The following is a 282,153-nucleotide window of genomic DNA, read 5'->3' on the forward strand; positions in this document are numbered from 1 at the left end:
TTTGACGTGTGCTTTCTCTTAATTTGCCAAACCTGCTGCGTTAAGCATGAAGCAATCATGTGTTTTTACTTTTTACCTTTTTCTTTTTTTTTCTTCTTGGCAATGGGAGTACGTCCTAACTTAATTGATTGATGATTAGTCAAATAGAACCTAATCTAGATAGTAAGAAATAGAGGTTTGATTCAATTCAAAAAAGTTAGCTTGAAACATAACACCTTTAATTGATCTTATGATCTTATAATTTGTTTAATTACAATTTTCAACTTATCCACAAGTTCATAAATTTTAATTTCAATTTGTGTGATTAATTAAGTTTGTTCTGATTAAAAAAATATCGAGTTGTACTATTTTTTTTTTCTAATGATTCAAAATTCTTATATAGGCAAGTATTTCGAATCCATCCATGACACTAAACTGGGAGGACAAAACATTTTGATCTATCCACTGAGGCATTTCTGGTAATTCACTTGGTAAATTATAAGGATTATTCACTTAAAATATGTTATATTCAGTGATATCGACAGGATGAAGAGGACGTACTCGAGCCTTTCCCATTCACGATATAATATGATATTTTAATTTAAGGCACAATTTTATGCTACCTAAGGATGTGTAAATGGTCGGTTCGGTCAAATTCGGTTAATTAACTAAATTAACCAAAATTTTCTATTAACAATAATCTCTAACCGAACTAACCGAATCAGGTGTCATAACCGAAACGTACCCGATCGAATCAACTTTCGAGTAATTCGGTTAACCGAATTAGACCGATATAATTTTAAAAATAAAATATGATTGTAAGTTTTAAAATTAATTATAAAATTAATGTTTACCCCTTCTTTTGATTGTAAGAGTTGAATTAGAAAAATGACATTGATTTAATAAATAAATTAAGAAAATTGAACAATTATATAATATATAAGTTATATATAATATTACTAATTTATATTAATTTTTAATTAATTTGTAATTCAGGTAATACAATTAACCGAATTAAAATTTCCCATACCCAAACTAGAAACCAAATACCCGAAATTATCCAAATATGTAACTTAACCGAACCGAGCAAACTCGATTGGTTAATTTGGTTAAACTTGAATAATGCTCACCCCTAATGCTACCTATGCTAGCCACTACCATACTTATTATGTGTTATTTTAGAGGATGTTTAATTTGAAAAATCAAAAATATTTTTATAAAATGACACTTTTAGAGAAATATGTGAGATGAGTAACTTATGAAATATTTTTATTTGATTCAGATGGCATCAAAAATATATACAAGATACACAAGCTAAACAAAGAATTAATAAGAATATGCATCGAATTAAATTCATGTTCTAAATATTCAACCATATTAAAAAAATCTAACATTTAATAACCCAATTAAATGAGAGTCATTTGTTATGAATGTAAAAAATTAGAGAAGCGAAAATCAGGAACAAAAACAAAAAATTAGAAACATAAACTAAAAACTACAAAACCGATAACATATTTGGTTAACATTTATAAAATTAATACAAATTAAAAACCAAACTAAAAAATATTCATTTTTATATTTAAATCAAATAACATTATAAAAATATGATTAAAATAATCAAATTACAAATAATATAAATAAAATTTATTATAATTATTTTGTTTAATTGCACTATTTCTAAAATTCACTGTACAATAAAAAATTTTATTAGACATGACAATTGAAAAATAGTAAAAGTATTTTGTAATTAGTTTTATTATTATTTTTTGAAATATATATATGTTTAATTATATTAAATTCATATAATTATTTAATTTTAATTTTAATTTGAAAGCGTATAAAATGAATAATGTAATAAAAAATTATTTTTAGATATTAAAAATTTTGTTAATAAGTTTTCAAAATAACTTAAAATCATAAAATTTGATTTTCAATTTTTTAATAAATAATTAAAAATCGACAATATAAATAAAAAATTAACAATATAAATAAATGTCAAAGAGACCCTGCGGCGGGCTCCTGAAATTTACCCTCTCCGTGGGCTGTGGGACAGGCTGGCACGGGGCACGAGATTAGTCGCGGACCATTAAACGGACGTGGACACCCGAAGCGATATCTAAAAAAGTACACAATCTTCTATTATAACATATTATTATATTTTATAATCCAAATGTAACATTTGGAGAATGTTAAAAGATGCCGAATCCAAAAGGCTACTTAAGAAAAAAATAAATAATAAAAAAAGAAAAAACATTTGCCATATCTTCCTTGTCACCCGCTGGATTTTGCATTTGGACCGTTGCGGAGTCTCGTGATGCACTTTTTCACAAGCGAACAGAGATCCCATCGACTGTACATGGTACATTATGCAGCTTGCGTGCATTTGGAAAATTCTACAAGATACAATAGGACGCTGACACGTGGCGTTGTTCTTATTTTATTTCCCGCAATTACCATTCTATTATTCCCGTGGGTTCCATGAGTAACAAGCAGACACGTGGAATCGGAGAGTGGGCTCGGCGCTCTTAAGCTGCTGTCCTTTCCGCTCGGGGCTCTTTTCTGCGTGGGAAAATCTGTGGGCTGCGGCAGTGTTCTAATTTCCTAGGTGCTGCTTGTCCTTGCGGAATGGCTGCCGCAGCTTCGTACCAGCAGAGCTGTTTGTCTGTGTGTTGTAATGAATGTCAGGTGGTGTTTGGTTGTCGGAAATTGAAATTGGAATCAGAGAGAGGAGATTGGAATGATTCATATGGCAAAATTATAAGAGACTGTCGCTTGGATCATTGAAGGAAATGAAATTTAATAATCGAAGGTTTTCGGCCACCCAATTAATTTCCGAGGATAATGGACCGCACTTTCATTATTAGATAAAAGACATTTCCCTCTTGTAAGATTTGATTAATAAATAATAATTTTTTTTAAGGTTTCACAAATTCAAAAAATCTTCTCGAGATTTTAAAAATTTTAAAAATATTTTCTAAAATTTATTAAAAAGACACAAACATCAAATAGTATTTTACAAAAAGATAATTTTTTTTAATAGAGATTTGTTTCTTTTTAATAAATCTCAAGAGAGATTTGTGGGATTTGGAAATCTCGGAGTTGTTTGTGACATTTTTAAAATTTCGGGAAAAGTTGCTATTTTTTTTTTTTTTTACAAAATCTTAGGTAAGATGAGTGTCTTTTATCTTTATTATTTTTTACTTAAATATAAAAGTTTAATTTTAGGTGAAAATGTAATGATCACAAAAATAGTTATACTTTATTATGGTTATCATCTTAAATAATAAATAAATATATATATAAATAATAATTAATATAATAATAATATTTTATATATATATATATATATATATATAGGAATCTGAAGCTTTTATTCAATTGAAATTGAATCTAGAGAGTTCTCTCCCCCCAATCTCTCCCCCCAAGTGTGAGATCACTCACTCTCTCTCCTTCTCTCTCTCCTGAATATCTCTCTCTTTCTTCTCAATTTTTTCGACGAAACGTGCGCTGATTGAAGAACAGAAAATATCATTGGGAAAATTCAGCCACCAACATTTTAACTGGGACAAATTTTTGATTTGAGAATCATAGACACCATTCCAATATTAAGGTGAGGAGTATAAATTATATATGTTATTTTAAAAATTTAACCGATTAAATTTTAATATTTAATTATTAAATTGTAGTACTTGATTATATTAGATTTTTTGAAAATATTCCCGAGATTAAATTAAACTGCATAATTTGATTATATTAGATTTTTAAAAATATTCCTGAGATTAAATTAAACTGTAGGATCTGATTATATTATATTTTTAAAAATATTCCTGAAATTAAATTAAATTGCAAGATTTGATTATATTAGATTTTTGGGAATACTTTAGAGTTAAGTTAAACTGCAGGGATTTGGTTAAGTTAGGTTTTTTGGGAATATTTTGGAATTATGTTAAATTGCAGGGATTTTATTAAATTAGATTTTTGAGAATATTTTGAAATTATATTAAACTATAGGGATTTGATCATATTAGTGTTTTTAAATATGTTATAAATTAAATTTAAATATGGGAAGTGGATCATACCTGCATTTTTTAAAGAATTTAATGGATTAACAGGAGCACATGAGCTTAGGAATGTTAGATAATTATAATTTCAAGATTGAGCTGATTAAACTTAGGTATGTGAATACAGGGATTTTTGCGAACACCACGAACGTCGATTTAGGATACTTGTAGGCACGTTCCCAGTAAAAAGGTAAGATGAATAAATTATGTCAGGTGTTTTTAAGGATTAACCAATTAAAATGGAGCATGTGTATAATCATGACGATTTTGGGTTATTTTATATATATATGGGTATTTGGGAAAGACCAAAGTGAGTAAGTTAATCGTCTCTGTTACCCGAAAAATACATATGTTGAGTTAGATACAATAATGAAAATGAATAGACATAATTTTTAATAAAAATATATTTTTCCCAAGCAACTTACCATATTATGGATTAATGCTCAAATCGTGTGGCATGAGAATGAATGTTTTTACTACACAAATAAACATGTTGGATTTTTATGTTATTATACAATGAAATTGTTGTTTGTACTAATCTCAGGGAATGTAAAGAGTATTGGCGAGTTAGGATATGATGACTATATGCCGAGTTGGGGTATGACGACTATATGTCGAGTTAGGATATGATGGATTCATCCCAAGATATGATATGATAGGTTGTATACGGAAATGTGAACATGGACATGGTGCTCTATTGAGTCGCGATCTTGATTATGTTTATGGTGCTCTGTCGAATGGCGATACTGATTATGTTTATGATGCAATGTTGAGCCGCGATCTTGATTATGTTTATGGTGCTCTGTTGAGCTGTGATACTAATTATGTTTATGGTGCTCTATTGAGCCACGATCTTCATATTGCAAAATTTTACATTGCAATATTTCTCATTTCTCATATTCACATTTCAATATCTATATTGCAGTATTCACATTGTAATATTTCATTTTCATTTTCATATTCACATATTAGTATTCACAACTCATTTCATCTCATACTAACATATACGCATCTCATTTTACATTATTCACATTTCTCAATAAAGCATTTCCATACCTCATATTTATCATTTTCCAGTACAAATCAATTTTCATCATTTCCCACATTTCAAATTCCATATCCCAATTCACAATTCATAATCTCATATTCCCAATATAAATCATTCAACCCAATTTCAAATACATTTTAGTATAAGCACACAATTTTCTTCTGATAATCATATCATAATAAATTTTAGGAAAAATATCATATTTCATTTTTCTCATATTTCTCAACTAATAATTTTCATAAAAAACTACTATAATTTATTCTCTTTACTTGACTCATTGAGAGGCCTCTTAACACCCTAAAACATACGCTCATCGGCGTTCGTAGCTCAAAACCCTAAAATCACATTTTCCCAAGTTAAACAACTCATTTCCCAAAACAACTTTCATTCAATACATTTTAAGTTTCAAATACTTCAAACAACCCATTAAACCCTAAAATATCTTACTTACCCTGATTTTGAGATGGAGCCCCGAAACTCCAAATTGAAAATCTACTCCGCTTAAGTTGCAAAGAATCTTCCCAGGAACCTCTTGGCGATTCCCGGTCGTCAAATTGGGCTGTAACGAAGCTGAAAACAAAGAAAGAAGGAGAGAGAACCGCGGGTCTAGAGAGTGAGAGAGTGAGAGGAGAGAGAAAATGCTGCTAAAATGAGGGTTTCCACTATTTATAGGCTGACGTTCTTCGACGAGTTCAAGTATTTCGTCGTTGAACCCATGAAGGCATTTCATCGATGAGGAGGCTAGTTCGTCAACGAACCATAAATTTCCTAAAATTCCCCAAACTCTTGGCATCTTCTCATCGACGAGACATGTGTACTTCGTCGACAGAGACTCTGAGTTCGTCGATGAATCCCTGCTGTTCTCCTTCCTTTCTTCCTTCTCTCTTTCTTTTCTTACTTTTATTAATTTTAATTTTTCGAGTCTTTACATTCTCCCCTCCTTATAAAATTTTGTCCTCGAAATTTGCCATTTATCATATTCTCATTCTTAAGAAAAAATACCACCATTTTATTAATTACCCTCACTTATGGTGGAGGAATACCGTGGTTACAAAGGGGTTTTGGATGATTACAACCATTGAAATAAAATTCACCCAAAAACCATTTTTAATTGAAAACCAAAACTCTACCTATCATATACTATACAAATCAAAATACATACCTTAACTCTAGTTCCCACTGAAGAGATGTGGATATTTCTGGTGCATCTGCTCCTCTAATTCCAAAGAAGTTTCCTCTACTGCATGGTTACGCCATAGAACTTTTACCAGTGGTATGCTTTTTGTACGCAACTCTTGCTATTTCTGATCAAAAGTCTGCACTGGCACTTCTTCATAAGACAAAGCATCAGTAAGCTCCAGTACCTCATATCTGATCACATAGGAGGAACCTGGGACATATTTCCTCAACATGGAAACGTGAAATACATCGTGAATCCTAGTCAAAACCAGCGGTAATGCCAACCCGTAGGCAACTAGACCCACTATTTTAAGAATTTAGAATGGTCCAATATACCTGGGGCTTAGTTTACCCTTCCTCCCAAACCTCATAACTCTTTTCAGCTGTGCCACATTTAGAAACACGTGATTCCCAACATCAAACTCTAACTCTCGTTGGTGAGTATCTGCATAACTTTTCTACCGACTTTGTGTTATTCTGATCCTGTCTCTGATAAGTCTGACTTTATCCTTAGTCTGTTGTATCAGCTCTGGCCCAAACATCTGACGTTCCCCAACATCATCCCAATATAACGGGGATCGACACCTCCTGCCATATAATGTCTCAAATGGTGTCATTACAATGTTGGTCTGATAACTGTTATTATACGCAAACTCAACTAGCGATATATATCGTATCCAACTGCCTCCAAAGTCAAACACACATGCACGAAGCATATCCTCTAATATATGTATCATCCTCTCCGTTTGCCCATTCGTTTGAGGATGAAATGTTGTGTTGAATGACAACTAAGAACCCATGACTCCTTGCAAACTCCTCCAGAAAAGGGATGTGAACCGTGGGTCTCAATCTGAAACTATGGACACTAGCACGCCATGCATTCTAACTATCTCTTGTATATATAACTCTGTCAGTCTATTTGAGGAGTAATTAACTCTAATAGGCAAGAAATGGGCAGTATTCGTCAGTCGATCTACGACTACCAAAATGGCGTCCTATCCGGATAGTTTTGACGGTAATCCTGTGACAAAATTCATCGCTATATGCTCACATTTCCGCTTAGGAATGTACAACGACTGCAATGACCCCGCCGGTCTCTAATGCTCAGCTTTCACCTGCTAGCATATCAAACACTGCACTACGAATTTGGCAATCTCTCTTTTCATTTCATTCTACCAAAAAGACTCTTGAAGATCTTTATACATTTTAGTGCTACCAGTATGTACCGTATACAGGGATCGATGAACTTCCTTCAGAATCACTTTCTTAATCTCATGGTCAGTAGGTACAAACAGCTTGGAACGGAACCTCAAGGTTCTATTATCTGAGATACTGAAATCTACCTCCTAACCATCCTATAGTTTCCCCATAAGCTCTACCAACTCTGCATCACTCCTCTGAGCCGTATTAATTCTTTCCTGTAGAGTCGGCTGCAGCACCATGTTGGCAATAAATGCCTGATGGTCGCCTTCCACGAGTTCTATCCCAAGTCTCTCCAAATCCATTTGAACTAGATGTTGTATTGCCACTACAGATACTAATGCACCCACTGATTTTCGGCTCAAGACATCGGCCACCACATTAGCCTTTCTCGAGTGGTAACTGATGGTGCAGTCATAGTCTTTTATTATCTCCAACCATCTCCTTTATCTCATGTTCAATTCTTTCTGTGTGAAAAAGTATGTTAAACTCTTATGATCAGTAAAAATTTCACACCTACCCCCATAGAGATAATGTCTCCAAATTTTCAGCGCATAAACCACCGCCGCTAACTCCAGATCATAGGTAAGGTAATTCTTCTCATATTCTTTCATCTATCGAGAGGCATATGCTATCACTCTTCCCTGCTGCATCAGAACACATTTGAGTCCTTTATGTGACGCATCACTATACATCACGAAACCCTTTTCACCTGAAGGAATCGTCAACACCGGTGTAATGATGAGCCGCTGCATCAACTCTTGGAAACTCTGCTCATATTCATCGGTCCACTCAAATTTCACACCTTTCCTAGTCAATTTTGTCAAAGGACCCAACAATTTAGAAAAAACCATCAACAAACCTGCGGTAATACCTAGCCAATCCTAGGAAACTTCTGATTTCCTGCAAATTCTTTGGTCGTACTCAGTCTACTACCACCTCAATTTTGCCCGGATCCACTAAAATACCACCCCTAGATATTACGTGTCCAAGGAAGGTAACCTGCTCTAACCAAAACTCGCACTTCTTAAACTTTGCATACAATCTTCTTTCTCTAAGCACCTGTAGTATCCTCAGATGTTTCTCGTGCTCCTCTAGGATTTTTGAACATACTAGTATATCATCAATGAATACCACCACAAACTGGTCCTAATACTGGTGAAAGACTCTGTTCATCAAATCCATAAACACTGCAGGAGCATTTGTCAGTTCAAATGGCATAACCAAAAATTCGTAATGACCATACCAAGTCCTGAATGTCATAGTTGAAACATCTTCTACTCTGACCTTTACCTGATAATACCCAGACCGTAGATCTATCTTTGAGAAAACCTGTGTCCCCTGTAACTGATCAAATAAATCATCGATGCGGGGAAGCGGGTATTTATTCTTGATAGTTAATTTGTTAATTTCTCGGTAGTCGATGCATATTCCCATCAACCCATCTTTGTTTTTCACAAACAATATTGGCGCTCCCCAGGGCGACACACTGGGCCGAATAAATCCTTTCTCTAATAGTTCCTACAACTATTTCTTCAATTCTTTTAATTTCGCCGGTACCATTTTGTATGGTGTTTTTGAAATCGGTGCTATTCCCGGAACTAGATCAATAGTAAACTCTACCTCACGTTCCGGAGATAGTCCTGGAAAATCCTCGGGAAATACATTAGGAAAATCCTTCACTATCGGGATGTCATCTAGCCTTAATTCCCTTTCTGATATCTCTTTCACACATGCCACAAATCCTTGATAACCCTTTAGCAACAATCACCTCGCCTGAATTGTGAATAACAACTGTGGTGGGGTGCACACACTAGACCCCACGAACCTGTACTCCTATCCACCTGGACGTCTGAACACTACCTCTCTCTGATTACAGTTTATACTGACATAGCGAGCAGCTAGCCAGTCCATCCCCAATATCACCTCAAACCCATGAATATCCAAGACCACCAGATTAGCTAATAGAGACCTCCCCTGAACACATACTGGATAGTTCTCGAGTACCCTCTCATATATCCCCACAGCCCCTGTTAGTGTAGCCACTGACAAACTGACACCCAATTGCTGTGTTTTTAATCCATAAAATTTAACAAACTCTCGAGCGATAAAAGAATGGTCGCCCCTGAATCAAACAAAGCAGTAGCTTTAAATGACATAATTGAAACTATACCTATCACAACATCTCCTGCCGCCTCAACATCCCCCGGTGTCAGCACATAAACCCGTGTTAGGGCAATATTCCTCTGTTGGCCGCCTCGAGGTGCCTTAGCCAAACTCCCCAAAAATAATATAAAAAATCAATCAAGCAAATGAGAGTTTTAGCACTATCTAGCAATTACAAGCACACTCACTAAACTCTTACAATACCAAGATGTATTAAAGGAATGAGTATTTGAGGGTATTTGAGCAAAATAAGATTTTTGGAGTAGAAAGGATTCTTGGCTAATGATTTTTCTAATTAATTGCAAATCCTCACAAATGAGCCTATATTTATAGGCAAGGTAAAAAATATAACCGTTTGGGACCTATTGGGTATTCTTAGAAAAGTTCCAAAATGTTTAAATGTAATTGACCCAAAATAACCTATATTTATCACAATTAAAATATTTTAAACCCGACGAGGTTCGGGTGGCTGAACCATGGTTCGGCCGCCCGAACAGACACAGTTATAAATGACCTTTAAATAGGTTTAGCAGCCTGAATCAAAGTCAGAAACATTTTTTCGAACTTTCGGATGCCCGGTCATAGGTTCGATAGCTCAAACTCATGTGTTCAGTTGCCCGGGGCTTATTTTGAACTAAATATCTTGGTAGCTCGAGTTGGTGAAATGTCCTTTTTTGGTGGTTCAGGCGTTTGTGGAAGGTGTGCACAAAAATGTTCGGTCGCTCAAGAGCCTAAGTCAACTGTTGACTTCTCAATAGTTTGGGTGCCCGAGGAGTTTTGAACTCTTGGGGTTTGGTCGCCCGAGCTCTCTCAAATTTCCTAAAAATATTAAATTAAGTGCATTTTGTAACACTCCTGTATTTTGTATGATATATGTGCATGAGTGTTGGGACCGAGTCATACAATGGTCTTATTGAGGCCGTTTTGAGATAGTCCTAAAAATTCGGCGTTGGTCGAAGGGTACCCTAAGGTCATTCGGTCCCTATGGTCAATCTACGGTCTTGTTGAGCTTAGAATTACCTACATGCATGACATGCAGAGATTATTACAGATCGATATAAATTATTACAGACCCAAATATAAAATAAAATATAAAGATACAACTCGAAATAGACATTGATCTTCATGCGCCGCTCCTTTGCAAATCCATGGAATATGCCGAAAGATGTGCGCGTTTAAGTGCGTCTTAGCGTCCATCTCTCATATGTCATCTTTTCTTAGACAAGTAGTCATGTTCATACACTCAAAGCACACAAATGAGATACTGTGATTTATCATAATCAAAACAGGGAGCTAATCAAAAAGTCAACATGGACCCTGCCTGAAAATCCAAAGGCATGGGCCTCTTTCCTTAACTCTACGTTGTGGTGCCTCTATAAAAGCCACTCTCAATCACTGTAGCTCTATCCACCACTTCTGCAAATGTTTGGGCTTGGTAGCCTATAACCTGCTTAAACATACTCTATCTTAGGCCCTCCTCAAACTTCCTCGCTTGCCTTTCCTCATCCAGTACCAAATACGGAGCAAACCAAGACAGTTCAATGAATCTAGTTGCATACTTTTCTACTGTCATCGATCCCAACATCAAGTGCAGAAACTCCACTTCCTTTGTACTCCTAATGGTAGTGGGGAAATATCTTTCGAAAAAGATCTCCTTGAAGTGGCTCCACGTCACCACTACAAGTAGGACCGTACACGGTTCGGTGCGGTTTGGTTTTGGCCAGAACCGAAATTTTTGATTTTGGGATTTTTGAATCGAAATCAAAATCGAACCAAAATTATGCTTTAATTGAAAACAAAAAATGTGCCGGTTTGGTTGCAGTTTTTTAGTTTTAATCCGATTTTTTTACAAAAAAAATAACCTTTATTTTTCATAAAGTTGTTGAAAATTTATTAAGCATTTTAATTTTTTATAGGGACTCATAATTTTAACAAAATAAAATCTATTGGGCACTTTTAACAAAATAACCTTTATTTTTCATAAAGTTCTTAAAAATTTATTGAGGATTTTTATTTTCTATAGTGGCTATATGGCTATGTTGCATGCTATATTTTTACTAGCCATATTATATATATATACATCTTATATAAATCAGTTTTTTGATTTTTTCGGTTTGGTTTCAACATAAAACCGAAATCGAAACCGAAACTGAATATTTTTATTTTTGAAAACTGCAACCAAAATCGAAAATCGAAAAATCAAACCGTTTATGGTTTCGATTCAAGTTCGGTCCTATTTTCGGTAATTTTTGTACATCCCTAGCTATAGTGTCAGGTCTCTGCTCCTCCAACAGTCTTACTGATCTCCACCAGCGTTTTGCCTCCCCTATCAATTTAAATGTCGCAAATAGTACTTTCTGCCCATTTGTACGTGGGAGAATTGCCAACATATCCTCTATGTCCTAGACCCAGTTCTTTGCCACAAGTGGGTCAGCTCCTCTAGTGAATGATGGGGGTCTCATATGCGTGAACTGCTCAATCTTGTAGCTCTGCACCCGTGAACTTCTAGCCATCTTTGCCATCACCTTCTGGGTGACACTACGTAGTACAACATTAGGATCTCCGCCACCCATACTAGAAGGTCCTGTGTCATCGCCCCAAGCATGTGCACTACTACTCCCTGGATCCATCATACAAATGGAATAAAATGGTTTTAGAACTCTTTCATCATAACTCACTAACTCACCCAGCATACTAAAACCCACAAAATATTCTGCTACAAACATTCCTCTTAACATTCTCAACCCCCATTTAAGATTCAATCCTACCACTTAGAAATAAGAACCAGTGATAGTATCCATGGTTTTCCAGAAGTCGTCACCCCTAGAAAAAAACAGAAACAACCATGGAACTCCTGCCTCCAAGTCGCAAGATAGAACCCTAAATTCATTTATTTTCCTATAACAATCACTAACTCATATCTCAATCCATCCATCTACTATTTTCATCAAAATCCATTCCTATACTCTGGTATTGTATTCTGCTGTTTACTAAAGTCTATAGAACCTAGCAACCTTGTCTCTGATACCAAACAGTGACGCCTCAATTTTTCATTCCATTTTTTTTCCATATAAATAAAACACATAATCACAAATCAGCCACGTTAACCACTAATGCCACAATACATAACCCGACCCGAATAGGGTACCAGGCATACAATCATCATCATATTTGTTGACTCTATGAGTCTGATCCTGTTTTGATTATAACAAAACCAATGTTTCTCACTTGTGCACTGAGCTTCTTGAACAAGTGTATCTTTAGCATGCACTCTTGGTAGGAACTCAAGCAAGTCATACGGACTATGAAAATCAAGCTTCATTGATGGCGCCTAGAGAAGCAAAAGGAATGAAAACCTATTTTCAATTGTATTTGCATTCATTTTTTTATTGGTCTGTAATAATGCATATGCATGCATGATAGGATTTAATGCTCAACAAGACCATAGGGACTGAATGACCTTAGGGCACCCTTGGTCGACCAATGCCAGGTTTTTGGGCGTACTTGAAAAGACCTTTGGTCCCAACACATATGCACTAATAAGTCCCCATATCAGTTACATAATCAGAGGAATTAATTGAAGTAAAATTTGGCAAAATGGCATAATATGAGAGAGGTCGGGCAACCGAACCCCAGGAGTTCAAAACTCCTCGAGCACCCGAACTGTTGGAAAGTCAGTAGTTTGACCAAGCTTTGGGCGACCGAACCTGTATTGACCTTATCGCCCTCCGGTGATCGAACACATGTCAGGACACCTTTTGACCAAATCGGGCACCCGAATCCCACATTCAAATATGCCTCGAGCGATCGAATTTGCAAGTTCGGGCTACTAAACTTTTCACTGGGCACCCGAACCACGCGACAAATGCTATTGACTTTTGTTCAGCCGACGGACCATTTCTTCAGGCACCCGAACCTTTAAAAAGTGATTTTTAAGTGTGTTTATTCAAGCACCCAAACCTCAGATCGGGCACCCAAATCTCGCGGAGTAAATTAATTTTTACTGAAAAATTAAAGGGGTTAAACAGGGTTGAAATGTTAAACTCATTTAAAATCTTCATAATAATGCCCATTGAGTCCCCAACAGTCATAATTTTTCCTTTACCTATATATATCTTCTCATTTTCCAAATTAAGGGTTGATTAGTAAGATCATTAGGCAAAAACACTCTCAATGCACTCTATTTTGCTATTCCCTTGATAGATCGAGTTCCTAAGAGTGTTATTGAGTGTTCTACATTGCTAAAACTCTCCTTACTTGTTGATTGATTAATTTTCATTGAGAGTTCTTAGCTAGGTTTTTTCCCTCGATTTAAACAATAAATCTTTGAGTGGGAATACCCTTATAGCTAGTGAGTCATTGCATCTTGATTGCAAGACTCATCAAGCTTGTGGATTTTGATTTGAAAAAATATTATTTTACACAAGCTTGCATATTATCCTTGATATTGTTTTTGCTAGTTTCAATCCAAAATATCTATTGTGCTTTACATTTAGAATACCCTTGAGATATTTGATTTGGATTGTGTTAAACTTCCTTTGATCATTTGTGTGTTGAATATCTTATCTTGAATCAAAGGTTGAACTCTCACATATACATACACTCAGACATCTTAGAGAGTTTACATATTGGATGTCACCTGAGCATTAAATTTATATCATCTGTGAGTGCATATTTGTTTGTGTTGTATTTTGGTACATATCTGCTTTACATGAAAGCATAATCACTGTACTATTTTATTGTAAACTTATTATTGCATTTCCAGGCGTGGCTTGAGGAGGCGGTAATCCAGCCTGGAAGGATTGTGTAGGTTGCGATCAGCCTTGTGTTAATTGACCTGGTTGTAAAGGTTGAGGTTAGCCCTGTGCTAATTGACCTGGTTGTTTAGGTGCCGCTCCACCTGTTAAGTGAGCCTATAGTGGTAATCCTTGTGCTTGTTAGCCAAAGTGGGGACGTAGGCAATTTGGCCAAACCTCGATAACATATTGCGTGTACTGTTTACTTTTCGATACTTTACTTTCATTACACGTGTATGTTTATTTGTTTATCACATAGACTAACCCTAGGTTGTGTAATACTGTTGTTAAACCAATTGACCTAGGAATAATTTTAAATAATTTCAAACTAAGTGGGTGGGGAAGAAAGTTAGAGAAATCGATAAATCGGGATTTAAACTTTGGTACACTGGAAAAGAAAAACGTAAGAATGCAGTAGGCATTATTATAGATAAAAACTTAAAAGATAGCATTGTGGATATAACTAGAATAAGGGATAGAATTATAAAAATTAAGATGGTATTAGGAGAAGAGATAATAAATATCATTAGTACTTATGCTCCTCAAGTTGGCTTAGTAGAGAATCTTAAGAGACAATTTTGGGAAGATATGGATAGTATTATACAAGGCATACCGGGGATTAAGAAAATATTTACAGGAGGAGATCTGAATGGACACATTGGAAGAGATAATAAAAATTATGAGAGGATACATAAAGGATATGGATATGGAGACAATAATGAGTCTAGGGAGATGATCTTAGACTTTGCTATATCATATGATTTTAGTATAAGGAATACTAGCTTTAAGAAGAGAGAAGAACACTTAATAACCTTTAAAAATGGACAAAATAGAAGTCAAATAGATTTTTTTTTAACTAGGAGGGTAGATCGTTTATCATGTAAGGATTGTAAAGTTATTCCAGGTGAAAGTCTAACCACACAACATAGAGTTTTAGTGTTAGATATACGCATTAAAAAATGGAAGAAAAAGGATAAAATAAACCAGTGTAGGAGAACTAGATGGTGGAACCTAAAAGGAGAAAATATAATAAAATTTAAAGATAAAATGATCAAAGATGGGGATTGGACCTCAGAGGATGGAATAGATACTAATACTCTTTAGAATAGATTAGCTAGCTCTATTAAAAAATAACAAAAGAGATTTTAGGTGAATCAAGGGGACGATTCTCGAATAGCAAAGAAAGTTGGTGGTGGGATAAAGATGTACAAAAAATCATAAAGACAAAAAGAATTTGGTATAAAAAATGGCAAAAATGTAGAAATAGAGATAACTTTGATAAAATATAAGGAGGCAAGAAAAGATGCAAAAAAGGCCGTTAGTGAAGCTAAATATAGCTCATTTAATAGTTTGTATGATAGATTAGGTACAAAAGAAGGGGAAAAAGATATATTTAAACTTGCTAAAATTAGAGAAAGGAAGAGTAAAGACTTAAGAAATGTAAAATGTATAAAAAGTGATGATGATATCGTCTTGGTTAAGGACAAAGATATAAAAAAAGATGGCGAAGTTACTTTAGTAAGTTGTTTAATGAAAACCAAATAGAAGGTTTAAACTTAGAATTGTCAAATGAGGAAAAGACTAAAAATATAAGATTTATTCACAAAATTAGAGTTAACGAAGTTAAGTTTGCACTAAAAAAAATGAAAAATGGAAAAGTTATAGGATTAGTTAACATCCCAATTGAAGTTTGGAAAATGCTTGGGTGAAAACGGAATTATATGATTAACTAATTTATTCAATATAATTGTAAAAACTAAGAAAATGTCAAATGAATGGAGGAAAAGAACTTTAATACCTATATACAAAAATAAAGGAGATATTCAAAATTGTATTAATTATCGTGGAATTAAACTTATGAGTCATACGATGAAACTATGGGAAATAGTAGTTGAACAAAGATTAAGGTTAGAAACGAAGATCTCAGAAAATCAATTTGGTTTTATGCCTGGGAGATCTACCACGGAAGCTATTTATCTTTTAAGAGGATTAATGGAAAAGTTTAGGGAAAAGAAGAGGGACTTGCATATGATATTTATTGACCTTCAGAAAACATATGATAGGATACCTAGGGAAGTTCTATGGTGGGTTTTAGAAAAAAAAGGATGTATGTTCTAGGTATACCGATGTCATTAAGGATATGTACGATAGTATAATGACTAGTGTAAGGACTATAGATGGAGAAATTAGAGAATTTCCAATTACCATAGGTGTACATCAAGGATCTTCTTTGAGTCCTTATCTTTTTGCTTTAGTGATGGACCAATTGACTAAGAGTATTCAAAATGAGGTTCCATGGTGTATGTTATTTGCAGATGATATTGTATTAATTGACAAAACTAGGGATGGAGTTAAGGCTGAGTTAGAATTATGGAGAGAATATTTGGAATCTAGAGGTTTTAAGATAAGTAGAAATAAAACAGAATATATGAAATGTAATTTTAGTAATGATAGGAGGAATATTGGAGACAAAGTTTAACTTGATGATGAAGAAATAAATTGCACTTGTAGATTTCGATACCTTGGATCTATTATACAAGGTGAAGGAGAAATTAAAAATGATGTAGTGCACAGAGTTAAAGTAGGTTGGGTAAAATGGAGAAGTGCTTCAAGTGTGCTATGTGATCGTAGAATACCCTTAAAACTGAAAGGGAAGTTTTATAGGACAACGATAAGACCAACTATGATACAAGGATCAGAATGTTGGGTGACGAAGAAACATAATATCCAAAAATAAAGAGTTGCCAAGTTAAGGATGCTTAGATGGATGAGTGGTATAACATTTAAAGATAAATTAAGGAATGAACATATTCGTGGTAAGTTAGGTGTAGCTCCGATAGAAGATAAGATAAGGGAGGGAGGACTCAGATGGTATGGACACTTGCAACGTAGGCCTTATAGTGCACCTGTAAGGAAGAGTGAGTTAGTTACTGTGGGGGGCAGTAGAAGGGTTAGGGGCAGACCTAAAGTAACTTGGGCGGAGATAGTGAGTAAGGATTTAATATTCTTGAATCTATCAAAAGAAATGGTCCATGATCGCATAAATTGGCAGAAAAGGATTCATATAGCCGACCCCACTTAGTGGGAATAAGACTTGGTTTTGTTGTTGTTGTTGTTGTTGTAATTCACCCCCCTTTTGGGAATACACCAAAGCTATCAATATTCACAACCTAACAGTGGTAGTCATTTATATATATATATATATATATATATATATATATATACATACCACAGCGAATACACATTGTCACAACTCGAACCCGGAAATGGGACCCAAGGGTGAAAATATAATCTAACCTGTCGTTGTATCATACAAATCATCACAGATACAGTACAAAGGATGAGGGTCCGACCCCATGGGGTTCCCAGGCACCCTAAACACATCCAATCATAATCATATACGCAGCGGAAAAAGTTATTCTATATCAATATATGCAGTACCATACCAGAGTTTATACAATAGCAGAACATGGCTCTAACAAAACGTACAAACTGGGTGCCCAAATACAACTCAAAATGGCAACCCAACAAAACTACAGTCCTAGCACTTACCTAAGCACTAACGCAGTACATCGGCCACTACGCTCCCTACACCGGGACGCTAGTTCCGGTTACCCGAAAGGCTTGTAAAAATGTACGTACAGTAGGGGTGAGACACCTCTCAGTAAGGAAGAATACAGGTTATATCAGTGTGTGGCATTTGAGTGTTATCATGATACAACATACACGCAGTTAAATGCATTCCAGTACTAATTTACACAGTGCATACACGCACACATACGACGGCCATTTATACGCAGCCCCGTCACAATACATACACATGATCAGTAATCCTCAGTGTCATCACACTCTTCGGCCCGAAGCCAGCCCGCGACATTAGACGTTGGCACATAGCCAATCCGTGAACACGGCACTACCGGCACATGGCTAGTCCCCGACTCCCATGGCATCATTCCAGCGCTAAACTGGTGGATCCACACCCTTCTGCCTGATTTGCCGGAATAAGCTCATGCCCTCGGATATAGAGCCAGACACTCTTGCCTACATGGCAGGCGGTAAAATACACACCCTCGGATATAGAGCCGGACACTCTCAGTACCTGGAATCATTTCGGAACCGCGTTCCTACTAGCATTTCAACATATCACACAAACATGCATGCTCATATAACCAAACAAACCGTACTCATTTGGTAATCTAAATCATGGTTTTCCAAACAAATACAATTTAAACATAGTCAAGGCACTATCATCCCTATATCACAGTATAAATCACACATATACTCTATTTTCAACAAAACCCGGGATTCAGCCCGTCGCCCCCTTTTTCCCAAAACTGTAATAATGAAAAACTCATAGTTTTCCCCGTTAGATCCCCCCAAATGAGTAGCCAAAACACACACAGGACTGTGGACCACAGTTCCACTAAGTCCGATTTCAAAAATAACCAATATAAACATAGTTCCCCTTACCTTAACCCCGTAAGCAAATCCCGAACTCCAAGGTCCCTAAATAGCGAACCAAGTTCCAAAACCTACAAATCACAGTACTGAATATGTTCATAAGACAGTTACCTACAAATCTACTAGATCAGAATTGAAAATTGAGCCTTAGCTCGATTTTACGCTGAAACCCGAAAATCTCCGAAATGAGATTCCAATCCATAGAAGTTGTAGAGAATCCTTCCACGATCATCGTGGTAGCTTCCATTTTCTGATTTCGTCAACGATCGGTAAAGAATTCTAGAGAGAAGGAGTAGGGAGAGGTTTAGAGAGAGAGAGAGAGAGATAAAAATATAAGTTTGCTTAGCTTGGAAGAAATGAGAATTTCCTTTTATAGCCCTTTGACTCGGAAATTTCCAATTTTGCCCCTCTTAATATTTAAACCCATTTTTCATATTTCGGGTTCTTACAATCTCCCCTCCTTACAAAAATATCATCCTTAAAATTTGCCATCTCTCATTCCTAGATTCATACATACAATCAAATACATAGACACAACTCAAGAGCGAACTGGCAATCATTACAGCACAGTCCCATCATACACATACACATAGACACAACTCAAGCGCGAACTGGCGATCACCACCGCGCAGTCTCATCTTACACATACACATACATACCCTTACTTATGGTGGAGGAATACCGTGGTTACATATACAACAGTCTCAGGAGTTCACAATACTCACACTCCCGACGACTAACCACCTATCCCAACCCACAGTAGGATCATGTACAAGTGCTCAAAATAACTGTGGATACTTCCGACATATTTTTGTCTCCAGTTCCCAAGAAGCTTCCTCAACCTCGTCGTTTCGCCACAATATCTTCACTAACGGTATCTCTCTGGTACGAAGCTTCTGAACTTTACAATCCAGAACCTAAACTGGTATCTCCTCATGCGCTAAAGTATCCCCAATTTCCAACTCATTATAACTAATCACATGTGAAGGATCCAACACATACCTCCTCAACATGGAGACGTGAAACACATCAAGGACCCTCGAAAGTGTTGGAGGTAATGCAACTTTGTAGGCTACCGGACCCACTCGCTCAAGTACCTCGAATGGTCCGATATATCTCGGGCTCAGCTTGCCCTTCCTGCCGAATCTCATTAATCCTTTCATCAGAGCAATACACAGAAATACCTTACCTCCTACTTCAAACTTTAACCCACGACGGCGAACATCTGTATAACTCTTCTGTCGACTCTGAGCTGATTTAATCCTCTCCCGGATCAAACCCACCTTCTCAGATGCCTGCTGCACAAGTTCAGGTCCTAACACCTAACGTTCACCAACCTCATCCCAACACAAAGGAGATCGACACGTCCGACCATACAAAGCCTTGAACGGTGCCATCCCGATACTAGATTGGAAGCTGTTGTTATAAGTAAACTCCACAAGTGGCATAAATTGTATCCAGCTACCACCGAAGTCTAACACACAAGCTCATAACATATCTTCCAATATCTGTATCGTCCTCTCCGACTGTCCATTAGTCTGGGGGTGGAACGCTGTACTGAAAGTAAGCTTCGTCCCTAATGCCTGCTACAAGCTTATCCATAATCGGGAAGTAAACCTCGAGTCCTGATCTGATACAATGGACACCGGTATCGTGTGCATTCTCACAATCTCATGCACATACAAATCTGCTAGCCCACTCAAAGGATAGCTAACTTTCATTGGTATGAAATGAGCAGATTTTGTCAATTTATCCACGATCACCCAAATAGCATTTTGCCCGTGAAGCGCTGGTGGCAAACCGGTCAAAAAATCCATGGAAATATGCTCCCATTTCCACACCGGAATAGGCAAAGGCTTCAACGACCCTGCCGGCCTCTGATGTTCAGCTTTCACCTGCTGACACATCAGACACTGCTCCATGAACTAACCAATCTGCCTCTTCATACCAGACCACCAGAAGGTCTCGCGTAAGTCTTGATACATCTTTGTACTACCAGGATGTACCGTATACATAGAACGATGCGCCTCCTCTAGAACCATCTTTCTGATCTCATCATCGTTCGAAACACACAGTCTAGTCCCAAACCTCAACACACCTCTTTTAGAGATGTTAAACTCTGTAGCCAATCCCTGATGTACCTTTTCCATAGCCTCTACCAGCTCTGCATCACTAGCCTACGCAGTTTTTATACGCTCAAATAGGGTCGGTTTGACCACCAAACCAGCAAAATAAGCCTGATGATCACTGTTGACCTTATAGGTCACGCCCGATTTTGATAATGACTAATATTCCTGTATTTAATAAATATTTAGCTCATGTGCAGGTTCATATTAGCATATCATCAATGGCACGAGAAAACTCAAAGCTTGAAAACCAGTTCGTATTTTCAATTGTAACATATTTAGTGGTCTATTTGGTCTGTAATAGTAACTAGGACATTTGGTTTGTAATAAGCACACACAACACATGCATGGTTTATCTTGTAAGCTCAAATCAAATCATAATACAAAATGACCTTAGCATGACCTTAAGGAGTTCGGTCGACCGACACCGGACTTTTTCGGTGTCTTCAAATTGGACCCCAAGTGACCCTAGGACACACACTTTTACACATTTGCTTGTTAGGCGCTTGAATAGGGTTTATATACTTCAAGATTGGACCGAAATGCACACATGGTGCACTTTCAGTCGACCAACACATTCAGTTCACTTTGGTCTAGTCGACCGAAACCAAGCCTAGGTCAACAGTTGACCAAGGCCCTAGTCAACCGAACCAGAATAGTTCAAAAAGCCGCGGTCGACCGAAACCCTTTTTGTTCAACATTTTGACCACCTGGTCGACCAAGCCAGGTAGTTCAAAAGGCCCTGGTCAACCGAACCTCCCTGGGTAAAAAATTTGACCATCTGGCCGACCGACCCTTTTTGTACTCCAACTACCTAGTCGACCAGAGGGACCTCGGGACAATTCCCAGCGGTCTGGTCGATTGAACCAGGCAGTTCAAAATGGCCTGCCTAGTAATTCATCTGGAAACACATCTGTAAATTCTTTTACCACTGGTTAATTAGTGAGCTTCAATTCATTCCCTATTGATTCCTTCACAAAGGCCACGAATCCTTGACAACCACTCAAGAGCAGTCTCCTCGCCTGAATAGCTGAAACCAACTGAGGTAGAGATTGTACTTGCGACCCTATAAATCTGAATTTTGGTCTTCCTAGAGATCTGAATATCACTTCTCTCGAACAACAATCTATACTGGCAAAGTTAGCTACTACCCAATCCATGTCGAATATGATATCAAACCCATGCATGTTCAGCGCTATCAAATTAGTAGATAAAACTTTCCCCTGAATATCAACTGGACAGCCACGGAGCACCCTACGACACCTCACTGCAGACCCAGTCGATGTAGTCACTAATAGTTCAACATCTATTAATTGTGTTTCTACCACACACAATTTAATACATCTTATAGACATGAACGAGTGTGTGGCACCTGAATCAAATAAGACAATAACTTTAAACAAAAACATGCTAACCATACCTGTCACCACATCGCCGGTTGTCTCAGCATCACTCGATGTCAAAGCAAAAACCCTAGCTAGAGCCATATTTGTATATTGGCCTCCACGTGGCACGTGATAGCCTCCCTAAGCTGGTCTAGGAGTGGGAGCAGCACCAATCTGAGCCTGACAATCTCTCATCACATGCCCTGGCTCCCCACATCGGTAACAAATACCTCCCCCGGTACGACACTCACCCGAGTGTCTCTTCCCACAAGTCGGGCAAGCTGGAAGTGGGTGCATACCTTGAAAACCACAATTCCTTGTCTCCCACCTCTGATCGCTATAGTAGCCACCTCTTTTCCATGAACCACGACCGACCCCCTGCTGGGAACTAGAAGGCGTGGATCTCTTCTTCTGTTTCTACTCCTTAACCTGCAATCGCTCTCCAGTTTCTGCTACAGTTACCTTATCTACCAGCTCAGCGAAATCTTGAATTTCTGTATCATCCCCTGTTTATATATTTCTCTCCTCATACCTCTTTCAAAATGTCTTACCTTCTTCACCTCATCTGGAATAATGTACGGGGTGAAGTGAGATAGTTCAATGAACGTCGCTGCGTACTGTTGCACTGTCTGCTGTTCTTGCTTCTAAGTTAGGAACTCCTTTATATTAGCTTCCTTAGACGAGGCTGGAAAATACCTAATGAAGAATATCTCTTTAAATTGCTCCCATAACATCTCTATAGGCACTATCCTCTGTTGCTTCTGGAGTTTCACTGCCATCCACCATCTCTCAGCCTCTCCAATCAGTTTATACGTAGCGAACGACACTCTCTGCTCCTCAGTACACTGCAGCACTGCAAACACTTTTTCAATCTCCTGCACCCAGTTTTGAGCGACAACAAAATCAGTTCCTCCGAAGAAAGTTAGAGGATTCATCCTAATAAACTTCTCAATCGAGCTATCGTGGCCTCCAAACGAACTACCCAGTTCTCTAGAGTTCTTGGCAATTTCAGCCATGACTTGCTGTGCCACGCTATGTAGTACTGCATCTGACTCACCACCCGCAGCGCCTAAGGGCCCAGCGCCCTCTCTACCACTAGCATATGTGCTACTACCTCCAGGGTCTATCCAGAAAAAAAAAACATTAAATTTAACTTAGGACCCTATAATCGTAACATATCATCTAACTAGTATACTATATCTTAAACTAATTCATCACCTCTGATTTTAGTTCAAGGTTTAATCCTGCAACCTAGATACCCAACCAGTCAATAGTTTACCATGGCTTTCCTGAAATCGTCACCCTAGGAAAGTCACATAAACCATCACGGAAGTTCTGCATCTAGACTACAAAACCAGACCTCAAATTCCCTTATCCTATACTCTGGTGTTATTACTGTTGCATTCTAGAGTCTATAGAACCTAACATCCTAGGCTCTAATACCAAACTGTAATGACCTGCTTAATTTGCTATATAATAAATCACATTAATACCCTGATACCACTAGTTAGCCATACAATAAAATTAACCCTAACCTGTGGCAAGTGGGGATACACCTGTCATACACAGCGGAAACCTAAGCAGCAGTAAAAATAAAATTACATTACAATCTCCAAACCATAAAGTGCATAATACTAGAGTGATCTATAATCCTCCATAATACCGTATGTATACAAAAACACAATCCCCAGAATCATTAAAAGATATATCTAGGATCTGATATCCAAAACCCACTGACCCTAGTTCAAAAGACTCACCCTCCAAGCGGGGTGACAAACACTGCCTCAGTAGCGACCTCGGTCCGCTGGTCTTTCTGGGTTCCCTGAAATGATTTAAGCTGAGGTGAGACACCTCTCAGTAAAGGAAATAAACTAAATACAGTTATGTGGCAACATGAATATTTAGTGCTATATTAGATATACAATACATGTCACGTACTGAAAAACACCGTTAATAACATAACTGAGTAAACATATAATTTAATAATTCTACTAGATCATATTGTTCATAAACCGTTTGATATAACTAATAATTCTGAAATTTACCCAGGATGATTAGCTAGCTGATGTCATGTACTACCCCCCATGATAGGCTGTGCAACCCGAAGGCAGGACCCGACAAAGGCTAACCGATCACTACCGAGTCAAAAATGTCTGTAAGTACGATGGGCCCGCCACAGCTTGGTCCGGACTACCAGATGGGCGTCTACAACTCTACTTTGAAAACCACATCTACAATCCATATCCCACCCCCTCTACAAGTAGGGGAAGTTAGCACAAGTCCGAACTGAACTGAACTGTATAGCTACGGTACCGTGCTCTTGAAACTGATTTAAACTATCATCCGGGTTCTGATAACATATAATACATGATAATATATTGTTTAAACATAAATAGATTGATAGAATTTTCTAATTTCTGTAATAAAATAAATAAACACGGCCTTACGTTGATTACATTTATAACTGCGGCCTTGAGACGAAAACATTCATAACTGCGGTCTTGCGACGAAAACATGCATAGTCCACGATCCTGTACTGGCTATCAATCATGGCCTTGCGCCGAACATATCATACATTCTGATTTGAATAAATGTGTTATTTATCACTTATTCTGAAATCATAATGTACTGTATTACACTGTTAATCATGAAATAACTACAAATATGCTTTTTCCTGTAAACTCGATTTAACATAATGCAATTTGAGTAAAATAATATTCATGCCACACTATGCTGAATAAAACCATAAATTCCACTCTAAAATCATATTTCCTGTATAACAGCAGTATTTTCCCAAATATACATTTTTACCAATATACTCATATATAATACATGTTTCTTGAAAATTAATTCGCTAATATGCAATAATAATAATTTTCATGAAAAATAACTGCTTTACTTTACTCCTTTACCTAACAAATGAAAAACCCCTATAAAGTTTAGTCCTACACCCATAGGGTTCCCCGTTTAACACCTTGAAAACAACATCTCGCAGAACAAAACTTCAGTATTTCTCCCTATACTACATTTCCTATAACTATGGAAAAGCCAAATATTAAATAAGAAGCCTTACCTTAAATTTGGGATGAAATCCAAGGCAGCCCCACTAACGATCCACTCCAGCATACTTGATGAGAACTTTCCCAAGAGTGTCGTGGTGGCCTCGGATCATCGAACCGACAAGAATCTAGCCTGAAAACTTAGAGAGAAGGGGGAAGGGACATATAGGAGAGAGAGAGAGAGAGAGGAGGGTTTGTGCACGAGAATTCGGGTGAAAAATCAAGTTTAGTCTATTTATACACTAGCTTTCGTCGACGAGACACGTCACTTCGTTGACGAGGTCAAGAAGGAAGTTTGTCAACGAATGCTTACTCCTCATCGAAAAAATTTAGAACTGAAATATAGCCTTTCGATATCTTCTCGTCGACGAGACATGTGTCCCCATCGACAAATCCCTCTAGTGCGTTCGTTGACGAACTCCCTGTGTTCGTCGACGAGACCCTATTTAAAGTCCTTCTTTTCTCTCCTCCTCCAATTAATTAAATTACAATAATTATTTGGGTCTCCACAATGCCAACTTATTCATGGAATAACTGACTTTCATTGAGATGAAATGGGTTGTCTTTGTCAATCTGTCAACCACAACCCAAATCGCATTCTGTTCGTGGAGTGCTGATGGCAACCCCGTGACAAAATTTATGGAGATGTGCTTCCACTTCCATTTATGAATAATAAGTGGTTGCAACGGTCCCGCTCGCCTCTGGTGTTCTACCTTAACCTGCTGACATGTCAGACACTGCTCTATGAAATTCACAATCTCTCTTTTCATGTTAGACCACCCAAAAGATTCCCAGAGATCCATGTACATCTTCGTACTCCTCGGATGTACTGTGTAGAGCAAACGATGTGCCTCCTCTAGAATGACCCTCCTAATCTCGGCATCATTGGGCACGTAAATCCTTGTGTGGAATCTTAATACCCCATCATCTAAGATATTGAAATCTGACTTCAAACCATCTTGAACCCCTTCCATAACCTCTACTAGTTCTACGTTTTTCTTCTAAGCAACTTTGATTCTCTCATGAAAAGTTGGCTGAATAACTAAACTGGCAATGAACGCCCATGGAACCTTGTCCACCAACTCCACTCCCAGCTTCTCCAGATCCATCATGATCCGATATTGTACCACAACTGCAGAAACAGACATACTCACCGACCTCTGACTCAATGCATAGGCTACCACATTAGCTTTTCTTAGGTGGTAACTAATGGTGCAGTTATAGAGATCTAAACCCGTAAATAAATAAAATAAATAAGAAAAAAGTAAATAGGGAATTTAAGTAGGATTCATCGACGAAGCCAGTATATTCATCGACGAAGTCCTTTAGTTCTTCATCGCCAAAATTCAGAGCATTGTCAATAAAGAAATATTGAGCGAACCAAGAAAATATCCAGATGGGGTTCGTCAACAAAGGAGGAGCTTTGTCCAGGAACAGTTAGGTGGTTCGTCAACTAAAATGCCGCTTCGTCGATGAATTTGACAAAGTCAAAGGCTCTATAAATATCATTTTTGGTTACTTAAGGGGTAAGAAAACCCAAAAGCCCTCTCTCTCTCTCTCTCTCTCTCTCAATCTAGAACCAGAGAGTTCTCTTTCTCTCTCTACAATCCTTCTCCATTCGTCGTCCACTTCAACAATCGAAGGTTTATACGTGGATTAGGGGAGGAAACTCTATAGTTATAGCGGATCAGATTGTCGTTTTGAGGATTTTCGAGATTTTCCCTAAAATCAAGGTAAGGATTTGAATTCTTTTTTGATTCAGTAGATCTATAGTAAATAGGATTATAATGAAGTATTGTTCTTAAATTTTTAGGTTTTGAGGTTTCCGTGTCATTGTTTAGTATCGATTCGTTCGTGTTTCGATTTTTACGTTCAAAGGTAAGGGTATTTGTTTACATCAGTATTTTTAGAAAACGAAACCATAGGATATGTAGCTTATGTTTATATGTACTTGTTGATTGCTTATTTGCAAAGTTTACCAGATATAAATCTCAATTCTTACGTTTTTCACGATTCTACAATTTTGGCAAAAATTAGGTTTTTGGCATATGATATTGTCTTAAAATTACTTTATTTGCACTAAAACTAAAGTAGGAGATGCTTGAAACTCTTAAATTGAAGCATAAATGATATTTTACAAACCCGTTTATATGAAATGTATATTTGATAAAAAAAAGTGTGACATATGATCAGAAAAGGGTAAAATCGAGAGGTTACGAGCCAATTTTTACCACAGTGTGAATGAAAGTACGCATGAATGAGATTGTGAAAATAATGGAATTGCACAGGTTGTTATGTTTTCATTGTAAATTATATATATGATAAATTGAGACCACATCTTGTTACTAAAGGAGTTGAAAGACACTCTTAATGGGTTAAAAGATACTTTAGATTATATGAAGCTTTAAATAGCTTGAGACGTAGTTCTATTGCTAACTGAGGTAAAGTGCAACCACACATGTGAATCAGTATGGGTATCGAGATAGTCGGCTTGAATGAGTGTGGGGCCACTAGTGAAATAATGGACCAGGTGGGGCAGTCAGACTATATATGTGATGCTTTATAGTGCCCGCACGAACAGGGCCCTGTCAAAGTTTATCCGTGCACAACCCGTGCCATGGGGTAATTAGGCATATTTATGAAGTTCCAAAGCTGGTCATTGTCCTAAATTTTCATATACATGATTTAAAAGTTTTAATGGGTAGAGTCACAAGTTTGAGTACCGAGCCGAGGGATTGTACAGTGTATGGGCATGTACCCTGCCCTAACCTTAGGAACTCTCACTTGCAATGATGCTGAGTTATCTATTATCGGAAATTTATATATACGTACTATATCTATATGTATTACAATATTGAGAATATGCAATCTATGTAATTGTTTTCAATCACAAGTATAACTATACAGTCACACACTGACGTAATATCTTCCACCTTACTGAGAAGTGTCTCACCCCAGTCTTACAACCTTTGTTTGAGGTCCTACAGGACGTCGGCTCTAGTCTTCTAGAGGGACTTTGGAGCGTAGAATCTTGTTAGTAGACGTAAGTTTTTGTATTAGTACAGGGTTGTTAGCGTGGTTAAAATGTAAGGCGATGCAATACAATTTATGTTTTAAACATGGATCTTATTTACTGAAGAATACCAATAGAACTCTAGTATATGTCTAATAAAATCCCTTAAGAATGTTTATTTTTTTTGTTGTGCATGAATACAGATATGTATGAGATATACCCATTTGTCCCTGTTTAGGGCGGGTTGTTTATTATGTGTTTATCAGATACAGGTATAACGTATGTGTAGTAGTACTCTGGGTTCGTATAAAGGGTTGGGGCGTTACAGTTGGTATCAGAGCCCTTAACCAGTCGGAAGTGTGATGCGATTCATACTGCCTGGTTAGGGGTATACTCAGAGCTTAGGTTACTAGGTTTTGTAGATTAGAATATACCAGAGTATAGGAAGAGGATAAGACCTGAGTTTTGCTTATTATACCTGGAGACATAAATACATTGACAGACTTCTGTGTTTTTCTAGATCAATCAAAAGGTTCAAAAAAACCACGACAATCTATTGACGGTTTTGTTTCCAAGTAGAGGAGGCGGAATTTGAGTTAGAATGAGAATGTAGAATTGGGAACTTGAGTTTTATAGTATTGTGATAGTAAACGACATGTTGAGTATTAAAAATTCTAAGATGGGTTTCTTATTTGCTTTTCAGGATGGAGTCCAGGAATAATACTGCCTAAGGCTAGCAGTGACTCCATGAATGTTCTGCTGGACTTCGCTCAGCAGCTGATGGCTGAGGTGGTTCGAACGAATAGGGGGCATTATTATCCTGGTACTGAGTTGGGTTGTTCTATCGATCAGTTCACCCAACTAAAGCCTCTTATTTTCATGGGAAGTGTAGACCCGATTCGAACTAAGAATTGGATTGAGGAGATTGAGAAGATTCTGCACGTCCTAAACTACATTGAGAAGTAGAAAGGGGCCTTCGCAACGTTCAAGCTGTCAGGCGAAGCGTAGAGATGGTGGAAGTTTGTGAAGATGCTTGAGGAGCATCGACCCATTCCAGTGGCTTTGTTGTGGGCCCATTTCAGAGAATTATTCTTTGAACAATACTTCCCGACCGTGGTTAGGAATGCAAAGATGGAAGAGTTTATGAGTATAAAGCAACGACAACTAACAGTTCAGCAGCACACTTCTATTTTTCAAGAGCTATCCCATTTTGCTCCATTCATGATTCTAAACGAGGCATTGAAGGCCTAGAAATTTCAAAGAGGCTTGAGGAAGGAGATTCGCAGACAGACGACTATCTGGCAGATGCAAGACTTTGCTACCTCAGTAGATAAAGCCTATGTGGCAGAGGAGAGTCTGCAAAAGGATGTTGAGATCCAGATCTCGAAGAAGTGGCCAGCACCTCCCAGTTCTTTCTTTAGTTTGAGGCAGGGCAACTAGAAGAAAAAGAACAGTAGTGGTGCTTCTGAGAGTACCATATCCACTTCTGTTTGTTCTACGTGTGAGAAACCTCACGCAGGGTAGTGTTGGAGGGCTATGGGGGTTTGTTTACGATGTGGTAAGATGAGACATCAGGGGAGGGATTTTGACCTGCCGAGGTACGACGGAGCTCCACAACAGCCTTTCATAGGTGGTGGGCGGCAAGGGGGTACTGCCCAGGCTAGGGTGTACTCCTTAACTCCAGGTGATGCAGAAAATTCTAGAGATGTGGTGACAGGTGATATTTACATGCTTTCCAATAAAGCTGTTATATTATTTGACTCGAGAGTAACGCATTCCTTTATCTCTTGGGGATTTGTTAACTGTGTGGATTAGGGATGCTGTGACGTCCCTCAATTTCTTAACATAAAATATCACATAATAAATAAATTGGTCAACCTGAACCCATGGGTAGCGGGGACACTTGTTAAACACAGCGGAAAACCTAGCAGCAGTAAACATAAAATCTCAAACATCCAATCATAAAACGTAATGCCAGAGCATTCTATACATCCTTACATATATCAAAATATCTCTAGGGTCAAACACAAAATAACTCTAACCCTATTACAAAATCTTACCCTTCTCACAGGGTAATCTCATTAGCTCAACGGCGGCCCTGACCCGTCGGTCTCTCAGGGGCTCCTGAAAAATTAATTAAGTTTGGGGGTGAGACACTTCTTAGTAAGGGAAAATAAACTAAATACAGTTGTGTGGCAACATGAATATTTAATGCATTTATACATATACAGTACATTTCGTAATTCTATAAACATCATCATATCGTACTGGGTAAACATATATTTTCACAGCTGTTAATAATCATAACATACATAAAATCATCTGTTATAACTATAGTACTGAAAACAAACCCAGGATGAATAGCTAGTTGGTGTCATGTATTACCCCCCATGACGGGTTGTGCAGCCCAAAGGCGGGACCCGACAATGGCTGGCCGACCACTGCCGAATCAAATATGTCTGTAAGTACGATGAGCCCACCACACCCTGGTCCGGACTACCAGGTGGACGTCCACACTCTACTGAAAGCCACATCGACTATCCATCTCTCATCCCCTCGTGGGATGGTTAGCACTAATCTGACGTAGATATCTGATCTACATATATAGCTACGGTACCGAGCCCCTGAATTGAACTAAACTAACATCCTGGTGGTGATAACGTATAATACATGATCATATATATAACATCATTACGACCTCGTGTCGAAAATATAGTAATTACGGCCTCGTGCCGAAAACATAAATACATGGCCTCACGCCCATAACATAAATACGGTCTCTTGCCGATAACATAAATACGGCCTCGTGCCGATAACATAAATACATGGCCTCGCACCAATAACATAAATACAGCCTCGTGCCGATAACATAAATATATGGCCTCGCGCCAAAATTGTTTCAGGTATATATATTCTGAAAATACATCATTTATCACATAATCATCAGAACCATCACAACATAACTCATACTTTCATAATACCTGAAATCATGCTTCGTTCGTAAAATCTTTCACATCATAATTCATTTCACATAAAATAATATTCATGCCACACATATGCTGTTAAAAATCATACTTAATATTCTAAAATCGTGATTTTCCGGCACCTCATACATACATAAATATTGTAATCATCATAGCAGTATTTTCCCAATCGTAAATTTCATTCATAATACACAATATAACATAAGTTTTTTTGAAAATAAATCTACTCATAATCAATAATAATTTTCATGGAAAATTACTGCTTTAATTTATTCCCTTACCTGGCTATTGAGAAATTCCTTAAAACCCAAATCCTACGCCCATAGCGCCCGAAATTCAACTCCTGAAATTTACATTTTTGCCAAATTAATTGATCTTTTTCTCCAAAATAATACTCATCTAGCTTTCCCTAGGCTCCATATACCTCAAATTAATATTTAAACTATTATTTAGCATCCCTACTTAATTTTCCAAATTTTGCTTGCGGGTCCCAAAATTACACCCACGGCGCTCATCCGAGCCCTAAATTCTAGAAATCCTACTTCAGTTCTAGATGCTTAATATTTTAGCATTTCTAAATTAAAGCTAATTAATTAAAAATAAGCCCCTTAATAACCACTGCACCCAAAATTTAGGGTTTTGGCCCGACACCCCCACGAGAATTCCGTCCTACTAGACTTGTAGAGAATTATCCCTAGATTCTCGTGGTGGTGTTCGTTCGTCAATTGAGCTTATATTTTGCAAGAAATTAAACAAAAAAGGGAAAAATGGCTTACCCCAAGGAATATGCCTACGCCGCTCCAACCACCAATCCGCTCCGGTAGAAATGACAGCAGCGGCGAATGGAGTCCAGTGGTATTTTCAGATTTTCGATCGGGCGAAAATCCGTCACAAAATCGATGAGAGAGGGAGAGAGAACGTGAGGAGAGAGAGAGTGAGTTCAGTGCTGCACAGGGAAAGTGAAAGAAAAGAAAAGAAAAGAAGATAAGAAGAAGAAGAAAATAGGGGGAGGGGGGCGTGAATCAATTTCAAAGAATCCACCTGAAGCTTCTTTGAAGCTTCAGGTGGTTTAACATATATATATATATATATGTATATATTTTTTAATATAATAATAATAATATATATTAATATAATAAAAATAATATATTTTATTAATAAAAATAAAAATAAATTTTAATTATTATTATTTTTCTTTTTCTTTTAAATCCGATTAATTAATTAGTTAATTAATTAACTAATTTTTATTTTTATTTTTTTATTTTATTTTAAATTTTTGGAAATCATTCCACTAATCTTTTATATCTCTTTTTGGGGTTTTTACATGCAACAGTTGGGTTATGAACTCATAGTGGATACGCCATCACGGTTGGCAATTGTATGTAGAAAAGTAGTTTGTGATTTTCCAATAGTGATCCAAGGAAAGGTACTACAAGTTAGCCTTATAGTATTTGACTTGTATGCCTTTGATATCATATGGATGGACTGGTTGCCTTCCAGTTATGCCAGTATCGACTGCCACAGGAAAGAAGTAATGTTTAGACCTCCAGAGGAGCCGGAATTCAAGTTTATAGGGTTATGTGTGTGTTTTGCACCACGAATCCTTTCAGCTTTGCAGGCTAGTATATTGCTCTGGGAGGGATGCCAAAGGTATTTGGTGTTTGTGAAAGAAACTTCGGCAAAAGAACGTAAACTGGAGGCAATTCCTATAGTGCGCGAGTTCTCAAACATGTTTCAAAAGGACTTGCCAGGATTACTTCCGAACTGTGAAGTGGAATTCGTTGTAAAGTTAGCTCTAGGTACGACGCCGATATCAAAAGCCCTGTATCGTATGGCTCCAGCTGAATTGAGAGAGTTGAAGGAACAACTTCAGAAGCTGCTAGATAAGGGATATATTCGACTGAGTGTTTCTCCTTGGGGAGCACCTATGCTATTTGTGAAGAAGAAGGACGGGTGGATAAGGATGTGCATCGACTATAGAGAACTTAACAAGGTAACGATAAAGAACAAATACCCATTACCCAGGATCGATGATCTATTTTGACGAGCTACAGGGCACGCAGATTTTCTCTAAAATATCTACGATCTGGGTGTCACCAGTTTAAGGTGAAAATAGAGGATGTTTCGAAAATAGCTTTCCGAACTCGGTACGACCATTAAGAATTTATGGTTATGGCATTCGATCTGACAAATGTGCCTGCGACATTTATGAATTTGATGAACTGAGTTTTCCACAAATACTTAGATCAGTTCATCGTGGTATTTATTGATGGGATCCTAGTATATTCTAGGAGTGCTATAGAACATGAAGTTCATCTGAGACTAGTATTGCAAATGCTTAGGGAGAAGAAGTTATTTTCTAAACTGAAGAATAGCGAGTTATGGTTGGAACAGGCTGCATTTCTAGGGCACAGAGTGTCCAAAGAAGGAGTATCAATGGATTTGAGTAAGATAGAGGTAGTAGTGGACAGGGCGAGACCAAAGAATGTTTAGGAGGTTAGAAGTTTTTTGGGTCTTCCTGGTTACTACCGACGATTCGTAGAAGGGTTCTCCAGTTTAGCAAGTCCTTTGACACAACTCACGAGGAAGAATGTGAGGTATGATTGGACTGATGAGTGCGAGCTGAGTTTCTAGGAACTAAAATGGCGACTAGTTACTGCTCTGATTCTGACCTTTCTATTTAATAATGGTGGATTTGTTATTTATAGTGACACCTCTAAGAAGGGTCTTGGCTGTGTTCTAATGTAGCAAGGCAGGGTGGTTGCTTACGTTTCTCATCAGCTCAAAGAGAACAAGAAGAACTACCCAACACATGATATGGAATTGGAAGCTGTAGTGTTTGCATCGAAAATCTGGAGGCACCACCTGTATGGTGAAAGGTATGAGATTTTTACCAACCACAAAAGTCTTAAGTACATTTTCACCCAAAAAGAGCTGAACATGAGGCAGCGTAGATTGCTTAAGTTGATAAAGGACTACTACTATATCATTAGTTATCACCTAGGAAAAGTAAATGTGGTAGCCGATGCTCTAAGTTGGAAGTCTGTAGATGTGTCAGTCTCTATAGTGGGAGTTCACATCAGATCTTTATAGACCTAGAAAGGTTGTGCTTAGAAGTGGTGGAAGGAAATCACCAGGTTGTTCTTTCTAGCTTGGTGGTACAACCGACCTTACAGGAGAAGATTCGAATAACTTAGAAGGAAGATCCAGAGCTGGTTGAGGTTATAGAAGGAGTCCAGAGTGGGTTAAAGCCGGATTTCAGTATCTATGGTGATGTGATTTTGAGATTCATTAACAGGGTATGTGTACCAGATCGGGATTAAATGAGTCATTATGGAGGAGGCACACTGTTCGCTCTACACCGTACATCCTGGTAGTACGAAGATGTACTAGAATCTGAGGGAATCTTTCTAGTGGTCGAACATGAAAAGAGAGATTGCCTATTTCATAAAGCAGTGCTTGACTTGTCAGCTGGTCAAGGCAGAGCAGCTGTGGCCAGCAGGACCCCTTCAGCCACTTGACACTCCCCACTGGAAATGGGAGCATATCGTGATGGATTTCGTATCGGGGTTACCTACGGCGGTGCATGGGTATAATGCTATATGGGTTGTAGTTGATCGATTGACGAAGACCGCACATTTCATTCTAATTAGATTCAGCTATCCTCTGAATAGGCTAACAAAGCTACATATGTAGGAGATTGTATGTAATGCCCCAGACCCGCCACGTGGGGCCCGGAGTGTTATGAGAATGACACGCGTCTCTAATACCACGAACGTAGCAAAAAATAATAATAAAATACCTTGAACATAAAATACCAAAGTTCCATATTTGTACATCGACAAACTTATACCATGTATCCATATTTACCATATTACAAACCTGGAAGAAATATAAAGAACATAAAAACTAAAACATAATTGTTCCTGTTTCACTCACAAAACTACCCCGCCCTGGAGCTATCTAAGCTCGATCGCCTGGATAACCTAAAAAGATTTAACATTTGATGGGGTGAGACACCTCTCAATAAGGAAGAAATAATTTTCAATAGTGTGTGGCAGAAGTGTTTAATATACAATTAAAATATCTATCCAAAGTGCATCCATGATCCGCAAGTAACCCAAAATATCGTGCCCATAATTAGACAAAGTCAACGACTTTGCCAACCAATCACATTCCATAATACTCAATATTTTATTGGTAATTCCCAAGAATAAAGAAATCTACTCGCCCATACAAGAATAAAGAAATCTACTTTCCCTCTAGGGCACTCACCTTTCTCAATAAGCCCTTAGGTTATGTGTTCAGGTAAAGTCACTGAGAATAGGAAAGATCACCCGCCAATACAAGTGACTACCCTCTACTCTGGTACCCACAATTAATTACTAGAGTACTTGCCTTTCTCAGCAAGCCCTTGAGTGGAAAAATCTACTTTCCCCAAACTACTTAATTAATTAAAGTCACACTTATACCCTTATCACACTCATTCCACACAGAATATTCATACAGTTTCCAGTTTTACCCACACAGGGTTCACATCCACATGTCATGTAATCGTCCAAATAGGACTCTAATAAATCCCAACATAAATGTCCACATAGGACTGGTCCACACAGGACTAATCAAATCACAACAGAAATGTCCACACAGGACTGGTCCACTTAGGACAAATCAAACCATAGCAAAAATGTCCACACAGGACTCTAACAAATCCCAACATAAATGTCCACACAGGACTAATCAAATCACAACATAAATATCCACACAGGACTGGTCCACTCAGGACTAATCAAACCATAGCAGAAATGTCCACATAGGACTGGTCCACACTGGACTAATCAAATCATAGCATAAATGTCCACACAGGACTCAAAACAACACTATGTTCATAGTAAATAGGTAAACAACCTCCTCATACCACTGCCAATGTTTATCTCCCAATATAATCGTCCATATAACGGCCTTCTCATACCACTGTCAACGTCATATGACGGTTATACCAGGTACGATACAATGACCTCCTCATACCACTTCCAACGCTATATCGTAATTTAAATGAACCACACAACCGAATCAACAGAAATCAACTAAACAACATACCCAAGATTTCACCACAACATACCTAACTTCATCATATTCAATCAATCAATATTCACATTCTCAATAATTCCTCATTCCACTTTATTCACAATCATTTATTTATCAAAGATGATTTCAACCACACATTTTTTCCCAATATAATTTATCTATCTAAAAACAACGTTTTCAATATCATCAGGGTTTAGAAAATTATACCTGTATATATATATATATATATATATATATAAATTTATACTTGAAACTAGTCGTTAAAATTATTAAAAAGCTATTATAAAATATTTTCCCTCACTTGGTCCTTGAAATTCGACCCAAAAATCAACAAAACGAGACCCTATAATTCAGAAATTCCAAATTCCTCAAATCTTAGAAAAGCACCCTTATAACACTTCCTAGACTCCAAATAACAATATTTGCCAAAGAAATTCCAAATTCCTCAAATCTTAGAAAAGCACCCTTATAACATTTCCTAGACTCCAAATAACAATATTTGCTCAGGATATTCCAAAATAATTTTCGTACCTTAGTTTTGGGATGTTTCCCAAACTACTCAAATCAAAGATCCACTCTGCCTATATTGTAGAGAATCTTCCCAGGAGTTTCGGGGTAGCTTATGATCGTTGAACCGAGCTAAATGCAGCTCAGAATCGAAAAGAGAAGGTGGAAGGGCCGAAATTGCTAGAGAGAGAGAGAAGACATGCAAGAAACTCGCGCTAAAATGAAAGAAGTCCACTACTTATACATAGGGATTCGTAGACGAGACACGTCGATTCGTTGACGAGTCCTAGTACACGGTTCATCGACGAGATAGCCAACTCGTCGATGAATTTCAGCCATGTGAAGAACCCCTCTCGGTAATTCCTAGTCAACGAGATATGTACCCTCGTCGACGAGCTAAGAAGAACATTCATCGACAAGACCAATCTATTCGTCGACGAATGTTTGCTGCCACCTTTCGAATTTATTCTTCCTTCCCTTCTATCTTCCTTATTATTTCAAATTATTTAAAATTTTTTGGGTTGTTACATTGTATGACTCCATGGTATTCCAATTTCTATCATTTTAGATAGAGACCCACACTTTTTTTCTCGATTCTGGAAGAGTCTACAAGATGCCTTGGGATCACAACTTACATTTAGTACATCATTTCACCTGCAAACGGATGAACAGTCTGAGAGGACTACTCAGACGTTAAAGGATATGCTGCGGGCATGCGTACTAGATTTTGGGAACAGTTGGATCAAGTATCTACCGCTTGTGGAATTAGTGAATAACAATAGCTACCAGGTCAGTATATAGATGACACCATATGAGGCATTGTATGGTCGTCAGTGTCGATCTCCATTGTATTGGGATCAAGTGGGGAAGTGCCAGATACTAGGACCGGAACTGATTCAGTAGGCCTCTATAAAGGTCGAGCTGATTAGGGAGAGAATCAAGACGACATAGAGTTGGCAGAACAGTTATGTTGATACTCACCAATGAGAACTAGAGTTCGTGGCAGGAGATTTGATATTTCTGAATATCACTCCGATGAAAAAGGTGATGAGGTTTGGGAAGAAATGGAAGTTAAGTCCTCGATATATTGAGCCTTTCAAGAGCCTGAAAAGGATAAATTCAGTTGCTTATCGAGTGACTTTACCCCCAGCACTATCTAGAGTCTATAATGTGTTCCACGTGTCAGTGCTGAGGAAGTACATGTCGAATCCATCGCACGTGCTGAGTTATGAACCTCTAGAGATCAGTGATGCTTTGTCATACGAGGAGGTACCAATGCAAATTTTAGATCAAAAGGTACAAGAGCTACAAACCAAAGAGATACCACTAGTGAAGGTATTATGGCGTAACCATGTAGTGGAGGAAGCTTCATGGGAGTTAGGGTCTGAGATACACCAAAAGTACCCTCACTTATTCAGAGATAGTTAGAGTTATATAGGTAAGCATAAGGATATGTAAGTAAATGTATGTGTGTTTAATAAAGTACGTATGATTTTGGAGGAGTTTGTATGTATATTGTAATCTCCCGAAGTATTATGTTGCAACCATGATATTCGTCCGCCATAAGTGAGGGTAGGTAATAAATTTGAGCCGGAGCTACTTTGTGGGTAGCTACCGACTTTTTTGTAGGTCTTTGACGAAAGGTAGAGTATCCATGGTATTGGTTAGTGATTTTCGTGGATGAAATTCTTATAAGGAGGGGAGATTGTAGAGACCCGAACCTATAAATAAGGAAAAAAAATAAGAAAAGGGTAAAAAGGGAATTTCAGTAGGGTTTGTCGACAAAGCTAGTATATTCGTTGACGAAGGAAAAGCTTCATCCATGAACAGTCTAGGAGGTTCATCGACGAAGGCACCACTTTGTCAATGAATTTGACTTGGTCAAAGGCTCTTTAAATATCATTTTTGGTTGCTTAAGGGGTACGAAAATCCAAAATCTCTCTCTCTCTCTCTCTAGAACTAGCGAGTTCTCTTTCTCTCTCTATGATCCTTCATCGTTCGTTGTCCATGTCTACAATCAAAGGTTTCCACGTGGATTAGGCGAGGAAACTCTACAGTTATAGGGGATCAGATCGTCATTTTGAGGATTTTTTAGATTTTCCCTAAAATCAAGGTAAGGCTTCAAATTTGTTTGATTCGGTAGATCTATAGTAAATAGGATTATAATGAAGTATTGTTCTTCAATTTTTAGGTTTTGAGGTTTTCATGTCGTTGTTTTGAATCGATTCGTTCGTTTTTCAATTTTTACGTTAAAAGGTAAGGGGATTTGTTTACATCAATATTTTAAGAAAAAAAAAACCACAGGATATGTAGCTTATGTTTATATATACTTGTTGACTGCTTATTTGCAAAGTTTACTAGATATAAATGCCGATTCTTATGGTTTTCATGATTTTACATGTGACAACCTGCTTAATTTTCACACATTTTTTTTCCTTTTATAATAAAACCAATATAGTAAATCCAACAGATCATAATCAACTTGAACCTGTGGGTATTAGGGATACACCAGAAAATAGCACTGAAACCTAAGCAACAGGAAACATAACATCGTAAATAACTCATAATACCATATATAATACCATCCATCTTAATACCAGAGTTACTACATTCACTTAATGTACATATATATATATATATATATACACAACCCGAAAAGGCACCTTGGGTCAATTCCCACAAAACCCAATTGACCCTATCAAAATACTTACCCTTTAGAAGGGCAGATCAACTGTCTCTATCTCAGCGGAACTTTACCTGCTCTCCTATCAAGGGCTCTTGAAATGATTATATAATTTGGGGTGAGACACCTCTCGGTAAGGGAAATAAACTAATACTAGTGTGTGGCAACATGAGTTTAACCGTGTTATACACAAGAGCATATGTGATGACCCAAAAATATAGATACGATTAAAGCATAATAATAATAATAATAATTAAATATATAAAATAATAATAAAAATGGTCATTAAGTTAATATCAATACAAAAGTGCTTTCTATAGGATCCTTGATTCCATGTTTGATGCATAAGAAAGACCTTGTCTTAGCGAGTGCTCAGAGACCATTGTGGCTTAGTCGCACCTTGGAGGTCGGAGTGAAAGTGAAAGTAGAAGACGTCTCGAAGACGGCCTTCAGGACCAGGTACAGGCATTACGAGTTTCTTGTTATGCCGTTTGGTCTGACGAATGCTTCTGCGGTGTTTATGGACTTGATGAATATAGTCTTCCACCAATACCTAGACCAGTTCGTGGTTGTTTTTATTGATGATGTACCAGTCTATTCGAGGAGCTATGAGGAGCATGAGATACATTTGAGGCGGGTTTTACAGATTCTCAAGGAGAAGAAGCTGTATGCAAAATTCAGTAAATGTGAGTTTTGGCACGAGAAAGTTGTATTTTTGGGGCATGTCATCTCAGGAGACGGAATTTCTATAGATTCCAATAAGATTGAGGCGATGGTGAACTGGGCTAGACCAAGGAATGTCCAGGAGATTAGGAGTTTCTTGGGTTTAGCTGGATATTACCGTCATTTTTTTGAGGGGTTCTCAGCCTTATCAGGGCCTCTGACACGACTGACGAAGAAGAATTCTAGATTTGAATGGAACGACAGCTGTGAGCAGAGTTTTCAGGAGCTAAAGTAGAGGTTAGTCACAGTGCCGGTATTGATCATCCCATATGGGAGTGAGGGGTACACTATTTACAGTGATACGTCCTTGAAGGGACTTGGTTATGTGTTAATGCAGCATGGCAGGGTGGTGGCGTATGCGTCTAGACAGTTGAAAGAGTACGAAAAGAACTACCCTACCCACGATCTTGAATTGGCTGCAGTGGTACACACATTAAAAATTTAGAGCCATTACCGGTACGGGGAACAGTGTGCGATTTTCTGTGACCATAAGAGATTAAAGTATTTCTTCTCCGAGAAGGAATTAAATATGAGATAGAGAAGATGGTTAGAGTTGATTAAAGATTTTGATTGTATAATCAGTTACCACCCAGGGAAAGCAAACATGGTAGTTGATGCACTGAGTAAGAAGTCTGGAGTATCAACGTTAGCAGCTATGGAGATCCAGCGTCTGATCATGATGGTTCTGGAGAGACTTGACATTGAATTGATAGAGAGTAATACTCTAGTATGTATCACCAGCCTGATGGTACAGCCTACTATGTAGGAAAGAATAAAAGCTGCCTAGAAAGAAGATCCAGAATTAGTAAAGGTGATGGATAGAGTGCAGAGTGGTCAGGGAGAGGAATTCTGCATTTCAGATAACGGAGCTTTGCGGTTCCGTTCCAGACTGTGTGTTCCTGGTGATGTTGACATTAGGAGGACTATTTTAGATGAGGTTCATAGATCTTTGTATACAGTTCATCCCAGCAGTACAAAAATGTGCGGGGATCTGCGAGAGTTTTATTGGTGGAGTGGTATAAAAAGAGAGATTGCCATGTATGTAGCCCAGTGTTTGACCTGCCAACAAGTAAAAGCTGAGCACCAGAGGCCAGCGAGTCAGTTGCAGACGCTATTTATCCCAGAGTAGAAGTGGGACCATATATCCATGGACTTTGTTTCAGGGGTGCCATCGACATCGAATGACCAGAATGCGATTTGGGTGATAGTAGATCGATTGACCAAGTCCCCCCATTTTCTCCCTATTAAGATCAGTTATTCCCTCAACCGATTGGCACAGATTTACATCCAAGAGATAGTTCGCTCTCATGGGGTGCCTATATCTATTGTGTCAAATCGAGAGCCACGATTCACGTCACGATTTTGGAGGAGCTTGCAGGAGGCTCTGGGGTCTCAGTTATCGTTTAGTATGGTATTTCATCCTTAGTCAGACCGTCAGACTGAGAGGACGATACAGACAATAGAAGATATGCTCCGTGCATGTGTTCTAGATTTTGGGGGTAGCTAGACTTAGTTTATGCGACTGGTAGAGTTCGCGTACAATAACAGTTATCAGTCCAGTATTGGCATGGCACCGTTTGAGGCACTATACGGTAGGAGATGTCGATCTCCTTTATTTTGGGATGCGATGGGTGAGCGGCAAGTTATGGGACCAGAGCTCGTACAGCAGGTATATGATAAGGTTCAGCTTATCAGGGAAAGAATCAGTGTAGCTCAGAGCCGACAGAAGAGTTATGCAGACAATCACCGCAGGAATTTAGAGTTTGACGTGGGTGATCACGTATTTTTGAAGATAGCTCCATTGAAAGGAGTTATGAGATTTGGTAGGAAGGATCGCCGCAGGAATTTAGAGTTTGACGTGGGTGATCACGTATTTTTGAAGATAGCTCCATTGAAAGGAGTTATAAGATTTGGTAGGAAGGGTAAACTTAGCCCTAGGTTCATCGGTCCGTTTGAGATTTTAGAGAAAGTGGGACCGGTGGCCTAAAGGTTAGCTTTACCACCTTCATTATCCAGAATTCAGGATGTATTCCACGTATCGATGTTGAGGAAATATGTCCCAAATCCTGCTTATATCATCAATTATAATGAGTTGGAGCCTAGTGATTCATTGGGGTATGAGGAGGTACTAGTATAGATTCTAGATAGGAAAGTGCAGGAGCTGTGTAACAAGAAGATTCCTCAGGTAAAAGTTTTGTGGAGAAATCATGCTATTAAAGAGGCTTCATGGGAATCTGAGGAACAGATGAAACAAAAATATCCGCAATTATTCTAAGAAGTTTAAATGTAATTAGAAAATATGAGTAAATATGCAGTTTTCTTTTGCAGGTACATGTAATGTTTTAGTAGTAAGAGGTATTGTAGTTTTGCAGGGTCCAGCACCCTCACTCCCACTGGCGTGGGCACTATTGCCACCAAGGTCCATCCTGAAAAACAGGTAACTTAACTCAAAACTCCTTCACTATACATGTCACTCAACTCATATAGTATATTTTTCCTAATGAACTCATCACTTCTGATCTCAATTCAAGGTTCGATCCTGCAACCTAGATACCCAACCCGACGATAGTTTACAATGACTTTCCTGAAATCGTCACCCTAAAAAAATCACACAAACCACCATGGAAGTCATGCATCTTGACTACACAATTAGACCTTAAATCCCCTTATCCTATACTCTGGTATTATTACTGCTGTACTCTAGAGTCTACAGAACCTAGTATCCTAGGCTCTAATACCAAATTGTAGTGACCTCAATTTTCTAAATAAGAAATATAACATAATTACTGGAAACGTCAACCCGAACCCGTGGGTAACAGGGACACCTGTCAATCACAACGGAAACTTAAGCAGCAGTAAAATAAAATCTCAATCATTCAACCATGAAACATAATAGAGTTATTTACATTCCCAAAATATTGTATTTATTTACAATTTTGCAAAAGGTTAAAATATCACTAGGATCATACAACAAAAATCTCCTGATCCTAGTGCAACGCTTACCCTTCTAGTAGGGAAGCTAAACCCACTTAACGGCGGCCCTAACCCGCTAGTCCCTCTGGGTTTCCTTAAAATCATTTAATATTCGGGGGTGAGACACTTCTCAGTAAGGGAAAATAAACTAAATACATCTGTGTGGCAAGATGAATATTTAATGTAATTATACATATACAGTACATTTCATATATCCGTAGACATTTAACATAACATACTGAATAATCATATGATTTCATAATAGTTGGTAAATTGTGTCGCATGTAAACGCCCGATATACTAATAATACTGAAAATATACCCACGATAAATAGCTAGCTGGTATCATGTATTACCCCCCATGACGGGTTGCGTAGCCCAAAGGCGGGACCCGACAATGGCTGGCCAACCACTGCCCAGTAAAAAATGTCTGTAAGTACGATGAGCCTGCCACACCCCGGTCCGGACTGCCAGGTGGACGTCCACACTCTACTGAAAGCCACATCGACTATCCATCTCTCATCCTCTCATGGGATGATTAGCACTAAATTAACATGCGGGTTCTAATAACATATAATACATGATATAATAGTGGCCTCGTGCCAATCAATTGCATAAATATGGCCTCGCGCAAAAATCATAAATATGGCCTTGCGCCAAAACATAAATATGGCCTTGCACAAAACATAAATACGGCCTCGTGCAGAAAACATAAATACGGCCTCGTGCCGATAACATAAATACATAGCCTCTCGCCAGAATCATTTCAGGTATATACATTCTGAAAATACATCATTTATCATATATTCGTCAAAATCATCACAACATAACTCATCTTTTCATAATTACCTGAAAAACATCCTTTGCTCATAAAATCGTTCTTATCATATTACATTTCACATAAAATAATATTTATGCCACACATGTGCTGTTTAAAGTCATACTTTATATTCTAAAATCGTGGTTTTCTGGAATCTCGTACATAGATATACATTTTAATCATCATAACAGTATTTTCCTAATCGTACATTTCATTCATAATAAAAAAATATAACATATGCTTTTCTGAAAATATATTTGCTCATAATTAATAATAATTTGCATGGAAAATAACTGCTTTAGTTTATTCCTTTACCTAATTACTGAGAAAGCCCCTAAAATATCCTAGCCTGACCCCCGTAAGATTTCCTGATCAATGCCCTGAAACTTAAAACTCCCAGTATTAAACCTCAGTATTTTCATGCGTACATCATTTCTTATAACTATCACAAGACTAAATTTGGCTTAAAAAATCTTACCTCAACTCAAGGATGATTTCTAACTTCGTTTTCCCAACGATCCGCTTCGACAAACTCGTAGAGAACTTCGCCAGAAGCGTCGTGGTAACTTCGGATTGTCGATTTGACGTATATCTGGCCCAAAAATGATGAGAGAGAGAGAGAGAGAGGGCTGAAGGAGAGAGAGAGAGAGGGCGAAGATTGCTTAAGAATGAAAATAAAAATCAAATTTTTACATATATATAGAACTGGATTCATCGACAACCCACATCATTCGTCGACGAATCCTTCATTAATTTCGTCGAAGAAATTCGGTCCTCGTCGACAAAATTCAGTCGACTCAAAAACGCCTCTCGGTATTTCTTTGTCGACGAAATTCAATCCTCTTCGACGAATTTTAATAAGCCCTCGTCGACGAATCCCCTGTATTCGTCGACGAAGCCCTGATGATTCCTTTTTGGTTTTTCCTTCCAAAATGCAATGTCGTCGACGAAGCCGACTTCCTCCTTCTCTTATCATTTCCAGTTCCCCTCCTCTTATTACTTAAATTCCATTATTATTCGGGTTGTCACATACCTAGCCCATCCCTTGCCCATTCTTTAATTTTAAAAAAAATTTAATTTCATCCCTCTCTCCACACTTTTACAAATTTCATTTCTTCCCCAAAATTTTCCTATAAATAGGTAACTCTCAACCTTTATTTTTCACAAAAAAATTTCAAATGAAGAGAAGGATTAGTGAGTGAAAGAATTAGTGGCGGAGAGAGAATTTTTGAGTAAGTTCTCACTCACCCACTCTTTTCGATCTTATTTCTTAGAGATATTCAATGTGTTCGTAGCACAAGGTAAAAGAAAAGGTAAGTAAATTTGATTATGCCAGATTTTTATTTAAAATTCATACCTGAGTTTATTTGTAAGTAAATTTTGACTATATTAGTTAGTTTCATAAAATTCTCTTGAGTTTATTTTTACGTATATTTAATTATATTAGTTTTTTCTTTAATATATTTGCATTTATTTTTGAGTTAAGAAATGTTCTAAACCCCTCGAATATTTTACATCATTAATTTATACTCAAGAAAATATTTTTAACACGAAAATTTGTGTAGCATGAGTTTATTTATATGTTGCATATTTCACGAAAATATGAGTAAAAATGAGATTTTCTTGATATTATTTTAATTGTGCAAATTATATAATAAAAATATTTTTAAAACCCCTTATGGCAAAGAAAGTTCAAAGTTACAGATGCTCGGTACCATAGCTTAAAGTTTAAACGGATCAGAGTGCACCCACACTGTTTACAGAGTGGTTTTATGTGGTAGTGAATTTCTCCTGAGTGCACACTTTGGTCGGATTAGGGTTTAATAGGGAAAATCTCACTTAATGATGATGTACGTTGATTTAGCTTGGCCGGCCAGCCAGTTAAGTTCAGTTTTTGGACTGCACAACCCAATCATGGGGGTAAACATGACTTACGATTAACAAGCCCAAGGGTGATTTTTTAGAGTACGTGTATATACATTTATAATTACGTATAGAGAACTACTAATGAATTGAAGAAAAAGTGTATGTTTATGTAAACGGGGGCAAGTTTGTACCTAAATCATGATTTAGTAAGGAAAAGCATATTTATATATATACATGATTTAGTATTATAGTTTTAGTTTTAAAAGTTAAAAAGTTCAGTTTAACAGCTATAGTATTTGATTATATAATTTTACTGATAGTAAAAGTTTTGTACATAAATTTTTAAATTTACATTTATTTTTAAAGTAGTTTTAAAGTTATAGTATTAAATATTATTTACGAAATTAAAATATTTTGAAAGCTCATTTTGGCCACACACTAATAATAATCTTATTTACTTACTGAGCGTCATCTCACCCCAATCATTATTTTACATTTCAGATCATTTTGAAGAGTGTACCAGAAATCTGGCGTAGCAAGTGCATTGGCGGGAATAGAAAGAGTATAGTAGAATAAAAATTTAATATAATATAATTTAGAATATATTTGTGTATTTTAGAATTTTAAAAGTTTGCATTTTAATAGTTGAGACATATATTTGTAATAAAGCAAATTAGTGCTTTGGTAATAAAAAATGATTTAGATTGATTTGCATTCGCTAAAAAATTTATATGCAGGAACCCATTCGGGTTCGGGTCCTTACAGCATATATAAGCGTATCTAGTAAATATGTCTGTATCATTTCTGGGAAAAACATGTATAATGATAACATGACAGAATATAATGGATTTTCATAGCATAATTCATCTCATATAATAATAATACCAAAGCAACATTGGTAGGTTAGTTGGCTGTTGTCATGTATTACCCCCACATGACTGGGTTGTGTGGCCCAAAGGTGAACTTGACAATGGTTGGCCGACTACTGTAAAGTCAAAAGTACAATGTGTAAGTTCGAGGGGTCTGCATACCTGGTTCGTACACCAGGGGCGTCCACACTTCTTAAAACCACATCGACTATCTGTCCTTATACTACTCCGTATAGCAGCATTAACACAATATCATGATGATCATGAACACATGGCAGCGATACCATGCAAGTGCTAGCCTAGACCAAGTCAACCAGGTCCTGATAATATATAATATATAATCAAATCGTGAGACAAGGATATTTCATACTATTAATTGCAAAATCAATATCATCACATCATTTTGCATATATATATATACACATCATAAAAATCATCGGCCCGTACGCTGCCATTTCATATTTTACCATAGCTCGGCTCGTACGCCTTCAAATCATATCCATAACTCGGCCCGTATGCCGGCAAAACATATCCATAGCTTGGCTCGTACGCCAGCAAAACATATTATTTTCGGCCCGTACGCTAGTTTTTCATTATAAAATCCATATCATTATCATATTCTTAGAAAATAGTAATTTATCATAAAATCTACTCATGCCACTCAAAATGGGTACTATATGTATATCCAAAACATATCATCATTTTCAGCAGTAATTTCCCAACATAATACTACATATATATGTATATATATTTATATTTATATACATATATTTTCCTGAAATCAAATGTTATACAATTTTACTTATAATTAAAAAAAAAAAACTAACTTAGTTTATCCTTTTACTTGATTATTGAAGAACCCCTAAGAAAAACAGTCCTACACCCACAGGGTTCCCCGTTCAACACCCTGAAAATGATATTCCCCAGAACTAAACTTCAGTATTTCTACGCGTACTACGCTTCCTACAACCGTCAAGAAATCAAATATTGGTAGAAAGTCTTACCCTGGATCTGGGATGGATTCCGAACTAGCCCCACCAACGATCCATTGCAGCAGATATGTAGAAAACTTCCCCATAAGCGTCGTGGTGGCCTCGGATCGTCGAACCGACAAAAGATCGACCTAAAATCCTAGAGAGAAGTAAGGAGAACCGAAGGGAGGAAGAAAGAGAAGTTTTGTGGCAAAAATCAGCCAAGAAATGGTGTTTAGGGATATTTATACTATGGCCTTCGTCGACAAGCCACGTCATCTCGTTGACGAGGTCACGACAATTCGTCAATGAACTCACTCCTCATCGACGAAATTCAGAATCGTCCAAACCCACTCTCGGTATCTTCTCGCCGACGAAGCACACCCTCGTCGACGAGTTCACGTTCGTTGACAAAATCCACTGCCGCCTCTTTCACTATTTATATTATCCTCTCTCTTTATTATTATTATTATTATTATTATTATTTAAGTACCATTATTCTTCGGGTCATTACATTACGGTTTTGGAGAAAATGAGGGTTTTGGCATATGATCTCCAAATTTCTTAAAATTACTTTATTTGCACTAAAACTAAAGTAGGAGATGCTTGAAACTCTTAAATTGCAGTAGAAATGATATTTTACGAACCCGTTTATATGAAATGTATATTTGATCAAATAAATGTGACGTATGATATGAATTGAACCTATGCTGATTTGATATGTATGTATATGAACTATGGGGACTAAGGTTCCAAATGATTATCAGAAAATGCAGAAAATAGGTGCCGATTAGACACTGTGCCAAGTATGAGAAAAGGGTAAAACCGAGAGATTACGAGTCAATTTTTACCATAGTATGAATGAAAGTAGGCATGAATGATATTGTGAAAATACTGGAATTGCACAGGTTGTTATGCTTTCATTGTAAATTATATATATGATAAATTGGGACCACAACTTGTTACTAAAGGAGTTGAACGACACTCTAAAGGAGTTTAAAGACACTCTAGATTATGAAACCTTAAATAGCTTGAGGTGCGGATCTGTTGCTAATTGAGGTAAAGTGCAACCACATATGTGAATTAGTGTGGGTATCGAGATAGTCGGCTTGCAGGAGTGTGGGGCCACTGGTGAAATAATAGACCAGGTGGGGCAGTCGGACTATATATGTGATGCTTGATAGTGCCTGCGCGAACAAGGCCCTATCAAAGTTTATCTATGCACAACTCATGCCATGTGGTAATTAAGCATATTTATGAAGTTCCAAAGCTAGTTATTCTCCTAAATTTTCATATACATGATTTAAAAGCTTTAATGGGCAGAGTCACAAGTTTCAGTACCGGGCGGAGGGATTGTACAGCGTATGGGCCTGTACCCTACCCTAACCTCGAGAAATTTCACTTGTAATGATGCTGAGTTATCTATTATTGGAAATTTATATATATATGTGTGTGTGTGTGTGTGTGTGTGTGTGTACTATATCTATATGTATTACAGTATTGAGAATGTGCAATCTATGTAATTGTTTTCAATCACGAGTATAATTGTACAATCACACACTAATGTAATATCTTCCACCTTATTGAGAAGTGTCTCACCCTAATATTACAACCTTTGTTTTAAGTCATATAGGACGTCGGCCCCAGTCTTCTAGAGGGACTTTGGCGCATAGAGTCTTGTTAGTAGACCTAAGCTGTTGCATTAGTACGGGGTTGTTAGCCTGGTTAAAATGTAAGGGGATGTAATACAGTTTATGTTTTAAGCATGGATCTTATGTACAGAAGAATACATATAGAACTCTAGTATATTTCTAATAGAATCCCGTAAGAATGTTTATGTTTTTCGCTGTGCATGAATACAAATATGTATGAGATACACCCGTTTGTCCCTGTTTAGGGCGAGTAGTTTATTGTATGTTTATCAAATATAGGTATAACATATGTGTTGTAGCACTCCGGGTTCACATAAAGGGTCAGAGCATTACAACATTTATAGTCTTTAATCATCTGCGTTGCCTTATATTCAACTCCTTCTGGGAGAAGAGGTATTTGAGGCTTTTATAATCGGTAAAGATCTCATACCTTTCACCGTATAAGTAGTGCCACCAGATCTTTAGTGCAAAAACAATAGCTGCTAGCTCCAAATTAGGCGTAGGGTAATTCTTCTCATACTCCTTGAGTTGACGAGAAGTATAAGTGATAACCTTTCCCCATTGCATCAAGACACACCCAAGTTCCTTATGGGATGTGTCATTGTAAATCACATAACCATTATCACCCGATGAAATGGTTAATATTAGAGCAGTAACCAGTCGCTACTTTGGCTCTTGGAAACTCTGCTCAAACTCATTAGTTCAATCATACTTTACTTTCTTCCCCATAAGCTGCATAAGAGGACCTGACAGTTTAGAAAAACCCTCGATGAACCGACGATAATACCTGGCTAGACTTAAGAAACTCTGAACCTCATGCACGTTCCTTGGTCTCACCCAATCAACTACCACCTCTACCTTGCTCTGGTCCACTGCTATTCCTTCCTTGGACACAACATGCCCTAGAAATGTTACCTGTTCTAGCCAGAACTCGCATTTTTTCAATTTAGCGAATAGATTCTTCTCTAACGTAAGGTAGAGTATGCTTAGTATCGGTTGGTGAATTTCGGGGATGAAATTCTTATAAGGAGGGGAGATTGTAGTAACTTGACCAAAAAAAAATAAAAATAAATAAATAATTAAAATAATAAATAAATAAATAATGAATAATAAAAATTAAAAAATAAATAAATAAAGAGATATTTTGGAAGAGATATTTTGGAGAAGATATTTTGAAAGGAGATATTTTGAGATATTTATATATAAATATCTTGGAGGAGATATTTATTTAGATTACTTAAAGGTTAAGTTAGGTTTTATTCTATAAACTCTCTCATTCTCTCTCTCTCTCGCTCTCTCATTCTCTCTCCCTCTCTCTAGGATTTCGGGTCATCCATTCTCAGAATCCACGATCTGTCGTTACCATGTGGGTCAGGAGAAGAATCGCTATGTTTATTATGGTACGTATCTTCATTTGTGGAATTTCGGGATTTTCCCAAAAATCGAGGTAAGGGTCTGAATTTGGTTTTGGTTCGGTAAATCGGTAGTATAGGAAATTATATTAAAGTATTGTTCTTCGATTTTTAGGTTTTGGAGACCCCGAGTCATTGTTTTCAATCGGTTTGTTCATGTTTCAGTTTCAAGTTTAAGGTAAGGGGAAATTGATTACATTAGTTATTTCGTAGAACTAAACCGCTAAAAAGATAGTTTACATTCATATGATTGATTTGACTATTATTTTACTAAATTTCATCAGGTTGAAATGCCAAGTTTCGTGATTTTACGATTTTGGTAAAAATACAAGTTTTGGCGTATGGTCTCCAAATGTTTCAAAACTTATTTATTTGTATTATTATGTATGTAGGAGATGCCTGAATCCCTTATTTTTATTTAAATGGTGTTTATTGTATTATATACTATATAGCGGATTTTTGTTTAAATTAGTGTGACATGTGGATGAAAATGAACTTGTGAACATTTGATATTATTGATATGGATTATGGGAATGGAGTTCCAATTTGTTATACTGGGAAATATTGAAAAACAGGTGTCGGTTATATACCGTGCTAATAATGCAAAAAGGGTAAACCAGAGGGTGTGTGTCGGTTTATACCAGATATGGATATATGAGTTTGTGAAAATACTGGAATTGCACATGTTATCATGTTTTGTTATAAATTGTATATATGATAAGTGGAACCACATCTTGCGACTATTGGAGTTGAAAGATACTACCACCTAAGGGGTTTTAAAGATACTACCGACTAAGGAGTTGAAAGATACTACCAAACTGGAGTTGAAATACCTAAGGGTAAAGGGGTTTATAGTCCTGATACCAAATACCAAAAGGCTCAGATTCTGTTTCCAGTGAGTATAGTGCAACCACACACGCTAAGCGGCGTGGGTACAGAGATGGTCATCTTGCAGGAGTTTGTAATCACTAGTGAATAATGGACCATGAGAGGCAGTCGGACTATATATGAGATATATGACAGTGTCTGCACTAACAGAGAATTGTTAGAGATATCAGTGCACAACCCGTGCCATGGGGTAAAATAAACATTATTTTTTATACCAAGTTGTTGGTCATTTTATATTCATATACATGATTTAAAAGCTGATATGGAAAAACGGTATTGTTTATGTTGATATATGTGTTGTGCTTCAGTATTAAAAACCTTTGTTTTATATATATGGATATATGTTTGAAATTGAAATACTCACATGTGGTCACACACTAATTGTAATACTTTCTTCCTTACTGAGAAGTGTCTCACCCCGTTATACAACCTCTATTTTTAGGTCCTTCAAAACATCGATCCTAGTTGCTAGAGCGACTGGGAGGGTGGTTTTTGGTTTAGTTGTGTAAGTATTCGGTTATGTAATAAACTTAGTTAGAAGCATCTTTTTGGAGGTTGTAAACACCGATTTATGTATTAAGTTGGATGTTTGTGAATTTAAGAATATAGGTTGTAGAGTCTGGTATATACCTAGTATAAATCCCGATGGATATTTATGTTTTTCCACGACATTTATATCCCAATTTTCTATGATTTACATTCGTATGTCACTGTTTAGGGCAGGGTGTTCATGTATGTCTATCAGGTACAAGTCATTATGTATGTAGGTTAGCAACCTGGGTCCGTTTAAAGGGTGAGGTCGTTACAGTTGGTATCAGAGCCCGTAACCAGTCGGAAGTGTGATTTAAATCATGCTGCCTAGTTAGGGATATGTTCAGAATTAAGAACTTTCTAGTTATGTAGTTTAGAATATACTAGAGTATAGGACATGGATAAGACCTCGAATTTTGTTTTGTATGCCTAGAGACGGAATTCCCTTGGTAGACTTCTATGTTTTTCTAGATCATTCGAAGGGTTCAGAAAATCACGGCAATCTATTGATGGTGTTGTTTCCAAGGAGAAAGGCAGGATTTGAGTTAGAATGATGATGTTAAATTAATGGAGTACGTCAATATTGAAAATATGATTTTAGGGGACTGAGTTTATAGTAAAATAGTATTAGCCGATATTTAGGCTTTTACCTTTCTAATAGATTTTCATTTTTGCCTTTGAGGTTGGAATCTAGGGACATTATTGCCAACATAGGAGACAGTAGTAGTGAGGGTGTTGGCCATGAGGCTGGCAGTGACTCTACGAGTGTATTACGGGATTTCGCACGACAGCTTATGGCTGAGGTGGTGCGAACGAATAGGGGGCAGGACTGTCTCACATCTGAGATAGGATGCTCCATTGATCAATTCACCAGGTTGAAGCCTTCGGTGTTCGTAGGAAGTGTAGATCCAGTTCATGCTGAGAATTGGATTGAGGAGATCGAGAAAATCCTAGATGTTTTGAACTGCACGGGGAAGCAGAAAGTAACCTTTGCAGCGTTCAAGTTGTCAAAGGAGGCAGAGAGATGGTGGGTGTTGATTAAGAAGATGGAGGAACACCGACCGATACCAATAGAGATGATGTGGTCCCATTTCAGAGATCTATTATTTGAACGGTACTTTCCGGCCACGGTCAAAAATGCGAAGATGGAGAAATTTATGAATCTGTCTCAGGAGTCGCTGTCGGTGCAGCAGTACGCTGCCAAATTCTAGGAGCTATCCCGATTTGCTCCATTCATGATACCAGATGAAAAGAGGAAGGCTTGGAAGTTCAGAGGGGTCTGAGGAAGGAGATACGTAGATAGACAGTGATCTTGCAGTTGCAAGACTTTGCTACACTGGTCGACAAAGCCACTGTGGCAGAGGAGAGCCTGCTGGAGGACATGGAGGTTTAGGTCCTGAAGAAGAGGCCAGCGCCTCCTAGTTCTTCGTCTGGGGTGAGGTAGGGTAACTGGAAGAGGAATAGTGGTGGTACATTTCATAACATCGCAACTTCCCATGGTTGCTCTCTTTGTGGTAGGAAGCACGTTGGTCAGCGTTGGCTGACTATGGGGGCTTGTATGTGGTGTGGTAGGCAGGGACATAAGGCGAGAGATTGTTGCCTGCCAAGAAATAGTGGAACCTTGCAATAGTCATACAGAGGAAAAACTTAGGCGCAACATGGTGGTTAGCAAAGGGGTACAACTTAGGTTAGGGTGTATTCTCTAACACCTGGCGACGTTGAGAATGCTGGTGATGTAGTCACATGTATCATTTACATGTTTTCTCATAAAGCTGTCATATTATTTGATTATGGGGCAACGCATTCTTTTATTTCGTGAGAATTTGTTAAATAGTGTGGATTAGAGGTTCTACTGTTAGATAATGAACTGGTAGTGGCTACTCCGTCAGGATCAGTAGTCGGGTGTAGCAAGGTAGTCTGTGACTTCCCGATTGAAATTTAGGGAAGGGTACTACCAGTTGACCTTGTGGCATTTGATATGTATGACTTTGATATCATCCTAGGGATGGATTGGCTATTCGCCAGTTATGCCAATATCGATTGCCGCATGAGTGAGGTGATATTTAGACCGCCAGGGCAACAGGAATTTAAGTTCCTCGGATCGTGTGTGTGTTCTGCACCATGGATTCTTTTAGCTTTGCATGCTAGGAGGTTACTCCTGGAGGATTACCAAGGGTATCTGGCAGTTGTGAAAGACACACCGACTAAATAACGTAAACTGGAGACGATTGCAGTAGTGCATGAGTTCCCTGACGTATTTCTAAAGGACTTGCCAAGATTACCTCCGGACCATGAAGTGGAATTCGCTATAGAGTTAGCTATTGTTACGACGCCAATTTTGAAAGCTTCGTATCTTATGGCTCCAGCTGAATTAAGAGAGTTAAAAGAACAACTGCAGGAGCTACTATACAAAGGGTACATTCGACCTAGTGTTTCTCCCTGGGGAGCACTGGTGTTATTTGTGAAGAAGAAGGACGGGTCGATAAGAATGTGCATCGATTACGAAGAACTTAATAAGGTAATGATAAAGAATAAATATCCACTACCCAGGATTGACGATCTGTTTGACCAGCTTCAGGGCACACAAATCTTCTCTAAAATTGATCTACGATCTGAGTATCACCAGCTGAAGGTGAAAGCGGAGGACATTCCGAAGATAGCATTTTGAACCCGGTATGGCCATTACGAATTTATGGTTATGCCTTTTGGTTTGACTAATGCACCTGCAACATTTATGGATTTGATGAACAAGGTCTTTCACGAATATTTAGACCAGTTCGTCGTGGTATTTATTGATGACATCCTAGTGTATTCTAGGAGCGCTGCAGAGCATGAAGTTCATTTGAGGTTGGTATTACAAATGCTTAGGGATAAGAGGTTGTATGCTAAACTAAAGAAATGCGAGTTCTGGCTGGAACAGATTGCATTTCTAGGGCACGTCGTGTCCAAAGAAGGTGTATAAGTGGACCTAAGTAAGATTGAGGTTGTAGTGGACTGGGCAAGACCAAAGAATGTTTAGGAAGTCAGAAATTTTCTGGGTCTTGCAGGTTACTACCGAAGTTTTGTAGAAGGGTTCTCCAGTTTAACAGGTCCTTTGATGTGACTCATGAGGAAGAACGTGAGGTACGATTGGATTGACGAGTGTGAGCTGAGTTTCTAGGAGCTGAAACAATGACTGGTTACTGCTCTAGTCCTGACCATTCCATCTAGGGATGGCGGATTTGTTATCTACAGTGACGCCTTTAAAAAAGGTCTTGGTTGTGCTCTAATGTAGCAGTGCAGAGTAATTGCTTACGCTTCTCATCAACTTAAAGAGTACGAGAAGAACTACCCGACACATGATATGGAATTAGCAATGGTGGTGTTTGCATTAAAAATCTATAGGCATTACTTGTATGGTGAAAGGTGCAATATTTTTACTGATTATAAAAGTCTGAAGTACTTCTTCACCCCGAAACTAAACATGAGACAACCCAGGTGGCTTGAGTTGATAAAAGACTACGACTGCACTATTAGCTATCACCCAAGAAAGGCTAATGTGGTAGCTGATGCTCTGAGTCGGAAGTCTGTTGATGCGTCGGTCTCAGCAATGGGGGTTCAACATCAGATCTGTATGGAACTGGAAAGGTTGTGCTTGGAGGTGGTGGAAGGGAATCATCAGGCTTTCTTACCAGCTTGGTGGTGTAGCCGACCTTACAGGAGAGGATCCGTGTGGCGCAGAAGGAGGATCTACAATTAGTTGTGCTTATGGAAGGAGTTCAGAGTGGGTTAAAGCCGAATTTCAGTATCTATGGTTATAGGATATTGAGATTTCACCACAGGGTTTGTGTACCAAATAATTCCGTAATTGAACGGGTCATTCTAGAAGAGGCACATTGTTCGCTTTACACCATACATCCTAGTTGTAGAGAACCAAACTCGAAATAAACTGGGTTCGTCGATGAAGGAATCACGTTCGTCGACGAAGCCCTTCAGAGCCTCGTCAACGAAATTTAGAGCTTCGTTGACAAGTAAATACCGAATGGGTCAGAGAAATATCCAGAACTTGGGCTCGGCGATGAAGGGATGGCTTCGTCGACGAGCTGTGTGGCGGATTCGTCGACGAAGACGCCACCTCGTCGATGAGTTGGACTTGGTCAAAGGCCCTATAAATATCCATTTTGGTTGCTTAGAAGCTAAGTTTCTTCCAAAGCTCTCTCTCTCTCTCTCTAAACCAGCGGAAACTCTCTCTCTCTCTCTCTAAGATTCTTCATCGTTCGACGCCCGTTTCTAAAAATGGAAGTTCCTGCAGGGATCAGAAGAGGAAGTTCTACAATTTTAGTGGATCAGATTGTTATTTTGAGGATTTTTGGGTTTTCCCAAAAATTGAGGTAAGGATCTGATTTCAATTTTGATTGGATATTTGGATAGTAGTTGAAATTATAGTAAGGTAATGTTTTGTGGTTTTTTGGTTTTGAGGATCCCGGGTTGTCGGTTTGGATCAGTTTTGTGCGTAGTTGCGTTTCGAGTTTAAGGTAAGAGGAATTCGATTACAACAGTTATTTTTGGAAAACTAAACCGCTAAAAAGCTAGTTTATGTTTATATGTATTATTTAACTACTTATTTGCTAAATTCTACAGAGTAGAAATGCCGATTTTGCGATTTTCCGGTTTTTGGTAAAAATTTGGATTTCAGCGTATGGACTCCAAATGTTTTAAAACTTCTTTATTTGGATTATTATGTATGTATGATATGCTTGAATCCTTTATTTTTATATAAAATGGTGTTTAATTTTATAATATATCATATAGCGGATTTTTGTTGAAGTTAGTGTGACATGTGGATGAAATTGAACTTGTGAACATTTAATATTATCGATTTGGATTATGGGAACGGAGTTCCAACTTGTTATATTGAAAATGTGGAAAACAGAGGCTGGTTATACATCGAGCTGTATATATGTAAAAAGGGTGAACCGAGTGGATAGGCGCCAGTTTGAACCCGATGTGATTATCTGAATTTGTGAAAATACTGGAATTGCACAGGTTATCATCTTTTGTTATAAATTGTATATATGATAAATGGAACCACAACTTGTTACCAAAGGAGTTGAAAGATACTCCAGTAAATGGGGTTGAAAGATACTTCGATGTGAGAAGTTGAAAAAGCTTCATTAATGGAGGTGAAAGATACTCCCAATGGCAAAGAATTCCTTAGCTGGAAGGGTATAGTGCAACCACACATGTAAATCAGTGTGGGTACATAGATAGTTAGCTAGTAGGAGTAATAAAACCACTGGTGAAATAATAGACCAGATGGGAGTAGTTGGACTATATATTAGATACTTGATAAATGTCTGCACGAACAGGGCATTGTTGGAGATATCAGTGCACAACCCATGCCACGGGGTAAAATAGGCATTATATGTGATACAAAGTTGTTGGTTGTTCTATATTCATATACATGATTTAAAAGCTGGTATGGAAAAACGATATTGTTTATATTAATATATGTGTAGTGATTCGGTATTGAAAACCTTTGTTTTATACATATGGATACATGTTTTAAATTGAAATACTTACATGTGGTCACACACCGATTGTAATACTTTCTTCCTTACTGAGAGGTGTCTCACCCTATTATACAACCTTTGTTTTCAGGTCCATTAGGACGTCGGTCCTAGTTGCTTAAGGGACTTGGAGAATTGTTTTTGTTTGTAGCATCTGTAAGTGGTCTGTGTGTATATTAAACTTAGATGAAGGTCCTTTCTGGAGGATTGTAATAACATGATCTATTCTATGTCTGGATTTGTGTACTTGTGGATGTGTTAGTAAGCTCTGGTAAATGTCTATTAGAAATCCTGATGAATGTTTATGTTTTTCCGCAACATTTACATTCCTGTTCTGTATGAGTTACACCTGTATGTCCTTGTTTAGGGTGGGTTATCCATGTATATTGAACAGGTACAGGTATTTTGTATGAGTGAGTGACACTTGGGTCCGTGTAAAGGGTCGGGTCATTTCAGTTGGTATCAAAGCCCTTAACTAGTCGGAAGTATGATTTGATTCATGCTGCCTGGTTAGGGATATGAGCAGAACTTAGGATTGGCTAGTTCTGACAGTCTAGGATATACCAAAGTATAGGACATGGATAAGACCTTGAGTTTTGCTTCATATACCTAGAGACGTAAATCCATTGATATTTTTTTGTGTTTTTCTAGATTAATCGAAAGGTTCAAGAAAATCATGGCAATCCATTGATGGTTTTGTTTCCAAGTGGAAGAGTGGAACTTGAGCTAGAATGAAGGTGTCAAATTTATGGAGTACGTCAATGTTAAGGATATGAACTTAGAGCATTGACCTTATAATGCGATAGTAGTAGTTGATGGGTAGGCTAATGGATTCTCGTAATTGTTTTCAGGATGGAATCCAAGGATATTACTGCCAACGTGGGAGGCAGTAGTAGTGAGGGTGTCGGCCATAATGTTGGCAATGACTCCACTAGTGTATTGTGTGAATTTGCATAACAGCTAATGGCTGAGGTAGTGCTAACGATAGAGGTCAGGACCGTTTTACAACTGAGATGGGTTGCTCCATTGATCAGTTCACCAAATTGAAACCCTTGGCTTTTATGGGCAATGCAGATCCAGTTCGTGTTGAGAATTGGATCCAAGAGATCGAGAAGATCTTGGATGTTTTGAACTGCACTGATAGGAATAAGGTCACCTTTGCCATATTCAAGTTGGCAGGGGAGACTGAGAGATGGTAGGTGTCTTTGAAGCAGATTGAAGAGCACTGACCGATACCAATAGTGTTGACGTGGGCCCAATTCAAAGAGCTCTTGTTTGAACGTTATTTTTCGGCCACAATTAGAAACGCGAAGATGGAGGAATTCATGAATCTGACGCAGCAATTGCTAACAATGCAGTAGTACACTGCCAAATTCCAGGAGTTGTCCCGATTTGCTCCATTCGTGATATCGGATGAAGCGAAGAAGGCCTGGAAGTTTCAGAGGGGTTTAAGGAGCGAATCCGTAAGCAGACAACGATCTTGTAGTTACATAACTTTGCTACATTGGTTGATAAAGCCACGGTAGCAGAAGAGTGTTTGCTATAGGAAACAAAGGTTCAGGTCATGAAGAAGAGGCCAGTGCCTCCTAGTTTTTAATCTGGGGCAAAGCAGGGTAATTGGAAGAAGAATAGTGGTAGTATGTTTCAAAACACCGCACGTTTTCAATGTTGCCCTTTGTGTAGAAAGAGACACTCAGGGTAGCGTTGGTTGTCTACGGGGGCATGTATGCGTGTGGTAGGCAAGGGCGCCAGATGAGAGACTGTCCGATGTAGGGAAATAATGAAGCCTCGCAGTAGCCATACAAAGGGAATGCTCTGACACAGCATGGCGGTCAGCAAGGGGGCACGGCCTAGGCTAGGGTGTATTCTCTGACTCCTGGTGATGCTGAGAACGCTGGTCACGTAGTCACAGGTATCATTTACATGCTTTCTTATGAAGCTGTTGTATTATTTGATTCTAGGGCAACGCATTCTTTTATTTCCTGAGGTTTTGTTAAATTGTGTGGATTAGAGGTGCAATTTTTAAATTATGAACTGGTAGTAGCTACATTGTCTAGGTCTGCGATCGGGTGTAGCAATATAATCCGTGATTTTTCGGTTGAAATTCAGGGAAGGATGCTACCAGTTGACCTTGTGGTGTATGACATGTTTGGCTTTGATATCATCTTTGGGATGGACTGGTTCTCAGCCAGTTATGCCAGTATCGATTGCCACAGAAGGGAGGTGTTGTTCAGACCGCCAGGAAAGCAGGAATTCCAGTACCTCGGATCGTGTGTGCATTCTGCACCACGAATCCTTTCTTCTATGCAAGTTAGAAGGCTACTCCTTAAAGGGTGCCAAGGGTATTTGACGTTTGTGAAAGACATGCCAGTAGAAGAACGTGAATTGGAGATGATTGCTGTAGTGCGCAAATTCCCTGACGTGTTTCTAGAGGACTTACCAGGGTTAACTCCGGACCGTGAAGTGGAATTTGCTATTGAGTTAGCTTCAGGTTTGGGGCCTATATCGAAAGCTCTGTATCGTATGGCTCCAACTGAGCTAAGAGAGTTGAAAGAATAGCTTCAAGAGCTGCTTGACAAGGGGTACATTTGACCTAGTGTTTCTCCTTGGGGAGCACCAGTGTTATTTGTGAAGAATAAGGATGGGTCGATGAGAATGTGCATTGACTATAGAGAGCATAACAAAGTGACGGTAAAGAATAAATATCCGCTACCCTGGATCGATGATTTGTTTGATCAACTTCAGGGCACGCAGGTCTTCTCTAAGATTGACCTACGGTCTAGGTATCACCAGTTGAAGGTGAAAACGGATGATGTCTCGAAAACTGCTTTTCAAACCCGGTATGGCCATTTCGAATTCGTGGTTATGCCTTTTAGTTTGACTAATGCACCTGCAGCATTTATGGATTTGATGAACAGAGTCTTCCACAAATATCTAGACCGGTTCGTCAGCGTATTTATTGATGATATCCTAGTGTATTCTAGGAGTGCTACGGAGCATGAAGTTCATTTGAGACTAGTATTGCAAATGCTTAAAGATAAGAGGTTGTATGTTAAACTAAAGAAGTGCGAGTTTTGGCTGGAACAAATTGCATTTCTGGGACACGTGGTGTCTAAAGAAGGTATATTCGTGAACCCGTGTAAGATTGAAGCAGTAGTGGACTGGGCGAGACTAAAGAATATTCAGGAGGTCAAAAATTTTTTAGGTCTTGCAGGTTACCACCGACGGTTCGTGGATGTGTTCTCTAGTTTACCAAGTCTTTTAACGAAACTCACGCAGAAGAACGTGAGGTATGATTAGATAGATGAGTGTGAGCTGAGTTTCTAGGAGTTGAAATGGCGACTGGTCACGGCTCCAGTTCTAACTCTTCCATCTAGTGATGGTGGTTTTGTTATCTATAGTGATGCTTCGAAAAAGGGTCTTGGCTATGTTCTAATGCAGTAGGGCAAAGTAGTTGTTTATGCTTCTCGTCAACTCAAAGAATATGAGAAGAACTACCCGACGCATGATTTAGAATTAGTAGCGGTAGTGTTTGCACTGAAAATTTGGAGGCACTACTTGTATGGTGAAAGGTATGAGATTTTTACCGACCATAAAAGTCTTAAATACTTTTTCACCCACATTGAGCTCAACATAAGACAGCGTAGATGACTTGAGTTGATTAAGGACTATGACTGTATTATTACCTATCATCCAGGAAAGGCTAATGTGGTAGCTGATGCTCTGAGTCAGAAGTTTGTTGATGCGTCATTCTCAGCAGTGGAGGTTCAACATCATATTTGTATAGATCTTGAAAGGTTGAGTTTGGAGGTGGTTGAAGGAAACCATCAGGTTGTCCTTGCTAGTTTGGTGGTACAGCCGACTTTACAGGAGATGATCCGTGTGGCGCAGAGGGAGGATCCTGAGTTGGTTGAGATTACAAAAGGAATTCAAAAAATAAATAAATAAATAATGAATAATAAATAAATAATAAAAAATAAATAAGTAAAGAGATATTTTGGAGGATATATTTTGGAGAAGATATTTTGAGATATTTATATATAAATATCTTGGAGGAGATATTTATTTAGATTACTTTCTAGCAACGGTATCGTGCTCTCTTAGTAACAAGCTTTCTAAGGCGGTTCATATATCATACATACAAATTATAACATAAGTACCGTAACCTGTTTTCATTCCATAAAGAATTTAAGCAATTCCAGTATCTTTCACAATTTCATTCATTCATTCTTTCATTCATTTTTTCATTCTTTCATTCATTATTTCATTCATTATTTGGTATAAACTGGCACACACAGCTCTCGGTTTAACCATGTACATACATCTCTCAGTAATTAACCGACATCTCTTTTATACATTTCCTGATAACAATTTGGAACTCCAATTCCCATATCTCATACTCATATTTCTCAGTTCAATATACTTACATTTAATATCTCATGCTACACTCATTTGGTTTAATATGCAAAAGTATAACAAATGGTTCGTAAAATATCATTTAAATTGAAAACAAGGGTTTCAAGCATCTCCTACTTTTAGTTTAATACAAATAAAGGAGTTTTAAGAAGATTGTAGACCATACCTCAAAACCCTAATTTTTACCAAAACCGTAAAATCGACAATTCTACTCGGTGAAATTTTCCAAATAAATAGTCATATCGCACATATAAACCAAAACTACAGTTCTACTAGTTTAGATTTCGAAAATAACTGATGTAAACAAATCTCTTTACCTATTTCCTGAAAAATAACCTAAGACGCTCGAAAACCGAACCCTAACTTTTTTCTGAGTTCGAAAATTTGCTCCACTAGACTTATAGATATTCACTCCTTGATCCTCGTGGTAATTTCTTATCGTTGAAACGGGCAACGATCGGTGAAAGATCAAAGTGAGAGAGAGAGAGTGGGCATGGGTTCTACAGAGAGAGAGAGAGAGAGAGAGAGAGAGAGAGATGAGAGTTATATAAAAAAATACATAACTTACCTCTTAAGTAACTTTAAAATATCTCCTCCGAGATATTTATATATAAATATCTAAAAATATCTCCTCAAAGATATAGATATATATATATATATATCTATAAATATCTCATCCGAGATATTTACTATTTTATTTATTTATGTATTTATATATTTTTTTTTGAGTTACTACAAGTCGTTTCCCGTTTCTCCTCGGCAAACTCTTGATGCTTCTTGGTATGCCATCATGAGTTTGAGGGGGGATGTTAGATAATATATATTTTACTAGGGGCATTTTAGTCTTTGTACATATATTAGGTTTAAGTTTATATTATTATGTATTTTGTCTTTGTATGACTGCTCTGAAAATACAGAATCTAGGCTGGCGTGTGCGCAACCTCTCTCTCTCTCTCTCTCTCTCTCTCTCTCTCTCTTTGTAGCTGTATCTTGAATGGAAGTATGAATACTTTTACATTTATATCCATATAAATGACCTCCATGTATCCTCTCATATCCTATAATATCCATTCCAATGTAACTATTTAATTCAGCTCGTATGAATTAGATAGGAAAATATCATTGATCGTATGAATTTGATTAAAAGGATTCAGATAGCCAAGCCTATTTAATTAAATTTAAGTTCTCTTATTATCTTTGTTGTATATATATACATAAAATTCCCTTTTCTTTTTGAGTCTACATCCCTTGACTCAACTTGACTTGAGCTCAACACACTAAATAAAACTAAACCGTTGCCTTGGACAACTAACCAATTTGATCAAACATGTTTAGTTAGATCTTTAGGTTATGTTTGGTTTGCAAAATATTTATTTTCAAAAATAAATTAGTTTTATTAAGTTAGTTGCAATTAATTATATAAGAAATTTTGTTATTATTATAAAATAAATAATAATGTGAATATGAATCATTATAAGGAATAGATAAAGAATAATTATTTTTAAATTTAATATGTAAAGAACTATTTCTTGATTCATAAAATTTAAATTATATTCCATATTAAGTGATAAGGCCTCAAACCAATCCTCACGCGTATGAATTGGGGAACCATACCCGTCTTCCCCATAAGCCAAAAGCTACCCGGCCCGGGAACGTTCCCGGGGCCCCGGCCCAATTTCAAAGGATCCAGCATTTGGGAATTTTGTTCCGGAAGCATTTTCAAAACCCGGGACCATGCTCAAAGCAACGATGCTGTGTTGCTGTCCAATTCGCTTACCGTATAAATCTTCCCCTCTGATATTCACTTCATTTCTTCAAACCGCCCGATTGCACACGTTCCTCTGTGGACAGTGACAACAAACAACGAACAAACCCTAAGGATACAGTCGTTTGATTGATTAGTGACATGTTCTTGCACTCTCTTCAATGACGATTCCTCTGTGTCGTTCATCGACTTGTGGAATTGTCAGACGGTGAGCCGGTTCGAATCGCAGGACAGCAGTACCGGTTCGATTTGTCGCCATGTTCGAAGCTCACGTATGGATTTTGATTTTCGTTTCGGATGTTGTCGATTTGTTTTACGTGCTTATCGAATTCAGTGATGGATTCAATATATATGATTTGTTTAGTCGTCAATTAAAGCGTTTTTAATATTCATGTGACTCAAATACCTCATTGGGAGTAATTACTAGTTGTTTGATTGTTTTGCTATTGCTAACTTATAAATATTCGGAATATTATAGAGTTACTGTTAATTGAACTTATAAATGTTGGTTGATGCTGTGGCTCTTGCTCGGAATGCTTTATTTGGGGAAAGTTCGTCAGAAACCTGTTTGTTGATGTTTGACAAGTACATTGTGAAATAAAATGATCACTGTCCAAATTTTTTAATTGCATTTTTTGAGCATCTCCACTATGATATTAGACTAAGAAAAGGGAGGTTTGCTGTGTAATGCGGAGGTTTTGAGGCTTGTAGTTGCACTTGCGAGTTGGTGTACGCCATTATAGTTCAGTTTTTTTGCACGACGCAGCTAGATCTCAAATGGATCATCAATTGCTACCATTTTGATTCAAAATGAAAATAACTAAACATGGCTGTATCTGCACCATTCTAATGACAAGGAAAGGTAAAAGACGAGAGTTTTTTTGACGTTGCTTATTGCATAGGATGTTCTAATAGATGACCTTTCATGCCTATACTTTATAGTGATACATTGTGTATTGTCTAAATAAATAACAATTTTGATCCAGTTGATCAAATAAAAAAACTTGACTTATAATTGAGCTTGGGAGAGTCAAGAAGTTCGATAATTTTTTTTACTTAAAACTTACAATGAAGAATCAACTAATTCTTCAAGTCAGGTGTTGAAATGCTTTTATTTATAAACTCAAGAAAATTTGTGTAAGTTAGTTTTAAATATCATGCTGATTTACTTAAAAGGAACATGGTATTACATTGATGAAATGCCAACTAAATATATTGTGCAATTGTGTATGTTTGGATGATTTTTTGGCAATGAATTGTTGTTATTATGAAGTCAGAGACTATGCTTCCTACTCTCTTCCATAGGGTGGCTAATGGCATGAGAAGAAGGAATTTTATTATAGAGCTTGAGGATGATAGAGGAGAGGCTATTAGGAATTCAGATTGTACTTCGATGCTGATTACTGATTTCTATAAGGATCTCTTTTGGGAGGAAGATAAGGGGAGCGTTATGATTGAGGGGTTGGATTCGTGTCCTATACCAGTTGATAAAGCAACATGGCTAGAGAGACCCTTTAAGGGAGAAGAGATTAAAATTTAGTCTTTGAAATGGATAGAGAGAAGGGCCAGATGGTTTTACTATGGCTTTCTTTCAAGGTAGTTAGGATCTTTTGAAGGGAGACTTTGTCAAGGTTTTCATGAATTTTTTGATAATGGGATGGTAGGAAGGAGCATAAATATTTATATTGTTACCTTAGTGCCTATAAAGGATTGTCCGGTAAAGTCAAAGACTTTAGACCAATTAGCTTAGCCAAAAGTGTCTATAAGATTTTAACTAAGGTGTTACCTAAGAGATTGGCTATTGTTATGGTAGATACTATCTCTATTAGCTAGTGCGCTTCGGTCTTTGATGTTGCATTGGTAGCTAATGAAGTGGTTGAAGATGCTGTTCTTTGGAAAAAGAGTGGTCTAGTATTGAAACTAGATTTTGAAAATGCCTATGATAGGGTGAGTTGGAGTTTCTTGGACAAGGTTATGGATATAAAAGGTTTTGGACTGACGTGGAGGAAATGGATTAGAGGGTGCTTATCTTTTCTGATCTTCTCTATTTTAGTTAATGTTGAGGCTAGGTCTAGGTTTCATGCGTCTAGGGGTCTTAAATAAGGGGATCCCCTCCCCCCTTTTCTCTTTACTATTGTAGTTGATGGTTTGAGCAGGATATGATATAGAGAGGAGTTGATAGAGGGCTGGTGGAGGGGATTAAGGTAGGAAATGAGGTGTGTCATTTTGCATCTCCAATTCGTAAATGATACTATTCTCTGTCTCATAGATAACGAGGGTTGCTTCTTTAATTTGCTAACTATCCTTCCAGTTATTGAGAAATCTTCTAGGTTGAAAGTTTACTTTTCCGAGAGGGGTTTGGTGGGCCTTGGCATTAATGTTGACCCTTTTGTTAGGTTTGAGGATTGTGCGGTTTTGAATTGCCTGGTTATTTTAGGTGTTCCCTCAGGTGGTAATCCTAATGTTGATTCTTTCTAGTATCCTGTTTTTGAGAGAGTGGCTACGGGACTAGATGGGTGGAAAGGAGTGTTCTTCACCTTAGGGGGTCAGATTATTCTTATCCATGGGTGTCAATCTTCCATTCTATTGCATTATCTCTCTCTCTTTAGAACTGTTATCCATGTGTGGTAATGCTAATGCCGATTATTTTTGGAATCCTATTTTTGAGAGAGTGGCTAGGGGACTGGATTTTGGGGGAGGGGGGGGGGGAGGAGTGTTCTTCACCTTAGGGGTTGGATTACTCTTATCCATGCGTGTCTATCTTCCATTCTGTTGCATTATTTCTCTCTTTTTAGAACTCATGTGAGAGTGGCGGTAGGTTTGAGAAATTAGTGAGGGATCTCTTGTGGTCGAGTGGGGGAGAGAGTCAAAGAGATCACCTTGTAGGTTGGGAGATTGTGTGCAGGTCTAAAAGGGAGGGAGGTCTGGATCTTGGTACTTTGTTGTCCAAAAACATTTTTTCGGTGGGGAAATGGTTATGGCGCTTTCTTTTAGAATCCAATTGTCTTTGGCATAAGGCGATTCACAATAAGTTTGGTCTACTAAAGAATTGACGGGATGCTAAAGTTGGGGTTGATATTACTCATGCGAGTCCTTTGAAGTTCATATCTCAGATTTATCATTATTTCTTTCCTAAATCCAGTACATGGTGGGTAATAGGGAGCGAATTCGTTCTGGGAGGACCTTTGGGTTTGGGGAGGTGCTGTTGGCTATTGCTTTTCCTGTCTTTATTGAGTCTTTATTCTTCATGATACCCCTACTTCTGATTTTTTTTTTCTTTCGTAAGGGGATAATCTCTTTTGGAATTTCCATTTTGGGAGAAATCTCAATGATAGAGAGATTGATTAGTTGACTCTTTTAATTAGTTAGATTGATTCTTTTCACATTCATTCGGGAAATGATAAAAGCGTTTGGAGTTTAGATCCTTATGGGATTTGTCTTTTAAATCTTTTTTCTCTTATTTGACTTGCAACACTAATGAGGAACCTCTTGGTTTGTACTCTTTGATTTAGAAAGCTAAACTCTATCAAATATAAAAGCTTTTATTTGGACTGCGGTACTTGATAGAATTAATAATAATGATATGCTTCAGAAGAGAAGGCCTAGTAAGGCCCTATCACCGGATGTTTGTGTCCTTTGTCTGAGCAGTAGGGAGACTTGCTCACACTCGTTTCTTCTGCCCTTTACTTTGGGTTATCTGGATTAAATTATTTGGTATATGTGGTGAAGACTGGATTTGTCCTTCCACTTTGAAGGCTTTCTGCTCTATCACATGTAGAAGTTTTGGAAAAGGGAAGGATAGGAAAGCTTTGTGGCCCTGCACTATTATGGCTGTGATTTTGTGTGTTTGATTGGAGAGAAATGCCATAATTTTCAAAGGGGTGGCCACAGGTAATAATTTGGTTTGGATCAGAGTGGTCTATCTTGCATCACTGTGGGTGTCGACTAATGGCTGTTTTCGTCATGTTTCTCTGGAATATCTGCAGCGGGACTGGTTGGATCTACTTCATTGATTTGGTTTTCGGATTTTGATGATCTCCTGGTTTAATTTTTTGTTACTGTTGTAAAGGGAGGATTTCTTATGCTCCCAATTTTGCTTTTCTTTTCCACTTTATTCTTTTTCTGTACATTCTTATCTCTTCTAATAAATTTCTTTGTTTATCGAAGGAAAAAATGAAGTTGGCGGCTGTGCCAATTAAAGATAAAATGAAAAGAAATTGGTCAAGATGGTTTGTTCATATGTAGTGAAGGCTGATACAATACTTGCATCAAAGAGGATTGACAGGAGCTCAATTGATGGTGCCACCAGGAATCAAAGATAGGGCGAAGGCCAAAACAAAATGCCTTAGATTTAGGGAGGGATAGGGGTAAACTGCAAGCTTTTTGTCTACCTGGAATGGTTGAGAGAAGATATCCTTCATGTTGAGTTGAATTGATTGTTGTGATTTCCCTAATTTAGTTGGGATTTGCATTATTGGATGTGAAATTATTAGATTTTAGAACATGTTGCAAAGTGAGCTGTTCCTACATGGAAATGATGAAAAGAAATTCATGCAGTCAACTCCAAGTCCAGGTGTTTGGGATTAAGGCTTAATAGAGTCTAGTTGAAAACTGTTAATATTATATGGGTATGACTGGTTCTGTGGAGGTCATTGATGCTTCTTTTTTTCCCTTCATACATTCTAAGGGAGGGAATGGGATGATAACTTGATGGAAAAGAAAAAAAATAGGATGTGAATGGCACCCTTCCATTCCATAATGAAGAAAAGTAATGAATATAAGCTTTTATACATACATTTATTTCCTAGTACTGCAGAAATATTTCTGCATCTATATCATATCCCTACTAAATCATGGTTTGTTTTGTTTTGTTTACAAAATAAAAGCTTTGATGATCTAAAAAAGTATCTTATTTATTCCATTATCTTTTCTTTTATGAGTCAGAAATCAATGATGTTTAATTATACCAAATAGAACCGCAAGCTTTCTAGAATGAAAAATATGAATGAAGAATTTTACAGAAGTGATGAAAACACTTCAAAATATGCTCTGGGATGTTTAATTGCATTCGTCTTAAAATTTCTTGAAGTAACTAGGAATTGTGCTGTTTAAAGGTTGCATTAATGCTCAACTTATTTGTAAACATGATACCCTTGCTGCACCAGTAAAACTAGGTTATTAGATTGCAATTGAGGGCATTGAATTTTTTTGTTAAACAAATAATTGTATTAGAATGGGAAATAATATACAGCGAAAGAAGAAAAAAGGAAAAATAAAAAAAAAGAGAATGAAAAATCCTCCTTTTACAAAAATAAAACCTGCTACAAGATCACAGAAAAACAGAAAACAACTAAAAGAAGCTGTGCGCACCAATCCAGCTGTAAGTCTCCCTAGGAAACATGTTGAATGGAACCACTTGCTGATACCTTTACTGACGCTGAACAAACCTCTCTACTCCAAATGAATTGTTATTAGCAGCCACACCTTTGAAGATTCTAGCATGTCTATCCAACCAAACACACTAAATAATAGCTATATGCCTATAATAGTGCACCGCCACAAAGCTTTCCTTTTCCTTCCCTTGCCAAATCCCCTAAACATAATAATACTAAAAGCATTCAATGTTGTGGGGGCAAACCCAGTCTTCACCAAAGATAACAATAATTTATTCCAAAAGGACAAACTACAAAGTGAAAGGGCAATGAAGAAACAAAAATGAGCAAGTCTCCCTACTCCTCAAACAGAGGACAAAAACATGAAGCAATGGGCCCTTATTAGGTCTTCTCTTCTAAAAGAAGTCATTGGTGTTGATTTTCTCAAGTATTGCAGTCCACATAAAAAAGCTTTTATTTTTGAGGGAACTTTAGCTTTCGAGATCAAAGAATACAAGGCAAAAGGAGGTGCATTAAGATCACAAATCAGATAGGAGAAAAAAGGACTTACAAGATAATTCCTTGAAAGGATCTATGCTGCAAACGTCTTTATCACTTCCCAAATGAACATGAAAAAGTTGAGCAAGTTGGTCAAAAGTGCCATCTTATCAATCTCTCTCTCATTAAGATTTCTCCCGAAATGAAAGTCCCAAGAATGCTCATCCTCTTCCAAGGTAAGAAAACAAAAATTGGTGTATCATGAAGATTTGATAATAGAAAGAAATGAGGATATACGAGAGCCAACGGCATCTAACCCACCCAAAGGTCCCCTTGAAAATGAATTCTCCCTCCATTACCCGCTATAAACTAGACATTAGGAAGAAAATGATGATAAATTTGAGGCATAAACTTGCAAAGATTCAAACAGGTAATACTAACTCCCCCTTTAGCATCCCGTGCATTTTGTAGTGGATGAAATTTGCTATGGATTACCTTATGCCAAAGAGAATTAGGTTCTAAAGGAAATGCCATAACCATTTCCCCACCAAAAATATTTTTTAGATACAAAATTACCTAGACCTAAGCCTCTTTCCCTTTTAGATCAACTTACAAACTCCCAACATACAAGGTGGTCTTTATTACCCTCACCACCACTTGAGCACAGGAAATCCCTTATCAACTTCTTAGGCCTCCATGCCACTCTCACTAGAATTTTAAAAAGAGAGACAATGTGAAGGTATGTAGGACATACAAGCGTGGATAAGTATGACTCCCTAAAATGAAGAACGCTCCTTTCCACTCATCAAAACTCCTAGCCACTCTTTGAAAAATTTATCCTAGATAGGCCATTTAAAACGACTCAACCTATTAGCCTATCAAAAGGATCCATATTAATACCTAGACCCACCATATCACCCTTATAAAAGTTTATTTTCGACCTAGATGATTTCTCAAACACCTATACTATGGTCATCAAATTAGAGAAGCAACCTAAATTCTTTGAAAGGAAAAGAATAGTATCATTTGCATTAATTCAAATTGAAGATGCGATATGGTATAATCCTCATTCCCTACCATAAGCCTATCCACCAAACCTCTATCAGCTCCTCTATCAATCGTCCTACTCATGGCATCTATCACTATAGTAAAAAGAAAAAGGAAAAAGGGGATCTCGTTGTCTTAGACTCAAACGCGCGAAACTGAAAATCTAAAGTTACAATCTCTTTACCCACCCTAGGCTAGCTCTTTAATTAAATTCTTTCTTCTCCTACAACTATAGAAGAGTCTAGAGATACAATCTTTGTCCTTGACCCAATTCATTCTCGATCTTTGATTCCAACTCATCTCTTCCCTTACACTCCAAAAAATAGCTCTAAAGGTGGGGAGAAAGGAACTGACTTGATGTTCTCCTCTCAACGCTCCCATCTTTGGCCTTCAAGTTCTCGAGGATGGCTCCTCCTTCCTTTAATCATCTTCTAGCCCTCCTTTACACATCAAAATCAATTCTCATTCACTGCGGTTGATCTTCCATCCTCTTCGTTCCTATTGCCTTGAATCCTAGCCCCTTGGCACCCAAACCCAACCCTCTGCGATCGTCCTCCTCTGTTGCCATTAGCCCTTTGCGATGGTCCTCTTCTATTGCTAGGAGCAGATTGATATACCTAGAAGCAATCGAAGAAGACATTGTGGTTGTCGTAAGCCCATCCTTGAATTTCCTTAAGGTAGCGACTCATGTGTCATGATTGCTCGAAAGGCAGCGACCTTAAGCTCCATTCTTGTCAATCGAAGAAGATGCTCTCTGCAACCCTACTTTGTCTTTTTTCCTCGACTCTCTCCAAAGATATTTCTTTTCTAAACCATAGCATATCATTGCGGAAAGTCTTCCTTGGCTGTTAGAATCGAACAGAAGTAGTGAATTCTCAACAACTTCAGTGATTCCATCTCAGTGATTCTTGCTTGACTGAGACTATTGTGAACTAGAATTGCTTGTGCCGATTCTCAATTGGTGTCCCCTTCAGCGATTGATTTTGGTTGTTTCCCAACAAGGTCATTCTTTTCGACATTCAACGTCTGAGATGGTCATGCCTTTGATAGTGTTTGCTTGGATTTCTTTAGCGATAGAGTTGGTATTGCAACCCCACCAGATTTCTTGCTAATTATCAGCAGGGCTTCATAAGCTTCCTATAGAGGATTTCGAACTTCTTGCTTAGGGATCGTTGGGTGTTTTTGGTTATTTTCCGTATGCGCTGCTTTGGTAATTTGCTGGTTGTTCGTGTTCTCTCGGCTAGTGGAACAGTGTCTGTATTTCTAGCGGCCTAATCGCACGTGGATATAGGGGATGGGAAGGAGATAGTTGGGCATGCTACTATGAAGATTGGGAGAAAAAATTTCAATGCTATCCATTTAGACAATTCAACTTTCAGGCTGTCTAAATTTGCAAGGAGATTCTTCTCTTATCTCTTATTGGGAAAAGAGGAGTTCTTACGGATCTTGAGATCCTTGTATATGATGTTTTTGGGTCCATTAGAAGTAGCAAATGGGCGAGTAGGGGATGCTCTTTTCTGGAAAGAGGGAGACAATATTTGTATAGAAATGAGAAACAATGAGAGGGCTGGTTTATTTGTATTGAGAAGTGGACTCTGGAGGTTGAAGGCAGGCACTCCGTGTCCCAGAAGGAAATCAGAGCGAAGGATGGCACAAATTTTTAGAAGCCTTGATAAAGATGTCTATTGACTTGGGGATATCGCATTGTGAGATGTGTAGATTGTGGTTCCAAGAACACAGTTCTTTGGGAGTAGATCTCAGAGAAACAAAATGTGTTTTAGAGGCTCTTGGATGACAGATCATTCTTCGAAGTTGTCAGAGAGCATTATATAAAGGGGTGAAGAATTGGGCAACTCGGGAGTCATTTCTCCCCTAATGATGGTAGAGGGGTGCAAACGTGGGCTTTCCAATAATGGGCTGAGAAGGGTTGTCAAATTAAAGTAGTTACAGAACCTAGTGGCCAGATGAGTAAGCTAGGTGGATTGGAGTTGGGGGGAAAGTTAGAAGGGAGGGTGGGCAAAGCTTTTAAGGAGAATTGAATGGAGTAATAAAAACACAGTGCGTGGAAGATTCAAAGGGGATGAAGGAGAATATGAGGATTGCCTACTTGATATTGAGCCACGACTATCTTTGGATTTAGCCGGTGGGACATCAAAAAAGGAGCTGGATATTCCTGAGAGTGGGGGGGGGGGGGGTAGAGGAGTTATTCAATACGAAAGATGACTTAAGCAGCTTTGGTGAATATGAGGAGGAATTGTTGGTGGATCAATTGAAAGTTGATTTAGCCTTGTCTAAAGAGGAAGCCTTGGCTTAATTAACAGAGGAAAGTTCTGAAGGAGAGGGAGTGGAAGCTTTAGGACAGAGTGATGAACTTACACAAAGCACACAACTGTATGGGGGAAGAATGTATTCGATTGTTCTCCGAAACTACCCAAGGGGGACTAATGATATTAAGCACAATTTACTAGATGAAAGAATTGATAGATATGGGGTCTTTGTCCCTTGTCCCTGAGCCTAAGCCTGATATGGTGGACTTTGTTGATATTCCTTAAATTTAAAAAAAATGGGGGGGGGGGGGTAATGATGAAGAGGCAGCTTTTTCTATGACTAGTTTGAACTCATCCGAATCTAGAAAAGGTATTCTTCCCTGTGTTCAATTTGTTCTTGCTTTTGACACATGGAGGGTTTTTTGGGGTTAACGCTTCTGGTATTGGCTTGGGGAGGTAGTGAGAGAGACATTCCAGTTCCAAATAAACTCCTTGAGGACCTAAGTTTGAAATTAGTTAGTCTAGTAGGGATTGAGGTGAAATTGCTAGTAGTCATAGAACTTATGGGTGGAAAAAAAGGTGCAGAAAGAACTTAAGAATTTGGTTTCTTCTATTAACTATGGGGGAGGGAAGGGAGTCAGGAAGGTAGGTAAACGAGTGAAATTATGAAAATCATCAGTTGGAATGTTAAAGGGCTAGGAGGTTATAGAAAGTGGGGGTTAATAAAAGAGGTCCTAATTAGATACTTTCCTAATATGGTTTTGATTTAGGAGACCAAACTTGAGAATGTTGATGGGGGGGGGGGGGGTTGTTAGAGGGATTTGGGAAGGTCGTAATAAGGACTCGGTCATCGTTCCTTATTGAGAGTCAATGGGTGGTATTTTGGTAATGTGGGATACTCACTTTAAAGTGCATGGTTAGTTGGTTTTTTCTCTTTTTCCATTTTAGTAGATATGAGGCTAGGGTCATTGGCGGGTTTTGCTGGTGTATGGTCCTTCTAGACCAACCCTTAGGAGCTCTTTTTAGGATGAGCTTGGTTATGTGTACGAATTTTGTGCTCCTAGTCGGATTTATGGGAGGTGATTTTAATGCGGTGAGGTTTCTCCGAGAGAAGAAAGGAGGTGATAGAATTACTGCTACTATGCTAAATTTTGACTCCTTTATTAGGGAGTGTGGTTTGAGAGACCTTCCTCTTGATAATGCTAATTTTATGTGGTCCGTGGGTGGGGCTATAGTGGTGGCGAGTAGGCGTGATAGATTCCTTTTCTGTACGGTGTGAGAGGACGAGTTCACTAATCTCTCCCAATCTATTTTACCTATACCCACTTTTGGCCACTTTGCCATCTTGTTGGAATCGATAAAGGTTGCTTGGGGACCTTCTCCGTTTAAGTTTGAAAATATGTGGTTGGTTCACGATTCCTTTCAGCCCTTTGTAAGGAATTCTTGGAATGAGGATGTGGAGAGGGGTTGGGAAGGCTTTAGGTTCATGAAAAAACTTAAAAGGTTAAAGGAGAAGTTAAAAGATTGGAATAGGGAGGTTTTTGGAGACTTGAGGTTTAGATAGGCGAGTATCTTAGGACAATTGGTTGAGTTAGATAGGGAGGAAGAAGATAATAATCTATTGGGGGAGGAAGAGATGAGAAGAGTATCTTCGAAGAATGAGTTGGAAGAGGTGATTTTCAAAGAAATGAGAAGTTGAGTCAAAAGGTGAAGTTTAAATGGATTAGAGATGGTGATTGTAATTCTAGATTTTTTCATAGGATAGTGACGGGGAAAATAAGGAAGAATTTGATTAGGGAGTTGGAAGTGGATTTGGGGGGGGGGGGGTGTCATTATAACTGATCAGAGTCAAATTGCTGCTGAAATCATTGAGTTTTATTCAAATCTGTATTTTGTGGAGGAAGTTAGCAGACCTGTGATTGAAGGATTAGAGTGGGACCCTTTATTTGGCAAGGAGGTGGGTTGGTTGGAGAGACCTTTCGAGGAAGTGGAAGTGAGGGCAACTGTTTTTGGGGATGAAGAGGGATAAAGCTCCAAGACCTGACGGTTTTAATACGGCCTTCTTCCAAGATTGTTGGAAGGTGATTAAGGATGATTTGCTTAAGGTTTTTAATGAAGTTTACAGGAATGAGGTTTTAAGCAAGAGTATCATTTCCACTTTCATAACTCTTGTGCCGAAGAAGAATAAATCTATTAATATTTTGGACTGTAGGCTTATTAGATTAGTTTCTAGTGTTTATAAAATCATAATAGGCTGAGTACAGTGCTTGATAGGACTATTTCTAAGGCTCAGAGTGCTTTTGTGGGGGATAACCAAATTGTGGATGCTATTTTGGTTGCTAATGAGGTTGTAGGAGGTATTCAATGATGGAAGAAGAAGGGTATCATCTTTAAATTGGATTTTGAGAAAGCTTATGATAGAGTGAATTAGGACTTCCTGGATAAGATCTTTGTGAGGAAGGGGTTTGGAGAGAGATGACAGCATTGGATTAGGGGCTGTTTGCTTAATGTGTGCTATTTGGTATTAGTAAATGGTTAGTCTAAATCTTGGTTTAAGGCTATGAGAGGGATTAGGCAGGAAGACCCACTTTCCCTGTTTTTATTTGTTTTAGTGGCTGATTCTTTGAGCAAGATGATGGATAGGGCAGTGGATGGAGGTTTAGTGGAAGGCTTGGAAGTGGGGAGAGAGAGGGTCAAGGTTTTGCACCTTCAGTTTGCTGTTGATACTTTCTTTTCTAGAGGATCATAAACAATCTTTTAAGAATATTTTGGGTCTCCTTCACATTTTTGAGAAGGTTTCTGGGCTTAAGATTAATATGGGTAAGAGCGATATTGCGGCTACCAATATGGCTGTTGAGAATGTTAGGGAGTTATCTGTGGAGGTGGAGTGTAGTGTTTTTGGATTGGCTGCTGTCCTATCTTGGGGTTCCTTTGGGGAGTAACCCTAGATCTGCTAGCTTTTGGGATCTTCTTGTGGAAAGGGTTTCTAAGAGCTTGGATGGGTAAAAGGTGTTCTTTTTTTCTCTTGGTGGTAGAATTACTCTATCCTAGCCTATCTTTCTAGTATCCCTTTAAATTTTCTTTTGATTTTTAAATTACGACGGGGCTTGCTAATAAGATTGAGAAGATTATGAGGGATTTTTTGTGGTTGGGGGTAGGGGGTAGTAGGGCTCATCTAGTTAGTTGGGGAGTGGTGGTAGGTTTAAACAAGAGGGTGGTTTGGGTATTGGAAATCTGGTGTCTAAAAAAGCAGCCCTTTTGGTTAAATGGCTTTGGTGGTTTCTGTTAAAGAATTCCTCTCTGTGGCCTTTGGTAGTTAAAAGTAAGTTTGGATTAGATGAGAATGGGTGGGGTGGTAGAGGTAGTAACATCCGGTTTTGGAAAGGTCCTTGGTTGGGGAATGTAGTTCTGTCCACCTCTTTTTCACTTCTGCAGGTTGTTAAATGATAGGGAGATGGGAGAGCTATCCTCTTTGCTAGTCTTGTTGAATAATGCCATTTTTCTTTAGAGGAGGATAGGTGATCTTGGTCTTTGGATCCTTTGGGGGTTTATTCATGCAACTCTTTTTGTGTTTTTTTTGAATTGGTTGAATTTTTATTTTCTGCTTTAGAGTTCCATTTGGAAGGCCAAAGTCCCCTAAAAAATTAAGGCTTTTATTTGGTTGGTTGCGCTTGATAGAATAAGTACCAACAACTTGTTGCAGGTTAGGGGACCTTTTGAAGGCAATATCTCCAGACAGATGTGTTCTTTGCTTTAATTGTTGAGAATCATCATTGCATTTGTTCGTTCATTGTGACTAAGCTTGGAGTGTTTGGAATAAGCTATTTGGTATTTTAGGCGAATGTTGGGTGAGTTCTAAGATAGTGGAGGATTTTTTGGCAATAGGAAAAGGGAAAGGGCAGTGCTTTGGAAATGTGCTTTTTTGCAGTTTTTTGGGGGTTGTGGATGGAGTGTAATGCACGCATTTTTCTAGGGAAGAAGTCGGCTCAGGTGCTGGTTTGGGAAAAGATACATTATTTGGCTTCTCTTTGGTGTGTGTGGGACAAGGGAATTTTAAGGGGGTGAGCTTTTCTGATATTCAGCTCAATTGGCATTATTTGTTGGAGTGTTAGTTTGCGATGATTTTTTTTCTCTCCTGTTCTTTAGTCTATAGGTTATTCCTTTGTGTTTTTTATCTGGATTTTCCAGACTTTGTTAAGGGGATGTCTTATTCTCCTAGGTGTATGTTCTTATTCTATTAATGAATTCTTCTTTTATTATAAAAATGCCTCATCTCTTCCCTTAAACATCTTGTTCCAACTCATTGGACAACTGAACTTGTCTACCAGCTATGTCCTGAATTGAGTGCATTGAATTCACTCACCCTTCTTGAGCCATGTTGGAATGAGTGTAAACTATTGCATTTGAATATAAAATTTAAGTGTGTATGCTTGAACATCTTCTAAGGTCATGTGACATGCATAAGAAAACATGTTTGTAAGCCACATGCAAGGCAACGACATTGTTATTGGCGCATGACACAACAACAACAGCAACCATTTCAATCACCCTTCCCCATCCTACAGCCTCAAATAACAACTAAATCACCCCTTCTCACTGAAATGCTATTTGGTCTATGTTGCAACTACTCTTAGTCATTTTAACCACCCTTTCATTATCTTCTATAGGTACTATGCCTAGCTTACGACAAACATGCTTATTTTTTTTCAGAAGTATACCACTTATCCATCTTTGTATTCTCACATATGCAGTCTTTACTTTTTGTATATGTTGTTTCTTACGATTCATATAGTATAGGCTGTAATGCTGTATAGCTGGTTTTTTTGGAACTCTCTTTGTTAATATGAACATGCCCAAAGCACATCTCTTTTCTACCCATTTTTCTTTAGTTGTATGGATTGCATCTTCTTCAATTATTATCTCATCTTGCATAATTGATCCATAGTATTAAATCTACTGATACTAGGAATTTTTGGATCATGTGACAGAGATCTATGAAGTGTTTTACATTGGCTGTCAGCTACCTAATGATCATTGCAACAAGAAAAGTGTTTTGGATGTTTTATAGGTTGGGCTCAGATGGAAAAAAAGCTGATTTTCTAGGATTATATCTTAATTCAAGAACATAATATCTTGAGATTTCTTTCTCCCCCTCACTCTCTAGTGTGTTCATCCCCCTCTTTTTTCCCTCTTTTCTAGGGACTTGATCAGAAGAGGTATGGGGGAGACTCTTCTCAAATCAGTTCGGATCTAAAGCAAGACTTTTGATATGCATATGGAAAAGTCTGGGGAAGGAGGCTTTCCTCATTTGGAGTGGAGATCCCAATGTAGGTGTTGGTGTATGTGGATTATTCTTTCAGCCACAAGATGGATATGTGATTTGTCTTTTATCTTCTACAGTTTGTAGAGTTTCACTCATCACAAAACATTTGGCAGAATGCATTCTTGGGCGGTGAGTAGGTTGAATTGCAGAGGCAAGTTTTCGGAATTAGGATTTTAATCAAACAATAACAGCTACTCTGTCTTCATTCTGGGGGCTTGAAAGGAGAAAGTTGGTGTAGTTTTGTTGTAGCTTTGGTGTTAGTGGGGGGTATGCAGAAGGTTCCTAACCTCAAGAGTGAGCTTGGAATGAATCTGTACAACCAAATGATCATGTGAATTGGAAGGATGCTCGGTGGGAGATTCGTTGCCAAAGATCCAGGAGGGTGCTGCAGCACCTGTGGAGGTATGGTGCGATTTCCAGTTGATGTGGCAGCAGCTGCTAGACTAGAGGACTTTGTTGCAGCTAGGGCTTGTGACAAGTTTAATGGAGTGGGCTAGGAGTTGGTGGGCCAGGTGGTATCCACATTACTTGCACTTGGGTCAGATATTGGATGCTATTAGGCTAGATCCAACTAGATTTAATGGGCAGCCCATGGTTTCAACTAAATTATTTTATCCAAAGCAGGCCCGATACCATCTCAGGCTTTGCAAGTTGCTCTTACTGGTATACAGGCCCTGAATAATTTTGATGGGCAACTGCTGCATTCAGGTAATTTCCTTGCAAATGGGCGTAAAGCCCCTTTGCTAATTTCAATGGGCGGCCCATGGATTAGTTTCCTAACAATCAGGTCACCTAATGGGCAGCCCAGGGATTCACTCAATTCTCTTTCTTTGAGCAGGCACAACCTTTTTACCCAACTTGGAATGGGCAAAATCAGTTCTGTTTTGCACCTGGAGAAAGAGCTATTGATTAATTCCTCTTCACAGGAAAGAGATATCAATCAGCCCATTCTGAGTTGGGCCAATCTAAGGATCAAGACCTTTATTCAAGTGCTACAGTCAAAGCCCTATGGCAAGGTGATTAAAACACAAGGGTCTGAATTACTTTTTAACAGAGGGTCTGATTTACTTTCTAATAAAGGCTAGGATTCCTTTTAGTGTGGGCTTAGGCAGTGGAAAAGCCCAAGAAGGTTCTTATAGCAAGAACCAAGAAGTAAGCGAAAAGAGTGAGCTGAATCTTTTGGAAGGGGATAATGGTTTGAGAAGGGAGTTTTTCGCCAAAGACACAAGGAAGGGGGGGGGGGGGTGGTCTCAGGTGGACCAACAAATTCAATCACATGGAGGAGATAATGCTCAGAGTATTAACAATGATTTTTGTCAATTGGAAAGTATTTCGGGAATTTACAGAATGGAAATAAATTTTAGGTGAATAACTCCGCTTGTGATGTACTTAATGTCCTAATTTTTTCACACAGAGCCGGTCCCAAGTTCGGGTAAAGGAGGAGGGTTGCGTTAGGTAGCTGACAGCCGGCGTAAAATTTGTCAGATCATTATGATATGAATCCTTACTGAATATTTGATGGGGCATCCCTTACGAGCGACGCGTTGCATTTGTACCACCCGGGTGTAGCGAAAAGTGGGCGAGGGTGGGCTAGGTCGTCACCCTGAAGCGACGCACCGTGTTGGCGCTCGGGTATGGTGTCAAATATGCGAGGGATCCTCCATCATTCTGACGTGGGCAGGTAGTGACGTTAGTTTGGGAAACTAGGATTAGATTAGCAACTTGGAATATAGGGACACTCATAGGTAAAAATATGAAAATTGTGGATACAATGATTAGAAGAAGAATTAATATAATTTGCCTTTAAGAAACTAAGTGGGTGGGGAAGAAAGCTATAGAAATCGATAAATCGGGATACAAACTTTGGTATACTAGAAAAGAAGAACATAAGAATGGAGTAGGCATTACTATAGACAAAAACTTAAAAGATAGCGTTGTGGATGTAACTAGAGTAAGGGATAGAATTATAAAAATCAAGATGATATTAGGACAAGAGATAATAAATATCATTAGTGCTTATACTCCTCAAGTTGGCTTAGCAGAAAATCTTTAGAGACAATTTTGGGAAGATATGGATAGTATTATACAAGGTTTACTAGGGACTGAGAAAATATTTATAGAAGGAGATCTGAATGGCCACGTTGGAAGGGATAATTAAAATTATGAGAGGATACATAGAGGATTTGGATATGGAGACAAAAATGAGCCTGGTGAGATGATCTTAGACTTCGCTATGTCATATGATTTTAGTATAATGAATACTTGCTTTAAGAAGAGAGAAGAACACCTAATAACCTTTAAAAGTGGACAAAATAGAAGTCAAATAGATTTTTTTTTTAACTAGGAGGGTAGATCGTTTATCATGTAAGTATTGTAAAGTTATTCTAGGTGAAAGCCTAACCGCACAACATAGAGTCTTAGTGTTAGATATATGTATTAAAAAATGGAAGAAAAATGATAAAATAAACCAATGTAAGAGAACTAGATGGTGGAACGTAAAAGGAGAAAATATAATAAAATTTAAAGATAATATGATCAAAGATGATGATTGGACTATAGAGGATGAGATACATACAAATACTCTTTGGAGTAGATTAGCTAGCTCTATTAAAAAAATAGCAAAAAAGATTTTGGGTGAATCAAGGGGAAGATTCTCGAACAGCAAAGAAAGTTGTTGGTGGGATAAAGATGTACAAAATGCCATAAAGACAAAAAGAATTTGGTATAAAACATGGCAAAACTGTAGAAACAGGGATAACTTTGAAAAGTATAAGGAGGCAAGAAAAGATGCAAAAAAGGCTGTTGGTGAAGCTAAATATAGATCATTTAATAGTTTGTATGATAGATTAGATACAAAAGAAGGGGAAAAAGATATATTTAAACTTTCTAAAGCTAGAGAAAGGAAGAGTAAGGATTTAGGAAATGTAAAATGCATAAAAAGTGAGGATGATATTGTCTTGGTTAAGGACGAAGATATTAAAGAAAGATGGCGAAGTTACTTTAATAAGTTGTTTAATGAAAACCAAATAGAATGCTTAAACTTAGAATTGTCAAATGAGGAAAAGACTAAAAATATGAGATTTATTCGCAAAATTAGAGTTAACGAAGTTAAGTTTGCACTAAAAAAGATGGAAAATGGGAAAGTTATGGGACCAGATAACATCCCAATTGAAGTTTGGAAGTGCTTAGGTGATAACGGAATTATATCGTTAACTAATTTATTTAATACAATTATAAAATCTAAGAAAATGCTAGATAAATGGAGGAAAAACACTTTAATACCTATATACAAAAATAAAGGAGATATTCAAAATTGTAATAACTATCGTGGAATTAAACTTATGAGTCATACAATGAAACTATGAGAAAGGGTAGTTGAACAAAGATTAAGGTTAGAAATGAAGGTCTCAAAAAATCAATTTGGTTTTATGCTTGGTAGATCTACCACAGAAGCTATTTACCTTTTAAGAAGATTAATGGAAAAGTTTAGGGAAAAGAAGAGGGACTTGCATATGATATTTATTGACCTTGAGAAAACATATGATAGGATACCTAGGGAAGTTCTATGGTGGGTTTTAGAAAGTGTGTATGTAGTAGGTATACCGATGTCATTAAGGATATGTACGATGGAGTAATGACTAGAGTAAGGACTATTGATGGAGAAACTAAAGAATTTCCAATCACCATAGGTGTACAACAAGGATCTGCTTTGAGTCCTTATCTTTTTGCTTTAGTAATGGACCAATTGACTAAGATTATTCAAAAGGAGGTTCCATGGTGTATGTTATTTGCAGATGATATTGTATTAATTGATGAAACTAGGGACAGAGTAGAGGCTGAGTTAGAATTATGGAGAGAAGCTTTGAAATCTAGAGGCTTTAGGATAAGTAGAAATAAGATAGAATATATCAAATGTAATTTTAGTAATGATAGGAGGAATATTGGAGACAAAGTTAAACTTAATGATGAAGAAAATAGTACTTGTAGATTTCGATACCTTGGATCTATTATGCAAACTGAAGGAGAAATTGAAGATGAAGTAATGCATAGAGTTAAAGCAAGTTGTGTAAAATGGAGAAGTGCTTCAAGTGTGCTATGTGATCGTAGAATACCCTTAAAATTGAAAGGGAAGTTTTATAGGACAGCTATAAGACCAGCTATGCTATATGAATCGGAATGTTTGGCGACGAAGAAACATAATATCCAAAAAGTAAAAGTTGCCGAGATGAGAATGCTTAGATGGATGAGTGGTATAACATTGAAAGAAAAATTAAGGAATGAACATATTCTTGATAAGTTAGGTGTAGCTCTTATAGAAGATAAGATAAGGGAGGGACGACTCAGATGGTATGGACACTTGCAACGTAGGCCACATAGTGTACCAGTGAGGAAGAGTGAGTTAGTTACTGTGGGGGGCAGTAGAAGGGGTAGGGGTAGACCTAAAATAACTTAGGAGGAGATAGTAACTAAGGATTTAACATCTCTAAATCTATCAAAAGAAATGGTCCATGATCGCATAAATTGGCGGAAAATGATTCTTATAGTCGACCCCACCTAGTGGGATTAAGGCTTGATTTTGTTGTTGTAAATAAATTTTAGATGAATATGGTTACGCAGGTATATGAGCAGTGATCAGCAAAGAAGGGGAAAGATAAGGAAAGTATGCTTGTTAACAATTGTATAACTTCAAACATAACAATTGTGGTGGGAAAATTGTAAAAGTAGATGTTGCTGGGAATTTTTATTTTGAGGAGTCTCAAAATTGCTCAACATTTGTAGTAAATAAAGGCGGTAATAAGGAGGAGATCTTTTCCTCAGAAAGGGGTAGTGAATTTGAGGATTTGGCTTGGGGATTCTTCTGGTTGTTTGTCTGCAAAATCTTTTCTTGTCCAGTTGTTGAGAAGGCAAAATTCTTCCCCCCTCCCCCTCGGAATCGTTTTATTTGGAAGGCCAAGGTTCCTTGTAAGATCAGGGCTTTTTTGTGGACTTTGACCCTACTAGGCTTAATAGTAGTGATTTGCTGCAACTGAGGAGACCTTATAAATCCATAAGTCCGAATATTTGTGTCATGTGTTTGAAAGTTGGAGAGACAAGTGATCACTTATTTCTATGTTGTGGGGTGGCTACGCAGCTTTGAATTTTTTTTTTTTTCCCGGTCTTTGAGGAGGCGTTGGTGATTCTTGAGACTGTTGATATTTTCACAATGGGACAGTACAAAGGATTTGGGACTAGTAAGATGGCGAAAATTTTATGGACATGAGCAGTTGCATCATCTAGAAAATAACCTCTAAATAATGCAAAACCACATCATTTGGAAGGCTAAGGTTCCTTGGAAGATTTGAACATTTGTAAAAGAAGAAGCCACAATTATGAAAAGAAGGCCCTACTACAAGTTTCTTGGCCCTGACGTGTGTTATGTGCCACGAGTTCAATGAAATGAATGCTCACCTATTTGTGCTTGTAAGGCATCAAAAAAGTTATGGCACACCCTTTTCTCTTATTTTCGCTAAGGCTAGGTGGCGTCACAGAATGTGGGTGGTCTATTGCTTGTGAGGTTTAGGTGCTTTGGCTTTAGCAGAGACGACAATGCTTTATGGTGTGGTGTTGTATTCACTATCTCATGGACTCCATGGATAGGGAGGAATGCTGCACAAAGTGTCTTCGTTCCTTATGAGACAGAGTGGTGTTCATGGTTTCATTTAGTCTACTTTTTGATTTTTCTTTTTGTTTTTTTTTTTTGGTGGCTTATTGCTGCCTGATCTTTGGATGGCAGCTCTATTGTAATATGTCACTTTGTAGATTTTTTGTTTTTGAGGACATGTTGTCCTTTTCATTCCGTCTTTGATAAAATTTTTCTCTTATCCAAAACAATAATGTGAAGCCATTGTCGCATCATAATAATATTTCTTCACATTTTAATAAATAACAATTTCCATTAAATGATAGTTCAATAAAAAACCATAAGTTGTCAATCAATCCTTAAAGAAAATTTGTAGACTTTAATACGAGTCCCAAAATAATACAATAAATTGGTATCATCTCAAATCAATCTAACATGAATCCCAAGATAACTAAAATTAAACAACAACTTCCAATCTAGTTGCAATTATCTCTAGACATATCTCCACAATCTTGCAAGTTGCACCCATTCCTTTCATTACCTTAAACATTTGTTGGGAGGAGAGGGGGGGGGGGGGGTAAGCTACAATTGCATAGCAAGTACAACATCACACATGCTATCAGACCAAACACAATTTCATATACCTTATGTTTTAATCATATTCGTAAACATGAATTCTAACACTTGGCAGACAATGCAAACAAATTCATAAATGAAAGAATATATTTAAATCTCATAAATCATACCCTTAAGCATCCTTACTTTTTATTTTCGTAATCATTTTCAATTCTTCCTGATAAAAACCATGCTGCGGTCATCTTACACACGTTATATAGGCTGTATTGACAATTTCATGATTCATGCACCAACTTTATACCTACTGGTGGGGCCGTTAGAACTAGTTCTGGGCATCAATCATCCCACTCATTAAGGGCCATTAATTTGCCCATTGCTATTTGAGAATTGTAAAAAACTAAACACTTAGCAGCTGATATGCAAATTCCAAAACCAACTAAAATTCATAAACATGTATTTTCATAAACTTGCATTTGCCAATATTCCCAAAAAACAATTCATATAGATTGAGCTTAGATAAATTCATTTATAAATATTTTTTTCAGATAATGAAAGGAGCTATATTAGATAAAAAGAAGAGAAGGTACGACATACATGGACAAGGAGTCCACCAAATAACAAAAAAGACCAACAAAGAAAAATGAAAAAGAAAAAAGAAAGAAAAAACTCAAGATCACAAAATAAAACTACACAGACTTAAAGGAAACCCTTTTCAAATGTTATCCATCATAATTTACTAAGCTCTTCAAATTCGCCAATTCTGTTTGACGCGTCTTCGAATTTTGCCTGCATCGAATCGCACTTCATTTCCTCTAAAATCAGTCTAACTGTAAATCCATTTTATCCAAAAGATCTGGAGCTTCTACCTTTTCCTTAGGAATCTGCTCCACCGGTGTAGGCAAAATTCCATCCCTCTGCTGTAAATTGTAACCAGCCCATCATCTTAAAAAATAGATACTCCCTCCAAACCTTATAGCTGGGAAGGATGAACATAAGATAAATCCCCTAGTGCATCACAAGAATCAGAAACATAACCCTATTGTTCTCGAACCTCATCCAATGACAAGCCCCCACCGCAATCGAACTCACTAAAATCGTCACTCTCTGAATCTGAAGGATCCCCCTGTTTCTTTATCTCATTTCCTTTACTTGCCCCACCCCACTCTTATTCTTTGCATGAGAGTCTCCACTATGCTAAATTCTCCTTCAGAATCTCTGCTTAATATCTATGGCACTGACTCACCAGATTATTCTCTCTCATTGTCAAATACCTTCCTCATCTCCACACCCATACGAGCTGCCTTCCAACAAGCATAAACCTTGTTGCCCTCAAATACGTTAGAATTTGGACAAAAAACATCAGAATTCCTTCCAAAGCAGCTTCAAAATTTTCACTCATTTCCACCCCACTTTTAATCCCTCTTAGACATTAGCCTCATCTTTAACATTACAATCTTGTTTCAAGCCAATTTACATTCTGGTTTTGTTCCGAAGCTTGATCAATTCGATTTGTAACTTGGAGAGCTGGGGCCTGTGAAAGAAATCCAGTATCAAAAGGCATAGAGTCCTCCTTCTTACTAATCGACTCCTGAATGCTAGGAACGGTATATTAGGCCTGCCCATTATTGGGGCCCAGCAAGGAAGTACCTGAATCACCTTGTTCCTGTGCTTGACCCTGTTTTTAATAGGAAAAAATAATCATCATTCATGGTAAGATGTTCATTATCCAAAACGTTTATGCAAAAGAAGTTGTCATTGTCGAAACATGTTGAATAACAATAAAATATTTTTGTTTTCAAGTGAAACAGTGTGTGTGATATTCCTTTTACCTCCCAAACACTCCAAACAGCAAGAAATGTCCAATAAACCAGCTTAGAAGCCTACACAGTGTTACATAAGATTTGACTTGGTTCCAAGGTTTACGCACAAATCTGCCAAATTGTGCATCCTTAGGTAAAAACAGTCATAACTTGGCCTAAAACCCAAAATCACAATTCATTTGTCACATTAGAAGCTATAATCATCTTTCTAATCATATATGGCTCATCCTGTGATAATAGTACTTTATTTTTAACAAATCTTGAAACTGCCGCTAGGTGCGGCTGTCAGGCAGAGTGTACACCACGCAAAGATTTGGGCAGAACTCAATCTAGAAAAATCAGATCAAGACGTCGTTTGCAGCATTCCAGCAAAATATAATAAGCATAACAAATTTCAGCTATCAGGTTCAGATTTGGAATTCAGAATCAGACCTGCGAAGACAACATTCAATAACAACAAATTCATCTTGATTATCTAACCCTAATTGACCCAGCTCTTATTCTCCGTGAATAATAGTTCTTAAACCTTGTTTTGATCATGATTAACAATCTTACACCAAATTGGAAGAAAGAATCATTTTTTAGAAATTCATAAAATCCCAAAAATCCTAACAAACCTCTAAAATTCCAATCCTTCCTATGCAAAATTGAAAACCAAGAATAAATCTGCAACAAAACACGGATTTTCAACTAACCTCGATGTCAAAAACATGCAGAGAATTGTAGAATATTTAAGCTTGGCCCAATCCACTTTCTTGCCTTAAGAATGAGAAACAGCTCCTTAGGATTTTATAGTGGAATTCTTCTTCTTCTTTTTTATTTTTATTTTTATTTTTGCTCATGAAGAATAATAATAAACCCTATATATAGTTAAAGGTTTTGGGCTCCTATCTCCTACTTAGCCCATAATTAAAAAAAAATACAATAATAAGGCTAACTAATATGTTGTTCAAATTACTTTTGGGCTGGGATATTACAACACATCTTAAGAAGTTACAATATCTAAAGAAAATACATAATTTCCTTGGTTTGCGTCCTGAGGTGGATATTCGAGTTAATGGTAAAAATTGAACATGCTGTTTGGGTGTTTCAGATTGCAGGGCATGAAAATGTTCTAAATTAGGGTCCCCTTCCTTTTTTTTTTGAAATTTATTTACTACAAACATTCATAGACCATTTGAGGTGCATTTGTTTTGTGGCCTACCAAAAAGTAAAGTTTGTTGACATGCGAATGTTAAGGTGGATGAGTGGTATAAAATTAAAAGATAAAGTGAAAAATAATTTAGGCATAGCACTGATTGAAGACAAGATAAGGGAGGAGCGACTTAGATGATTTGGGCATTTGAAACGTAGGCCTAGTAGTGCACCTGTGAGGAGGAGAGAGTTAGTTATTATTTCTGGCGTGAAAAGGGGTTAGGGTAGGCCTAAAATAACTTGGAATGAGGTAGTGAGGAAGGATTTAGTTGCCCTTAGTCTAATAGCAAAAAACGCTCTCAATTAGGTGAATTGGTGGAAAGGGATTCATGTAGCCGACCCCATCTAGTGGGACTGAAGGCTTGTTGTTGTTTTGCGGCCTACGGTTTTATGGGACAGGACTGGATTGGCTGTGATGATTATCGGTCGCATGTTAGGTGGGTCATCTATATGGATTTTTTTAAAAATTATTTATTTAAATTATATTTTAGGTTTTTATGTCTTTGATTTGCCTTCGCTTGAGGGCTGGTGGATGAGTGTTTGGGGTGGGGAAATCCACCAATTTTTAGTTTTAGCCCAAATGCATGGTTTAAGAAGTCCCCTTTTGCCTGCCCTGCCCTTTACTTTTCTTGCACCAAACATGTCTAACAGTGCTTTGCCAAGCCTTGCTACTCTTAGCCCATGGAATGAAAACACCTGGTGGGTAAACCCTTAAAACTTTTGAAACTGTTGAGATATATTCCTGTGTCTTGGTTCTTGTTTCTGATGTGTTCGAAGGTGATTGCTTGGTCTGAACATGCCTTGTCTATCTTCTTCTCCCAGGACTTGCGTTACAATAACTCTCCATGTTAATTGATGTTCATGACTTATGCTTCTATTTGTAAAGCTTATTACACGTGTGGTGGGTTTTATTGTTGAATAATATTTCTTAGGTACTTATTAAGAAGGGAAGGAAAAAATAAACAAACTTTTAAGTCTGTTTTGAAATCACAGATTCTGATGTGTAATTGACATCACTTGCAGGTTTTGCATTTGCTTCGAAGATATTTGGGTGAATATGTCCATGGACTTTCGGCTGAGGCTTTGAGAGTCAGTGTCTGGAAGGGTTTGTACTTTGTACCTCGCTTATTCAATGTGTTTGTCTTTGTGGTCTACTAATTCTTTGTACTCCAGCTGCTTGCAATGAGAATGTACGATGATTACAGGGTGAACAACTTTTTATGTTTTTTCTATTTAAATTTAAATTTTTCCTTTTAGATTCAATTTGCACTGGTGAAATGTTAGACCTAGCTACTGGAAGGTATAAAAAGTCAGAAGGACGACCTACGCATGCCTTTTGTAGTATTTGGGTACGTGTCTGACTCCTGCAATGAGTTAGGGGTTTTTATCTTATGTTCACCTGCGCTTGTTGGAAGGTCTGGAGGGTGTTTCTATTTTTGATAATGATGATTTGGCGAATTAGTTTCAGCGTAGGGATGGAATTTTGCCCACACCAGTGGAGGAAGTTTTGAAGGAGGATATAGAAGCTCAAATTATTTTGGATAAAATGGATTTAAAGCAGTGGAGGATTTTTTGGCAGTTTACTTTGCTGGATTTGGCAGGAAAAAGGGAAGGGCAGCGCTTCAGAACTGTGTTTTTTTTTTTTTTTTTGCAGTATTTTGGGGGCTGTGAATGGAGTGTACTAGGGAAGAAGTCGGCTCAGTTGCTGGTTTGGGAAAAGAAACATTATTTGGCTTCTCTTTGGTGTGTGGGATAAGGGAATTTTAAGGGAGTAAGCTTTTCTGATATTAAATGCGATTGGTGTTATGTGTTTGGAGTGTTAGCTCGTTATGGTTTTTTCTCTTTTGTTCTTTAGTTTGTAGGTTGTTCCTTTGTGTTTTTTATTTGGATTTTCTAGACTTTTGTTAAGGAGATGTCTTATTCTCCTAGCTGTATATTCTTATTCTATTAATGAATTTTTCTTTTCTGACTTAAAATTCTTCTTTTCTTATTAAACCTAGCTGTATATTCTTATTCTATTAATGAATTCTTCTTTTCTGACTTAAAATTCTTCTTTTCTTATTAAAAAAAAAACTGATGTAAAGGCCAGTGATATGTGGTTGCCAAGGAGATGAATAGACGTACTAATGCAAGTTTGGCAACTGGAAAAGACGAGCCACAGAACCATTAGTTTTGACTTTCATAGTGTATACCTAGCAACAACCAATTGCATACTTGTCAGGAGGAAGATATGCAAAGTCCCAATTACCATTCTCTTCTTGTAAAGCATTCATCCCTTCAACCTTGACATTCCTCGACCCAGAGTGGGCTAAGGCTTCTGAAACTCTTAGGAAGGGGAGTAGATAACAAAGCAGTAACAAAACAATAATTGGAGGGTGATAAGAAGTCATAACAATCGTAGTTGGAAATGGGATGTTATCTACCTGTGCATTTACCGTTCTAGAAAGCAATGGGAGGATCAACATTGTGGGAAATATGATGCATCAGATGAGGAACCCAAAGGCATGGTAGTATAGGCTAGAGAGGACTCTCTTCCTTCAAGATGCTGTTGTGAATACACTTGCAAATTAGGACGATCGAGACAATGAGAAGCACTTAAATTACATGGAGACACAAGTAGTTGATTGGGCAAGGGCAACAAGTTAGAACCTAGAATATTAGGCAGATGAATGGACTCATTGAGATGAGAAGAATTTGGGGATTGAGTGTAGTAAGGTGTAGATTCAAAGAAGGTAACATTTGCAGAAACAAAGAAGCGATGATATATAGGACTATAACAACGATATCCCTTTTGAGTATATAACTAGCCTAAAAAGAAACATTTTATAGGATGAGGATCCAACTTATCTACCGTGAGAATTAGTTGATGTACAAAGGACACACACACGAATATATGAGGAGGTAGAGAGAATAGAGGTGAACTTGGAAAAAGGATGGACTAGGGAATTTTACCACTAAGAACGGAGGATGGCATTCTATTGATAAGATAACAAGTAGTAAGTACAATATCACTCCACTTTAGGTACATGCATTTGATAAATTGATGCGTGGGTGATTTCAAGGATACGTTTATTTTTTCTCTCCGCAATCCCATTTTGTTGAGGAGTATGGGCATAGGATTATTGATGAACAATACCAAGCCAAGTCATATAAGTGGTGAATTGAGTACTGAAATACTCTTTGGCATTATCACTTTGAAGTATTCGATCTAGCTAACGAAATTGAGTCTTTATTACATAACAATAGGCACAAAATGTATGAAATAACTTAGAAAGATCTTTTATTAAATATAGCCAAGTCATCCTTGAATAATTATCCCCAAAGGTTACATAGTACTAGAAACCTGACTTAATATTCTACTAGGACCTTAAACATTAGAATGTACTAACATGAAAGGGCTTGTGGCCTATTTATGGACTTGAGAAGCAAAAGGGACAGGATGATGCTTTCCCAACTAACAAGACACACAATCAAGATTATACAGAGAACTCAAATCAGGAACTAGGCATCTCAATTTTCCAATGAAAGATGACCAAGGTGACAATGAATTGGAGAGGTGTGGCAGTAGTAGTGCAGGCGGTAGAAGGAGATAGTGACTCAAAGTGATGAAGTCCACCAGCTTCACGCCTTCCGTGAATCGTCTTCCTCGTCTCCAAATTCTGAATAACCATAGAATCAGGGAAGAATGTTACTGATCAATTCATGGATTTTTTAATCTTGCTAAGAGACATAAGATTGAAAAGAAACTTGGGAATATATCAAACCGAAGGAAGAGAAATTAAAGAAGTGGGATTTACAGTCCCAATTCCCTTAGTGACAGTGATGGATCCATCAGCAAGGGTAACACAAGGTAAATTTTTAGGATACCGAAGAGTAGAGAAGAAACTAGGTATACCTATGATGTGATCAGTGGCAAAGGAGTCTATAACCCAAGGCTAGGACGAGAAGTACTAGATGATAGACATTCTGTGGGATTACCTCTTTGGGCAAGAGATGCAATGGGGAGAGGAGCTTGTGTTGATGCTTGATACTGTTGGAACTTGGAATACTCTTCCTCTGACGTAGATGCAGTACCTTGCCCCCCACTTGTCCCCAAAAGTGTTGGTCAGTGGTGGCTACATTGACAACACGTGAAGGTCTACCGTGAACATATGAACACTGCTCAATAGTATGATTACCTTGTCTACAATGAGCGCACTAGCGAGGAGTGCCTCTACCTCATCCATCTCTTTCACCATGACCACTTGAGCCTCCTCGATAATTTTTGCAGTTGTTTGGTAGAGAGCTAGAACTACCATGTGCCAAAGGCTGTTATCTTAGAGTCAGATGCGAGAGTAGGAGAATGTGTACTAATGGAAGCAGAAAGGCAAGAATAAACTAACAAGTAATGGCAACTCTGTACTACTTAAGTATCTGGGCTAGGACTGACTCATACTTGGGTTTCAAGCTTGCTAGAACTTGAAAAAGTGTCATTTGCTCCCTCATCTTTTGCATCTCACGAACGTTGGCGGTTATAGGTTGCACGATGTTAAGCTCCTTATGAATATGTTTCATCTCTCCAAAATAATCTGCAGCTCATGTATCCTTGTTGTAACTGAAAGTACTCCTGGGATATAACTTACATACGTGTAACGTCACTAGAGTATAGATGCTTGGCATAATTTCTAATCTCCTTGTATGTATTTAGATGCATGCACATCCGTGCAATCTGGGGCTCCATCGAATTCCACAAAAAGGAAACAATCAAGGCATCTTCCTGAGTGCCCCACTTCTTTTCTCTTCTCATCAGAAGGATCAAATTGGAGCAAGTGGTCAGATTTCCCTAATTCTATCCATCCGACTTTTCAGTTGTTATCTGTGGCAGCGCGGAAGGAAACATGTTTTTGGGATTCATAGACTCCCATCCCAACACTCACAAACTAGCAGCCACACCAATGTCAAACAAGAAGAATAATCAAAACTAATCGGGGCAACCAGAAATGATGTGGAGCACTGAAGCAACCTCGGACAAAGTGGACTGCCTACAAACTGATATGGCACTGCTACATCCTCACAAATCAACTTATAGACACTGCCACTGCTCCAAGAAACTCACAAAAAAACCTTTACGAACACCGAACAACTACAATTGAATTACCACGAATGCATGGTCGAAAAAGGTTGGATCTTTGAGTGAAAAAACATGCCCCATAGCCCCATAGCTTGATAATATGGTGTAGGGAAGGAATCAGAATGTGGTGGAGGAAAGACTCTGAAAAAGGTAGCTGGAATCCTCTCACGCTGCGCATGGCGGCGCATGGGGAGCTTTTCGGTGGTAGGATTTTGTATGGTTAGGTTTTAGAGGGTTTTGTTTTTGGCAATGTGATTGGTTATGTGAAATAATGAAGGGTTGAGGTGGTTCTGAGAAGGGCAGCGACTGGAGGGTGTTTTCTAGTGACGACTGAGTGTGATAGGATAATTGGATCACGCTCTGATACGATGTTGAGATTTTGATTAAATGAATGATTTCCCTTGGAGATAGGTTTCTCCATCTATTTATCAAATACATTCTAATTACCATGATACCCTTACTAAGTCTCACTCATTAACATAATAACACACTTTCTAATATTACTAAAATACTCTTGAACAGTAGCCGTGGATTCGACATAAAATTATATTTTTATGTCATGTATAGCCTACCTGGTTTATGAAAGGGCTAATTATGATGATATTGGAGGCTTTGGGTATATCGTTAATAATTCCTTTTGTAGTTCAAATCTTCGATAATGATTTGGCTATGCTAATGATATTGTTTTCAATGTGTTGATTATTTTTAAGTTGTTAATTTATGGGTGCTTATAGTTTAATAATGTGATTTGACAATGTGCCTTTTGATACTACATTGACAGTATTTTTCCCTCTCATATGCATTATATATTGTATAATTTGCTAAATGTTTATATTCTCATAGGTGATGTTGTTCTCAAGGATTTGAAATTGAAGGCAGAGGCATTAAATTCACTTAAGCTTCCTGTCACGGTCAAGGCTGGCTTTGTTGGCACAATAACATTAAAGGTGATTATATTGTCATCATCATTGTCTGCCTAGATTTTGGTTTTAATCATTTATTCCATTGACTACCACCTTCCCCATATCTTGTTATAACTGGGAGTGTTGTCCACTGGGCAACCTATTTCTGTTTCCTTTTTAATGTTCTAAATTTCAACTGTGTGAAAGTCATGTAAACACGAGTGCCTTTTTTGTTGAAATTGAGGGTCAGCACCTTGTCACCGTCGCTGCTGTTTTTGTTGTATTTTGCTAAAAACCATTCAAGAATAGAACAGTTCAGTATCAGCATATGTAGCAAGAAGCCTTAGTTTTTGCAATGTGCAAACATTTTTACTGTTTCTCGTGTATCTTAAGTTGCTACATGGTACATTGAGCTGGCATTTGTCATGCTTGATGGGTGTTGGACTGATGGTATATCCCATTATTCTAATTTTAATTATTTGGTCTGCTCCTTTAGTTTCTATGCTTAAATTTGGGTTTATTTTGGTTGCTTTGGCAATATATTTATTTTGTTTGTTCATGAATGCTGATGTGTAAAATCTGAAACAGTTATCTAGGTTATTCAAAATTTAAACATTGACTCTGTTTTAAATCCTGGACTTTGTAGTAATTGTTCATATCATTAGATATAAATTTTGGTTTGCTAATGTTGTTAAACCTCAGATTGCTTCAAATATTTATTTAAGTTTTAAACACAGGTCCCCTGGAAAAGTCTGGGCAAAGAGCCTGTGATTGTTCTAATTGATCGTGTCTTTATTCTTGCTCATCCTGCTCCTGATGGAAGGACTCTCAAGGTAGGAAGCATACTTCTAGGTTTCTTGAAAAAGGATTACTTATTAAAAATAATATCTGATTTAGTTTGCTCTGAGATTTGTTTGTTTAATTATTTTCTATAGGAGGAAGACAGGGAAAAAATTTTTGAGGCCAAACTTCAACAGATCGAGGTTTGCAAATGCATTATGCCTGTGTCATAGAGTCTATTCTAAAGTTATGAGTTTCTTTGTCCTGTAATTCCTTTAATTTTTCCTTAAGCACAGAAATGTTGATGATATATATATATATGGTCAATATAGTTAATGCACAGAAGTATGCACTGCGGGTCTTGCAGAATTGTCATGTATGGCACTTCTTTTGTTGCAACATTGCATTTGTGTCCACATCCAGAGCTCACAAACAAAAAATTACTTATTTCTTGTATATTTTAATCTGAATCTTGTGGTTTTGAGCTTTGGTGAAATATTTTCCCCCTTGACCCCCTCCCTACCCCTCACCCTAACATGCTGGTAAACTTTATGTTTTAAAATTTTGTTGCATGCAGGAAGCAGAATCAGCAACCCTTGAAGCAATGTCAAAATCAAAGCTAGGAAGTGTATGATTTTTAATTATTAGAAACCTTTCTGGTTGTGCTGTAATTGTATGTACGGTGCTCTTTACTTTTTGTTGGTTAGATATCATTGTTTCTTGGTATTTTCTTCATTTATGGAATTTGCAAATGAGACGCTAAATTTTTGAGTTCTGGACATGCATGCTCAGTTTTTTTTTCAGTGAATTTATTTTGTGCATTAATATTTTTGGGTTTCATCAAAGTGTTTTAAATAAAGCATATAATGATAATTGTTAAATGATCAGTTGACCTAAAAGCTTCAGTTGTTAGGTTGTGGGCCAACAATGTATGTCAAGCCTTAACACTCCCCTGGACATGCAGCTCAATTACAAACAGATAATGCACAGTACTTTTTTTCTTTTTGGATGGAAGAGAAAAGATTTATTGAAGAGAAGACAAATTACAAAAATATAATATTTTCCTTGCGAATGCTTCTATCTTTCTCCCTTGCGAACTCCTTTCTACCCTTTGTGCGCTTGATGCCATGGAAGCTTCTGCGGTAGCTGATGCTGAAATGATCTGTTGAGATCGAAGATAAATCCTTCGATCTTTGATTAGACAAGGTTGGACGGTTTGCGTCCTTGCTTGTGGTTGAGAACACTTTCTCTTGTAATAAGTGGGTTAGGTTCTCCAGAGAGGCTGTTTTTGGTTCGCTGATGGCATATCTACTTTCAGTCGCATGCAAAGGGGGTTTTGATATATTCAATTGGGTATCATGAAGCTGTGGATGTTGATTAAATGGACGAAGTTAGGAAAGTTTTTGGAGTCAGGGTTGGGATGGGAAGGGAAGATGTTTATTCCTGAGGGTGAAAAAGCGAAGGTTGGTGAAGCTTCACAAGTGCTTTCTGCGAGATAGCAAAGAAATTTAGTGAGAAAACTACAAGTATTGGTGCAGATAACTCTTCATGATACAGATCGTGGAGTTTCGTGGTGTTGGAAGGCAAAAAACGTGATGGCAATGGCTGCGGTGGTCAAGCCTATTCAATAAAGCAGGGTTTGAAGGTTAGGAAACAAAGCTGTGTTGTTTGCGTGGAGACAAGTTGTATCAAAATGAACCTAAGGCAATCACAAATTAGTTGGCTTCAATTGACAGGAGTGATAAGGAAGCCAGGGTTTGCAATGGAGTAGAATCAATTAAAGAGGCAGCTATGGTTGGGTTCAGCAGTGAAGAGAATTTGGCTGGGATGCATGCTTCTCATTTGGGACCTAGCCCAGGCAATTGAAGGTGGTGGTATTTCTTTTTTAACTAAATTTAAAAAATTATTTGAAAAGTCCCAGTGTTTAGGAAATGTTGATACGGGCTTCAATATGGATCCAAAGAGAGGTTCTCCTCATATAGGCTTCTCATAAAAGGGCCTTCATGATTAGCATACATATGGTTCAGAAATTAAGGCTTCTAGTACTGCTATGTTGGCTCTGAATAATAGACAGGCCCAATGTATTGGTCCTCCTTCTCAGAAGATGAGTACTGGGAAGGAGGAAGATGTACCCTTTGGTAATGGAATTCTCATTCAACATTGAGTTAATAGAAATATTATTCAGCCTACAGCTACTTAGAATATGAATCCAAATGATCAAGAGTAGAATGTTAGAAGACCAAATTTGGTTCAAGACTGGTGTGATAAATTTGCATGTAGTCCTGTAGAGTTTTGAGAAGGTGGTGTGAAAAAGAGTGAAAAAGAAGCAGGTTTGCGGGAGAAATTGGATGATTGTCATATTTATACTTATAATTTGAAGGTAATAAGGTTTATGTTTTTGAATGGTGGCTTGTTTAGGTGCTGAAATGGAAAAGATATTCAGAAATAAGAGAGAAAATATTAGTGAGTCTGTGATAAAAGGTATTAAGGAGAGATTCTAAAGGAGAGTTTAGTATTGTGGAAGTTCCTCAAGTTGAGAAGAATGCCGGAGGTTCTAATGAGACTAGAAAAGGATAAGAGGCATAGAAAAGGGGGAATTTTTGAGATTCAGAATGTGATGATAATAGCAATTTTGATTGTGGTGGGGGGTTGTTGTTGGATGAGATACGAGAACAACATGGGTATGTTTCGGACTCCTGCGATGAAATAGGAAGTTTATATTATGTTCATCCACCCCTATTCGAAGGTTTGGAGGGAGTTTCTATTTTTAATAATGATGGGTTGGTGAATACTGTACAACATGAGGATGGAATTTTGCCTACACTAGTGAAGGAGATTCTGAAGGAGTAGTTAGAAGCTCTAATTCTTTTGGATAAAATGGATTTAAAGCTGAGTGATACTGGAGGAACTGAAGTACTTTTGGATGGTGGCTGTTTATGGTTAATTTAGTATTTTAGTATTATTATTGTGTTAGTATGTTAATTAATGAGAGTTAGTAAGGGTATTAAGGTCATTATAATGTATTTATTTTGTATTATAAATAAAGGGAGAGACTTACTTTGAGTTAGGTCATTCATTTATCAAAATCTCAACATGGATGGTATTAGAGCTGGTTACTAGAAGGTCCTTGGTTTGAAGGGGGTTTGACCTTGGGAATGTGTGTCTAGAAACATTTCTTTGGTGGGGAAATGGTTATGGAGGTTGATTCCTTATGGCGCAAGGTTACTAGAAGCAAGTATGGTTTGCAGTGTAATGGTTGGGATACTAGAGGTAGTGGTAGTTCTTCTCATATGTACCCTTGGAAGGTTATCTCATAGGTTAGTCATTTCTTGTGCCCCCTTACTTGGTTCTTAGTTGGAAAGGGGAATTTCATTTGGTTTTGGGAAGATAATTGGGTGGGTGAGGTCTCGTTGGAGTCTTTGGTCCCCCTTTTATTGAACTTCCTTCCGTTCATAATGCCTCAATTTATGCCTTTTATTCTTTGGAGGATTTTTTTGGGATTTTTACTTTTTCAGGAATCTTAATGAGAGAGAGGCTGATGACATTACCAGTTTGTTGAAAGTGTTGGACTTCTTTTGTTCCTTAAGTGAGTAATGATTCGAGGATTTGTATTTTGGGGTGTTACCAGTTCTTTACTTTTACTATGAAATCTTTTTTCTCTCAGTTATTGAAAACCTTGAACTCTCTTTCCCCTTAAATAATTTTATTTGGTAGATTAAGGTTCCTTTAAAATCAGGGCTCTTAATAGGCTTAATTCTAATGATTTATTACAACTTGGTGGGTTTGACTGTGACGGAGGGTTGCTTTGGGATGAAATTCTGGAACAATATGTATATGGTTTCTACTCTTTTGATTTACTTGGGGTTACCTTTTGTGCCTCCATCTCCGATGGAAGGTTTAGAAGGGGTTCCTATTTTGGAGGATGGTGATATGGATAAATAAGCAGCGGAGTAAGGATGGAATTCTGCTTACCCCTATGGGAGAAGGATTTTGAAGCACAACAATTGATTGATAAGATGGGTTTACAACTGTATATTGTAGAGGAGACTGAATTTGTCTTGATGGTGGTAAAAGTAAGAAGATTAATGGAAAAGTTTAGGGAAAAGAAGAGGGATTTGCATATGATATTTATTGACCTTGAGAAAGCATATGATAGGATACCTAGAGAAGTTCTATGGTGGGTTTTAGAAGAAAATGGTGTATGTTGTAGGTATACCGATGTCATTACAGATATGTACGATGGAGTAATGACTAGTGTAAGGACTATAGATGGAGAAACTAGAGAATTTCCAATTACCATAGGTATACATCAAGGATCTGCTTTGAGTCCTTATCTTTTTGTTGTAGTGATGGACCAATTGATTAAGAGTATTCAAAAGGAGGTTCCGTGGTGTATGTTGTTTGGAGATGATATTGTATTAATTGACGAAACTAGGGACGGAGTAGAGGCTGAGTTAGAATTATGGAGAGAAGCTTTGGAATCTAGAGGCTTTAGGATAAGTAGAAATAAAATAGAATATATGAAATATAATTTTAGTAATGATAGGAGGAATATTAGAGACAAAGTTAAACTTGATGATGAAGAAATAAATAACACTTGTAGATTTTGATACCTTGGATCTATTATGCAAGCTGAAGGAGAAATTGAAGATGATGTAATGCATAGAGTTAAAGTAGGTTGGGTAAAATGGAGAAGTGCTTCAAGTGTGCTATGTGATCGTAGAATACCCTTACAATTGAAAGGGAAGTTTTATAGGACAGCTATAAGACTAGCTATGCTATATGAATCGGAATGTTGGGCGACAAAGAAACATAATATCCAAAAAGTAAAAGTTGCCAAGATGAGAATGCTTAGATGGATGAGTGGTATAACATTGAAAGAAAAATTAAGGAATGAACATATTCTTGATAAGTTAGGTGTAGCTCTTATAGAAGATAAGATAAGGGAGGGACGGCTCAGATGGTATGGACACTTGCAACGTAGGCCACATAGTGCACCGGTGAGGAAGAGTGAGTTAGTTACTGTGGGGGGTAGTAGAAGGGGTAGGGGTAGACCTAAAATAACTTAGGAGGAGATAGTAACTAAGGATTTAACATCGCTAAATCTATCAAAAGAAATGATCCATGATCACATAAATTGGCGGAAAAGGATTCATATAACCGACCCCACTTAGTGGGACTAAGTCGTGGTTTTGTTGTTGCTGTTGTTGTTGGTGGTAAAAGTAAGGCAAAGAAGGGCTTCTTGTCCTTGTCTAGCTTGTATTCTCTCTTTACTCTATCTAACACATCTTATATATACATACATACATACATATATATATACATACATACATACATACATACATACACACATATATATATATATATATGTACTAATGATTTATTGCAAGTGAGGAGGCTGTTAGATTACCACTTTACCTAAAAGCTTAAGCTATTGGGTTGTGGGCTAACAATGTATATCAAGCTTTAACACTCCCCTGCACGTGCAGCCCGACAGCACGTGAAGAGATAAAGACATGATAATATCACCCATTTTAGGGATTGCAATAATTTTTTAAATACCACACAATAAATGCGGGCAACAAGGCTAGAACCCAAGACCTCCTAGTAACCAACTCTAATACCATGTTAGATTACCACTTTATTTAAAAGCTTAAGCTATTAGGTTGTGGGCCAACAATGTATATCAAACTTTAAGAGAGGGCTATATAACTAAGGCTATCAGCTTGAATATATGTTCTATATGTTTTGAGTCAAATGAAACTAGTTGATATATTTTTCTCCATTGTTGGGTGGCTAAGTAGCTTTGAATCAATCTATCCTCAGTCTTTGATGAGGCAATGTTGTTGTCATGGGCTGTCGATGCGTTTGTTTGATATAGGGGTTTTGGGAGGAGTAAGAGAGGGATTATCTTGTGGAGATGCACTACTTTTGAAATTTTTTGGACGGATCGAAAGGATTGCAGGGAGTTTTAAAGGAAAACAACTTCACATTTATTATGGTAAAAGCCCACTTTGGCCCTCTCATTTTTGCCCTTGGGTGGTGCCTTATTTACTGATTCCATTATTGAGGGATATTTAACCTTTGTATATTTGTTTGGATTTGTGTACGGCACCAATCTATTGTTAGCTTTGAACTATAGTTATTTAGGGGTTGATATATACTTACTTGAGGATTGTGTTGTGGGGGTGAGCTTGTGGAATGTGAGCAAAATACCCTAACCATTCGAGTCATGGCTCCTCAGTGACCGTCCCAGTTAGGACAAGGGCTATCATGCCATTAATACTTGACCTCTTATTATGGGATAGGGTTGATTTTTTTGCTTCCTTTTGGCACTTTCTCTGGGGTTCTTTTGGGGAGTTCTGTTTGATCATCAGAGGGGGGCTTTATTTTACCTGTATTCTGATTGTTTTTAGGAGGGTTATAATCTTATCTATTTTCTGATTGTTTTAGGACATCTTATACTCTATTATTTGTATTTCCCTCTCATATCTATCTTTTTCTATAAAAATAAAGAAAAATTGAAAAAGAGCAAAAGCCCCCGATGATGCAAAACACTGGATCCTATATTCTTACCCAAAGCATAGATGAAGACATCTTCTTTCCCATGAATATATGTGCGTTCTGTTCCAATCAAATCCCACACAGATAGCAGAAGCCTGCTCCTTCACAATCCTGAACCACCTGTGCTCCTCTAAGAACCTGGAAAAGAGATAATGAAAAGATCCTCCACTGGATCTGGACCCAATTCTCTCCAAAAAGGCCAAATAAATTATTCCACGGCCTTAATGAAACGGAAAAATGAAGGAACGGGTGAGAGAGACAAATTGTCCAAACATAAACAACATGCATCTGGAGATAAAGCCTTAAAATGCCTTCTACATTGCTACAGAACTGTTAGTGTTAACTCTATTACGAACCACTAAATAAAAGTCTTATGAATCGTTTGGAACCACCTATTGAGAAGTGTTTTTTAGAAAAAAAGTGCTAAATTTATCAAGTGCTGATATAGAAGTGTTGATCTAGAAAAGTACTGAAAGTCACTAGTGGTATTTGGATACTCACTTTTATTATATGTGTTTTATGAATTTTTATAGTTAATATTTCATCGATAATTATTAGTTAATATGTAATACATAATGAAATAATATATGATTATATCAAAATATATTTTAAATTAAAAATATTAATAAATTATGATTAACAATTTAATGAATAATTATGTTAATTAATTTTAATTAAAATTTAAATATTTTCTATTAAGTAAAATAGTATAATATTACTTTTAATTTACAATAATCTTGTAGTTAACGTATATTTATAATATATGATCATTGTATTAATTTATGTTAAAAATAATATTATTAATTAAATTAATAATTTTTATTTATTTAATGTTAATCTAAACTAATAGATGGTTTTTCTTTGTTCCATAATTGAATTATATTTGATCAATAATTAATATGTCATAATACATAGCAAAATAATATATGGTTATTTTCTGATATGAATAAAATAATATATGATAATTATGTAAATAAATTTTAATTAAAATTTACATATTTTATATTGATTAAAATAATATAAGATTATTTATAATTTAGATTATGTATAGTTATAACATATGATTTTCATATTAATTTATGTTAAAAATAATATTTATAATTAAATTAAAAAATTGAAATTATTTAATTTTAATTTGGATTAACAGATGTTTTTTCTTCATTCCAGAATTGAATATTGTATGTTTAATTAAATGAGGGTGATACATCATACACCCACCTAGAGAGAATAAAACACCGGTCTAGCCATCCAAATGCTTGGATACCTTCTCCATAATAGGATTCCAAAACCCAACTATCCTAGGTTTTCCATCCAAAGACACTAAAAAAAAAGTCAGAGGCAATCCAGAATACTCCACCTGAAGAGGATAGGTTCAAAAATCTATCCGTAATCACATTAATACAAGCTAAGCTGCTATTTCCCAAATTTATTTTTAAACCAATAGTGAAAAACTCTCTCAAAATATTTGCAAAATAGCAATATCATTTACTAAAGACTCTCTATGATCCTCTGAGAAGAAGATGATATCTTCTGCAAACTGAAGACGAGACAGCACAACCCCCTCATTTCTCACCCCAATCCCTTTCATAAAACCATTGTCAACAGCCCTATGAACCAATCTACTGAAGACATCCACCACTAGAACAAACAGAAAAGGTGAACGAGGATCTCCTTGCTCAGTCCCCCTCAAAGCCCTAAACCACATTTTAGTCATAATCAACAAAACCCATTATTTTGGGTAACATATTTTTGAACAAGTAAATGGTAAATTGGGATAGTGCAATTTTAATCTGTGATCTCCCAGCAACCAATGCTTTGATATCATGTCAAAGATCCATTCCACCTTAAATCTTATGCTGTTAGCTTGTACGCTGGCAATGTATATGAAGCCTTAAAACTCCCCGGCATGTGCAGTTTGATTGCACATGAGAGGTAAACAAATAATGAGTTACACCTATTATGGGAAATATGATAATTTTTAACAAACACACGATAGCCCAGGAAACAGGAATTGAACCTAGGACCTCCTGGAAACCATGATTACCATGACTATGAGGCCATGCTAGGTCACCTTTGACCTAAAAGCCTATGATATTGGGTTGTGGCGAACAGTGTATATCGTGCCTTAGCAATAATCAGCATTTAGTCAGCTGGAAAAATGTTTTTGTCTACAGGGAGGATAAGGAATGAAGACTGCCTTACTGGTGATATGCATATGTGAAGAGTTTCACATACTTATCACACTGTGCCAGCTTGAGGAAAGTGAGCAACAATAGGCTGTCCAATATAATGGGAATCGCAACATGAGATTCAGTTAAAGCTCAGTAGTCATTATTTTGATTCCATCAATCAAGCTGCAACTTATGCTAAGGGTGTAGAAAAGTAAGTTATTTATCTTAAGACCAGGTGGGAGGATGCGCAGATTGTGTTGAGCCCACACTTGTGATTGCTCCTATTCTCTGCTTGCGCCAACTGAAGCAAAGAAGCTTGATAAACACTGGTTAGAGTGTCATGAGTGTGGCTGGAAGGGTCATTCTTAGAGTCGGTGCCCCAAAAAAGGGGGCATCTAAATGTGACTTTAGAGATGCCTTAATTGAAAGAGATGGACAATTATACTAGCCACTGGAGCCTGCTAGTTTTAATGAGGAGCTGTCAGATATTGAGCCATCTTCTATGATACTCTCCATCAAGGTTTGAGGAAGCCTGCCTCCAGGCCATCGCGTAAGCTGAACAAGCTTTTCAATCATGCCGAGACAATTACCTGCCTGGGAATTTACTAGCCTGTGCATGTTTTTGTGGAAACTGAAGCTGAAATTAATATGATCTCTTATCATGTTGCTCGTGAGCTGGGTTTGCGACCCCTCAGAAGCGTATTAGGACAGGGTTTCTTCCTTCTTGAACGGGGATTTGGTTCTTGGTGAGATTACTTTCTAGGTGTGTTGTTTTTTGATTGAAAAACAAGAATGTAATTAATAGGGAAAAGGTGTACATGATTCGAGAATAAGAAATCATCCTTCAAAGAATGAAAGAGCAAAATTAGAAAAACAAAAAAATTGATAGAAAATAGCAAACAAATCGCATTAAACATCCTCGAAAGTCAATCCTTGAAACAGCCAGCAGAAACAGCTCATAATGAAGCCAAATATGGAATCATATTCCCAAACCAAATACCTGGAAGTCTTCTTCCCCTTGGATATATGGGTGTTCCATTCCATGCAAACACGCCACAGCACAGCATACAAGCCAGATCTCCAAAAGGCTGATTTGTATTTGCTCCTTCCGAGCCCTGAAAAAGAAATAGCCGACATATCCTCCATTGATCCTGAACCCAACTTTCCCCAATAAAACCAAAGAGTATTCAAATCCTCCAGGAGAAAGAACAATGCAAAAATAAATGAGAGGCAGATTCAAAATTATCAATACAGAGAAAACACACGAAAGGAAGGATTTCATTGATAAGAGGAACTTTAGAAAAAAGGAGGAAAAAGGCTTCTCCCATTTTTCTGGAAAAAATACAGAAAAAAACTATTAAAATAAAAATGGAAAAAGACATAAAATTCAGAACAAAAGATTCCTCCAATCCTGTTGAAATATGAAAATCTAACTCCCTTAGAGCAACCTACCAAATAAATGCTTTAATTTAAGAAGGCCTCTGCAACAAATTCTCTGTGTTAACTCTATTAAGAACAAACCTGCCAAATAAAACCCTTAATGTTAGAGGTAACTTAACCATCCAAATACTATGATAGAAAGCAAAAGAAAAGTTCTCCTGGATAAAAAACTCAAAAGAGAGATTTGCAAGAGAAGTCCCCTGAAGACTGCATCAACCATTTCCTCACAAGTCACATCCACCCTATTGGAAGGATAACAACCCTCCTACAACTTCAACAAAGACACAAAGTTCCACCAGGAACCAGCTCTCTGTCATTGAAAGCTTTATGGGAATGGAAATCCCAAGAAAAATTTTTCCCGTTAGAACTCAAAAAAGAAGAAATATTCCCATATGTGACGAAGAAAGTTGATACAAGTAAGGAAACTACACAAAAAGAGCGGAATTTCCCACCCGTAGGTCTTCCAGAAACAAATGCAAGGCCTACTACCCATCCCATTGGTGTTAAAATGTGCCCATATGAGTATCCCACCCATTTTCTTGTAAGTTAAATTTGCTTTTAATTGCTTCGTGCCAAGAGGGGTTCTCTTCTAAAGGAAGCCTCCACAACCATTTATTCATCAAGGTGATGCTTTTAGACACCAATTTCCCAAGATCCAGTGTTGTTTCCTTTTTTGACCTACACACCACATTGCACCTAACCAATTGATCCTTCTTCTCCCCCACCACAGACCAAAGAAAGCTTCTCATGATCCTCTCTATAGGCCTAGCTACCCCTTTAGGAACTTTAAAAATGGACAAAAAAATAAAGTAGAATGCTAGAAAGAATTGAATAAGAGTAACACGAACAGCTAAAGAAAAAGAGCACCTTCTCTACCTTAGGAGCCCAAAAACCCACCGACATAGGATGACCATCCAAAAGAACCCCGAAATACTACAGAAGCCAATCAGAAGTAGCACACACTGTTAAAGAAAGGAGCTCCAAAGATCTATAAACATCCAAAACTATACCATATCACTCTTCCCTAAATTAATTGACCCTGAAGCACATTTAGAAAGATGTAAAATGATAAGGATATTTTTTTTAAATCTATGATCTTCTAAGAAAAAAGATAGTGTCATCACTGAAGATGCGAAACCATGACCTTCTCATTACCCACCCTAATACCTTTCACAGGCCCTCAATTAACTGTCCTGTCTATCATTATACTCATACGATCAACTACTGGACAAACAAGAACAGGGACAAAGGATCTCCTTCCTTAACTACCCTCCAAGCCTTAAACCATGATTTGGACTCCCAGTTAATAATAATAGAATAGGAAGCATTAAACAAATAATCCCTCATCCAAGTCTGCCTAAACCCAAAGCCTTTCCTCCCTAAAACCTGATCTAAACACTTCAACTAACAGTTCATAAGAATTTTCAAAGTCTACTGTGGAAGCGATACCCATCTCTTTACCTCCCTGTCATGTCCTCCACAACCTCATTAGCCACTAAATGGCATTCAAATTCTGCTTACCCTCACAAAAGTTCTTTGTGCCTAATTGTATCCCCTATTACCAAACTCAGCCTATTCGCAAGCACCTTCACAATGATCTTATACACATCAGTAACCAAATTAATAAGCCGAAGATCAGCAACATTAGAAGATCTACTTTTCTCAGGCAGTAAAGTAGTGAAAAGTAAAGTTAATACACTTGCCAAAAATTCCATTAAAGGAAACCTCCTTAAAAATCTTCAAAATTCCTCTGAAACCACATCTCAACAATCCTGAAAAAGAAAATAGTAAAACCATTAGGACCCAGAGCCTTATCCCTATCCATCGTAAATGCCATCTGCCTGACCTCACCTTCCCCAATATATTTCTCCAACTAAGACTGCTGATTTACAGAAATGTGAGCTCACTCCAACCCTTGTATCATAGGTCTATCCTCAACCTCCTTTGAAAAAAATTGCATAAAATCATAAGCTCCCTTGCTATCAAAATAGGATCAGAAGTAATGTCTACCTCCTTCACCTCCAATTCCATTCTAACACTCTTTCTCCTCTTACCATTGGCCAAAGTATAAAGAATTTTCTGTAACAATCACCCACCCAAACCCACTTGAATTTCATCTCCCGTCTCCAACTCCTCATTTCCCTAAAAATTACCTCCTCTTAATTCATTTTTTAAACCTTCCCTCTTAACCTCCTCCTCTACTATAGACCTCTTCTCTTCTTTCCTATCCAACAACTTCAGATATCTTGAAATGCTGCTGCTTTTTTATTTATTTTTTATTTATTTTTTATTTATAAATAAATTCAGTTGTCTTCATAAACTTCAATATTCCACTTTACCACTTCCTTCAATATTTGTGCTTTCTCATAAACATAGAACCCTCCCAACCACTCTCAGCCTCCTCATTCTTGGTATCCCTAACCAAGTGGTGAAAAGACTTCGGGTCCCACCACATATTTTCAAACTCCTCATCCTAGGTCCATTGTTAAATATATGTGACTTGCATATGTTTGAGATAATTAGGGACTATCGCATTTTTAGTAACACATGGTCCACAATGGGTCGGAAAATGCCATAAGTGTCAATGATGGTTCAATTATGAGATGTGTTCCTAGTCTTTAACATTGATGCTGCGGTCTACAGCAGGGTGGGAAGGGTATGGGATGGGAGATGGGCTACCTCCTGTTGTATAGCCCAGGCCTAGAATGGGCCTCCACTTGAATTACATCAGCTGAGATTGACCGACTAATGAGCAGTCAATTGGGACTATTATTCTTTTGTGAGATCAATTAATTTTGTGTTTTCTTTCATCTGATGTTCCCCTTCTAACCTTTTCATAAGAATGTTTTCATTATGTCCTTATTTATTTCTGGCCTGCTCTCTGTATAGTCAAATCTGTTTGATCTCAATGAATTGATAAAATATTCATCTTTTGTTCTAATTCCTGTCAAAAGCATCCTGAGAGTTACATATGGTCATTTAAACAGTGCTTTCTATTTTTCTTTTTATTTTTGTTTTCTGCAGCCACCTTCTGGAAATTCCTGGCTGGGTTCTTTAATTGATACTATTATTGGAAATCTTAAGATCTCCATTAGCAATGTTCATATCAGATATGAAGATGCTGTCAGGTAAGCAGACATGTGCCTTCAAATTCTCTAGATGCTAGGGATCTTTTATTTATTTATTTTTATACAGCTAGTCAATTGATGGAGTTATTTTTCACATCTCTGGTTTCTTCCTGATTTTTTTAATACTATTAAATCTTTTGCAGTAACCCTGGACACCCCTTTTCTGTGGGTGTTACTTTAGCGAAGCTTGCTGCTGTTACAATGGATGAGCAGGGGAATGAAACCTTTGATACCAGTGGTGCACTGGATAAATTGCGGAAGGTTTTCTGCATTCCTTTCCTTTTCCATTATCTTTCTTAATATGATTTTACTTATAAAAAGTAAGTTGCATTGCAGAGCCTGTTAAACTTCCTGGATAAGATAATTTCCTTTTTGATCAGTAGAAAGTGGTAGTAATTCTTCTTTTATGAGAAAAAAGGTATAAAATGATATCTTCTAAGACATTTATTTGTAATCAATACTTGGAATAAGTACTTAACATGTTTGACTCTTCCTTCAGCAGATAGTGCTGTCATCACTTTCCCCATTCTTCTCTCTCTTTATTATCCCCTCCTTCTGTAATTCTATCTCTTTGTTCTTCTTGTTATTGTGCCATATTGAGCAGTGCGGCCATAATCATTGTCATTACTTCCCACTCAATCTCTCAAGAGTCTCAAAGGCAGGTAGTGCATTCTACAGATTAGTGATGGCTACTGGTCCTTGGTATCAGTGGTTCTTGAATAACTGTTGTATTTCTTTAGGAATGGATAGTTGTTCTTGTTCTTTGGATCCTTTGGTGGTGTATTCATGCAAATCCTTTTGTGAATTCTTGCCTCATGCATATTCTTCTTTTCCACTCTATAAAACTATTTGGAAGGCCAAAGTCCCCTAAAAAAATCAACGATTAATAGAGTAGGAGAGGCCCTTGAAGGGCACTTTCTCCAAATGTTTGCATTCTTTGCCATAACAGTTCAGAAACGGTTTCCCATTTGTTTATGCACTGTGACTTTGCTTGGAAAGTGACGAATAAGTTCTTTGGTTTAATGGGAGAGAGTTGGGTTTGCCCAGAGATGTTGGAGGATTTTTAATTCTTTTGCAGTTTCCTGTGTTGGTTTTGGAAAGAGAAAGGACTGGGCAGCACTATGGAAATGTGCTTATTTTGCAGTGCTGTGGGGTTCATGGTTGGAACGTAATGCATGTATTTTTTCGGGGAAGAAATTGAATTTTTAGCTGGTTTGGGAGATGAAGATGATTCACTTCCCGGTATCACTTTGGTGTGTTGGCTATGGGTACTTTAAAGGAGAGAGCTTCTCAAATGTTCAATAGGATTGGCTCTACTTGTTGGATTGATTTTGTGTGTTCTGTGTTTCCTCTCTCATTCTGTTTTCTTTGTATTTCCTTTCTGGTTTGTGCCAGATTATTTCTAGGAGGATGTCTTGTTCTCCATTTTGTATATTCCTAATCTTTTAAGGAAATTTATTCTTTTTCTATGATTAAAAAAAAAAAAAAAAAAAAAATGACTCCGCAGATTAGTGGAAAAGGATTCATGTAGCCAATCCTACCTAGTGGGATTTAAGGCTTGGTTGTTGTTGATTTGTAGGGAATGGTTTGAAGTGGGGGTTTGCTGATAGCTGGATAAGTGGATTATTTTGACAAGGATTTTGATTGTGGGAGAATCTTTTCATATATGAGTTGCAAAAGCATTAGGAAGCATGTCATGACTCATGTTGCAAAGACTTCTATAGTTGATTTGGAATGCGTTCCAATTGCGCGAAGTTGGGAGTTGGTGAATAAAGGTATGGAGGTAATTGTTCAACATATTCAAGAGTAAAGAAAATACTAAGGTCCACAGAAAAGAGGATGAGTGAGAAATTAACAGGTTATTGCAAGTTCGTATATCTGCTGAAGCTGGGTCTGGTTGTGTTCATGAACAAATATCTTTTGGGAGTCATTTACAGAAGATCAGTTGAGTTTGGTTACTTGTGAGGGGCAGCCAATTTGTCTTGATAATGGGGTCGAGGCTTATGTATGGAAGAACTGGCATAGTGAATTAGATTATTTGAAGGGTTTGAAAAATTATGAACTTTATGTATTAAAAAGGGGTTACTTAATAAGCATTCTTAGGTTTTGGTTTCTTTTAATTAGAAGACGACCTCTTTCCTTCATTAGGTTGTATTCATGGTTTTAAATAAAGGCCGCGACCGTTACGTAACGCCGTTACGTAAAGGTTTTTTGGGTTACCGATACCGTTACACACCGCGAAATCGGTGGGAAGAAAAATCACGGCCGTAGCGGCCGTTACGGACCGCGACTGTTACGTAAAGGCCGCTACGGCCGTTACGTAACCGCTACAGGACTATTACACCAAAAATATATTTTATTTTTTACTTTTTCTTCTCACTTTTTCTCTCTCTTTCATATATCATTCTCAATATACCAAGTGGCAAGAGGGGGAAAAGATTATAATGAGGATGACAATGATACAAAATTTAATTTTTCTTTAAATACTCACAATAGATGCATAAATTAACAATTTCAAAGTACTAACTTGTTATGAATTTTTTTTTAATAATATTAGTAATGTGATATTTATGTTCTTTATTTTTCAACTTCAACCTTCTTTCTTTTCTAGCTATTTTATATTTATATTATTCGTATGTCTTATGTGTCTAATAGACTAATGGAGTGTATAATGTATTTTATTTTATTAATTCATTTAGCACACATAAGAATTTATCACAGATAAGAACAATTAGAAGTATAAATATGCGCACACACGTAATTTTCTATCAATGATGGTTTAAAACAAATGTAAATTTGTTGCTCTTACCAAATAACTTAGTTACTCGAACTAAAGGGTCCAAAATACACTAAAACCCTTTCTAAGAATGGCCAAAAGCTTAAAACATGCAAGTATGCTAATATGCACAAGGTTGTGCATGCTTCAAAAAAATTCACGGCCGTTACACCCGCTTCCCGTTATGTAACATCCGCTACTCCTGCTTCCCGTTACACCTGTTACCGTTACGTTACGCTACCCGCTACCGCGATTTAAAACCATGGTTGTATTTCTTCTTTCTTGGGAAAATTTTATTTTTCTTTCTAAAGAAAAGGAAGGGGTGAAAGAGGAGACACTAATACTTGGCCATTTCATAGTGTGGCAAATGGGTAGCAGGAGGAAGAGTCTAATTAAAGAATGTGGGGCTGATATGGGGTTGTGAGGACGTTGGTCGGTTGCAGATGAGATTACTAGGTTTTATGAGCATTTTCGATCATGGACGGTCAGGGTGGTGATTTGCAGGGAAGGCAATGTTTGGGCAGACAAAGTGCCGGGGTTGATGGTTTTACTGCTTTTCCTATGGATGTTCTAGAATATTTTCTTGCTAGAGTGTTTTGTTGACCGGTTTTCTTTTTGTTTATTTTATTTTTTTTGTATTGGGGGGTGGGAGAGTTGAAGTTATAAATAAATTAAACTTTTTCTATACATCTGCCTGAAAGAGATCAATCAATTGAGATTGTGGAATTTAGGCTCTTTCTTTTCTGGTTGTTCATTGGAGGTTGTCATATTTTGGATGATGCTTTGTTAGCTATTGAAGAAGTAGATGATGCTAGTAGTCTTTTTTCTCTTTTGTTCTATTGCTACACTTGTAGAGGGCTTATGATAGGTTTAGCTGAATGATTCTTCGTGGAGGAGATGGATTAGTAGGTGTTTATCATTTTGCTGATTTCTTTTACCCTTGTGATGGGTATTGCTATCTCTGTTTCTTACCTCTAGTTTTAGCTTTTTTACCCACCTTTGATATAGTCAGAGACTCCTACACTTATCACTTATCACCTTGGCAGATGTTTGAGAAGGTTTCAGGCTTAAATATTAACATGCCCAAAACTGATTTGTTAATTTAGGTTCAGACATCCTTTCTCAATTGGCTACTGTGGTCTTTTAATTCATTTTGGGACTCCTTTTAGATGCTAATCTTATTAATTCTCTGTGTTGATACTGAGTTCTTGGATTATAATATTAAATAATATTTTGAGAATTTTCATTTACTTTTTTATTATTATCTTCTATTACTTATATTTGCTTGAAAATGCAACTCAGTTGGACTGAAATGCATTTTATTTTTATTTTAGTCATTGCAACTTGAGAGGCTTGCTATGTACCATGATTCTAATAGTCTACCATGGAAAATAGACAAGAAATGGGAAGATCTCAGCCCCAAGGGATGGATTGAGGTATGTTCTCAAATTGTGAGATCCAGCTCTGTTGTTTTGCAGTTGCATTCTTTCAATAATATGGATGAATTAGTAGATGTGCCCTGATGATTTGAACTTCTCTTTCTCTCTCTCTCTCTCTCTCTCTCTCTCTCTCTCTCACACAGTTATTTGAAGATGGTATAAATGAACCTTCAACAGACAATGGTGTGGTGTCTGTATGGGCTCTGAATCGGAACTACTTTGTGTCCCCTATTAATGGAGTCCTCAAATATCATCGTCTCGGAAATCAAGAAAGAGATAATCCTGAGATTCCTTTTGAGAAGGTTTCTCTGGCCCTTAGTGATGTTTCTGTAACAGTTACAGAGGTGCTGAATTTTAAGTTCTTTAAATTATCTCAAAATTGCTTTAGTTTCTTTTTATTTGTTCCTTTGTGTAGTTTTTGGACTTCTTTTCAGTGGTGGAGAGGAAAAATAAAGAGAGAGAAAGGGGTAAAGAAACTTTTTAAGTTTCTTGGATCATGGTTAAAACTATTTGCCTAAGCAGATAAATCTCATCAGCTCTTGCACAAGTGTGCAGCAGCTGCTCCCCCCCCCCCCTCTCTCCTCCTGCCACATTTGCAATTGTCACTGTATCACAATAAAGAAGAAAATAAATTAGAGGGTTTGATTTTTTATTTTTTTTCCTCTTATTTATTTATTTGTTTTGGGATATGTCCTTGCTTAGATGGTAATATCTCTTCTTTATTTTTTGATATAACTTATTAAAAAAAAAAATTATTGTTCTTCTACCTTTTGGCATTCAAAGAGAGTGTGGAATCAATTCTTCATTGTGTTCTTACAGGCTCAATATTGTGACTGGATTAAACTTTTGGAGGTTATCTCAAGATACAAGACACATGTTGATGTCTCTCATTTAAGGCCAGTAGTGCCAGTTTCTGAGGGTCGTCGTTTATGGTGGCGTTATGCTGTTCTAGCTGCCCTTAAGCAGAGGAAAATGTGGTAATGTGGAAAAGCTATTATTTGGAATTAGGAAACATATCCTGCGCACTTCAAACTAATTTCTTGTTTGAGTTTACATTGTAAATTTACTCAAGTCTTTTAAAAAAATTATGGCTGAATGCTACATATGATTTTCTGAGGTTGATAACTTTTGACATGCATACTCTTACAGCTATCGTTTTTCCTGGGACCGAATTCGGCATCTTTCCGAGCTCCGTCGACGTTATGTCCAACTGTATGCTAGTTCATTGCAACAGTTGCCAGATGTTGATAATTCAGAAATTAGGGAAATTGAGAAAGATCTTGATTCCAAAGTAATTCTTTTATGGAGGTAAGAAGACCTGTGTCAATGGCCCCTAACTATTTGTGGATTTTGGATATGTGCATGTCTTCACTGTTCACTTGCACAAGTTGCATTAAATTAATGATTGATGGTGTGTGCGTGCATGTCTTGTGTATTAGCGTCTACCAAGGGCATCTGGTTAGCTCATTGGTAAGTTGGAAATGTCAGAGTTTGCACACACTGATTTATTTGATATCAGTTTATTTCATTGGTAAGCTGAAAATATCAGAGGAGGTTATTACCCGCCCATTGCTATTGGCGATGACTTTGGCAGCTAGTTTCCCTTACCTCTATTTTTCTTCGCAATCTAGCCTACAACATCAATCACCTGTAACTGAAGCATCCATCATTCCTTACACTCTCGTTCTTTCTATCCTCTAGCTCTCAATCTTTCTCTTTTTTCCTATTTGAGGTTGCACCTTTGTCATTTTCTTCCAAACCCAGGGCATTCTCTCTGCAACGCACCCTTTCGCTTGCACAGTGACCAATCTGCTCGATCTCAAACCCTTGATCATCTTTCATCCCCCTTACTTAAACCCTAACTTATCCCAACATAGTCCTCAACTTTTTCACAGGATCAAGTATGTGTGTTACATTGGATCACGCCCTTCCGATCTATAAGAAACGATTCACGTTTGAGGAGGAAGGCTCTTAACACAGCATAGAGAGATCCAGACAATGTCACTTCATCTCTCTCTCAGAGGAGTGGCAATGGATGGCGACACTGCTATGCCAATTCCTATTCTCTAAAACATCAAACCTGTTGATGAAGACTTATCTGGTACGGTGGTACCCAACCACTTCGTGATGCTTCAATTCATCTCATTAGAGAAGATCATGTATCAGGAAGCAATCTAATTAATCTGTATATGAGACAGGGAGGAGGTGCTTGCCTGGAAGAAATTCTGGGAGGCATCAAAGGGCATGGTAAAGGAAAGAACTTAGGAGAGAACAAGCAGATGCTGCAATGTCTGGGTTGCAGCTCTTGAATGTGGGAGGATCCTTTGAAGCATAATTGTTGGCTGGTTTTCTAGAGACCTCTGTTCTGCCGGCAATGGATAAATTCCAACGAACCAGATCAAGATAAGAGTAGTTCTGGTTACGGCAAGGACAGAACACACTTTTGCAGGGGGAATTTTAATGTGAGACAGATTTCCAGATTCAAAAAAAATTTGAATTTAAATTTGATTTATCCCCTACTAGCTTGGGGCCTTGGGCCCTAAAAAACCCCAAGCTCATTGGTGGAAAAGCTCAACAACATGTTGGGCTGAAATCAAAGCCCAACATGGACTTACATAATCATGGGAAAGCGCTGCTTGGTGGGCAGACTGGGGAGACCCAAAATAAAGCCGAGAGCTACAGAGTTCTCTTTGGAAAACAAAAGAATGGAAGATGGAAAATGTTTTTCACAACTAAACAGGCCCTAAAATTTATGTTTTTAAGGGATGGTACCAAATTAAAAGAAGCCTAAACTTTTAGTGTTTATCATTGAGTAAAAAAAAATCACATTTCTTATATATGCCTTCTCTCATTCAAAAGAAAAAGAAAGTAACTTAAGCAAAATTGATAAATAATTGAACAAGCTACTTAGTGTAACAAACCTTTGAATCTTGCCAAAATGGTGAAACATGAGTACTACCTTAGTCGATCAATGTTCTGGCTCTTCTTCTCATTGGCAGAATACTGTACTCCTCCAAGAGTGAAGAATGGTTTTGTTAGGTAACAGAAGACCTAGACCTAATGTTCTGTTTTCTCCTCATTTTCAGTGCAGAAGCAATGTGGAGAAGGAATGGAAGGCAATTGTAATGCCCCGAACCCCTCGTGGGCCCGAGGTGCTGCTTTAGTGACGCCTGTGTACCTGATACCATCTCATAATATAAAACATGCAGCGGAATAAATAAAGCATTCTCCATAATATATTACTAGCGTCTAACCATCAACATACGTCAAGGTCTTTCCATTCTCATAGTACAACTCAAAATAATAAGCCAACTAACTTGGTCCATACGACCACAATAAAAGCCCAGCGGCTTACAACATAAGCTACTCACATTTGAGTTCTTTCAGTCACTCTCAAAAAGAAACTATACTAGTCTCAACCCACTGGTTCTGCTAAACTCGATCTCTGGGATTCCCTGAAAAGATATGTTGTATAACAGGGTGAGACACCTCTCAGTAAGGAAGATTAAGTTAATAACAGTGTGTGGTCAACATGCGTTTCAGTGTATATAAAATCATACATCTCTCTTTTAACTGAAAATAGAATGTATACTCATTGCTCATTTCTCACAGTATAAATCAGTACTGAAAACAATTACATTTTACATAAATATACAGATATGCACAAAAGACCCTCCTTGGAACTAAATGCCATGTATAAATCCTCATGGTCAGGGTTGTGCTGCCCGAAGGCTGGACTAAAACCTGGGGGATCAACCCAGACCAAGTCACTCCCTGCTAACTATGTCTACAGGTTTCCGCAAGCTTGCTTGCGGGTCCGATTGCCTTACCACTTCTTGGTACGTACTTCTAGGGAAGGTAGCACCTCTACCTGGGTCAATTGGCTGGACCACCCAACACCACTCTCGAGTCTAGTGTGGGCGCACATGTTCAACTAGTGAAACTCTCTCTAGAAATGGTACCATGCTCATAACAACTGGGTCCTCAGGGTTCCTAGAGCATAATATGTAATTTAAGCAATTAAAACTGTAATTTAAACTCATTTCACATAAAGTCTGTCATTTTATAAACCCTGACCTTGCGCTGTTTAATACAAACTCGGGCCTCGGCCCTCAGTTACAACTCGGCTCTTAGCCACCGAATAAAACTCTGGCCCTTGGCCGTCTGGTAAAACTCGGCCCTTGGCCCTCTCATAAAAATCCCTGCATTTCTCAAACTATTCCAATACATTTCTCAAACAGTTCAGTTTTCACAAACATTCTCATTTCTGGTATTTTCATCACTCTCAAAATAGTATTCACCTATCACACAATTTTTCATAATTATAACATAGCTCGTAGGCAGTCATGAAAAACACTGTATAAATGGTTTGCAGGATCAAACCGAGCTTTACACCGTTCATGCCTACTCAAAATATCATATCATATATCTTAGGTTTGAAAAAGGTCATTTTGAACAGTTGGTTTTCAAAAGAATAATTGAAAACATAAATATACTTACTCCAAAAACATTTCGTACGGTTCAAAGTCACTGAAATGCTGCATTAACTTTATCCCCTTACTGGTTTTCGAAACAGAAACTAAAACGGACCGAAAACTCAAAAACCTAGCTTTTCGAACCGGTGAAACTATGAGATCTGGCGAGCCGGAAGAGAAGAGAATGATCTGGGAGCACAAGGGAGCCCGTAGGAACCTTTTGATGTAAGAAACCCGAAACCCTAGCAGAGCTCAAAAGAGGAGGATTTTGAATTTCTTAAAAAAATGAGCTCACTCCTATTTATAGGTGTGCAGGCCCAGGAGAAAACCGTCACCGGTTTTGTGGTTGACTCGCCCAGTTGACCCAAAACCGGCGCCGGTTTTCTTCTAGCTTGCAAAACTGTTGCCGGTTTGGGCTCTAACTTACCAAATTCCTTATTTTTCTTTTATTTTCCTTTATTCCTCTCTTTTATATTTATTTTCTTCTATTTTCTGGGTTTGGGTTCTTGCAGCAATTGTGGAAAAAAAAGGAATAAACAAAAAGCAAGGCTGTTTTTGAGGTTTCAAACCAGTTGGTATGACTGAATCTGATAGGTTCAAATGGCTAGATCTGATAGATTCTGGTCCAGACTAATTTGTTATATTCATAGGAGAATCGATAGTTTTGGGGATGATTCAGTTGCTTTTTGATTTGAATTGATTTGGTGTGGAATTGATATGCGCATAAGAGTTTAACAACTGGGGTTTTCCTAGCTGGAAAAAGCAAAAATAAACAAACATTCTATAGTATGTATAACTAAATGATGCAATAATATTTATTAAAACTATTTCATTGAAGTTGTGATTGAGGATGTTGACATCTTTAGGGCTTCAGTTTCTCAAATAAGGCCACCAAATAACCATGCGGCTGAGATACACTGTGGTGCTCAGATATCACTTACAGATTGTGCTTACACAGTAATATTTGTTTGCTGATTCAGGATCAATCCCCATCCTCAATGGCTTTTCTTGTGTCCTAAGGATGATTCAGTGGGTCAACCCCCTTGTGGGTTGTAGCCAGTATAATGTGGATGGATGCTCATATGGTAATGTGGGCCTAACTGGAACTGATGGACTGATAAGAAGTGCTGAAGTTGGATGGATGAAAGCGCTTGTGTAGAACTTGGCAACTTGCTTTTTAACAATCGTGCAAAGATCTGTGCTCTCCTGTAAGGCTGTTGCATGGCATGGAATCTTGATAGTCAATGCTAATAGTTGAATCAGTTTTGGGAGCTTGAATAATACTTTTTAAAAGTGTATATTGCCAGACTTGCATTGTGTTGGAATTGGTGTGATCCGAAGAGGAGGGGGGGTGAATTGGGTTTTAAAACGTTTTTTGCTAATTTAAACAATTACGCCGATTCACCACATATCATATCCCATTCAATATTAAACGCATGTATGTAAAATGTTTAAGCTATTGGTTCATGCATACACGTGTATCTCATTTAATGTAAATGTGTGCATGCAACTAAATATAACAGTAAATAAATAGGCATACACACTGAATTTAAAGTGCAGTAATTTAAATAAGATAGGAAGAGAGCGACACCGAATATGTTATCGAGGTTTGGCCAAACCAGTCTACATCCCCGCCTTGGGCATACCTCCCAAGGATTCCACTAAACCTGCTCACTTAACCGAGCGGAGCAGAAGCCTTTTACATCTTCTCTTTACGGGGCGAGGAAAACCCGAGTTCAATTATTAGGTTGAGCCGAACTAGTCTCACTTACGGGGCCGAGACTCCCCAGTTCAATTCCGGGCTGAACCGAATCGGTCTCACTTACGCAGCTGAGACTCCTTAGTTCAATTAACGGGCTGAACCCAACTGTTACATCAAAACCATTTTGTACGTGAAAATGCTTCTAAAACATAGAAGCAGAAATGTACACATTAAGCTCAAATAAATGCACTCTCTAATGATATGAATTGTGCTCAGTAGAGTAAGGGTGTTTTCTAAATAAATATTCTAATCGTTGAAGAAAGATGTATATTATAAAGTGTTTCAAAGATTTGAACCCTGATAAAATATTCTCCTAAAAATATGTTTCAAATGCAATGGAGAATCAAGGGTTTGTTCTAAAAGTGTTTTTGCAAAAACTAATATGTAAGATCTTTGATATTATATAAAACATGCAATAAAAGCTTCAAAGATCATATGTAAAACAAATATATTCTCCAATGAAGATTTGCAATAATATTGTTTGGAGAAGATAGGATTTATGCTCAAAATGTTTTTGCAATAACCACACTTTAAAAAATAACAGCCTAATAAAAATACTCTCTTAAAAAATGTTTTCAACAAAAGAATCAAAGAGAGTTTGGAGAGTATAACAAAGATTGACCCCAAAAAGGATTTTGCAATAAAAAGGTTGTTTGGGGGAACTTTGATTAAAAAATAGTTTGAAAGAATTTTAATGCTAATCAAAGTTACTAATCTTGGCTTATGAAGGGGTATATATAAGCTTAGGAAATTTTTGACCGTTGGGGACACACTGGGAATTATAAAAAAGATTTTAAATGAGTTTAGTGAATTAACCCAATTTTAATTAAATTTAATGCCGATAAAAAATAATTTAGCCCGCGAGATTCGGGTGGCTGAATCGAGGTTCGGTCACCCGAATAGACTCAGTCAAAAAGGCATTTTTAAATAGTTCGGTCGCCCGAGTCTAGGGTCGGTTGGCTGAACCAAACTCAGAAACTTTCTGTCCACGGTTCGGGTGCCTGGTGCTAGGTTTGGTTAACCAAACCAATAGGTTCGGTCGCCCGAGGCATATTTGAACGTGGGGTTCGGGCGCCTGGGTTGGTGAAAGGGTAATTTGACATGGGTTTGGTCGCCCAGGGAAGCTTAGTTCAATTTGGTTCAGTCGCCCGAACCAAGTCAAACTTTTGACCAGATAGTAGTTTGGTCGCCCGAGGCAGTTTGAACTGCCTTGGTTCGGTCGCCTGAAACCTCACAAAAATGTCCTATTTGGTCTTTTGAACCTATTCAACCATGTGTGAATAAGTTATGGCTTTTTGTGCAAAGGGCTAAGAGTTCTAGGGTCAAACTATGATTTAGGCATTTTAATTTACCCTAAAATCCTTGCGTCGGTCGACTTGTCTTTCCTACGGTCATTTGATTAACCTACGGTTTGACTACGACATTCCTGAGCATCCAAACATATAATGCAAATGCATGCAATATTACAAACTAGAATAAAAAATAAATGCATTGCAAATGAAATAAATAAATGTCTTCTTCTTCCTTTTGCTCTTCAAGCCTCCATGGAATACGCCTGATAATATGATTTTTATGTTCCTCCAAGCTTCCATGTCCTTTACCTCATGTGTGTGCTGAATCATGAACCTGTTCAAAAACACTAAGTACACACATGAGATACTTGTGCTTTGTCAGCATCAAAACAGGGATCGGACTAAAAAAGTCAACACACTGCAATTTTGGGCAGATTCTTTGATGCTAGGCAATGTGAAGTTGAAACAGGAACTCTAATCTAGAACATGTCTGTGAGGGGGCAAGCGATTTTTCTAATTGGCTAACCAATGCAAGCCCGATCTTGTTTAGAGTTTACACTGCTTGAGGATGCTGGTTCAGGCTTGAACTCAGTTTGTACCGTGATTGCATAGACATCCCTTCCCCTACATTTTGCCATCTATAGGGTTGTGCTAGTCATCCATCTCAACAATCTCATTTAAGCTATTTTCATTTTTCCAAAAATGTTCCTTGCTGCCCTGTCTATATTATATCTTGATTTTTGTCTAAAAATTGTGGGATAATATTGTTACTCTTTTTTTGATTGCATCAATGATAATTCCTACTTCTGTTGCATTGTGTATGCATGCTCGCTGAGTATATATTTCCACAATATGGTATTGCACATTAGTGAAATTCTAGGATTTGAAATAATGAGATCCAATGACTCTCTTGATATTTGTTGTAATGTTCATACCTATAGGTTCAGGTATCAGGTATAATATACAGTAAAGCCAAGTATAAAGTTGTCATATTTTGGATTTTAGTTTTCTGTTGCATGTGCTGTTTAATTTCCTGTGTAAACAGTTGTGTTACATCATTAGAAAAATCCAACATTTATAAATGTTGTCGAAATCTTGAAATGTTGGAGTTTATGTGGCATATGATACAGTTTTCTTGATGGTTTACATGGGTTCATTGACCTTTTCCATTTGCCATTTGGTGTGTGTTTATGTTCAGGTTACTTGCACATGCCAAGGTTGAATCTGTAAAATCCAAGGAAGCATCTGAACGGAAGAGACATAGAGAGAGAAGCTGGTTTTCATTTAGATGGTTTGTTATTTATTATTTAGTTGTGCACTCCCCTTTTATGATTGGTCAACACTTCATGTCAAAGTTTCAGGCGTCATATTTTTCGATTTATTATAGTTTGCTTTCATATTAGGAGTGCTACCACTGAAGATGCCTCCATTGAGGATGCTTCTGAAGGATCACAATTGGTGGAAGAACGACTGACTAAAGAAGAATGGCAGGCGATTAATAAGTTACTTAGTTATCAGCCTGATGAGGAGTTGACTCTACATTCTGGAAAGGATATGCAGAATATGATCCAATACTTGGTTAATATCTCTATTGGTCAGGCTGCTGCTAGGATCGTCAGTGAGAATCAGACTGAGATTGTTTGTGGCAGATTTGAGCAACTTCATGTGTCCACCAAGTTCAAACACCGAAGCATCCACTGCGAAGTATTATTGAGATTCTATGGCTTATCTGCTCCTGAAGGTTCACTGGCCCAGGTTAAGTTTTGTTTTTGTTTGTTTGTTTCTTTTTTGAGCATAACCTTAAGGTTATGATGTTCTCAATGACAAGCCTTTAGTAGTTGTGAGCTGAAAAATTATTATTTTTGATAATAAAAGAAAATTTATAAAGGAAGAAGAATAAGGATATTAAAACCTTGGACAGGACAGAGAACCCTCAAAAAAGAAAAAAACACTGAAAGAAAGAAAGAGAAGAGCAAAGTAAGAAGAAAAACTGATCAGAAACTAATTTATAAACCCCCTCTTTAAACCTCTTCCAAGTTCCATCATAATCTTCAGAACACTGCAGGTTTGGCTATTCTCGCTAGCCTTTCTGCACCTTTCTTATACCACCATTCCGATGAGCTTCGCCTCCTCCAGGATCAGACACCCATAAATCCCTTCTTGTTCCAGTATTTTTGAGTTTATAAATCTTTCCCATTAATCTGCTTTACAGGAATAAGACAAAGTCTCATCTGTACAGTGTACACTGCTACTTTTTACCCAGTACGTCTTCCTAAATGACAGGAACTCCCTCCAAACCTTCAATCAGAGATGGTGGCACATACGATATATCCCCAAGTCAGATGATTTGGACAGGTACCCATATTGATCCTGAACCTCATTCATAAACGGTGGTCACAGACACTCGTTGGCAACATCACTGTCATCTTCCGACAGATCTGTTCATTGCCTTTTCTCGTTGCCCTTACTAACCTTTTCATCTGTATCTGCCTTTTGAACATTTATCTGTACCACTATCTGACGAGAAATGAACCTTACTGCCCCTAGCTTTATCAAAACCATTTCCCTTATCACTCCACTGTCCCCCCTGCAACAACAGGGTTACCCTGAATATCATTCACTCAAACTTCCTGATCCTTTATAACCCTTGCCCCAATAATTGATAAAGAATGGATGCTGGTCAGCCAATCTCCCGACATGACAATGGTTCAAACCCACTGTGAAAGCAGAAACATCAACTGAACTCCCAGGTTTTCCTGGAGCACTTATGGCTTTTGCAAGAACCTGCCATTTCAAAACCAGCGGTTCATTAGGCCTTGCTTGCAATGACGATGCAGCTGAATGGACCTCTAATCATGGAACAACCATATTAGGGTGGTTTGAACATCCAGGAGTCTGCGAGCTCTGAGGAGTCTGACCTTAATGGATAATGCTATCTTTTTCACGTAGCTAAACCCTCCTTTAACTTAGAGGAACCAAGTATGGGCCAAAACCTTGAGTGACTTGACTTTGAATATGGGTTTGATACTTTGATTTACTGGTGGAAACACTGGGCAGCTTGTACCTTGGGCTTGTATGTGATGGACACCTGGCCCATTATTCTTTCCTGGATCTAACTTTTGAATACCCAAAATCTGGCCCAAATGTAATGTAATATTGAGAATACCTGGCCCAACTCACTGCAAGACCACACCATTCCCCCGGGACTTGCATGACCCATTCTTTGCATGACCCACCCAGCCCATTCCCCTCCACCACCTTCACAGTACCAAAACCAACATAGGGGGTTAATTACTGATGGTGTAAGACCAGGCTTCACTACCTGTATTGCCGCCCAACAACAATCACAAATCTTGTTGCTTCCCACTGCACAACAATGCTTCCTGATCGAGTATTGTTCTGTAATCCCTCGTCAACACTACCAATATCAGGATAAAAGCCCCTAGCAATCTCATGAAATTCCTGCACAGATCTTCACCCCACATCTCCTTTAGAGCTGATGGGAACAAAAACGAAAAGCACTTAGCTTTCACTCCTAACCCCAACTCCAAAAATTCCCCATCTTAAATGATTGATTCGCCAACGAATACGTGATGCTACCAATTTGCGTGCTACTATAATACTGCCCCAACCTTCCAAACACTGATGATATACTCTCCAAGAACCACTTCCCTGATGACAAAGGTAACCTCACCAATTGGTTACGATTTGGGTTACACTCAAGCATGAATTGAAGCTGATTCTTTCCCACTATAGAGGTTTTGATCTTCTGCAATGTCCTTCCTTCATGGCCTAAAGCTTCCAGAATGACAAGCTGAAGCAACAATGAGCCTAGGGAGCAGAGGGGGAGAGGTCTCGTGAAGCCATGTTACCCTTATGAGATGAGCTGAAAATTATTTTGATCTCTCTCTCTCTCTCTCTCTCATTTATTTTTTATTTTATAAGTTTTAGAGCGCATATGAAGGATGAGATCTCAGCTTTAGAGTCATTTATATTCCTATTTCACATATTACAGTTGAGGAACTATGAATTTTTAGGAAATCTCATTTTCAACAAGGGCCATATCTTATATTGTTTTTTGAATTTAAAATTTTGCTATTTGTTACTCTTTTGCTTTGTACTGTGGTCTCATTTGTGCAGAGAAATTTGTTTTGCAGAGTGTCTGTAGCGAGCAGAAGGTGAATGCATTAGCTGCTAGTTTTGTGCATTCACCAGTTGGGGAGAATGTAGATTGGAGGCTTTCAGCTACAATTGCTCCTTGTCTTGTTACGGTGATTTCTTAATTCTTGTTCACCCCTGTTTTGTGGAAAGTGCATGACCTTAGATATTATATTTATTGTTTAACCATCATATATTCAGATACTTATTTCATCCTGCCCGTCATTCCACTAATCATTTATTTGTTTTTTTCTTCTTTTTGTGTATATTGTGCTAAGTAATTTTTGTTGATTTCAGCTTATGATACATTTCTTTTGCTAACATTATTTTAACAATGCACATATTTCATGGTTTAAGCCTGTGTCTTTCAGTCACCTTTTTGACTTGATGATTGGGAGGTTTCTGATACATTTTACTGGAAAATGTATTTTTCTGCTTGTTACCTGAGTGCTGGAGATATGCTGTACTCGAGAATAGTATTGTTTCGTTATTGTAGTGGATAGCATTTGCAATATGATCATGAGTCCTGGCAATTGATGAGGATTGTAGCCAAGAATTTGTTGATAAATTGACACGTATTGTGTATATTTTGGTCTACATTTCAAAAATTTTCTAGTGCTCTCTTCATTCTTGTTAGTATTGAGGTTATTAATTTAGCCCAAATTAGGATATTTCTTTTCAGAAGGGTTGGAGAAAGGGGAATGGTGGTTGGTTTCTGATATGCACTCGATTATGGGCTTCCACTTCTCATCCTTCAGTATATTTGATGCAAACTCACATATGCTTTCATGCAGTTTTGCTATAGAGATCATTACTATAATGGGCAAGGTGAGAGCTTTGTGGCAGGTGGGGCCGTGTATGTAGTTGTGTCTTAAGGTTTGTGAGATCAAAGTAGAAAGAAGGGAGTGAAAAAAATGGAGAAGAGCTCTACGATTGTTCTGTTATATCATGCATATAAATTCTGGTGTAAAATGTGGCTAGCCAGAATGCTCTTTGATTGCTTTATGGTCTACATTGAGGAGGGAAGGATGATTGTAATACACACACACACACACACTTTTTTTCTGCAGGCGTGTATCCATGGAGTAATATAGAACATGCTTCCTCTGTCTCAGTTGCTGCAAAGTTGTTTTTTGATGAGTTGCCGGTTTTGGAAGGTTGGTAGGGTTTTCTAAATGTTCATGTAGGAAGTGTGAGGTATTGGATGGCGATCTGAACAATGAAAGTGGGAAAGTTTTTGGAGTTTGGGATTGGTTGGAAAGAAAAGATGTTTCAGTGTTTGCTCCTGATGGGTGAAAAGGAGGTGGTTGGTGGTGTTTTGTGGAACAATTTTGTGCATTGGCTACAGATATCCTTCCTCGTGCTGTTGGCGCAAGTGGAGGAAGTTAGTGAGGTAATTGCTCGTGGTGCGAGGTTGTGTTGGCAGAAAAGAATGGCGCTGGTGAAGGAATTCAGTAAGTTAATCGTTTGTGGAGCCTGGTTGTGTTGGTAGAAAAGATTCAGTTTTGTGCATGTGGTGGTGGTGGGATGCGAGTGAAGTAACTTGGGCATTTGTTGCTGGGAGCCCATGATTCTTGTTCAGAGAGTAGGATTCCCACAGCTGAGGCTGATAGGGTTTCTGTTGGGGAGGATAGTTTGGTGAAGATTGGGTGGAGTGGGCATGGTTGCTTAATGATTGCCATGGACCTGGTCCGGTTAGTGCAAAGGAAAGGAAACTCACTTATGTAACAGTCGGGCCAGTTAAATAAACAGGCTCAAAACAGGTCCTGGGCCTGCATTTGGGTGCGAAAGGAAGGTTATTTGTTTGCCAATTGGGCCACTTGAGTGAAGAGGTATAAAAAATCCAAATTTTGGGGTCAGAGTTCAGGAGGCAGCTGTGATTGCCCATGGCTCTGATGAGCTTTTTGAGGCCAAGGGGGTTTTATATGGGGGTGCAAGTACTGATGTGGCTTCTATGGGATTATGGCTGGCTGATCCTGGAGGGATTGAAGTTCACTTGAATGGCATTAAAAGAAAATCCAAGAAAGGACAGTGTGAATTAGCAAATTTACAGAGCTCTATCAATTATAATGGGAATGGATTAAAGAGGGGTTTTCTAATTTAGGGATTGTTAGGTTTTGTATGGAAAAAATGTTTGCAATTCCATGAAATTGTTATCCCATCTCACTTTCACCTCTTGCATTCTACAATAGGTAAGTTCCAACCGTTCAGAATTTTGATTGAGGCCAAATATTTATTGATCATGTGGTTGTGTCAAGGTCAATGTGATGCTTTGTTGCAGATGACAGATATTATTAAGGAATACCTGATATGATTTGATATCAATGCAAACCCAACTTCACCAGAATTTGGGAGTTGTAGTGCCCCACCCACAAAAAATAAAATAAAAACACTCAAAACAGCGCCCAGAGTATTGAATTTAACTCTTAACAGTTGACTCAGTTAATTTTATGTTTTACTTATTCTAGTTTCAATATGCGTCAATCTGCATCCAACCCTCCCCCCACCCCCCTTTTTCCACCTCTTTTAAATGCAACAAAATTCCAATTAAAGGAGCGAAAGGAGGTGAACACTTGCAATGAGGAATATGCACAAATATGAATTGTATGATGCCTCTGCAAAGCTGTACATTTTTTTGGGTACTTTGTTAATGTGCTAATATGTTTACAGGTTTTGATGGAAAGTTATAATCGGTTTATAGAGTTCATGAAGAGGAGCAATGCTGTTAGCCCAACTTTTGCATTGGAAACTGCAACTTCTTTGCAGGTAATGGTCATAATGCATTATACTTTAGTGCTTATTCTTGTGGGAAACTGATCTTTGTTTGTTATTCAATAAAATGGCAGATGAAGATTGAGAAAGTGACTCGTAGAGCTCAAGAGCAATTTCAAATGGTACTAGAGGAGCAAAGCAGGTTTGCTTTCTTCAAATGTTAGTTTCTATTTCATCATTTTGTCCTTATATTCTGTTTTTTTTTGGTCGTTGGATTCCTAGCATAAAGATTTCATAGACTCAGATTTTCACTTTTGATCTGATATAGATAGGCAAAGCGATGCAATCTTTTCTGTAAGGGTAATAAAATGACCATAAGTAGGCTATAAGATAACTTATGTTTTGTGATGCAAAATGTTGGGTAGTCAAAAAACATGACTATAGAATGTGTTCAGTAAAAGGCTGGAGGATGTTTATAAAAGAAAAAACTGAAGTTAGTGGCAGGACCATTCAGAGCAAGATGTGAGAAATAGCACTGAGGTGGTCTGAAATTGTGCCATCCAAACCAAATACATGTACTTTTGGCTCATGTTGGATGTCCCGCGTGACTTGTCAAGTCACCAGTGGACTTAAAACTTTAATATTTATATTGTGAATTATGAAGCCTTAACTTCCCCCCTACATGTGATTATGTGCATACTGGTTGCACATGTTGAGGTAAACAAACAATGGGGTAACGCCCAATGATTTCAAGGAGAGATTCTGTAGGTGAATTGACTATCGTGGAAGATGCAGTTCCTAATATGAAGGATATAGGAAGTAATGGAGTTAGCAAAGGAAAGGAGGAAAGGAACTGGGGAGATTTTTCAGATAATGACAGTGATGACACAAGTGAGTTGGAGTGTGATGGGGATTGCTGTTGGATGGGATTTGGGAACAATATGGATATGTTTCTGAACCCTGTGATGATCATGGGGACCTTTCATATGTTCATCCAGCACTGATGGAAGGATTGGAGGGGGTTTCTATTTGTGATAATTAGGGGTTGGATAACATTATGCAGTGCAATGATGGTATTTTACCTACACCAGAGAAGTGATTACTAGAAAGGATAAGCCCAAGAGATATTGGATAAATTGGATTTGGAACTGTGCGATGTTGGAGGAACGGAAGTGTGTTTTGTTGTGGGCAAGTTTAAAGCAAAGAATGATCAAAGGGAGCTAGCAAATCTGAAGTGCTCGGTGAATTACGATGGGAAGGCATTGAAAAGGGGTTTCCTTGGTTAATTGTTCTTTTTATTTATTGTTTATTTTTTTACTTTTTTTTTTCTTTTTCAATTTTGCTAATTTTATTTTATTTTTTTAAAAGTGGACTTTTTGCCTCCTTAGTTTGTAACTTGTCTCTCGATTTAAAATTTATGAGGAGTTGGATAATTTTTAATCAAATAGACCCTGAGTGCAAGGAATTAGAACCTATTGAAGTACTGGGTAAATTGGAGGACCTACTCACAACAATAGGTCTCTCTGTCTATTTATAATATGTGCCAAGTAGATTACAATGGCCATAATACCCTTACTCTAACTAACATAACAATAACACATAGCGATAATGCTAAATGACCAAAACAACCAGTAACACGTCCCCTCAAGCTTGAGCATAGGAGCATAGATGTTATATGCTCCCAGCTTGTTCCAAATTAATTTAACATAGGCATCCCCCAAATATTTAGTGAATAAATGCGGCAGTAGGAATTCTATTCAAATTTCTCTCGAACAAAGTAATGATCAACTTGAATATGGTTTGTCTGCTCACGGAAGATTGGGTTGGATGCAATATGGAAAAAGCCTAAGCAAACTTGAGGAAATCTCTAGCTTGATCGTTAAGGGCACTTAGGCTCCTTTACCTTTGGGACAACAATGGGAAGATCAACATCTTGGGCAATGGGATCATCAAACGAGGAAACCAAAGGCATTGTAATAGAACCTTGAGGAGACTCTCCTCCCTTGAGCGGCTGCCTTGTATACACTTGCAAATTAGGACAATTGAGGTGGCGAAAAGGTCTCAACTTAGATGAAGATGATTACTAGGCGGAGATAGTAAGCCAAATTCAGGAAGGTTAGCAAAGGTACTTATTGAGCTCAAAAGTGTTCAACAACTCTGAATAGTATGCTGTAGACTCAAAGAAGGTAACAAAAAAATGAATCAAGGTAGTACTATGAAATTGATATCCCTTTTGAGTACATGAACAGCCTAGAAAAGCGCATTTTATAAAATGTGGATCGAACTTATCCATCTTGGGGGCTAAATGATGAACAAAGGATGCACACACACTTGACTATAAGAGGAGGTAAAAACAAAGGAGCATTTGGGAAGAGAAAAGAGGATGACATTCTGTTTATAAGAGAATATGCAAGGAGTGCGACATCAAAACACTTTAGGAACATTCGTTTGATAAAGTAGGGTACGTGTGACGTAAAGGATATGCCTATTTTTCCTTTTTGCTACTCCAGTCTTTGTCATATAGGTAGTGAATTGGGTATTAAGGCCTTTCTTAGCATTATCACCATGTAGTATCAAAATAGGCATATCAAATCGAGTCTTTATTTCAGAGCAAAGGCAAAAAAGATTTGATGATCCTTTATTAAATGAAGCCACTTCATTCTTGAATTATCATCAACAACAGTTACAAAATATTGGGAACCTAACTTTGCCACAACATGACTAGGATCCCAGTCATTAGAATGGACTCCCATGAAAGGCTTATTGCCCATTTATTGACTCGGGAAGCATATAGAACTTGATGACACTTTCCTAACTGACAAGTGTCAGGCTTAAGACTAGTCACCTAACTCAAAGTAGGAACTAAATTTTTAAATTTTCTAATGAAGGATCACCAAGTTAACAATGGATTTTGAGTGGTGTAACAGTAATAGTACATGCAATAGAAGGACATAGTGACTTAATGTGTTAAAGTTGACCAGCTGCATGCCCTTCTCCAATTGTCTTCCTTGACAAAAAATGAGAGAATGTTACTGAATAATTCATGGATTTTGCAGTCTTGGTGACTAACAGAAATTGAAGGAAAACTTGAGAATATACAAAAAAGAAAAAAAAGAAAAAAAAGAAATAAAAGAGAGAGATAAAGAAATTGGGATATACTGTCTCTATTCTCTTAACAATAGTAGTGGATGCATGATGCATCAACATGGGTGACATAAGGTAAGATTAGACCATTGCACATGATTCTTTCCTTCCAACTTCTCAGTCTTTATCTGTGCAAATGATGAAGGAAATATACTTACAAGATTCATGGTTTCCAACCTAACACTCTTAAATGAGACCAACAATGAACAAGGTTTTGCAACTGAACGACTAGAACAACCATGAACAAGGTGAACAACTAAAATGACAATGAAAAAGTCACAAACTAACTAGCATAACCACTGCACCAAGAAACTAACACGCAACCCTAATGGTACCAAAGAACCATTAACAAAGTGCCATGAGTGGACAACCAAAAAAGATTGGTTCTTTGAACAAAAGACATGACCACCCGCTTGATATTGTGGAGTATGGAAGTATTTAAGGCATTTTGGAAAGAAATTGGAGCAAAAATAGTACTAAAAAGCATTCATGCACCTGCGCATGTGGTCAGAGCTGCTAGCTTCAGTTGGTGTGTCTGGGCACATGGGGACTCTTTTGATGATGAAATTTCACATAACTATAGATTGGAAGTTTCTGTGGGTATATATGGAGTTAGTTTTGCTAAATATGAAGTGGTTCTTTAGATTTTGGTACAATAGTGATATTTAGGAAATTTTCGGGTGATGCTTTGTTTTCCGGCAACTCCTGGAGTTTTTTCTGGTGCAACTTCTATAGTTGTAGGTGTGTGTAGGATTATTAGGTTTAGTGTTTGGTTTTCTGGTGGCTATGCACTTAGGGTTAGGCATGCTCTAATACTTTGTTTTAAGTATTGGTAAATTGGAAGATCTAATCACTAATAGGTCTTTGCCTCTATTTATAATGTAGGGCAAAAGACACTGACCTCCCTTGAGGTTTGACTAAAAGACACTCACCTCTCCTATAGTTTCAAAAATCCTAGGGATCTCTACTGAGGTTTCAAGAATTCCGTAGACCTCCCCTAAGGTTTTCTAAAAGAACACAAACCTCCCCTTATATTTTGCGAAAGAACAAACCTTTTGAGGGGCGTAACTATGTAAGTATCCCAAAAATTAAATGTCATGGAGGTTTGTGAGATTTTTGAAATTTAAGGGGAGGTCTCTAGGATTTTTGAAATATCAAGGGAGGTGAGTGTCTTTTTTCCAAACCTCAAGGGAGGTCAATCTCTTTTGCCTTACGATATATGTCAAGTGCGTAATAGTGAATACAATATGCTTACTAACTCATGTCACACTCACTAACGTAGCAACGATACATAGTAATAATGCTAAATGATCAAAACAACTAGTAATAGAATCCAACTCAAGGTGGCTTTGATACTATATTTAATAAGGAAAGTTCTGGTATTGTTTATGCCTAGAAGTGGTCAGTATCTTTGGGGGAATTGGGGATGGAAAATATTGTAAAAGGTGATTGGATATCAAGGTGTGTTAGTGTTAGTCTTGATCAGCGAGGAAGGTGGGGAAAGGTAAGAAACATCTTAACAATTGTATAAACTCAAACATGCAGGGAGGAAAATCTTTAAAAGTAGATGGTGATGGAAAGTTTTATATCAAAGAACCTTAGAATTGCTCCAAGTCTAAGTTAGATAATGAAGTAAACCATTTTTAGAAGAAGAAAAAAGAAAGAAACAAAGGGATATTGCTAAAGATTGTGGTGAGTATGATAGTGATTTTGCATGTGATGATGGTCAATTTTTTGGATGAGATTTGCAAAAACTTGGATTGGACTTCCAACTTTTTTGACACTTTTTTGATAATAAAAAATGTATTACAGAAGAGAATGTGCAAAACATAGCAAGGCTACTAAATCCTTGAGAAAGAAAAATACAAAAAAAAAAAAAAAAAAAAAAAAAAAAAAACCAAAGAAAAACTCAAAACTCAAAAATAAAAAATAAAAGCAAAATCTAAGAAAATTAAGAATCTGGTAGGATTAGCCAAGGAATCCGCTCTTTAACCCCTTTTCATCATAGTTGACCAAACAATTCAAATTAGCTAATTCCCTTTGACCCATCTTCACTTTGAATTTGCCACCATCAAGACTGACTTCATTACCTCCTTGATCAAACAACATAGGCCCAAGTCATTCAACAAACTCTATCGATGCCTTCCCTAGGAATTTCATCTTGAACTAGAGTAGGTAGAATTCTGTCCTTAAACCTTTTTTCCTTCTCTGGCAACCACCCTCATATTTGAACGTATTAATATTCTCTAAACCTTCTAAAGGTGGAGATGGCATGTAAGATAAATCCTTGAGAAGATCAATAGAAGAGTCGGAAGAATATCCATGCTTCCCTAGTATGGTTCAAAAGTAGATTTTTTTCGCATTCAAAATCACTACATGTTGTCCTCATCCGAAACATCTCCCCATCTCTTGCTTTCCTTAATTTGGCCTTCACAACAATTGGCTCTTATACTTAAAACCCCTTTGGGGACCCTCTTTATAATTTTATGTGTTTTTTCACTAGATAATTCACTTTTTTCTTCCTTAAGTTTTCTTCTTTTAAAACCTATTTACATTTCCTTATGATGAACATACACCTAAGCACTCCTCGAGTTATCTGAATAGACTCCCTTTCTTGATTTCCCACCGAACCAAAAAATGAGATACTAGTTCAAAATCACAAGAATTAAAATTTTTAGAAACATATTCCTCCTTTACATTCTTTGAACTACTATCATTTTCCTCCAGTTAATGAAAAGCATCATTCCTATTAGGCCTTCCTACGCATCTCTTGTCATGACCACCAAGGGTGTTATTCAAAAAGGAGCACAAAATTAGATCAGCTTGTAATTGATTCAAAGATGGAAACTGTTCGACTTGCTTTTGCTGTGAAGGACACTGAATTCCTGTATCTTCCCAAGTCAAGGGTGGGAAGGCTCTCTTGTGGTCAAGGGGCTGTAGAGACTTATGGGCCTGCCTAGATAAATGGCCTGTCTACGCTTCTATAGAAGGATTCTAACTTCCCAAACCCATATTTAAATCAAGAGATTGCTTTTGGGCCTCTGCAACCAATAAGCCCATCAAAGATTTTACTATATATACTATTTCGAACAGTCGGACCAAATCAATTTTTATTGACAATAAGCTTGGCCCAACCCACTCTAGCTTCGTCATCTCATTTTCCACATAAGAAACCCTAGCTGGCTCTGACTCCATCTGTCTTCTAGTCTTCCACGTGAGAAACCCTAGCCACCTTTGATCTCAATTGCTCAGCTAGCAATGTTGCTTTCAATATTGTAGATTGTTCTTGCGTAGCTACCTGAGTGAGATCCTGCTGCAAACTTCCCCCTCAACAAGCACAGACCACCTCCTACACATTCTTTGAATTCGAATGACCTCCACCATTGCCTACGGTTCCAGAGACAACCTTACTCCATAAGTGGTTTTTGTTTATCTACTTACTATGTACTCCTTTCGAACCTGACTGACAATAGTTCTTCAAAGCAATGGAGGCATCCCCAAATTGCGACCACCCTTTCCCTTTTGTCCCTTTAAGAACAAAAAAGGAGTACTTTTTACCCCTTCATCCATGTCCTATTTCCATGAGTTTCCTTGCCCTAGTCACATGAATCCCCATCCAGCAATCAACATAACCCACCTTGGAACCTATGAAACCCCTTGCCTAACCTAACAGCAAGAGGTGAGAACACTTGAGAAAACCATGAAGTTGCTCCTGAAAAGAGACGTACCCACTGGTTGCACTTGCTTCTCAAGAACAAACAATGCTCCATACTTTCCACCTTACCCAATCTCAGGTTGAAGGACTTCCCCTCAATCTAGATAGAGCGAACCCCTACCATAAAATCTAACCTTACACTCTTATGTGCCCCTTTCTTTGCTTGAGTGTTTGGAGGATGTTCCAATCTTTTGGTTGTTTTGGGGGGGGGGGGGGAGGGGGGGGAGATGGATTGGTTGTAGACTTGGCTGGAACGAATTAATGTTGGAATAGGTTATTATTTGCTTTAAAATGGGGGGGGGGGGGGGGGAGATTGGTGCATAGGATGTTGGTGCTAAAAAAATTCTGGACAAAAGTAGGATTGTGGCTGGCGAATCCCAAATGGAATGATGTTCGATTAGACGGGTAAAATTCTACTTGTCTTAAGGTCAGACATGCCATTAAGCAAAAATTTTGGATACTAATACAATCCTTATGACATTATTAGCAATAAATTAAGTACAAAATTTGTAAAAAATTAGCCTCACTTCTTTGCTGTGTTGTTGTTGGAGGGTAATCGTCTTTCCATTAGGATGGTCTAGCGGTCCTGAGTTCTAGATTCTTTGGGTGAGTATTCTTGCATTTTTTTTTTTTTTATAATTCTTTTTTGTTGAGAATTTGATCCATGAAAACATTTATTTTTGGCACTTCATTTTACCATTTGGGAGGCCAATGTCCGGTTGAAGATTAAAGCCATCATTTTTTTTGTTCTTAATAGAGTTAACACTAACATCTATTGCAGAGTAGGAAGCCTTTTCAAGGCTTTATCCCTGGATGTATCTTAAAAGTTTGATGGTTCAGAATTTGCTTCTCATGTTTTTCTTCATTGTTCCTTTTCTTGGAGGGGTTGTAACAAATTATTTGGATTATTCGAAGAGAGTTGGGTTCCTTTGGAGTTGGAGGAAGATTTGTTTTCTATCTCATTTACATGTTTTGGGAGGGTAGAGATGGTCTGGTTTTGTGAGGTGTGGGTCTTTTGGTGCCTTATAGGGTATTTGGTTGGAGCAGGATGCTCATATTTTTTATGGTGAAGATGACTTGCGCCATGCTGTGGATGGTGGTCAGCATATGGCTTCGTTTGGGGCTTTTGCAGCTGGTTGTTTTAAAGGGATTTCTTTTTCTAATTTGCAGTGTGTTTGGATGATAGTGCTTTTTTGATGTTTTTCCGTTTTGATTCTCATCCCTTATAAGGAGGATTTCTTATGATCCTTTTTGTACATTCTTTCCTCACCAATAGAATTTCTTCTTTTCTATACAAAAATAAATTACTTTTGTTGATGCTTTTACTGAATATCAATATCTAAGTACACTGTTTGCATTTTAAATGTGAATCTAAACCCTTTAATTAACATACTAAAACCAATTGACATTTATCAGAACTAAATAATATTCCTTATTAAATGGAGAATGTAAATGAAAGATAAAATCTATTTTAAAATATTTTCTATCCTCAAAGACTTAACTTAAAGGCATTGCTGCTGTCCAAATGAAGTAAAATTTTTGAAAAAGGAAGACAAACTCCATGAAAAAGAGAAAAGAACAGCTATATAGGGCAGCCTGGTGCACAAAGCTCCTGCATATGCGGGGTCCGAGGAAGGGACGGACCATAATAGGTCTATAGTACGCAGCCTTACCTTGCATTTTTGCAAGAGGCTGTTTCCACGCCTCGAACCCATGACCTCCAAGTCACATGGTGACAACCTTATCATTGCGCCTATGCTCCCCTTCAGTAAAGAATTGCTATAATAATACTAATTTCAATTCTCATATGTCAATGATCCGCTTGACATTAAACTCAAAAATCAGAGCAGACATTATAAAATGTAGATCTACTGTATAAAGGGATTAAAACAAGCTTGGAAGCAAAGTGATAAAAAGAACACACTTAGTCTGCCCTTGCAAGCTGCTGCCGCGCAGTTACCTCCCTGCAGGCTTCCATATCTTCAGTTCTTAAAAAAAAAAGGAAAAAAAAAAAGTAATTTGTAGATAAAGTAGAAAAACAAAATACTGAATCCTATAAAAAAAAAAAAAAAGGAAAAACAGAAAAACTAAAGTTGAAAAACAAAACAATCAATACAAAGCCGCAAACTGATCATGCTGAACATCTTCAAAACATAATACCTTGAAACGTCCAGCAATAACAACCCATAAAGATGCAAAATACTGAAACTTATCCCAAAACAAACCCAAGGAGTCTTCTTTCCCTTAAAAATGCGATTGTTCTTTAACATTCAAATACTCCATAAAACAGAAAACAAATCATGTTTCCAATAAAGAAGCCTTGTCTTCTCTCCTCCTCAAGCCTCGAAAAAAAAAAGTGTTCATATCAATGCATAAACAAATGAGAGGCAGATTCAGAACTCTCAAAGCAAAGAATGCACACATTCTGATGTATGGCCTTAGAAGGCCTCCTACTCAGAACTCTCAAAGCAAAGAATGCACACATTCTGATGTATGGCCTTAGAAGGCCTCCTACTCTGCAACATATTGTAAGCGTTAAATCTGTTAAGAACAACTAACCAAATAAAAGTCTTAATTTTAGAGGGAACATTGGCCTTCCAAATTATATGAAAGAAAGAAAAGGTAATATTCTCTCAGATCAAGAACTCAAAGAAAGAATTGTGAGAAAATTCTCCTGAAAACCTCAGCACCCATTTCCTCACATCCTCCCTATCGGAAGGACAGTAACCCTCCAACAAACTCAAGAAAGATACAAGCTCCTCCACCTCACTATCATTCAAAGATCTATGGAAATGAAAATCCCATGAAAAATTTGCCCCATTAGAAAGCAAAAAGAAAAACCAAAAAATAATCGAGGAAAAGGAAAAGCAAGTGTGGGTCTTAATGGAGAAATGAGAAGAGTTAAGTTATTTTTTTAGAAACTGTGAGGGTGAACATGATATTTACAAAAATAAGCTTTGAGCCTTTGATGTCATTTTCTCCCATCTAAAAAAATTTAAGTTCAATTGATGGGGGGTTGTAACTAGCATCAAACTAAATGTCCACAGACGTCTATGGTAATTGGTAAAAGTCAAGGGAGGTCTATGTCTTTAATCTCTACTACTAAAAGGGGGTTCTCCCTTTCTTGGCTTGGTTTGTAAGATCCCAAAATACCACCATAACTACCCAAAAACATTCAATACCTGTATAACTGCCCATAAATATTCCAAAAATATCCTTAAAACCACCCATAAAAATACCAAAAATACCCCGTAACTACTCTAAAATAATATTTTTCTTTAAATCAATAGTATTTTTTAAAATTTCATATATTGATATAGAAATATATTATTTTTTAAAATTTTATTAATTTATTTTTTGTTGCATTATATTTGTAGGCAATAAATAATTATCGCTCAAAAGTTGCAAAGCACGCGCATTGTGCTTGCTTGCGGCTTGTAAAATTTGGGGGAAGTTGACTTTTTTTAATAAAATTTTCCCTAATTGTTACTAAAATGTCTCTTTTTTGAAAGTGCACAAATCTCTCATGTTACATTGGGGGTGTTGGAAGGGCATGGCATACGTAACTTTATCTCCAGAATGGGGGAAGGCTCTTCTAGTACTTAAACCTGTGACCTTGTTCAAATGCAATACCCATAACATTGGGTCAAGGCTCGCTTTGTAACTTAATATTCCTTCAGAAGCTTTTTGTAAGTCCATAACTCTGCCATTATAAGTATAATTTTGCCATTATTTTAAAATATGTGGGGCTGTGGAACACACATGTACTTTGTGGCCACAACTAATATAGGGCACATGGTTTTAAATCGCGGTAGCGGGTAGCATAATGTAACGGTTACAGGTGTAACGGGAAGTAGGAGTAGCTGATGTTACATAACGTGAAGTGGGTGTAACGGCCGTGAATTTTTTTGAAGCACGCACAACCTTGTGCATATTAGCACACTTGTATGTTTTAAGCTTTTAGTCCTTAGAAAAAGTTTTAGTGTATTTTGGATTCTTTAGTTAGAGTAACTAAGTTATTTGGTAAGGGCAACAAGTTTACATTTGTTTTAAACCACCATTGATAGAAAAATTATGTGTGTGTGCGTATTTATACTTCTCATTGTCCATATCTGTGATAAATTCTTATGTGTGCTAAATTAATTAATAAAACAAAATACATTTGACACTTCATTTATCTATTAGATACAAAAGACATATGAATAATACAAATATAAAATAGCTTGGAAAGGGAGAAGGTTGAAGTTGAAAAATATATAACATAAATATCACATTACTAATATTATCAAAATAAAATATTTTCCTAACAAGTTAGTATTTTCAAATTGTTAATTAATGCATCTATTGTGATTATTTAAAGAAATAGTAAATTTTTTATCATTGTCATCCTCTTTATAATCTTTTCCCCCTCCTACCACTTGGTATATTGAGAATGATATATGGAAGAGAGGGAAAAAGTGAGAATAAAAAGTAAATAATAAAATAATTTTTTGGTGTAACAATCTTGTAGCCGTTTCGTAACAGCCGTAGCGGCCTTTACATAACAGTCGCGGTCTGTAATGGCCGCTACGGCCGTGATTTTTCTTCCCACCGATTTTGCGGTGTGTAACGGTATTGGTAACCCAAAAAACCGTTGCGTAACGGCGTTACGTAACGGTCGCGGCCTTTATTTAAAACCATGATAGGGCATCCCCAAGCCACAAGGCACCTCACTTTCCAAGGGTAGGGGAAGGTCGTCAGAGTTGATGTTGCCTTACCCCTGCTTTTATGCAGAGTGATTGTTTCCTTAGACCCGAACCTATGACCGACCTGACCATTGATCCAACAGCCTTCCTCTTGCCAGAAGTATTATATGTAGGTGAAAAATTATGAAGGACTGTTACCCATTTATGAGGACATTTCTAAATTCAAAATAGATTTTCCTTGGTGAAGGATGTCAATTGTGATTCAACACACAATGAAAACAAAAGTCTTATCTGACAACGCTACACTTTTAATGATAGAAATGCCATTGGAAACAGTAAATTTGAACTTCTGACACTGGAATTAGGGCTCCAGAGTTGAGACATTTTCTACCATTTGAATCTTAAATAAAGCGCTTTCCTTTTATGGAACTTGAATATCCTCGTTTGCAAAATTTCACATTTAGTAGTTTTGAGCGTGTGATAATTTCTTTTAGATCAAGGTGATTGTGGTCTGGGGATTCTATTTGAAATATTGGTGTTTCTGTGAAGCCTAAATGATCCCTCGTCTTGAGCATTTTTTTTGTCTTTCCCAGCCTTTCTGTCCATCACAATCTTGTCAAGGAATTGATTGAACTGGCAGAGTAAATGTTTGTTATATCAGTTTTTTTAGGTGTCATTTTCTAGACTATCTTGTATTCTATTAGTTTAAGTTGGTGAATTAGTTTACCAAATAATATTCAGTTTTTCGTACATAATATTTTATTGTCAATGTGGAAAGCAAGTTATTTTTGCACTTTTTTCTAATTCCGTTCATATTTCAGATTTGCCCTTGACATTGATTTTGATGCTCCAAAAGTTCGAGTTCCTATAAGGAAAAGTGCATCTTCCAAATGTGAAAGCCATTTCCTTTTGGATTTTGGTCATTTCACATTGCACACCAAGGTACGCTACACCAGTTGGGCTTGCTAAATTGCCTCTTATGCTATTATTTTTCCTAAAATATTTAGCTACTACTGCAGGAAAGTCAGTCTGATGAACAAAGGCAGAGTCTATATTCTCGTTTTTATATTTATGGAAGAGATCTTGCTGCCTTCTTTACGGACTGTGGTTCTGATAGTCAAAATTGTTCTTTGATTGCTCCGAGCTATGGAAGTCTACCCATGGCATCTTCTATGCTAGAAGGTGCTGATAAATTCTATTCTCTCATTGACAGATGTGGAATGGCAGTTGTTGTTGATCAGGTATATTTTTTGTCTTCATTTTTTAATTTTAAAAAAAATTTAGGTGCAGCTGAATGATATAACCGATTTTTCTTCGGCTGTGGTTATTGGTGATGAGAACTTGTGCTGACTTTGCCTATTCATTGTCCTTTGTAAAGATAAAGGTACCACATCCATGTTACCCATCAACACGTGTCTCTGTTCAAGTGCCCAATCTTGGTATTCACTTTTCACCATCAAGATATTACAGAATCATGGAATTGCTAAACATAGTATATGGTACAATGGGAAGCAGTGATCAGTCTGGTGTTGAAAGTTTCCAACCCCACCTTGCCCCATGGAGGCCTGCAGATCTTGCTACTGAGGCAAAAATACTTGTTTGGAGGGTATGCCCTTGTCACTGAGGAAAAGCAGTTTGTTGGATACTGGCGTGATATATGTATTTGAAACATGTCAATTCCTAATTCCTTAATTCAAATTCAGGGCATTGGCAATTCTGTGGCTGCGTGGCACCCTTGTTTTCTAGTGCTGTCTGGATTATATCTTTATGTTCTGGAATCTGAAAAATCCCAGGGCTATCAGCGATGCTCAAGGTGCGGTGTTTGCCTATTTTCCTTATACTCTTATTTTTTTGCCCCTTAGCTTTTTTGATTAATTATGATCGAATTGTTTAGTTGTCTCTCTGCTGAGCGTCTTGTATCTGATGGCTATATTCTAAATCTAGAATTTCAATTTTGTGTTGTTGCAGTATGGCTGGTAGACAAGCATATGAGGTTCCTCCCACCAATATTGGTGGTTCACAGTTTTGCATTGCTGTCAGTACTAGGGGAATGGAAATTCAGAAGGTAGGTCATGTTGGATATCAGCAAGATAATTTTTTATTTGATGCTGGTTTAAGTGTTATTTGGTATGACGTTTCACTCAATTGAACAAGAATCTTAATTAGTTTTAGGACAGCTCATTATTCTGAAATTGTTTTTCTTTGAAGTTTATGTGGTTTTATTCTTTAATTTCTTTGTATTTGTTGCATTTTAGTAATTGAAAATGTACAACTTCTCTGTCAAGATTTATATTTAGAGATGGTAACCTGTTTCTTGTTATTTGTGCAAATAATATCTTTTTCTTTTTCAGGCTCTTGAATCTTCCAGTACCTTGGTTGTAGAGTTTCAGGATGAGGAGGAGAAGGCTACATGGTTGAAAGGACTTACACAAGCCACATATCGAGCTTCTGTATAACTATCACTTCTCCTAACTAGTATATGCACCTTTTCCCTCATTAAGGACTCTTAGTGAAAAATTTTGTTTCTCTTATGCTGCAAATAGGCTCCCCCATCTGTAGACATTCTTGGAGAATCAAGGGATACTGAAGCAGAGTTTGGTGAACCTCAGGCCTCAAATTTAAAGACAGCTGACCTTGTTATTAATGGGGCAGTTCTGGAAACAAAGTTATTGATTTATGGAAGGGTTAGATGTTTATTTTTACTAGCATATTGTGCATTCATATTCCAAAAGAGCCTTTACAACGCTTGGATATGTCAGCCGAAGTTTCTGTAATTGTTTGCTGCCGATGCAATAATTGTGTAACTGCACCCCTTTTTAATGTTAATTTTCAGGGTGGAGATAAAGTGCGTGATGAACTTGAAGAGCTACTAATTCTTGAGGTTCTTGCAGGTGGGGGTAAGGTTAGTATTGCTTGTTCTTATTTTATGATGATAATTTTGTTGTCATTTTTCATGTTATTTGTTTTAAAATTATATGCTTTCTAATTTCCAAGGAGGATTTAGAAGCTTATGATCTTTTGGACAAGTTGGATTTAAAGTAGAGTGATATTGGGGGAAATGAGGTTCGCTTGGATGGTGGCAAAAGTCATAAATTGAAGGGTCAAATAGAATTAGTGAATTTTAAGAGTTTGGTAAATTATGATGGAAAGGGTTTGAAAGGGGGTTTTCTTGGTTAATTTTATCTAGTTTCATGGTGTGATCTTTGGTTTCTTAGTTTTTGTTTTTTCCTTCCTTTTTTTTTTTTTGGCAGACCCCTCGTCCCCTGCATTCTATATGTTTTTTTTCTTCCCCTATGTAATGTACATTCCTTTATTATCAAAGAAAAAAAAACAACAATTACAAAACAAAATCAAGCCTGAAGTCCCACTAGGTGGGTCCGGTTACATGAATTCCTTTTCCACTAATTTACACTATTGTGGGAAATTTTCCTAGACAAATTTATAGTTATTAAATCCTTATGTAGTACCTCATTCCAAGTTATTCTAGTTGTACCCCTATCCCTTTTACTGCCTCTCATAGAAACTGACTCACTACTCCTCAACAGTGCACTACTCTGCCTAAGCTGCTAATGCTCAAACCATCTGAGCTGCCCCTCCCTTATCTTGTTTTTCACAAAAGCTAGGCCTAACTTACCATGAACATGTTCATTCCTTAATTTACCTTTTAATGTTATCCTACTTATCCACCAGAGTATTCTTATTTCGGCTGCTTTTACTTTCTGGATATGCTGCTTCCTAGTTGCACAACACTCTGATTTAGCATAGCCGGTCTTATAGCCGTCCTATAAAACTTTCATTTTAATTTTAAGGGTGCTCTACACTCACAACACACCTAAAGCAAGTTATTGAAATCTACTAGCGCTATTAATTTTAATCTCAAGGATATTCTATGACCCGCCCAACCTGATTTAACTCAATGTATTGCATCTTCTTTAATTTCTCCATTAGTTGCATAATAGATCCAAGTTATCGGAATCTACTAGTGCTATTAATTTTTATAACTTGGAATTTTTATAACTTGGATGTTCCCTCCTTGGGTTGGGGGCGGGGAGATAAATGTTGAGAAGTTAGATGCTCCTTTGGGGGATTGAGGACCCTCTAGAACTAGTATTGTTATTCTTACCCTTTCTACTCAGCCTCTTCTAGCTTCTAAAACTTTGTGCCAAAGGGAGGATTCTTCTAGGGGAGAGGGTTGTGAGTTTAGCTCTGGGGGTGGTGAGGGAGTCGATAGACTCGCACAAACTCCTAGAAGAACTGGGCCTGAAACGAGTAGACCCTGTAGGAAAGGAGGTGAGGTTGAGTGCTGTGGGGTTTATGATAGGAAGGAAATGCATGGATTTTTCAGGGATAAAATTGAGCAGACATCTGGTTTGGGAGAAGATCCATTATTTGGCTTCTTTATGGTGTGTTGGCTCTGGTTGCTGTAAGGGGGCGACCTTTTCGGAAATTCAGCGAGATTGGATGAATTTTTTTCTTTCATATTTCAAAATATTTTTTTGTGTTTTTAGTTTCTTTCTTTTTCTGGTTTTTTTCCAGAATTCTTTTGGGAGATGTCTTATTCTCCTGTTTGTAAGTTCTTCTCCTTTTTTGCTACCAAAAAATTAATTTTTTGACCATCAAGTTTAATCTTTTCTCCAATATTCCTCCTACTATAACTGAAATTTCATTTCATTTATTTTTTCTTATTTCTTTTTATCCTAAAGCCTCTAGATTATAAAGCTTCTCTATAGTTCTAACTTATATCCTACTCTACCCCTAGTTTCATCAATCAAGAATCAAGATAATCTAAAAAAAAACATACACCATGGAACCTCATTTTTGATACTGCTTGTAAGTTCATCCATTATTAGTGTAAAAACCTCATTTTTGATATTGCTTGTAAGTTCATCCATTCCTAATGTAAAAAAATAAGAGCTCAAAGCAAATCCTTGATGTACACCTATTGTGATTGGAAATTCCTTGGCCTGTCAACCTAATAGTCTTAATGCTAGTCATTACTCCATCATATTTTACCAACTATATACTCATTTATTTTTTTTCCCCTAAAACCCACCATAGAACTTCCCTAGGTACACAGCGGATTGGAAGCTATCATAAGATTTCTCTAATAGAATCCTTCTTTGTAGGGGGAGGCTCTCTTGCGAAACCCTCTTCTCTTCTCTCTCTCTCTCTCTCTCTCTCTCTCTCTGGAAGAAGTGGATATGATGAAAAAGCACTTGATTAAGATAGAAGAGAAGGCCTTAAATCTGAGAATCGATAAGGTGGGGTAAATCCCTTACTTTTTCGTTATTGAGAACAATTTTTCTCTTAATAGATGGGTAAGATTCTCCAAAGATGCTGTAAGTTGGTTTGCCGATACTGTTATCAATTTTTGGTTGGATGGAAATGGGTTTTCAAAGGGTTCATCTTGGAAGCATACAGTGTTTGTTGTCGATTTGATTGACCAAGGTGGGAAAATTTTTGGAGTTAGGTTTGGGATGGAAAGGTAAGCATTATTCGGTATTCGTCCCTGGTGGTGCTAAATGTGTAGGATGGTGAAGTTTAAGGGTTTTTGTGAGATAGCTTAGGATTTTGGTCATGAATCTAAAGGTAGACTTGAAGTAAGCCCTTTGACTCCTTGATTGTGGAGTCTAGTGGTGTCAGAAGGGAAGGGAAGAGAAGGCGAAGGAAAAGGCGATGGTTGTAGACGTCGTATCCAAACATGGTAGCAAAATGTGGAGTATAGGAAAGGCACGATTTGTTTTTGGTGTGCAGGTGAGTTGCAATTGAAGGAACCTGCAGTTTTCTTTCTGGAAATCATAGCTGATCGATCAGAGAATGTGCACAGAGTTAGGGCATCTAGGGTTTCGGAATAAGCTGCAAAGATAGCCTAGGCGGCTAGTTTTGTGCTTGCAGAAGATGAGGCAGAGAATTTTGGGCTGGCATGCTTGGTTTTCGTTTTGGGCCTGGGCCAAGTAATTTAAAAAGGAGGAGCTACATTTTAACCAAGTTGGGCGAATCAATTCCCATAGACTTGGTAAGAAGCATTCGGTCCATTTTTTTGGAAACAAAGGAGGTTTCTCCTGTGATGGACCATTCTCAGTTGGGCCATTATTTTTGAACAGGCCCATCCTTTGAGTGCTCAAGAAACTGATGTAAATATTCTAGATGTTCAACTTTCAAATAAAGCCCAAGAGGACTCTTCTACTAGTATTTTTAAAGACAAAGACTATTTGTTTGGGAGTGAGGGACAGAAAAGAGCACACTTGCAGGAAGATGTAATAAAAGGAAATCCTCAGTTGGAGCAGCAACTAACAGAAGTTGGAGTCAAAATTGAGGGAGTTCAAGAGCTGCCTACATTTCAAACCCAGTTTTCTCTCATTAATGGGCCTACAAATATGTTGTCGACCAAGCAGAATCCAGGTACAAGCCATATATTGCAATGCTCATTTCCTAAGGAGAATCATGATGATCAAGATGGTTCTCAATCCTCATTAGAAAGAAGCAAGAGTACTGAAAGGATTAGAGGGAAAGTGGTCATAAGGAAAGTCTTGTTCCAAGCAATTCTGGAAGTTTTGTTGATGAGTCTATTCTTTTAGTGGGACAAGAGATTCCAGTAGTAGAAAAGACATCCAGTGGGTCTTTTAGTGTGGTTAGCAAAGGAGAGGTTTCATTAAAAATCATGATTCTTGTGAGGTCGACAGTCAGGCGAACAATGTTGATTTGGGCGGAAATTAAATAGTAAGAAATAAAATTCAGAAACGTTCAGGGTTTACAGTCCTCGGAAAGTAGAACTAATGGATGCTGAAATGAGGAAAAGTATGAAGAAAAGCGTGCTACTTCTGTTGAGATAACAAGAAAGGTTTTGAGGAGAGATGCAGGAGGTAATTTTCTAATGCTGGAAGAATCACTTGGCCAGAAGGGTGGGACCAGTGAGGGGTTGCGTAGCTGCGAGGAAAAAAAATTTGGGGAGAGTTTTTTGATAATGATAGTGTGGGCATCAATGATTTTGATTGTGATGAGGGTTTGCTGAACAATATGGTTATGTTTCTGATTCATCTTATAAACTTGGGGATTCAACATATGTGCCACGTCCTCCTTTGGAAGGATTGGGGGAATTAGTGTTTTTGAAAGTGATGGTATGGAAGAAAAGCAATGTGAAAAGATGGAATTTGGCTCTTCCTTATAGAGGAGGTTTCTAAGGAAAATCTTCGAACTCAGCATTTGTTGGATGAATTGGGTTTACACATGTTAAATTATAGAGGAAATGAAATTTGGATGGATGCTGGTAAATCCAAGGTTAAGAAGGATCAAAGGGAATGAGTAAATTTGAAGTGTTTAGTGAATTATGACAGAAAGGGTTTAAAGAGGGGTTTTCTTGGGTAACATCTATGTAGTTTTATTTTTATTTTTATTTTTTACTTATTTTTGATTTATTGAGGATTTCTTGTCCTCGCCTACGATGTAATTTCTCTCTCTTGTAATACATCTTTTATCCATGAAAAAAAAAAATGTTATGCAAATCTTTCTTCTTTATCCTAATTTTTTTCCTTTAATCTTTTTAAAAGATACATAACTTTTGTAGTAGATCTCCCAGGCATAAAGCCAAATTGAATTTCTAAGACCACTGTTTCTAATTTTAATATATGTTCAGTTATCCTATAGTTTCATTGTATGACTCATAAGTTTAATTCTATAGTAGTAATTAATTTTTGAAATATTTTTCAATTAAATTCATTGAACACAAGAATTTTCATTCCTTTTTTTTTCTTTATATTTATTGAAGGAGACATTGGAGAAGATGTGATGTGTGGAGTTAAATCCAGTTGGGTAAAATATAGAAATGATTCAAGCATGTTATGTGGTTGTAGAATGTTTTAAAATTGAAAAGAAAGTTTTGTATTGTGGCTGGTAGATCATTTATGTTATATTGATAAACACGGTGGCTAACTAAAAAAACACAATATTTAAAAAATAGATTTTGCAAAAAAATGAGATATTTAGATGGATGAGCGGAACAACTTTAAAAGATAGGTGTTGTGAAAATTCGCAAGTGCATGAAATCATAACAAGTAATATAGTGATAAAGAAGGATGTCGAACCCACAAGGACTATTTACCTATTAACTATTGAAATTGTTCTAATTCTAAATTATTTGAAAATCAAGAAAAGTGGTGCATTTTGAATCTGGAAGATAAAAAAATAAAATTAAATAAGCTAAATACTTAAAAAGAAGAAGATTTCACCCAAGAAGAAAACACTAAGGCATCCGACTCACCTAGCCAATCCAATCCCAAAACCTAATCATGCAATCAATCAATTATCATCCTTTTTGACAGCAAAATATTCTAACTTATCTAAGACCCTCTCTCGAGTAGAATTAGAATTACCCAAAATACGATAACCCGCGATATGTCTATGCGGAATTAAAAGCATTTGAGTACATTAAGACTAATAATTTTTCACATAAAAGCGGCACAAATCATGTAGGCACATTCTTGTCTTTCGTTCAATTCATGGCATACATCATATGAAGCTAAACTACATGCATCATTTCTCAAATTAACATGCACAACAAATCACTCAACTATTGGTCAGATCATTGAATACTCAAAAGGAATGATAAAATTATGATCACATACAAATAAGATTCGGAATTGTCATGGAGAGGTTACATCGTAGCCTTAGCAATAGCAATTAGCTCATAATAGAATCAAAACAAACCATAATAATTCTTGACTTCATAATGCAAATTGTACAAAGAGAAGATGAAAGAATTAAGAAAGAAACTGTATGTAGATTGAGAATCTCAATTGTCAACAACTCCAATTTGGCCTCTCTCTTCTTCTTCTTCTTTTCCAAGTTTCGAATTCCTATCTAATGGTGAAGAAAATTCTGCCTTTTTTCTAGTTTCAAATCCCCTCCTTTTATAAAGCTCTGGTTGTCCTCCCTTCTTATCTCCCCAAAACAAGATTCTACAAATCCCCCTTTTTTTTCTGCTGCTGCCTTGATGTGCGATTTTCTCTATTGAGATCTTCCCATCTTCGAAAATCTTCAACACGAAAGTTGTGGAATTTTTTCTTAGCTTTCCGTAGATACCAATATCGCCCTTTTTGGAATTCTCTAGCAAAAGTTTTGCTCCAAATACGGAAGGGTGTTTCAGGAAATTCGAGAGAGGAATTTGAGTTTGAAAAGGACTCTTGATGAAGGGAATTTGGATTTGAAAAGGAAAGTTTCCTCCTTATCCCATGACTCCTTTAATTTCTTTATTCTTAAACAAAAAATAAACAAAAAAAAATTAAAAAACTCTAATAAATAATGAAATTCAACACAAACTAGCATAAAACTAAAAGTGAAAGAATGGCAAAACTTGTATAGAAAGTAAAGACATCAATAGGGTAAGGAATGAACTCATGTGGGTTAAGATAAAGATGACATTGACATAAGGCATGGAAGGTAGTTGCCCTAACTTGAAGTTTTTGAGGATTGATGTGGCAACATGTATCCATGGTCTTAAATTTCCACGAAATTATTGAAATTTTTGTCAAAATTTTTGGTTTTGGTCACCCTCAAAATCGAAATGGCAGTCGATTTCCATCTTGCATAATTTCCTTCAAAATTTGAAGGAATCACTTGAAACTTATCGAAATCTTAAAATTTTAGCAAAACTTGTCGAAATTTGAACTACGTAATGAAATTTCCTTAGAATTCAAATGAGAGGTTTAGGAGTGAGGTGAAAATTTTCTCTTAGTTTATTTTATTTATTTTTATCAAAACAAAAGATTATTACAAGTGCTTTGAAATTATATGAAAAAAATAAACTTACAACATTTTATTTAACCATTCATGTCTAAATTATCTTTATTTGTATAATAAATAATATTTAAATGATTTGTGAATTTCATTTGTATTTACTGATTCACTAAATATGTTTAATGTACATTATCCTTCAAATATGTTTGATGCACATATTATATTACAACTTCTCCACCTCATACACAGCATAGATGTATTTACTTGCAATATATTAGTCCTAAAACTTACATTATTATGTCTATTAATCATTTCTAAAGCTTCATGAAAAAATTCCATCCTTGAATACTACAACAAAACAACAAAACCAAGCCTTAGTCCCACTAAGTGGGGTCGGCTATATGAATCCTTTTCCGCCAATTTATGCGATCATGGACCATTTCTTTTGATAGATTCAAAGACATTAAATCCTTACTCACTATCTCCTCCCAAGTTATTTTAGGTCTATCCCTACCCGTTCTACTGCTCCCCACAGTAACTAAGTCACTCTTCCTCACAGGTGCACTATAAGGCCTACGTTGCAAGTGTTCATACCATCTGAGTCGTCCTTCCCTTATCTTATCTTCTATAGGAGCTACACCTAACTTACCATGAATATGTTCATTCCTTAATTTATCTTTTAATGTTATACCACTCATCCATCTAAGCATCCTCATCTCGGCAACTTTTACTTTTTGGATATTATATTTCTTCGTCGCCCAATATTCTGATCCATATAGCATAGCTGGTCTTATAGATGTCCTATAAAACTTCCCTTTCAATTTTAAGGGTATTCTACGATCACATAGAACACTTGAAGAACTTCTCCATTTTACCCAACCTGCTTTAATTCTATGCATTACATCATCTTCAATTTCTCCTTTAGCTTGCATAATAGATCCAAGGTATCGAAATCTACAAGTACTATTTATTTCTTCATCATCAAGTTTAACTTTGTCTCCAATATTCCTCCTATCATTACTAAAATTACATTTCATATATTCTGTTTTATTTCTACTTATCTTAAAGCCTCTGGATTCCAAAGCTTCTCTCCATAATTCTAACTCAGCCTCTACTCCATCCCTAGTTTCATCAATTAATACAATATCATCTGCAAACATCATACACCATGGAACTTCCTTTTGAATACTCTTAGTCAATTGGTCCATCACTAAAGCAAAAAGATAAGGACTCAAAGCAGATCCTTGATGTACACCTATGGTAATTGGAAATTCTCTAGTTTCTCCATCTATAGTCTTTACACTAGTCATTACTCCATCGTACATATCCTTAATGACATCGGTATACCTACAACATACACCTTTTTTTCTGAAACCCACCATAAAACTTCCCTAGGTATCCTATCATATGCTTTCTCAAGGTCAATAAATATCATATGCAAGTCCCTCTTCTTTTCCCTAAACTTTTCCATTAATCTTCTTAAAAGATAAATAGCTTCTGTGGTAGATCTCCCAGGCATAAAACCAAATTGATTTTCTGAGATCTTCGTTTCTAACCTTAATCTTTGTTCAACTACTCTTTCCCATGGTTTCATCGTATGACTCATAAGTTTAATTCCACGATAGTTATTACAATTTTGAATATCTCCTTTATTTTTGTATATAGGTATTAAAGTGCTTTTCCTCCATTCATCTGGCATTTTCTTAGTTTTTACAATTGTATTAAATAAATTAGTTAACCATATAATTCCGTTAGCACCCAAGCATTTCCAAACTTCAATTGGGATGTTATCTGGTCCCATAGCTTTCCCATTTTTCATCTTTTTTAGTGCAAACTTAACTTCGTTAACTCTAATTTTTCGAATAAATCTTATATTTTTAGTCTTTTCCTCATTTGACAATTCTAAATTTAAGCCTTCTATTTGGTTTTCATTAAACAACTTACTAAAGTAACTTCTCCATCTTTCTTTAATATCTTCGTCCTTAACCAAGACAATATCATCCTCACTTTTTATACATTTTACATTTCCTAAGTCCTTGTTCTTCCTTTCTCTAGCTTTAGCAAGTTTAAATATATCTCTTTCCCCTTCTTTTGTACCTAATCTATCATACAAACTATTAAATGATCTATATTTAGCTTCACTAACGGCCCTTTTTGCATCTTTTCTTGCCTCCTTATATTTTTCAAAGTTATCGTTGTTTCTACATTTTTGCCACGTTTTATACCAAATTCTTTTTGTCTTTATGATTTTTTGTACATCTTTATCCCACCACCAACTTTCTTTGCTATTTGAGAATCTTTCCCTTGATTCGCCTAAAATCTCTTTTGCTATTTTTTTAATAGAGTTAGCTAATCTATTCCAAAGAGTATTTGAATCTATCCCATCTTCTAAGGTCCAATCCCCATCTTTGATCATTTTATCTTTAAATTTTATTATATTTTCTCCTTTTAGGTTCCACCATCTAGTTCTCCTACACTGGTTTATTTTATCCTTTTTCTTCCATTTTTTAATGCATATATCTGACACTAAGACTCTATGTTGTGTGGTTAAACTTTCACCTGGAATAACTTTACAATCCTTGCATGATACACGATCTACCCTCCTAGTTAAAAAAAAATCTATTTGACTTCTATTTTGTCCACTTTTAAAGGTTATTAAGTGTTCTTCTCTCTTCTTAAAGCAAGTATTCATTATACTAAAATCATATGACATAGCAAAGTCTAAGATCATCTCCCCAGACTCATTTTTATCTCCATATCCATATCCTCTATGTATCCTTTCATAATTTTTATTATCTCTTCCAACGTGTCCATTCAGATCTCCTCCTATAAATATTTTCTCAGTCCCTGGTATGCCTTGTATAATACTATCCATATCTTCCCAAAATTGTCTCTTAAGATTTTCTACTAAGCCAACTTGAGGAGCATAAGCACTAATGATATTTATTATCTCTTGTCCTAATACCATTTTGATTTTTATAATTCTATCCCTTACTCTAATTACATCCACAACGCTATCTTTTAAGTTTTTGTCTATAATAATGCCTACTCCATTCTTATGTTTTTCTTTTCTAGTGTACCAAAGTTTAAAACTTGATTTATCGATTTCTCTAGCTCTCTCCCCCACCCACTTAGTTTCTTGAAGGCAAATTATATTAATTCTTCTTCTAATCATTGTATCCACAATTTCCATGCTTTTACCCGTAAGTGTCCCTATATTCCAAGTTGCTAATCTAATCCTAGTTTCCTGAACTAATGTCTTTACCTACCCACGTCCAGAATGATGCAGGAACTCTCGCATATTTGACACCGTACCCGGGCGCTGACACGGCGCGTCGCTTCGGGGCAACGACCTAGCCCACCCTCGCCCACTTTTCGCTACACCTGGGTGGTTCAAGTGCAACGCGTCGCTTGTAGGGGACGCCCCAGCAAATATTCGGTAAGGATTCATATCATAGTGATCTGACAAATTTTACGCTGGCTGTCAGCTACCTAACGCAACCCTCCTCCTTAACCCGGGCTTGGGACCGGCTGTGTGTGAAAAAATTAGGACATTTAAGTGCATCACAGGCGCAGTTCCATGCTTGAATACTGATTTCCATTATTTTTTTCAATTCGAAATCGAAATTTCGATACTTTTGGAGCTTCGAAATTTGAGTCCAAATTAAAATTTAAGACCTTGCATGTATCGCGTCAGACACCCGTATCTGTGTCCATAGTACGTAGTTTTTGCCAATTTTGCATTATGTTCACACTTGCAAATTTATCTTCCCTTGTTAAAGCAGGCCTGTATTGTTTTATTTGCAGTTGTTTGATGCATTAGACAGCATATGCTGTTGCAACAATACAAAAGCCTTGAGTTCCATTGGCTCTGCCAATTTGCCAATTCTATTATCATCTGTTAAGGTTTAAGTGTTGTCTCTTCCTTTTCTTAGTTATTCCAGGTCTAGCCATCTGGCTGTCTCCTTCATAAGTTCTTTGATGCCAACGAAATCACTTCATTGCTAGAGTGTTAGCTATTACATTTTAAGTGCCAAAATCATCTTAGCCACCCTTCCTTGATCATGCTATCTTTTGATGCTGCTATTTTTAAGTTTTAACTTGCTGTAGACACTCCTTTTATTCATCTAACATTCACATTTCAGCTACATTGTTTGGATGTCTTTTCTTAGTTGCTCAATCAATCAAGTACCCAAACAATAGATACTAGAGCAACATAAAAAAAGGGCACTTGTTAGGTTATTTATTACTCCAGAAGATGAACTTGCTGAGCGTGGATGGACAACCAAAGAGGGAAGAGGTCTGCAGAGAATGCAGTTGTGGAAGTGGACCAGAAAAATACTGGCAGAAAATCAGGCAACAGCAGAAAATGATTTATACAGCCAACCGCACCTAGTGGGACTTAAAGCTTGCTGGTAGCAGTGGTGTTTTTTGTCAAAAAATATTTGTTTCTACAAGATTTTATATTATGCTGCACAGGAGTAATTGGAGGGCTTTGCAAATTATGTGTTCTCATTGGTTTTAGGTGAATTGTGCATATTCAGGAAGGGAACTATGGTTTCTTCTTTTGATGTAGTTATAATTGAGTGAATCACGATGCGATAATATTAAGTGACAATTTTTGATGAATGGTTTAATGTCGAAAAGAATTTAAGATACTTTGGGTAATAGCTATATGTGATGAACTTTTTTTAATTATTATTTATAAAATGAAGAAAAAATTATGTGCAATATCGTACCTCGTGTCTATGTTCAATGGAGATATGGGGGTTCATTTTTTTATTATATTATGTTAGTCGTCATCAATGATGGGGATGTCAAAGAAGATGGTGATGATTAGTTTTGACCTGGGTGAATGCAATAGGGGAATGTTTTTGGGGTGTCCTTGATGGGTGTCTACCAAATAAAAAAGATTTTTCTTTTAAAAATTTATTTTCTTCTTGTTATAACTACTTGTTATAAAGCTAGAGATGGAGGAGAGAATAGAAGAGGAGAAGAGAAGAGACAACAATGATTTAGTACAAGGTTCGATTCTAGACGGAAAAGAAATCCTAATATGCATTCCTAATTGACACATGGAACACTCAAAAATAGAATAGACTTGAACCTAGGAAGAACTTCTTGTAGTTTTTCTTTGAAGGGATGGATGACCCAAATGAGCATGCCATTGATCAAGAGAAACACCATGAATAGAAATTGAGAAAGCTGTAAGACTAGAATAGGATTCACCATGACCACCATCGAAAAACCATCCTTCTCAAGCCCACCATTAATTCTCTTCTTCGTTCGGAAATCTTGATCAAGTGATCAATGCAATGAGAAGGAAAGGAGGTCACTGAACAATTATGAGATTTTGTTAATTAACTAACTGCTTATTTAATTGACTAACTAATAGCAGGCTCAAGGGAAATTTAGGCTTATATAATACAAATGAAAGAGGAATAGAAGGAATTTAAAGAATATCGCTGGAACTAGAAACCGGTGTAACCAAACCATCAGCAACAGTAACCTTTGTGTGTAGAGTTGTGGGTTCTAGAACTCAAAACAAATTTGAACTACCTATCATATGGGAGGAGGCACCAGAATCTATTACGCAAGGTGAGGAGGATGAAGAGGCAAGAAGCTCGGTTGTACCTGAATGGGTCACAATAGCACTAGATATAGAAGACCGAGTTTGGAGTTTTTGAACCATGCAAAAATAGTTTGTTAAACACGTCTTGGGACACGATGGATGATGTACTCTACTCCTCAGTGGAGTGGCTAGGTGTGTTTGAAGATAGTGGAATAACCCTTCGCAAGTAACTAAGTGGCCCGAGCTAGTTTCCAAGGAGATCCCAACAGTGATCAAAGGTATGATTGTCCTTGCCATGTTTGCAAATGCAGGAATTGCCATGATGAACACCTTGTTGTAATGCACAACAGTTGCCATGACCACAATCCAAACCTTGTCCTCGTCCTGCAAAACTTCCCCTAGTATGGTTAGAGGTAGTATCCGTGGCTGACTTATGGTGAGAAGGAGCTTAAAAAGTCAGGCAGCACACACTAGCAGAAACAGCACTTTAGGACTTCAAAAAACCAGAACTTACAACACTTCAAACTCCCCAAAATCCAGAACTTCAATAGGCAGCTATGAATATCCTACAGGGGAATTCCTTAACCACCAAGAATAGGACAGACCACAACAAAATACTGCAGTTATTTAATAAACAACCTGGCAGCAGCTCCAGTCATTATGGCTGGCAGCAACTGGAAATGAGTGCAGAAAAGAACAGGAAATAAATATTTGAACATGAATTGATAGAAGATTGCAAGTAATCATTCATGATCATGCATGATCAAAACAGCATCACCAGCTAACTGCAAACAGAGTGACAGAGGAACAGCAGCAGCAGCATACTAGAAACAGACGTCACCAAATCACAATGAAAACACGCAGGTTCCTGCCAAGGATGCTACACAACCTAACCCAGAGGGAGGGTGTGCTCATGGTCTTAAATTTCCATGAAATTGTTGAAATTTCCAGTTTCAGTCACCCTTGAAATCGAAATGGCAGTCAATTTCCCTCTTGCATAATTTCCGTCTAAAACTCAACAAATCATCTAAAATTTATCGAAATCTCGATATTTTAGCGAAACTTGTTGAAATTTTAACTATACAACGACATTTCCTCAGAATTCAAATAAGAGATTTAGGAGTGAGTGAAATTTCTCTCTTAATTTATTTTATTTATTTTTATCGGAAAAAATATTATTACAAGTGCTTTTGAAATTATATGAAAAAATAAACTTACAACAACATTTTATTTAACCATTCATGGCTAAATTATCATTATTGTATATATAAAAAAGGGCAGCCTGGTGCACAAAGGTCTAATAAATAGTATTTAAATGTTTTATGAATTTGATTTGTATTAATTGAATATGTTTAATGTACATTATTTTACAAATATGTTTGTAACACGTACTGTTTTACAACTTTTCCACCTCATACACAACATAGATGTATTTAACTTGCAATATATTAGTCCTAAAACTTACATTATTATGTCTGTTAACCATGTCGAAAGTTTCACAAAGAATTCCATGCTTTACTACTAATTTACGTTATTTTTTAAAAATTGAAATCGAAATTGACATCAAAATCGAAATTTTTGTTGAAATTTCCGTACTTTTGGAGCTTCAAAATTTGAGTTGAAATCAAAATTTAAGACCGTGGGTGTCCTTAAGCAACTCCCAAACCAACAAGAAGATCACATTTTGGGACTGATTAGGGGAGGATAAGGAGGAAAACGAAAAACAGATATTAAAACCAGTTCAGATAAATTAGATTTGAAGGCGATCTATGCTGTGATGCCATGTTGTAAAGTTAGAAATGGAGGAGAGAAGAGAAGCAGAGAAGAAGCGAAAAAGAGAAAAAAAACTGGAAGGCAGTTTCATGGAGTCTACGTACAGCTCCACACCTACCTTATATATTATTAATAGTGAGTCTTAAGGAAAAAAATACCCCCATTAACACAGCCTAATTACTAAAGTAACATATTCTCTTCTTAAATTACTTTATTGTCATTTCTGTTTGATCTAGTACTAACATTTTGCTATGCCCCGCCTTTATTTTTCTTTCTAGGAAAGAAAATTTTGTGGCTCCTCTCCTATGTAAGGATTTACCTTCTTAAGAGATGATCACTTCCATATGTGTATTGACTGTAGGAGTAGTTTGCTGGCCTTGTAGTGCAGATACTCTATGATGACTTGTCCTTCTTCATTAGTTTGCATTTTGAAGCAAGGGCTGTGTTGTATCTTGCTTCTGCTACTGGGTTTTAGTTAGCATATACAACTGCAAACTGTAGTTGGACTTACTTTATGTTGTAAATGCACTGGATTGTTTTATTTCCGATTTGGCATCCATTCATTTAAATTTTGATTCTTTCAGCTGAAGGTTCTTCCCTACGTGTATATTTTTTAGTGCTAAATATGTTGCCTTACTGTATTGTTCCATAGGCGCACATTGTTTGCTTAGAAAGTGACCTCACTGTTAAGATGAAGCTTCACTCTTTGAGAATCATAGATGAGCTTCAAGGTTCTCCATCTGGAAATCTGCATTATTTGGCCTGTTCTGTGCTGAAGGATGACAACTTATATAGGTCCCCCAACAACTTAGATGCTCATGGAAAGGACCTATCTACAACACTGCAAGACGAGGATGATATTTTTAAGGATGCCTTGCCAGATTTCATGTCTCTGCCTGATCCATGCATTAACATGGATGCAGTTCAGTTTACAAGGATGGGGGATTGTATGGATACTGCTGGAGTTGATTCTCCTGAAGCTTTGATTCATGAAAATGATCTGGGAAAACCAAAAGGCATTTCCAGTGAGATATATTATGAGGCACAGGGCTTGGATAACTCTGACTTTGTATCAGTTTCATTCTCAACGAGGAATCCTGGTTCACCTGATTACGCTGGTATAGATACAGAGGTACATGTGTGCATTATGGGGCCTTATTTATTTGCTTGTTTATTTTTTTTGTCTGTTGGTTTGTGCAAAGAAATTAATAAATTTATGTTGTGCGTGGTTAAAAATACTGATCTATATCCCAGTATACTATTTGGCTAAGTTTTGCAGATCAAAATTTTCAGGTGAGCATTCGCATGTCAAAGCTGGAATTTTTCTGCAACAGACCCACTGTTGTAGCTTTAATTGATTTTGGTTTGGACATTAGCTCTGTGAACGCTGGGGTAAGTAGTACAAATCTGACTAAAACAGAAGAAGCTGGGCAGGAATTTGTTAAAGGGTTACTTGGTTTTGGTAAAGGCCGTGTAGTGTTTCTTTTGAACATGAACGTCGACAGCGTCAGTGTTTTCCTTAATAAGGAGGATGGTTCTCAGCTTGCGATGTTTGTGCAGGAAAGCTTCCTGTTGGATCTAAAGGTATGGGGAATCATGTTATTTTCATCTTTTATCCAAAAAAACAAATAAAATCTTGTTATTTTCTCATAGCTTGCATTTTTCTTTCCTGTTCCGCCTTTTCCCTTTTCAAGTGCATTAAATTCCTGATAGATATAATTTGGTGCCCACATATACTGTATATGAGCCACCAATTTTCTTTCATGTTTTAGCACTGTTAAGTAAGTAGGGACAGTTTTTGTCATTTTTCAGTTTTTATAGTAGAAATATATAGTTGTGGAAGAGATTCTCTCTCTCTCTCTCCAATTGCTTGCATAAGTAACACAACCATCAACTCTAGCATCCCACTAATCCTGTTGCGGCCCATACTATGAATTACCTTGTCCAAAATATGGATTCCAAAGGAAACTGCCATTACCATTTCCCCACCAAGGAATGTTTTAAGTTGACCAATTGGAAATTCCTTTGTTCATGGCCTTAGACCATTGGAAACAATTCCTACTGCTTAATATGCACTGTAATTTGTTATGGTAGTGATGAAGAAATAATAAGCTTCGTCTCCATAACTATTCCAAACAATGACTAGAAAACCACAACCACAACCACAACCACAACCACAGTTTACTAGACATCAAACACTACTGAACTTTAGTAGTACTGCAGAAAACAGCCAGGGATATGCATTAAAACTGTCAACCGCACATCAATAAAAAGAATAAACCAAGACTGCAGATGGTTTCTATCAGCATATCAAAACGCTATGGGATAGAAGAACAGTTCAAAAATTAACATGAAATAGCAGACAGAGCACTTCACACAGAAAAACAAGGCACTTTTTACCATGAAGCAGCAGGAAAATCTTGCAGGCTGCTACTAACCTTTTGCCTAAATGTAACAGTACACAAGGCCTCATGACTCCAAACTAAATCCTGATGTCACAAGATTTATGGCATATTTTTGGGCTTGGAACCCTAGAAACAGCACCACACCCACACATTGTGCAGGAGGAAGCAACCCAAACTGGAGCAGAGACCATACTCATTTGATCTCTAGTGCTGAACTGGTTGCTGGCAACGGCAACTGGTAAGCGTTTGCCTCAGAAAACCTTTTCCATCAATTTGATGATAATTATGGCAGCAACCACCACCATCGCCATGACTTAACTCCTGCTGGGTGGGGTTGGCAACATGAATCATCTCCTGCAATTCAACTGCTATTCAATGTCTAGGGCATTATCCTTAGAAAGTTTGAGAGCTGCCAAATCCTCACTATGGTGGTCCAGCTTATTTTAGGTCTACTTATCCCCTTCCTACAGCCACTACAATAATTCACTCGCACTCACCTGTCAGGTGTTGTGTTTTGTCAAAATTGCAAGTGCTCAAATGATGATGATTATAGAACCCAAAAAAAATAGAAAAAAGTTTTAAAAGTAGAGGGGAAAAGGAGAGAGAAACCAAAGTAGGATGGGTTTGGTCTGATCTCTGATGCTATGTTAAGGTACTAACTATTCCCTAAATCCTGTGTGTTTGTGTGTGTGTGTGTGTGTGTGTGGACATATTCTCTGTGTTAATGTGATTCAGAAAATGTTGCTTCAGTTTTCAAAAAAATTATTGAAAACTTTAAATAACCAAAATGAAGAAATAATTTTCAAACATAACTCAACAGCTTTATTTCATGTCAAACTTGAATTCCAAATGAAACTTCAGAAAATTTTGAAAACAGCCGACATTTGTGAAACATGCCAGAACAGGGAGTGCTGCAGTTTCATGAGAGTAACAAAGCTTTGTGTTTCAGACAAATCTAGTCAAAATGAAGTGGCATTGATAACTTGGTATGGTGCCTAAATATTTTCTTCTCTTACAGGCAAAACATATTTATCCTTGCAGGATTAATTTTTGCTTTTGCAACCTTTATTACATATATGATCTGTCGTCTTATTTAATCTTTTGTTTTTTCAAGGTTCACCCAAGTTCTCTTTCCATTGAAGGCACATTAGGAAATCTTAGGTTGCGTGATATGTCACATGGAGTTGATCATTGTTGGGGTTGGCTATGTGATATACGTAATCCAGGCGTTGAATCACTCATCAAGGTGCATTATATATTTACAAATGCAGTATGCATGGAGCACCAAATATATTGTTGATTTCTTATATATTTACGTACTTTTTTTTCAATATATTGCATAGTATTTAAATTAGTCCTTGTGCTTTCTTCCATCCTACCTCCCTCTTCCCAGTTCACATTCAATTCTTATGGTGCTGAGGATGATGACTTTGAAGGATACGATTATAGCTTGAGTGGTCGGCTCTCTGCAGTCCGCATTGTTTTCCTCTATAGGTTTGTTCAGGAGGTAATGACTTTTCTTGTGTTTCTTTGAGATTACTACTAGCATAGTCATATTTTCTGCTTACATATTTAGGCTGGGCCCAACTGTTCTTATCTTGAATATTCATGTTCAACATAACTAATGCATATTGATTGTCACTTCAGCTAATATATATATATTTTTTAATAAATCCTTTACACAGATAATGGCATACTTCATGGAACTTGCCACCCCGCATTCTGAAGAAGCAATTAGACTTGTTGATAAAGTTGGGGACTTTGAGTGGTGGATTCAGAAATACGAGATTGATGGGGCCTCTGCTTTAAAGCTTGACCTGTCACTGGACACTCCAATAATCATTGTTCCAAGGAATTCAATGAACAAAGAGTTTGTAGCTTGGCAAACCAGTTTATTTAATTGAATATCAAATTGTTTGACTTAGAATTTATTGTCACAATATAACTTATTTACCTAGTAACATTGCATTTATATTTTTTGACAAGTTTTCAGAGGCATCTTCGGAAAATTTATTTTTTCTAAATCTGCGCCTTCTTTTCTAACTGCTATATGTTTTTAAATTTCTGATTTCAAGTAGAGTTGTCATTTTTGGTTTTTTCTGCCCACTACTTTCACATGTATGCATCAGGGAACTGAATCGCAGCATTATCATGACCATCTACTTAATGATTTGATCCCTTCCAATTGTTTAGAGGCCCCAGTATGTTGAATCTCAGCAACTAAGTTGTTAACCGATTTTTTATATTAGCCTAATATGTTTATCCCTTTCCCCCAAGACATAACTCAAGGTCATCTGTCTCTTTCTACAGTAATCTCAGGTATCTAACTTTCAGAGTTCTACCACCTGAGCTCCGGTCTCTGACCCTGATTCTCTTAATATTCACCCACCCTTGCTTGTTCAATTTCAATATCTCCATTTCCGTGCTTTTGGGGGACGGAAAAACTTTCGTGCTAAGACTACTTTTTTGTTAAATTCTTGTGTTGAGTGCTTAAACCTTTCTAGAATCAGTTCTTTATTTGTGATTTCTGTGTACAATATATCTAATGCGTGTTGGATGATTGATGGAGGGGTGCTTTTGAAAATTTTATGCTCTCATATCCTAACTGTATATTTGAAATTTAAGCTTTTATTTTACTTTTAGAAATGTGGATATTGTAGGATGGTTGGCTATTATCGGGTTGTTTTGACATTTTAGCCTCTGTTGATACCACTTACGAATAAGTATTTGCATCACTTAACAATTGTATTAAATAAGTTTTGGTTGGTTTATTATAGGTACTTATAATCATAAATACTTACCAAAAAGCTCTTAAATTGGAAGTTTTGTTGAGTAGTTGGGAGATGCTTATGTTCTCCTACAAAAGATGGAAGTATGTAACAATATATATATATTATTGGCTCAAAACCTTGTAGCTTATGCATTTAGGTAAATGAGTGATTTTATGGTACTAATATCTTATTATTGTTGATGGTTATTTTGGTCATTTAGCACTATTAGTGTGTGCTGGTGTTATGTTAGTAAGTGTGAATTAGTAAGGCTATGATGGTCATTGGAATGTACTTGACATCTATTATAAATATAGGGGGATACCTATTGTGGTAATTAGATCTTCCATTTTACCTAATTTTTTGACGTGGAATCAGAGCAAGATCCAGTCTGAACCCTACCGCCAAACCAAACCCTAAACCAAATCATCCTATAAAGTCTGCCTTTATAGAAGGATTAGTCATACCTTTAGAGATTGGAAACAAGCCTAGAGGTCGTCAGAAACTTCTTCAACAGTTGGGGTTGTGATACTTTGTTACATTTTTCCATGTCTTTTGAATGATGACTTGCCTGTTGGAAATGAAAGATCATTTTTAGTTGTTTAGTATCTTTTGTGCCTTTTGTTCTCAAATAAGGACTCAGTTTGATATAATATACTTTGTTGTGATAATTCTAAGGAGTACTTGAGTACCCAATGCACTATCTGTATGACTAACTTGTGTATAATCCATTAGTGATCTTGTGCCCGCTCTCCACATCAAAATGGTGTTGCAAGTGGAAAAGCAAATATATTCTCGAAGTCACTCGTTTTCTATTTTATCTAATGAATGTCTAATTTTTTGGAATGATGTTGTGCTCACTGCTTGCTCTCTCATCAATAAAATACAATCCCTTCTTTGGTGGCAGAATCCCATATTCAGTTGTCTTCCCTAAGACTCCTTTGTTCTCAATTCCTCCTTGTATATTCTACTATATGTCCTCTGTCCATCAGTTACGTCAAGGAATGGACAAGTTGGATCCTCATGCTATCAAATGTAATTTTTTGGGTAATTCTTGTACTCAAAAGGGATATTGATGTTATAGCCCTACTTTACATTGATTATTTGTGTGCTGATGTCACCATTTTTGCTTCTACACCATACTATTCCCTTGAAATAATGCTTACCCAAACTCTTGGTGAAATACAATGTAATCAATTTATTTTGCTTTTGAATATCTATGGCTCAACCATAAGCAATCTTGCTCAAAAAGAGATCGAAAATGATCCTTTGTGTCAGCCATCACTCATGTTTGTTTAGGCTTTCCACTTCTTTGTCCTATTACCTTCCCTTTACTTTCCTTCATTTGTTTCCTTTTCTTGTTCCCTGTGCAATCATTCTAGATCTTCTTTTATGTTTGATTCAGTCTCCATTGATTAGCTTGTGCTTTAATATGTGCTACTTGGATAATTTTGAGTTTCAACTCACTTTATCCGCTCTTTGTAAACCAGGGCAGTAATTTGTAATATCACTAGTTGTGTATCATATATCTTTTCATTGTGTTGTCCTCTGTTTTCTTTTTTTTTCTGGTATTGTTTAATTAAAATGTTAAAAGAATATAAGGTCCTTACTCTTCTCCCTATTTTACTTGGAGAACCTCTTTATATATTTTTTATTTTGCAGTTTCATTCAGCTTGATCTCGGTCAACTAAGGGTGATGAATGAATTCCATTGGCATGGATGTCCTGAGAAGGATCCTTCAGCTGTTCATCTTGATGTTCTTCATGCTGAGGTAAACCATTTTAACAGTTTCAGGAATCAAGGTTTAATTTTGTTGATGGTTGTTTACTCTTACATAAAAATTTTCAGATCTTGGGTATCAACATGGCTGTTGGGGTTGATGGTTGCGTTGGTAAACCGCTGATACGTGAAGGCCGAGGGTTTGATGTTTATGTGCGGCGTAGTTTGAGGGATGTTTTCAGAAAAGTCCCAACATTTTCTTTTGAAGTGAAGGTAATGGCTGTGTTTTAGAATTCTAGAATTCCATTTTGTTGTAATGGATCTTTAATGTCCTGTAACTTTTGTGGTTGGGCACCACTTATCGTTTTTAGTCTATTTATCCATTGGATAATAATCATATAAGGGTTTTCGATTTCTACATTTTCTTGGCTTGAATTAGAAATTATTCGATATGGGTTGTTTGTGTCAAAAACACTGCAGAAACATGTTCAATGACTGGATGATGATGTTTTTCATTAAGCTGGGATACTAGGTACATACATTTGTAGCTTGGGATGATATGAGATTTTTTCTGCTATTTTTTTGTGTTTCTTATTGTTTTTATCTTAATTAAATACGAACTGTTAGCAACCACTTCACCTAAAAGCTTAAGCTGTTAGATTGTGGGCCAACAATGTATATCAAGCCTTAACACTCCCCTATATGTGCAGCCTGATAGCAATATTGGGGATTACACCAATATTGGGGATTTTTAACAAACTTACATTAAATGCGGGCAACAAGACTAGAACCCAAGACCACTTGGTAACCTGGCTCTGATACCATGTTCACTATACCGAAAAGATGCAATATAGACTTTAGGATACCAGATGACGTACAAACTATAGGATTACCCTTCTGAGCAAAAGATGCAATGTGATGAGAAGCTTGTCGGTATGCTTGATGCTGTAGGAATCTTGAATACTCTTCCTCAGAGATAGTTAAGTACGTTGTTTACCTGAACAAGTGTCTGATGAGGGAAACACATTTTCAGGATACAACCACAAAAAATTGCCGTATCAGCCAATGCATTGTTATAGTTTACGGAGACAACCACCAAAACTCGTATCTATCAACATGGCATGAAAATTTGACACAAGGGAAATCATTTCTGCTTCTCTTTTCATTCTGGATGAGAGGTTATTGAATGACCCGTAACCTCTCATAGTAGTTAATTTTTTCCAGAAAAGAAAAGAAATGATAAAAAGGACGTGAAAATAGAATTGAAATAAAATAATTGTTTTTTAGGGTGCATCTTCAATCATTGACTGCATTGCGAACTATGTGATCACACAAAAATTAGAAATAGTTTTCAGTTGCATCCTGCTCGTCATGGAATCAGATTGTGGCCATAATGCAGCTTACAATTAAATTATATCTATCTAGTTATAAAATAATTAAAGAACTGCTTGTTCAGATTCAGTTTTGTTCATTTTAGTTTCTTTTTTGCAGGAGCATGATAGACTAATTTATATATGTTATATTTTGTTGTACCAAATTCTTTTTTTTATTATTCCAGAAAAGATTGATAATGGAATAAAATATCATTCTTGTTTATGCTTTTACTTTATGTTGATCTATGAGACCTTATTCATAATGTTTATTTTAATTTATTTTTGAACTATTTTATGCAATATAACTTAACAGTAGAATAAATTATTATTATTATTTTTTTTTATGTATAATTTAAAAACTTCAGTTCCAAGGGAGATGATAAGTTGTGCATTCATATTAAATGTTATAATTTTTTAAATGGTCTATTTATTTATTTTTTTAGGTGGGTTTGCTGCACGGTCTAATGTCTGATAAAGAATATCATGTTATTTTGGATTGTGCATACATGAATTTAAATGAAGAGCCAAAGCTTCCACCAAGTTTTCGTGGCAGTACATCTGATTCAAAAGACACAATGCGGCTGCTGGTCGATAAGGTCAATATGAATAGTCAAAATTTCCTGTCACGTACTGTTACTATAATGGCCGTTGAAGTCAACTATGCTCTGCTGGAGTTGTGTAATGGCATTCATGAGGAATCACCTTTGGCACATCTTGCTGTGAGTTCCTTTTCTTCCTTCAGATTTATGTAAATATTAAATTTTTCTGCACTGATTAAATAATGTTTTTCTACTGTGTTTCTGTACTCTCTGTGTGTGTGAGTGTTAAGAGTGTCTTTTCCATAATGATACTAAACCAATTTTGTTTGTCATCCCCCCCCCCCCCCCCACTCACCCACGCTCTTTAATCCATTCTTCTCCATTAGTCTCTAACATTGCACAATATGAGCTTCATGACCTTGTATTCTTGTTTCTGCAGCTAGAGGGTCTATGGGTATATTACCGCATGACTTCATTATCTGAAGCTGATCTCTATGTAACCATTCCTAAATTTTCTATTATGGATATCCGCCCTGCTTCAAAGCCAGAAATGCGTCTGATGCTTGGATCATCTGCTGATGCTTCCAAACAAGGTTTTACTGGAAATATTCCCTTCCCTTTAAATGGAGGCCAGCATAGGCGAACAAACTCCGACTCTGCCATTGGCATGGATGTTCCAAATTCAACTATGCTATTGATGGATTACAGATTGCGAATGTCATCCCAATCATTTGTGGTTCGAGTTCAACAGCCTCGTGTTCTTGTTGTGCCAGATTTCCTTCTTGCTGTTGGTGAATTTTTTGTGCCAGCTTTGGGTACTATAACTGGCAGGGAGGAATCGATGGATCCTAAGAATGATCCTATAATTAGAAACAAGAGCATAGTTCTCTCCGAACCTGTTTACAAACAGAGGGAAGATGTGGTGCACCTATCGCCACACAGACAGCTAGTGGCAGATGGTTTGGGAGTTGATGAATATACCTATGATGGTTGTGGAAAGACTATCTATTTAAGTGAAGAAACAGATTTGAGGGGAATCCATTCACCAAGATCTCGACCTATTATCATCATTGGACGTGGTAAGAGACTGCGGTTTGCAAATGTAAAAATTGAGGTACTTCCCATCTAGTTGTGGATATTGATATTAGCTTTACTATTTTTTTATTCTATTAAGGCACCAAAACTTTTGTTACTATGGAGCCCATCTGATGGATAGGGATGATGAAAATTGGTGCAAGAAATAAGAGAAGGAACTTCATTTGCAATTTGAATTGGAAAAACGTATAAATTTTATTTTTCACATTGCTATCTTGATACGTATGTGATTTAGAAACTATATGTTCCTGTCCAATTTATTTTAGTAATGGTACCATAAATATTGAAGGTGTTATCTGTGTGTGTGTGGGCCTGAATAAGCTTTAATGTACACTTAAAAAAATACAATGTTCATGTTGTAAGTTTTTTATGGGTATTAGACTTTTAATTTTCTGACTCTTATGCTTCATTTGTGTTAGACAACCACTTTACCTAAAAGCTTAAGCTGTTAGGTTGTGGACCGAGGATGTATATCAAGCTCTTAACATTCCTGGGGACTAGCAGCCCAATAGAACGTGGGGAGATAAACACATGATAATAACACCCATTACAGGGAATGCAATAATTTTCTTTAAAAAAATAGACTAGAACCTAGGACCTCTTGGTAACTAGCTCTGATACCATGTTAGATAACCACTTTACCTAAAAGTTTAAGCTGTTAGGTTGTGGGCCAACAATGTATATCAAGCTTTAACACTCTGCAAGGGGTGAGGGTAATGGTTTATGATTGCTTCAATTGTTTACTTTGTGGTATGCTCATGCAGTGTGTACTCTTATACATGTGTACTCACCACTACTCTACGTTGTATCTTCTAATCTCTATAACAGTCTTGTTAATCAAACTATCTAAACCCTCATTACTTCTAAAAACTACCTCATTCCTGAGTTTCCATACAAAATATACAGTGGTTCCCCATATTGTGTTGACCTTTTGTCTCACATTGCCACACATCCCTTCAATCCAGTTTAGAACATCCTCCCAATCACAGCTCCTGGTATTTGAGGTGATGCCCTCTAAAGGATTTTCCAAAGTAGTCCTCCCGACTGAACTTTGGAAGAATAGATGATCTCTAGTCTCCTTGTGGTTCTTGCATAAAACACAGTTTACATCAATTATGTTGCCCCAAGAAAGGATTTTGTCCTTGGTCAGAAGCCTATTCAAAGCTGCCAACCAGAAGATTAAAGAATGTCTCAGTTGAGCTTGCTTAAACCAGACTACTTTGCTCTAGCTCACTCTTTGCCCCCTCCGTCTTATGGCTTTCCAAGTTGATCCGAAACTGAACTCATCATTCAAACCCCCTTCCCATCTTAGTTTATCTGAAGTACTACTGAGAGGGTGAAAGCTTACTTTCTGAATCAAGTCTGCGGAGCAGGCCCAGGATCTCCTTGGCCAGTTCCATGAGGACCCAGAGATAAAGTGCTGTAAGGTAGCGTATCTCTGGATACCCATGTCATACTATAGCTGGCCGCCGTAGTGATCAATTAAAGGGCTGCAAGGGTGCTAGTTATAAAAAAGGATCTGAATGGAGCTGCCATTTGCCACCTTCCATTTGATTTTCTTATAAATGTCTTTCCTGCAGTTCAAGATTTCTTTCTAGTAGCAAGAGTCATATGGCCTGATCTGCTACTCCTAAAAACTTTTTCGCTTGATTTTATATGCGTGTCAGGCGAATAAAAAAAGAACAGGAAATAAAATCTGCGGATGATGAATAACAGACCTGTGATGAAAAATCTCAATCCTTTTTCGAGTCCCTGTAGACATGGAGAAGTAGAATTCAAATCTCTCAGCTGTTTAATTTATATATGCCATATCACCCATAAGAAAGCTTTAGAGTTACAAATAAACCAGCAAAGCTTCATAACCGCATATGTCTTCCAATCTGAAAGATATTTCAGACCAAGACCTCCTTCTATAAGAGACTTACAAACATTGTCCCAATTGACTTTATATGCCTTGGGAGTTCCAATCATTGCCCTTCCACAAGAAACATTTAAACTTCCTTGCAACCTCCTTGAGGATAGAACAAGGAATATTAACCATTCCAGCCTAGAAAGAAAAGATACTATGTAGTACCTATTTCAGCAGTTGAAGCCTACCTGCATAGGTGAGAAGTTTGTAGGCCCAATGATTAATCCTGCCCCCAATCTTTTCAATTAGAGCATGACAATAAGCCTTACTCTGTCTTTTTGTGCTGAGAGGGAGGGAAGCCAAGGTAACAAATTGGTAACACTCCCTTTTTAACACCCAACAAAGTAGTCATTTTCTCCACCTCTGCATGATCAACCCATGAAAAGAAAACCACAGATTTAGCTTCATTACAACGAAGCCCAGACATCCTGTAAAAAATACCCAAAAGCCTCTTAACACATCTGGCAGAAATAGGGTCCCCTTTGGTAAGGATCAAAAGATCATCAGAGAACACAGATTTACTAGCTAAATCTTCTCACAGTTAGCATGGAAGGAGAGGAAATGATTAGCAACAGCATTCCTCAACATTCTACTGAAAACCTCCATGACCATAACAAACAGGTAAGGGGATAAAGGGTCGCCTTGTCTTAACACTTTCTCCCCTTTAAAGAAACCCCTTGCAGTCCCATTGATGAGAACCGAGTACCGAGGGCATCCAGGAATTCCAGAACCCGCAAGACAAACCTCCAGCTAACAGAGTCATAAGCTTTCATAAGATCTACCTTAAGGGCCATTTTAGGCGTCTCAAATTTCAGATGATATTTACTCAACAACCCTTATGCCAGGAGAAACCTGTCATTGATGCTCCTCCCTTTAATGAAAGCATATTGATTCAAACCCACAAAATCGGCAATGCGAGTTTGCAATCTATTTGCCATCAGCTTGGTAATACTTTTGTAGATAAGATTACAACAAGAAATGGGTCTGAAATCCTTCATGTCTGCAGGATTCTTAACCTTAGGAACCATAGTAATGAAAGTAGTGTTGATGTGCTTCAAAATCTTCCTTTCCTTGAAAAATGACAACGCTGCTTCAACAACATCCTCCCCAACTATTGGCCAGCACAACTTAAGGAATTTTGCATTAAACCCATCAGGCCCCGGGGCCTTTTGATCTGCAAAAGAAAACATAACTTTATTCATCTCATTACCTATTATCTCCTTACTCAGCTTCTGCTTATGCTCCTCCTGCCAGGTGAAACCAAAGATTTGTTTCAAATAAGCAGTATTGCAGTATGAAACATTATCATGAACCCTTTTCAGTAAGTTCTCATAGTAATGCACGATAACTGTAGTTATATATTCATCCTCCTTTACTGAATCACCTCTCTCATTTCGAATATTCTTGTTCTGGCTTTTCAAATACTTCCCTTTAACAAAGGCATGGCAGAAGCTATTGTTCCTGTCACCCAATCTTATCCAGTCAATACTGGACTTCTGTCTGATCAAATCTTCCTCCTAATTATACAACTCCAAAAACAGTCTCTTTTGGTTAGCCGACTCAGGGCTGATTAGGCTCTTTACCACTCTTTCTTCAGCAGAAATCAAATCTTTCCTAGCCACTTCAACTCTCTTGCTGAGGAGGCTGAAATGGCATAGATGGAATTTCTTTAGATCCTGTTTTAGGCCTTTCAATTTCTGAACTAACCTGAACTTTGGGGACCCATTCACTATTGCATTCCAGCTATTCTCCACAATTTTCAAGAAATCTATGTAAGAAGTCCAGCAATTCAAAAATCTGAATGGGGGATTAAAAGCCTTCACTTTTGGGTCTAGCCGAACCAGGGAGGCACAATGATCCAAGACACCTTGAGAAAGAAATTCCACATGAAGGCCTGGGAACATATCAGAGACTCTTGTAGAGACGAGAACTCTATCTAGCTTTCCTCTTCTTATCCCTACCTCTCTTTTGTTGGACCACGTGAAGCCATCTCCTATAGCTGGGGCATCATCCAACTCAAATTCATGGAGAAAAGCCTGGAAATCCAGCATTCCCCTAATACCAATGTTACTAAGACTGTTACTTCTCTCTGAAGGATCTTTAACAGTATTGAAGTCTCCCAACATAAGCCAAGGGTTGCAAATTCTAGCTTTAAGAGCACCCATTGCACTCCACAATTTTCTCCTTTCCATAGTCTGTAGCATCATAGATAAAAGACAGCCAAAGATGGCCAAAATCTGACATTACATGGATGGATTGCATCTGATTATGCTACGTAACTTCTACCAATTTAATCTCTGTAGGATCCAGCCCTACCAAAATACTAGCAGCAGAGTCACTATTCCTAAAATAATGCACAAAAATCCAATTCTTATTCAGCATTTTAGAAACTGCAGCATACCTCTTCGCCTTTACCTTGGTTCGAAGCAGCCCGAAAATCTTTAGCTTATGATCTTTCATGAATCTTCTTACCTCTGTTAGCTTGACCGGGTCATTCAACCCTCTAGTGTTCTAACATCCAATATTCATTTAGAAGAAGGAGCTTTTTTGTTTTCAGGTAATACCTGCTTCTTTGGGAGACCCCTCTTGTTACCTATATTTCCAGCTTGTTTCTTGTCTCTCCTTGCTTTTCCAGCACTATCTGAATTATTGCAAGAAGGAGAAACAGAGCTGAATAGGCCATTCTCAGCAGATTGGATTCTGTTACCCTTATCAATTTTTGTTCCAGCATTTGCAGGGCCATTGCTGTCATCTGTAAATTGCCTTCCAGCCCCTTTGTCCGACCCAATGCTATGAGTAGTAGCCTCTTCAGCCAGTGGAACTGCAGGACTGTCATCCTCAGTGTCATCCAGCAAGCTAAAAATGTTGACAGACTCGATCCCTTTCTCAGTGACCTAGGACTTAGTCTTCTGTTTGACAGTGGAAGACTTTCCTAGTTTCCTTTTCCCAGCTCCTCAGTAGCCTGGCCTGAACCAAGATGTTGCTCACTGAAAGCTTGTTTTGTTTTAGGCTTCCAGACCTTTTGGAGCAACACAATCATTCATCAAATGCCCCAATTTATTGCACCCTGCGCAAATAGAAGGTTTCCACACGTATTCGACGTCCATGGTGTGCAGGGAGCTAGAGGGCATTGTGATGGAAATGCACTCTAGAAGATTTCTCTCAATATCCACTTCCACACATACCGTGGAACCGTGTAAGTTTCTCATCAATTTGGTTCTCTCGTCCATACATAGCGGAGCCCTAATGGCACTAGCAATGTAGCTCAACCCCTCATTAGCCTAGTATACAGAAGGAATTCCATAAATACTCACCCAAATAGGAATGCTCGAGAGCTGCAAATCCTTATTCTCACAATCGTGGTTCCATTCAGATAGAAACATTGGGTTGTTGCCAAAGAACCATGGCCAATTCTCAAGCACCCACTTCATCTCTTCTCTCTTGCTAAATCTGAAGATGTAAGATCTTGACGGCAAGGAGAAGATCTCAATACCTTTGGAACCTTCTCTAGATTTTCTCAATTACGGACTTCACATATGAGAATGGTGGAGCTTTCCCAAGAAACTACCCTATAAGTGAAACACTCCATTTCTTTTTACCAATTTCAAAGATTTTAGGAGGTGGAGCAACGAGTGCCTTACCTTCATGGACTTCGGGCTTGAAGAACTCCAAATCAAGGCTTCTTCCCGACAAAGTAGAGAAGAGGCTACTCCATTTCGCAGTCTCCCCTGCTTCCTGTCCTCTAGAACCCTGTTGCTGATCGAACAATCTCCTCTCATCGATCCTAGCTTGTTGGCTCGAGGAGCTGGACCCAAGATTGCCTTCCCCCTCCATCCGCAAAACACCGGCGAAGCAGAACCAAGCTCAATCGGATGCTCAATAGAGAAGGGAGACTGTGGAATGACGACTAGCAGTGTGAACGACGGCCACGGTTGGTGAATGACGGCCACCTACCACGGTAGGTGAGCCCCCGCCACCTACCATGATGGGTGAGCCACCACCACCTACCTTGAGTTCTTGCCACAAGCCAGAGGCTATAAATTGAGACCCCCCACTGAAGCTAAACAACACACATCTCAACTGCAAGTTGTGTCCTCTTCTGTTTTTCCTTATTTCATTCTCTGTGTACATGTTAAATAGGGACCTGAGTATGTAAAGAATACACAATTGAATATACAATTGATTCATTCTCATTCTCTACAGAGACCACTACAACGATTAAGCGGGAGATCTTGCAGACCATTGACGGAGAGCCCGATCGGCGCACGATAGCCCTGCCTGCGTAACCTGCGCCGAGAGCATAGAAGATCCCCAATTCTTTTTATTATACTATTTGTACATATCTTATTATGTTTTGTCTCTCTTCATATTCCTTGTAAATGATTAATTTTTTTAAGATAAATGACTATTGGGCTCTCTCGCTCCATGGTATCCTCTATTTTTATTGACCATGAAACTGTTGGATGGCCATAATGGAGAAGTATCTCCAGCGATTAGTACAAATCGAATGTAAATCCTTCGATTTGAGAGTAGAGAGATCGAGGGTAGGAGATTTTGTGGTTTTGATTAAGAGATACGAAAAAAGAAATTGATGGGCAGGGGCTCCTAGTTTGGTGGTACAATGGATTTTCCAAAATGTGACTTCGGTGTGGTCTCAGTTGAGTAGATTTGTTGAAGGAAAGAGATTTGGACGCTTTGATTGTGCAGTGGCAATTAGGCCGACCTAGCTTGGCAGTTTTCTCGAGTTAGGAGTCTGGAAATCTTCGATTTTTGTTCCTGAAGGTTGAAAGGAGGTAGCTCGAGAAAATTTGTGGTGGACTTCCTTCCCACTTCTCAAAGTAATGGCCGTCTCAATGGAATCCCTTGAGACATTATGCACTGGCTGTTGTTGCTGCCGGTATACCCGAGGATTAGGCTAAGGCTGCGCTAGAAATTTCCCTTTTTCTAAGGTACTCAATTGTGTACTGATCTTATTAATGGCGCCTCGCAATTCATTGTTAGTTGTGGCTTGAATTTGCATGAACTGCTGAAGAGTATCCTCAAGAGACCTTTTCGGTGGAACGAGTGCAACATTAGATGGAAACCCTGGAGGTGAGTAGTGCTGAGAAATCGGATGTGGCTGATACGGGTGCTGAGATTGTGGTGCAAAAGACTGGGGAGGCTGCTGAAACTATGAAGAAGATTGACCAGCCTGATCATTCCTCTATGAAAAATTTGAGTGATTCCTCCATCCCGGATTGTAAGTGTTTGAGAAGGGCTGATTGGGAGCTCTGTTTACCCAATTTGCTGACTGAATCTAATCAGACCTACTCTCCTGTACTACCGTCATGATCGACAATCCTGGGCCTTATGGCTAGAGTCGGTGCATAGAGAGCACACCTCAACTGATTTCGCCGCTTTCACCTTCTCTAACTCCATAACCTCTACCCTCCTAGCTAATGCAGTAATACGAGCCTGGATATCAGTTTCCTCCTTTACCTCATATATCTACCTCCACCACCAATTGCACTAAGAGGTTGCACTGCCATTGGTGCCTGATTAAATCGTGTATTCCACTGTTGTGCACTTTCAGCTAAGTAATCAAAGAATGCTAGTGCCTCATCTGGTTCCTTGCTGAAGAGCTCCCCATTACACATAGTCTGAACAAACTGCTTTCAATCAGGAGTGAGGGCAGTGTAGAAATAATTTACCAGCCTCCAAGACTCAAACCCATGATGCGGATAGATATTTATCAGCTCTTTGAACCTTTCCCAACAAGCCTGGAAAGTCTCATCGCCTCTCTCCATAAACTGACTGATTTGCTCCTGTAGGAACTAGGTTCTCTGAAAAGGAAAAAAATTATTTAAGAACTCACGTTGCATGTCAGTCCAATCAGAAATAGAGTTAAGTCTTAGGGAATTAAACCAGATTTTCGCTTTATCCTTCAAGGAAAAAGAAATAAACGAAGCTTGATGTATTCATTAGTTCCTGCTCTAGTAATGAAGGTAGTACATGCCAACTCAAAATCGGTTAGATGCCGATAAGGACTCTCAGAATCCATCTCGTGGAACTGAGGTATTACTGACAACATACCATGCTTAATGGTGAAATTCGGTGCATTATTTGGCAAAGCAATACAGGATGGTGTAATGGTGCGTGTAGGTTGCAAAAAGTCTTTCAAAGTGCGTGGTGTAGGTGGATGTTCAGCCATGGTTTCCTCAAAATTCTCTTCAAAAAGATCACTCAAATCAATTTCAGTGTCCTCACTTACAACAGAAACAGAAAACCTACTACCTGTATTAGATGACAGTTTGTATAGCCTATGTGAAATGTCTCTAACCCAAGGCATCAAACATCAACCCAAACAGCAGACAGTCACCAACATAGCAACAGTCAAGCATGATCAAAAATTTTTTGCTTTTTTTTTTTTGTTTTTGAAAATATTATTTTTTTTTTTGGTGTTTTTAAATTATGAGAGAAATCAAAATAAATAGGAAAAGCACTAGATTGAAACTAATTCTGGCACTCCTCGGCAAAGGCGCCAAAAACTTGACTCACTTGAAAAATGAACAGCTCGGAAGCTATCTCAAGTATAGGAGTTACGTCGTATAATAATTAGCCCAAATAGGCCAGATCGTCTCCACGGGGAATGCAGATTAGTTCTAAACTAGTGCGAAATAGGAGAAGAAAATAAGAAAATAAATTTTACTGAACATGGTTCAGATTCGAAATTTTGAAATTTTTGAAAGTTTGTTATGAAATTGAAATGACGCAAAACCTAAACTAAAGATTTAACATGCATAAAACCAACCAAACAACTCACTAACTAAACAAAGATAAACTAAAATTAAACCTCAATAATGACTTAAGATTAAACACCCAACTTAACATAATGATAACTTGACCCCAAAAAATAAGCAAACAAGACTCATTCAAAAACAAACTAAACTCAATATGATAATAACTTAAATAAAGAAATAAAGCAAACAAGATCTTAAACAAAAATAAACTAAGCTATATGACAAACTTAAACAAAATGATGAAATAACAACCTAACAATACTCAAACAAAAATGCTCAATTCAATAGCTAACCCAAACTAAATATTAAAATAAGTGTGGCAATGGTAATAAAGTAAAACGCAGCGAGACAAACTCAACACATAATCTAACTTAAACTAAATTTGCTGACATTAAATAAAAAGGGAAACGAACTGACTTTAATAATAAGAACAACTCAAGTAAATTTTCATTCAAACAAAGATTTCAAATAAAGAAACAAACTAAACTTAATACTAAATATTAACTCGACCAAACACTTAAAATTCAAAACAAAAGAGAGAATTAAAGCAATTAATATAAATCATTCAACTGAAATTTAAACTCAATAGTGGCATTAAATAAAAAGACAACTAGATTTAATAGTGCTCCAACATGTATTAAAATAAAATAACTCAAATAGAGAGAGAGAGAGAGAGAGAGAATGAGCTATTCGGTCTCCACACAGCAGCAAAGCTGCTGCGTTTTTTTCCTCTTGCGGCACACTACCCAGACCCTCAACAGCAGTCCCCCAAAAGTCCTTTTTAAAACCCTAGCTAAACCCTTTTTTTCTAGCCTTTCTTTTCCCCTAGGCTGCCAGCACATGAAGCTCCCTCGCATGCCCACTGCCAGCCTACTTTTCTCCTCAATTCTTCCTTTTCTTCCCCCCAGTTGCCAATGCCTATAAGCCAGCAACACACACACATGGGTTGCCCATTTATTTAGCCTTGCATGGCTGGGTCACATCAAAGACCCGGCCCACTCCTTTTTTTTGTTTTTCATTTGCTTCTCACACACTTCACTGCTGGCCCAGCGCACAAGCACGATTTCGACCATACTGAAGCCCGTATCTCTCAAAGCTCAAAACATGAAAGTTGTAAAGCTCTTTCTCAGCTTTCCCTAGAATTTTGAATCGTCTTGATCGGAGCTCGGACGAGAAAGTTACGCCCAGATTACGGAGTAATGCCGAAACAGTCCATAAAACAGCGTATGGTAACTTTACGTCCGATTTCGACCTTGATGCAGTTAGTATTTCTCAAAATGCAAAACATGAAAATTGTAGAGCGTTTTCTTATCTTTTTACAGCATCTTGAATCATCAGAATCAGAGGTTGGATAAGAGAGTTACGCACAGATTACGAAGTACCATCAGTTTTTAGCTTCCAATAATCGCCCTGCGATAAAAAATATCAAAAATTCATAATTTACTTAATAAAACCCAAATGTTATAAACATGACACAATGTTAATTTATTGAGATTAATTAGGCATTTAATTAAAAATATAATTTGTAATGTATGAATTAAAACACCTAATTATGCAATTTAAGTGCATAATCAATGACTTAGTGAAATCCTATATACTTTTGTGTCCTAATATGCTCATGCAATTTTGCTCAACTTTTGCTCAGAAATCATGCTTGAAACAAAACCGCAAGAGTTACAAAATGTTCCTACCTCACACAATCCCCATTACATATAATTCTACATTAGCTTCCTTGGATGTGCTTGAGTACTTCCGAGTGAGTGTCATTTTGATCTTTCCTACTTGATGTCTGCTCGGTCCGATCTTTGCCTTTGATCTAGTACTTCATGTATTTGCCACTTGTACCTGTACTTAACATGATCTGCAAAGGTGGAAAATACTTGGAACAACAAATACATTAATATCATCAAAACACATTAAACATGATTATGTAGCCACCAAGGCTAACAATCTCCCCCTTTTTGATGATGTCTAACCTATTAAGAATTTACTTAATCTTTGCATTTGAGTTCGTACTTATCATAGCTTGATATGCTAAGATTAGTTTACCTAGAATCACTAATGGGTTGTTATCATCAAAACATGACAATTAAGCTCATGTAGCCTCCGAGGCTAACATATTATTTTACTATTTATATCTTTTTTAGTTTTGGTTCTTTTGTTTCTTCCTGCTTCGGGGATCTCTTGTTTCTCTTCTAGGATGTAATTCTCTCCTTTCTTAATAAATTCTTTTGCTATCTAGGAGAAAAAAAAAAAAAATACATGAAGGGTAAAAAATAGTTCCATTCTCACTTAATTGCTAAAATAATATATTCTCTCATAACACTATCCATCGGGTTGGATGTCTATAAATATCACCGAATCCTAGCATGTTAAATCTTTCATGAACACATCTCCTAATTGATCCCAGGTTTCACAAATGGAGTCCTCACATCTTTCACAAAACAATTCACTTCAATATGTTTTGTCTTGTCATCAAACTTTGGGTTAATAGCAATATAAAATCCACCAAGCCTTATATCCCTTGAGTAGTAAAGGCATCCATTTCTGTACCCGTTGCATGCTTCCACCAATCCTTAGTAGGCACTTCAACATTTGAGGAAGGGATAGAAGTAGAGGAAATAGACAGAGGCGAAAAAACACAATAGTAGGAAGTGAAGAACTGAATAATGAGCAATAGGATAAGCAATTAAGGACTGTGAAGTATAGTGACTTTCCAGTGAGCAATTGGCAAACTCAAGTCATGTTGGGATGGATATCTAAAGCTAAAAATCAATAGCCATGGGCGGGAGAGGAGTGAGGGTAGGAACATAAGGATTAACATATAAGGGGAAACCAAACTGCTGATGGGCTCGAAATAGATTCATTTAAGGAGGACACCGCTGGAGAAATAAAGCATCCCCTAAAAAATGTGACATCAGCACTAATGTAGTTCTCTTGAGTGTGGTGATCGTAACATCTATATCCTTTCTTAAGTTGTTGGGTACCCAACAGTGATACATTTAACAACATGAGGAGATATGTTTTGCTGGGATAGATTCAACCCTTTCTGCAATTTATAATAGATTCATCCCTTTTTGACACAATACTATCATAACACCAAGAATGTAATGCAGATACCCAAGTCCTTGATTTGAAATTTTCTTGATTTTGCACTGGGCTGCCCTTTCTTTCCTTACATTGTCGTGACATCTGTAATCCCACTTTCGTCAATTCTAGTGATGATGATTTCACCAATATAAACTACTAAAAGCACTGCACCTATCTCGTTTTGTGGACAAAGATAATTTTCTAGAGTAGCCCTGAATTAAACCAAATGCAGAGACCATCTCACTAAATTTGTTAAGCTAGGCTCGTGGAGATTGCTGAAGACCATAAATGGCCTTATGCACCCAACCATCCTCCACCTGAGCTACATACCCAAGAGATTTCTCTATGTCAGCAAATCTCCATATCAAAGGCATTCACATCCAATTGGTGTAAGGGCCAATTAAAATTAACTACAAGTGATCTCAATACATGATTACACTAACAGAATTTAGTCTAGCAATAGGGAGAAGATCTCAACATAATCAATACAATATGTTAGAGTGTACCCCTTGGCAACCAATTGAGCCTTAAGCTATTCAATAGAGTCGTCAGGACGATATTTGATAGTGTTGACCCAATAACACTTAACTAACTCCTTGCTAGAAAGAAGACTCACCAAATTCCATGTCCCTTAACTGGTCAAGGCATCCATTCTACATCCATTGCATGCTTCCACCTAAATTCTGCGCAAAGTTAGCTAGTGCTTCTACATGTGAGCAAGGGAAAAACACAAAGGGCACTGACAAGGCAAAAGAAAACATAGGACTTGGAAGGTGTTGAACTAAAACAAAGTGAGTAATATGATAAGCAATAAATGACTGTTAAGTACATGCTTTGGTGCCTTTCTTGTATGCAATTAGCAAATCTGAGTTATGCTGGGATGGATCTTGAGCATAGAAATCAAAATAGTGAAGGAAGAGTAGGAGTTGCATTGTGGTAACGATGCTTGTGCCTTCTTTAGCAATTTATAAACCCTCAATTGTTTCTTGGCTCAATAATTGATGGATTTGGAGGAGCAGTGCACAAGGGGAGGCTGGAAGTTATTGATGGGCTCAAAATATATTCATATAGTCAGGACCGAACACTAGAGAAATAAGTTATCCCCTTAAAAAATGTAAGATCTGCTCTAGCATATGTTGTGCGTTTGTGGGGATTGTAACATCCATAGCTTTATTGAACTGACAAGTGGCCAACAAAGACGCATTTAATAGCATGAAAAAACTTGTCCTGTCCCATGTGTGGAACATGAATAAAACATCTGCCCCCAAAGACACAAGGCACAACGAGCTTGGATGTTTTTGAGTACACAATAAAGAAGGGAATTTGTCCCCTTAGAACACTGAAAGCATCATATATGTAGAACATAGACTGCAAAAAGAGCATCGGTCCAAAGGGTTTTAGGAACATGCAAATCAAAAGAGTAGAAATCGTGTTATGTCAAGTAAATGTCTATTTTTCTATTCAACTACTCTGCTTAAGGGTATGTGCACATAATGTTTGATAAATAATTCCTCTGGCCTCAAGGCTCCACTCTTTGTGTGGACAAGGGTAGGAGGAGGGTATTCACAGTGTATGCAATCTTGCCGCTGCTTTTATTCACAGAAGTTACTTCCATGGACTCAACCTCGTGACTGACTAGTCACAAAAGAGCGACTTTACTGTTGATCCAAGGCCCGTCTTCTTAGATTCATGTGCATAAAATTTGAATACTAATGCCAAAAAATCATCCACAAAATACTTTAAAAATATTTATGACCAATCAAATTCTTGACTCTACACGAACCCCAAATATTTGAATGCATAACAGAAAATAATAATTTACTAGAAGACTCAACTCTACAGGGAAGAGATTTTCTACTATGCTTTCCTAATTGACGAACAAAACACTCAAAGGATTAGGCTTAGACACAAGGTCTTAAATTTCAATTTCGACTCAAATTTTGATGCTTTAAAAGTACGGAAATTTCAATTTCGATGTCAATTTCGATTTCAATATGAAAAAATAACAGAATTCAGTAGTAAAGCATGTAACACAAATGAAATTCATAAATTATTTCAATATTATTTATTATACGAATAATGATAATTTAGACATGAATGGTTAAATAAAATTTTGTTTTAAGTTTATTTTTTCATATAATTTCAAATGAACTAGTAATAATCTTTTGTTTCAATAGAAATAAATAAAATAAATTAAGAGAGAAATTTCACTTCACTCCTAAATCTCTTATTTGAATTTCGAGGAAATTTCATTGCATAGTTAATATTTCGACAAGTTTCACCAAAATTTCGAGATTTCAATATATTTCGGATGATTCATTGAGATTTTGATGGATATTATGCAAGTTGGAAATTGACTGCCATTTGAATTTTGAGGGTGGTGGAAACCGGAAATTTTGACAATTTCGTGGAAATTTAAAACCATGCTTAGACATAGAAAAAACTTGTTGACCCAAACGAGCATGCCACTAATCCAAAGAAACACCATGGGTCAAAATTGAAAAATCCATGTGATTAGAACTAGATCAGCCTCCACCACCATCAAAATAGCATAGACCATCCTTCACACCGTCCTCCAAAGGCACTCCACCAATCCTCTTCTTTGGCCAACGATCTTGAATAACACAATGACAAGGAAATAAGATAACAAAACAATTATGAGTTAGTTGATTAACTAATAACAGGTTTGAAGGGAATTTAAGCACATATAACACAAAAGAAAGAGGAATAGAAGGAAACAAAAGAATATTGCTGCAACCAAAAACTAATGTGATCGAACCAGCAGCAAGAGTAACCTTAGTGTAAACTAGTGGGTTTTGTGGACTGAAATAAATTAGGACTACGTGTGATATGGGAGGAGCCACCTAAGTCAATAATCCTGCTGAGGATGGAGAGGCAAGAAGCCCAGTTGTACCAGCACTAGATATAGAAGAATGGGTTTTAAGTTGTTGAACCATGCAGAGAAGATTGTTATACTCCTCCTGGGACACGATAGATGATGCACTCAACTCCCCCGTGGAGTGGCCAAATCCACTTAAGTGTCAATAGCAGAATCACCTTCTACCAGAGTTTATTGGACGTAGAAGGTTTCCTATGGAGATCAAATAGTATCATTTTCCTTGCCACAATGCATGCAAATGCAAGAATTTCCACACCAATCTCCTTGTCTTGATACACTACTTTTGCCACAACCGCCACCCATGCCTTGCCCTCGTCCTCCAATGCTCCCCCAACCATGGTTAAACGTAGTGCTAACCATAGCTGAACTATCACATGAAGAAGCCTGAGAAGAAAAATGAGGGCCATCTTTGGTGCTTTGTCGGATTCTAGCATATGCTTGATTCGTTGATGGTATGGATTCACTGGAAAGAATCTGATTGAGGATGGGTTGAAGCTCTAGACTCAACCCAGCCAAAAACTTGGCAGCCAAGATTTCTGCCCTGTGCCTCTTAATCATCTCAATGTCAGAACTAACTGGTAGATAGATTTTGAGTTCCTCCCACGTACCCTTCAGAGTGCTATAATACTCACTAATGGATCAACCTTCTTGGTCATATTTGAAAACCTTCTCATATAGGTCAAAAACATGAGTTTGACTTTTATCTTGTGAGAAGCTTTAGCGGAGATCATACCATACGGCCTTGGTTGTCCTATGAAACATCATGTTCGCAGCAATTCATGGCTCCATGTTATTCCACAAAATATGAGAACAGGAGCATCAGGAATGAATAACACAGAACAATGTGAAATCAGGCAGCACAGACAAGCACAGAGCAGAAATTCAGAGCTTCAAAGAGTTGCTCTGACCATGGAACATAAATTACAATATCCAATGAGGAATTACTTGACCATGCAGAAGTGGCAGAGCGCAATGACCAGGGAGGCACTTGATAAACAACCTGGCAGCACAGTAGCTACAGGCAAGCTGACAGCGAATAGAAGTGAGTGCTGGCAAGAACAGGAAATAAAGTCATTGAACACCAATCAAAACCACCAGCAACTGTTACAAGATTGCAGTCAATCAATCACAAGCACAGAACATCATCATGCCACAACCAATCAGTGAACTGCAACACAAAAAGCGGTATACCAGAAACAGTGTCACTTCAAATCAGCAAATCACCATGAACACACAGAGCATCCTACCAAGGATGCTGCGCAGCGAAACAGAGATGAAACGTGTCCCTAAACAACTCACAAACTTATCAGAAAATCGGATCTGAGAGCTGATTAGGGGAAGATAAGAAAGAAAACGTAATAAAAAACCAACGCAGATAAATCAGTTTAGAGGAGATTAACACTCTGATACCAGGTTGGTTTTTTTTTTTTTATAGAATTTGAAGCAAATTCTTTCTAATTGAGGGAAATTGATACAGCCGATTGGAGGATTTTATTCTTTTTTGCATTTTTTATGTTTATGATATTTTTATGAGGATTATATCTTCAAGATTTTGGGGTATTATCATTTAGGGAACTTGTATTTGGCTTATTTAGGTTTCTTAGTTTCCTTATCTTCCAAGCATTGTTAGCCTATAAAAGGCCCTAAGTATTAGTTTTTAGGAGGGAATTGCGAATAAAGTTATTGGATGTTGGTCCTGCATCATCATCCCGTATGGCTCTGCAGTTCTGTGAAATATCAGATTTGCCGCAATTCTGGCTCCATGCTATTTCACAACTACACAAGCAAAGATGGCAAAGAATGTCTTCCCTTCTGCATTAATTGGAGGATCCAGCGATGACTGTGATTTGCATATTAACAGTATCAGCAGAAGCTTTCTCTGCAGAGGTCATCAGAAAACCACCAGTACACTAGAATCTAGCACACAGCAGAAACAGTGGGAGCCAAACACAGCAGAGGAAATACAAGAAACAAAATGAAAAAAAGTCTCAACTACTAGGCATTATGATTGGCGACATCTAGACATGGGTGGATGCAAGAAAAGGAAATAGAGTTTCAAACACCAATTGGAAACCAACCAGCAACTGATACAAGATTGCAAGCAATCTGTCACGAACACGTGCAGTGTGAAAACACCATCACCATGCCACAGCCAGCCAATGGAACATCAGAACAACAATAGCATTATACTAAAAACAGTATGCAAATGCCTTCACATCAGCAAACCACCATGAACATGCACAACATCCAACCAAGGATGTTGCCAAGACTAGACAGGAAGAAGAGTGTTGCTACATGACTCTCAAACCAAACAGAAAATCATATTTGAGAACCAATTAGGGAAAGATGAGAAAAAGGAAAAGAGGAGTATCCAAAATCAACAAGATAAATCAGATTTAGAGGAGATCAATGCTCAGATACCTTGTTACAAATCTGAACTAAATGAAGTATGTGATGAAGAAAATACAGCACTTTTTGTTAGAGGAGAACAGAAGGAGAGAAGAAGAGAGACAAATAGGTGAGAGGGAGAACAGAGGCTGGCAGTCCTGGAGGAATCTGTGCCTCTACAGATCTGCTTTCTTTCTATATTAATAATAGAAAGATATGAGGGACAAAAATACCCTCACTCACACCACCTAATTACTAAATTAGCATATCCCCTCCTGACAAAGAGAAATAACTCTTCACAAAAGCTTAACATGCTGACATCTGTACCTTTATTCTTTGATTAATATTCTGCCAGTCCAACTTTTGAAAATGTAACATGTCGTATTCCTGCTCTGGATTCATCAGAATGGTTCACTATTGAGGAAGTATACATACTTGAGTAATGGTAGCAGCTACTCAGTCTCCTTAGAAGATGGTGTTGAAATATCATTGCTGGACAATCCTGATTCTGACAGTGATAAAAAAAGTTTAGACTACATGGATGAATCATCAGACATCTCAAAGACTTCTGCATATGCTCAAAGTGATTCAAAGATGACCAGTTTTACTTTTGAAGCCCAGGTAGGTAACTCTAAAAGTACTGATTTAATATTTTTATTTTGGAAATGAATTTTGCCATTAATCTGTCTTTTTTTCTTGATTTACATTTTCCTCCTTAGTATCATTTTTGGTGTAGCAGTAATTTGTCCTTCACTATACTGCTATAAGCTTCTACTTCTATGAGTATCTATTTATTTCCAATTTTGGTTGCTCTGGATGGCTTTATGCATGCATTGACATGAATAAAAGCAAGGAACATGCATGTGACTAGTTTTATTATTTGAGAGACACCTTTATGCTGTTGATTGAATCATATTTTCCTTTTTATTACGTGCAGCACCACTCTACTTGAGAAAGTTTTATATTTAAAATTTGTAGCTTGGATTGTTTATTCGTCTGAAGTGGAAATGCTTCTTCAAACTCATGATTTTCTTCTTTCTTGAGATTCCTCTTGAGTATTTTTTAATGCTCTTATATTAACTGATTCTATTGCTCTACAACTCATTTGTCCAGCCTTGATTTCTGAATCCGTATTTCTCAGCAATGTTGGTTTATCTTGCTCCTTGAATCGTATAGAACAAATCCTCAGTAATAGGTGCAGCTTCCTGGATTCCTAGTCCATTCAATGCATTGGCTTCCAAAAATGCTATTGTATTTGAAGCTACACTACCCTTATTTACACCTATTTGACGTGGGTACATGCTTTAGGTCTAATTAAAATCCAATTTTTTTGGACATGGATACTTGTGTAGATTGTCATAATATGTCCTTTTTTGTGGCATTTATGGATGAAAGCAGCTGGATGGAATAGCGTGTCTCTCATGAAAACCTAAGCATTTTAAAATATTTATCACATGGGAGCCTATAGTACTTCATTGAAAAAAAAAAATTGCATGAACTAAGAATGCTTTATCTCTTCCCTTTTCCATATATCTATCTAGCACTTGATTTGCCCCTTACATATCATAGATCAATGCCCATGCCTAGTGTTGCATGATACTTGTACTTTGATGTGTTGGTTTCCTTGTAACCCAAAAAATAGTTGCACAATCCTGTTACAAGTTTAAACAGCTTATGCGTCTTGACTTTCTTATATCAGATGCTATTTCTGAAAATTTCAATGTGACTCATAAATATTATGATTCACAAAGAACAATTCCATGACTTAGTGCGATTTAGCGTATTTTTTATATATAGATATTGGAGTTTTTTTCCTCAATGTATTTCGCATTTTCTTAGTCTTTATGATTTTTGAAATAAATCAGCCAACCTTATTGCCCATCCTTGGCATTTCCTATTTTCTATACGAATGCCATACAGTTTTCCTATTGTATTTTTGTCTTTTAAATGCATATTTAACTTTCTAGATTAATGTTAACGTAATCTTGTTTGTTGCTTCAATCTTAGGGTTTCTACTTGGTTTTCATTTAATAGCTTCACTATCGTATATTTTTTATTTGTTCTAATAAGGATTATGTCTTGACATGTACAGGTTGTTTCTCCTGAGTTCACCTTCTATGACAGTACAAAGTCTTTCTTAGATGATTCCTCACATGGTGAAAAGCTTCTCCGTGCAAAAATGGACCTAAGCTTCATGTGAGATTAACCTTTGTGTTTTCTTATGGAAAAAAACATGTATAGGAGTGGTGTTTAAAACATAGACATTATTCTAGTTATGCTGCTTTCATACTTTAGTAACCATTGCTCTCTTCTCCTTTCCTTCTGTTGCAGTCTTCTTCTGTTTTTCAAGGCATTTTTTTGTGGCTTTGAAGTATGAGTAAAAAATATTTTGACTCAAACTATGCTTTATGCTTTGTGTACATGCTGAACAGGTATGCATCAAAAGAATGTGATACTTGGATTCGAGCTCTCGTAAAGGATCTGACTGTTGAGGCTGGTTCAGGTCTTATAATTCTTGATCCAGTGGATATTTCAGGGGGTTATACTACTCTTAAAGATAAAACAAATATAGCTCTGATGTCAACCGATATATGCATCCATCTATCTTTGAGTGTTATTTCTCTTTTACTTAACCTGCAAACTCAGGCTGCAGCAGCACTACAATTTGGAAGTGCTAGTCCCCTGGTGCTCTGTACAAACTTTGACCGCCTTTGGGCGTCCCCAAAAGGTCTTTTTTTTCTAGTTAACAATTTAAAATTTCATTCTTCATTCATTTGCCTATGTTCTAGCTAGACATTGCATAATGCAGCTGTGACAATTGGCTGTCTAATTATCAACTCTTTGTCATATTCACATTTACTTTTATTATTTATTTATACAGAATATGGGTCTTGCATCAACCTTACCTTTTGGAGGCCTCGAGCTCCTTCAAATTATGTTATATTGGGAGATTGTGTGACATCAAGGTGAAAATATATCCAGAAGTTGAAATGGCTTTTTTATCCACGATAAATATGAATTTCTTCAGTATTCAAATTCCATTTTTTTCTGTTTAGTCTGTACTAGAATTGTCCTGTACTGGTTAAATCATAGTTGTCAAATCAAGATTCTAATTGTCAATGGAAATTCCAATTTCACAAGTTGAGAATTGAGAATCAAATTGAATCATAAGATTTGGTGCAAAATTTGAAAAATCAATTCCTAATGACTTGCATGTACAAGTAAAATAGTAAAAAACACTGAAATTTCAACAAATATGGATCAACCATGTTAATAATTGGTAGGGTGCTTGCCTTTGAAGCAAGTTTTGTAGGTCTAAATCCTACCATGATCTATTTAACTCGTACATAAAAGGGAAAAGTAGCCATATGAACAAGATGTATAATGATCTAACCATTCCTCCTCTATCATGAATTAAGTATTAAGTTAAGCTAGTTTCTATGAAACTATAACACGTGCTATGTGGCTCAAAACTAAAGCACTAAGTGTAAGAGTTGAAGACACTAAAAAGTAAGATATGATTCGAGTTGAGAATCATACTGTTCTCAGAACTATGGGTTAAATGTTGATTTGTTGCCTATAATTTAGTTCATTTATAATTGGCAAAATGATCATGAGCAATCAAGTGAGAGGAAATTTTAGTTTAATCTTACCAGACCTTTAGTATGATAGAATTCCTTTTTCTAGCTATTAATATTTCATCTAAAGTTGCAATTTCATCCATAATCTGTTTTGTAAATGTGTTAGTAACTGTATAGTCGCATTTTAAAAACAGTATTCATGTTTTGAAACAATTTTTGTTTTATTTATGCACAAAATTAACCACTCGAATTGTTCATTTGAACGACATTTAGAATTTTACAGTAAAAGTGATATACTGAGAATTTCTATGATTATATAGTGATATATAAATGTTAAAAATCTAATTTTTTCTATGTCCAAAGCTTTTATTTACATATAGACATACTTATATATTTATATATATTTTTTGTGCCTTTATTTTCTAGCTTCACTGTGTCCGCATGTTTATGGCATACTCATGTGCTTGCTTCATAGAATTATATGAATGCGCCATTAATTTTCTGATAATCTCTTAGATCATAGAAAAACTTTCCTCTTTTGAGGGTTGATTTTCTTCCATTGAATCCCTCCAGGACAACTCCTCCTTCACAGGCAGTTATGGCAGTGAATAACACATATGGCCGTGTTCGGAAGCCTCTCGGTTTCAAGCTTGTTGGTTTGTTCTCTGGCATTCAAGGATTAGAAGGTGGTGATGGCCATTCTGATTGTTCTCTTTGGATGCCAGTTGCACCCCCAGGATACTCTGCACTGGGCTGTGTGGCACATATAGGAAGCCAACCACCTCCTATTCACATTGTATTTTGCTTACGTTCTGATCTTGTTACATCCACAACATATTCAGAATGCATATTCAGTGCCCCTTCAAATCCTTGTTTCTTGTCTGGATTCAGTATCTGGCGTCTGGACAATGCTCTTGGATCATTTTATGCCCATCCTTCAAAAGAATGCCCTCCCAAAGAGAGTACTTGTGACTTGAGTTATCTTCTTTTATGGGACTCAAATCAGCATCATTCTCCTGTCAAACACACTGCGTCAGATCCAGTTAAGCATGAATATGAGAGAGGGAATAAGAGTAACCAGAGTACAAGTTCTTCTGGATGGGACATTGTCAGATCAATTTCGAGAGCGACTAATTGTTACATGTCAACCCCTCATTTTGAGAGAATTTGGTGGGACAAAGGCAGTGACATTCGCCGACCAGTCTCAGTATGGCGTCCTATACCACGTCCTGGTTATGCCATACTTGGTGATTGCGTAACTGAAGGGTTAGACATTTTTGTATTTCCATGTTTCCCTTTTTTTATTTTCCACGTATTTAATATTTTCCATCACTGCAATATGTTTTTTATACTCTCATTGATCAACATGTGGTATTACTTTTTCCATCTCAGCTTAGAACCACCTGCTCTGGGTGTAATTTTCAAGACTGATAGTCCTGAAACCTCTGCAAGGCCTTTACAATTCACTAAAGTTGCCCACATTGTGGGGAAAGGTCTTGATGAGGCCTTCTTTTGGTACCCAATTGCTCCACCTGGTTATGCATCTTTGGGATGCATAGTCTCTAGAACAAATGAAGCTCCACACATCAATATATTTTGCTGCCCGCGGTTGGATCTTGTTAACCAAGCCAATATTCTTGAGCTGCCTATTGCAAGATCTTCAAGTTCAAAAGCATCAAATTGTTGGAGCATTTGGAAGGTTGAAAATCAGGTGAAGCGAATATCCATTGAACTTACAGCCTGAATTTGCCATTTTAAAACCTGAGTTTTGTATGTAGAATATAATATTGTCCCCTTCTTCTTACTTAGACTTTTTAATGTGTTTGGATATGATATTATCACATCAAGTCATTACTCTTATTCATTTAGTTAAACAAATAGGAAACATAATCTCTCTCTTAGTAAAGTTTCTTATTCTATTTTTTTTTTAAGGAAACATAATCTTTACCCGATATCTGTAGGCTTGCACTTTCCTTGCACGTTCTGATCTGAAAAAGCCATCGAGTCGCTTGGCTTACACCATGTGTGATTATGTGAAGCCAAAGATGCGGGAAAATATAACAGCTGAGGTGAAACTGAGATACTTCTCTCTGACTGTTTTAGACAGCTCATGTGGGATGGTATGGACACGCAAACTCAACTAATAATAATGGCAACAATAGCTTTAATAATAAATTAGAAATTATGGAAAATTTTCCCATCCCTTGTGATTATTCACTTTTATTAAATTTGGACCCTTTCAGATGACTCCTCTATTTGACACAACCATCACCAAAATAAAGCTTGCAACGCATGGTCGACTAGAGGCAATGAATGCAGTGCTGATATCTTCTATTGCTGCATCAGCATTCAACACACAATTGGAAGCATGGGAACCATTAGTGGAGCCATTTGATGGAATATTCAAGTAATATTTTAGTGTTATTCTAATTACAATGAACTGTTCCCTATATTATTTTCTTATTTTGTTGAGATATATATATATATTTTATGTTGTTCTTCGAAACCAATACACTGCCTCTCATTTACTCTTTTATTTTCTTTTTCTGAAGGTTTGAAACATTTGATAGCAATGGAAATCCACCATCGAGCTTTGGAAAAAGAGTGCGCATTGCTGCTACCAGTGTGCTTAATCTAAATGTTAGTGTTGCAAATCTCGACACATTTGCACAGACACTTGTTTCATGGAAAAGGCAGATTGAAATTGAACAGAAAGTGGCAAAGCTAAATATGGTAAACTGGGCTTCAAGTGACTTTAATATTTTACAACTAATTGAGTTAGTTCTGTGTTTTAGCTGATATTTAGGTGCCTCAGTAGCTCACTATCTGTGCAGGAATCTGTTAGTCGCAGCAGAAATGGGGATGGTTCCACTTTCTCTGCATTAGATGAAGATGATTTTCAAACTGTGATGATAGAAAATAAACTTGGGTGTGATATTTATCTGAAGAAAGGAGAGAAAAACTTGGACACTGTTGAACTGCTACATCATGGCGACTCTGCTTCTGCATGGATTCCTCCTCCAAGGTTTTCAGACAGACTAAATATTGCAGATGAGTCCAGGGAAGCTCACTATTATGTTGCTGTGCAGATACTTGAAGCCAAGGTTATAATTGTGATTTTATTTTATTTTATTTTATTTTTTTTGACATTTTAATTTTCTTTTATTCTACTTTCTATGGAAAAAAAGAGTGTTCACTTTTTTCATCTATGTTTTGCAGGGTTTGCCTATTATTGATGATGGTAATAGCCATAACTTCTTTTGTGCTCTGCGCCTTCTTGTTGATAGTCAAGCAACAGATCAGCAAAAGCTTTTCCCTCAGAGTGCAAGGACAAAATGTGTTAAACCTTCCATTTCCAAAGTCAATGATTTGGATGAAGGCAGTGTTAAGTGGAATGAATTTTTCATATTTGAAGTTCCACGGAAGGTATTTTATGAATTACCTGCTCCATGTTGTGGCACTAGAACTTTGTGCTGCCCATGTTTTAAATGACCCTACCATCTTTTGGATTTACTAATGAGTTGTCTTCCAATTTCCAGCTGCATATCATCCTGTATTATGCACATATGTTCTAAGAAAGCGATTAAAATTTTGAAAATTTGTCAAAGATTTTATCTTTGCTAAGAAGATTTTTCGGGTGACACGAAATTTGATTCTAGCCCAAAAATATTATTGCTGTGTAGAATGTGTGTATTGGGAGATTCAAGCAGCAAGTTATAACTCAAAAATTTGGTGGTAGAACTTAAGGAGAAAATTTTCATTCAAAAAAATAATAATTATAGTGCGATTTGAATCGTAAACCAAACCATCAATTTGATTTCTTTTAAAAACCAACCGAACTGCAAACTCTTTTATGTATATTGGATTGGGTACACACTCCTTGTGTGCTACATGGCTTTGGGACGTTTTGGATAATTGTGGGGGCTTATAGTTTTGGGGCACTCTGGATAGTGGGTGGTTATAAGGGTATTTTCAAAAGTTTTGGGTAGCTCTGGGCTCTGAGTAGTTGTGGGGTTGTTTTGGAAAAATTGTTGATTGTTGAAAGATTACTTTGGGCAACTTAAAAACCAGTCCAAGAAAGGAAAATCCTCTTTCTAGTAGTAGAGATATATAAAGCATTTTATATTTTTTATTATCTATAAAGTATATAAATGCCACTTTTCCCATGTATTTATTTATTAAAAAAAAAAAATTTTACATGTGCACTTTATATTTTTTGATAAACTGAACCAAAGCTTAACATTTGGTTTTTATTTGGTTTAGTTTCTGTACAGAATTTCTCTTGATTCAGTTTACCAAAAAAAGTGCAAAATACTGGATAGAACTAAACCATGCACACCTCTAAATAAGACAATAAAATAAATAAAATGGGATTTAGGTGATGGACATTAATTTATATGAAATGAGAATAAGTGGGGCTTGCAGTATTTTTAATTTATCTTTGCCTATAAATAGATAATGTTTTTTAAAATTTCCGACATAAGTGAAAGTTTTACCTTCTTTCTTTGCATGTTTAGCTGTTTCTTTAGTTTGGTCCCCCCTAGAACAAAATTAATATCCTTAATCAGTTATTAGCTTTCACAAGCTCAACTAAAATCTACTTTGTGGATTTCATTCCAATAGTACCTTTTTTGTATGTAATTGTTGCAGGGGATGGCTAAGCTGGAAGTGGAGGTAACGAACCTTGCAGCTAAAGCAGGAAAAGGTATATTTGGCCCATTGGCCCTGAACTTAGAACTCCATCACATGAAGATGCGTGCACTTATGTTGACTTCACCTTTTGTAATTTTTTCTTATAATCCTTCTCTTTAAGAATCAATCAACAGCTTAAGAAACAAGTGTGTGTGCAAGCGTGTCAAGATTTTCTGTACTTTGGTTGTTAAAAATTTTCCTATTCCCTGTAATGGGTACTATATATCATTTGTTTATCTTTTCACATGCAATCAGGCTGCGCAGGGAAGTGTTAAAGTTTGATATACATTATTGACCCCCAACTTAACAGCTTAAGATTTTAGGTACAGTGGTGACCTAACACTTGCATTTGTGTTGGATCTGTTGTTTGCAGAAAATTCAGTTAAGTGATTGGCTATTGTTACACATTACTACTGAGTTTCTCAGTCCGTTAGTGACTCCCATTCTTCTCATGCTTCCTTCATAATTAGTGTCCAAATAATGGATCAGCTTTAACTGAATTTCATGCTTTGTCAAGATATTGCTCCTGGCAGCTGTATCAAATGTTCTTTTGGAAGAATCAGAATGGCCACTTTTTTATAATAATTTGGATATGGAACTTGTGTGCACATGCACATGCACTAGAAATAGTGCACACACGATGCATGTGCATGCATACACGAAGTCATGAGTTATGAAGAGATTGGAGGGACTGTTTGTATAAAAGAAATAAATCAGTAACTTTGAATTTACAAACTTAAATAGAGTGATTTGAGCACATGAAAATTTGAAATTAAACTGAATTTCATATAAAAATTTTCAATACAACAACAACAACGAGAAGCCTTAAGTCCCACTATGTGAGGTTTGGCTATATGAATCCTACGCCAATTCACACAATCGAAGGAATTTTCATTGACTAACTTAAAGAGTTATTAATCCTTCCTCACTACCTCATTCCAAGTTGTTTTAGGTCTACCCCTACCCCTTCCCCTTCTAATACCATTAACAATGGCTAACTCACTCCTTCATAATGGTGCACTACTTGGCCTGTGTTTCAAATGCCCAAACCATCTAAGTCGCCCCTCCCTTATATTATCTTCTACCAGTACTATACCTAACTTATTGAGAATATGTTCATTCCTTATTTTATCCTTTAATGTTGTGTCACTCATCCACCTTAGCAACTCTTGAAATTATCACCCAAAAAATTATAATGCTCCATTTTTTTTTTTTTATGTGCTAGGTAATCATTTGTAGATGTGTGCAAGTATATTTGAAAATTTATGATAATTGTGAGCAGCGATGTTTCTCTTTATCTCAATTTTGCCCTTCCATTGCAATTTCCTAGTCGATTGTTTTCATGTTTCTAGTTAGGCGTAATGGTGGGGGTTCACTCCATCCAAATCGAAGGGAAGTCATTCGATTTGAGGCTGGATAAGGTAGGGAAGATCGAATCTTTGTTCGTTCTTGAGAAGAATCAAAAGTGCAATCAGTGGGTTTGTCTCTCTTCAGGAGCTGCCTCATGGTTTTCTCAAAGATTCTCGGCTCTCGCCTATAAGTTGGGCAAGGGATTTCGAAGGTTTAGGGTTGGTTATGTCGATTATTGGATGGGGATTCATGTAATTAGGGCAGGTAATTCCATGGAATTAGGACATGGATGGAGGGGGTAAGAACTACTCCATTTTTGTTCCCGAAGGGCTGAATGGGGAAGGGTGGTCGTGGTTTGTGGAAGCTTTCGCTACTTTGGCGACTTCATGTCAATCATGCCCAAATGGGGAAGTTAGTAAGAAGCCATATGGAAAACGCGCTTGGAGTTGAGTCATTGCTGGAAGTGCAGGCGATGGTGAAGGTCATTTGGTCCATACAAAATTTGCAGGAAAAGGTTTGTGCTTACTATGGGGGAAGGTCAATTGAGGCAGCATCTCAAGCACAGGTGAGGGAGTTGAAGGTGATGGTGTCGTCTGAGCAATCCAAACCAGAAGCAGCTTGGGTTTCTTGTGTGGACATCGAGAGGACGAAGATAGAGGCAGATAGAGTTTATAAGCTTGGAAGATGGACTGACGAAATTAGAGTGGGCGGGGCCTAGTTTATTGTCTATTAAAATTGATTTGGGCTGGCTTCTTGAAAATAATAAGAGTTTATTAAACTCTTTGTTGCGATTTTTGGCTAAGGAAGACCAAAAGCAGGCCTTTGATTTAAAAATGGGCTTGGCCGGTGGAGATGCTTATATAGGAGAGCAGATTGGCCACTCATTTGGGAAAGCCCAAGAAGAGCAGATGGGGCATTTAGCTGGGAAAGTTTAAGATTCTATACAGCCCCCTGAATGTAAGGGAGTCTCTTTGACTACATTTTGGGATGATATGGGGGTTCATCGTCTTTCTAAGCAGCAACATCTCAAAATGCATCCTTCCTTGAATGAAGTACGAGGTGTTCCAATGTTGTACTCTTCTTCAAATAAAAGCCTAGATGGTTATGACGAGGGATGTTCTGATACAAGTAAAGTGCTGAAGCTGGAAGGAGTAGAAAGGCCTGATAGGTTTGATTATTATCCTTGGCTGGAGGAAAACAGCATTAAGGGGAGCTTAAGGAATGTTATGGGGGAGTATGGCTCAAAGAATTTTAGTTCCTGTGAGTTGGGAAAACAGGATTTTATCTCTTCTTCAGTAGGAATTCAAGCTGGAAAGGGAGTCTTTTTGGAAAATTTGAGGAGTGTTAAGGTGTGGGATTGTCGAAAGAATATGCAGATGGGTATTGAAGGGACGAAATCTGTTGAAGAAAAGCGAGAATTATCTAGTGAGAAAACACCAGATATTTAAGAGGGCTAAGTTGAGTAAGGAAAGTAAGAGATGGGGAGATGTGTCGAATGAGGACAGCTTAGGGAGTAGTGAGTTTAAGTCTGGAAAAGGTCTACTTTTGGAATATATTTGAGAACAGTGTGGATATTCTTCTAATTCCTCTATTGATTGTCTCAGGGATCTATCTTATGTGCTGCCTCCTCCTTTAAATGGTTTAGAAGGTAATAACCTGTTTGAAGATGAGGATCACAAAGATAATAAAAAGGTTGAGGATGGAATTCTGCCTCCCCCTGGTCAAGATGTAATTCCTAGGAAGTGTATTGACACTCAGAGGCTATTGGATGACTCGGGCCTCAGGTTATCTGATCAAGGAGGTAACGAAGTCAGGCTCGATGGTGGCAAATCCAAGGTGAAGAAGGGTCAATGGGAATTAGCTAACTTGAAGTGTTCGGTGAACTATGGTGGGAAAGGTTTGAGGGGATTTCTTGGTTAATTATTTCAGTTTTTTATTTTTCATTTTTATGTTTATTTTTATTTTATTTTATTTTATATTTTTTAGGATTTAGTATCCTTGCTATGATTGTACATTGTCATCCTTAATTTATTTTCTTTATCATAAAAAAAAAAAAAAAAAATGTTGTTTCTTAGTTGCCCAACATTTTTTTTTATCTATGTAGCATGGATGGTCTTATCACTGTCCTATAGAACTTTTTTATTTTATTTTAATGGTACTCTACAATCACACAGCGCGTCTGAAGCATCTCTCCATTTTACCCAACCATTTTTAACTCTATGTATGACATCCTCTTCAATTTCTCCTTCGACTTTCATAATAGGTCCAAGATATCAAAAGCTAATAGTGTTGTTGATTTCTTGATTTATCTAGTTTAATCTTATCTTCAACATTCCTCCTTTATATGGCTGAAATTTACAATTCATATATTTTATCTTATTTTACTTGTTCTAAGCAAATGATGCGACGTGATGAGATGCTTGTTGGGATGCCAGATACTGCAAGAACCTTGAATTCTGAGACAGCTATAGCATGTTGTCCACTAATGGCCAAGTGACCAATGAGGGAAACATACTTTTGGGATTTGTGGACTCCATCCCAACACAACCAACCTTGACTACAACAGCAAATTAGAAGCACACAATAAGCAATGTGTTTTTTAGTGTTCTTGGACTCCGTCCCAACACTCACAAACGAAAGCAACATGAACAAGGTCAACAGCGAAAACAACCACAAGTGAGTCACAAACAAACCAGCATGGCACTGTTACAGCCCAAAGAAACTCCTGAAGAAAGTGCCATTAGTGGACAACCAAAAAGGTTGGATCTTGGAACAAAAGACATCACCAACAAGTTGAAGTTATGGAGTATGAAAATTTATAAGGCATTCAGGAAGAAAAAATCGGAGCAAAAATGTGCTAAAAAATCTCTCTTTTACTGGTGCATGAGGTTGGAGCTTCCAACTTTCAGTCGGCACATGGAGGCTTGGGGACCTTCTCTGGCAATAAAATTTCATAGAATGATAGATCAGCAGGTTCTATGGCTGTAATATGGGGTTGGTATTGCATAAAGTTAAAAAATAAAAAAATAAAAAGAACTAAAGGGGTTCTGGAGATTCTGAATTGGCAGTGACGTGCAGGAATTTCCTGTGTTTTCTGGCAACTTCTGGAGTTTTTTTCTGGTCTCTGGTGGTGTGGATGATCCTCCTAAGATGGTGGACGTGCAGCAGATTTAAGGTTTCAGGCTTCAGTTGGATTGCAGCTGCTACCATTAGGTTACGATGATAGGTCTATTCACTATTATGTGCCAAATACATGACAATGACCATATTATTACCCTTACTTATGCTTACTAACATAGCAATAACACAACAACAGCAATACTGCGAAAAAACTTTCAATGTTGGAAAAATGGGGATGAATTAATATTTGTTCATTCTTGACCACATTCAAAATCATAGTAGATGGATGAGATTATCTTCAGGTGCTGCTAAATGTTTGTCTCATGGATTGACTATTTTCAGTCAGTGGGATGGGATTTTGTGGCATTCGATTGGGTAACATGCAATATTGGATTATGATTCATTTAATAAAGGTGGGGAACTTTATGGAGTTAGGATTGGGGTAGCAGGGTAAGGGATGTTCAGTTTTTGTCCTTGGTGGATCTTAAGATGATTGGTGGTCAAGTTTTCAAAATGAACTTTGTGAGTTGGCTAGCGATCGCTATGTTGAGGCTGGTGGCAAAGTTGAAAGCAATTAGCGAGATCATCAATCATGGAGTCTGGTTATGGCGGTGGTGAAGATGTCAATGGTGAATTTAAGGGATGGCGGTGGGTAAGGGATGTTCAGTTTTTGTCCTTGGTGGATCTTAAGATGATTGGTGGTCAAGTTTTCAAAATGAACTTTGTGAGTTGGCTAGCGATCGCTATGTTGAGGCTGGTGGCAAAGTTGAAAGCAATTAGCGAGATCATCAATCATGGAGTCAGGTTATGGCGATGGTGAAGATGTCAATGGTGAATTTAACACGTGCAACCCCCCCCCCCCCCCCAAAAAAAAAAAAAATATGTTTTGGTAAACAAATCAGCAAGCTGCATGTCCAACTTCATATAAGTGACTGTAATGAGCTTCTGCACAAGTTTCTCCCAAAAAAAAGTGGCAATCAACTTCAATGTGCTTCGCCTGCTCATGAAAGCCCGGGTTGGAGGCAATATGAAAAGCAGCTTGATTGTCACACATCAACTTCATAAGTTGAGAATGCGAAAAATCCAATTCTTACAACATGTTCTTCGATCAGATTAGTTCACAAGCTGTGTGAGCCAAAGCTCTATATTCTGATTCAGCACTTGACCTTGCCACCACAATTTGTTTCTTAATCTTCCAAGAAACCTAGTTACCACTAACCAAGATACAATACCCGAATGGTGTATCTTCGATCGGAAGGCGATCCAACCCAATCTGCATCTATATATCCATAGATATAAGTGTGACCCTGATCACGATATAAAAGACCTCTCTCAAGATGGGAATTACTGCATCTCAATGACTTGTCCTCAGGGAATCTAGAAATTGACTCGCAACACTTGTTGCAAAAGATATATCCTGCCAAATAACTGTGAGATAATTTAACTTTCTAACGAGTCTTTGGTATTGTCCAGGTTTAGGTAGCAAATCACCCATATCCGGCATTAACTTGCTCTTAGGATCCATGGGTGCATCAACCGGTTTAGATCCCAACAAGCCAGCTTCATCCAACAAATCAAAAACATACTTCCTCTGTGATTCCTCTGTGACACAACAGTTCCAATACGTAATCTAGATACTTCTATACCCAAGAAGTATTTCAATGGTCCCAAATCTCTGGTCTAAAACTTAGTCTATAGAAAAAGTTTGAGACTCTAAATACCTTTATCATCATCACCTGTAATAGCAATATCATTGACATAAACAACAAGAAGGATCCTACCCAATGAAGTATGACAATAAAATACGGAATGATCCACAGCACATCGTCGAAGACCAAACTCAAATACTACAGCGCTGAAATGACCAAACCATGCTCTGGAAGACTGTTTTAAACCATATAAAGCCTTCTTGAGCCAACACACTAAACCTGACCCCCCCCCCCCCCAAACACCCGAGCAACAAATCCAAGTGGTTGCTCTATATAAAGCTCCTCCTCTAGGTTACCATGCAAGAAGGAATTTTTCATATCTAGCTAATGCAAAGGCTAGTGAGTGACAAGTAGTAGCCAAGGAGATGAACAAGCGTACTTATGTAAGCTTGGCAACCAGAGAAAAAGTATCAGAATAATCCAAACCATACACCTGAGTGTATCCCTTAGCAACAAGACGGGCCTTTAGACGAGCCATAGAACCGTCAGGGTTGACTTTCATATTGTAAACCCAGCAACAACCAATCATAGACTTGTCAAGAGGAAGGGGTTCCATGTCCCAAGTACCATTGTCATATAAAGCGTTCATCTCTTCAACCATAGCATGCCTCCACCCAAAATGGGCTAAGGCTTCCAAAACAGATTTAGGAAGGGTAGTTTGAGCAGCAACAAAACAATAATAGGAGGGTGACAAGGAGTCATAAAAAACATAGTTGAAAATGGGGTGTTGAGTACATGTGCGTTTACCTTTCCAAACAGCAATAGGAGGATCAACATCATGGGTAGTGTGATCATCAAAAGAGGAAACCAAAGGCGTGGTAGTAGAAGCTAAAGGGGACTCTTTATCAAGATGATGAGAAGGACTCAAACTACATGGTGACTCAAATGGTTGTTTGGGCAAGGACAGAAACGTAAAATCTGGAAGATTAGGCAAAGGAAGAGACTCATTGAGCTCAAAAGCACTCAGTGACTAGCTGTAGTAAGGTGTAGACTCAAAGCAAGTAACATCGGCAGAAACAAAGAAGGGATGTAGCACATGACTGTAACAACAATATCCTTTTTGTGTATATGAGTAGCCTAGAAAGTCGCATTTTGTAGCACGAGGATCCAACTTATCCACCCCAGGAGTTAGTTGATGAAGAAAGGATACACGCCCAAATATAAGAGGAAGAGAAAACAAAGGTGAATTAGGCAAGAGAACGAAGTAGGGAATTTTTCAACTAAGAACAGAGGATGGCATTCTATTGATTACATAACAAGTAGTAAGTACAGCATCACTCCAAAACACTTTAGCTACATGCATTTGATAAAGTAAGGTGCAAATGATTTCAAGAATATGTCTTTTTTTCCACTCTACAACCCCATTTTGTTGAGGAGTGTGAGCACAATATTATTGATGAACAATGCCAAACTAAGTCATGTAAGTAGTGAATTGTGCACTAAAAAACTCTTTAGCATTATCACTTTGAAGTATTCGAACTAACAAACCAAATTGAGTTTTTATTTCAGAACAAAAGACACAAAATGCATGAAATAACTCAAAACAATCTTTTATTAAATATAACCAAGCCATTCTTGAATAATCATCGACAAAGGTTACAAAGTACCAAAAACTCAACTTGGACACGACCCTACTAGGACCCCAGACATCTGAATAAACTAACATAAAAGCGCTTGCAGCCTATTTATTGACACGGGAAGCGAAAGAAACATGATAGTGCTTTCCAAACTGACAAGGGAAGCGAAAGAAACATGATATACACTGCCACAGCACTCACAAATCAGCAACCACACCAAAAACAAGAAGAGCAATCAATATTTGGGACAATCACAAACTATGTGAAGCACCGACACAACCACGGACGATGTGAACAACTTACCAACGGATATAGCACTGCCACAGCCTCACAACTGAACATACGATCGCTGCCATGGCTCCAAAAAACTCACAAAGAAACCTTCACAAACCCTGAACAGAAATGAATGGAATACCACGCATGCATGGTCGAAAAAGGTTCAATTTTTTAGCAATATACTGGCCTAACAGCTTGATAATGCAGCCTAAAGAAGGAATCAGAGCATGACAGAGTAAAAAAGAATAAAAAAGTGACCGGAACTTAACTCACGCTCCAGCACATGGGGTCCGCCCTGCCAACATTTGGCCGGCACGTGAGGGTGCTTGGGGTTTCCTCTGGCGATGGGGTTTTGTGGGGTGGGTCATCGGGGGGCTCTGTTTATGGGTATGTGGTTGGATTTATGAAATAATATGGGATGGAGGTGGATCTGGAAAGAACAGCTGTGGTAATGGTGTTTTCTGGCTACAGCTGAGGGGAATAGGGTTTAAGTTGGTTCACGCTCTGATACCATACCATGTTAAAATTTGATTAAAATGAATGACCTAACTTGACTCTCTTCCTATATTTATAATACAAAATAAATACATTCTAATGACAGTAATACCCTTACTAACTCTAACTAATTAACATATTAACACACTAAATAATAATATTACTAAAATATATATATATATATATATATATATAACCTCTAACAGTTAGTTCTATTTTCCTTTGTTTTTATTTCTTTTTTGTTTTTTTTTTTTTTTTTTTTCTTTTCCCTTCTATGAAATCTCTTTTTCTTCTCATAGATTGTAATATTCTCTCCTCTTTCTTAATATATTTTTCTTTTGTGATAATATATACTTACTGTTTACAAATCTATTGAAATTAAAGCCACAACAAACTGCTGGGGTCTCTAATGGTGCATGCATGCAAACAATGACTTGTGTTTTACTCATAAACTTGGTGTTTGGATTATGCAGGTGAAGTGGTGGGTGCATATTCTTTTTCAATTGGATGTGGTGCAAATACACTGAAGAAGGTAGCTTCTACCAGGATTCTGCATCAACCATATGATGCTCAAAATATTGTATCATATCCACTGAGGGGAAGGGTGGGTTCATTTATGTTGCATCATTTATGGATTTTTTGTTGCAAATACTTGTTTCTATACATCTTTATCTATGAGCTTCACATTCTCTTTGCTTCTTTGTTATTTATTTTTTTCCAATCTAGGGTCAACTTGCCAATGATGAAGACATGCATGACAATAGATGCCTCTTGGTTTCTACTAGTTATTTTGAGAGGAAAACATTACCAACCTTCCAAGAGAATACTGGTTCTGTGAATGATGTTGAAACAGATATAGGTTTCTGGGTGGCACTGTGTCCAGGTGGCCCATGGGAGAGTTTTCGGTCAATGCTTCCATTGTCAGTGGTTCCCAAATCATTAGAAGAAAATTCAATTGCAATGGAAGTCATCATGAAGAATGGCAAGAAGCATGTGGTATTCAGGGGTCTCGCAACTGTTGTAAATGATTCAGATACTAAATTGGACATTTCTGTGTGTCATCTGTCCATGATTAGTCTTGATGCCTCTGCTGAACCTAGCAATCACAACATTGTGGTAGAAGAGATTTTTGAAAATCAACGGTATCATCCATTTTCTGGCTGGGGTAGCAAGTGGCCTGGCTTTCGTGCTAATGATCCTGGGCGCTGGAGCACTAGGGACTTCTCATATTCGTCAAAGGTGAGTAAATTTCATGTCCTTCTTTCCATCAATTGCTGTAGTTTTATTTTTTACCACCAAGTGAAACATATTTGTTCACTTTCCTATTTATTTACTTGGAAGGATTTCTTTGAACCTCCCCTTCCTCCGGGATGGAAATGGTCATCAACATGGAGCATTGATAAATCATCATTCGTTGACGTTGATGGCTGGGCATATGGACCTGACTACCAGAGCTTGAAATGGCCTCCAACATCTTCAAAGTCATGTACGAAATATGCTTCTGATGCTGCTCGCCGAAGACGTTGGATTCGTACCAGGCAGCAAGTTACTGAGCGCAACAGAAATTGCGTGAACAATGTTTTCTCTGTAAGTCCAGGGTCTTCTGCTGTCTTGCCGTGGAGAAGTATGTCTAGGGATTCCGGTCAGTGTTTGCGAGTTCGTCCTTGTGTAGACTGTCCTCAGGCCCCATACTCATGGGGTCATACAGTCACTGTTGGTTCCGGCAATCCTAATGGAAAGGACCAATCCTTAATTGATCAAGGTTCACTCTCTAGGCAAAATAATTTGAAGCAAGAATATAAAAAACCCATTTCTACATTCAAATTGAATCAGCTAGAGAAGAAGGATGTACTTGTGTATTGTTGTCCTAGTACTGGAAGTAAGCAGTTTTGGCTCAGTGTGGGTGCAGATGCATCAGTTCTTCACACAGAACTAAATTCACCGGTTTACGATTGGAAAATATCTATAAACTCTCCTCTGAAATTGGAAAACCGACTTCCTTGTCCAGCGGAATTCACTATCTTGGAAAAAACTAAAGAAGGGAGTGCTGTTGAGCGAAAACATGGTATAATATCTTCACGCAACAGCGTGCATATATATTTTGCAGATGTGCAGAAGCCTATTTATCTTTCATTGTTTGTTCAAGGTGGTTGGGTTTTGGAAAAGGTAAAAACTTTGTTAACATTCAAGTCTTACTGTGTCTAAAACGTGATGGGTGTAAATTTCTTCTCGTATGACTTTTTCAGGACCCTGTTCTTGTTCTGGATCTTTCATCTAATAACCATGTTTCATCATTTTGGATGGTTCACCAGCAAAGTAAAAGGTTTGTGTTTTCCAAGAACTTGTCATAATCGCAGTCTGCAATTGTCATGCATTTTTTTTTTTTTTAATTCTGAGAAAACATTCTCACCTTTATTTCTCCTTTCATTTTTATGTTGCATTCATAACGATATGACCCTGCATTTGGGAATATGGATTTCAGGCCTTGGATTTGGATTTGTGTGGATTTGGACAAAACTTAGTATAAAGTTATATTGGCTTTTTCTTCCAACCCACACAAATTCAAATTTAAAACTCCAAATCCATGCTCCCAAGTCCCAAACACTACCTGAGAAATTTGTTTTATATTTTCTTCCTAGAAATGAGGATGCTTTGAACTGGAATATAACAATATAAAAGCTCCCTTTTTTTTCTGTTGAAAAACCTTCTCTTTCAAATATTTCTTGTTTCAGAAAGTGCATCTATTAGTTACATGAGTGTGACAAACCCACATGCACATGTGCAAGAAAACCCGCTGGCACTCATGCACACTATCGTAGACCTGCTGAATAAATATTTTAGCTTAACATACTTTTCATTATTAGGCAGCATAATTGGTTTTGAAAACTTGAGCTTGTAATATTCAATGTTCAAACCTGCTTAAGATCCTTTACGAACTTATATAATAGGGTTGTGAAATCTACAATAATAGTTTCTTATGCATATCATTCCTTAAATATCTTATGAAAAACTGTGGGGTGCTAGTCAGTTCTTTCATTGATTTGGCATTCTGCTGTTTGTAGAAGCATCTGTCTTCTTCTGGGGATTTTTTGATAAGTTTATTTCAGTATTCCAATTGTCATGGTACTTTCTGTACATGGAGTCCCCATCCACAGGATGCTAAACAAGCTAGCAAATTGAAATAGGACGCTTCAACTTCCTTTCTTTCATCTCCAAAACTACATTTGAATCCTTTTAATAATTATTCTAATTAAGATCAACCATTTCTGTTTCCATGATGATAACATTTTAATGTCCACGAGTTCTCTCTGCAAATATGCAGCTGAATCAGTGGACCACATTCTATTACACTGTTCTTGGAGTAGAAATTCGTGGGAGTTGGCTTTTTGCTATTGTTGCCTTATCTTGGGCGAAAGAGCTGGCCCTGTTTGATTGGAAATTTGGGCTTTGTCCTTTGCAGAGAGGAAAGAAGCTTAGGCCTTGATCTCTCTCACCATTTTTTAGGTTGTGAGCAGGGATGAACAGAAGAGCTTTTGAAGTTGAGATGTTTCTGTCAATAGATGGTTTAAGATCTTATCTGCTTTGTTTAGTGGACAATACTTGGATATACACACTGCCTTGGATTTTTTGAACACATTACCATATACATGTTATTTCCTTTTTTGTTCATGGGCTGGCACCCTTTAGTGCCCTTTAATGAATTTTTTACTTACTAAGAAAACATTTCAATGTACATGAACACCTATATGAGCATCAAAAAATGATAATTGAAATTTATCTGTTCTTTGCACGCATGATATTATGATTTTGAAAAGAAGAAGGGTAATTATTTTTTTATTCTATACCTTTCTCCATGATAAATTCATGACATAATTTTAAATTATTTTAAATTGAAGAAGTCATTATTTGGATATCTGCATTTGAGAAGCTCCATTCATGATATTTAAAAACTTCGAATCTTCTCATAATTATCATTAATAATGATTATTTTGATTAGGTTATAAATTACCATCATAACTATCATATTTGCAGGAGATTACGTGTGAGCATTGAACGTGACATGGGAGGGACCAATGCTGCCCCAAAAACCATTAGGTTTTTTATTCCATATTGGATTGTTAATGATTCATCCCTATCTTTGGCATATCGAGTGGTGGAGATTGAACCTTTGGATACTGCTGAAACAGATTCCCTTTCTCTCTCTAAGGCAGTTAGGTCTGCTAAAACAGCATTTAAAAATCCTACAAACACAATGGACAGGAAAACTTTTAGCTCAAGAAAAAACCTTCAAGTACTTGAAGAAATTGAGGATACGACTCCAATACCTAGCATGCTTTCTCCACAGGACTATGCAGGGTGTAGTGGGGTAATGCTCTTTTCATCTCGAAATGACACATATCTCTCTCCACGTGTGGGCATTTCAGTTGCTATACGTTATTCTGAAAATTTCAGTCCTGGAATATCACTTATTGAACTGGAAAAAAAGGTAACATGGATAGTCAATCAATTTAATTCTATTCATTTTGTAATTTGTAAGTTCCTATTATCATGGAAACTTGGTTTACAGGAACGTGTTGATGTCAAGGCATTTGCTTCTGATGGATCTTATTACAGACTTTCAGCAGTAATGAATATGACCTCAGACAGAACAAAGGTTACTATTTTATCTTAGCACTCCCATCATGATTGTTACTCTTGAATCAATGGTAATAAGTTAGTTTGCATCCGCTACCATGTATAACAACAAACTCATTGGGTAGTCTTTGAGGTCCTTCGGTAAAAGGTAGGTCTTGTGTCAAGGACTAATGTTAGTTGCCATTCGCATTAATCATTCTAGTAAATGCTTGTTGATGTTTACAGTCCCCTGTTGTACCTTGTTTCAATTTTTGTTATTTCCTTTACTAGGACCAATAGATACTCAACAAATTATAATTGAGGGTGACTCAGAGAGACCAATAGATATCCAGTCCAACATACCATTTGTTCTGGAGAGAGATTTAAAAAGTTCATGCTGCAGGTTTATTGTGAATATGCTCAATAAATTGAAAAGTATAATATATTTAAAAGGATCAATTGCAAAACCTCCCCAATGTTTCAACTTCTGATTCTTACCTACCTCAAGTTTTTGAAAAGGAAAAAACAAAAAAAAAACAAAAGCAATATCTGCCCTTGATTTAATTAGTTTGTATTCACACCCCTTTCAGTTACTTGACCATTAATTAAGTGCTTAATCTTGTACTAAATCAATTATAACAACAATTTCACCCTCATATAATATTTTTTCTTAGTTTAACCGGACTTTTTTATTAGATACTTTTAAGGCTTGGTATATATTGCTGGCCCACAGCCTAAGAGCTTAAGCTTTTAGGCTAAGTAGTAATCAACATGGTAGCTGAGCCCATGGTTCCTAGGAGGTCCTGGATAGCGTGTTCTAGTCTTTTTGCCCACATTTAATGTAAGTATTTATTAAAAAATGATATAGTTCCCAATATGGGCGTTATTCATTGTTTGCTTTTCTCTTGACATGCAATCGAGCTGCACGTGTGGGGGAGTGTTAAGATTTGATATACAATCTAAGAGCTTAAGCTTTTAGGTAAAGTGGTTATCTAACAGATATTTTTAGTAATATTTGTAATCGTTGGACAAAAGTTTAATATTTTCATGGTTCTAATTGAATCAATTTTAAATTTTCTTTAATTGTAAATTTTTAAAATTAGAAGATAAAAAATAACAATTATAAATTCCTACCCATCTCATAGCAAACCTTTTTTTTTTATTTGTTAGCCAAGTAGTTTTATATTTTTGTTTAAATTTTCCCTCAAATATCAAAATAAAAAATAAAATTGCTCAGTTAACAGTACATTGCACAATTAATTCATGTTATTCTATATGATCTTCCAAAATCTTGTTTGATGCTACATTCTTTGGAAACTTATAAATATATGTATGCTCATGTGTGCGTGCATAATTATATATGTTTATATATAATTTTTTATTGAATCAAATGTTTTCTCACTATCTTTGAATATTTAATAATAATAATAATAAGCTTCAAAAAACATTTTAATAAGAGGAAATATTGTACAAAAATTTTCTAAGATTTTTATTATTTTCTTAGATGTATATATATATATCCCCTACTCTTTAACATCGACAATACCTTATTTAGATCTTTGTTCCTACCTGATCTTCCTACTTCCAATCATTGATGCACTTACCCATGTCCTTTATATTAAAAAGAATAGGCAGTAGGAAAAAATCAAGAGGAATCAATCAAAACTTTTGAGGAACTTGGTTACAAATTGCTGCTTTTTCAATCGAGTACAAGACCAATAAAATGTGAAAAATAGTCCACCCAATTTGTTGGGCAGCTGTCATAGTTGAAATCATAATAAGTAAATGAATTGACCAGGAAGAAAAGGAATTCTGCTCACAGAATCCAAGGTTGTGGAGTGTAAAAGAGCTAAAATTGTATAATTTGCACTTGAATGCATACTATAATAATTTGAAGATTAAAGAGCTATTATATTTGCAGAAAATGTAAATCCTATTGTTAATTAACCAGTGCTAAGTTGTTTTGTTCACAGGTTGTTCATCTTCAGCCACACACTTTGTTTATAAATCGGATTGGTTGCAGTCTATGCCTGCAGCAATGTGATACTCATTCAGTTGAATGGATTCATCCCACTGATCCTCCAAAACCTTTTGGATGGCAGTCTTCCACCAAAGCTGAACTGTTGAAGGTAATCTGAATCAATTCTCCTATTGTTAAGTTGATGAAACCTCCTTTGAACTTGGAAAAAAAATATATTTTTCTTTTGACTCATTGGTGGAGTTTACCTCTTATTTCAGTTGCAATTGGATGGATACAAATGGAGTACGCCGTTTAGTGTACATACAGAAGGTCTGATGTGCATTTCATTGAAGAAAGATTCAGGAACAGATCAAGTGTATTTACGAGTAGAAGTTAGAAGTGGGGCAAAAAGCTCACGTTATGAAGTTATCTTCCGTCCAATTTCATTGTCAAGTCCTTACAGGTTTGTGGCATTCCTTCTCTCTCTTCTTTTTTTTTTTTTTTTTTTTTTGCCTTCAAAGTTCACCATTTACTTCTTAGATTTATTGTTGAGGAACCTTGAAAATTTTGAGATATTTGTAATGATTTGTTGAATTCTGTTGTTATTTTTTTCCAAATATTTAGCCCATATTATGTACAAATTCAATTGACATCAGAATTAAATTCAAAAATATATTTACTAGAGGTACCAAACATACAACTATAAAATCTTTTTTGCACCTTTTTTCTCTATTTTTTGAATTTTAGGGAACTTTTGGGAAATTAAAAAATGTATATATATATATGTATTTATGTATTTATATATTTCCAGCCCCCAGGGGGGGGGGGGGGTGGTCTTGGTGGATGGTGAATATTGTTCTTTCTTTGAATTAGTGTGAAGAATAGCTGATTACCTGCCTATAAACAGGATTGAAAATTGTTCTATGTTTCTACCCATTCGTTTTCGGCAAGTGGATGGTGCTATCGATTCTTGGAGATCTCTTCTTCCTAATGCAGCAGCTTCGTTTTTCTGGGAAGATCTTGGAAGGCAACGATTGTTAGAACTCTTGATTGATGGGTCTGACCCATCAAAATCAGAGATGTACAATATTGATGAGATTTCTGATCACCAGCCAATCTCTGTGGCAGGTGGACCTGCTAGAGCTATTCGTGTAACTATCCTAAAAGAAGAGAAAATGAATGTAGTTAGAATAAGTGACTGGATGCCAGATAATGAATCCCATGTAATCATGAGTAACAGGCTTCCGTCATCTCTGTCACAGCTTCCTAGGAATGTTTCTCAACATCAAGAGTTACCATCTACCTCAAATTTTGAATTTCATGTTAATGTTGAGCTTGCTGAGCTTGGATTGTCTATTATTGATCATACACCTGAAGAGATATTATATCTGTCAGTGCAGAATCTTCTGCTGTCCTATTCAACTGGTTTAGGCTCTGGAATTAGTCGGTGAGTTTTTGCTTCTAATGATTTTAATGGTTGATAAAACTATTTTGGGTGAATTAATCATTCAGCTTAAAAGCTTATTTTTTTACTAGTTTCTAGATATTCTTATATTTCTGAGTGTGACATCTGATGATTCAATATCACTTGTACAAGGAGCTTTAATATTGTTTTCTATCACAGATTCAAATTAAGAATGAGCAGAATTCAAGTGGATAACCAATTACCATTAACTCCAATGCCAGTTCTCTTCAGGCCCCAAAGAATTGGAGAGGAGACTGAATATATCTTGAAATTCTCGATGACCCTACAATCAAATGGGTCATTAGATTTGTGTGTCTATCCATACATTGGTTTCCATGTGAGCAATGTTAAAACTTTCAATTCTTCTGTAAAAAAACTATGGTTCTTTCTCATGTCTTATTTGTGTTGACAATATTTACTGATTTCTTGCAACCAGGGACCTGAAAATTCAGCTTTTTTGATAAACATTCATGAACCAATCATTTGGCGCCTTCATGAGATGATCCAGCAAGCCAACCTCAATAGATTATATGATACTCAAACAACTGCTGTTTCAGTTGATCCAAGTATTCAAATTGGGTAAGTAAAACTTATCTTGAAATTTTATCTTGAAACTTCAGATTCATGGTGTAGATTTGGGGTTTTTTTTGGTCTAAATATTTCTCGACTGATACAACCTAAAATAACAGGGTTCTTAACATCTCAGAAGTTCGACTCAAAGTGTCAATGGCAATGTCACCAACTCAACGACCAAGAGGTGTTCTTGGGTTTTGGTCATCCTTGATGACTGCATTGGGGAATACAGAAAATATGCCAGTAAGCATTATGGTTCCATCTTCCATTCTTTACAACTCCTTAGTTTCTGATTTCTTTTTATTCTTGTTGTAGATGTTACCTTTAAATTTTCTAGCTGAGCCTTCAAGCCCAGAGGTATAGTAGACAAGTGGCACTTGCAGGAGTTATCCCTGCAATTTGACGAACTAAGTAAATCTGACTTGAGCACATATTTTGTGTTACACCAAAATGTCCTACTCTATGGTGACCTGCTTGCTACTCACAACATAAGTGTAACAAACAACAGATTTTTTATGATTGGGTCTCACTATAACTGATTAGTGATATTTTTAAGCAGAAGGTCTTTAGGAGTGGTGTCAGGTTATGGGTCACTACCCAGTTGTGATGTTGTCAGCTGCATCTTTATTATGTACTTCCATTAAGCCAACCATTTGTGCATCCGAGTTTGTTAGTTTTAGTTCATGAGAGTAGTTATTTTTATTTAAAACCAGAGGCAAAATTCCTAGGGTAAAATGAGTTGAAATTTATCGATGTATTCATTTGTACATCCTGAGTTTGTTAGTTTTAGCCCATGAGAGTAGTTAACTTCATTTCAAATCAGAGGCACAATTCTTAGGATAAAATGAGTCTTGAAATTTATTGATGTGTTTATCTATTTTATTTATTTTTGAGAGAAAGCTTCTCATTAAGGGATGAATTTTTAAGGATATAAAGGAAAAATGTGAAATGTGTTATAAAATAATACAGGAATAAATAAAAGTGGATAATCAGAAAGTAATGAACACAAGCAAAATAAAATAAAAATAAATAATAAATAAAAGTAAGATCGGATTTACGTGGTTCGGTTTATACCTACTCCACGGACGGATGAGATATGAAATCCACTATTTTAAGAGGAATTACTAAATATACCTGACTTTTGTACAAATATTTCACCTTATCTTACAAAATATTTCACTTTCTCCTTTCTCTCCTGCTTCTTTCTTCTCTATTTTTTGCACGCTCAATATTCTGCACTCTGTATTTTGCACTATGCACTCGTCGTTTTTCCTCTCCTGATCTCAATCAGGTGATCCCCTTTATATAGTCGTGGGAGGAGCAAGTGGGTTTGTCTGATAATAATAATGGATTCACATGCATGGGAAACATGAGGGAGATGGGGCAGGTACATGGATGGTGACATCCACCATTCATTTCACAACACTCTTTCTTGGATGTCACCCATATATTGACTTATCTAACTAATATCTTTAAGATGTCTCATTCCGATAAGATGAACCAGTCTCTTGAATGTTGTAGTTGGCAAAGCCTTAGTGAATAAATCTGTTAGATTATCACTTGATTGGATCTGTTGTACATCTATATCACCATTCTTCTGGAGTTCATGCGTATAGAAAAATTTTGGAGGGATATGTTTTGTCCTGTCACCCTTTATGTATCCTCCTCTCAGTTGAGCTGTACATGCGGCGTTGTCTTCATACAAAATTGTTAGAATATCCTTGATTGAGAAATCATTGATCTAAGTCACACGCATTCTCTACTAGCTTCATGAATAGCTAGTATTTCAGGATGATTGAAGGATGTTGCTATAATCGTCTGCTTCACCGATTTCCAAGATATAGCAGTTTTTCCATAAAGAAATACATATCCAGTTTGAGATTTAGCATTATGAGGATCGGATAGATATCCAGCATCTGCATATTCTACTAGTTGAGATTTGGAATTAAACGAGTAAAATAGACCCAAATTAGACGTACCTCTCAAATAACATAGAATGTATTTAATTATATTCCAATGTTGCCGAGTAGGAGCAGAGCTATATCTTGCTAGTAGATTCACAGCAAATGCAATGTCAAGTCTAGTACTATTTTCCAGATACATCAAATAACCAATAGCACTTACATATGGTACTTCAGGACCAAATAATTCCTCCCCCCCATCACGAGGTCGAAATGGATCTTTCTTAACATCAAGTGATCGCATCATTATTGGAGATCCTAGAGGATGAACTTTATCCATATAAAATTGTTTCAATATTTTTTCAGTATATTTAGATTGATGAACAAAAATTCCTCCATTTAAATGTTCAATCTGTAGGCCAAGTCAATATTTTTTCTTTCCTAGATATTTCGTCTCGAATTCTGCCATTAAATAATTAGCAGCTTTAGTGAGCTCTTCAGGAGTCCCAACTAAATTCAAATCATCAACATAAACAGCAATTATAGTAAATCCGGATTCTGATCTTTTAATAAAAACGCATGGACAAATTGGATTGTCTATGAATCCTTCTTTCACTAAGTACTCACTTAATCGATTGTACCATATGCGCCCAAATTGCTTTAATCCATATAAGGAACGTTGGAGTTCGACTGAATATATATTGCTAGGTTTTGCTTCAGGCAACTCAAAACCTTCAGGGATTTTCATATAAATTTCACCATCCAACGATTCACATAGGTATGTTGTTACTACGTCCATAAGACGCATGCTTAGTCGTTCAGCGGCTGCTAGCCCAATTAGGAATCTAAAAGTGATTACATCCATTACAGGAGAATATGTCTCTTCATAATCAATTCCGGATTTTTGCAAAAAACCTTGTGCCACAAGTCTTGCTTTATATCGAGTGATTTCATTATTTTCATTTCACTTGCGCACAAATACCCATTTGTATCCAACAGGTTGGACATCTTCTGGTGTCTAGACTACAGGTCCAAAAATTTTTCTTTTTAAAAGAGAGTTTATTTCTGATGTAATAGCCTCTTTTCATTTTGGCCAATCACTTCTATATCGACATTCATCCACAGATTTTGGTTCAGGATCCTCATTAGTTCTAGTAATGTCAGAAGCTACTGCATATATAAATGTATTATTGACAACAACTTTACTTCTATCCCAAATTTCTCCTGTGTAATGTATTGAGATCTCATTATTATTAGGGATGTATCTTCAAGAGTTTTCTCTTCAAGAGATTCCTCTTCAAGAGATTCTAAAATAGGGATTTCATTTTTAGGAAAAATAGGTTTGTGAATGTCGATTGGGTTACTTACCTCTTTAACCTCTTCTGGAGCGTTTACAGATTTCAATTTTCTCATTCTGGGAGTCTTATCTTTTGCACCAATAGGTCTTCCACGTTTAACTTGCGCCATAGATTTATTAGCTAGTTATTGTCCTTTAGGGACATCAATACGTGCTGGAGTATTTGCAGCAGGTATATGGGATTTTAGTATTGCCTTGGTATCTGCAAAAGAATCAGGTAATTGATTTGCAATCCCTTGCAAATGTATAATCTTTTGAACTTCAAGTTCACATTGATTTGTACGAGAATCTAAATGAGATAAACGTATGGCATTTCATGTTGTGCTTCGGGCACTAATTTTGCTCCCCCTAATGTAAGGAATACCGTTTCATCAAAATGACAATCTTGAAACCGCGCTTTAAACAAATCACCCATTAAAGGTTCGAGATATCTAATAATAAAGGGAGAATCAAAACCAACATAGATACCAAGTTTACGTTGAGGACCCATTTTAGTTCTTTGAGGAGGGGCAATAGGAACATATATTGTACAACCAAAAGTTCTTAAATAAGAAATATGAGGTTGTTGCCCAGAGACTAATTGTATGGGTGAAAGATTATTGTAAGCAGTTGGTCTTATACGAACTAAACATACAGCATGAAGAATAGCATGTCCCCAAACATCTATGGGCAATTTGGTTCTCATAATCATAGGCCTAGCAATAATTTGAAGTCTCTTAATAAAAGATTCGGCTAAACCATTTTGTGTATGGGTATGAGCAACAGGATGTTCAACATCTATTCCGAGTAACATGCAATAGTTATCAAAAGTTTGGGATGTAAACTCACCAGCATTATCCATACGAATTGATTTAATTGGATAATCGGGAAAATGAGCTTGTAATCTAATCAGTTGAGAAAGAAGTCTAGCAAAAGCAACATTTCGAGTAGAAAGCAGAGAAACATGTGACCATCTAGTGGATGCATCAATTAAAATTATAAAGTATCTAAATGGTCCAGATGGTAGATGTATTGGTCCGCATATATCACCATGAATTCTTTGTAAGAAACTAGGTGACTCAAAATTTATTTTCAAAACATATGATTTGACAATTAATTTCCCTTGAGAGTAGGCAGTACACAAGAAATCTCTAGACAAAAGGATCTTCTAGTTCTTTAGTGGATGACCATATGTGTTTTCAATGATTCTTCGCATCATTACATCTCTAGGATGTCCAAGACGATCATGCCAAAGTGTAAATAACTTTGGGTCATTGCACTTCTAGTGCAAGACATTATATGATTCAACTGCTTTAATTTTTGTATAATACAGTCCAGAAGATAAGGTTGGCAATTTGTCTAAAATTTGTTTTTTGCCCAGAAATAATGGAAGTAATGTAAAGAAATTCTTTACTACCTTCATTTGTGGTTTCAATATGATACCCATTGAGTCTTTAAATCTTTAAAATTTAACAGATTTCTTCTGGATCTGTTAGAGTATAAAGCTTCATCGATTTGTAATAAAGTACCATTGGGTAACTTTATATCAGCTCTTTTGGAGCCTTCAATCAAATTTGTAGACCTAGATATTGTATTAACATTTGTTAATGATATTTTCAAACAATGGAAATATTTTCTATCTCGGAGAATTGTGTGTGTTGTAGCACTGTCAGCTAAACAAACTTCTTGCATAGACATCTTAGGCTCATTCAAAGCTTTAAGATAATTTTCACTACAACAAATATTTTAAAAACTCATTACTATAATAATAGCAACAATTTATCAAAATACAATATTACTTACTATATATATGTCCTAAAATATTACATCATTATTTTGATCTGGATTTACAAGGAAATCAGCAACAACAAGATACACAGAGTTGGACTGTTTAGTATCAAGGTCCATTGAAACAATATTATCAACAAAAGTTGTTTCAATTTCTTTACTCTTTTCCTTTTCTTTTATGGAAGCTTGGTATAAATCTACAAAGCGTCTGGGTGTACGACAGGTACGCAACCAATGACCTTTTCCTCCGCATCTGTAACATTTAGTTTCATAGTGTTTGGGTCGCTGATTCTGATCATTTTCCCTCTTCTGGGGGCCATCCCTCTTCTGGGGGTTTGTTACCACACGTCGATACCAGTAATTATTTTGACCACGGCCACAACCATACCTACGACCATTCTTGCGGCCTCGCCCTCGATCACGAGATGTGTTTACATTCACTTCAGGGAATGGGGTCGAACCAGTCGGACGGGTTTGGTGATTTCTCATCAAAAGCTCGTTATTTTGTTCAGCGACAAGAAGACATGATATAAGTTCGGAAAATTAAGTAAATTTCCTTTCCCTATATTATTGCTGCAGGAGCACATTAGTGGGATGGAAAGTAGTAAAAGTTTTTTCTAACATGTCTTCATCAGTAATATTTTCTCCGCATAACTTTAGCTTTGAACTAATTTTATGTAGAGCTGAGTTATATTTGCTGACAGTTTTAAAATCTTGCAACCTTAGGTGCAACCATTCATATCGAGCTTTTGGTAAAATCACTGTATTTTTATGGTCAAACCTATCTTTTAAATTTCTCTATAGGACGAGTGGGTTTTTAACAATGAGGTATTTCATTTTTAATTCTTCTTCTAAATGATGTCAGATAAAGATCATGGCTTTAGCGCGATTTTGCTAGGATGTGATATTTCCATCTAATATTGTATTTCCTAAGTTCATTGCATTCAAATGGATTTCTACATCAAGAATCCATGAAAGATAGTTGTTGCCTTTGATGTTAAGGGGAACAAACTCAACTTTGCTTAGGCTCGACATTTGAATAAATTAACAATAATAAAGCGATTTAGAAAAGCGAAACATACTAACTAAAATAATACAAAAATAGTAATATAATATTTATTTTTTATTTTTTTTAGGAGATTAAAATTATACCCTCTTTAAGAGGTAAACAATTACTATCTCTTTTGGAGATTAAATATATTGTCTCTTCAGGAGACTTATATCTTCGGGAGATTAAATATATAGCCTCTCCAGAAGAACTATTTTACCATCTCTTCTAGAGATTGGTAATATATATATATATAAACAGTATAGAAATAAAACCAGCCATTGAGGCGGTATTAATAAACAAAAATAAAACCGCCCATTAAGGCGGTATATATATAAATATATCAGCTAGGTAGAGCATCGTGCTGATAACGTGCTATAAAATAATACAAGAATAAATAAACGTGGATAATTAGAAAGTAATGAGCACAAGCAAAATAAAAGAAAAATAAATAATAAATAAAAGTAAGACCGGATTTACATGGTTTGGTTTATACCTACTCCACGGACGGATGAGATCTGAAATCCACTATTTTAAGAGGAATTACAAAATATACCTGACTTTTGTACAAATATCTCACCTTTTTATCTTACAAAATATTTCACTTTCTCTTTTCTCTTTTCTCTTCTGCTTCTTTCTTCTTTATTTTTTGCACGCTCAATATTCTGCACTTTGTAATTTGCACTCTGCACTCTTCGTTTTTCCTCTCCTGATCTCAATCAGGTGATCCCCTTTATATAGCCGTGGGAGGAGCAAGTGGATTTGTCTGATAATAATAATGGATTCACATGCATGGGAAACATGAGAAAGATGGGGCAGGTACATGGATGGTGACATCCACCATTCATTTCACAACAAAATGATTGAAATAAATCATTTTATATTGTTTAATTAGGTCAGGATAAATCAAAGGTTTCATGAGAGCATGTGCATGTGGCAAACTACTTTCATTAACAATGCAATATCAAATGTTCAAAAAGATATTCTCAGCCAGGCTCTTCAATTGCTTTGGGACGTTGATATACTAGGAAATGACGAGAAAAACCTCTTTTAACAGGTAGATCAAGGTTGTACGAGAAAAATCATCCACTAGGGACACAAAATATTGAAGACCAATCAAATTCTTGACTTTACACAGATCCCAAATATCTAAATGAATAAGAGAAAACAATGATTTACTACCAGGTTCAACTCTAGACAAAAAAGATGTCCAATATGCTTTTCCAACTAACATGCAAAACAATCAAAACAAGAAACAGATTTGAACATAGGAAAAACTTCTTGTCGTTTTTAAGTGATGAATGACACATGAACATGCCTCATTGATCAAGATAAGCACCATGAGTAGAAACTAAGGAAAAGTATGACAAGAATTGGTTCCACCATGACCACCATCGGTAGTGCAGGCCACCCTTCTCAAGCCCTCCACCAGTCCGCCTCTTCGTCTGGAGATCCTAATTAGCACAATGTGAATGAAAGAAGGTCACAGAACAATTATGTGACTTAGTTAATTGACTAATTAAGCAGGTTCAAGGGAAATTTAGGCACATATAACATATTGTCAACACCAGAAACTGGTGTTACCAAGGGTAACCTTAAGTGTAAAGTAGTGGGGTTTAAGGATTCAAACAAATTAGGGCTACCTGTGACATGGGAGGAGGCACCAAAATCTATAACCCAAGGTAAGGAGGGTGAAGAGGCAAGAAGCCCAGTTGTACCTGAATGGGCCATAGTAGTACTAGATGTAAAAGACCTAGTTTGGAGTTTTTGAACCATGCAAAAAAGATTGTTAAACTTCTTTAGAGACGCGGTAGATAATGTATTCAACTCCCCGGTGGAGTGGTTAGGCGCATTTGAAGTACATAAAGAGTAGATTTTCTCTTTGCAAAAGACTTGTTGGCCCAAGTTGGTTTCCAAAGGTGATCCCAACAGCAATCAACTGTATGATTTTCCTTGCTGCAGTGTGTGCAAATGCAAGAATTGCCATGAAAGCTCCTTGTCCTAACACACCTCCACAACCACAGTTCAAACCTCACCCTCATCCTTTGAAACTTTCCTTTAAAACTTTACCTACAACAATTAGAGGCAATATTTATGGCTGAATTATCACAGGAAGGATCTTCAGGCAGCATACACTAGCACAAAAAAGCACTTTCAGGAACTCAAAAAAAAATTATTTAAAATAAACTTTATATTAAAAACAAAAAGAAAAAAAAAACACACACACACACACAACTTAAAACACTCCAGACCTTCCAAAATTCAGAACTTCAAGAGGCAGCTACGACTATAGAACTGAGACTCCAATACCCAAAGAGGAATTATTTAACCACAAACAAGAGGGCAGACCCCAGCAAAGTACTGTAGCCAGTTAGTAAACAAACTGGCAGCAGCTACAGGCATTATGGCTGGCAGCAACTGGAAACAAATTCTGACAAGAGCAGAAAATAAGTCGTTGAACACCAATTGAAACCAACCATCAATTGATACAAGATTGCAAGCAATCAATCACGAACACACGGCATCTAAACAGCATCATCAGCAAACCACAACTAGAGTGCAACTGATAGCAGCCCGTGGGATAGAGGAACAGCAACAGCGGCATACTAGAAACAGAGTATAACTGACTTCACACCAGTAAATCACCATGAAAACACACAGCTTCCTACCAGGAATGCTGCAGAACTTAATTAGGAGGAAGGGTGTCCTTAAATGACTCAAACCAACCAGAAAAACAGTTTTCAGGACTGATTAGGGTAGGATAAGGAAAACAAAAAAACGAAAAAACAAAAACCAAAAACAGAGTATGAAACTCAATCAAGGATTCAAGATAAATTATATTTGAAGGAAATCAATGCTCTGATAACATGTTGTGAAGTTAGAGATGGAGGAAAAGAAGAGAAGAGAAAGAAGAGCAGTTTCCTGGAGTTTACTTACAGCTCCAGGTCTGTCCTCTTATATATTGTTAATAATAATAAAGTTTTAAAACAAAAATTCCCCCATTAACACAACCTAATACTAAAAGAACAAATTCTCTTCCAACTTATATATGTGTTCTTCTAACGTGTGTGTGTGTGTGTGTGTGTGTGTGTGTGTGTGTGTGTGTGTGTACTATATATGTATGTATATAATATTACCAGTTCGACCACCGGCTTGCCCCTTCTGTTTGATTGGTCCAACCAACCATGTGACTTCACTCAGTTGGTCACCAGTCTTAATTTTAAAACCATGCTGGTAATATTGATTATTTGGCATTAAATTGGATTAATTTTTAAACCCTATTATAATTTTTACACCTTACTCCCTACTCTTTTAAAATCAACAATACTATATTTTAGATCTTTGTTCCTACCTGATGTTCCTACTTCCAATAATCGATGCACTTATCCATGTCCTTTGTATTAAAAAGAATTGGCAGTGGGAATTAGGAATAAATCAAAACTTTTGAGAAACTTGGTTACAAATTGCTGCTTTTTCAAGAGAGTACAAGATCTATAGGATGTGAAAAAATAATCCACCCAATTTGTTGGGCAGCTGCCATATTTGAAATCATAATAAGTAAATGAAATGATTGAAATAAATTCTTTTAAATTGTTTAATCAGGTCAGGATAAATCAAAGGTTTGTAGAAAACTTGTGCATGCGGCAGACTGCTCTCATTAGTTATGCAATATCGAATGTTCAGAAAGATATTCTCAGCCAGCCACTTCAACTGCTTTCGGGTGTTGATATACTGGGAAATGCAAGCAGTGCACTTGGACATATGAGTAAAGGTGTAGCGGCATTATCAATGGACAAGAAGTTCATTCAAAGCCGGCAAAGACAGGTTTGTAAATAAATATCAGTTTGTTTTGTATTTTCACTGAAACTTTGTCGATTAAAAATTGTAGTACAGATATTTTTTTTCAAAAAAATAATGTTAAAAGCTTAATATACATTGTTGGTCCATAACCTAATAGTTTAAGCTTTTACATGAAGTGATAATTTAACATGGTATCAGGGTTATGGTTTCCTGGAGATCATGGTTACTAGTCTTGTTGCCCACATTTATTGTGTGGTGGCTAAGAATTATCTTATTCCCTGTAAATGGGTGTTATTTACCTTTTATTTATCCGTCCACGTTCAATTGAGCTGCATGGGGAGACTTAATGCTTGATACACATGGTTTGCCCATATCCTAATAGCTTAATCTTTTAGGTTGTTGAACCTAAATTTCAAGAAATAAAATAAGAATAGAAATTTGAACAACAAAATCTTTCAATATAGTTCTCTTGAGCTAATTGTGGTGGTTGTTTACCCGAACTGCCTTACGCCTGCAGTATAAGGACAAACCAATCAATGTATCATATTATAGATTTCATTAATTCATAAACCATTTAATCTTTTCTCTCAAGTATAATTGGTTGTAATTCATTTCCTTTTTGACTTTGTCTGTCTTTGGATAACATGGCATCTAAACCATATTATCCCTTCTCACTGGTAAAGTCACTATTCTTTTGTTGCACAGGGAAAATCATATTTTAACCTTTCCTCTTCTGATCAGCTACTGTTCTACCACATGCACATTGATCATAAAGACCTTGATCCTTATGGTCAGGGTCCTGGGCCTTCTTTTGTATGATTTTTGCTGCTGCCATTGATCTCTATCAGGAAGCAAGGTTGTCCATGTATTTTGATCAGTTCCCTGCAGAATTACTGATTGTTAAAAATTAAAAACATATTGGTTATTCTTTTTATTATTCAATAATACATATATATGTGTGTGTGTGTGTGTGTGTGTGTAGATTTCCATTGAAGAATGTGTAATGAGTTTATTCTTTCTCACACTTTAGAGAAACCAATATATCACACTGTGACTCATTCCTTGGGCAAGAAATTGGCCTGCATATATATCTCTTTTGCCTTTTTTTCCATTTCCTATCTTTGAGTTTCCTAGCTAAGTAATCTACATCTACACTGGAATGTTAATTTTTCTTTTGCACATGCTTCTGATGGCAGGAAAGCAAGGGTGTAGAGGACTTTGGCGACGTTATTAGAGAGGGAGGTGGAGCACTGGCAAAAGGCCTATTCAGAGGAGTTACAGGCATCTTAACAAAGCCTCTTGAAGGTGCAAAAACTTCTGGTGTTGAGGGTTTTGTTCAGGGTGTTGGAAAAGGAATAATAGGTGCAGCTGCACAACCAGTGAGTGGAGTTTTGGATCTTCTCTCAAAAACTACTGAAGGGGCCAATGCTGTGAGAATGAAGATCACATCCGCTATAACTTCAGAAGAACAACTACTTCGCAGGAGGCTTCCTCGAGTTATTAGTGGGGATAATCTGCTTCGACCTTATGATGAGTACAAAGCTCAGGGACAGGTGCTGGTTTTTTGCCTTGCTACCATCATTCACTTTATCAAACATTGAAAGGTCAATTTTATTTTATTTTGGGTTCGAGAGAGAGAGAGAGTGGAGGAAGACACAATTAAGGGGTGAAGAATAATTTTTTTCCTTTTAGGGGTTGGGACTTGGTGGAGAGTTTGGCTTTTACATATTCCAACTTTTGAACACAAGAACAAGGGAGACTTGCCAAATACCTGACAAAAATTATAAAAGCATAGTGTTGTTGCTCATTTGTTTGCCAATACTACAGCAAATATGATGACTTCTTTAACTTCCTAATCCCACAGATCATCAGCACATAATTATTGTTCAGAAATTTGTTATATTTGGGTCCCCAGCATTTGGAGCAGTGATGGATTCATGGTTGGAGTTTATTTTTATTAGTGTGATATATAAATTTCTCATTTACCAATAATTATCTATTTTTTATGTGCTTATGTTATTTATATATTATTTCTTGCAAATGTTGGTCAACTGCTTACAACAACTCTGATTCTGAGCATCATGTTTCCTTCGTGAAGGTTATATTGCAGCTAGCAGAATCGGGCTCATTTTTTGGCCAGGTTGATCTTTTTAAAGTACGTGGAAAGTTTGCCTTGTCAGATGCTTATGAGGATCATTTTTTACTTCCCAAAGGAAAAATCCTTGTGGTCACTCATCGAAGAGTTATTCTCTTGCAAGTAAGCTGATTCAGCATGGTGAAGAACATAATGTGGCACTGATCCACTTTCTATTTCTATTTTCCACTCACACAAGCTGGTAAACCTTAAGTGGACTGACAAATCTTTATTGTTTTCAGCAACCCATCAACATTCTTGCTCAGAAAAAGTTCAGTCCAGTTAGAGATCCATGTTCAGTATTGTGGGATGTATTATGGGATACCCTTGTGACAATGGAATTGACTCATGCAAAGAAAGACCACCCAAAGGGACCACCATCACAGCTTATTCTTTATTTACAAACTAGGTCAATAGACTCAAAGGATCAAGTTCGTGTTATTAAGTGTAGCCGAGAGTCCAATCAGGCTCTTGAGGTATACTCTTCAATTGAGCGAGCAATGAGCACTTATAGACCAAATCAGTCAAAGGTTGGACTTTTTAACACCTCTTAGCTGTTCTCTTTTAGTAAGATAAAAACTATGGTACTAGAGTAACGTCTTGCCATCTTCTATGGCTTTTGTATAAAGCGCATGTTCTTGTGTTAGCATATTAAAATATGATAAGATTGTCCATTAAAACCAATTAAGAAAAAGTGTTGGCATGAGAATTTAAGCCTATATGGATGCGATTGAAAGAGGATATAATGCATGCAACATTTTTCTTGGTAATTTATGTAGTCCAGTCCAAATTAATTTGATAATCTCATTTAGATGGAAGTAGTACCTCATCAATAGAATCTTAGGCCTTTCACTGTATATTCCTAAATATTTGTTTAGCAGAATGCTATCCAAAGATAGCTGAGCTTCTTCATCTTGAGCCCTGCTTTTATTTTTTGTTCCATGTTCAGGCATTGCTGAAACAGAAGATGACAAAACCATATTCGCCAATTGCTGATGGTGCTGTTGCTGAAACGTCTCCAAAAGAGGGGGTTGGCATCTTGTTGCCGCAACAGGTTCCTGCATCAGTTCCTCTAAAATCAACCTTTGGCAACAGCACAAATTGATTTAAGGAATGAATCGATGTTCACAGTGACAATTTTGTGGTTCCTGAAAAGGAGGGATTTCTACCAGTGAGCTTGCACCAAGTGAAAGGTAAAGACATGTTGCCTTTTTTTAGATGTTGGTCATTGCATATGCATGAGGCTTCATTTGGATGAAGAATTTTGTGAGGGAGATGAAAAGAAATAAAAATAAGGAGAAAAATTTTATCTATTATATTTTCTATCTCAAAAAATAAAAATTTATTCAAATATAATTAAAAATTAAGACGAATCAAAATTTATGAAATACAGATTAAAAATTTTATTGATCAACTCTATATTCTATTTTTCTCATAACCGAAGAAAAAAAAAAGTTACTTTATATTCCTCTCTTTTCCATCATATTTCCAATTTTCAAATGGGCCTGGCTGGTTGTTCTATAGCTTGCTTTTAAATCCTTTCATGCAAACTTATTTGGTATTCAGCTTAATGAAACTCTGACTGAAATGCAAAACCAAAGGGAAAGAAGAGGCATTTTATGAATTTATTGATGTTCAAATCAGCAAGCTAATGAAGCGTGAACAAAAACCAGAGGATTAACCATCTAAAACATTTTTTAACCAAAAGTTTCCAGGCATATTTTTGCAGTGAGTCCAATGTGTAGGATATCTTCAAGTTTTCGTATTGTATTTTCTACCAAAAACGTTATACTACCATTCTCGTTGGCTCTCAGCTTGAAGTTGTGTGTGTGCGCGCACGTGCGCCTGTTATTTCTCCAATCACATTTGAAAATTTTATAGCATATATATAATCATCCAATTGTTCATTTATTTTTTGATCAGCCCTTGAAGAATACACAACTACAATGGGATTGAAGTTTCCAGAACTAGTCAATAGAGCTTGCTGACTGTAAATATAGATATATATATATATATTGTATAGTACGGGTGTAAATATATATAGTCTAGATGGACGAATTACTCTGGACGTGTACCAATGTGTATGTAAATCTGAATGTTCCTAGTCTGGATAGGAGGATTCCTGTCAGTGTGTGATGTTCAGTGGGGCAGCTCCCATGAAACTGGCTGCTTGTTCATTGTTGGCGTCAATTAAATTGCAATTTTGTCTCTCAGTTTACAGCTTTGCTGCTAATCCATGATTTTTGGCTGCTTTGGTCATGAAAGAAAAGTTTACAGATTTGAAATGCAAAATGGACTGTAACTGGTTCACGCATTGCAAGTTGTGTTCCTAATATAGATTTCAGATTTTGAATTTAACTTTATATTAATTTGTATGTAAATATATATACATAAAAAAATTATAGATTTGGATCGAGAAGGAAATGGAATTGGTTAATTTATAATACTTGAATTTTAAGCCTTTGTATATTTAGAGAAGTTCAAATCATAAGTAATGGTACCGGCTCGAGGAGGAGTAATCCATAGCTCTTGCAGCAGGCCCCGAAGGAAGCAAATAAAATGAAATTGCTATTCCATTGGTGATAACGCTGCCAAACGTGAATGATTTCGTCAAGGGTTTGTTTTAACTTTGTTCATTTGTTTAAAAGGGGATTGTTTAATCTCATGAGGCTTGTTTTGTAGATTTTCTTGTGATAAAACACTTGAACCTTGAATGATATTAGGAGTCGTTTGGTATTACTGTCAAAAATTAGAGAAATAAAAATTAAAAATTAAAAATTAGAAACAAATAATTTGTTAGTTAATATTTATAAAATTAATACAAATTAAAATTTAAATTTAAAAATATACATTTTCATCTTTAAATCAAACAATATTATAAAAATATAATTAAAATAATAAAAATACACATTAAAAAATTATTATGATAAAAATAAATTTTATTATAATTATTTTATTTAATTGTTCCATTTGCAAAATTTAGTTTATAATAAAAATTTTGTTGGAAAGTATTTTGTAATTGGCTTTATTATTATTTTTTGAAATATATATTTAAATTCATATAATCATCTAATTTTAATTTTAATTTAAGTCCTATAAAATGAATAATGATTTAATTCAAAAAAAAATTATTTTTGGATATCAAAAGTTCTAACAATAGGTTGTTAAAATAACTAAAATTATAAATTTGATTTTTATATTATTGGTAACAAAAACAAAAATCTAACAACATAAACAAATTCATTTTTATAATATGTTTCTTTACTGTAAAGAAATAGAAATAGAAAATAAAAAAAAAAGCAATGATACCAAACAGACTATTAGTTTTTCAAAAGACATACTAAAAAAGGAATGGGAGTTTTGCAAAAGTCATTTAGGTCAAAAATATTAATGGAAGGTCCGTGACTTCATCAAATTTTAGATTAATGTTTTGCCAAAAAATGAAAAAATATATATATAAAAAACTCTATCCCTGTTGATTTTAATTGTTGGTATTCTCACTTCATTTTCAATCCTCTAATATTGCAGATTAGCTAACTTTCCGTTCTCATAATGGATTTGTTAGTTTTAATTGTCCAAATTCCTTAAGTTTTTCATTGTCTTCAAACCATGATAAATTTCTTTGCCTAATCGCCATCATTCTATAGCTGTATTAAGACGAGAGCATGAAGATAATCGAATGAGGAAATGTGATAGAGCACTTGAGTTTCGAAGTTTGTGTGGAATCCACATGAGTTTTCAAATTTTAATTTTTTAAAAAAAATATTAAAACCTGGCTTAAAAATAATAACAGTGATAATAATAATAATAATTATAATTATTATTATTATTATTATTATTACTTTAAAAAAATTAAAAAATAAAATAAAATAATTAATTAATTAAGAATTAATTAAATGGGAGTGGTGGCAAATACTTCCACATAACCTCCATCCCTATTTCATACCTAACACATGTCTAACCCATCCCATGCCCATTCCTTAATTTTAAAAAATTATAATTTCACTCATTTTCCCACACTTTTAAAAATTTAATTTTCTTCTCCAAAATTTTCCTATAAATAGAAAGCTCTCAACCTTCATTTTTTACAAAAAAATTCCAAAGGAAGAGAAAGATTAGTGAGTGAAAGAATTAGTAATGGAGGGAGAATTTTTACTATAATTAAAATTCTCACTCACCTACTATTTCCGATCTCATTTTTTTAAAGATATTCGTTATGATCATAGCACAAGGTTAAGTAAGAGGTAAGTAAATTTGATTATGTTAGACTTTCATTAAAATTCATACCCGAGTTTATTTGTAAGTATATTTGATTAGATTAGATTTTTATTTAAAATTCATACCCGAGTTTATTTTTAAGTATATTTCGATTATGCTAGTTAGTTTCATAAAATTCTCTTGAGTTTATTTGTACATGTTTAATTATACTAGTTTTATGTTAATATACTTGCATTTATCTTTGAGTTAAGAAATGTTCTAAACTACTCGGGTATTTTACATCATTAATTTATATTCAAGAAAATATTTTTAACACGAAAATTGTGTGGCATGAGTTTATTTATGTCACGCCCCCAACCCGCAGATGGGTCCCAAGTGTGAAAATAGTAACCTAACATGTCTCTATATCAATTAAAACATACATGATACAATACAATAAGAGGGTCCGACCCCGTGGGGTATACGGATACCCTATACACATACACATATACATCCATACTCATCAAATACGTAGCAGAAAATGTTTCATCTATCCATATAACATATCATGCCGGAGTCTATACAACACTAGGATATACAAACCCATACAACACTAAGATATACAATCTCATAATTACAAGACATACTCCAAGTGTCGACAAAAAAATCATCACGACAACCCGATTACAAAACTCGTACCTAATCAAGCACTAAATGTAGCTAAACGACAACCCCGCTTCCGGATGCTAGGATGCTAATTTCAGCTACCCGAAGGACCTAAAAACATTTGTATATACATTCGAATTGAGACACCTCTCAGTAAGAAATAAAGCAGGTTATATCAATTTGTGACATACCAGTATTATTTTACGTAAAACATAACATCATACAATATGATACATGTGATGCCCCGATTTTCGTACAATTTTTTTTTTTTAATAAATAAATAATCACGTCATAAATCCACAACATCCACAAATCGGCCATGTCAACAATCCTAGTACCATTCATACAACCCGACCCGCATTGGGTACCGGGTAAAAAGTATTTTATTATATTCAACCTAACAGCGGAAGACAATATACACATATCAGTCAGAATACAATACTCAGAGTATCAACATACATACAAATATTCACACTACCTTCCCATACTAAAAATTACTATTCAACTCTAAGGGAATTACATCTCCCCTAGTCCAAAAACTCACCCTGTGTATCAGGGTCTCAGCTCCCTATTATCACGGAGCTCTGTCACCCGACCGGTTTCTGTTCCCTAAAAAATTTAGATAAATTGGGTGAGACACATCTCAGTAAGAAGGAATAAATTATTTACAATGTGTGGCCAAATGGGTACAATTATAATACACTTTACTTTTCAAATCACCATTTCATTTGAGAAAATACACTGATATTCACATACACATAATCATATAGATATACAACACAAGCTTTTATAAGCTTAAAAATCATTTATCAAATTCAATGATTTCCAACACATATTTACACGCGAAGTTCCTGAGAATAGGGAAGACTACCCGCCCATACAGGTAGTTTCCCTCTACCCTAACACATTATGCAGCCGAGTATAGCAACATCTAATATTCATCAGGGCACTCACCTTACTCAGTAAGCCCTCAAGCGAAGAGTTTTATTTCGCCTTAATTATTTATATTATTAACTCACACTGTTCCATGTCTCAATTTTATCATTTTTTATTTCTCAATTTCCATTCTTTCTTTCATTTCTCATTTTAGCCAATTTTATCATTCTTTCACTTTTCATTTCCACTTTACTTTTCGACTCATTAGTATCCTCGGTATCAAATACCAACATCGCGTCTGTAACTCATGGCCACCCTGAGGATCTTTCTATACACGCCATGCTTCCCCCCATGGTCAAGGTTGTGCGGCCCGAAGGCTGGATCTAACTGCGGTTGGCCGATCCGATTAGATCAAATATCATATCACATATCGCGTCTGTAGTACAACTGGCCGGCCTAATACCCTGATCCAGACTCAGGGGGCCCAACAACCCTACACAATGGCACAGTCGACTGTCACGCCACACACTCCAAGAGTCCGTGTGGTTGCACTAACACCACCCGCAACGGTACCGTGCTGAATATCATCACCATCCAACAGGGTTTACCACCACATACCCGCAATCATTATGCGGTATTGGCATTTCATCAATTATATTCCAGTATACCACAATTCAGTTCAATATGAATATTCTCATCATTTTCTATGCACATTTTATCATCTCGTAATATCATATATCATATTTCATGTATTTTTCACATTTTCCCAAAATACTCATTTCTCATGCAAATAATTTTCACTCACAAATAAATACCACATTTCATTATTTTTCAATATCAATAATTCAAAAAATCCCATTTTCCAGGCAAAACATTTATACTCATATAATAATAACATATTACATCATTTTTCACTAATCAGATCAGTAATTCTCATTTCAATATTTTCTCAGAAATTACACATTATTATATTTTACACTCCAAAATATCACAATTTACAATTACTCAAATGCCACACAAATTATCTGATATTTATATCATAATAATTTTCAGACAAAATATCATATGCTCAATTTCACATATTCATTCAAATAATAATTCTAAAAACACTGCTATAATTTATTCCCCTTACCTGACTTACTGAGAGTCTCCCTAGAATCCCAAATTCTACGCCCTTGGCGCCTGAAATTCAACTCCTACAATTTGCATTTTTTTCCCAAATTAATTAATCTATTTCTCCAAAATAATACCTATCTAGCCTTCCCTAGAATCCATATACCTCAACTTAATATTTAAACTATTATTTAACACCCCCACTTAATTTTTCTAAATTTTCCCTGCGGGTCCCAAAATTACACCCGCGGCACTCACCCGGGCCCTAAATTTGAGAAATCCTACTTCAGTTCCAAATGCTTAATATTTTAGCATTTCTAAATTAATGCTAACTAATTAAAAATAAGCCCCTTAATAATCGCCGCACCCCAAATTTGGTGTTTTGGCCCGACACCCCCACGAGAATTTCATCCCACTAGACTTGTAGAGAATCATTCCTAAATTCTCATGGTGGTGTCCGTTCGTTAATTGGACTTATATTTTGCGAGAAATTAAAGAAAAATGAGAAAATGGCTTACCCCAGGGAATACGCTTACGCCGCTCCTACCACCGATCCGCTCTGGTAGAAATGACGGCAGCGGCGAATGGAGTCCAGTGGTATCTTTGGATTTTCGATCGGGCGAAAATTCGTCACAAAATCGAGGAGAGAGGGAGAGAGAACGTGAGGAGAGAGAGAGAGATTGCAGAGAGTTACAAAGAAAAGAAAAGAAAAGAAGAAGAAGAAGAAGAAGAAGAAGAAGAAGAAGAATAATAATAATAATAATAATAATAATAATAATAGATATATTTGAATCTCCTGAAGCTTGTTGAAGCTTCAGGAGGATAAATATAATAATAATAATAATAATAATAATAATAATAATAATAATAATAATATTTAATTAATATTAATAATAATATATTTTTTTTAATAAAAAAAATTAATTTTAATTAATTAATTAATTAATTTTCTTTTTAAATTCCTTTAATTAATTAATTAATTAATTTTTTTTTTTTTGGAATCATTCTATTAATCTTTTATATCTCTTTTTGAGGTTTTTACAATACAGTTCGAAAACATTTCCATACAGTTTCATACAGTTCTAGTATTTTCACAAATCCATTTCAATACATATGATACCCAAACATACGGTCAGTGTCGTCACACTAATACGCAATTACTCTATGAAACCCGAAGCTTCATAGCGATTACGTTGCCAATACGGTGTAGCTCACACCCTTTGGTGACCAATCGGAACACATAGGTGATATTTCACACCCTTGGATATAGAGTTGGACCCTCTCGCCCATGGTTTTGACACCGGTATATGGCGCAGCGTACGGTAATTAGCCGCCACATAGCTGTTTTGGCGTACGGTAATTAGCCGCCACTAGCCGATTTCATAAAACCTAGAATCATTTTGAAACTCACGTTTCTATACTCATTAGCGTACGGTAATTAGCCGTCACATAGCTATTTTACAAAATATCTAGAATAATTACATATAACCATACATTCCACACTTATTTGGTTTACGGCAAATCATATCATTTTCCAATTCAAGTATACAGTTTTATACAAATATGAATAACAGTCATCTCAATAATATAGTTTAAACAAAACAAACGGTTTTCCAAACAAAGCAGAGATGATACCTAAAATTCCCAATTTTCTCAAAAACTGTAACCTGAAAATCCCGTATTTTACCCAATAGATTTCCCCAAATAAGTTACCAAAACATACATTTGATCGTAGCCTACAAGCTTACCGATCCCGATTTTAAAAAGTAACTGATATAAATTGAATCCCCTTACCTTAACTTGAATTCCAACTACGAACTCTACGGTCCCCAAAACTACAAATCGAGACTCAAAAACCTGTAAACCACAGTACAATACATGCTTACAACTCATACTACTACACATATTTCGAATCAAAAAGGAAAACCGAGTCTTACCTTAATTTTGGCCCGAAACCCAAAACTGCTCGAAACGAGATTCTAATCCGCTAGAAACATAGAGAATCCTTCCCTGATCCTCACAGTAACGTCAGATTTATGAATCAAGCGACAAATGATGAAGAAATCAAGAGAGAGAGAGAGAGAGAGCTTCGAGTTCTAGAGAGAGAGAGCTTCAAGTTCTAGAGAGAGAGAGAGAAGATATTTAGCTAACTTGGCTTGGAGGCAACTCATTTGGATATTCATAGCCCTTTGACTCGGGTGGATTCATCGACGAGATGACATCCTCGTTGGCGAGTGATTACGCGCCGAAACTGCGTAATTGGACGTTTAACCCGGGCTTTACGGTTTATATTTTTAATTAAATGTCCAAATTTGTTCAATATTTTAATAAAGCCCTAAAATTATCATTCTTGAACTTTATTGCACTATTTATAAAGTTTTGGTCATTTTTTGTCGCAGGAAAATTCTTGGGAACCAAAACCGATACTTGTTCGTATTTCGTGCATACCTTTTCCGTCCGAGCTTCGATTGAGACAATTCAAATTTCTAGAGAAAGAGGAAAGGATCATCTACAACTTTTGTCTTTTGAGTTTTATGAGATACGGGCTCCAGAAGAGCAGAATTTGCGACGAATAGAGAACAAAAAAATACAACAATTCGGGTCAAGTTGCCGGGTCAAGTTGGTTGGATCCGGGTCCTAGGGCAGCTTCTTTCCTCCATCCTATTTAATTCCCTTTTCTCCCCTGCATAGGGTGTGCCTCCAGCACCCTTCTCTCTCCCTCAAACTCTCCCTCTTCCCTTCTCTTTCTCCCTTACTTTGTTTTCTTTCTTTCTTGTTCTCTCCCTCTTTGTTGCTTTCTTTTCCTTTTATCCTCTTAGCTCCCTGCTCAGTCTTCTTCTTCTTCTTCTCTCCTTCTTCCTTTCTTGCTGTTTCTTTTGCCTTTCTTCTCCTCTCTGCTCTTCCTCTTTCCCTTGTTTCTCCATAGCTTCAGGCCTGCAAACCGTGAGCCATCACAACCACCACAGCAGCTTGCAGCAGACCTCTCCATACAGCAGAATATCAGCAGCAGCCCCTGCACAGCAGCCCCTGCACTGCTGCACACGGCCAGCAACACAGCAGCAGCACAGCCCCCTGTTCCAGCAGCTCTCCACTCTCCAGACCAGCAAACACAGCAGTCCCGTGGAGACCCGAAACCACAGCATACCAGCAGCAATCTGCTGCCAACCCGAGGACATCCACAGCACAAACAATAGGCCCCTGCTCTCTCTCTCTCTTTCTCTCCTTTTATTGTAGTTGAATAATGTTTGTTTTTATTTATTTATTACAGATTATTGAAAAGTTAGAGTTTGGATACTTGCTAAGTAATTTTAATTCTTTCTATTTACTTATCTTGTATTTAATTCAAGTTGTTATTAGATTTAATTTAGTAGTTTTATTTATCATTTGTTTAATTTAAATACCGTTTTAATTTAGTTGATCTTTTCAAATTTAAATTTTTTTGTTGAAATTTGTTTTAGTTTAGGGTCAAGTCATATTAAAGCTTTCATTTTTATTGTTTTCAGTCTAGTTTAGGTTGTTAGAGATAATTTCTGTCTAAGTTCTTGGTTTCCCTTGAAGTTTGGTTTTGATTCAATTTCTTAATTTTGTTAAAGGTTTGATTTTTACTGTTTTTGAGTGTGTTTTATTTTGATTGCATCTCTATTGAGTGTGTAATGCCTTATTTGTAGTTTCCATTTTTAATTAGTGCGTGTGTCGATGTTTCCTTAGGTAGATTAGAGTTTCTATTCTAGCGTGTTTTAATTCCTTATTTGTAGTTTCTATTTTTAATTAGTGCGTGTCCCAATGTTTCTTTAAGTAAACTAGGATTTCTATTCTTGTTTCTTTTATTTAGTACTTGTTGGTTTTAGGGTTTTTAAATTACGTGTCATCTAATTCGGCAAAAGTAAAATTGAACAACTCTTGAAAAACCCGAATCTGAACTGAGTTCAGTACCTTTTTAATTTCGATTGGAAGAACGTAAAATCTAAGATTAAACACATTCCCTGAGGAGACGATCTAGCCCTTGGGTTTAATATTACACGACAGAACTCCTATACTTGGGATAGCTTTCGAGCTGCTCATTTTTCGAGTGAGTCAAGTTTTTGGCGCCGTTGCCGGGGAATGTTGTTCTTAGTCTCAAATTTTCGTTTTTCCCATCATCTTTATTAGTTTTTAGAAAAAGAAAAAAAAATCAGAAAACAGAAAAAGAAAAAATTTCGAGTTTTGAAAAATGGCTGCACCTGCACCGCGCACGATAATGGATTTTATGCAGCTTGAATATGCCACTGCATCCTCTTCTACTATTTTGCCTTATGATGAGCTTAATTTCATGATGCAGCGCGGGAAGACGTCACTGCTACCCGAGTTCGATGGGACGGAATCAGAGTGCCCTTATCAGCACCTAGCAGAGTTTGAGTTAACCTGCAACATGTTTTTCTCTCATGCTAAAACTAACAAATCTACTAGACTAAATTTATTTCTTGCTACTTTGCAGGATAGGGCACTGATTTGGTTTCATTCTATGAGACCTCATTCTATCACTAATTGGTCTGATATGGAGCGTGAATTCCTGCATGCGTTTTGTCCCTCACAGAGAACTCAATTTTTGCAAGAACAAATTCTTAATTTTGTGCAGCAGGATGATGAGACATTTGGGGCTTGCTGGAAATGATTCAAGGATCTGCTAAGTACTTGCCCACATCACGGGTTTGACTCATGGAGGTTAGCTGATTATTTTTATACTGCTCTTAACCCTAATTGCAAGTGTTTTGTTCGGACTATGTCTAATGGAGAGCCCGTCAGCGAGGATCCAAATCAGGTATTATCATTCTTTGATTACTTAGCTGACAATGTCGCACAGTGCAACACACGATACACTCAGGCACCCATAACTGCACATCCTATCAGCACAATTAGTGGTGGTGATGCATATGAACCACCAAACTGCCCGGATATTCCTCCGCCTCAATACCAACCACCACAGATCTCTCTGAGCTGTACGCCGTCAAAATTTCTGGAGGATAGCATAACTCAGATGGCGAGCATGCTCCAGCAGTTCATGCAAACTCAAGTCGATCATAATAATGAATTGCGGGACACCATTAATGCGATAAGCACACAGTTGGACATCTTAGAAAACGAGGAAACACTCGCAGAACCTCAGCTTAGTTCTCAAGAGTACCAGCAACCGCAACAACAAATACATGATGTTTCTCTTGAGACAGCAGAGGCCACCATCACCTTCAGTAGCGAGAAAGACGACCCCCAATCTGAAATGCTCATCGTCGGACAAATAGTTGTCCTAGCACTGGAAGTTACGGCTGAAATAGATGAATTCAAAGAAAAATTAGAGGAAACGGGGCCACAAGTGGAGCATTTAGTTGATGATGAGACTGATACTCATATGGAGTACCAACCTGTGGTACCTCCTACTCCGAGCTCAGAAATCGTGAAATCGTCACTCCCGCCTGAATCAAATGTTAAGGAGCCTAATGTAGAGGCAGACTCTTGCAGTGGTATGATGATATGTACACCCGATAAAGAGGGTGACCAATCTGGTGAGCATATAATTTTCAAAGAACCAGGTAAAACCTTTAATGTTAATGCTTCTGAAGAACTGCAGGTAATTATTCCGATCACTTTCACTCAACCGTTAGTTCGTAAAGAAGCACATTTCCTGGACACAATGTTGAATAAAGACCCTTTCTTGTCAAAACAAGAGGGTCAACCTGCACACAAATTGTTTGGTATTTCGACACGCATTAATTCATTTGAGGTTGATTTTCATGCAGGTATGACGACTGATCGATTGTGGCAGCTCAAATTTGGAGACCCGCCGATGCAATTTATAGACCTGCGGCCACCAGACGAAATTCCTCCAGAGCCTCCGCCAAGACAATTGTGATGTTTTTCTTTCCCTTATTTTCCTTTTATTTGATCTTATTTTATTTTTAGTTAGTTTTCAGGTCTATTTTCTCGTAGTTCGATTTTTGTTTTCCGTTATTTCGCCACTCAGGTACGCCTTATTTTTCCCGTGCACAGTTTTTTCTATTTCCCCTATGCTTTCACATTGAGGACAATGTTCCACTTTAGTTGGGGGGGATGAGCATTCGCATGTGACACTGTGCACGTACACGTACTGGGTTTAAAAAAAAATCAAAAAGAAAGAGATAAAGAAAGGAGGAGCACTAAGGAATTACATTGCACTATGTCATGCTTAACACTTTGTATACCCTTCGCATACTTGTGTATAACTTCAGAATGACACACTTGAGTCAATCATGCGTAGTTTCTCTCTATATGATCTTATGACTCAATGAAGAATTGATTGGTAGTACATTCGTGTTAATTTGACTATATAATTTCCTGTATTTATACGGCATCTCACGAGGCTGAATAAACACAGTCACGTGATTCATTGCACTTAGGGTTTCCTGTGAGCACTGAGAGAGCACCCGTGGAGATTATGACACCTTGTGAGATATCCTTGAGCTATTTATCATCCTTTTGAGCGTTAATATCAAATCAGAGTTCATGGAACTCAATTCTCTTTTTCTAGATGATTCCTTTGTACACTAGTCTATGTTTTGATTTGCTAGCCTAGAGGTGACACTTAGTGGGGAGATAGAAACCTAGGTCTTGTAGCCTACTCAAAATGTGAAGGCTGAGCCACCCCTAGAGATAGACTTAATTCATGAACTTCTATTCGAGCTCAATTCCCATTGATGGTATGAAGATTATAAAAGAAGTGTTATGATTGTCCATATTGCTCAAGAAAAGACAGAAAAAAAAAATGAGTAGAAAAAAAAAAAGAATAAGCAATACACATGCGCATGAAATGAAATGTCAATGCCGACCCAATTACATATCACAAAAGTCAAGGACGACACATATTTTCCACATATGAAGATGCTTCAACCGGTTAATGCCTCAGATGTATTCACGACAAGTTTGTGAGTAAGTTGATCTAGGGTGGTCTCAGTTGGATATGGCGAGTAAGTGAGAAGATGCTAGGGTGAAGGACCCGACACCTCATAGATAGGCTAGATCCTCTCCTGACTAGTCCACTCCATATACTTAGCGTTGTTCCTTTTAATATGTGGGATGTTTGATCTCGACACTCCTCCTCATATATGATGAGTGAACCCATTTTCTTTGAGTGTTCTTGAGGGTATACCAGTTAGGCCGAGTCAAAGCGACCATTCTGTAGGTGTCCACTGGCGTCCTAGGTGTACTGAGTCATGCACATCACACACACCTCGAGAGTTTACCTGTTTATACTCGAACTTATATGATTGCATTAACTCTGAATGTGCCACTGACTAATTTCATGAGAGTAAATGATGAAACTTGCATGAGTGATGTGCTTTGGAGTCGTGTGCATTGAATATGAACGAGCTTGTGTGAAATTCAGTATGTTCTTGTATGTGAAGTGGTATAGTTATATCGCATGTGCATTGATTTCATGATCACCGGAGTATGTAGTTCTAGACACCACCCTGAGATTCATTCACGTCATTTGCTAGAGACTAGCAAAACGTTAGTTAGAGGGTGTGATTACGCGCCGAAACTGCGTAATTGGACGTTTAACCCGGGCTTTACGGTTTATATTTTTAATTAAATGTCCAAATTTGTTCAATATTTTAATAAAGTACCAAAATTATCATTCTTGAACTTTATTGCATTATTTATAAAGTTTTGGTCATTTTTTGTCGTAGGAAAATTCCTAGGAACCAAAACCGATACTTATTCGTATTTCGTGCATAACTTTTCCATCTGAGCTTCGATTGAGACGATTCAAATTTCTGGAGAAAGAGAAAAGGATCATCTATAACTTTTGTGTTTTTAGTTTTATGAGATACGAGCTCCAGAAGAGCATAATTTGCGACGAACAGAGAACAAAAAAATACAACAATTCGGGTCAAGTTGTCGGGTCAAGTTTGTTGGATCCGGGTCCTAGGGCAGCTTCTTTCCTCCATCCTATTTAATTCCCTTTTCTCCCCTGCGTAGGGTGTGCCTCCAGCACCCTTCTCTCTCCCTCAAACTCTCCCTCTTCCCTTCTCTTTCTCCCTTACTTTGTTTTCTTTCTTTCTTGTTCTCTCCCTCTTTGTTGCTTTCTTTTCCTTTTATCCTCTTAGCTCCCTGCTCAGTCTTCTTCTTCTTCTTCTCTCCTTCTTCCTTTCTTGCTGTTTCTCTTGCCTTTCTTCTCCTCTCTGCTCTTCCTCTTTCCCTTGTTTCTCCATAGCTTCAGGCCTGCAAACTGTGAGCCATCACAACCACCACAGCAGCTTGCAGCGGACCTCTCCATACAGCAGAATATCAGCAGCAGCCCCTGCACAGCAGCCCCTGCACTACTGCACACGGCCAGCAACACAGCAGCAGCACAGCCCCCTGTTCCAGCAGCTCTCCACTCTCCAGACCAGCAAACACAGCAGTCCCGTGGAGACCCGAAACCACAGCATACCAGCAGCAATCTGCTGCCAACCCGAGGACATCCACAGCACAAACAACAGGCCCCTGCTCTCTCTCTCTCTTTCTCTCCTTTTATTGTAGTTGAATAATGTTTGTTTTTATTTATTTATTACAGATTATTGAAAAGTTAGAGTTTGGATACTTGCTAAGTAATTTTAATTCTTTCTATTTACTTATCTTGTATTTAATTCAAGTTGTTATTAGATTTAATTTAGTAGTTTTATTTATCATTTGTTTAATTTAAATACCGTTTTAATTTAGTTGATCTTTTCAAATTTAAATTTTTTTGTCGAAACTTGTTTTAGTTTAGGGTCAAGTCATATTAAAGCTTTCATTTTTATTGTGTTCAGTCTAGTTTAGGTTGTTAGGGATAATTTCTGTCTAAGTTCTTGGTTTCCCTTGAAGTTTGGTTTTGATTCAATTTCTTAATTTTGTTAAAGGTTTGATTTTTACTGTTTTTGAGTGTGTTTTATTTTGATTGCATCTCTATTGCGTGTGTAATGCCTTATTTGTAGTTTCCATTTTTAATTAGTGCGTGTGTCGATGTTTCCTTAGGTAGATTAGAGTTTCTATTCTAGCGTGTTTTAATTCCTTATTTGTAGTTTCTATTTTTAATTAGTGCGTGTCCCAATGTTTCTTTAAGTAAACTAGGATTTCTATTCTTGTTTCTTTTATTTAGTACATGTTGGTTTTAGGGTTTTTAAATTACGTGTCATCTAATTCGACAAAAGTAAAATTGAACAACTCTTGAAAAACCCGAATCTGAACTGAGTTCAGTACCTTTTTAATTTCGATTGGAAGAACGTAAAATCTGAGATTAAATGCATTCCCTGAGGAGACGATCTAGCCCTTGGGCTTAATATTACACGCCAGAACTCCTATACTTGGGATAGCTTTCGAGCTGCTCATTTTTCGAGTGAGTCAGCGAGTTCACCGGGTTTCTCGTCGATGAGACGGCGGTCTCATCGATGAGCCAGATATTTCCAATTTTTTCGAACCCCTCGACATTCCCTCATCGACGAGCCTCTGAATTTCATCAACGATGAGCCATTAGCCTTCGTCGACGAAGGATGGCCTCGTCAACAAAGTCTGCATAATTACCTTTTTACCCCTCTCTTACTTAATTTAATTTCTTTATCATGAGTCGGGTTCTTACAATTTATACATTGCATATTTCATGAAAATATGAGTAAAGATTACATCAGTTGATTTTTTTTTTTATGTTGCGCATTTTATGAAAATGTGAGTAAAAATGAGATTTTCATGATATTATTTTAATTGTAGAAATTATATAATAAAAATATTTTTAAAACCCCTTATGGCTCAAACGATACAGAAAGTTACGAATACTTGGTACTGCAGCTTAAAGTTTAAACGGATCAGAGTGTACTCACACTGTTTACAGAGTGGTTTTATATGGTAATGGATTTCTCCCGAGTGCACACCTGGGTCGGATCAAGGTTTAATAGGGAAAATCTCACTTAATGATGATATACATTGATTTAGTTTGGCCGGCCAACCAGCTAAATCCAGTCTTTGGACCGCACAACCCATTCTTAGGAGTAAACATGACTTACGATTAACAGGCTTGAGGGTGATTTTTACAGTATACATATATACATATTTAATTACGTGTACAAAATTTGATGATTTGAAAGTAAAGTATAAGTTTATATGAATATGGTCATTATTATGCCTAAATGATGATTTAAAGGAAACGTATAAGGAATATATATATATATATATATATATATATATATATATATATAAAATATAATTACAGTTTTTAAAGTTAAAAGTTTAATTTAACAGTTATGGTATATGATTATAAAATTTTACTGTTGTAGTTGATGGCAAAATTTTTTATGCAGAAATTTTTAAATTTACATTTATTTTAAAAGTATTTTTTTTAAGTTATAGTATTAAATATTATTTTATAAAATCATGAAAACTCAATTTGGCCACACACTAATAATAATCTTATTTACTTACTGAGCTTCGTCTCACCCTAATCATTATTTTATATTTCAGATCATTTTGAAGAGTACCAGAAATCTGGCGTAGCAAATGCATGAGCGGGAATAGAAAGAGCAAAGTAGAATAAAAAAATTAGTATAATGCAATTTAGATTTTAGAAATTCACATTTTAATAGTTGAGACATATATTTGTAATAAAACTAATTAGTGCTCTGGTAATAAAAATAATTTAGATTTATTTGCGTCCACTGAAAAATTTATATATGGAAACCCACTCGAGTTCGGGTCCTTACAACATGATTGCACTAGCATGTTATATGAAGCCTAAAACAAGATACGACCACTTGACAACATGGCCACACTTGGTAGTGTATACAAATTCTTGTAGAATATACATCTTGACATGATCGCACGTGCACATTAGACAAACAGCTTCATATAAAACTTGATGGCACGGGTGTGTTGAATTACGTTGCTTTGATGTTTATCACTTGGTTGCCTTTACTTCCATGAATTGCTTATTGCTTCCACTTACATTTCATCCAATGACAATAAATTTGTTCTACTGGTTAAGTAAGAGTGTTTTAACTATCGCCACACAACCCTTCACAAATGTACCAAATACTCAATTTGTAATAGTTGGTATCAAAGTCCTACTAATTGCTACATGAATTTAGTTGTCTTTGTTATGGGATTATGAAGATTTGGTAAGAGATCATGTCGACCAATGCTAAAAGAATTAGAGTGGTAGAAGCAGAGGCTGAAATAACCACCAATGTAGCCACAGAGATGGCCCAACTTGCTAAACATGTTGATGAATTAGAAGGATCACAAAAGCATCAACAAAGTTGCATGGTGGAAAATGTCAGAGGACCTTCACCATACTATAGAGACCTTCTAAGATAGTTGATCTAACTGCGAAGGTGAACTTGATGGGTCTTGTTATAGGAAACTTTAACACTCTGAAGTTTAGCAAAACCAAAATCCCAAGACCCAAAATGCTTGGAGGTGCCCATGATGCCATGGAGTTGGAAAACTTTTTGTTTGATATGAAATAGTACTTTCACACTATGAGTGTGATGACCCAAAATATATATATATATATATATATATATATATATACGATTAATGCATAATAATAATAATAATAATAATAATAATAATAATAAAATATCAATACAGAAGTGCTCTTCTATAGGATCCTTGATTCCATATTTGATGTCTAAGAAAGACCTTGTCTTAACGAGTGCTCAGAGACCATTGCAGCCCAGTCGCTCCCTGGAGGTCAGTCTGGTCAAAATGAAATTTCATAGGATAAACAGAATAGACACTGTTTGTGTAACGACTCGAAGAATAATGATATTTAAATAATAAAAAGAAAGAAAAATGGAAACAGGAATAGAAGGAGGCAGTCGACGACGTTACATTTTGGATGGGATAATCTCGAGAAATTTTCCAGGCCTCGTCGACGAACACAGGGGTTTCGTCGACGAGGGTTCTTCAGAGTCTCGTCGACGAAGTTCCATCTCGTCGACGAGAAGATACCGAGAGAGGATTTTTGGAAGCCTGAAATACGTCGACGAGGATTGAAGTTCGTTGACGAACTTTCTACAGGACTCGTCGACGAGGTGATGTGGCTCATTGACAAATTCCGCAGTATAAGTAGGGTTAAATTTGATTTTTCAGTCATTTTCCTGCACAGAACTTCTCTCTCTCTCTCTTACCCTTCGGTTCCCTACCCTTCTCTCTAAGAAATTTCTCTGCAAGTCTCCCGGAGCGGATCGTCGGTGGGGCTGAGTTGGAAACCATCCCAAATCCATGGTAAGACTTTTTACTCAGTATTTGGTTATTTGACAGTTGTAGAAAGTGTTGTACTCATAGAAATACTAAACTTTAGTTCTAAGAAATGTCGTTTTCAAGGTGTTAAATGGAGAACCCTACGGGTGCAAGATAAATTTTCTTAGGGGCTTTTCAAAGAATCAGGTAAAGGGATAAACTAAGCTAGTTATTTTATGAAAATGTATTATATTATTACAGCATTTGATTTCAGGGAAATAAATATATTTATATATGATTTATATTTGGGAAAACACTATTGAAAATAATGGTATGTTAAATATACGAAAAACCTGTTTAGTGTGGCATGAGTAGAAATTGTTATGAAAAATTGCTTTCTAGGAATGTGCTAATGATACGGATTTTTATAATGGAAAATCGGCATACTGACCGAGATTTTTATATTTGTTTGCTGGTGTACGGGCCGAGCTATGGATGTGATTTGCTAGTGTACGAGTTGTGCTATGGATATGATTTGCCAGTGTACGGTCCGAGCTATGGATATGATTTGCCAGCGTACGGGCTGTGCTATGGATATGATTTACCGGCGTACGGGCCGAGCTATGGTAAAATGTGAAATACCGGCGTACGGGCCAATGATTTTCATGTTATACGTATATATGCAAAATGAGATGATTGATTTGATAATTAATGATATGAAATATCCATGTATCATAGTTTCAGTATATATTATATGATATCAGAACCAGGTTGTATTGGTTTAGGCTAGCACTTGCACGGTACCGTTGCTATGTGTCCATAGTCATCATAATCATGATATTTGTGTTAACGCCATTGTACGGAGTGCTGTGAGATTGGATGGTCGATGTGATTTTTAAGAAGTGTGTGAGCGCCCCTAGTGTACGGACCAGGTTTGGTAGACCCATCAGACTTACAGACTGTACTTTTGACTTTACAGTGGTTGGCCAACCATTGTCAGGTCCCGCCTACGGGCCACACAACTCAGTCATGTGGGGGTAAGACATGACAACAACCAACTAACCTACCAGGATTGTTTTTTTATTATTATTTATATGAGATGAATTATGTTATGGAAACCATTATGTTCTGTCATGTTTGATTATACATGTTTTCCCAGAAATGATGAATATACAGTTTTACTGGTTATGTTCATGATTATATATATATCACATAAATGCTCATGTTGTTACACACTAGTGTTAGTTTATTTCCCTTACTGAGAGGTGTCTCACCCAAAAATTTTATAAATATTTTAGGAGCCCTTGATAGGAAAGCGAGTAAAGCCCCGCTGATCTAGTACGGTTGATCTGCCCTCTCTGAAGGGTAAGTTTCGGTAGGGACGGTTGAATTTTTTGGGAGGTGTCCCTAGATATTTCTTTTGGGATGTGTATATAAATATAATGGATATAGAAACTTTGGTACTGTGATGGATGATTTTGTATTTATGGTATTATGATTGCATGTTTCCTATTGCTTAGGCTTCCGCATTGTATTTCTAATGAATTCTTGGTACCTACGGGTCCAGGTGGATTATGATTTGCTAAGTTTGTGATATTGATTTTATTATACTAAAAAAAATGAGGAAATTAAGCAGGTCGTCACAGTTTGTACACGTAAATACATATACATAAAATAGTGTTTTGACAGACATAATTTGTAGAAATAGAAGGTAAAATAATAATAATAATAATAATAATAATAATAATAATAATAATAATAATAATAATAATATAGGTATCTTATATGGGCCCACATGAGTCCCGAAGTCGTGTGAGGTTCACATGAGTCCTGAAACTATGTAGGGCTCATAAAATCGTATGAGGACTATTGGAGTTACGTATGGCCCACTTGGGTCTCGAAAGTTGTATGGGGCCCACATGAGTTTTCGAAATTCGAATTTGATTCTTTAAAAAAAACTAAAACATGGCTTAAAAAATAATAATAATAATAATAATTTTTTTAAAAAAATAAAATAATTAATTAATTATTTAATTAAAAACTAATTAAAGGAGAGTGGTGGCAAGTACTCCCACATGACCTCTATGCTTCATCCCTATCCCATACCTAACTCATGTCTAACTCATCTTATGCCCATTTTTTAATTTTAAAAAAATTATAATTTCACCCCTCTCCTTACACTTTTACAAATTCTATCTTCTTCCCCAAAATTTTCCTATAAATAGGAAGCTATCAATTTTCATTTTTCATAAAAATTTTCAAAGGAAGAGAATGATTAATGAGTGAAAGAATTAGTGGTGGAGAGAGAATTTTTGAGTAAGTTCTCACTCACCCACTCTTTCCGATTTCATTTCTTAGAGGTAGTCATTGTGTTCATAACACAAGGTAAAAGAAGAGGTAAGTAAAATTGATTATGTTAAATTTTTATTTAAAATTCATACCCAAGTTTATTTATAAGTAAATTTTGATTATGTTAGTTTCATAAAATTCTTTTGAGTTTATTTTTACGCATATTTAATTATACTAGTTTTATCTTTAATATACTTGCATTTATTTTTTAGTTAAGAAATGTACTAAACCCCTCGGGTATTTTACATCATTAATTTCTACTCAAGAAAATATTTTTAAACGAAAATTGTGTGGTATGAGTTTATTTATACGTTGTATATTTCACGAAAATATGAGTAAAGATTACATGAGTTGATTTTTTTTACGTTGCGTATTTCATGAAAATATGAGTAAAAATGAGATTTTCATGATATTATTTTAATTGTACAAATTATATAATAAAAATATTTTTAAAACCCCTTATGGCAAAGAAAGTTCAAAGTTACAGATGCTCAGTACCGCAACATAAAGTTTAAACAGATCAGAGTGTACCCACGCTGCTTGCAAAGTTATTTTATATGGTAGTGGATTTCTCTTGAGTGCACACCTAGGTCGGATCAGGGTTTAATAGGGAAAATCTCACTTAATGATGATGTATGTTGATTTAGTTTGGCCAGCCAGCTAGCTAAGTCCAATCTTTGGACCGCACAACCCAGTCACGGGGGTAACATGACTTACGATTAACAGACCTAAGGGTAATTTTTACAGTATATGTATATACATATTTAATTACGTGTACAGAATTATTGATAATTTGAAAGTAAAGTATAAGTGCATCACTCTTATGCCTATATGATGATCTAAAGGAAACGTATAAGGAAAAGTATATATATGTATATAATTAAAAATTATAATTACAGTTTTTAAAGTTAAAAGTTCAATTTAACAGTTTCAATATATGATTATAAAATTTTATTGTTATAGTTTATGACAAAAGTTTTTATGCAGAAATTTTTAAATTTACATTTATTTTAAAAGCATTTTTGAAGTTATAGTATTAAATATTATTTTACGAAATTATGAAAACTCATTTTGGCCACATACTAATAATAATCTTATTTACTTACTGAGTATCGTCTCACCCCAATTATTATCTTACATTTCAGATCATTTTGAGGAGCATACCAGAAATCTGGAGTAGTAAGTGCATGGGCTGGAGTAGGAAGAGTAGAGTAGAATAAAAATTTAGCATAATACAATTTAGAATACGTTCGTGTATTTTAAAATTTTAGAATTTTACATTTTAATAATTGAGACATATATTTGTAATAAAACTAATTAGTCCTTTCGTAATAAAAATAATTTAGATTTATTTGTGTCCGTTGAAAAATTTATATGTAGGAACTCACTCGGGTTCAGATCCTTACAATTGGTATCAGAGCATAGGATATAAGTTCTGCATACTCCAACATATAGATTTTATCAGAATTTAGGCATAAAATATGATTTGGGTAGGATTGGGTAGTTTAGAATATTTATTTTAGTTTATTCTACGTTAATAATAGATTTATAATTTTAAAATAACATTTGATCATTATTTAATAATGGATCCTAGAGATAATAACATTGAAGAAAATGAGATTAACATGAAAGCTCCCAAGGACAGGTAACAATCTTATATTTTCTAAGAAAAATGGTAGTATTATTAAAGACACGTTAATTAAGTTAAAAATGTTATTAATGTTTGTAGAAACACGTACCCATATTGATGAATCATAGTTAATTATTAGATCATATGCATTAATAATTTAAATTTTTCATATATATAAATATAATAATATAATAATATCTGAGATTTATTTATTTTCATTTTTATTATTTTTACTAAAAAAAAAAAAAGAAATAGCACATTAGACCCTACTAGGTTTAGAGGTGTTACACATACAAATAAATATGAACAAACGACCTATTCTGAGATCTGAATTTACCTAAAATTCATTTGCATGTACAAGTTGAATATGAATATATATTTTTACATTGCATATTCAGTTCTCATCAATACATTCAAGCTTAATTTAGGAATATATATTTTGACAAAATCTTTAATTTTTAATTTTGTATTAGTTTATAAGGAATTAAATATAATTTAAATGTTATTATATTATATTTAAATTCAAAAAAAAATCCCTTAGCATGTGCAAGTTAAATATGAAAAATATATATATTTTCATTAAGTATCCAAATTTGATTTAGGAGTACAAATTTTAACGAAATCTTTAATTTTTATTTTGTATAAATTTATAAAAGTTAATACAACTTAAATTTTACTATATTATATATATATATATATGAAATTTTATATGATAAAAAAATAATAATAATAATGGCCTCATGGGTGGAAATCATCGATTATAGCTCATTTACCCCCGAAACAAGGTCAGGGTATGAGACCACTTGAGCATAGTGGGGATTCGAACCCGCGATCATATGGATGCACGACCGGTTCCTTACCACTAGGTCACCCACCCAAGTGGTGACTTGAGTATAAAATTAGTTATAGTTAAAGCATTAATAAAGATGTAGAAATATGAACAGAACTTTGAGTCCGCAAATTTTGTAATACATATCGCTCGCTCGATTTCTGTAGCACACGTCACTCTCTCGATTTCCGCAACACATATCGTTCTCCTTCGATTTTTGAAAAATGTGTCACTCGAGGCACGCGTCGCTCTCTCTCAATTTTTGCGATACACATCGTTCTCCCTCAATTTTTGCAAAACGCGTCGCTCAATATCTGTGACACACATCGCTCTCCCTCGATTTGTGCAAAACACGTCGCTTGATATCCGTAACACGCGTTGCTCTCTCTTGATTCTCACAGCACACGTCGCTCTCTCTCGATTTCCACAACACGCGGTCATTCCTTCTCGAACTCTAAGCATCACAGCCTTCTATCATCTTGAATAATCACATTTCGGTTTGCAGAGATTAGTTCTTCCCAACTTGCCTCTTAGTTGTCTCATTACTCGAAAATGTTGTCAAATCACCCAACTCTCCAAGTTGCTGAGAGCAGCACTAGATCGTCGATCCAAAGATGGAAACCTAGTAAGGAACAGCAGGAGATTTTAGAGGAGGCCTTCCACAGCAGTCAAGGGGAACTCCCTTCTGTGGAGCGGGCCATCTTGCTTGCAACACAACTCTGACGGTATGGTCCAATTGAGCCGAGAAATGTACGCTTTTTGTTTGAAAGCCGTAGGCGTAGGCGGGGATCAATTGAAGAAGTCACTATCTCAACTACTGCCCCACCAATTATCCATCTTGCCTCTTCCGCCACTACCGCCCCGAGCAATGCCCCTGCCATTTTTCCAACCACTTGTACCCTCATCCCTATCGATAATATTTCGTTTATGAAACTTACAACTAACATCACACCAATGAGTCATACCCCTTACAATGGCAGTATCGCAGTTACCACACTAAGGGTTTCGGATAATGCTGGCCTAGTCCACCATTGCCAAGAGATCCAATACGCGTTGAGACTTATGCACGGGCCACCAATGACTCGCTATGATCATCCCCACCAAAGGCCACAAGGGGAAGAGGCCAGCTCTTCATCCCTCACCGAACAAACAGGCATTCTTTCCCCTTTTCCGACCCAAACCAGCGACATTACAAGAGGTCGAGAAAGAACCCAAGCAGTTAGCAGTGACACCGCTAGAACTTCGATAGATGTTGACGTTGAGCTAAGGCTCTAAAAACCAGATTTTGTTTCATTTTGTTTTATATATATATATATATATATATATATTTAATTTATAGGACATGTTATATATAAAATTATCTTTTTCCATATCTTCTAAATTTATTTTCCATTTCAACCCCTATTAAATCGATGATTCACACTTCTGTTCCCAAAATAAAATATTTCGCCAAATTGACTTAGCAAAATCGTTCATCAATTTACTATTTCAAATAGCGCAACCAATTATATAGTATTCATTTTAAATTAGTAAATTTCGAGGACGAAATTTCATAAGGAGGGGAGAATGTGATGACCCAAAATATATATATACGATTAATGCATAATAATAATAATAATAATAATAATAATAATAACAATAATAATAATAATAATAATAATAATAATAATAATAATAAATAACAAAAATGCTCACTAAGTTAATATCAACACAGAAGTGCTCTTCTGTAGGATCCTTGATTCCATATTTAATGCTTAAGAAAGACCTTGTCTTAACGAGTGCTCAGAGACCATTGCGACTCAGTCACTCCCTGCAGGTCAGTCTGATCAAAATAGAATTTCATAGGATAAATAGGATAGACATTGTTTGTACACGTAAATAAGTACATATATATATAAAATAGTATTTTGACAGACATAATTTGTAGAAATACATGATATAATAATAATAATAATAATAATAATAATAATAATAATATAGGTATCCTACGTGGGGCCCACATGAGTCTTGAAGTTGTGTGAGGTTCATATGAGTCCCGAAACTATGTAGGGCTCATAAAGTCGTGTGATGACTATTAGAGTTACGTATGACCCACTTGGGTCTCGAAATTGTGTGGGGCCAACAAGACCATGTGGGGCTCATATGAGTTTTCAAAAATTCGAATTTAATTCTTTAAACAAAAAACTAAAACATGACTTAAAAATAATAACAATGATAATAATAATAATAATAATAATTTTTAAAAAAAAATTAATTAACTAATTAATTAAAATTTAATTAAAGGGGAGTGATGGTAAGCACTCCCACATGACCTCCATTCCTATCCCATACCTAACTCATGCCTAACCCATATCACGCTCCGAACCCGAAAATGGGACCCGGAGGTGAATTTAGTAACCTAACCTGTCTTTGTACCAATTAAAACATACATGATACCACATACAAAGAGGGCTCGACCCGTGGGGTGAACGGATGTCCCATTTACATACACATAAACATCCATACTCATCAAAATATGCAGCGGAATACAGTCTTTCTATACATAAACGGTACCATAGCAGAGTCTATACCATACAAGGATATACATCCCTATAAATACCATACATACTACGGGCGTCTACAAAATCCATCATGACAAACCGGTTACAAAAACTCATACCTATCAGGCACTAGTAGTAGCTAAACGACACCCCTCGCTTCCGAATGCTAGGATGTTACTTACCACTACCTGAGGGACCTGAAAACATTGTATGTACATTCGGGGTGAAACACCTCTCAATAAGGAAGAAAACAATTTATATCAGTGTGTGGCATACTAGTGTTATTTTACATACTTCATAACACTATAAAATACGATACAGTTTGAAACAATTCGTACAGTTTCATACATATACATACAGTTCCATACAGTTCCAGTATTTTCACAAAAACCATTCCAGTTCATATGATACCCAAAAAATACATACATACATACATACATACGGTCAGTGTCGTCACACCAGCTTCGCAACTACACAAGGTCACTTCGTCTCACAGCGATTACATTGCTACCTACGCAACTACACTGCGACGATCAAGGCCCAATAGTGATTACATTGCTCTATACGCAACTACACTAGGTCACCTAGTCTCACAGCGATTACATTACTACACATGCAACTACGAAGATCTACGACTCAGGCCCAATAGTGATTACATTGCTACATACGCAACTACACAAGGTCACCTAGTCTCACCACGATTACATTGCCACATGCAAAACTACGCTGCGACGACCTAGGCCCACAGAGAATCCATTGCTTCATACGATGTAGCATATAGCTCACACCACTTTGGTGACCAACCGGAATTAGATTGGTGATATTTCACACCCTCGGATATAGAGTCGGACACTCTTGCCTACGGTAGTTAACCGATCCATGGCACAGCGTACGGTAATTAGACGCCACGTAGTTGTTTCGGCATACGGTAATTAGCCGCCACATAGCCAATTTCACAAAACCTGGAATCATTTTGGAACTTACGTCCCTATACATTTCAGCGTACGGTAATTAGCCGCCACATAGCTGTTTTACAAATACCTAGAACAAATACATACAACCATACATACCACACTTATTTGGTTTACGGCAAATTATATCATTTACAAATTCAAGTATACAGTTTATGCAAATATGGATTACGGTCACCTCAATAATACAGTTTTAACACAACCAACAAATTTCCAAACAAAATAGAGATGATACCCAAAATTCTCAATTTTCTCAAAAAACTGTAACCCAAAAATCCCGCATTTTTACCCGATAGATTTCCCCAAATAAGTAACCAAAACATACATATGATCGTAGCCTACAGGTTTACCGATCCTGATTTCAAAAATGGACTGATATAAACAGGATCCCCTTACCTTAACCCGAAATCCAACTACGAACTCTACGGTCCTCAAAACTACGAACTGAGACTCCAAAACCTACAAACCACAGTACAACACATACTTACAATCCGTACTACTACTCATATACTGAATCAAAAATGAAAACCAAGCTTTACCTCGATTTTAGCCCGAAACCCAAAATCGCTCGAAACGAGATTCTGATCCGTAAAAGTTGTAGAGAATCCTTCCACGATCCTTATGGTAACTTCCGTTTCCCAATTCTAGCAACAATCGGTGAAGAAATCTAGAGAGAAGGAGTAGGGAGAGGTTTAGAGAGAGAGAGAGAGAGAGATATATATATATATATATATATATAATTAAGATTTCTTAATGGTGAAGTAATGAGAATTTCCTTTTATAGCCCTTTGACCCGGCCAATTTCGTCGACGAAATGGTACCTTCGTCGATGAATCTTTCACTGAATTCGTCGAAGAATCGATGGCCTCGTCGACGAATCCTGATATTTCCCAATTTATGAAACTCCTAGGCTTCTCCTCGTCGATGAGGCTCTAAATTTCGTCGACGAGAAGAACAAAGGCTTCGTCGACGAAATCTGGCTTCATCGACGAACCTGCTCTTTTACCAAAATGTCCCTCTCTTTATATATATAAACCCATTATCACGTTTCGAGTTCTTACAACCTCCCCTCCTTACAAAAATTTCGTCCTCGAAATTTGTAATCTCTCTTTACATCCACATTCATACTACTACATACATACCTACTCAGAGGTGAAACGGTGACTATCTATATACAGTCCCTCTACGATACATACATACTCCCTCTAGAGAATACGACGGCCATTTATACGCAACCCCGTTACAATACATACAAACATACTCTAGAGAATACGACAACCATTTATACGCAGCCCCGTTACGATACGTACATACATTCCCTCACTTATGGCGAAGGAATACCGTGGTCACATACATACACGGTCTCGGGAGCTTACAATACAACAGGACTCTCCCAGAGACTAACCACCAAATACAATACGATAATAGAGAATTACATACATACATACATACATACTCATACCACCCTACTATCCAACTACTACTCAGAAGAACTGCGGATACTTCCGGCGTATTTCCGTTTCCATTTCCCAAGAAGCTTCCTCAACCTCGTGGTTTCACCACAATACCTTCACCAACGGTATGTCCTTGGCACGAAGCTTCTGAACTTTACGGTCCAGAACCTGAACAGGTATCTCCTCATACGCTAAAGTATCCCCGACTTCCAACTCATCATAACTAATAACGTGAGATGGATCCAACACGTACCTTCTCCACATGGATACATGAAACATATCATGGACCCTCAAGAGTGCTAGGGGTAGTGCCACTCTGTAGACTACCGGACCCACTCGCTCAATGACCTCAAATGGTCCAATATACCTCGGGCTCAACTTGCCATTCCTTCCGAATCTCATCACTCCCTTCATCGGAGCGATTATAAGGAATACCTTACCCCCCCACCTCGAACTCCAACTCACAGTAGCGAACATCCACGTAACTCTTCTGCCGGCTCTGAGCTGATCTAATCCTCTCCCGGATCAAACCTACCTTCTCAGACGCCTGCTGCACGAGTTTAGGTCCTAAGACCTGACGTTCACCGACTTCATCCCAATACAAAGGAGATCAACGCCTCCGACCATACAAAGCCTCGAACAGTGTCATCCCTATACTGGCCTGGAAGCTATTGTTATAGGCAAACTCCACTAGTGGCAGAAACTAAATCCAACTACCACCAAAGTCCAATACACAAGCCCATAACATATCTTCCAAGATCTGTATAGTCCTCTCCGACTGTCCATCATTCTGGGGGTGGAGCGCTGTACTGAATGTAAGCTTCATCCCCAATGCTTCCTGCAAGCTCTTCCAAAATTAAGAAGTAAACCTTGGATCCCGATCTGAAACAATGGACACCGGTACCCCGTGCATTCTCACAATCTTATGCACGTACATATCAGCTAGCCTACTCAAAGGGTAGCTAACCTTCGTCGGTACAAAGTGAGCAGATTTCGTCAACCTGTCCACAATTACCCAAATAGCATTCTGCCCATGAAGTGTTGTTGGTAATCCGGTAACAAAATCCATGGAAATGTGCTCTCACTTCCACATCGGAATAGGCAAAGGCTGCAACGGCTCTGCCGGCTTCTGATGTTCAGCTTTCACCAGCTGACACATCAGACACTGATCCACAAACTGGGCAATATCCCTCTTCATACCACTCCACCAGAAGGACTCGTGCAAATCCAGATACATCTTCGTACTACCCGGATGTACCGTATACAAAGAACGATGCACTTCCTCCAGAATCGTCCTTCTGATCTCATCGTCGCTTGGAACACATATCCGAGTCCCAAATCTCAACACACCTCTGTCGGAGATGTTAAAGTCTGTAGTCAAACCCCGCTGCACTTTTTCCCCAATCTCAGCTAACTTCGCATCACTAGCCTGCGCAGCTTTAATACGCTCGAACAAGGTCGGTTCGATTACCAAGCTAGCAACAAAAGCCTGATGATCACCAAACACCAATTCCACACCAAGGCTTTCCAAATTCCATCTGACATGATGCTGAGCTACAACTGCAGTTACTATTGCATGCTCTGACTTTCGACTCAACGCATCTGCTACCACATTAGCCTTTCCTGGGTGATAACTGATCGTGCAATCATAGTCCTTAATCAACTCTAGCCACCACCTCTGCCTCATATTCAGCTCCTTCTGCGTGAAAAAGTACCTGAGGCTTTTGTGGTCAGTGAAAATCTCACACTGAACATCATACAGGTAGTGTCGCCAGATCTTTAACGCATAAACAACAACAGCTAACTCTAAATCATCCGTAGGGTAATTCTTCTCATACTCCTTAAGTTGTAGCGAAACATAAGCTACCACCTTACCCTGTTGCATAAGCACACACCCCAAACCCTTCGGGGATGCGTCACTATAAATTACAAAATCCTCATCCCCCAAAGGAATGGTCAATACTGGAGTAGTAACCAGCCGGTGCTTCAACTTGAGAAAACACTGCTCGTAATCACTAGTCTCGTAATCACTAGTCCAGTCAAACTTCACTCATTTCTTAGTCAACCGTGTTAAAGGTCCAGACAATTTAGAGAATCCCTCCACGAACCGACGATAGTAACCCGCCAATCCCAAAAAACTCTGAACCTCCTGCACATTCTTCGGTCTAGCTCAGTCGACCACAACTTCGATCTTGCTAAGATCAACCAAGATACCACCCTCAGACACCACATGGCCTAAGAAAACAAGCTGATTCAACCAGAACTCACACTTCTTCAGCTTAGCATACAACTTCTTCTTCCGCAGAATCTGTAATACTAACCCCAAATGTTCCACATGATCTTTTGTACTCCTCGAGTATACCAGAATGTCATCAATGAATACCACTATGAATCGATCTAGGTACTCATGGAAAACCCTATTCATCAGATCCATAAACACCGCCGGCGCATGGGTCAACCCAAATGGCATAACCAAGAATTCATAGTGGTCATATCTGATTCGAAAAGCAGTCTTTGCTACATCCTCAAATTTAACCTTCACTTGATGATACCCTGACCATAGATTGATCTTCAAAAAGACCTGCATTACCTGCAGCTGGTCAAAAAGATCATCTATACGAGGCAAAGGGTAACGGTTCTTCACCGTCACTTTGTTGATCTCACGGTAGTCAATGCACATACGCATCGACCCGTCCTTCTTCTTCACAAATAATACTGGAGCTCCCCAGGGTGAAACACTCGGTCTAATAAAACCCTAGTCCAGTAATTCCTGTAACTGCTCCTTCAACTCTCAAAGTTCTACTGGAGCCATCCAGTACGGAGCTTTAGAGATCGGTGCCTTGCCAGGCAGCAATTCTATCGTAAACTTCACCTTATGATCCGGAGGTAAACTGGGTAAGTCATCTGGAAACACATCCGGAAACTCGTTGACCACCCGAATATCCTTGAGTCTCAACTCATCCTGCAGCAGTTCCTTCACGCAAGTTAGGTACCCCTGACAACCATCCAAGAGTAACCTCCTCGCCTGTAGTGCAGACAGAATCTGTGGCGTCGAATGCACACACGATCCCACGAACTCATACTCCTGCTTCCCAGGAGGTCTGAACATTACTACCTTCTTCCGACAGTCAATCACCGCATAACTGGAGAACAACCAATCCATTCCTAGTATGACGTCAAAACCCGACATGTCGTATACCACAAGATTTGCTATTAGCAATCTCTCCTAAATCACAACTGGGCAGTTTCCTAACATTTTAATACAAATCGTTACACTCCCAGTCGGTGTAGTTATAGACAGCATCTCATTCATCACTCCGGTTTCAACCCCACACAATATCACAAAACTAGCAGATATGAACGAATAGGTTGCCCCCGAATAAAATAAAACAACAGCTCTATTCGAAAGAAATAACATGGTACCTGTCACCACGTTCCCAGCGCATTCTGCATCTGCTGGAGTAAGTGAATATACTCTCGCCGGAGCTGTGGTTGCCTGGTAGTTCACTCGAGGCACCTTATTAATCCCACTGTTCTGGCTCTGCGCAGGCATAATCCTCCTCTGTTCCTAACAGTTCTTTGCCATATGGCCCGTCTTGCCACAGTTGTAGCAAACACCCTAAAATGGCCGACACTCTCCATCATGCCATTTACGGCATTTGGTGCATGGTGCGAAGGATGGATCCCCCTAATAACTCGGCCGCTCGGTGTTCTGCCGATAACCAGAGCTGTAATTCTTCTTCTTCTTCCACTTACTCTGCTAAGGACCACTTTGAGGACCAGAAGATATTGGCATCTTCTCCTAAACCTGCACTATCTCATCTCCCCGAAGGTCAATCTCAACTATGGTGGCTTTATCCACCAGGACAGAGAACTCACGGATCTGCAACATCCCCACAAGGCGGCGGATGTCTTTCCTCAGACCCCTCTTGAACCTCCAAGCCTTCTCATGCTCATTCGGAACCAAGTACAGTGCAAATTGAGATAACTCGATAAATCTGGCAGCATACTTCTACACCGTCAAAGTACTAGGCGTCAGGCTCGAAAACTTATCGGCCTTCGCATCCCGAGTGGAGATCAGAAAGTATCTCTTGAAAAATACCTCCTTGAAACGGCCCCACGTCATATGAGATGGACCAGCTCTCTACCTCTCAAGAAGGCTCACTGTCGTCCACCATCGCCTTACCTCCCCAATCAACTAGAAGGTAGCGTACAAGACCTTCTACTTCTCAGTGCAGTGGAGGACTCCCAAAATCCTCTCGATCTTCTCGACCCAGTCCTCTGCCACTATCGGATCAGGTCCTCCTGTAAATGTCAGAGGGTGCATGCGTGTGAACCTCTCGATGGTACACCCCACATCGGTAGAAGAGCTTTCGTGTCTCCTAATATTCCGTCCAATCTCTCGGATCACTTGTCTTGCCAAACCACGAGACACAAAAGGAGACTTATCGCTTGCCGTCTCCTCAGAGCCACTTTCCAAGTTATTTTCCTTGGGCTCCATTCTGAAAACAGAATAGGAATTGGTTAGAATTCCTATATTGTACGCATTTAACACAATCATAGACCTAATCATGTCAACTATTCCTCTCACCGGTCTAAGCCTGCCCCGTCACCCTGACACGAAAGTCGTCAATGGTCTGCCCTGCCTTTACTGGAATCGTCATTCTAGGAAAAACACGGAATACCGCCGACACATCCCGATCTAGTAAAAGAACAACCCTCGACCAACACTACCCATTTCCTACATCTTATACTCTAGTATGTACACATCAATACTCCTAACTAAGTCTATAAGACCTAACAACCTGGTTAGCTCTGATACCAAGCTGTCACGCTCTGAACCCAAAAATGGGACCCGGGGGTGAATTTAGTAACCTAACCTGTCTCTGTACCAATTAAAACATACATGATACCACATACAAAGAGGGTTCGACCCATGGGGTGAACGGATGTCCCATTTACATACACATAAACATCCATACTCATCAAAATACACAGCAAAATACAATCTTTCTATTCATAAATAGTACCATACCAGAGTCTATACCATACAAGGATATACATCCCTATAAATACCATACATACTACGGGTGTCTACAAAATCCATCACGACAACCCGATTACAAAAACTCGTACCTATCAGGCACTAGTAGTAGCTAAACGACACCCCTCGCTTCCGAACACTAGGATGCTACTTACCACTCCCTGAGGGACCTGAAAACATTGTATATACATTCGGGGTGAAACACCTCTCAGTAAGGAAGAAAACAGTTTATATCAGTGTGTGGCATACCAGTGTTATTTTACATACTTCATAACACTATAAAATACGATACAGTTTGAAACAATTTCTACAGTTTCATACATATACATACAGTTCCATACAGTTCCTGTATTTTCACAAAAACCATTCCAGTTCATACGATACCCAAAACATACATACATACATACATACATACATACATACATACATACGGTCAGTGTTGTCACACCAACTTCGTAACTACACAAGGTCACCTCGTCTCACAGCGATTACATTGCTACCTACACAATTACGCTGCAACGATCAAGGCCCAATAGTGATTACATTGCTCCATACGTAACTACACTAGGTCACCTAGTCTCACGGCGATTACATTACTACACATGCAACTACGAAGATCTATGACTCAGACCCAATAGTGATTATATTGCTACACACGCAACTACACAAGGTCACCTAGTCAACGAATCCTGATATTTCCCAATTTTTGAAACTCCTCGGCTTCTCTTCATCGACGAGGCTCTGAATTTTGTCGACAATAAGAACAAAGGCTTCGTCGACGAAATCCGGCTTCGTCGACGAACCTGCTCTTTTACCAAAATGTTCCTCTCTTTATATATATAAACTCATTATCACGGTTCGAGTTCTTACAACCCATCCCATGCTCATTCTTTAATTTAAAAAAAATTATAATTTCACCCCTCTCCTTACACTTTTACAAATTCTATCTTCTTCCCCAAAATTTTCCTAAAAATAGGAAGCTCTCAACCTTCATTTTTCATAAAAATTTTCAAAGGAAGAGAAGAATTATTAAGTGAAAGAATTAGTGGTGGAGAGTGAATTTTTGAGTAAGTTCTCACTCACCCACTCTTTCCGATCTCCTTTCTTAGAGATAGTCATTGTATTCGTAGTACAAGGTAAAGGAAGAGGTAAGTAAATTTGATTATGTTAGATTTTTATTTAAAACTCATACCCGAATTTATTTATAAGTAAATTTCAATTATGTTAGTTAGTTTCATAAAATTCTCTTGAGTTTATTTTTACACATATTTAATTATACTAATTTTATCTTTAATATACTTGCATTTATTTTTGAGTTAAGAAATATTCTAAACCCTTCGGGTATTTTACATCATTAATTTCTACTCAAGAAAATATTTTTAACCCTAAGGGTTATTTTTACAGTATACATATATATATATACATATTTAATTACGTGTACATAATTATTGATAATTTAAAGGTAAAGTATAAGTTTATATGAACTGCGCCATTCTTGTGCCTAAATAATGATCTAAAGGAAACGTATAAGGAAAAGTATATATATATATATATAAAATTAAAAATTATAATTACAGTTTTTAAAGTTAAAAGTTTAATTTAACAGTTACAGTATATGATTATAAAATTTTACTGTTATAGTTTATGACAAAAGTTTTTATGCATAAATTTTTAAATTTACATTTATTTTAAAAGTATTTTTGAAGTTATAGTATTAAATATTACGAAATTATGAAAGCTCATTTTGGTTACACATGTAAGAACCCGAAAAATATAAAAAGGAATTTTTGCAGATTTCGTCGACGAAGCTAGATTTCGTCGACGAAGGTAGTAGACTTTCGTCGATGAAATTCAGAAGTTCGTCGACGAAGAGAAGCCGAGAGGTCTAGAAAAGTTTAAATATCAGACTTCGTCGACGAGGCTGCCGACATCCGCAACAAAATCCTTGACTTTTCATCGACGAAGGTACTTTTCGTCGACGAAAACCACGCGGTTCAAAGGGGGTATAAAAGGAAAATTGCATTTCTTCTTCATTAAGTTTCTCTACTCTCTCTCTACTTTCTCTCTCTAAACTCTCTCTCTCTCTCTCTCTCTCTAGATTTCCTGACTGGTCGTTAATAGAATCAGAAATCTGAGGTTACCACGAGGATCATGGAGGGATTCTCTACAACTTCTGTGGATCGGAATCTCGGTTCGAGCATTTTTGGGTTTCAGGCCAAAATCGAGGTAAGGCTCGGTTTTCATTTCTGATTTGGTATATGTGTAGTAGTATGGATTATAAGCATGTTTAGTATTGTGGTTTGTAGATTTCGGAGTCTCGGTTCATAGTTTTGAGGGCTGTAGAGTTCGTGGTTTGGTTTCGGGTTGAGGTAAGGGGATTCTGTTTATATCAGTTCATTTTCGAAATCAGGATCGGTAAGCTTGTAGGCTACGATCGTATGTATGTTTTGACTACTTATTTGAGGAAATCTATCGGGTAAAAACACAGGATTTTTGGGTTATAATTTTTGGGAAAATTGGTGATTTCGGGTATCATCTCTTATTTGATTGGAAAACCATTTATGTTCTTTAAACTGTATTATTGAGGTGATCGTAATCCATATTTGCATAAACTGTATACTTGAAATTATAAATGATATGATTTGCCGTAAACCAAATAAGTGTGGTACGTATGTATGTATGTAAATGTTCCAGGTATTTGTGAAAAACAGTTATGTGGCGGCTTATTACCGTATGCTGAAATGTATAGGGACGTGAGTTCCAAACTGATTCCAGGTTTTGTGAAAAACGATTAGGGGCGGCTAACTACCGTATGCCGTAACAACTAGGGGCGGCTAACTACCGTACACTGTAACAGCTAGGGGCGGCTAACTACAGTACACTGTGCCCTGTAACGGCTAACTACGATGGGCAAGAGTGACCGACTCTATATCCGGGGTGCGAAATATCACCAGTATGATTCGATTGGTCACCGAATGTAGCAACAGACCATAGTGGGCCTAGGTTGACGCAGCGTAGTTTGCACATGATAACATAATCGGGGTTAGACCAGGTGACCTTGTGTGGTTGCATATGTAACAATGGATTCACTATTGGGCCTGAATCGGAAACCTTCGTAGTTTAATGTGTTGGAACGTAATCGCTGTGAGACTAGGTGACTTGTGCAGTTTTGAGTAGTGTGACGACACTGACCATATGTATGTATGTATGTATATGAGTATCGTATGAACTAGAATGGTTTTGTGAAAATACTGGAACTGTATGGAATTGTATGGGAATGTATGGAACTTGTTTTGAAACTGTACGTATGTGTTTCAAACTGTATCGTATGTATGTGTTATGAAGTATGAAAATGACACTGGTATGCCACACACTAATATAACCTGTTTTCTCCCTTACTAAGAGGTGTCTCACCCCGAATATATATACAAATATTTTTTAGGTCCTTTGGATAGCCGAAACTAGCATCCGGAAGCGGGGGGTTTGTTTAGCTACTGTTAGTACCTGATAGGTACGAATTTTGTAACCGAGTTGTCCTGATGGATTTTGTAGACACTGGTGGTATGTATGGTATTTGTAGGTATGTTTAACCCTGTATGGTATAGACTCTGGTATGGTACAGTTTGATGTAAAGAAATAACGTATTTCGTTGCATATATTGATGAGTATGGACATGTATTGTATGTATGTATATAGGGCATCCGTTACCCCACGGGGTCAGACCCTCTTGTATACAGTATTATGTATGTTTTATATTGATACAGAGACAGGTTAGGTTACTTAATTCACCCCTGGGTCCCATTTTAGGGTTCGGGGCGTGACAGCTTAGTATCAGAGCTAACCAGGTTATTAGGTCTTGTAGACTTGGTTAGGAGTATTGATGTGTACATACCAGAGTATAGGATGTGGATATAGGTAGAGTTGGTTGTGGGTTGTTCGATTGTCAGACCAGGAATTGTCGATGGTATTCCGTCTTTTTCCTGGGATGACGATTTCAGTAAAAGTAGGGCAGATCATTGATGACTTTCGTGTCGGTGTGATAGGACAAACCTGGACATGGCAGGAAGTAGTTAATATTATTAGTGTAGATCATTGTGTTAACTGTGTGGGTTGTAGGGATTCTAACCGATTCCTATTCTGTTTTCAGTATGGAGCCCAAGGATAATAACTTGGAAAGTGGCTCCGAGGATACGGCAAGTGATGAGCCTCCTTCTGTGTCTCGTAGTATGGCGAGACAGGTGATCCGGGAAATTGGGCGAAGTGTTAGGAGATGCGAGAGCTCTCCTACTGTGCGGGGTGTACAATCGAGAGGTTCACACATATACACCCTCCGACATTTACAGGAGGACCGAATCCGATTGTGGCGGAAGATTGGATTGAGAAGACCGAGAGGATTTTGGGAGTCCTCCACTACACTGAGAAGCAGAAGGTCTTGTACGCTACCTTCCAACTAGCTGGGGAGGCAGGGTGATGGTGGACAGCAGTGAGTCTGCTTGAGAGGTTGAGAGCTGGTTTATTTAATATGATGTGGGGCCGCTTCAAGGAGGTATTCTTCGAGAGATACTTTTCGGTCTCCACTCGAGATACAAAAGCTAATGAGTTTTTAGGCCTGACGCATAGGACTTTGTCGGTGCAGAGATATGCTTCCAGATACATCGAGTTATCTCGATTTGCACCATACTTAGTTCTGAATGAGCACGAGAAGGCTTGGAGGTTCGAGAAGGGTCTAAGGAAAGACATCCGCCGTCTTGTGGGGATGCTGCAGATCTGTGAGTTTTTTGTTCTGGTGGATAAAGCCACCATAGTTGAGACCAACCTTCGAGGAGATGACGTTGTACAAGTACAGGGGAAGAGGCCAGTATCTTTTGGTCCTCAGAGTAGTTCTCGGCAGGGATCGTGGAAGAAGAAGAAGAGCTATAGTTGCGGGTATCGGCAGAACACCGAGCGGCTAAGTTCTCAGGGGGATCCATCCTCCCCACTGTGCGCGAAGTGCCATAAATGGCACGAAGGCGAGGGTCAGCCATTCAGAGGTGTTTGCTTCAACTGTGGCCAGTCGGGCCACTTGGCGAAGTATTGTCCGGAACAAAGAAGGATTATACCTACACAGAGCCAGAACCGTGGGAGTAATCAGGTGCCTCAGGGAAATTATCAGGCAACCACGGCTCTGGTAACGGCTTCGGCGAGAGTATATTCACTTACTCCAGCAAATGCGGAACACGCTAGGAACGTGGTGACAAGTACCATGTTATTGCTTTCGAATAAAGTTGTTGTTTTATTTGATTCGGGGGCAACCCATTCGTTCATATCTACTAGTTTTGTGAAATTATGTGAGGTAGAAACCTGTGTGATGAATGAGATGTTGTCTGTGATTACGCCAACTGGGAGTGTATCAGTTTGTAGTAAGATGTTAGAAAACTGCCCAGTTGTGATTTAGGATAGACTGTTACCAGCAAACCTTGTGGTGTACGACATGTTGGGTTTTGATGTTATACTGGGAATGGATTGGTTATTCTCCAGTTATGCGGTGATAGATTGTCGGAAGAAGGTAGTAGTGTTCAGACCTCCTGGGAAGCAGGAGTATGAGTTTGTGGGATCGTGTGTGCGTTCGACACCACAAATCTTATCGGCACTACAAGCGGGGAGATTATTCTTGGACGGATGTCAGGGGTACTTAGCTTGTGTGCAGGAACCACCATGGGATAAGTTGAGACTCGAGGATATTCGAGTGGTCAGCAAGTTTCCGGATGTGTTTCTAGATGATTTACCTGGTTTACCTCCATATTGTGAGGTGGAGTTTACGATTGAGTTGCTGCCTGGTAAGGCACCAATCTCTAAAGCTCCGTATCGGATGGCTCCAGCAGAGCTTCGGGAGTTGAAGGAACAGTTGTAGGAATTACTGGACAGGAGATTCATTCAACCTAGTGTTTCACTCTGGGGAGCTCCAGTATTATTTGTGAAGAAGAAGGACGAGTCGATGCTTATGTGCATTGATTACCGTGAGATTAACAAAGTGATGGTGAAGAACCGTTACCCTTTGCCTCGTATAGATGATCTCTTTGACCAGTTGCAGGGGACGCAGGTCTTTTCTAAGATCGATTTGCGGTCAGGATATCATCAGGTAAGGGTTAGAACAAAGGATGTAGTGAAAACTGCTTTCCAAACCAGATATGGCCACTACGAGTTCTTAGTCATGCCTTTTGGGTTGATGAATGCGCCGGCGGTGTTCATGGATCTGATGAACGGGGTTTTCCATGAGTACTTGGATCGGTTCATGGTGGTGTTTATAGATGACATTCTAGTATACTCGAGGAGTACGGAAGAGCATGTGGGTCATTTGAGGTTAGTGCTACAAAGGTTGCAAGAAAAGAAGTTATACGCTAAGCTGACGAACTGTGAGTTCTGGTTGAATCAAGTCGTGTTCTTAGGCCATGTGGTGTCTGAGGGCGATATCTCTGTTGATCCTAGCAAGATCGAAGTTGTGGTTGACTGGGTTAGACCGAAGAGTGTGCATGAGGTTTAGAGTTTTCTAGGACTGGCGGGTTATTATCGTCGGTTCGTAGAGGGTTTCTCTAAACTGTTTGGGCCTCTGACACGATTAACCAGGAAGGGAGTTCAGTTTAAGTGGACTAGTGACTGCGAGCAGGGCTTTCAGGAGTTGAAGCACCGGTTGGTTACTGCTCTAGTGTTGACTATTCCCTCGGGGGATGGTGGGTATGTGATTTATAGCGACGCGTCTCTAAAGGGTTTGGGATGTGTGCTTATGCAGCAGGGTAAGGTAGTGGCGTATGCTTCTCGACAATTGAAAGAATATGAGAAGAATTACCCTACACATGATTTAGAGTTAGCTGTCGTGATATATGCACTGAAGATCTGGCGACACTATCTATACGGGGTGCAGTGTGAGACCTTCACGGACCACAAAAGCCTTAGGTACTTTTTCACGCAGAAGGAGCTGAATATGAGGCAGAGGCGATGGCTAGAATTGATTAAGGACTACGATTGTACGATCAGCTATCACCCAAGAAAGGCTAATGTGGTAGCAAATGCGTTGAGTCGTAAGTCAGAACATGCAGTAGTATCTGCAGTTGTAGCTCAGCATCATGTCAGGCGAGATCTGGAATGCCTTGGCGTAGAATTGGTGTTTGGTGATCATCGGGCTTTCATTGCTAGCTTGGTGATTCAACCGACTTTGTTTGAACGTATTAAGGCTGCACAGGCTTGTGATGCGGAGTTAGTTGGGATTGTAAAGAAAGTACAGTAGGGTTTGGCTGCGAATTTTAACATCTCTGATAGAGGTGTGTTGAATTTTGGGACCAGGCTGTGTGTTCCAAACGATGAGGAGATCAGAAAGACGATTCTGGAGGAAGCGCATCGTTCTTTGTATACGGTACATCCGGGTAGTACGAAGATGTATCGGGATTTGCGCGAGTCCTTCTAGTGGAGTGGTATGAAGAGAGATATTGCCCGATTTGTGGAGCAGTGTCTGATGTGTCAGTAGGTGAAAGCTGAACATTAGAGGCCGGCAGGGTCGTTGCAACCTTTGCCTATTCCGGTGTGGAAATGGGAGCATATTTCCATTGATTTTGTTACCAGATTACTAATAGTGCTTCACGGGCAGAATGCTATTTGGGTAATTGTGGACAGGTTGACAAAATCTGCTCACTTTATACCGATGAAGGTTAGCTACCCTTTGGGTAGACTAGCTGATATGTACGTGCATGAGATTGTGAGAATGCACGGAGTTCCGGTGTCCATTGTTTCAGATCGGGATCCAAGGTTTACTTCTCGATTTTGGAAGAGCTTGTAGGAAGCATTGGGGACGAAGCTTACTTTCAGTACAGCGTTCCACCCCCAGACTGATGGACAGTCGGAGAGGACGATACAGATCTTGGAGGATATGTTACGGGCTTGTGTATTGGACTTCGATAGTAGTTGGATTCAGTTTCTGCCACTAGTGGAGTTTCCCTATAACAACAGCTTTCAGGCTAGTATAGGGATGGCACCGTTCGAGGCATTGTATGGTCGGAGGTGTCGATCTCCTTTGTATTGGGATGAGGTCGGTGAATGTCAGGTTTTAGAACCTGAACTTGTGCAGCAAGCGTCTGAAAAGGTGGGTTTGATTCGGGAGAGGATTAGATCAGCTCAGAGTCAGCAAAAGAGTTACGTGGATGTTCGCCACCGTGAGTTAGAGTTCGAAGGGGGAGGTAAGGTTTTTCTACGTATCGCTCCGATGAAAGGAGTGATGAGATTTGGCAGGAAGGGCAAGTTGAGCCCAAGGTATATCGGACCATTCGAGATACTTGAGCGAGTGGGTCCGGTAGCCTACAGAGTTGCATTACCTCCAGCACTTTCGAGGGTCCATGATGTGTTTCACATATCTATGCTGAGAAGGTACATGTTGGATCCTTCACATGTTATCAACTAGGATGAGTTAGGGCTTGAGGATACTTTAGCGTATGAGGAGGTACCTGTTCAGGTTCTAGACCGTAAAGTTTAGAAGCTCCGTACCAAAGAGATATCGTAAGTGAAGGTATTGTGGCGAAACCATGAGGTAGAGGAGGCTTCTTGGGAACTAGAAACGGAGATACGCCGGAAGTATCCATAGCTGTTTGAGTAGTATTTTGATAGCAAGGTAGTATGAGTATGCATGTATGTAATACCCTGTTATCATATGGTATTGGTGGTTAGTCTTTGGGTGGGTCTTGTTGTATTGTAAACTCCCGAGACTTGTATGTATGTAACCACGGTATTTTCCTTCGCCATAAGTGAGGAAATGTATGTATGTATCGTAACGGGGCTGCGTATAAATGGTCGTCGTATTCGTAGAGTATGTATGTATCGTAACCGCTTGGTATCATGGCCGCCGTATTCTCTAGAGTGTGTATGTACTTATTGTAACGGGGCTGCGTATAAATGGCCGCCGTGTCCTCTAGAGAATGTATGTATGGATGGTGACCGCTTGGTATCAGTATGTATGTATTGTAACAGCTTGTATCTAGAGTACGTATGTGTCTATCATGACAGTTTGGTTTCGCTTTAGAGTGAGTATGTATGTAGTAGTATGAATGTATTGTAATGAGAGATGGAAAATTTCGAGGACGAAATTTTGTAAGGAGGGGAGATTGTAAGAACCCAGAAAATACAAAAAGGAATTTCTGCAGATTTCTTCGACGAAGCCAAATTTCGTCGACGAAGGCAGTAGACTTTTTGTCGACGAAATTCAGAGGTTCGTCGACGAAGAGAAGCCAAGAGGTCTAGAAAAATTTAAATATCATACTTCGTCGACGAGGCTGCCGACATCCGCGATGAAATCCTTGACTTTTCATCAACGAAAACCGGGCGGGTCAAAGGGGGTATAAAAGGAAAATTACTTTTCTTCTTCATTAAGTTTCTCTACTCTCTCTCTCTACTTTCTCTCTCTAAACTCTCTCTCTCTCTAGATTTCCTGACTAGTCGTTAATAGAATCGGAAATCTGAGGTTACAACGAGGATTGTGGAGGGATTCTCTACAACTTCTGTGGATCGGAATCTCGGTTCGAGCATTTTTGGGGTTTTAAGCCAAAATCGAGGTAAGGCTCGGTTTTCATTTCTGATTCGGTATATGTGTAGTAGTATGGATTATAAACATGTTTAGTATTGTGGTTTGTAGATTTCAGAGTCTCGGTTCATAGTTTTGAGGGCCGTAGAGTTCGTGGTATGGTTTTGGGTTGAGGTAAGGGGATTCTGTTTATATCAATTCATTTTCGAAATCAGGATCGGTAAGCCTATAGGCTACGATCGTATGTATGTTTTGACTACTTATTTGGAAAAATCTATCGGGTAAAAACACGGGATTTTTGGGTTATAGTTTTCGAGAAAATTGGGGATTTCGGGTATCATCTCTTATTTGATTGGAAAACTGTTTATGTTGTTTAAACTATATTATTGAGGTGACCGTAATCCATATTTGCATAAATTGTATACTTGAAATTGTAAATGATATGATTTGCCATAAACCAAATAAGTGTGGTACGTGTGTATGTATGTAAATGTTTCAAGTATTTGTGAAAAACAGCTATGTGGCGGCTTATTACCGTACGCTGAAATGTATAGGGACGTGAGTTCCAAAGTGATTCCAGGTTTTGTGAAAAACGGCTAGGGGCGGCTAACTACCATACGCTGTAACAGCTAAGGGCGGCTAAGTACCGTATGCTGTGCCTTATAACAGCTAACTACCATGGGCAAGAGTGGCCGGCTCTATATCTGGGGTGCGAAATATCACCAGTATGATTCGGTTGGTCATCGAATGTAGCAACGGACCATAGTGGGCCTAGGTTGACGCAGCGTAGTTTGCACATGGTAACGTAATCGGGGTTAGACCAGGTGACCATGTGTAGTTGCATATGTAGAAATGGATTCACTATTGGGCCTGAGTCGGAAACCTTCGTAGTTTAATGTGTTGGAACGTAACCGCTGTAAGACTAGGTGACTTGTGCAGTTGTGAGTAGTGTGATAACACTGACCATATGTATGTATGTATGTATTTGAGTATCGTATGAACTGGAATGGTTTTGTGAAAATACTGGAACTGTATGGAATTGTATGGGAATGTATGGAACTTGTTTTGAAATTGTACGTATGTGTTTCAAACTGTATCGTATGTATGTGTTATGAAGTATGAAAATGACACTGGTATGCCACACACTGATATAACCTGTTTTCTCCCTTATTGAGAGGTGTCTCACCCCGAATATATATACAAATGTTTTTCAGGTCCTTCGAGTTGCCGAAACTAGCATCCTAGCATCCAGAAGTGGGGGGTGTGTTTAGCTATTGTTAGTACTTGATAGGTACGAATTTTGTAACCGGGTTGTCCTGATGGATTTTGTAGACACCCATGGTACGTATGGTATTTGTAGGTATGTTTAACCCTGTATGGTATAGACTCTGGTATGGTACAGTTTGATGTAAAGAAAGATCGTATTCCGCTGCGTATATTGATGAGTATGGACATGTATTGTATGTATGTATATAGGGCATCCGTTACCCCATGGGGTCGGACCCTCTTGTATATGGTATCATGTATGTTTTATATTGATACAGAGACAGGTTAGGTTACTTAATTCACTCCTGGGTCCCATTTCAGGGTTCGGGGCATGACAACACACTAATAATAATCTTATTTATTTACTGAGCGTCATCTCACCCCAATTATTATTTTACATTTCAGATCATTTTGAGCAGCGTACCAGAAATCTAGAGTAGTAAGTGCATGAGCGGGAGTAGAAAGAGTAGAGTAGAATAAAAATTTAGCATAATACAATTTAGAATACGTTCGTGTATTTTAAAATTTTAGAATTTTATATTTTAATAATTGAGACATATATTTGTAATAAACTAATTAGTGCTCTCATAATAAAAATAATTTAGATTTATTTGCATCCGCTGAAAAATTTATATGTAAGAACCCACTCAGTTGGGGTCCTTACAATGAGGATGGACACTACAAGTGAAAATGGGGGACACTACAATTATATACTTTGTTGGTGATGCTAAACTTTGGTAACGTACCAATTATGTGTGATATCCTTGCAGAAGTTATGGCTTCACGTGACCACGCTAGCATGTTGTATGAAGCCGAAGCCTCAAACAAGTAGTAGCATGCTCCGAAATTAATTTTGAAGGATGATAATGATTAACAACCAACATATTTATCGTAATGAGATTACAAAGATGGTAATGATTACACACTTGTTACATAGGAATAAAATGGAATCAATTAGAATGAAATCAAATTTATCGGTTGATTTTGTCGTGTTTTTTATTCAAGTTTACATACTTTGTTTAGTTCGTTAAGATGCACAAAACAGAAAAGAAGAAAATTCTCAAAAAAATTAGTTTGGACATCCTTAATTCTGTTGAAGCTCAGTTTTCTATTACAACATTTTGTGGTCCAAAGTACTCGAGACAACTTGAAGAGAAGAGGATGAACCTTTGTAATTAATTGTTGCCCATGCCATAATATGCCTTAAAGTGGACGAGTCTTCAAACCATCATTTTATCCATAGCTTGAGAGATAATGTTGGAATTCATTGGAAAAGAAAGAAAATTGTACAAAGGGTATGCCAACAATATAATCTTTCCAATTGGATTATTTTCTCAATCTTTACCTTTACAGAAGCAAAGAAGGTTCTTTTTTTATATCCTAATCAGCATATTGCCTTGACAGGAAGCACTTTTATTACATGTATTATATTAATAAGAATGCCTAGATAGCTAAATGATTATTAATTCTAAAATTCCCTATTAGATAAGAAAGAGTCATGAAAAAATATATTATCAATAGAGAAATATAAAATTTGAGTCTAATCATTCTAATTTTGAAGGAAAGTTTTTCTTCACAATTAGAAGTCCAGATCCTTTAAGTTATTTCATAATCCGTGAGTTAAAAAGTTTGATAGTAATATCTCCTTTTTTTCTTCTTTTTTCCTGTTTAAATGGAGGTGTTTTAGCAATCAATGCTCCTGCCCATGTAGTTACTTCTTAAACCTAGTACTTTGTAACCAAATTAATGAAACTTACAAAATTAAAAAAAAAAAATTAAAAAAGGAATTTTAGGTAAATAGTATTTTTTTAATATAATATACAATTTATTTATTGTTAATATACTATGCAATAATAATAATAATAATAATAATAATAATAATAATAATAATAATAATAATAAGACTTTTAAATTTGATTCTCATAATCTTTTAAACATCACAACACTTTGAGTAAATAAATTTGAAGTGTCAAACCAATCTAAAAATTGTCATTGAAGTCAATTAATTACTCATGTGATGTACTTAAAAAAAAATAGTCTCACCTTGCAATAACATAAGAGAAAAATGAATAATAAAGTTAATTTCCAAAATCAAATATATAAAATGATGTTTTTTATATCATACTTTTCCGAGAAAAAAAATTATAGAAAATTGACTTGCGACCATATATGCGCTAATACTTGGAATTATAGAAAATGAAAAGATAATCACTAAATTTTGAATGCATTCCTTGGGTGGTCTTTGTTGACTCTATGAGTCTGATTCTGTTTTAATTTTGACAAAACCAATGTTTCTCACCTGTGCACTGAGCTTCTTGAATAGGTTTATCTTAGCATGCACTTTTGATAGAAACTCAAGCAAGTCATACGGACTATGAAGATCAAGCTTCATTTATGGCTTCATTTATGGCTTCTGAAGAATCCAACCCCTTTGGCTTCGACATCATCATTGAAGACGATAACTAATGCTCGATTTGAGGTGGAGAAATTTGATGGTACCAATAATTTTGGTATGTGGCAATGTAAGGTGATGGGCATCTTGTATCGGCAAGAACTAAATATTGCTTTGAATGATAAATCAGTAGATATGGGTGACAGAGATTGGGAAGAGATCAATCGTTAGGCATGTGGTACGATTTGTCTGCAAAGAAATTGTGAAAGACATTGAAAGATACATTTATGACCAAGAGTCTAAAACATCAGCTCTATTTGAAAAAGAAATTGTTTCGCTTCCAGTATCAATCAGGTATTTTGATTAATGACCACATAATTGTTTTCAATAAAATTTTGGTTGATTTGTTAAATTTGGATGAAAAGGTGAAAGATGAGGATAAAGCCATATTGTTACTAAATTCTCTCCTTGATGAGTATGAACATTTGACCACCACTTTATTGTATGGGAAAGATAAAGTTACTTATGATGCTATTTGTACTGCATTGATTAGTACTAAATGTAAAAAGAAGGATCAGAGGGTTCATAAGGAAACAGTAGAAACACTAACAATAAGGGAACGTTCTCAAAGCCGTATGCCTAAAAGGAAGAGTAAATCTCATGAGAGGAGTAAATCTCGTGGGAGACCTGCTAAAGATGAATGCGCCTTTTGTCGTGAGAGAGGGCATTGGAAGAAAGATTGCCCTAAATTATAGCAGAAGAATAAGGGCAAAGCACATTCTAATGCCAATATAGCCAATGATGATGGAAGTGAGTCAGATTTTTCTCTTGTTGGAACATCTTCATCACATTATTTTGGTGAGTGGATTTTTAATTCTAGTTGTTCCTATCATATGTGTCCCTATAGGGAATTATTTTTTAATTTTGAAGAATTAGATGGTGGGGTTGTTTTTATGGGAAATGTGATACTTGTAAAACAACTGGAATATGATCAATACAGTTGAAATGTCAAAATGAAACTATTAAGACCTTAACTAATGTTAGGTATTTTCCAAGCCTAAAGAAGAATCTGATTTCATTAGGTGCCTTAGAATCTAAAGGGTTCACTATCACTTTAAAAGATGGAACCTTAAAAATTAAATCAAGTGCGCTAGTGGTGATGAAAGGAATAAGGAAAAATAACTTGTGTTATTTACAAGATAGTACAGTTATTGGCTCAACAGCTGTTATTTCTGAGAAAGATGCAGGTTCAGATACAACCAGGTTATGACATATGCGATTAGCACATGCAGGAGAAAAATCTTTGCAACAATTAGTAAGCGAGGTTTGTTAAAGGGTGCAAAGGTGTGCACATATGATCATTGTGTTTATTTTCGCAAACTACAAAATGGATCTTTTATATATTTACTTTTGTATGTTGATGATATGTTGATAGCTTCTAAGAATAAGGAAGAAATCAATAAGTTGAAAAGTCAGTTAAATCAAGAGTTTGAGATGAAAGCTCTTTGTGAAGTAAAGAAGATACTTAACATGGAGATTCGCAGAGACAGAATGAGAGGAAGAGTTAGTTTGTCTCAAAAACAATATTTGAAGAAGGTAGTACAGAGTTTTGGCATGTTCGAGTAGTCAAAACCATTAAGCACTCCTCTTGCTCCTCATTTCAAACTTAGTGCGGTTTACCTCCTAAATCAAATGAAGAACGTAAGTATATGTCACAGGTTCCTTATGCAAGTGTTGTTGGTAGTCTGATGTATGCAATGGTTTGTACTAGACCTGATATTTCACAAGTTGTTAGTATGGTGAGCAGGTATATGCATGATCCGAGTATAGGACATTAGCAAGCTGTGAAATGGATTTTGAGATATATTATGAATACGATTGATGTTGGTATAGTATTTGAGAAAAATAATACTATTGATCAACGTGTTGTTGGATATGTGGATTCTGATTATGCAGGTCATTTGGATAAACATCGATTAACTATTGGATATGTTTTTACATTTGCTTATGGTCCAGTGAGTTGGAGGTCTACCTTACAGTCTACCATTGTCTTGTCTACAATGAAAATAGAGTACATGACAGCTTCAGAGGCTGTTAAGGAAGCTATTTGGTTGCAGGGTTAAATTTGGGCGTTGTTCGGAAGCACATTGTTGTGTTCTGTGATAACCAGAGTGCTAGTCATTTGGCAAAGAACCAAGTCTATCATGCATAAACGAAGCACATCGACGTTCGGTTTCATTTTATGCAGGATATTATTGATGGAGGCAAGATACTTCTTCAGAAGATTGCTACAACTAAAAATCTCGCAGATATGTTGACCAATATTGTGACAACAATCAAGTTCAAACATTGTTTGGACTTGATCAATATCCTACAAGTCTGAATATTTTTTGAAGGCGCCAATGATGTGGAACTCTAGAAAATGTTAGTGACTGAAAATTTTGTTGAATTTATCGTCAAGGTGGGGATTTGTTGTTTTTTGTCCCACATTGGTAGAATAGTTCCACATTAGTATAAAAAGTTGTTTTGAATTTTTTGTATTATTTGTCCCACATTGGAGAGAAGTGTTTTTTGGACTTGAGGTTAAAACTATATAAAGAGCTAACTCTTCATTTGTAAAAAACACTTCAAAGTTGTACTGTGTCAAGAAGTAGTGGATTGATCATCGGCGCTCAAGGACATAGGTAATTCTATATCGAACCTTGTTAATTTCTTGTCTTGTTCTTTTTACTGTTTTATTATTAGTTTCTTATATATTCAATAGCAATAATTGTAATATTGGTGTTTGGCACAAGTGGGGTGCCCGACACAACATAATCAAGTAAGGTTACGTTTGATTAGCAAAATGCTTGTTCTTTTTCTTTTTTTATTACATAGGAACTCCAACCACCAACAAGTCATTCGAACTCCCTGATGCGGCACCAAACCTATAGATCAGCATCATCCCCCTAAGTCTCGCTAATCAAGTAAAGTCCGGAATGCAGACATAGCTTCCGTGTATCAGTTGGACGTTTGGCCAACCTGACCCCTGGGACACATATCCATTACCATCCGCGATCCCCGCTGGCTCATCGAGAACTTTCACCATCTACGGTCCCCGTTGGCTCACAGAGCGAATTCTCACCATTCACGGTTCCCGTTGGTTCACAGAGTAAATTCTCACCATTCATAGTTATCGCTAGTTTCGTGAGTGTATCTATCTGGAATTGAACCCCCAATGCTTTTTCTTATGTGTTGATGCCTTTCCACTGCATCATGCCCGTGGGGGCGCAAAATGCTTGTTCTTGTAATTACTTTAGTTATAGTAAATTAATTATAATTAGGTATAGGTAAGTAAAAATTATATTTCGATACAAAGCAAAGTACATTATGAAACTTTTTATGAGTCGTAACAAGGAATTAATGATGAATAACTATTTCAAAATTTCATCATAAGAATATCTACTCATTTCTTATAACATATTACATGAAATAATACAAAATATGTAAGGATTCTCTTTATTGCTAAAATTTTCACTTTACCCATCCCATTCCCCAAAAATTAATTATTTTGCAAATACATGCAACCTAAATGCTGAAAATGTTACTCGTAAAATGTGTGTGCACACACATGCCTCATACATAATTGGCCCAAGTCAAATAATATTCATAGTAGGAAAAAAATTATTAAGCATATATCATATATTCATATCTTTTGCAAAGGCAATTATGGCATTTATTCCAAGTAATCAAATGACACCTGTTTTATTAGCTCTTAATCTTTTCTCAAATCAATAACTCAGTTTTTATAATAAGTTGCTAATCTTTTTAAGCTCCTTAATTAATTTAAAAGTAATATTATTTAACTACCGACAGATTTTGCAACTATATTTTTCATGGTTTTCCCCCTTTTTTTTTTGCAAGAAAAATGGGTATGTGTATTACAGTAAATTTTTTTTTTTTGTGTAATTCAATAGAATTATATATTTTAATAACTAATTTTCTGATAAAATTATAATAGGAAATTATTGGTAAATAATGTTTAGAAATTATTAATTATGAGCCATGAAATGAGTTTGGTTCCTAAAACTATTACTAATTACTAGGAATTATATTACAAAATATTATATATTAGAGGGACGTTCATTACACTAAGTTATTAATGAATAAATTTTAAAAAGGCAACGAGAATCTTTTGGTGTGTAGCAATGTTATTTATTTGAAGTGCAAGGTGTATTCTAATAAGTAGGTTAGTACTAACTTCAAAATAAACAATTAAAATAGAGAAAATCTATGAAAAAAATATTTGCACTTAAGTACAACTAGCTTTTGTAAAAAGTAAAAGCGAAAATATGTGATATGAATACTTAATGTCATGTCCCGAACCCCGAAATGGGACCCAAGGATGAAAATGTAACTAACCTGTCCCTGTATCTGATAAAACATCCAAAGATACAGTACAATGGATGAGGGTCCGACCCCGTGGGGTTCCCAGGCATCCTAAATACATCCATATCACAATCATATACGCAGTAGAAAAAGGTCATCTATATACACATATGCAGTACCATACCAGAGTCTATACACGAGCCAAACAAACCTCTATCAAAACGTACAACCGGGTGCCCAAATACAACTCAAAATGGCAACCCAACAAAAATACAGTCCTAGCACTTACCCAAGTGCTAAACGCAGTGCACCGGCCACTATGCTCCCTACACCAGGACGCTAGTTCCGATTACTCGAAGGAACTGTAAAAATATACGTACAGTAGGGGTGAGACACCTCTTAGTAAGGAAAAACACATGTTATATCGGTGTGTGGCATTTGAGTGTTATCATGATACACTAATATGCATGGATCAATAGTCAAAACAATCAAAACAGTTCTAGTATTTTCACAAACCAAGCAATACAATCTGGTGTCATCACACCCTTTGGCTCGAAGCCGGACTGTCTAGTGGTATTTCACACCCTTTGGTAAAACTGGTGATCTGGTGGTATTTCACACCCTTCGACTCGAAGCCAGACTGTCTGGTGATATTTCACACCCTTCGGCAAACGCCCGTGCCCCCGGTAACTTGGCATAGCATCAGTGTTGAACCGGTGCAGATATGGTGTTTGCACACCCTTCGGCTCGAAAGCCGGCCGATCTAGTGGTATTGCGCACTCTTCGGCAAAAGCCGGATTTTCAAACCTGGAATAATTTGGAACCCTGTTCTTATTTCCCCAAGATACAACATATGCATGCTCATATAACCAAACAAATTACACCCATTTGGTAATCTAAATCATGATTTTCCAAAAAAATACAGTTTAAACAAAGTCAAGGCACGATCATCCCAATATCACAGTATAAATCAACATATATCTACGGTTTTTCAACAAAACTAGGGATGCAGTTCGTCGCCCTCTTTTTCCCAAAACTATAATAATGAAAAACTCATAGTTTTTCCCGTTAGATCCCCCCAAATGAGTAGCCAAAACATACACAGGACCGTGGACCACAGTTCCACCGAGTCCAATTTCAAAAATAACCAATATAAACATAATTCCCCTTACCTTTTCCTCGAATAGCAAATCCCAAACTCCAAGGACCCTAAACAGCGAACCGAGTTCCAAAACCTACAAATCACAATACAGAATATACTCACAAAACCATCCTCTACAAAACTACCAGATCAAAAATGAAAACCGAGCCTTACCTCGATTTTATGCCGAAAACCCGAAAACTCCGAAACAAGATTCCAATCCGTAGAAATTGTAAAGAATCCTTCCACGATCCTCGTGGTAACTTCAAATTTCCGATTCCATCAACGATCGGCGAAGAAATCTAGAGAGAGAGAGAGAATAGGGAGAGGTTTAGAGAGAGAGAAAGATATGATTTAAGTTTCTTAATGAAGAAGATATGAAAATTTCCTTTTCTAGCCCTTTGACCCGGGGGAATTCGTTGACGAAATGGTGTTCTCGTCGATGAATCTTTCACAGACTTTGTCGACGAATCTATGGCCTCGTCGATGAATCTGAGATCGCCGATTTTTCCGAGACTCCTCGGCTTCTCCTTGTCGACGAGTCTCTAAATTTCGTCGAGGAGAAGAACAAAGTCTTCGTTGACGAATTCTGGCTTCGTCGACAAAATCTACTCTTTTACCAAAATGTCCCTTTCTTTAAATATTTAACCCATTTATCACGGTTTGGGTTCTTACAATCTCCCCTCTTTACAAAAATTTCGTCCTCGAAATTGGCCATCTCTCATTCCTAGATTCGTACATACAATCGAACCCATATACGAACTACCAACAAGAAACTGGCGACTACTACAGCGCAGTCCCATCATACACATACACATATATACCCTCACTTATGGCGGATGAATACCGTGGTTACATATACAACGGTCTCAGGAGTTCACAATACACACACTCTCAATGACTAACCACCTATCCCAACCCATAGAAGGATCATGTACAAGTGCCCAAAAAAACCGTGGATACTTCCGGCGTATCTCCGTTTCCAATTCCCAAGAATCTTCCTTAACCTCGTGGTTTCGCCACAATACCTTCACTAATGGTATTTCTTTGGTACGAAGCTTCTGAACTTTACAGTCCAGAACCTGAACAGGTATCTCATCATACGCTAAAGTATCCCCAATTTTCAACTCATCATAACTAATAACATGCGAAGGATCTAACATGTTCCTCCTCAACATGGATACGTGAAACACATCATGGACCCTCGAAAGTGCTGGAGGTAGTGCGACTCTGTAGGCTACCGAACCCACTCGCTCAAGTACCTTGAATGGTCCGATATACCTCGGGCTTAGCTTGCCCTTCCTGCCAATCTCATCACCCCTTTCAGCGGAGCAATACGCAAAAATACCTTACCTCCCACTTCAAACTCTAACTCACAACGACAAACATCTACATAACTCTTCTGCCGACTCTGAGCTGATTTAATCCTCTCCTGGATCAAACCCACCTTCTCAAACGTCTACTGCACAAGTTCAGGTCCTAACACCTAACATTCACCAACCTCATCCCAACACAAAGAAGATCGACACCTCCGACCATACAAAGCCTCGAACAGTGCCATCCTAATACTAGACTGGAAGCTGTTATTATAAGTGAACTCTACAAGTGGCATAAACTGTATCCAACTACCACCGAAGTCTAACACACAAGCTCGCAACATATCTTCCAATATCTGTATCGACCTCTCCGACTGTCCATCAGTCTAGGGGTGGAACCCTGTACTAAAAGTAAGCTTCGTCCCCAATGCCTCATGCAAGTTCATCTAGAATCGAGAAGTAAACCTCGGATCTCGATCTAACTCAATGGACACCGGTACCCCATGCATTCTCACAATCTCATGCACATACAAATCTGCTAACCTACTCAAAGGATAGCCAACTTTCTTCAGTATGAAATAAGCAAATTTCGTCAATCTATCCACGATCACCCAAATAGCATTCTGCTCGTGAAGTACTAGCGGCAATCCAGTCACAAAATCCATAGAAATATGCTCCCATTTCCACACCGGAATAGGCAAAGGCTGCAATGGCCCTACCGGCCTCTGATGTTCAGCTTTCACCTACTGACATGTCAGAAATTGCTCCATGAATTGAGCAATCTGCCTCTTCATACCTGATCACTAGAAGGTCTCGCGTAAGTCCCGATACATCTTTGTACTACTAGGATGTACCGTATACATAGAACGATGCTCCTCCTCTAGAATCGTCCTTCTGATCTCATCATCATTCGAAACACACAGTTTGGTCCTAAACCTCAACACACCTCCCTCAGAGATGTTAAACTTTGTAGTCAGTCCCTGCTATACCTTTTCCATAACTTCTACCAACTCTGCGTCACTAGCCTGCGCGACTTTTATGTGCTCAAACAAAGTCGGTTGGATCACCAAACTAGTAAGATAAGCCTGATGATCACCAACCACCAACTCTATACCTGAGCTCTCCAGATCCCGTCTGATGTGACACTGCGTTACAACCGCAGATACAGCTGTAGGCCCTGACTTCCGACTCAACGCATCAGCCACCACATTAGCTTTCCCCGGGTGATAACTGATCGTGTAATCGTAGTCCTTAATCAACTCCAACCACCGCCTCTGTCTCATGTTCAACTCCTTCTGTGTGAAGAAATACTCGAGGCTCTTATGGTCAGTGAAGATCTCACACTGCACTCCGTACAGATAGTGTCGCCATATCTTCAGTGCATATACCACAGCAGCCAATTCCAGATCATGCGTAGGGTAATTCTTCTCGTACTCTTTCAATTGATGAGAATCATACGCCACTACCTTACCCTGCTGTATAAGTACATATCCCAAACCCTTCAAAGACGCGTCGCTATAAATCACAAACCCACCATCCCCCGAAGGAATGGTCAACCTAGCTTGTATGAATGGTCCTCGAGTATACCAGAATGTCGTCAATGAATACTACTACGAATCGATCTAGGTACTCATGGAAAACCCTGTTCATCAGATCCATGAACACCGCCAGAGCATTCGTCAATCCAAAAGGCATGACCAAGAACTCATAGTGGCCATATCTGGTTCAGAAAGCAATCTTCGCTACATCCTCCGCTCTAACCCTCACCTGATGATATCCTGACCACAAGTCGATCTTCAAAAAGACCCGCATCCCCTGCAACTGGTCAAAGAGATCATCTATACGAGGTAAAGGATAGCAATTTTTCACAGTTACCTTGTTAATCTCATGGTAATCAATGCACATCCGCATCGACCCGTCTTTCTTCTTCACAAATAGAACTAGAGCTCCCTAGGATGAAACACTAGGTCGAATGAATCCCCTATCTAGTAATTCCTGTAACTGCTCCTTTAATTCTCGAAGTTCTGTTGGAGTCATCCGGTATAGAGCTTTAAAGATCGGGGCCTTACTAGGCAGCAATTTTATCACAAACTTCACCTCACGATCTGGAGGTAAACCGGGTAAATCATCTGGAAACACATCCGAAAACTCACTTACTACCCGAATGTCCTCGAGTCTCTACTCATCCCGCGGCGGTTCCTTCATACAAGCTAGGTACCCCTGACATCCGTCCAAAAGTAGCCTCCTCGCCTGTAGTGCTGACAGAATCTGTGGTGCTGGACGCACACACGATCCCACGAATTCGTACTCCTGCTCCCCAGGAGGTCTGAAAACTACCACTTTCTTATGACAGTCGATCACCGCATAACTGGAGAACAACCAATCCATCCCCAGAATGACATACCCGACATGTCGTATACCACAAGATTCACCGGTAGCAGCTTCTTTTGAATTTCTACTGGGTAGTCTACCAACATCTTCCTACAAAAAGATACACTCCCAGATGGGGTAGTAACAGATAACACTTCATTCATGTCTCGAGTCTCAACCCCACATTGTCCCACAAAATTTACCAACACAAAGGAATGGGTTGCACCCGAATCAAACAAAACATAAGCTTTATTCGAAAGCAATTATAAGGCACCTGTCAACACGTTACTTGCATGCTCAGCGTTCGCTGGAGTAAGAGAGTATACTCTGGTCAGAGCCGTATTCGTCTGAGTGGTTCCCCAAGGTATTTGATTGCTACCTCGGTTCCCACTGAATGCAGACACATCTCGTTTCGGTGCATGACAATCATGAAACATGTGACCTGGATGGCCACAGTTATAAAAGTTACCTCCAAATGACTGGCACTCACCCTCGTGCCATTTGTGGCATTTGGCACAACGTCCACAAGTCTGGCTCCCCTGAGAATCCTGATGCTTGGTATTCTGATGATAACCCGAGCCCTTGCTCCTCTTCTTCCACGATCCCTGACGAGATCTTGTCTGAGAACCAGAAGGTACTGTCCTCTTCCTTGATTCTTGATTCGCCTCATCCTCTCGAATACCAGTCTCGATCACTGTGGCTTTATCCACCAACACCGAGAACTCACGGATCTGAAGCATACCCACCAGTCTGCGGATATCCTTCCTCAGCCCCTTCTCGAACCTCTGAGTCTTCTCATACTCGCTCGAGATCATACATGGTGCAAAGTGGGACAACTCTATGTATCGAGCCGCATACCCCTGCACTGTCATACTCCCTTAAGTCAAAGCAGAAAATTTGTCTGCCTTCGCATCACGTACTGAAGCCGGGAAGTATCTATCAAAGAACACCTCCTTGAATCAGCTCCATGTCATCTCCTCAGGATCGGCTCTCTGCTTCTCTAGCAGACTCACCGCAGTCCACCATCGACTCGCCTACCCAGATAGTTGAAAGGTAGCATAAAAGACTCACTGCCTATCCGTGCAGTGCAGGACCTCCAAGATCCTCTCAGTCTTCTCCACCCAATCCTCTGCTACCGTCGGGTCAGGTTCTCTAGAGAACGTCAAAGGATGCATGCATGTGAACCTCTCAATGGTGCACCCCACAGCAGTGGGAGAGCACTCGCGTCTCCTCACACTCTGCCCGATCTCCCGTAACACCTGCCTTGTCAAACCTCGAGGCACAGAAGGAGACTCATCACTCACAGTCTCCTCGGAGCCACTTCCCAGGTTATTATCCTTGGGCTCCATTCTGCAACATAATAGGAATCTATCAATATCCCTACAACACATACAGTTAACAAAATGATCTACACTAATCGTGTTAACTACTCCCTGTCAGGTATTGGTCTGTCCTATCACACTGACACGAAAGTCATCACTGATCTGCCATACTTTTACTGGAATCGTCATCCCAGGAAAAACACAGAATACCGTCGACAAATCCCAGTTTAGCAACCGAACAACCCTTAACAAACTCTACCCATATCCACATCCTATACTCTGGTATGTACTCATAACTAAGCCTAACCAAGTCTACAAGATCTAGTAACCTGGTTAGCTCTAATACCAAGTTGTCACGCCCTGAACCCTGAAATGGGACCCAAGGGTGAAAATGTAACTAACCTGTCCCTGTATCTGATAAAACATCCAAAGATACAGTACAATGGATCAGGGTCCGACCCCGTGTGGTTCCCAGGCACCCTAAACACATTCGTATCACAATCATATATGTAGTGAAAAAAGGTTATCTATATACACATATGCAGTACCATACCAGAGTCTATACACGAGCTAAACAAACCTCTATCAAAACGTACAATCGAGTACCCAAATACAACCCAAAATGGAAACCTAACAAAAATACAGTCCTAGCACTTACCCAAGCGCTAAACGCAGTACACCGGCCACTACGCTCCCAACACCAGGACGCTAGTTTCGGTTACTCGAAGGACCTGTAAAAATATACATACAGCAAGGGTGAGACACCTCTCAATAAGGAAGAACACATGTTATATTGGTGTGTGGCATTTGAGTATTATCATGATACACTAACATGCATATATCAATAGTCAAAACAATCAAAACAGTTCCAGTATTTTCACAAACCAAGTAATACAATCTGGTGTCATCACATCCTTCGGCTTGAAGCCGAACTGTCTGGTAGTATTTCACACCCTTCGGTAAAAACCAGTGATTTGGTGGTATTTCACACCCTTTGCCTCGAAGCCAGACTGTCTGGTGATATTTCACACCCTTTAGTAAACGCCAGTGCCCCCGGTAACTTGGCATAGCATTAGCATTGAACTGGTGCAGATCTGGTGTTCGCACACCCTTCGGCTCGAAAGCCGGCCGATCTAGTGGTATTGTGCACTCTTTGGCAAAAGCCGGATTTTCAAACCTGGAACAATTTGGAACCCCGTTCCTATTTCACCAAGATACAACATATGCATGCTCATATAACCAAACAAACCACACCCATTTGGTAATCTAAATCATGGTTTTCTAAACAAATATAGTTTAAACAAAGTCAAGGCACGACCATCCCAATATCACAATATAAATCAACATATACCCACGGTTTTTCAACAAAACTAGGGATGCAGCCTGTCGCCTCCTTTTTCCCAAAACTGTAATAATGAAAAACCCATGGTTTTCCCCGTTAGATCCTCCCAAATGAGTAGCCAAAACATACACAGGACCGTGGACCACAGTTCCACCGAGTCTGATTTCAAAAATAGCCAATATAAACATAGTTCCCCTTACCTTTTACCCGAATAGCAAATCCCAAACTCCAAGGCCCCTAAACAGCGAACCGAATTCCAAAACCAACAAATCACAGCATAGAATATACTCACAAGACCATCCTCTACAAAACAACCGGATCAAAAATGAAAACCGAATCTTACCTCGATTTTACGCCAAAAACCCGAAAACCCCGAAACGAGATTTCAATCCGTAGAAATTTTAGAGAATCCTTCCACGATCCTCATGGTAACTTCAGATTTTCGATTCCATCAATGATCGGCGAAGAAATCTAGAGAGCGAGAGAGAGCAGGGAGAGGTTTAGAGAGAGAGAAAGATAAGATCTAAGTTTCTTAATGAAGAAAAAAATAAAAATTTCCTTTTATAGCCCTTTGACTCGGTTTTTCTGAGACTCCTTGGCTTCTTCTTGTCAACGAGTCTCTGAATTTCGTCGACGAGAAGAACAAAGGCTTCATCGACGAATTCTGGCTTCGTCGACGAAATCTACTCTTTTACCAAAATGTCCCTCTCTTTAAATATTTAACCCATTTATCACGGTTCGGGTTCTTACACTTAAGATGATACTTACTAGTTTAGCAAATAAAATATTTCTTTTCTATGTAAAAGTGTAACGCCTCGAACCCTTAAACTCGGGTTCGACGCATTATACCTGATCATATCCTGATAATCATGATCCATAACATACACAGCGGAAAACATAAACATAATCTCCATGTAACATAATAGCAGAGTTTACTAATTCTAACTATAATCCATATTAAATCACCCATCACCTGCATTTCCATAAATCTACATAACTTCCAAAACAATTCAGTATTTTCACAATCATTCCTTACTCAATAGCCTTAAAACAAAAAGGCATAAAACATAAATATTTACATCCCAAAATTAACATAGAAATATACCCTTTTATTTTTCTATTTCCCAATAATGCTATAAAAACCTCGAGCTTTCAAAGCTCGATCTCGAGGAAATCCTGAAAAAGATAAATTCATATTCGGGTAAGACACATCTCAGTAAGGGAAGAAACAATATATTAAACTCAGCGTGTGGCTAACATGAGGTATATAACAACATAATATTTAACATTTGCAAATCTTTAACATAATTTCTAAAATCATTCCCTCAACCTAATCAAACACATGCAAAAGATTTAACCTATGAGATTACCCGAGGATAGGGGTGATTACCCGCCCATACAAGTAGCACCCCTCTGTTCTGATATTTAGGCAACCCAAAGGTCGCAGTTAAAGCATACCAGGGCACTTACCTTACTCAGTAAGCCCTCAAGTGTTAAATTGATCTTGCACTCACGCATTCAACAATAGTTTACTGGAAAAGGCCCTAAGGATAGGGAATTCTATCCGCCCATACAAGTAGGTTCCCTCTACCCTAGTGCGTTATGCAGCTACTGCAGCATCTAAAACTACTAGTGCACTCGTCTTATTCAGCAAGCCCTCAGGCGAAGAATATGCCTCGCCCAATCACATCATGTTCTACGTGCATAGGTACTTCTAATATCATAATACATCATTATTTCCATCATTATTCAATCATTCACATTCTTTCATGTTCATAATTTAACATTTCCTTGGGTTTCACTTTAAGTGACTCTTTCCCATTTGTATCATTCACCTTTCACATTTCATTTTATTGCATTGTCATTCCTTGTCATTTCATTGCATAACATTTTCATTTCATTCATTTGTACTACAACCGCTCCTTAGCCATCATTTGTTAGTCCACATAGAAATGCGCTAAAATCTACTACAGTTAGTCCACATAGAAATGCGCTAGAATCTGCTAACCCCGCTTTCAGCTGTTGTACCTTTAACATACATAGGTAACATTGTCCATATCATATTTTATTTACAATGTCTTACTTACTTAGCCTGCATCTCATACATTTAACATACAATTTGCACAAATTCTCATGTCCCACAATTTGGTAGTAAAATTCATACATATTTCTCATAAAATAAGTCAACCCACATTTAATATTTATATGCTCAAAATACATTTCATTTCTTATTTAATTCATCAAAAAATTCTTTTGACTTTCATTCGTTCACTTTTACATATACATAACTATATCGACATTCCTAAGTTTAGAAAACATAAATTTCATGGCTGACATTTTATACCCACATAAAAACATATATACATAAATAACACATAATCATTTTTAATTTATGAAAAACCTAATTTAATATATAAATTTTTCCCTTACCTGGTTTTTTGAACTACGCCAATAGGGACCCCAAAAAGATGCATGCGAAACTCACCCGGATCCTGAAATTAAATTCCTAATTCAAAAAAATTATTCCTGAATAAAATATTATTTAAATATTTCTTGGAGTCATAATTCTTAAATAAATAATAATACCCTTAAATATAACAAAAATTTCCAAATCTCACTATCGCTTTGGAGTAGGGCCTAGAAAACCCAAATTGGAAAATTACTTACGCCAAAATGACGACGACGACGACTAGGACCCCGTGGTGGTGTCCGATCGTCGATTTAACCGTATATTAACAGCGAAATTGAGAAAATGGAGAAAAATTACCTTTTCCCATGATCAGTACCTAAGTTATTCCCATGAAAAATCTGCTCCAGTAGAAATATCGGCAGCGGAACCAGGATTCCAACGGCACCTTCCGTTTCCCTATCCGTCGCAAACTCGCCGAGAAATTGAGAGAGAGAGAGACAGAGATGGACGTGCAGAAGAATAAAAATATTCAGAGGGGGGTTGCATGCCTCTGCAATCCTTCTTCTTCTTTCTTCTTTACTTTTCAGTTAACTTTACACACACACACACACACACACACACACACACACATATATATATATATATATATATATATATATATTATCTTATTTCAATTAGTTTTTTTTTTCAAAACCAATGTAAAAATGTTTAATTTAATAACTAATTATTTAATTATTTAAATAATCTTAATTTAAATTAATTTTTTTAATTTTAAATTTTTTCTTCTTTTTTTCATGTCATTCCTTTTATTTATTTATTTGCTATTTTATCTATTTTTTTTTTATTATTTCAATCATTTTAATTTTTCAGGTCTTTACAAAAAGCCTATGGCGAATTAACTTATTTATCTTAAATGCTTACAATATTCATGCACTAAGGAAAAGTTGTGTTTGAGAACCTAAAATTTTGGCTTTCAATTTGAATTTAATGAACTTAGATGAGATATAATACAAATTTATATTGAATTTTATCTAAATTTTTAAAAATTTAAATTTAAAACTTAAAATTCATACTCTTACATGCTATTTTATGACTCGTCTGGTCCGACAAAATAATTAAGGTAAAATATAATATAAATTTTAGAAATTAAGAAAATAGTTATTTCTCATATAATTTTAAATATTTCATCAAAAAGAAATAGAAATGATTACTTCT

General features: G+C 37.3%; 1 protein-coding gene across 4 annotated transcripts; it reads left to right on the top strand.

The window, feature by feature from the left end:
• Positions 1 to 64,132: 64,132 nt before the first annotated feature.
• On the top strand, positions 64,133 to 221,813 carry LOC131151699 (uncharacterized). Of its 4 annotated transcripts, XR_009135746.1 has the most exons (64): positions 64,133 to 64,441; positions 88,910 to 88,991; positions 93,840 to 93,943; positions 94,636 to 94,731; positions 94,834 to 94,881; positions 95,256 to 95,306; positions 107,878 to 107,981; positions 108,125 to 108,242; positions 112,092 to 112,193; positions 112,340 to 112,540; positions 113,016 to 113,173; positions 113,346 to 113,504; positions 120,924 to 121,016; positions 121,129 to 121,480; positions 123,883 to 123,996; positions 126,554 to 126,649; positions 126,730 to 126,797; positions 138,961 to 139,081; positions 139,159 to 139,380; positions 139,518 to 139,745; positions 139,843 to 139,952; positions 140,108 to 140,204; positions 140,491 to 140,589; positions 140,683 to 140,823; positions 140,973 to 141,041; positions 155,869 to 156,348; positions 156,510 to 156,800; positions 158,736 to 158,867; positions 159,015 to 159,128; positions 159,307 to 159,491; positions 162,052 to 162,160; positions 162,238 to 162,381; positions 163,925 to 164,200; positions 164,460 to 165,134; positions 182,586 to 182,801; positions 184,273 to 184,376; positions 184,613 to 184,908; positions 185,062 to 185,146; positions 186,335 to 187,027; positions 187,154 to 187,472; positions 187,723 to 187,881; positions 188,005 to 188,168; positions 188,314 to 188,494; positions 188,596 to 188,865; positions 188,981 to 189,187; positions 190,412 to 190,466; positions 199,454 to 199,584; positions 199,707 to 200,219; positions 200,322 to 201,146; positions 201,227 to 201,303; positions 203,013 to 203,466; positions 203,548 to 203,634; positions 205,568 to 205,723; positions 205,833 to 206,017; positions 206,462 to 207,001; positions 207,179 to 207,356; positions 207,456 to 207,598; positions 207,709 to 207,835; positions 217,269 to 217,490; positions 218,663 to 219,019; positions 219,565 to 219,723; positions 219,843 to 220,130; positions 220,550 to 220,793; positions 221,524 to 221,813. XR_009135746.1 is itself a non-coding variant. In XM_058103061.1 (63 exons), exons 1-63 carry the CDS (start codon positions 64,427 to 64,429, stop codon positions 220,703 to 220,705), a joined length of 12,801 nt encoding a protein of 4,266 aa, XP_057959044.1. In that variant the 5' UTR covers positions 64,161 to 64,426; the 3' UTR covers positions 220,706 to 221,813. The 4 variants fall into 4 exon arrangements, 1 of the variants encoding a protein (XP_057959044.1); XR_009135747.1 differs by lacking the exon at positions 113,346 to 113,504 and having other exon boundaries at positions 64,161 to 64,441; XM_058103061.1 differs by having other exon boundaries at positions 64,161 to 64,441; positions 220,550 to 221,813.
• Positions 221,814 to 282,153: the final 60,340 nt, after the last annotated feature.

Source organism: Malania oleifera, chromosome 3, assembly GCF_029873635.1.
Source record: "Malania oleifera isolate guangnan ecotype guangnan chromosome 3, ASM2987363v1, whole genome shotgun sequence".
Taxonomy (NCBI): Eukaryota; Viridiplantae; Streptophyta; class Magnoliopsida; order Santalales; family Ximeniaceae; genus Malania; species Malania oleifera.

Coding starts and splice junctions, on each gene's coding strand:
- LOC131151699 (XM_058103061.1), top strand. Junction 201,304..203,012: donor GTTCACCAGCAAAGTAAAAG/GTTTGTGTTTTC, acceptor TCATATTTGCAG/GAGATTACGTGTGAGCATTG. Junction 220,131..220,549: donor ATAGACCAAATCAGTCAAAG/GTTGGACTTTTT, acceptor TTCCATGTTCAG/GCATTGCTGAAACAGAAGAT.